The sequence below is a fragment of the Globicephala melas genome, chromosome 9, assembly GCF_963455315.2.
Source record: "Globicephala melas chromosome 9, mGloMel1.2, whole genome shotgun sequence".
NCBI lineage: Eukaryota > Metazoa > Chordata > Mammalia > Artiodactyla > Delphinidae > Globicephala > Globicephala melas.
Window position 1 is genome coordinate 7,104,446 of NC_083322.1, and position 288,358 is coordinate 7,392,803.

At 42.8% G+C, this 288,358-nt stretch overlaps 2 protein-coding genes and 1 long non-coding RNA gene across 7 annotated transcripts; 1 reads left to right on the top strand and 2 right to left on the bottom strand.

Annotated features, from left to right (window-relative positions):
* The first annotated feature begins 522 nt into the window (after positions 1 to 522).
* Positions 523 to 62,500, top strand: EZH2 (enhancer of zeste 2 polycomb repressive complex 2 subunit). 3 transcript variants are annotated; one of them, XM_030854112.2, is made up of 20 exons: positions 523 to 574; positions 25,016 to 25,139; positions 25,725 to 25,853; positions 37,116 to 37,232; positions 40,154 to 40,274; positions 41,207 to 41,347; positions 42,272 to 42,374; positions 42,919 to 43,082; positions 51,726 to 51,817; positions 53,227 to 53,467; positions 54,040 to 54,209; positions 54,726 to 54,820; positions 55,745 to 55,785; positions 56,196 to 56,321; positions 57,091 to 57,269; positions 59,272 to 59,367; positions 59,948 to 60,029; positions 60,916 to 60,996; positions 61,122 to 61,206; positions 62,182 to 62,500. In XM_030854112.2, the coding sequence occupies exons 2-20, from the start codon at positions 25,023 to 25,025 to the stop codon at positions 62,240 to 62,242; spliced, it is 2,241 nt and encodes a 746-aa protein (XP_030709972.1). In that variant the 5' UTR covers positions 523 to 574; positions 25,016 to 25,022; the 3' UTR covers positions 62,243 to 62,500. The 3 variants fall into 3 exon arrangements, with proteins under 3 accessions (XP_030709972.1, XP_030709969.1, XP_060161164.1); XM_030854109.2 differs by lacking the exon at positions 523 to 574 and adding an exon at positions 33,575 to 33,753 and having other exon boundaries at positions 25,021 to 25,139; XM_060305181.1 differs by lacking the exon at positions 523 to 574 and adding an exon at positions 33,617 to 33,753 and having other exon boundaries at positions 25,021 to 25,139.
* LOC115851818 (uncharacterized) lies at positions 55,602 to 66,310 on the bottom strand. Its single transcript, XR_004038940.2, has 6 exons — positions 66,066 to 66,310; positions 65,903 to 65,967; positions 65,677 to 65,754; positions 64,999 to 65,083; positions 62,153 to 63,922; positions 55,602 to 59,572 (listed from the first exon to the last, which is right to left on the bottom strand). It is a non-coding gene; the product is annotated as an uncharacterized lncRNA (long non-coding RNA).
* A 766-nt stretch (positions 66,311 to 67,076) lies between these two features.
* Positions 67,077 to 173,673, bottom strand: CUL1 (cullin 1). Of its 3 annotated transcripts, none has more exons than XM_060305180.2 (22): positions 173,564 to 173,673; positions 135,294 to 135,594; positions 110,832 to 111,006; positions 108,598 to 108,765; positions 105,450 to 105,500; positions 105,103 to 105,193; positions 104,250 to 104,413; positions 97,725 to 97,887; positions 96,238 to 96,368; positions 82,923 to 83,030; positions 82,737 to 82,843; positions 80,368 to 80,416; positions 79,511 to 79,642; positions 78,152 to 78,269; positions 76,915 to 76,991; positions 76,289 to 76,420; positions 73,773 to 73,865; positions 69,715 to 69,762; positions 69,553 to 69,635; positions 68,902 to 69,007; positions 68,267 to 68,380; positions 67,077 to 67,601 (listed from the first exon to the last, which is right to left on the bottom strand). In XM_060305180.2, the coding sequence occupies exons 2-22, from the start codon at positions 135,431 to 135,433 to the stop codon at positions 67,521 to 67,523; spliced, it is 2,331 nt and encodes a 776-aa protein (XP_060161163.1). In that variant the 5' UTR covers positions 135,434 to 135,594; positions 173,564 to 173,673; the 3' UTR covers positions 67,077 to 67,520. The 3 variants fall into 3 exon arrangements, with proteins under 3 accessions (XP_060161163.1, XP_030709963.1, XP_030709962.1); XM_030854103.2 differs by lacking the exon at positions 173,564 to 173,673 and adding an exon at positions 173,355 to 173,476; XM_030854102.3 differs by lacking the exon at positions 173,564 to 173,673 and adding an exon at positions 173,078 to 173,242.
* Positions 173,674 to 288,358: the final 114,685 nt, after the last annotated feature.

Genomic DNA, 288,358 nt, shown 5'->3' on the forward strand with positions numbered 1-288,358 from the left:
GGGAACTCTGAGGCGGCGGTTCCCGCCAAGAGCCGCGAGCGCGCCGTCCCGCCCTCCGGCCGGTTCCCGCCACCCCGCCCTGTCCGCCTCCCGCCCGCGGCCCGGGATTCGGGCTCCAGAGGCCCTTCGTCCCCGCGCGTCGGCCCACCGCCTTCCTGAAAGGCGCCGTGCGTTCCGCGAAAGAACAAAGAGCCGGCGCAGCGCTTCCACCGGCGGCGGCGTCCCTCGGCGCCCGCCCGCCCGCGCGCACGCGCCGCCAGCCCGGCCCGGCCGAGTCCCGCGGGTGCCTCGGCGTGGGGCTGGCTCTGCGCCTCAGAGCCCGGCGGGCCCTGTGATTGGATGGGAGCCCGCCTCGCGTCCCGCCAATCGGGGCGGCGCTTGGTTGGACAGGGGGGGCCAAATAAAAGCGATGGCGATTGGGCTGCCGGGTTTGGCGCTCGGTCCGGGAGCGTCCGACACCCACTGGGACGCAGAAGGCGGTGGAGCCCCGGCGGCGGCGGCGGCAGCGGCGGTGGCGGCGGCGGTGCGCGGGAGCGGCGCGCGGGAGCGGCGCGGGCTGGGGCGCGGGGCGCAGGTAACGCGCCGCTGTCGGGCCGGCCGGCTGGCGGGGCTCTGGAGCCCGGCGAGGGGCGGCGGCGGCGGTGGTGGGACATCCCCGCCGCCGCTCTGCCTGTCCGGGTATCGCCCCGAGCGGGCTCTCTCGGGGTGCCGCTTTGGCTGGCGGGGTGAGAGGAGAACCTTCTGAAGGGGCCGTGGGTCCGGGCCGGCCTGTGGGACCGCCACGGGCGGGCAGTGCCGGACCCGGCGACCCGAGGCGGGAGCCCGGGCGGGCGCCGCGGGGAGCAAGCGAAGGGGTTCTCTCGCGTGCCCGCCCCTCCGGAGGCGCCGGGGCTGGGCTGGGGGCGCTCCGGTGCCCGGGGCGGGCCGGCCGCCCGAGCCCCGGTCTCCTTTGTGTGGAGCGCCGCGGCGGGAGCGCCCGGGTGGGACGGGACGCACACAAGTTGGTGGGACCTCGGCGCCGAGTGCGCACTCAGACAAAGGACGGACTGTGTCTCGAGGGAGCTCGGCGCGAGGAAGGGGCAGTGACACCGGGGCCTGACAGCGGGCGGGAGAGTGGCGTGGGGAGCGGCGGCCGCGGTGCAGCGGGCGGGCTCGGCTCCACGCCCCCTCCCCGTGAGGGCGCAGGCTCGGCCGGGGCCGTGGGGGCCGGGACGGCGCGCGGAGACCGGACTCCGAGCGGCCGCGCGTCTGACATTTCCCCGGAAAGCAGCCCCGGAGCTCCTCGTCTCCACCCGCTCGGACCAGGCGGTCGCGGCAGCCTTCGCCTTCTCGGCGGGCTTTCTGTTAAGTTTGAGGGAAGGGTCTCGCTGTTCTCCCCCTTCCCGGTTTTGTTCGTTTCGGAGGGCTTTCCGTCGAGTTCCCGCGTCATTGTGGCACCCCTCCCCCCCGCCCACCCAAAAGTCGGTGCCACAGGGTCACTTTTTGAAAAATGGGAAGAATGAGAAGCACGATATTTTGGAAAACTTGGTGAACTCACGCCTGGTGAGTCCCCACTTTCTAAAGAATCATAATCTTTAAAAAAAAAAAATTACAGGCTGTTTCGGCCAACTTGTGTGATACAGCTGAGACTGGCGACAGGTGCTAACGAAATCAGCTGTCATTTAGTAAGCGATTATTCCCCAAATCCCTAGGGGATGAATGAGGATGAGATGGTAGAAAGAGTTGATCACAAGAAAATGTTTATGACAAACGTGTGTTTAGGTGGTATGGTTAGCAATTTCTTATTAATTGGTCTTGTTTTCCGTGAACAATAGCTTTGTTGAGTCAGAAAAGGCTGGCTGCAGAAATGTTTGTTGCCTAAGAAATCGAATGTGTGCTGTCCACAGTTAAGTTAAACTTCCTTTGTTTGTCACACAGGATCTGTAAAATTTAAATTCATTTGGAAATAAAGATGTGTCTTTGGTATTTAAAAATATTTTACTACAGGGTTTACTTGCTGGGTTTGAAAGGTCATTATCAGCTTAGTTTTATGGCGTTTCAGTGTCACATAAAACAACATTTAAAACAATATTTTAAAAAATCTTTAAAAAACACTAATGCTGACACAGTTGACTGTAATCTATACTTCTAGGGGGTTTTGAGATTGGGTGGGATCCTAACCGTTAGACCACCAGGGAGCTAGGGGGGGGTCTTGGAGTTTGTTTTCCATTACTCTTCATTCATGACCATTAGCAATTATTTTATGTTTGGGAATAAAATGTAGAACAAGTGTGTAATCCTAACTAGTTTATTGATCATTTTATTTGCAAGAAAATGAAAGTATTTAAGATATATTTTAATTTCCTTTTCATATTCCCTAAAGATAGGAATAGATAGGATGCTAGTCCTAGATATAAAGAATCCCATTCTCTCTTTTTGGAGGTGTGTTAGAGAATGTAATGTTTAAAGTCCTGGAAGCACATAGGAAAATGGCATCTTAAATTCTGATTTTTGTGGAAAGTGAACATATTCAAAGAAAAGGAATTTAGAAACACAAAGACACTCTTCTGATTTGCATTATTCTATCTGATGATCTAATGTACAACCTACTATCTTATGGTTTCATAAAAATGGAGACAACTGCATTGTAAAAGTCTTTATTACATATTTTGCAGTGTTGGACACCACTGAACAGACATTCCAGGTGCTGTTCCTAAGTATTGTTTACATTTATATTAGTTGCTGGTAATTATATATTAAAAAGTCTTGCCCATTGTTATGAGATGAACTAGTTACGCAGATTTTGGCAGAAATTTGGATCTTTTAGGATATAAAATTCCAGTTTTTCCCTTCTTGTGTACACTGTATTTGATAATTACTATCTTTGTACTTGCCACAAGATTTTTTTTAAAGTTTTTTTTGGGAATTGGTTTTAAATTTTTTCTATTTGAATTGAGAATGTTTAGTTTAAGTAGCAGTGATTAAAAAAACACTTGTTGATTTAGTGTAATTAGGTAAAAAAAGAAAAAAGCTCTAATACTTTTATACCAGCTTTGCCTTGCATGCATACGTATGTGATTATCTTTGTGTTGGCCGCTTAAATTTTTAGGCACATTTCCCCAGCTCACCCTGAGGTTTTCCAGGATATCCTCCATCCTTTGAGCTGGCATGCTCAAAGAGTGTGAATTAGGTTCTGTCTTGGCCTTAAAAAGTGATTAAGAAAGTTGATCTGCTTTTAAAGGACTAACAGCAAGGAAAAATCTGCTTCTCAGCGGATCTAATGTCTTTTGGGGTCAATTAGAAATGATTTATGGATTTGCCTTGAAGTCTTTATGTTCGTACAAATGAAGAAAACATTTTCTGTGAATGATGAAGAATTCTAGATGGGCAGGTGAAATCTTCAGTTTGGAGGAAGAGCAGGAGAGGAACAGCTCATTAAGTTCAGAGAAAGCTTCACTTGCTAGAGGCCTTCCCTGTGTCTGCAAAGGCTTTGTTCACACCTTTATTGTAGCATGTATCCAATTGTATTGTAATCACTTGCTGGTGCCTCCGACTCCTTCACTACACTCTTAAGTGCCTTGAGTCAGAAGCTCTGTCTTACTTTTCTTTGTATACCTGGTGGTTGCTAGAGAGTAGGTGTTAATAGTTGAACGAATGAAGGAAATCCAACAAATGTAGGGAAATAATTTGACAAAGGAACTTGCAAAGGAAACAGGATATATTCATATTTATGTTGTGAGGAACTTTGGAAGGTGTTTTTCTCCCTCTTTGAGAGGCAGTGGTTATAAAGAAAAATAATTGTCAAGATGTACAAGTTCCAAGGTCTCTCCTAGTTATTAACACTCTGAGGTATTGAAAATTGGATATCCTTTAGGTGCAACTATTGGTTTTCATATTTGGTATTTCAGGCAGCTAGAGAGAAGCTTGATGGGTCATCTGGCTACCTAGCATATAGTATCTGCTTAATTTGTGTTGAAATTGATAATTGTACAAAAATATAAGGGGCGAGTACATCTTTTAATCGAAAGGTGTCTAGTTACCATTAATGAGTTCTTTATTGGAATAATTTGAGGTAGGTTTTGAAGCTAAAACTGAAGGAAGTAGTGCCAGTGTAATTACAGATTATTTATTGGGATGTTCTTCATCATTCTTTTAAAATCATATGATAAATGTAGATTTGTAAATCCAATAATATCTCAAAAGGCATAGCTGATAAATTTTTAAGATGGTTGCACTGTTTTATATCTTGCCACTGCACCACTACGTGGTGCAAAAATATGACAAAAATGAAGTGAAAAAAAAGACATTAATACTAAAGAGCCTACTATTTGCCAGATTCTTTATTCATTCATTCGTTTGTTTGGTTTGTTTGTTTTTATTGTGGTAACATTCACATCAGAGGCTTTGTTTTTAATTCTTGTAAAAACCACCTTGCATTCATCAACAGATGTTTGGATAAACAAAATATGGTGTATACATACAATGGAATGTTCAGCTATTGAAGGAATGACGTACTGACACATATTATAACATGGGTGAAACTTGACAATGTTATGCTAAGGAAAATAAGCCAGACACAGAAGGAAACAATTGTATGATTCCATTTATAGGAGGTACCTAGAACAGGCAAATTCAGAGACAGAAGGTAGAATAAGAGGTTACCAGGGGCAGAGGGGAGAGGGGAATGGGAAGTTAGTGTTTAATTGGGACAGAGTTGCTGTTTGGAAGGTGAAAAAGTTCTGGACGTGGAAGGTGGTAATGGCTGCACAACGTTTTGCATGTCTAATGCCACTGAATTGTGTGCTTAAAAATAGTTAAAATGGTAAATTTTATGTATGTTTTACCATAAAAAACTTTAACAATGACAACAACACACTCTGCAGACCTTTACAGATAAGGAAACTTTGATGTAGAGGGTTAAGAATTTGTCCAGGATTATCCAACTAGGAATTTGCAGTCAGGATCCAAACTTAGATTCTGTTTGGCTCCATTTTATCTACTTCGTGTTATCTGCTGGTCTCCTGGATGATTGAAGACAGATTGGTTCCAAGAAGAGTGAGTTTATTTGAATCAATCAGAGAGTTATATTTAGAAGTAGATAATTGTAGGTTTATGGGATCTGATGCCCTAGACAAACTAAAAGATGTCTTTGTGGATTTCTTTTCAGCCGGAGTTGTACTAGTGTGCGCTCTGGGGGCAGTACAGATTTTGAGAGTGTGGTCTTTGGAGTCACGTTGCTTGGGTTCCAGTTCCCGAACTGCCAGTTTGTGTCACGTCACGTTGCCCTTGATGTCTAAGTTCCCTATCTGTAAATTGGTGGTCCTAATGATAACTACTCATTCCATAAGGTTGTTGAGAGGATTAAATTAGTTAATACATGTGAAGCCCTTAGAACTACAGCTGGCACAAATTGTTTGATAAGTGATTCTTAGTTATTGCACTAATATTGTTTATAAGAGTTGATGTACTTTCTCATTCATGGAACTAAACACTTCCCAAGCTTAAGTACGTGCTTAGAACCTGTATGTGAAGAAAACGGCGCCATGTACGCTTTTCATTTCTGTTTACTTTGAATTATGTATTGATTAAAAACAGGTTATATGTGTTCAATTTAAAATACTGAAAACAACGTAGACGTTTATATAGTGAAAACTTTCTTGATCCCTGTAACCCCATTCCCTACCCTTAACAGTTTGCTGTATATTCTTCCCAAACTTTCCAATGTATCCGTATGAATATATATTAATACATGTATTTTACAAAAACAGTATCAAGTTATTTTGTTATGAAACATTTTTTTAGGTCAATGCAGAGATCTGTTTCATTTTTAAAAGCTTGCTATTTCTTTAAAGCTTGCTATGTGGTCAACACTGTTTTAAGTGCTTTCATTTATTTTACACAGACACTAATAACAAGAGATGGAGAGCTTAGGTAACTAGTTAGTGGTAGAGTACGGATTTGAATTTGGGCTTCAAAGCCCTGATTTCTCAGCCTGGGGTGTGTGTGTGTGTGTTTCGTTCTTTGTTTTCGTAAGGCCCTCGAGGTACCCATGATTTTAGCATTTCTTAAAAGAGTTGTAAAACAACAACACATACCCCAAAAGAATATGCAAGGCAACTGGATGTGGCCTGCCAAGCCTCAAAGCACTTAACCATGTGGCTGTTTGCAGAAGTTTTCTGCCCTCTGCTCTAAGCTCTCAGGCTGTTTTGTTATATGGGATACGCAGTATGCCGGCTTCTGTGCCGTCGTGCAGTGAACCAGCCGTCTGTGTGGACGTTGTGCTCTCCCCGCAAGGAGGGAACATCCTTATGTAGCTTTGAACATTTGTGTGATGGCTTTCTATAGGGAGAATTGCTGGTTCAAGATTATGCACATTTCAAGTTTTAATAGATGTTGCCAAATCACTTTCTAGAGAGGTATCCATTTTTTACTGTGCAAAATCAACTTTATTGAAGTGTAGTTTATATACATGAAAATGCACGTATTTGAAGGGTACAGTTTGAAGAGTTTTGACAAATGTAACCATCTGTGTAACTGTCACCTCAATCACGATATAACCTTGCTATCATTTCAGAGTTCTTTTATGCTCCCAACTGCCAGTCAGATTTCTCCTGTTTAAGAATTTCACATGAATGGAATTACGCAGAATATACATTTTTGTGACTGGCTTCTTTGATCCAGCGTGTTTTTGGGATTTATGTATGTTGTTGCTTGTTTCAGTAGTTTCTCTTTATTTCTCAGTAATGTTCCATTGTGTGACTATCCTATGTTTTCTTCATTTACCTGTTGACGGGTCTGTGTCCCGTTTTGGCTCTTATTAGTAAAGCCTCTGTGACCATTTGGGCAAGCCTTTTGTGGACATATCTTCTACTTTCTCTTGGGTAAATACCTTGTAGTTGGACTGTGGGGTCATGTGGTAAATATTGATTTAATTTTATGAGAAACTGCCAGACCATTTCACCAAGCGATTGTCCCGTTTTGCGTGGAGTTAGGGTTGAGTTGTTTCCATGTGGGAGCTGTGGTTTCTCCACATTTTTGCTGAGTCTTCACCCATGTCCCGTGTTGCTGTCATTTAAGTCGCTGGCCTCTGAGTGCTGAGTATCTTATCGTGGTTTTAATTTGCATTTCCCAAGTGATCAGTGATGTTGGACATCTTTTCACGTGCTTATTGGCCATTTGTATGCATTTTTCGGTCAAGCCTTTTGTCCATTTAAAAAATTGGGGTGTTTGCCTCATTGAGTTGTAAGAGGTCTCTGTGTATTCTGGGTGCACATTCTCTGTCAGATGTATGTGTTGCAAATGTTTTCTCCTTAATTTTCTACTTTGATTTTGTGTTTTTGACAATATATAGATCAAGTTAGGTAATAGTACTAGAAGCGTAATTGTTTAAATTCAGTTAAATTGTGTGAAAACAAATTCATTCTTAATCCACAAATCATTTAGTTCTTGGTATAACAAAATGTCTTGTGTTTGCAGAAACATGGACATGTAAAGGATATTATTTATAATGATGGTATTAGGTGTGTGGCATGAGGAATTTTAAAATTAAGCTAACTAGTTTTGAAAGTGATAATATTTAGTAATTCTTTAAATTATCATTTTGGGTAATTTGGACCTTTTCATTTATTAGTGAGTTAACATTTTTCTTACATTTTTTTTCTTCAGAGGATAAATGGGGATAGTAAAAGTGACTTTGATCTTAGACTCTGGTAATATAGAAGTGTTGATAAGATTGCCAGGCTTCGTTTACCTATTTTGATAGTTAAGTAAATTTTTTCCTATATAATCAGATGGCTTTTCAGAGTATATACTTGATTTGTGGACTGTTTTATTTCTGAAGAGTATCAGTTCTTTTGCTCAACAGCTAATTTACTCCCATAATAATTTTTAGTTTTTCTTCATTATTCAAGTAATACACGATACCTCCTTTTCCCTGTTAAATAAAGGAGAAAAAAAAAAAGCAAGCATTTGGGCTTCTGCTGGGTGTCGTATGCCTCTGCAGGTGGTCCCGTCCTTGCCCAGCTCAAGTCTTCCATGGCTGTCATCAATTCCACGCAAAACTCCTGAAGCTAGTGTTGCAGGCTGGCTACGGAACAGCCCTACCTCTTTCAACTAGTCTCACCTCTGATAGTTTTCTTCTACTTTTCCTCTGTTGAGCTCAACTGGTCTTCTTACTTGTCTCCAGGAAGCCTCACATGGAGAGTCTGTGCTCTGTCCTCTTTGCGCAGTGTCTTCCATACCATTTTAGCATCTGAAGATGCTGTTTAGCCTGTTTGGCTCAGAATGCCCCATCCCCCTCTCCCAACCAAACTAGACAGCTTCTCTCCTGCTTCGAGGGATATGCACAGCAGTTCTCTTGTGTTTTTCTCTTTCCCTCTCCCCTTGACTTTAAGCTCTAATTTACACGTCTGCATGGTAGAGGTTAGAAAAGGGTTCTGGGACTTCCCTGGTGGCCCAGTGGTTAAGAGTCTGCCTGCCAACGCAGGGGACACAGGTTCGATCCGTGGTCTGGGAAGATCCCACATGCCGCGGAGTAACTAAGTCCGTGAGCCACAACTACTGAGCCTGCGTTCCACAACTACTGAAGCCTGCGCACCTAGAGCCCGTGCTCCGCAACAAGAGAAGCCACCGCATGAGAAGCCCGCGCACTGCAACGAAGAGTAGCTCTCGCTCAGCGCGACTAGAGAAAGCCTGTGTGCAGCAGCATACACCCAACGCAGCAAAAATAAATAAATATAAATAAATAAATAAATTTTTTAAAAAGAAAAAGTACCTTCCTTAAAAAAAAAAGGGTTCTGTACATAGTAGATAGAAATAAAATTTTGTGAAATTGATTTAGGGCCAGAGTCCTGAAAACTTGAGGCTCTCTTCTTCAGCAGCAACTCAGTAAATAGTGATTTAAATAGCACCCCGACCCTTTAAAGCAGAGCCTTCTAGAGTCTGTCTCAGGTGAGTTTTTCGGCTGTTCTGTGTATCACCCAGTGAGCTTTGCTACCTGCTGTCAGGTACTATTATACAATTTTAATTTATATCCCTAGTATACTCTTTTTTTTTTTTTTTTTTTGCGGTATGCGGGCCTCTCACCGTTGTGGCCTCTCCCGTTGCGGAGCACAGGCTCCAAACGCGCAGGCTCAGCGGCCATGGCTCACGGGCCCAGCCGCTCCGCGGCATGTGGGATCCCCCCGGACCGGGGCACGAACCCGCGTCCCCTGCATCGGCAGGCAGACTCCCAACCACTGAGCCACCAGGGAGGCCCTATATCCCTAGTATATTCTTGACTAAAGTTAGAAAGCTTGAGAAACTCTGATCATGGAAAAAAGTGAGAACATAAAATAATGATTCTGCAAATTTATCTCAGGATGATCTCTATCCCTCTGTTGCGTTTATGCGAGCTAAATGCATGCTGTCGTACATAGCATGTCAAGATGTTTCTAGTAGGTTTAAAAAGTGTCAAAAAGACAAAACGTCATGACTGTTTTATCTGTTTTAGTGCTTTGGTTTTTGTTACTGAAGACCATCTGAGAAGTGCTTTATAAGCAAAACACAAAAATTTAAGAAAGCTAGTTGATTTTCTTTAAACAGGGAAAATTCCAATCATTATTAAAGCAACTTTTATTTGTCTTTGATGCCATTGCCTATAGTGAAATTTCACTGTATGCTATTCATAGGTACATGAATACCTACTGTGTGCTTACAAATAATGGAACTAACTACTATTTATTGTGAACTTGCCCTTTGCCTAATATACATGCAGCCGGTAAACCAAACATTTTACTTTTGAAATTTGTTGAAGTCATGCATTTTAATTACTTTAAAAAACCGTATAGTATTTGCTAAATGAGAAAATAATTATCTGTTCTTTGAATATTATAAAAGATTCTATAAGATGAACTTCACAATCCTTTTAGTTTTTGAACTTCATAATCTTTTAACAGTATGATGTTATAGGTAGACAGTATAATAATATTAGGTAGACAAAAGCTACGGTGTGAGTATCCTTATTCATAAAATTCTGATCAAAAATGTTTCTGTATTCAGATTATTTAATAGTGTAAGCAAAATTTGCAAAATTATTTTTTAAATCTCTAATGGGTACCATGAGATAAATTACCATGCAGAGGATTTATTGGTCAGAAAAGGTTGGGAAATGCCCTTCTAGAGTAATCAGTAAGGACTTTTAAATGGCAGAAATGTTGCTTGAACAGGCTTAAAGGAAGGAGAGGATGAATTGTTCTCCGTGCCCCGTAAGTAATTTTGCCTCTTCAGAGAATATTTGTCTGCCTGAAATACAGAGCTAAAGTTAGCTATGGAGAAGATATTTTAGAGGCAGCTGGATATTGTGCAAAGAACACAGACTCTAGGCTAGGCTCTGCCGTTAAACTAGTTGTGTTTCCTTGGCAAGTAGCTTTCGTGGATCTCCACTGCTAAATGACCGAGGTGAGCAAACTGAGCAACTTGTGGTTATTGAGGATCTACCTTGTGCCTTCAAAGAGGATGTCTGTGTCTCTGTTTCACAGATAAAGAAATAGGGACTTGGTGAAGGTAAGTAACTTGCTTAAATTCATGCAACCAGGAGGACCAAGATCCCTTTGAGAATAGGCTTTTGCTGCTTCTAGGGTCCTGCTTAGCTCGAATACTGAGATGCTTGCTAGGTGCTTGGCTTCTGTTAGCCACTTAGATCTGTTTCTCTGGAGAGTTTGAGAAATAGTGGACTTGAGTTCACATTACTATCGCAGGTAATTGCCGTGCTCCCTGGCTGGCATTTAATTGCGTTCTATGCATTTCTCCCAAATTCCTTTACCAGTTCATCAATTCATAAAACATCTAATGCTGATTATAAGCCTATTCTTTCCTCTTTTTTGCCTCTGCATGATAGGCATAATAGCACCTAAAAGTCTTTTAGGACTATGATATATCTGACCAAACTCGCTTTCTAAACAATCAAATTGGGATATTGTGATTTATAGTAAGTTTATATATATTTGCTCTTTGTCCTGTTTCTGGCACGGAGCTCCTAAGTAAAACCCTTGGAATTTTCTAAGGGTTAAGAGTGATAAGGGTGTTTTTTGCTATTTGTAACCAACCCCTTTCAGCCACACCTGAGTTTATGCTAAGAGGTGACTTCTGGAAAACACCTAAGGATGGGGGCTAGTTTGCTAGGAAACCAACCTTGAGATTACAGGGTTGGAACTTTCAGACACCACCACCCCCCTCCAACCTCTGGGGAGGGGAGAGGGGCTAGAAATGGAGTTCAGTCACCGGTGGCCAATTATCTAATCAACCAACCTTGCCTGTTTAATGAAGCCTCCATAAAAACTCAAAGGGACAGAGTTCGGGTAGCTTCTGGGTTGGTGGACACATGGAGATTCAGGAAGAGTGGTAGGCCCAGAGAGCGTGGAAGCCCCGTGCCCCTTCCCACGTGCCTGGCCCTATGCACCTCGTCGGTTTGGCTCTTCCTAAGTTATATTCTTTTCTAATAAGCTGGTAATCTGTTTTCCTGAGTTCTGTGAGCAGCTCTAGCAAATTAATTAATGAAAACCTATCTCCAGGTAGATAGTGTCAGATTTGAGTTGAAGTGTAGGATACCCAGCTAGTGTCGCAGAGAACTGCTTGGTGAGGGGAAAAACTCCACGTTTGGTGACCGGGAAGTGTCAGAAATGCACTATTCAGAGAATATTGTGTGTAATGTAAATGAAAACTATCATAACATTACACTTTGCACAGATCTGCACTGGCAAGTTCATACTTACTATTTCCCACTTTTTCCTATAGAATTTACTCTTGTAGTTAAAGAAATAAAATAGTTTTTCTTTACTATTAGTCTGGTGTCACTTGTTATCCCCTAACAGCATATAACTAAATGGCTCGCTGTACCATAGAGTTTCCTAGAATAGAAATTTCCTCAAACTATTTATTGGGTGCCTCAGTCTTCACCCATTACGGCTGTTCAAATAAAGGGTGAGATACTCTCTTCCTTACCCTTGAGAAAGAGACATTCTATTACAACTTTTAAATCTAGATTACCAAACAAAAAGTCATGTCTTTTCTGTGCCCAGAGTCTAAAATTCCTAAATGTTAAGGCACTCATTTTAGCCCCCTCCTTTTCTTTTACCATAGGAAGTGCTGGGATTGAAGTATTTTTTTCCTGCCTAAAAACCTTAGTGTTAGTGTGGTAATTGCAGAGAGGTGACTGCAGGGATTGTACAACTGGTTTCCCTGTAGTTGGTGGATTCTTTATAGCATTTCCATAGTTATTTGGAGACTCAAAATATTTTTTCTCAGGGCTTAAGTATTTGTGGTAAGTGATGTTATAGTAATAAAAGAGACAATATACTTTGGTAACAAATACTGAAAATATCATTGATTGTAAATAGTACTTGAAGAGTTGGACATTTTCTAGTACCTCAGCAATGTATTTATATGGATATTTGTCATGAACCTTAAGTATAGGAAAATCATGAAAAGACTTATAGCTCATCACTGCCCCTACCTCCTATACTTCCATGTTGGCCCAAAACTACTACTGTTTCTAGCAAGAGAATGACTTTCAGAGTGGAGATGAGCCTAAGGAGTTTCTGAAGGGTTTCTGAGGAGTTCTGTCGTCCATGGGCTAAATAAATGGCACTTGCAAACATTGTTACCCCCTTGTGGTGTACACCACACTCACCAAACTCCAGTGCTGAGACTACCAGGTAAGGGTTACTTGGTTGTAGGATGCCTGGAAATTCTGAGAGGTTCTGTGAGTACTTTGGGATTAGTAGTTTGAACTACCAAGTCCTTTTTATGATTCTGTCTTCAGAATATAGAGGGAATTGTGTTTTGTTTGGGGGTTAAGATACAAGGTCAGTGTCTCAGGCAACAATAGTATGTTGGCAGAATTGCCCATGGAGAGTTTCTAGGAAGATTCCATATCATAAATACCTTCTCTTTAGGTCCAAAAGCAGCCCATCTTTCCTCTAGTATGCAAACAGATCACTGTTCTTCTGTTGAGCACAGAGTTGTTTGTTTGCACTTAGGGGCCAATGCTATATGGAAAACGCTGAGCTCTGGAATCACTCTGCGCGGCGAAATAGTGTCAAGGATGTGCAGAGCAGGCTGTGGGGACAGCAGATTCCTGTCACCTATTTATGCTCACTTAGGTAACTTGTTGTTTGGAATGATGGGTAGATCCCTTGTATTTACCTAAAGTGAGTTTCTCTTAAAATTTTGCCAGTATATCAATATGTTGTTAAATTTGTACTAGGTTGGCTTATTTGAGGTATAAGATTTAAAATAGACTTCCTATAAGGAAGAAAGGCTGTCATCAGACTTAACCTACCTTTTCATTCTTTTGCCTATATCAAAAGGAGTGTTGAAGAAATAATATGTATCCCATGTCCCATCCTTGAATTACAATGAGTTGTGTATCATAGTTTTAGTTTCAGGTACATCAGTCTTTGTTCTATTTCCCCTCCGACAGTGTCTCAGTAAACTGAGTATATACCCAACAAAATGAGAGGATTTAGCTTATAAAATAGGTTTCATACAGTTTTGAAAGAAAACTTTACCCTCTAGATGCCAATTTAGTTAATCTGTTTTATCTGTTGTCCAAGCAAACTATTTATAACCTTTATGATAGTTCAGTTTTCCACTTGGTGTAAATTTATATGCCATTTCTTTTCTAGGACGGGTCTGTGAATGGATAGAACTTTCGAATAAACACAGGAATGCTCGTCTGTAGACTCCGTATTGAACTATTGAACTTAGGAGTTTAGTTTACTCTTCTGCTGGAAGGAAAATGATCTTATTTTTGTAGAAAATACATTACTGCAGAGTCTACTCATTTTTGCTGAAACAATCCAGTGAATGTTTTCTATCATTCACTTAAGATTGCCACATTACTGTAATTTTCCTGTGCATTTTAACACGACTGTGCCTTTTTAGCACTACTTAAACCAGGGCTACAAATGTGATATGGATTTTTTTCTCCCTTATTTTCCCTTATCACTAGTCAGGGGCACATGTGTTTCCTAAAAACTTCTTGAATACAATTGCTGTTTGTAATGCTTTCTCACCTGTAGTCGTGTCCACTGAAGTTTAGGCGCTAAGGTGCCTGTTGTATCTTGCAAACTTGTGTCTGTCACAGGATTTAGCACTTTCAGAATGTTTCATAGATTCATATTGACTGGTTGATAATACCTCTATTCCTGGCTTTCCCAAATCCTTCAAAATGAAGTTTCAGAAGTTCCTTTTCCTTAAATTTTTGCAGGTCATTTGGGTGGACTGTTTGGGTCCAACAGTAGTGAGCTTGTGTATTTTTGTCACTTTTTTCTCCTTTTTGAATAAAAATAGAGGCATGCTAGGAAGTGAAAAGGAACAAGTTATTTATGTTTCTTTTATGTGTGTAGGGTGAAGTTTGAATATATGGGGAGTTGGTTGGGAGGATGGGGTTGTTTTAGGTAAGCAAGGGGGTCAGAAGAGTGACCATGATTGGGGGTGATTATCTTCTTATGACCATGAAGGGTAGGACAGATGGATGAAAACAAGCAATTTGTTTAAAAGAAATTTTGTTAATGTTAGTCCCTTAATTTGGCACAGATGTATGGCAGACTTTCTTTTGGATTCTGTAGTTGACAGTTACAGCAAAGTATCCCTCATTAAATATTCTTCACATAGATTTTTGTTTGCTTTGTTTTTTTAGTTGCGAGAATGGTGATTTCTAGGCTTTCATTCTTACAGACTTGTCTTTTAGAAAATATAAGTTGAATATATGCCAGTTCAGGCTCTCTGCTAGGCAAATGAAGAGGCGGGGTATTGGGATTTCTGATTCATACGGCGTCTGGATATACTGATGGCAGTTGTTCTCCAAGCGAGCTCTGTGGGCCTCAGGGGGTCCGTGAGGTAAAAATTATTTTTGTAATAATTTTAAGATGTTATTTGCCTTTTTTTTACCGTGTTGACATCTGTACCAGTGGTGGAAAAGCAGTGGTAGGTAAGGACTGTTGGCACCTTAGCACTGAGAGTAAAAAAAAAAAAAAAAAAGCCAGTTTTGAGAATGTCCTCGATGAAGTGAAAAAGGTTGTTAATTTTATATACTCTTGATCCTGTGCACACATCTTAATGTTCTGTGCCACAGGATGGGAATGTGCCTAAAGGGCTTCGATTGCTGCCCGAGTGTGACCTTCTTTGGGAGCTGCACTTATGGATGGAGTTCCAGGCCGCACCAGCTGCTTTTTTCATGGGGAACCATTTTCACGTGACAGAGGGGTTGCCTGACAAACTGTGATTATTCCGACTTGGGTATTTGGCAGCCATTTTTCAACGAAGTGAACCTGTCGCTTCAAGGAAAACAACTGAGCGTTATTTGTTGCTGGTGATAATGTTTGAGTTTTCAAGCAAAATTTAGAATTTTTGGAAAACTTGCATCTGTCACTGTGAGGTTGACAACTTTCCCAATAAATACTTAAAGACATCTTTGATGACATCAGTGGATTTAACAAGTATGATTTTTTGAAATATATGAACTTATGGAAAATCTGCACAACTCAGTGGACCAGTCAGTGTTTTTCATACTGAGGAAATGATATTATAAAGTCACGCATGGGTTAAAGATGCATTCAAAGGAGACAGGCCAATGAATTTTAATGTAGCAGAGTACGAAAAGTTTATTGATACAATTTCAGGTTCCACATTGCAACTCATCTTTTAAGAAACTGCCACTGCTTACTGAAGGGTAGTGGTTGTCTTGAGGAAAAGCACCTATGAGGTTGAATTACAAGCTGCACTCGCCACTCTTTTCTTAAAACAGTTTTGGAGTAATATCAGAGCATGAGATTCACCATTACCTCAGAAGGCTATCCAGATACTCTTCCCTTTTCTAGTTCAGTATCTGTTTGGGAAAGGATTTTCTTTATATTCTTCAACCAGAACAACATGTTGGAACAGATTGAATGCAGAAGCAGATATGAGAATCCAGCTGTCTTCTATTAAGACAGATATTAAAGAAATTGGCAAAAATGTAAAACAGTGTCCCTCACTGATTATTTTAAAAGAAAAATAGTTTTTAAAAAATAAAATGTGTTATTAACATGTAACAGGCTTGCTGTTATTTTTAAATGAATTAATGTTTTAAAACTTTCTCAGTTTAAAATTTCTAATATGCAAAATTTCAGTAGATACGCCGCATATAAACTACAGGGGTCCTGAGACCAAAATGCTTAAGAATGGTGTCTGGTGTTTTCTTTGAACATTCTACCCTCTCTCTTTGTCTGTGCTGGTAACTGCCATGTGAGTAGTTAATGTCTCAATCTGGATCTAAGTTCAAATTCTTAGTGGTCGCAGTGGCTCACTTCGGGCTTCTTATCCTCTTTTGGTCAGTTCTTCTTTCTCCTCATGAGTGCATCTGGTTTTTAAATTTGAGAATGTCTCTTGCCATCTTTTTTCTCCATTCACACTACTGTCAACCCAGTCAGAACTCTTATCACTTTATTCCTGAATTACTTCAGTACTCCAGTTGTTTCTAATATAGTTTTCAAACTTGTATGTTGAATGCAACCCCAGGGTTGACTTGACTTTATATGCTTTCTAAAAATGTACAGATATAAACTTCTTATGGTAAAACCAAAGCAAAGTTACAGATTAAACACGGACAATCAAATCAGCAACATGTATTTAATGATGCTATTTTGTTAACATGAATAGCCAATCTATTTCTTTAATTTGGCTTAATAATGCTAACACAGAGAATGGCTGTTTGCATATATGTGTTTTATAAAATGCTGTTAACTTTTAGTCCTTATTTGTTCAGGATAATTAGACCTAGTGGTTAACCTGCGCTGTGACACCTAGCAATCCTTGAATGCCAGTTGAAAATGCTGTAAAGCTGTGTTGATCCTTGGAGCACTGTGGAGTTACTGAAGCCTGCATTGGATAGATATTGAATCAATTATTTTTGGAGTCTTTACTAGAAAATATCATTACATATTTTACTACTGGGTTTGCTGGTTGGTGGGAACAAAATGCAAGTTGGTGACCTCTGCATCCCACTGGCTTTGCAGCACGCACTGGGTGCTGAGCGCTTCAGCACCGGTTCCTTTGTTTGCCAGCCTTACCAGACCTGCCTCACCTTACTTTCCTGTTTTTTTTTTTTTTTCATAGCCCTCAACGCCACGTTACATACTAAACATTTTTCTTTGTTTTTGATCGTTTCCATCTAAGTAGACTTTAAGTTCTATGAGGTCACAGATTTTTGTCTATTTATTGCTGAGCCTTCCGTTTCTCTAAGAGTACCTAGCCATGTGTTAAATGTTCAGTAAATATTGAATGAATGAGTGAATGCATATTAACACTTCTCTTTTAAAACCCCAAACTCAGATGCTCTTCTCTTGTGTTATGTGTTTAATGCTGTCTTCCAGCTGGGGCAAAGACATGTTTCTCTGTCCATCTTAAACACAACTAAACTGGACCTGAATTGTATAGAATTGTTTGATTTCTTTGATCAGTATATGTATAATCAGTGGCACAATTACTTTCCTTGGTTCAGAGTCTGTATTTCTATTAATATAGCCTGTAAGTGTATTATCTTTTTAAGTGAACACCATCTTATAAGTTCATATGGAGATCTTTTCCCCCCTTTTTAAATTGTTCAAGTCATGTCTGAGTTTTTAAATAGTAGAATTAGATGTGGGAATTTCCCCCTCAAATTCCGTCTGTGTATATTTTTTGTTTTTCCTATTTAACATTTTACATAGCATTTTAATTTTTAATATATCAATATTTCTGTTCTGTTTATCATTTTAAAAAGTCGATGCCTATTTTAAAAATGAATGTCTTTACATTAGGTTGTTGTATAACTTAATTCCCTTCTTTAAAAAAGAAATTTATTTTGGAATAATTTTAGATTTCTGTAACCATGGTACATTTGTCAGAGTTAAGAAACCAGTATTATTATGTTACTGTTATAACTAAACTGGAGACTATTTGGATTTTACCAGTTTTTCTGTTTAGTCCTTTTTCTGCTCCAGGATCCAGTCCAGGACAGCAGGTCGCATTTAGGTGTCTCCTTAGTCTCTTCCAATCTGTGACAGTTTCTCCGTCTTTCCTTGTTTTCATGACCTTATTTATTGGTCAGATGTTTGGTCGAAATGTCCTTCAGTTTGGGTTGATGTGATGTTTTCTAGCGATGACTGAAGTGAGAGGTTGTGAGGTTTGGGGAAAGAATACGACTGGGGTGCGGTGCTGGTCTCAGCGCACATCGGGGTGCAGGTGGCGGGTGATCTAACCGTGGCAGGGGTGTCACTGGTTTCTCTGCTGGGACGTCCCCTTCCCCTCCCTGGGTTCTGCTTTGAAAGCGACTCACCTGGGAAGGGACTAGAGCTCCATGCGTGGGCTCGGGAAGTGTGCATATGGATTTTGGAATTCGTGTAAGAAAGACTTGCCCCTCCGCCCCCATTTACTTGTTTATTTAATCACTTCTTTCTCTCATAGACTCATGGATACTTATTTCATTAGTTCGGTTATAATACCGTTGTGATTTAGTTTGCTGCTCAAATTGCTCCAGCTTTGGCCCCTGGGAGTGCCTTCGGTTTGGTTCCCGTCCTTTCATCCTCTCGGCGTTCCCTTCCTGCTACAGGCTTTTCTCCTATTTTCCCCGTCCCAGCCCATGAGCTGGCCGTTAATCCAGAGCCCGGCTTCCTTGTGCGGGTAGTGGGATTCAGGAGGGAAAGATGTGGGCGCTGGGGGTCCTGCTGGGGGTCCTGCTTCTGGGCTCTGTGGGCGGTGCCTGGAAGCCCACACGTGTCTGCTCACCCAGGGATGCACGCGAGTCTCTCTGCGCCTCTCTGCGTGTGTATGAAAATAGAAGAGTTCACGCGGCTGTCTCTGACTCTAGTCCATCACCACCTCTTGCTTATTTGGCCCTGGTACCCGTGAGAAAGCTTAACTAGAGGACAGTGTTTCTGTCCAGTTCTTTTCGTCTTTAGCCTTCCTCTGTCCAGTCAGAACACAGATTTCCAAAGTTTCCTAGGTTGGCTCCTTTTCTCCCCACCCGTTTCCATGGGCTTATCTCATGTGGTTTTAATATACCTCAACTCATTGTGTGGTCTGTATTCCTTCCTGAGGTCCCCTGACATCCTGTTTTGGTTTTATTTACTTGCATACAGTCTGTCATTTAAGAAAATGACTTTTCACATTGATTTGTTGTCTAACTTAACTTTTTTATATGCATATCGTATCCTGATCGCCCTCACCTGCTGTTGGGTGATGGTAGCCAGGACTTACATGGTGTAGTGCCTGCTCTGACAGGTGCTGTCCTGCGGCCTTACATCCTTACATGAGTGGACTTCTCAGGACAACTCTGTGACGAGGACGTTCCTCACAGCATGCGGAGAGGGAGGAACCAAAAGGTTTGGGAACTTGACCAGGTTCACACACAGCTGGTCCTGGGAGAACTGGAGTCCAACCCAGGGAGGCTGGCTTTGCAGGCTGTGCTCTTGCCTTTGTTTAAGTTGTGGATAGGACTTAGGATTTAATAGGACCAGATGCCATCTTGTTGGTTTATTGTTGGGACTTAGTTTGGAGTGGAGAGCGCTGCTGCCCACGTTCTCTGCCCCGTGTCCGTGACAGGTGTTGTTAATCGCCAGAGCGCCCTTCCTGCTGAGCCAGAGCATGGCCAGCCTGGAGTGGGTCGCTGTAAGGTTCAGGGTGGTGACATGCAGTGGAGTCCGCTTGTCCTCGCGAATCCCGAATGGAGGACGCAGGCAGCAGCCCTGTGCGCTTGCCTCCTTGGGCTCCTCACTCCTAGTCTCCTTCTCATGGGGGTGTTTTCCATAAAGCCCCTCAGGCGTAAGACCTACTTCTCTTAGGTTATTAATTTTTATCTCTTACCAAGAGTTACATCTACAGGTCTAAGTTTTCCTAACCCTAACCCTTAGCCTTACCCGCAGAATCTTATTTACCATTAATTTCCTTTTGAGTTTATTAAAGCAGTGGATCTTAACTTAAAAAAGTAAATGAAATTGGTAAATGTGACTAACAGCTGCCCTCAAAGCATTTTAAATATAAAAGCACTATTGAAGATGGGTGATTTTTCAAAATTGGCAATTTCAGTTAGGGAAGGACATCGAGAATATTGCAATCATTATTACTTAAATGTTGTTAAATTTGGATTTTACCTTCCTTAGTCTGGTCTTCAGTTTAGAGTCAAAGTTGATGCTGTTGACTTAGTTGAGAAGGATAAGTAGTACATGTAATTTATTTTTTAGTTTTCTTCAGACAAGTAGAAGCAGAACTCAGCAAGACTAGTAGATGGCGAGTGCCTTGATTTGGCAAATCCTTTAGGAATGAAAAACCTTTAAAGAAGGGCATAAAGTGCACTGAAAATGCCTAGGGCTTTTTTTTTTTTTTTAATTCCTCAATCATTGGCAACTGAGTAAGGAGGGGCAGGAATGTTACCTTATTTCGGAAAAGACCCCTTACAAGTAGACTAGAGTTGGACTTGATGGAGAAGAATGCTGATTCCAGTGCTGTGTGGCCCAGTCACTGGAGGTAGAGAGGTGTGTCTTGGGGTCACCAGGGCCGTCCAAACCCAGGGCAGGGGCGGAGCTCCTCACCATGTGGGAGTGGAGCCGATGCTGTTGACCATGAGGAAATAGGGCTCGAGAACCTGTCTTCTGTTCACTCCGGCGTTGTTGTGTATATAATCTCAATATTAAAACGATACCTCAGACCCCTTCTGTGTCTCATGTGGCGGAAAATCTAATCTAAACTGGTTTAAGCAAAAGAGAGGGAATTCCTTGACTCACATAACTGAACAGTTGTGGAGTTGGTTTGGCAAAGCACGCCTGGTCAGGGCTCAGTGATGGGACTAGAGTCCATTTCTTGGCTTTGGGTGTTTTTTCTTTTTCTCTTGTTGACTGTTCTTTGCAGGCTCTCCTCTTGTGGTTGCAGTTGGCTTCCAGCGATTCTTCAGGCAGCATGTTTCCAGGTTCAAACCTAAGTGGAAAGGGTGAGCATTCTTGACCTTGCAGGGAACCTCCTGAGACTTTCACATCTGGTCGTGTATTCATCCCAGCACTGGTCACTACAGGGGCTGTGGGCCAGGGCCTCGGGCTGCCTCCCATGGAGGTGACAGTCCTTAGAGAAGGGTGGGTGCAAAGTTCCCAGAGAAGGTGAACTGATGCAGGGCGGCAAAAACAATTTGAGTTTGGTTGATTCATAAATAAGACTCTGGACTGTATAATTTTCCTTTATTTTATTTACATGTTTGTGATCCTGTAAAGCTTTACATTGTATTAAGGTTTGGATGGTTCCCTGCCATAACCTGGTTTGTCTTTGAATTAAAGCATAACTGTTGTTTTGGTTTCACTGTATACAGGTAGACTTGAGCTATAACCTGTTTTGAATAAGAGAAGCTGTTTTTTTCCTGGATAAAACTCGTGCCATTTCACCTATGAAACTAAACAAATCTTTTGAGTGAGAAATTTAGAAATTGGATTTTTCACAAATCCCCAGGCATTTAGTAGCAAGTCATTCTAATGTTTCTTTTTGCTAATAATGTACGAGTATTCCAAGCTGTATCATAATACTTACTGGGCTGTGATAGTGGGAAATAGTCAGAAGAGCTGGTTTGTCTGCCTTCAGGGCGGGAAGGAGCGGGGGAGCTCACCTTTGAAGGCCTGAAGTCTCTGCACGCAGGGCCTGAGAGGTGGGTGAGCCTGCCGGTGTCTGCTGTTCGCACCCAGCTGTGGGGTAGGTGACGCTACCCCAGTTGTTTGGATGAGGTCTCTCAGGCAATATCAGCTTCCCTAAGGAAGACCCAGAGGCTCCAGGTTTTGTAAGGCGGCGGGACCATAGGGTCCTGACAGCCCCTGAGACTCATCTCCCGGGTTTGTCGGTGGTGGGGTGGGGTGACTCCCCCTCCCTTCCCGCACTCAGCACGGCAGCCACCCTTCCTTTCATACCTTGTGGCACAGCGGCTCATGATCAGCGCATGTTAATAGACCTGCCTTTTGTTTGTTTTTAAATCTGTTTGCCAGGCACACAGCCTGCGATTTTACAAATGGAGAAAAATTGTTCTTGAGACTGAGGAACTTCCAGTGGGGGTGAAGTGGGGTGAAGAAGGTGAAGATGTGATTTTAATACGTTGTAAATGCTATGACAGTCGGAGGCAGTGTGTTTTATGTAAAACATCCTTCTGATGGTGCCTTAAATTTTGTTATTTTTTTCCATGGATCTGCCTGTTTATCCCTATACTTTTAAACAACAGTCTGTACACTTTCATTTCTTATCCTAATTCGGAGGTCATGATTCTTATATTTTGATAATTTCCCCTAAATGAATCACTGTCCTTTTTTCTTTTCCTCTCTATTGTGTATATTTACCAGATCGTTCTGTAGCTTAAAACCTTCACTTACTTACTTCTTTATTTGGAGGAACTTTGTGACGTTTATAAACGTGGAAACGTATCCTTTCATGCCCTCTTACGGAGAGGTTGGTTCCAAATCAGCTTTGAAGTGTTTTGTCATTGATGGAGCGACTTGTTAGTTTAGTGTAACAGCTTTGGTTTTGTCCTGACATACTTTTCCAGAGGTGTTGATACTAATGGTAGAAACACATAGAAGGTATTACAGCGTGTTAGACACGGAGGGTTCCAGTGGAAAACATGAAGTGCTAACTATTGAAATGATACCTCTTCACCACGACATAAAAAATGCACCTTAAAAAATGCATTGTAGTGATACCCGTGTTGCATATCAATGAAAACGAAAGCCGAAAGCCGTGTTCCCAGTGCAGGTTTTTATCAGGCATGGTGGTGCCGCCTCCCAGGACCATGAATTTGTGGAAGCAGCAGATGGGACTAGTTGTGATGAGTTTCTGAGCTAATGCAACAACAGATCATCCCTTTTTATCTGATTCCTCTCCTTTCTAGCTAGGCCTTTGAAGTGCTAAGTGTCTGAAAATAATTTGCATAGAATTACCTGAGCTCATCTGTTAACTAACCAGCAGATGTGAAAGCAAAAAACTGCCACATAGTCGTTTTTAGAATAAAGCTCCAGGCTCTCCCTAACTTTGGCGTCTTTTTGCCCGGCCTCACCGTCTTCCTAACTTCTTCCCCACTTTCTGTGTTTCCGCCAAGTTGGGATGGGCTGTGGGGTTTAGTCTTCTCAGCTCTGAGGACTGTCATCTTTGTTCCACTCAGCACCCCAGGCAAGGTCGCACTTTGAAGCTTTTATGGGACTCAGTCCTATCTCTGTGATCTCATTGAACTGTCTTTATCTTAAGTTCAACTGTCTTTATCTTAAGTTCTGAAATCTCTTCATTCTTCTCATTCCCTCGATTCTTGTAATTTGGGCTCTTTACCTAATTTGGGGTCCACCTTTGTTTGCAGGGTCGGCTGGCGGCCCCTCGCCGCCCTTACAGCCCCAAACCCAGCTGGCTCCTGCTCTTACCTGAGCCCCTTCCGTTCTCTCTTTGCCTTTTGAAACCCGGCTCAACTTTTAAGGTTGAGTGGTCACTTTGCTGCCATCCTTCTGCAGCTCCTTGCTTGTGTCCCCCACCCTCAGCCCCAGTACTTTTGCATATTTATCTCATATTGTAAAGTCCGTTCCTTTAGGCCTTCTTAGGTCAGTTATAAGCGTCTCAAGGGCAAGTTCTGCGTTTCATTCATCTTTGTATATTCATTGCCTGATTCTTACTAGTCATTAATTACGTGCTTTCTTTGCCCCTCTCTCAGCTTGAATAATCCACCATTTGTGTTCTCTTTCGTGGTTTGGTGGTGGAATATTCGTACAGAAAGTTACCACTGACCTCTGGTTTCCTTTTCTTTCTCTAATTCCTCTCCTTAGGCAATTTTCTCTATGCCCGAGGGCTCTATGTAAGCAGGCACATGAAACCCTACCCAGTTATTCAGGCCAGAAAAGCCATCTTCCCCATATTGAAATCCTTGCCATGTTTGCTCTCAAGTGACTCTTGAAATCATTTCCTTTCTCTCATCACTGGTGTCGTTGAAGAAGCTGCGTCGTCTCTTGTCTAGGGACAGTCCCGCCTTCCAGTCTCACCTGGCCTCACCTTTGCCTTTTACTCTCTTCCAGCCCCTCCTGCCGCTGCACTGCAGTCAGCTGGGCTTTCCAGAGTGTAAATCTTCCCCCTGCCCCTTTACTTAAAACACTCTATGACTTTCCATTGCACTTAGATAAATTAAAGCACAAATCCCTAATGTGGCACCTTTGCACCATCCGATAGAGGAATGTCCTAATCTTTTGAAGATACAAGTACAGTTTTAACACTTTGATGAACAAATGTTCTGGAAGAGGACACTCGTTTAGACTCTGTGGTGTGAACTGGACATCCGGTGGACTGCAGGCTGAGCCCACGTTGCACATAACCGGCTTCCAGAGCCTCTGCAACCACAGATGGGGCGGAAGGGGTCCCTGCCTTCCTTCTCCTCTGGCTAGCAGAGGAGCCCCCATGGGAGGAAAGGTGGCCCGAGGCAGAGACACAGACTTTCATCACAGTGTTGAAGGTGAGAAGCATGGTTGAAAGTGCGTGTAGGAGGAATACTTTAATTTGTACAGTTATCACATGTTGTACTGTATATTTTCTACCTTTGGTGCTGTATGTAGATTTTACTTCTTTTTCAGATTTATCTTTTTCAGTCATTCATTTATGCCTGTAGCAACTAATTTAATGATGAAAAACTTAGAATATCTGTCTACATTTTTTTTCACTCCACAAGTGTGGATCTCACAGCTCGTTACTGTATATACTTAACTCCTGTAATGGGTCACATTTCTGTAGGATGACTGCAGTTTAGAAGTGGAGTATCTTTGTAAATAAAAATGTCTTTTAAAAGTTGTATTAAATAAAAATTTATACTTGGAATGAAATGTTTTTAAGGACTTCACCATGCAGAACAAATGAGAACCCTTCTTGCAAATATCAACAGTGTAATTATGTGTCATTTCTTTTGTTGATTGTTAGTTTGCTGGGGATTAAAACACAAGTGGTCATATTCAGGCTGGTTAGATTAGTGATTTTAATATGAAACCATTGCTTTTAGAATAATCATGGGCCAGACTGGGAAGAAATCTGAGAAGGGACCAGTGTGTTGGCGGAAGCGTGTAAAGTCAGAGTACATGCGCCTGCGGCAGCTCAAGAGGTTCAGGCGAGCTGACGAAGTCAAGGTATCCTCCGTCTTCTGTGAAAATGCGGGTACAGTTAAGGATGGTTTACTCCCTAAAGATAAGTTTTAATTTGAAAGGGTAAATGGTCTTATTTACTGTAAGATAAATAAAAACTTGGAAGTTAAGGTCCTTGGTCTGTCTTAACATAAAAATCGTACCATGCACATTAGTGAAGTGGAAAGATTTTAATCTAATGGTTATTCAGTCTACTTGGAAATCACCATCTTTTCAGTGTAACTTTGTACTGCATGTGGAGACCCAGGACCCAAATATAAAGGAATGTGTTTCATGGTACTGTGTTCCTAAAGTCATTGTGATTTAAAAAAAATATAGATATATACAGAGTTAACAAAGAAAGGATGGAAATAATTTCCTCTTCCCCTTCTACTCTCAGTAAAATAATAGGTGTGGTGTTTTTGTACTACTTGAACGTGAGAAACCACAGTTTAGTGTAAAATCCATATGCTTTTGAAGGAATGTCCCTGATACTTTTGAGGAATCACTCAATTTTAACCTTCATTAGAGATGTTACAAATTTTCTAACAATGAACAATTTCTTTTCTCCTCTCCTTCATTTTTTTAAAGAGTATGTTTAGTTCCAATCGTCAGAAAATTTTGGAAAGAACAGAAATCTTAAACCAAGAATGGAAACAGCGAAGGATCCAGCCTGTGCACATCCTGACTTCTGTGAGCTCATTGCGCGGGACCAGGGAGGTTGGTGAACTCATGCGCTGTATGAATTATCAGTGCATTTTGGTTTTTGCTTTTGGAATGTTGGTTGGTTGTCGAGAGGAGGCCATTGACCTCGGATGTCCCTTGTTTTATTGTTATTTCTCTTTAACATGCAGCTGATTCCTAGATTTTTATAAGACTGTTCATTAAAAAAGAACTTTAAATACTCTCGAATGTCCTCATCAGATCACAAGTTAGAGCAAGGCTTTCTGATGCATAGTTGTCTTTTTTCCTCCCCCTTCATATGAATTAGCCGTGCTGTAAGAAATGGTTCTTTTTCATCCATACTCATGGAGTAAACAAGCTTCTTATTATACATTTTGTCCAAATTCTAAGGCTCTCTCTATAAGAATTTTTAAATTTGGGGTTGAGAGGTCAGAATTTCCTTTTTTAACAGAATTTTTTTGAACGAACGAGGTAGATCTTAATCACTCCAAAAAATTACTGTTTTCAAAGGAAGGCAATAAATCTGTGGTAGATTTTATAATGAGATAACACATTAAAACATAGTGGCAGAAAGATGAAAAGAAAATGGCAGAAACTTACACAGTATAGAACCAATCAGTAGGATTTTGGTTAAAGCATTTCTGTTTAAGTACCTGTTTTATGCAGGAAGACATGGCATATGATATGGAATGCTATTTGAATGGGCATGGATGCAAAAAGAGGGAAGAAAGTGATTTGAAATTTAGATTATACCATGTAGTAGATGATTGTTGACCTGGGTGTCTAAACATGGAAGGCATCTAAACAATGGAATTTGTTCTAAAATAATGTTTTCAATGAGCAGTCATTTTTTATATGATATTGTAATAATCAAGCACTAATTTGCTGTCTTATGAGACCTGTTGAGATTGTGTGACGCACTGGCTTCAGAGACTGGTCAGTGCTGTTATAGCAGCTCAGTCTGTGCTACAGACATGGTCCTAGTGGTGATTTCAGTGATGGTGTTGTGGTCTTGATGCTGATACATACGGCTTGGGATGATTCTTAGTTATTTATGCATTTTGTCAGTTGACCGCTCTTTAAGCTCTGACTTGCAGTTGTATAAATATGTATTATATGTTATTAACACCTTCCAGTCTTCTGCAACAGGTCAGGACCTACACATTAGAGGTAAATGACTAATTAATATACTAAGGGTGAAAGGGATTCTTTTCTCTGCCAGTCAGAATGTTCTCGAAAGGGATCAGGATGGAGCCTCTAATTCTTTCGAAAGTGACCTTTTGGAAATTTTGAAGGGAAGGAAGAAGAAACCTGGTTTTTTTCTCTCCAGAGGGATACATTTTAGAAATTTGGAGAAATAAAGTAGGAACACACGGAATACTTAATTTTGCCGCCCATTACAAACCTCAAGTGCTCAAAATGCTGTTGAAAGCCCAGCCTACATTTAAAATAAAAGTGAACAGCAGTAATGATTTCTGGCACTGCACTAGGTACTACTCTACCTCATTTTGTCTTCGTGATGGTTGTATTACCACTTTTTTATTCCCAGGTGAGGAAACTGAGCCTTAGAAGAATTAAAGTCAGTTTCCTTGCTCTAATGATCTGATGTGGGCCTGGAAGAGTACACTTTGCTCAGACACATTAAGAAATTATTAAAGTTCATTATTTATGTACAACCGGAATTGCTCATGATACAATTTTTGGTGTTAAATTTAAGAGTACAGTTTATTCAAATGAGTATTTACTAATTGCATTTTGCTTTTAATTTTGTCAAGTGGAGATAAAAGTCATTGAATGTAAAGATACCTAACTTTTTATTGAGTTTGTGAGAGAAATTGTAAGAAGAAATTAGCATTTTAATGAAACAAGTGTTTTTCTAAACTTAGTACCCCATGCAGGTTGAGAAAAAACATTTTCACAAAACAGGAGGGGAAAAGGAGGAAAGTAACCCCTAGCCTCAGGAATTCAGGTTTTGTTGCATGGAACTCTGGTCAAAGCACGTTTGTTTTTGAGCCACTCTTAATTACTGATTCTGCTTGAAGTGATTCGTCTTCTACTCCTCCTAGCGCCCGCCCCCCCCCCCACCGGCCCCTTTAAAACCATCATCACTGACTTTTGGAAGCTGAAGGTTTATACAGTTTGTGATAAGCTTTTTGGTGTTATCACAATAAATAATAGAATTTTAGGGCTAGAAAGGACTTTAATGATCTCTGTCTAGTCTCCTTACTGTTCATATGAGACTATATCCCTGTTATTTTTTCTTCAGTTTGAGCATTTCCAGCAATATATCAGTTTCTTTTATATGCTTTAAAAGTTGGAGTCAACTAGGTCAGAAGCAGGAGGATAAATAAGTTAGCCTCTTTTGCAACGACTTTCCTAGTAATAGGCTTGTAGGGTTGGCAGAGTTTGGGACTGCACTGTTGACCCAAACACCTAGAACGTCCATGGCTTTCAACATTTGGAAGTGCTGTTGTAACAGTGTTTTAATTAAGTCCTTATTTTTATAAGCTGATCCTTTATAAGTGCTGTCTTCAGTTTAAATCCTTTGAGCATGACGACGATTCAATGACAATTTTCAGTCATTCACTCAAGTCTTCTACTTTATTCCCTTTTGTACTTGTAGAAGGGGATAAGCTCAGTTTTAAAATGACCAATTTTCTCTAGGTTATTTTAGTAAAGAAAGTCTGACAAGTTTACTTTCTGATCTCATGAAGTGACTGCTGTAGATTCTGACTTGAGATCAAGGAGCCCTGCAGTCGACCTGGAGACCACATCTTTAGTCTGTTGTTTCCTTAATGCATGCTTTTAGGAGACTTGTGGGTACTTATTTTTTGGTGTTGAAGTTACAGAACCTAAGCCGTGTTGCCTATAGGATCTTAATACAGAGTATGTGTCTATTTTCTCTTTTTAAAAATACTTCTGACTTCTTGAAGACAGTGACTGTAATATATGTTACATATATTTTCTTTGCTCTTCAGTTTATCTTTTTAAGGAGAATTCAGCTTAAAAATGTTATGAAACGATACATACAGGCCAAGGGATGCATGCCGTATTGCCATAATATGTGGCTGTTTGTCAGAAGATTATTTCTAGGGGACATTCATTACTTTGTCTCATCAGTCAGTAAAGAACTTTATCTTCTTTAAGTCTGCACATTGGTAATCATGTTCTTTAATGTGTCTGTTTTTCCAGTTTTGACGAAGAAGCTGGTTTAGGAGTTACTCTTGTAGTTCTTACTAGTGCATTTCTTTCTGTACATTTTCCATTTCTTGCTGAAAACAACAAGGCACTTTTCCCTTTCATTGATTCTTCATATCAAGATTTTTATTACTTGTATGTATTATGACTGTGAAAGGGAGGCTTGCTCAAATGATGTCTGTCTTCTGGGCAAGTGGTGTGATTGGTTTAATAATTTAAAAATATCCTGCCAATATGCATTTTTAGATTCCCAGGAGAATGTAATGTTCTTGTAAGAATTCTGTGTCTTGTTTACTAATGAAAGAGTAAGAAAAGTGGGGCTTCTTCAGAATGTTTAGCATATACAACAAGCAGCATCAGAAGGACCTCCTAGCCCTCATATTCATGAAGAATTGAAAGTCTTTTGGACTTTTCAGTACGTACAGGTTTGCTCTTCCTATTGATATCTTAAAATTTTAAGTTCATCACCTATCATTTGTTATTTGCAAATGAATTTTTTTCAGGGGGGGAGGCTTCTTTCATGATGCAGAATGTATAAGTTCTTTTCGTAAGTTTGCAGTTTGGGCTTATTTTTGTTGAAGGAGAAGAAAAACATTGTCTTGTTTACCTGTAAACACTTGATTGCATTATTTATTGACGTGGTAATGCACTTTCCTCAGTTAATTGTAAATAGAAATTTAGTTACTACACACAAAGAAAAAACAACATGCTGGTGTACCCCATGTGTAGTGCTCTTTACTTAAATATACTCCCAGCTTTCAACACAGTAACATGCTCTCTTTCCTTTGTGAATTTCAGGATTATAGGACCAATATGTCCTGCCCAGCATTTGAGCAGACGTGGCAGGGAGCTGGGTCATTTTTCTCATGTCTTAGACATAGATGAATGGTTCTCCCAAGTGTGTGTCTTTACTCTCAGTCTGAACATATCCATCCTTTCTTGGTTCCTCAAGAAACTGGTTTCTTAGTTGCTTTCTGCTGCTCTTTGTCCCTCTTAACCATCTGTTGGTTGAATCTTGTGTTAACTCTGCCAGTCTTTCCTGCTCGGGTCACTTTTTCAAATCACGGCAGCCTTTGCTTCCTTTCTGGCTTGCTTTCGGCTGAAATAGATGGAATATTACTTAATGACCATAAGGAGGTGTTCCTTTGCTTTTGAAAGGAAGCTAACATAAGCATTTTATGCTTTTCCAAAAAGGCCATGTAAAAAAAAGATCACTTCTGTTGTTTGAGTTTATATATTATTATCATATATTAAAGATATATCATACACTTACGATGTCTGAGTTCATATTTTAAATTTAAGATTATATATCTTAAGTTTAAAAAGTGAACTTTTCAAAAATGTCAAATGTTTATTTTGTACTACTGAATAAACCAGAAGTTGTGTTTAATTCGCTGTTTTTCTCCAAGAACACTGTGTATAGTTTGTGTTTTAAAATTTATTGTTAAATTGACCAGTACAGAGATCAAGTCTGTCCTCAAAATGCAAAACCAAATTTTGACAGCTGTTTTGAAAACAAACAGAATGAACCAAAACCCAAAGAAATGCTTATCTAGTGTGCAATGTTAAAAATTGTTCATTGCTCTGAAGAAATAAGAAAATTTTATTAGACCTAGAACTACTATCACAATTTAGCTTGATAATTTGGATTGACTTAAATCCACTGCTTAGGATTCTGTTTTATCTCCTCTTACTAGATTTTGTAAAAGAATATTATTTGAGTACCATTTTGAGAGGGTTGGGTAGATTTCATGAGCTACCTTGGCAACCGATGAGGCACTTTTAATACTAGCTAATGTGAATATCTGTTGGGTCAATGAAACTTTTGTTTTTTATCTTTTTCTTCAATTAAAAGGTCACTGTAAAATATTAACTGTAAAAATTCAAATAAAACAGAAATATATGAAACAGGAGCAAAAGGCCCTGTCGTCCAAGCCCTGTGACTTTTATTCTCTGATTTCTTTTTCTATGACATGTTAATTATAATGATAATATATATTTTATTTTAAAAAGTTATTCCCAGATAAAACATGCCTGCCTTTTGGGGCCATCGCTTTACATCTGTCCAGGTCTTCAGTATCTTCAACAATGCACAGTGCTTGGTCCTGCGGATTTACCATAATTAATTGCCCTATTCATAATTGATGAACATTTAGGTTTTTATTTTTTCCTTTTGCAGTTAGCCTTTCAGTGAATATCCTTCATACACATCTTTGCATCTTTTGAGTAATTTTATAGGAAGAGTTTCTGGAAACAGTATTACTAGGTCAAGAGGATATGCATATTTAAATTTTTAATAGCTATTACCAGATTGCCCCCCGAAAGTTTTACATTTACACTCTCACCAACTGTTTATAGTGGTGTCTGTTTATCTATATTCCCAACATAAAATGTTAATCTTTGTCAGTGTGATAGGTAAAACATTACTGTAATTTGTTTTCCTTTCGTTCATCAGTGAAGTTAATTTTAAGTACTTATTTGTTTATATTTCTTTTATGAGTTGGCTGTTATGGTCTTGGATCTTTTAAAATTGGGTTGGACTTTTTCTTATGATTTTAAAGGACTTTTTGTATATTATAAATACTAGATTTAATCATCCGTTCTGCAGATTTTCCCCCCCATTTTCATGCTATTTCTGGGATGTTTTGGTTATACAGAAGTTTTAAATGTTTATGTAGTCAAATTAGAATTTCTTCTTTTGATTTCTGTGTTTCTTTAAGGCTTACAAAGCCTTTATCCACTTCAAGATTATAAATTACCCATCTTTCCTTCTAGTTTTCATTTTTATATTTTAACATCATTTAACCTATTTGGAATTTCCTTTGGTGTAAAGAGTGAGTGGGGAATTTTGTTTTCAATTTTTTTTCTATTTGGCTTTGTTGTTTCAGCACGATTCACTAAATGATCAATCCGTGAGCAATTGGGGAGCGGTTATAAATCTGTTTTGCAAAGATCAGCAGAATTGGCCTGTCTGATTGGTGGTCACGGAGCAGGTTTAGCACCTGAGCAAGGGCTTCGCGCTTCTGAGACTACGGTCCGGTGGCCGTCCTGCCCTTTTACCTTAGCCAATGGCTCTGCTGCTCTGTGGCGTTCAGCCCCACGTCCACTCACGGGAGCGAGGCTTCACAACGGCTGTGCTGCCACAGCTGATGGAAACCATGACTTTATTCTTTGTTCTGCTTCTTAGTTTTTGTTTACTTTCTTTTTTTTTTCAATGATAGCAATGGTCTTATTTGCCACTCGCAGGACTATTACTGAATTAGGTTCTTGAGTTTGCATGTCACGGACAAACATGGCTCTGGTTACGTGCTTTACATGCTGTGTTGGGTGTTTTTGTAGTTTTACCAACTTATGTCCTGTGACTATTGTTCTGTTTCTGATCTCCAGTATTTTAGCAAAACTGCAGATTATGAGGAGATGATTTACCCTAACAGCCCCCTTCAGACCCAGACTTCATTGGGTTTTTAATAGTTACTATATTAACCAGGTTTATAGATTTATGACCTCTTTACTCGGGCTCAGGCTTCTGAAGCTAGGACGCAGGGAAGAGCTTTAAGGGTCCAAACTTCCTGAAATTGTACTTCACATGTTACCTGTTCTGTGTGAAATGCTGTATATGCCGCCCCCACCCTGGAAGAAGCGCCAGACTGATGCTTATAGGGCGGCATCTTTCTGTTCTTAAGTGAGCTCAGGGCAGGAGCCTCGTGTTGCTGGTGGAGGTTCCCCCCAGTCCGGACGGCTCTGCAACATACATATCCAGCAGCAGAAATGAGAATAATTTACAGTCCGGCGTGAACCACTCTTGTACTCCTTAGCTCCAGCGCCCTTGATTAGCTGCTTTAATTAAATGTGCCTGTGTCAAGATCCAACCAGGATGTTTTATTTCTGACCCTCTCCTTAACCACCCTTCTCCTAATCATCCTGAGTGAGTTAGGAACTCACTTCTACTATGAGCTTTTCTTGACCCAGACCTGATACTTACCTCATTCCAGTTTTTTCTTCAGTTCTTACTTCACATAAAAGCAGTCTGAAATTAAGTTATGTACACGATCATTTTCACCAGAAGGCCTAGCTGGTTTAAAACTTGGTGTGTCATCTTTTCTCTACTCAAATCTTGAAGAATGTGGGTAGTTTCAGAAATCCTCAGCTTTTCCTGGAGCTGGGTGGCAGCTGATGCTTTCTTTCATACACCTCAGATGTGAGGCAGTTCCTTATTGTTTTTACTCGGAAAAGCTAAAGGATATTAGACAACATCACCAGTTCATTGTGTCTCTGGCTTGAATTAAATGGACCAACCAGGATCCAAGAATATTTTTAACTTGGCTAACTGAGTGTATTTTTTCCCCCTACTATATGGAATTCGGACATAACCCTTCTAATGTTAAAGATTGTTGAGAGACCGATGGCTATGACTGTTGCCCTTTGTGATGTCCCACTGTAAGATGGGGAGTCATCCTCCTAGGGTAGTGGTGAATTTTAAAGAAGTTAACTTTGGTAAAGTCTCTAGCACAGTGCTTGGCACATAGTAGGGTGTGTTAATTTCTTTCCCTTCCCTGCAGGCCATTCACCTGCTCTTCCCTCTACGATTTTCCATAACACAGTTTTTACTTGGAACCAGCCTTCTGCCAAGAGTCTCAGTTTGGTTGTGTACTCCTACAACTACTATTTTTGGCTTGACTTCCCTCTCCAGCTCCCAGTGGTCCAGCCACACAGTCGCCTATTGTACCAGCTGGTTGATGTAAGTCTATCCATCCTCAGAGGAACCTGGTTACTTACCAGTAAGCTGTGTTTCTCTGAAAATGTAGCATCCTTGGTAACTAATATAGTTGTTTTCTTTCTTTACCATCAATGATGGATTACCTACAACAACTTCCTTGTGTGATCCTCAGGTTGGAACTAGAATTAGAGAATTTAATTTGTTGCTATTGGTCTCCTAGTGAGTTCCTGAGTCCAAGACATATGACTCTGATCAGGTAAAATGCTGTGGAGACCCATGAGGTCAAAATCCTTTTCAGTGCTCTGAGTGATACGAGACAATAATATAAAGTGTCAAGGATGATACATTTTCAAAGAAAAAAAGTTACTGGTAAGTAACTGGGATTTTTGAGTAATTTTCCTGTAAGTCAATAAATAAGAATTCCCAAACTTGTTTTACCAACAAATGCTTTTGCATTTGAATATTATTTCATAAATGAAAGGGATATGGTTATTAGTTAAGGTTAATAGTTAAAGAATGGGGTAGGTTTCTAGAGATACTACATAGATAATGAGGTGGGTATAGACCTTCAATTTGCTAAATAGGTGTTCTCTTAGCTTTAAAAAGAAATTGAAGTCGAAGTCTCCATTAGGGAAAAATCAGCAAATGCAGTCGGTTTGTTCCAGAAACATTTTTTGAGTGCCTACTCTTTTTTGAGACACTGTGCTGAGTATTGTTGCGAGACAGAGGTAAAACCACACTCTGCCACAGCCGCTTTGAGAGCTTATTTCCAGCCCCTTGGTGACACTTTTATGACTCAGAATTGAGGTGATGGGTCATGGGGGTATGGCAGGTGTGGGGTTGGAGATAGTACTTAGCGCTGCAGCCTTTGCTGTCTTATTTTCTGTGCTTCTCTACGTTCTTTCTGTTAACGGAAAAGTCAGCTGACCTCGTTCAGTAGACTCAGAGCATTTTCTGTCACTAGAGCAAACAGGTGGAACAGAGCCAGCGTTCCTCCTGTCTGGTAGTTGAATAGGATATTCAGCAGTCCTCCCGTAAGTGTGACCTTGGATTTAGATATTAAAGCAGGTGAATAAGTCAGAGTTGGAGAAGCAGCCGCTCCCCCTCGCCCCCCAGGCTTTAAAGGGGGCCAGTCTTCAGAATTAAAATCACAGAATTAATTTACCTCCACCATGTGTAGAACAAAAATCAAAAACTCCAATTTAATTGTTTTGCAAGAAATGAAATTATTTTGTATTTAAAATCACTGGGTAGTGTATAGCACTTTATTCCGTAGTTATAACCACTCCTTGCCCCAGAGTGACCTGGTTAAGTAACTTAAGAAGGAATGAAGACATGGTAGGAATAGGACAAGAGGCAGATGCTGGGGGAGGAGATGCCCTGTGACACTGTTGGGTGTCTCTCTTGCACAGCACCCATTGCACGGGCATCTCAGGGTGAGAACTAGAGCATAGGCATGAAGCTTGTGGGTGTTGGAATCAGACTTAGGCTTCCATCCTGGCTTGGTAATTTACTACCTTTCTGACTAGGCAAGTTATTTAACCTCTCTGAACCTCAGTCTCCTCCTCATTTTGTGAAATCGTGATGCCAAAGGCTAACATGAGAAGTGGTTAAGAAAATGTATATAAAGCACTTAGCACAGTGCCTGCAACATAGTACGTGCTCAATAAATGTTAACTGCTGTTATTATTGGACGGATGGATGAGGAATTGCATCAGAGGCCAAAGAAGGAAACAGGGAAAGATTGCGGGTTCTGGAGTTTTAGTAAACTGTTCACACCTTCTTATTTACTTGAGCTATGAGCTTTCTAGTATTATCTTTAATCTTTGCCCTTTTGGAAAGCAAATTAATGGATTAATCACTGTCACAGTTCTTCCTAACTACTCTATCTTTAAACCTTCACTTCCACTGAGGAAGGAACTATTTTTGTGCTGCGGTGACTGTGACTATTGGAAGATTATCCCCCTGGCCTGAGGAAGTGCTGAGGGCCAGGTGGGCCTGGATGCCAAAGACTTCCACTCTGATTTCACCAAATCTAGACCCGCGATTTTTAAGTCCTCTTAAATAAAAATGAAACATTTAATAATTATGTGTGTTGTATAGACATGACTTTTTTGGTTTCATTTTACTACTTCAATTCTACTTCTTTTTGCTCTATTTTCATGGATTATATGTCCAGGGTATTTTTGAGAAGGCTCTGGAGACCTGATAATTGGGTAATGGTACTCTTTTAAGAAAAGCTGGATTCCTAGACAGGATGGAGAGTGCTGTGGTATTTGGGCACAGATCTTTACCGTATTTCATCAAGTCAAAGATGCAAACTTTTTAACATTTTAACATCTGAAACTGGCATGCGTCTTAGAATCACTATGATAAGAAAGCATTGTGTTATAGTTTAATTGGCAACATTATTTTCTTAATGATACAGAAGATAATGGTGTGCTTTGAAATTGATGTCATCGTAGATTGGATGAAATACGGTATTTCAGGGAAATATATTTACTTAACCAGTATTAGAAATGTATAGAAATGTGGTATCGTGACAATATGTGTAGTGGGTAAGAGCAGGGGCTCCAGAGTCAGACGTTCTGGGTTTATATTCTAGCCCTAACAGTGTATGACTTTGGGCCAGTTACGTATCCTTTCTCTATCTTAGTTTTCTCACCTGTAAAATGAGCGCTAAGAATAGTCCCCATCATACAGCGCTGTTATGAGGACTAAATATAAGACGTGTAAGTGTTTAAAATAGTGCCTAGCACATAGGAAGTGCTTAATAACATTAGCTATTATTGTTAATAATTTAGAGATTACACTTCTGCGAATTGATTTGAATCCATTTCGTTGTGATTGAAATTCAGGTCTATTACCTTTAATATTTGTGTATCATCTGATAATATCAGCAAATGACACTTGGGTTTTTAAAAAGGGAAGGTAAAGGTAAGAAAGGTTAACCTTACAAGTTTCTATATTCTTATTAAGATTTAAGTGGCGTATTTGGTATATATATATATATATATATATATATATATTATTCCATGTGGATGAGATGTAAATGAAATTAAGCAGTGAGGTAGAAAATTTATAGTGAAAGCAAGGAGCAGTTAATCTGAGGCCAGCCTAATTAGAATATTTGATTCTTATTGATACTGGTAAGTATGGAAAGGGTTGGAAGGTTTTGAAAATTTGCAAAATCTGAAGCTTTTTCTATTGCTAAGTAAAAGAGAGGAGAGAATCCTTTCTGGTTTTTATGAACTTACCGTCTCAGTAAAGAAATTTCTTTTTCAAAATGCTGTAAGTAGGCAGCATCTCTTTATAATATGATGCCTACAGCTTCAGGTTGTCCTTTTATTCTTACGAGTCAATTTTATTTTTTTCTGTTCTAGTGTTCGGTGACCAGTGACTTGGATTTTCCAACACAAGTCATCCCGTTAAAGACTCTGAATGCAGTTGCTTCAGTACCCATAATGTATTCTTGGTCTCCTCTACAGCAGAATTTCATGGTATGTAAATAGTGTGTCTTCTTATTTGCTAATCACTTCTTTTAAATAAAAAAGCATAGATAATTTTCTTGTCAAGGTGAGTTAAGATAGTATAAGTGAAAATAGCTATCGAAATGGGAGTACTTAGAGTAATTTTTTAAACCAATTAATATATGTATTTTTAAGCCTTTTCGGTGTTGATGTTGCTCTTTTCTTAGTCCTTTCTAGTTAAAATATTCTCCAAAGGAAAAGTATTAAGCAAAAGCCATACCTGGGATTAAAAATATATTTGAAAGATGAAGCTTCTAGTTCTTATCCTTGAAGATGTTAGTCAGTATCCTGTAATCTCAGTCTGACTTTGAGGTTTTGTTAATTGAGAACGTATTATTTAAAACAATTTTAGGCAGCATGTTATTAAATGATAATGTACACTATGAAATATTCTCAGGGCAAGGTTAAGCACTTTTCCACAGATAACACTGGCACAATAGCTTTTGTAATGAAATGCCAGTATTTAATTCTTTATAGAAGTAGGATGAAGGAGGATGGAACAAAAGAGAAATTTGAGTATGCATTCTTGACTTGTGTTGTTAAATTAAAAATACATAGTTTTATTACTTAGTTGGTATATAAAATAATAGGGCTATTTCAGTGTTGATGGAAGTCCTTGGTGAGCCTACTTTACAGAATTACCTGCTAGATTTTTAAATAAATAGATGTTTCTAATGGCTTCAGTAACTTTGCTCTTAAAAATTTTGCAGTGGAGGCTTAAAGGCAAACTTCAGATTCTCTTTTGCCATTGTGTATTTTTGTGCATTTAAGGCTTTATTCAGAAACATTTTGTTTGAGAATCATGTTGCAGGAGCTTCTGGGAGGGTTCATATTTTCACAGACTGTAATTCTGAAAGCATATAGTGTTTAAAGTCAATAAATTTTACTTCTTTTTTTTTAAACCGTTTAAAAAATTGAAGTATAGTCAGTTTATACTGTTGTGTTAGTTTCAGGCATACAGCAAAGTGATTGTTTCAGATTCTTTTCCATTATAGGTTATTACAAGATATTGATTATAGTTCCTTGTGCTATACAGTAGGTCCTTGTTTATTTTGTATATAGTAATGTGTATATGTTAACCCCAAACTCCTAATTTATCTCCCCCTCCAAAGGTGTCAATAAACATTATGAATCATCATCCATGGGTTTTGCTGGTGACGAAAGCTAGGTCAGGCAAGCTGTCTTTATTATGGCTGGGATATATTTTGAGGTGCAAAGGTTATATGGCTATAATTGGGAAGACAAAATAGCCAATTGTCATTTAATTTTGGCTTGTGTCCAAAATAATTAACTCTCCCAGTTTAAATGGGATTAGTGCAGGTGAGGTGTGATGGCAGCTAGACTCATTAGTTGTACATAAGCTTGACTCTGAACAGAACAATAAATACGTTAACATCTAAATTTTCCTTTTATACCCCATATGCACTTTTTCTCCCAGTTTCCCTTTTCCTTGTTTGTCGAAGGTACCATTATCTTTAAGAACTCTGCAGTTATCCTAAATTTGTTATGTAGGAATAATTTGAAAATCTTCCCTTTTCTTCCTGTTTCCTGCCTGCTCCTACGTGACAGTTCCGTGTGTGTGTCACGGCCTTTTGCCGGCGTATTCCTCCCTGTCGATCATGGGCCAGCCTAAGGCACCTCACGCTTGACATTTGATCTTAGCCAAAAGGCCGAGAAGCGGTAGGCACCTCACACTTGACATAGTTGCCATGTCCTCCCATCAGTCTTAGCCAGTCCATTCTGTTTATCAGAATTATCTTTCTGAAATTCTGTTTTTAACCAATACCTTGTTCAGAGGCCCCTTAAGACTTAGACCTATCCTTGTTTTAGTCTCCATATTTAGATATGGACTTCAGAAACTTCATGTCTTTTTTTTTTTTTTTTTTTTTTTTTTTTGCGGTACGCGGCCTCTCACTGTTGTGGCCTCTCCCATTGCGGAGCACAGGCTCCAGTCGTACAGGCTCAGTGGCCATGGCTCACGGGCCTAGCCGCTCTGCAGCATGTGGGATCTTCCCGGACTGGGTCACGAACCCGTGTCCCCTGCATCGGCAGGCGGACTCCCAACCACTGTGCCACCAGGGAAGCCCTTACATTAGTTTTTATTTCCTTTTCCTTTTTTGGGGGTATGGTTATTTATGGGTTCTTTTTTTGTGGAATATCCTTTTTTTAATAAATTTATTTATTTTTTCTTTGCATTGGGTCTTCATTGCTGCGCGCGGGCTTTCTCTAGTTGGGGCGAGCGGGGGCTACTCTTCGTTGCAGTTCGCGGGCTTCTCATCACGGTGGCTTCTCTTGTTGCGGAGCGTGGGCTATAGGCGCGTGGGCTTCAGTAGTTGCAGTACTCAGGCTCAGTAGTTGTGGCGCATGGGCTAAATTGCTCTGCGGCATGTGGGATCTTCCTGGACCAGGGCTCGAACCCGTGGCCCCTACATTCACAGGCAGATTCTTAACCACTGCACCACCAGGGAAGCCCTCGCTGGTTTTGATAAACCATATTTCATCGATCCTAAGAAAACTTTGAAACGTCTGAAATAGGCATGTCTTAAAATTGATGATGAGTCGTAATTTGCAGCATTTTTTCCTTTCTTAGAGGTACATAAAATAACGGTAAGTTTTAATGATTGATGACATATTAGATTAGGTAATACAGTATTTTTTCTTAAATTATTTCCCTGTAAACAGTTTGTTTTCTCAGATATGCTTATTGATATGAAGGGTTTTTTACTTCTTTGTGGCTTTTAGAATTTGATGTCTATTATTTTAGATCTGGAGAACTGGGTACAGACATCTACTTATGAAAAAATATTGTTGTATTTCAGTTATGTTACATTTACTCTTAAAAAATTTGATACTCAGGATAAGCCTGCTTTTTAAATATTTTTTACTTTCAGGTGGAAGATGAAACTGTTTTACATAACATTCCTTACATGGGGGATGAAGTTTTAGACCAGGACGGGACTTTCATTGAAGAACTAATAAAAAATTATGATGGAAAAGTACACGGGGATAGAGGTGAGTCATGTGTTTATTCTCTTGGAAACGCAGCCAGAGAATTGATATTTTATTACTTTTTTAAAACAGTAGTTGTGGCTCGCAGTCTCCAGAGCACAGGCTCAGTAGTTGTGGCTCGCGGGCTCTAGAGTGCACGCTCAGTTGTTGTGGTGCACGGGCTTATATGCTCCGTGGCATGTGGGACCCTCCCGGACCAGGGCTCGAACCTGTGTCCCCTGTGTTGGCAGGCGGATCCTTAACCACTGAGCCACCAAGGAAGCCCCATTTTTTTTTTTTTAGATTCCATATATATGTGTTAGCACCCTATTTTTAAATTGAAGGATCATGCTTGCCAGTTGAAAATAATTCATAGCTGGTCATAACAAACTCTGATGTCAATAACATGTAAATTAAATAGAATTGTTTGAGTGTATGTAGATTTTAAGATTCTTTAGCAATAAAATCAGTGAGGAATAGGGCTTCTGCTTATGTGACATGGGCTCCAAAAGGCCCTATGTTCAAAAATACCTTCCCCACTAGGCAACCACAGGACCTGAAATCCTGTCATTAGAATCACAGCTTTGGTGATTTAACAGGAGACCCTGTTAAAGTTCCTGGCAGGAGGGTAACATGTAACATCCTCACATGTTCCTGTCAGGAGTGGACAGCAAGGTCTGGCAGATGCATTGTTTGGAAGGAGGCGAAGGCCATAGTTAGTCTCTAGAGAATTAGGCTGTGGTCGCAGGCACTGGAAACTTGTGAAAATGACAGGTGTTGAGGATAAGTACTACTTCTGACTTTGCCTCAGGCCAGTCCTGAAAATGATCTTTCCTCACTGCATTTTAATAATAGTGTTATGGTACTGACTGATAGGCTCCAGCTGTTTCTTACAAATTAACAAAAGCATAGGTGAACTTTTGTGTATTTCTGATATTTGACTTGATGAATTTCAGAATGTGGGTTTATAAATGATGAAATTTTTGTGGAGTTGGTGAATGCTCTTGGTCAATACAATGACGATGATGATGATGATGATGGAGATGATCCTGATGAAAGAGAAGAAAAACAGAAAGATCTAGAGGAGAACCGAGAAGGTACGTCTGTCTGTTACATTTGCGTGTAGCCATTACAGCAATTTTCAAAAACAATAGAGTATAGGTAAATCTTCCTTCCTTCTTTTTTCTTTTGTTAAATATCATATCAGTGGTAGTATAATCAAAATTAGAATATTATTTATAACATTTCATCCTGCACTTTATTTCCCTTGGCTAGCAAAATAACGTTTTGTTTTTGGTTTCCCTGGGCAGTCATCATAATCATTATATAACATATATATAGCATACTGGTCATTGACTATGAACAAGTTGTGTGCTCTTCACTTTATATGCGTATAGACATTTAATTCTCATAATATTCCACGAGGTGGCTTTTATCATCAGATCCACCTCATAGTTGAGGAGATGGGTTTAGTGAGGTGAAGTAACTTAAGATCACAGTATTGGGAGGAAACAGAACCCAGAAAATACTGTGTTCGGAACCAGCTCTAACTGACCCCAGAGCATACGTTTTAACCGCTACACTAATTACGGTTTGCCGGAAAATTAGAGGGTCCCAACTTAGAGCTTGGCAGTTGGTGACGACCGGACAAAGCTCGTTATTAAGACAGCATAGAAGAATATGGGGGAAAATTGCAGTTTCAAAGAAGCGTACAGTTTTTTATAACAGGCGCCTTAGTGATCACCTGGCTCCTCATTTTACAGCCAAGGTGGGTCAGTGGCCAGACAGGGCCGCGGCGTCAGTTAGGGGCTGAGCCTCCCGGCGCACTTGCAGCTTCCCACGCTTGAGTTTGAGTTTCGTCTGGCCCACCAGCCTCCCAGGTCCTTGTGAGATTTGTCGGAAGGAAGTGAAACAGAGCTGGCAATTTCCTGGGAAGGCAGCTTCGTTAGGCACAAGGGAAATGAAAGACTGGCAAGCTTGTTCACTTTCATTCTTTTTTCCTTTCACATTTCCCTGTTTAGATAAAGAAAGTCGCCCACCTCGGAAATTTCCTTCTGATAAAATTTTTGAAGCTATTTCCTCAATGTTTCCAGATAAGGGCACAGCAGAAGAGCTAAAGGAAAAGTAAGATTTGTTCTTTGGCCATGGTTTTGCCTCGTATGGTCTTTAACTCACCATTTTGGTTCTTTAGAAATGGAACTAATGTAGCCAGTGAGCTCCCCACTTCGTGTGTTCCCAACATCTGCAGGATACTTGAACTAATACGTGTATGTATCTGGTACCCTGTACTCCATTTATGGTAGATGGGATAAATTTGCGCGCGTGCGTGCAGACACGCCCACGTACACACACAATTTACAGGAATGCGTGTAAGAGGAAATCTCTCGGGACGCCTGTAGAAATTTTAGTGCAGCTGATGTTTCATTTTAATGAATATAGTAACATTTTTCATGACAGATCTGAATCACATTAGTGAATTCGTTTCTTGATATACCATGCATAATATTTAATTGGCTCTTCATTTAAATATTGTTGTAGGCTAAACTTCTTTGTGTGTTTTAGGCAAGATAAACATCAAAAATAATACACAGAAATCTTGTAGAAAATTTATTTTCAAAGATGTAATTCTTGTTTCACCTTTACTTCCATTTTTCTTGGTTAATGTTAGGTACAAAGAACTCACTGAGCAGCAGCTCCCAGGTGCACTTCCCCCTGAGTGTACCCCCAACATAGATGGACCAAACGCCAAGTCTGTTCAGAGGGAGCAGAGCTTGCACTCATTTCATACGCTTTTCTGTAGGCGATGTTTTAAATATGACTGCTTCCTACATCGTAAGTGCAGTTATTGTACGTTTACATTTTCTATCTTTGTTGTGGAATTATGTGTTAAAGCAACTTGGGAAGTGTCATTGATTACCACTAGAATTTGTCATTTAATCTTGCAGTTACGACTGAAAAATATGTTAGCATCATAGTATTGTTATTTTCTAATTTGCTGCTCAAGGGTTGCTCTGAAGTCTTTTGCACATGTTAAGCTGACACTGCTCTGTCTCCCACTAACTTGGAATACAGATCAGTGATTTTTCCATAAATGCTAACCGAACAATTGTTTTATAATAAAACTTACTGTGACCTAGCTGATGGCCCAGAGCAACATTGCCAATACTGATGAATAACTTGGTGAATAAGAAATTGGCTAAAAAGGTGTTTCTATATATTCTTGTCTGTTTAGTGCCAAATCTGGTTTTTTTTTGGGGGGGGAGGGGCATCCTCTGAATATGTTGCTTTTAAAAACACCTGCATTTGAATACAGGTAAAGCATAACATGTTCTTAATGAGATTTACGTATGGTACATAGGATATTACTTTCTTTTTCTGACATTGCTGGGGAATGAAGTTTCTTAGTAAAATTTCCAGGTACCTGGAACTTAATTAAGTACGATTTAGAAAGTACCAGCTACTTTTGAGGCACGTTTTTTGAAAATATATTTCATACCTCCTGGTTCCTAAGCAGAGTTTACTTAATGTAGGCTAGCTTTTTCCACATTAGAGTTTTGTGTGACCATCTGTGGCATAACACCTTTGTCTCTGTGCTAAATGGGTTCATGTTGCTTTGCCCTTTTGGAGTTCCTGTGCCCACCTTTTACAATTTTTTCCCTCATTTTCCAGTGGTACCTCTTAATGTAGTAATTAGCTGCCTAAGCAGCTATATCTTGCCTTATTTTGAGTTTTTGCTCTATCTACTTAATGTTTGCTGCAGCACATAATTTGTTACGTGATGTGTATCTAGGTCTGGAAATGGTCATTTGTGTGTTTGTGTGTATGTGTGTGTGAAGTATTAGTGGTTTAGTTATCTTAATTTAGAAAAACTTGAAGTAGACTTTCTGAATTACCATTGTATCTCCTTGCAGCTGTTGTCCGTGCTCCTAAATTGATGACTTGGTAGTTGTAATAATCCGTAGAAGCCAGCCATACTCCAGCCATTGTAGGCTTACTGACTTGGGCTTGGCAGCATTGTCGTTACACAGGCCTTGAAGTAGTTGTTTTGAATTGCATTTAATTCCCCTTTACACATGATCATTTTATAACATAATGTCCAGTTCTTAAGAATACTGTAAATTGCATTCAGATATCACTATAGCAAAAAAGTTGGTGGGAGCTCTTTCATTGGAGTCAATGCAGTGGTCCCTCCAATTTGTTGTTTATAGATGTAGCATTTGATGGACCTTTTTTGTACAGATGAGCCAAGGCAGGAGGGTACTACTTTTAAACATTATTACAAGAGTTATTTTATTGTGCTATTCCAATCTGAGTAATTTGGATGAACCTGGAACCTGCTCATCGTCTCATTATTCATGCTGGAGAGAGGAGGAGAAAAGTGTTGTGCTTAATGAAGCTGGTTCTCTGGCACTGACCGGTGGGCTGCTCACTGCAGTGCGTCGGAGACGCGGGTCCAGCCCTGCTGTGCCCACCCTTCCCCCTTGTTCCACTAGAGCCAGGCTCTTCATAGTGTAACCCTAACACATTCTACAGGCATTTAATTGCTTTACACTGACTTGGACAAAATATCACACACTATATATTTTTCTTAGGTAAAAGAAGTCATTAAATACATTATTAAACATACCTGTTAAATATAGCATTTTGTGCTTTTTGTTCTTTGTCTAATGGGAATAATACAAACTGTCATGAGGATTAAATTTATTATTTACTATGTGCAAAATACTTAAAATAGCACTTGGCGTGTGTTTAGCTATTGTTCTTTTTAAAATAAATCATCATTCACATGACTTACGTTTCCAAAAAGCATTAAAAGGCATCCAGCGAAATCCCCCACCCCTCCTGTCCGCATCCTCACTCCCCTGTAGGTAAACCACTTCTGCTGTTAGTTGTTCTGTGTCTTTCTGTAGTTTCTTCTGGCAAATACAAATACATTCCTCTCTTTTCCCAACCACCCTATTCAAATAGTGCCATACTCTCCAGGTGTTTTCCCTGTTGGACTTAACATTGTAGATATTATTCCTGTCTGGACAGCTGCATAGTCTTCTGCTGTACTGAGCCCGTCCCCCGAAGGTCAACATTTATGGTAATGGTGCCGCAGTGAATAACCTTGTGTGGTGGACCTGTACGTCCTTTCCCACAAGTGCAGGTTAACCCGGTCCACTCTGTGTAGGCAGTGCCAAACTACCTGCCATACGGGGATCTGCCAATTTAAAGAACTACCAGCAAAGTAAGAGTGCCTGTTTCCCAGAGCCCAGCCAATAGAGTGTGTTAAAAAACAAACTTTGATTTTATTGATTGAATTAGTAAAATGCTTTTTAGCGTAATTTAATTTGCATTTTTCTTCCTGTATGATTAAGAGATTTGTATTTTCTCTGAACTGTTTTTATCCTTTTGGCTTTGTTGGTCTTTTTGATATCTTGAAGCTCTTTATATAGTCAGGAAATTTTTTGAGATGAGTTGCAGTGGGTTTTTTTTTCCAGTTTGTTGTTTGGTAAAAATCCCATAGCAAAGTTAAAAAAAAAAAAACCTTTAAGGTAGTTGAATTTATCAGTTGGCTTTCCCTACTACTCCAAGGTTTTAAAGGACGTCTCACTTTTTTTCTAGTACGTTTTAGGCTTTTGGTGCTATTTTCTTTTTTGGGGGAATAACATCTAACTCTTTGATCCGTTTGGAATTTATTCTGTTAGAATTTTGGATCCAACTCGTTCTCTGCATCTCCAGGGCTACTGTTTCCACACCATCTTTTTTTTTTTTTTTCTCCAGTACGCGGGCCTCTCACTGTTTTGGCCTCTCCCGCTGCGGAGCACAGGCTCCGGACGCTCAGGCTCAGCGGCCATGGCTCACGGGCCCAGCCGCTTTGCGGCACGTGGGATCTTCCCGGACCGAGGCATGAACTCGTGTCCCCTGCATCGGCAGGCGGACTCTCAACCACTGCGCCACCAGGGAAGCCCCTTAACATCTTTATTGGAGTATAATTGCTTTACAATGGTGTGTTAGTTTCTGCTTTATAACAAAGTGAATCAGTTATACATATACATATGTTCCCATATCTCTTCCCTCCACACCATCTATTGACAAGTCCCTCTGGGGCTGCCCTGAGCCGCTGTCTTCATCACTGTCACCACAGGTGCTGGGGTCTGTTTCTGGTCTTTGGGTTCCGTTCCTTGAGTCTGTCCAAGGGGCTTTATTCAGAGATCTCCTGGCCATTCTTGTTTTTCTATATAAATTTTAGAACCAGTTTGTCTAATTAAAAAGTCTAGAGGCTTCCCTGGTGGCGCAGTGGTTGAGAGTCCGCCTGCCGATGCAGGGGACACGGGTTCGTTCCCCGGTCCGGGAGGATCCCACATGCCGCGGAGCGGCTGGGCCCGTGAGCCATGGCCGCTGAGCCTGCGCGTCCGGAACCTGTGCTCCGCAACGGGAGGCCATAGCAGTGAGAGGCCCGCGTACTGAGGAAAAAAAAAAAGTCTAGGTGGTATGTTTATTGGAATCTCATTAAATTTATAAATTATCTAAGGGGAAATTGACAATTTAAAATAAGGGTATGTCTTAATTATGGGATAAGTCTCCTTTTGTCCTTTAAAATAAGCTTTCTGATTTTCTCCCCGTAGCTCTTGTATTTACATTCTTTGGTAAGATGATTTCTAGGCATTAAATGTGTTGGGCTTTTCCCCTTGTATCATATATGTTTGATACCCTGCTACTTTACTGAGCTGTCCTTGTTTGTGATAGTTTCTGCATAGATTCTTTTGAGTTTTCCAGCTGTAATTATCTACAGTTATGAATGGTTTTGCTTTCTTTCCAATCTTTGTAACTTTAACTACTTTCTCCTGTCTAACTGTATCTTCAGTGCATGTTAAATAATAGTGGTGCTAGGAGATACATTTCCTACTGCTCCTCGATCAGTTTTGGGAAATTACCCGTTTCATTCCGATTTTGAAATTTATTTGTATAATTTGATCTGCATGTTCTAATAATTCTTTTAATTTCTTTTATTTCTTTGATTGTTCTTCCGTGTTTGATTCTTTTTTTCTTGAAGAGATTAAGAAGTGGTTTATATATTTTATTTAGAAAATCTGTTTTGTATATTTTTCCCTCAGAGAATCAGCTACTGTATTAGTTTTTACTGTTTTTCTTTTTGTGAATCTGATGTTTGTGTCATTTTCATTCTTTCCTCTTTTTTTGGATGTATGTATTTTAACACAGTGAGTTGTCTCTAGAGCGCTGTTTCAACTTCTTTTAGGTTCCGATATTTGGTATTATTACTATTTTTTTTTTAAAGGAATTTGAGGGAATGTTTTGTATTTCCTTTAACTCATTGTTGAATGGAGACTTTTTTTTTTTTTTTTTTTTCCTGCGGTACGCGGGCCTCTCACTGTTGTGGCCTCTCCCGTTGCGGAGCACAGGCTCCGGACGCTCAGGCTCAGCGGCCGTGGCTCACGGGCCTAGCCGCTCTGCGGCATGTGGGATCTTCCCAGACTGGGGTACGAACCCGTGTCCCCTGCATCGGCAGGCAGACTCTCAACTACTGCGCCACCAGGGAAGCCCAAAGGGAGACTTTTTAAAACTTCATTGTGAAGAGGCCTTTTTTGGATGTTAACTGTTTTTATTATTTCTGTGCTGGCAGCCTCACTGATGTTGGGCCTTACTTGTTATTTAGATGTTAGGGGTGTCTGCCACTTTTATCTCTAAGGAAAATGTTCTTTTTAAAAAATAATTAATTAATTAATTTATTTTTGGCTGCGTTGGGTCTTCGTTGCTGCACGCAGGCTTTCTCTAGTTGCGGCGAGCAGGGGCTACTCTTCCTTGTGGTGCGCGGGATTCTCATTGCTGTGGCTTCTCTTGTTGTGGAGCTCGGGCTCTAGACGTGTGGGCTTCAGTAGTTGTGGTACAGGCTCAGTAGTTGTGGCACAGGCTCAGTAGTTGTGGCACGTGGCCTCAGTAGATGTGGCATGTGGGCTCAGTAGTTGTGGCTCGCGGGCTCCAGAGCACAGGCTCAGTAGTTGTGGCGCATGGGCTTAGTTGCTCCACGGCATGTGGGATCTTCCCAGACCAGGGCTCAAACCTGTGTCTCCTGCATTGGCAGGCGGATTCTCAACCACTGCCCCACCAAGGAAGTCCCGGAAGATATTCTGATGGCAGGGGATTGGCAGTTCATCTGGGCCAGAAGCTTGGTATCTGATCATGGATCTTTTCTATTAGAGGAACTTTAATCTCCAATACAGGCCTAGAGCGTAGCTAGAATTGTATATTCCAGTTTATAAGTCTTTTACCTTTGCTTGAAAACCTTTAGATAAGATATTGCACCAAGATTCTTTTAAGTTGCTTTTGAAATTAAAGAAAAAAAAAGCCTTTAATATCCATGTTCTTTTCTTTTTGTGAAACTTTTAAGTATCTTGCTTTAATTTTCCATCTGATAATTTTCCTGATCAGGGAATTTTATATAATCTTCTCTCCAACCTGCCCATATTATACTTAGTTTGAAATACATTTTAATAATGTATTGCAAATACTAGTATTTTAAGATGTCTATTTGAAAAGATTATTTTCAGTTTTCTGGAAGTCTAAAATAGTCAAGACTCTTAGAGGAAAACATAGGCAGAACACTCTATGACATAAATCACAGCAAGATCCTTTTTGACCCACCTCCTAGAGAAATGGAAATAAAAACAAAAATAAACGAATGGGACCTAATGAAAGTTAAAAGCTTTTGCACAGCAAAGGAAACCACAAACAAGACCAAAAGACAGCCCTCAGAATGGGAGAAAATATTTGCAAATGAAGCAACTGACAAAGGATTAATCTCCAAAATTTAAAAGCAGCTCATGCAGCTCAATATCAAAAAATCAAACAACCCAATCCAAAAATGGGCTGAAGACTTAAATAGACATTTCTCCAAAGAAGATATACAGATTGCCAACAAACACATGAAAGAATGCTCAACATCACTAATCATTAGAGAAATGCAAATCAAAACTACAATGAGATACCATCTCACGCCGGTCAGAATGGCCATCATCAAAAAATCTACAAACAATAAATGCTGGAGAGGGTGTGGAGAAAAGGAAACCCTCCTGCACTGTTGGTGGGAATGTAAATTGATACAGCCACTATGGAGAACAGTATGGAGGTGCCTTAAAAAACTAAAAATGGAACTACCATATGACTCAGCAATCCCACTACTGGGTACATGGCCTGAGAAAACCATAATTCAAAAAGTCATGTACCACAATGTTCATTGCAGCTCTATTTACAATAGCCAGGACATGGAAGCAACCTATGTGTCCATCAACAGATGAATGGATAAAGAAGATGTGGCACATATATACAATGGAATATTACGCATAAAAAGAAACAAAATTGAGTTATTTGTAGTGAGGTGGATGGACCTAGAGTCTGTCATACAGAGTGAAGTAAGTCAGAAGGAGAAAAACAAATACCGTATGCTAACACATATATGTGGAATCTAAGAAAAACAAAAGTCACGAAGAACCTAGGGGCAAGACGGGAATAAAGACTCAGACCTACTAGAGAATGGACTTGAGGATACGGGGAGGGGGAAGGGTAAGCTGGGACAAAGTGTGAGAGTGGCATGGACATTATACACTGCCAAATACAAAATAGATAGCTAGTGGGAAGCAGCCGCATAGCACAGGGAGATCAGCTCGGTGCTTTGTGACCACCTGGAGGGGTGGGATAGGGAGGGTGGAAGGGAGGGAGACACAAGAGGGAAGAGATATGGGGACATCTGTATAACTGATTCACTTTGTTATAAAGCAGAAACTGACACACCATTGTAAAGCAATTATAGTCCAATAAAGATGTTAAAAAAATAGTCAGGACATTTCTAGAAGAGGGAATTCTTTATATACTTAGTTTTCCTAAAGAATTGAAGTTGGAAATTTTGCTGAAGGAAATCTGGTCGTAAGAATAGTTCTCTTTCTTTAGCTAAATGCAATGTGAGATGAAGAATGGTACTTTAAAAATTTTTAAAGTACTTTTATTATTAGCATGCTAACTTTTCCTTTATGGCCTGAATTTGTTCTTACCTTGGAGACTGTATAATTGTGGCTTATGATGCTGATACTGTTACCTAGTCCTGACTTAGCGGCTTCTTCTGTCTCATCACCAGCAGAGGCTGCTGTCCTCATTTGTGTACGTGTGTGTGTATATAGATACATGTGTGTCTTCTTCAGTGAATTGGGGCAAAGCTATCAGTCTCTAACTATAGTATGTACTAGAGGAGACATCCAGACTAAACACAGGTTTCACCTAAAGTGTGTCAGGATGTGCCTCTGGCTCAGGACGATTTTGTTTTTGGATGGATGTAATTCCTTCTGCTTATGTGACCTTAATCTTCTAGTGCTCACTCTGTATTTTAGGGGTCTTCACCTGTGCAAAATGTAATTCAGTGCTAAATAAGTCATATGGTATCAGGCTCTTGTTCTGGGAAAAACCAACTCACATACTTGAAACAGTCTGAGCCTTGAATTTCTATTTTAAAAACATAACTTTTTTTCCTTCCCTCATCACTGTCTTCATTTCCCATTTAAGTTCTATGGATAGAAGTATGGCTTTTTTTTTTTTTTTCTTTTTGCGGTACGCGGGCCTCTCACTGTTGTGGCCTCTCCCGTTGCGAAGCACAGGCTCCGGACGCGCAGGCTCAGCGGCCATGGCTCATTTTTTAAATGATTTATTTCATGAATCTGTCACTTGTTTTCATCCAGATTAATTTTCATCTTGTGTAATTCTGGATAGGGCATTTCTAGTATTTGCCTTTATGCGCTGTAAGCAGAGCCTCCCCAAGTTGTCTGAAGTTCTCGCTGCTGCGCTTTCATACTTGTTAGTATACCAGTGTGCTGGACTTTGAATTTTTCTGTTATATTATTATATTATTTGGGAATCTTAAGTTTCAAACACTTTTATCTTTCTAAAACCTGTTTTATCTGACCATTGTATTTTCCTGCAGAAAGGGTGCTGACTGTGCAGGCTCCCGCTGGGTTCTTGAATTGTGTGTGATTCAAAGAAATTGACTTGTAGTATTCCGAGGCTGTCCTCATTATCTTTTAAAACTGGTTTTCAACAATTGGTGTCCCATTCTTCTCCCCCATTTGACAAGCTGATTGCTGACCTTTCTTTGGAAATCGATAAATTGTAGATGTCAGAATTCTTTTGTAAAAAGAGGAAATCTGATTTCTGTGTAGAGGATACATCAGTTGTTTCTATGGAGACATTCAAGACCCAAATAAATATTTATAATTAGCGCTCAGGTGTTCTGGGGGAGACCTGAGGAGAATACATTGTGGAAATTCAATAAGAGCTTGAAGGAAAGTTCTGTAATGTAAACATTATTAGCAAAAGTGTAATGTAGTAATTGACTTTCTCCTTTGGAACTGGAGACATGAAAAAGTAATGTTATGTTTATGTGTAAAAGTAACGTTAGTTATGTTTGGATATTTTATGTTTATTTTGCAGCTTTTCATGCGACACCCAACACTTACAAGCGGAAGAACACGGAGACGGCTCTGGACAACAAGCCTTGCGGCCCCCAGTGTTACCAGCACTTGGTAAGCATGCACAGCGGGGCTCCAGAGGGAATTGGAGAAGTCTTAATTTTGAACTTCGGTGAGGTCTGTAAAGTCAGCGGTAACCTCACTGTTCCCATACTTTGATTGGCCATATGATAGCAGAGGTTTCTCAGTCACATTTCTTGGTAGTACTGCACATTCTAGTCTTTCGTTATCTCGCGTTATTCTTTATCTCTGTTAGTCTTTTCAGCAGCGTATGGAGGTCTTTAGGATCCAGGCCTCCTGTACCTCCACAGAGCTTACGAGAATGGGAAGCACAGAGGACCCTTTTAAACCCCAGAAGTGCAGTAGTTCCCGGGCCTTGCTCAGAGCCATAGCCCTTCTTTGAGTTGTAGACCCACTGTAGTTGAGCTATATTATATATAGGCCCCGGAGAGGTTTTGTATGTTTATTTATTTTTTTTTAATGATGGAGAAAAGGTAAGGGTTTAGGAAAATATGAGGTAGAAAAGTTGTTTTTTACGGGTACTATCTTATTTTTACCATTTCCCCTCTTTGAACCAAGCCACTCCTACCTAGGAACTAAATGGGTATATATTGCCTGTTGGATTTTGGACAGAAGATTCATTGAATGGCACCTGCAGAAGGTATCCTATTTTTAAGCAATTTGGTTTTTGTAGAATGAAGTATAAAACTGTTGGCTGCTCTCAGACTTCTCCCTTCTATTGCCACTAAAAATGGAATTCTTGAGCACTGTTTTATATATAATATTCCTTACAAGGCAGAATTTTATTTGGCTCATCTAAAATGTGTCTGTGGTATCTCTATAATCCACGCCCTTCCCGTTGTTGTATACTTTCCGAGACTGGATTATTACACCTGGTAACGCAGAATGTAACCCTCACCGCCTTGTTCGTCGAGTTCCTTTCATGTCTTCCTGGGTTGTGCATCCCTCACAGGGAAAAAATAAATGGGATGTTTTACTTGTAAGGCAGAAAGTGAAAGAGTGGAGTATGTGTACATGTTTTGTTTTCTTCTTGTATACTTTAAATATTACCTTAGAAGGGGACATGTTGGCTTAAGAAACCCTGAAATAGGAAAGTGTGACTTTAGATGCACATTAGATGTGTGCTTCCTCTTAAAATTCACTTTTAAATAGACTGTTACCTAAAGTATATTTCTATTTAACTCATAGTCAGTTAATATAGAGCCGTCTTGCCTGATTTTGTGCTGCTCTGGCACTGTACGGAAGCCATATTTATCTTTCGCAAATCTTCAAACCCTCAAAAGCAGATAGAAAACAGTTGTATGTAGATGTGCGACTGTTTGTGAAAGCCGGATACTGTGATACATTTGACTAACGTGCTAACGCCATCCTTTTCTTTTTCTCCTCCGCCAAAATGAGCTGCAGAACTTTACCCTGATGTCTGCACTTTTCCTCCTTCGTAGGAGGGCGCGAAGGAGTTTGCTGCCGCCCTCACTGCCGAGCGGATAAAGACGCCCCCGAAGCGCCCAGGCGGCCGCAGGAGAGGGCGGCTCCCCAACAACAGCAGCAGGCCCGGCACCCCCACCACCAACGTGCTCGAGTCGAAGGACACGGACAGTGACAGGGAGGCGGGGACCGAGACTGGAGGGGAGGGCAACGACAAGGAAGAGGAGGAGAAGAAGGACGAGACCTCCAGTTCCTCAGGTGAGACGCGTCTGGTAACGGGGTCTTCCTGCCGCTCGGAGGGCTCATGTTGTCGAGGTTTGGGTCGTGTAAGGTGTTAGTTACTTCCCTCGGTTGGTTAGTTACAGACACGGTGAGAAACCCAGGAGCACAGCTGTGTGGCTGTGACTCTTACTGCTCTCTTCTGGCCCACACCCAGCCCTCGCCTGTGCTGTTGATCTGTCTGGGTTACTTGCAAGTTGACCATCCGGTTTATTTTCACTCTTGGGTCACTTTCCTTTTTCCAGCTTTCACAGGGGCATGATGGAATTCTCATCATTCAGTTGAATCCTCCTGACGCCCTGTGGGTAGTGTTGGTTAGGAGAGAGAATTAGAACCACTGACTAGTATGTTATGGAGTGTCTTCTCAGCCCTAGGATTACACCATAAGTAACAGGAGGGTAACCCCATTTGCTCTCATTTTAGAAGGCTGAGTTAAAGGGAGCCTGCTCTCATGGTTTCCATGGGGGAAAAGCTTACTGATACTTCCTTCCCTTTCCCTTTCCTTCCTCCCATTGCTATTTCTTGACCATTGCTTAACTTTGGTTTCGTAGAAGCGAATTCTCGGTGTCAAACACCAATAAAGATGAAGCCCAACGCCGAGCCCCCCGAGAACGTGGAGTGGAGTGGCGCTGAGGCCTCCATGTTCAGGGTCCTCATCGGCACGTACTACGACAATTTCTGTGCCATCGCCAGGTTGATTGGGACCAAAACATGTCGACAGGTAAGTGTGCCTGATAAAACTACTGTGAGCTTCAAATGGACAAATACGTGGTCACTGTCGAAACACACGAACACTCGTGGTTATCAAACTGCTGTTCCTCTGAAAAGAAGTATAAAAATTTTTTTTTTCACTGAGAGGATACTGAAAGGAAATTACTCATTCAGCTTTAGATGTTTTAGGTTAGCTGGCAATGGGTTCTATCTTATTTTATTATTCATTCATTTATTTGTTTTTTGGCCATGCTGCACGGCACATGGCATCTTAGTTCCCCAAACAGGGATCGAACCTGTGTCCCTTGCAGTGTAAGTGCAGAGTCCTAACCACTGGACAGCCAGGGAATCCTGGCGATGGGTTTTAAAAACCAGAAACGATTTAGATTTAGCCTCATGACTCTCAGTAAGAGTGTAATCGCAGCAGCGTCCCAGGACAGACAAAGAGTTTCTGGTGGGAATGAGCAGGAGACTGGTTTGCTTAAAGAGACGATCCTCACGGCCCTGTGACCTTGCCTCTTGTCAGGTGTATGAGTTTCGAGTCAAAGAATCCAGTGTCATAGCGCCAGCCCCCGCCGAGGACGTTGACACCCCTCCCAGGAAGAAGAAGAGGAAACACCGGTGAGTCTGCGGCGTGATGCGGAGGCCGCTGCGGGCCTGGCGCTCGTGAGGGCAGTGGTGGCTCCACTCCGTTGATTAGGAAGGAAGCTTAAGTGGCCTCAGAAATAGGCCTGTGGGGTCTTGTTTCCATGGGCATTGCTGGCATTTTTCTGTAAGAACACAGTGGCTGTCAGGAGATTTGGTGTGTTGAGTCATAAAAATTTTATGATTACTATGCTACATTTTGGTCACGAAGAATTATTGAGTAGCTTCTGCAGTGAAGGCTGCATAAACCCTTACTTGGCATTCGTGTGTGGATCTTGGGAGGCTGTGAGCTCTGGGCCGGTTTTCACTCTAGGAGCCTGAGTTTTCCACGCCCACCCTGCCGTCGGCCTGGGTGAGTGAGTGACGGGGGCAGTGAAGGTGTCAGGCCGACTCGGATGTGTGGAGGCTGGATGGACTACTTGCTGTAACCACCACCCGGTCCTTTTTTTCTTTTTAGAGAGAAACATAGTTGGGTGTTGGGTAAGGGAACATCTACATTATGCTTCAGAAACTGTCTACAGCTTAATTCAGGCTTTAGTAGACGCCTCGGCATTTTTTGCTTGGATTCTCTCTGACCATATAGCTCAGTTGAAATGATGCAAGATTCCAGAAATGAGAGCAGGTGTGCTGTGTCAGAATCATCCACACTAGGATAAACCTGCCCCAGGGGGCTGGGCTGGCTCTCTGAGGCCACAGCCCTTAAGCTGTTCCCACGTTGCTCCACACCTGCGCCAGGTGTGAGCTGGGTGGCGTGTGACTCCTCTTTTCATGGTTACTTGGATTAAGAGCCCCGCTGCATTCATGGCCCAGGTTGACGCATTTAAGTTGCGATTGTTGACATGTGGCTGACTGTGCGCCCCAGGTCACGAGGGTGATGTTTTCTTCCTTTGTGTTTTGCAGGTTGTGGGCTGCGCACTGCAGAAAGATACAGCTGAAGAAGGGTCGGCACCTTTCTGTTCAGCTTCATTAGTAACTCGGTCTACTTCTCGTGTCTTAGAATAGTAATTGGATTAGAGTTTGGGATATTCTAATATAACCGACTTTGGTGCACTGAAGTTTAATGCACAGAAGTGCATTAAATGGAGGCTGTCTGTTGATTAATTTCCAGTCGGTTAGAGGAGAACGACTCTGGGAACCTGACTGAGGTGTGTGTGACAGTGCCCCAGGGTTCCCGAGCTCTTGGCGGGTGGGGCTAATTTCTGCTGACCTGTTGTAAACAGTGTGTGTGACGTTGCGGACACGGAAAGACAACCCGCTAAGCTCGGAGGGCCACGGGGAGAGCATGTGCTTGTCGGGCGTGTGCTCCCCTTGCCGCTCTCTGGACTGACGTGGTGCTGTTGTCTCTGTGCAGACGGCTCCTCCAACCATGTTTACAACTACCAGCCCTGTGACCACCCGCGGCAGCCTTGCGACAGCTCGTGCCCTTGTGTGATAGCCCAGAATTTTTGTGAAAAGTTTTGTCAATGTAGTTCAGAGTGTAAGTATGTTGTCTTGATGTGATTACGTGAGAATTCAATAGGCTGTTGGTCAGCAATTTAAAACTGTAACCTCAGTCGGCACAAGGACACGGCAGCTCCTGCGTGCTCTTCCCTTTGGGAAATTCACTTATGCCACGAGCATGCATGGCGCCCAGGAGTGGCGCTGGGCCTGTATCCAGCCAGCCTCCTGGCTGACGCGGGTATGTGGGCAGGTTTAGGCGAATGTGGGTTAAAGGAGCTTTTATTTTTTCCCCCTTGATCATTTAACTTAAATCATAGTAGAGCTGACACAGAATGGAAGGGGACTCTAGAAATAGCTACCCAAATACTTTTTGGACACCAGAAACTGTTAAGAGTTAGGTGGGTTTAGTCTTCAGAATACAGGAATGTGTAGCATCAGGGTAGCGACTGTAATGATTTAATGAAACTGCACTGAAGCCTGGATACCAAGGAAGTACCTAGAACTCTATCGGAATGGTTGAGATCCGTGGATATTATGTAGTCCAAATCCTTCCTTCACACCTGCTTTATAAATCAAAGAACTGTACGTACACATGCCATCTAACAGACAAAAAAGGGGAGACAGGAACTCAGTGATCTCTTTCAGTATGGACAGCTTTAACTTTCCTGTTACTTCCCTTTCCTCATGTGTACGATGGGATAATACAGTTGTTGTGAGGCCTCCGTGCATTAATCAGGGCCTTAGCGCCAGACTTGAGCTGCACCATTAGGCAAGGTTTTCGTCTGACGAAGAACATCTCTCTGAAGGTCAGAACCGCTTTCCGGGATGCCGCTGCAAAGCCCAGTGCAACACCAAGCAGTGCCCGTGCTACCTGGCTGTCCGAGAGTGTGACCCCGACCTCTGTCTTACTTGTGGAGCCGCTGACCACTGGGACAGTAAAAACGTGTCCTGCAAGAACTGTAGCATTCAGCGGGGCTCTAAGAAGGTAGGGCGTGATCGTTGTTGGTGGGCTTCCGAGAGATGTCAAAGTCAGGATAGTCTTAGACCATTTAGCTGGGGCAAAAAAGTGATTATTGAATGGTACAGCTGATAAAAGGAAAATGGTTGATTTTTCTGTAGAATAGTTTGCTATAGGATGAACCAGTCAACTCTGAGAAGCAGCTGTTAATGGTATCGGATTTGAATAAGAGGTATTTTTCTAGTTGTTTAATAGATGATTCGATTTTCTTTTTTAAGTTTAGTTAACAGAACAAGTGGTTTATCTAGTCTCCTTAGAGCAAATCAGTGGTGTTCCTGTCAGAACAGAGAGACCCATTCTTATCAAATAGTATTCTGGGTTCCTTTTTGCACAGAGTAAAAGATGGGACTTCCCACAGTAGTTTCTGTAATAACCTTGAAAATAACACAGGCAGGAATTACATAACTGAAGCCTGGGCATTGCATGGACTTGACTTGTTGCAACCAGGGAGTTTATTGCTGACCAAAAGAAACTTAGTTTTTAGGGTACTATCAGTATCTTGGCTTTTTAGGGTAGCTGATAGATTTCTTCAGTTAATCATTTTTATAATAATAGCTGACATTTATTATTTAATACAGAGCAGGCCCTGGTCTAAGCACTTTGTGTATTAACTCATTAGTCTTCCTAACTCCCTGAGTTAGGAATAATCATTAAACCCAACGTTCTGAGACTTGTCAGGAAAGGAGCAGGAACTCAGCCAGGCGTTCCGGCCCCGGACCCTGTGCCATGAGTGACCACCCCGTGTGCACGCAGCACGCTCTTCTCTTAGGGTCTTGAACTAGTGTGTAATGTAACTGAGATCGCAGTACTGTCAGTCCTGCTCTACTGGAAGTTCTGTTTATGGCAGTGGCTTTATATTTTTGGCTGTGGCGTTTGCTATCAGGCGTTCAGACGGTTTTACTCTAGGTCCTCACGTCACAGTGATGCTGGCGTGGTTTCCCGGGGACACCCATTCAGCCCTGAGAACTCCCATTTCTCCCTCAATCCTGTACTTTCCCACTGTATGATGAAAACCCCTCCTTCAGTTCAGAAAGTGGATAATCCTAATGGCGACATGTCTTCCTACACATCTTTTACCTCCTAAAACAGAAAACTGTGTAGATACTTTGTACCAACGGGGTTTCATTTGCTTAACAGTATTTCGCTGGTCAGGAAGGTACTTGGTTAATTCTTCCCCGACAGGGAGTGTAGGCTGAGTCAGAACAAGCACAGATCGGTAACCTGGGGACCCGGGAGTCTTTTTCGAGGCCACGAGGATACTTGGAATGAAAGCATAATGATGAGCCACGATGAAAGGTCAGGGACTCATTCCCAAACAGACTCTAACGGTAGAAGCCACAGCAGTGATCAGCCCTCTTGGCATCCGCTAAGAACAGAATGCTGGCCCACGGGATCGTGCTGCCCCTCGCGGTGGTTTTTCGTGCTGTCGTGAGGAAGGGCTGTGGAAGGATGCGCCCAAGAGAAAAGCGCCCTGGAAGGAAGGGCAGCGCTTCGGGAGGAATAAAAGCTGGTGAAGAGCCAGGAGAGGGCCCCACGGGGGCTGGGACTGGACCCGGAGGAGGTGGTGATAGAGGCCGCCTTGGGGAGGTGCGGGGGGCACGGACAGAGGGGGAGCAAGGGGTCCCTGTGTGACAGGCACGTTGCACGTGAAGTCCAGGAAGTCAAGGGCGGAAGGACGGACAGGGAAGCAAATGGTGCAGCGTGTCAGGATGCCTCGTGCAAGGACCGCAGTCGGAGGGACCCGCACCAGCATAGGTGACGTCGTATTTCTGAGAGAGACAGAGGATACTCAGGCTCTCTACTTGATTTACAAAAACCAAAACGTTCTTGCAGTTTGCCAAGCCCTTCGGTAACGTGGGGGAGCTGACCCCTTCCCCCGCCCGTGGTTGAATTACCCTGGGTCATCCCATGTCTGGTTTGTCCATCTTCGCTCTCCTCTGATCATATGACTGTGTTTATTGTTCTCTAGCATTTATTGCTAGCACCGTCTGATGTGGCAGGCTGGGGGATTTTCATCAAAGATCCTGTACAGAAGAACGAATTCATCTCGGAATACTGCGGAGAGGTAAGGCACAGCCGTCCAGTTGCAGACAGAGGGATGCTCGCGGGCGTCATCTGTACTCACTTTGCTTGGGACTGATTTTCATTGGGCAAGTCTGTTGGGTTTGATGAGAAGTGAATTTAAAATGCCTTTTCAGCTTGGGCTTGTGGGTTTGGTTTGTTTGGAAGTTAAGCTACACGGCTTCAGTCCTTGTCACAGCTTTTATCACCTGGGGACAAGGGGGAGAACAAGAGCTTTAAAATGAGGAGTCTGTCCTACTTAATCCACAGCCAAGTTGATAAGGACCTAAGTTAGGAAAAACCCTGGGGCTGGCTTCATTGTGCGATTAACCCACCCGGTTTGTATTTTGTACTGAGTAAAAAGACTTTTTGTTCATCACTTTCTCCAAGCATAGTTGTTACTTTAAATGTGGAAGGATTCAATATTTCTAAGTTAGAGTCCTTAAAATATCACTGTTTTTGACAAAGAGAGAAACTGGCCACAGTGACCCCTCAAGGTCCCAACTGTTCCTGATGAGCTGGTGTGTGTTCGCCTACCAGGCTCACCTGTTGCAAAATAACCTCCCCCATGTCCTTCCTTTTAGATTATTTCTCAAGATGAAGCAGACAGAAGAGGGAAAGTATATGATAAATACATGTGCAGCTTTCTCTTCAACTTGAACAATGGTATGTTGATGAATTAGAGTGCATTTGTTCCCGGGTTGCACGGGCCCTTCTGGTGGCTTGAGTATCAGAAACGACATTAGGGGCCCCCAGTGTCTGCAGTGTTGGAAGGAGCCCCAGCCTGGGCTAAGGAATGGGCTGTTTGCTGGGAAGCCAGCCAGGTTGGATGAGTGTAACTTGGGGGCGGAGGTGGAGGCTCCCTGAGCCGTAGGGGGTTCTGTGTGCAGGGAGAGATCGCTGCCCTGGCCCCGGGCCGTTCCTTGGCTTCACTGCCTGGCTCTCCTCTCGTGCCCCTCTTGCCACAGGTACCAGCTGGCTGGGCCCACCTCCTCCAGTTAGTGCCTCTGACCTGGGAAGGGTGTGGAGCAAGGCCTCGTGAAGCATATCCACGACGTCCCTGGGGGTCCTCAGAGGACAGTGAGGGTAAAGGGCGCTGCGTGTGCAGATGCTGATCCTGGGTGGAAGACTTCTGGTGTAGTCGGGTCACTGCTGGGAGTGTGCACGTCACACCCAAGCTATTCAGGGGGCCTCTCAGCTGAAGCAGGTAGAGTGGGTTCTTTCATGAATGTGCTCCATAATGAAGAAAACTAATATAATTTAAAATGTGAAGGGAAGAATTTAGTTAGATTTTATTTTTTGCCATGCTTTGGTCAGTAACAGGTGTTTACAGCTGATATAACTGTCTGGAATCACTGATTAATTTTTACCTAGAGAACATTTTCTTCCAAATGTCATTTCATACTAGGTGAAGTTGGTTGAATGATTTGCTTTTGAAGGCGAACCCTGAAGAAGCATAACCAGTTGTATTTCCAGAATCATAATAACTTTGTGTTTACTGCTCTGTATAGCTGAAATTGTTTACGGGATTGTGCTTATTTTTTCTCTTTAGATTTTGTGGTGGATGCAACCCGCAAGGGTAACAAAATTCGTTTTGCAAATCACTCAGTAAATCCAAACTGCTATGCAAAAGGTAGGTGTCCCCGGAGGTGGAGCTGCCGCAGGTTGGCCTGAGTGGTTCTGGGTTGACACTTGTTACGTGAACGGTCAGCAACTCTCCTGGGCCGACTTCACTGACCCCGGCATCTCTCTCTGCAGTGATGATGGTTAACGGCGATCACAGGATAGGGATTTTTGCTAAGAGAGCCATCCAGACTGGTGAAGAGCTGTTTTTTGATTACAGGTTGGTAACAGTACATTTCTAGAGTCATCAAGGGCTTTTCCTCTCTGGTCCAGCTCCAGGCTGGAGCTTCTGTCGTTAGAGTTAACAGAGTTCTGGTCGTTATTTGTCGTGGGCAGTGGTGGGAGTTTGGTAACGTAGTTTTCCATTATACAAGTAATGCTTTAATATAAGTCAAAAAAAATGTGGACAGCTGCATTTTACCTTTGGGGTCCTTTCTGCGGGAGAAGGCACGCCGGCCGGCAGCCTCTGCTGTCAAGCTCTGGGGGATAAACTGACGAGTTGTATAATTTTTATTTAAATGCACTCAGATGACTGTCTAGTTAAACGAATCCTGTGGCTGAATGTACATCCCATCCAGAAGCTGTTTCTTGAGTGCTGAGTTGTCGTAAAGTAGGGCCCGTGTGTAGCCACTTTCAATGGCAAAATTAGTGGGAGGTTACGAAGCCGTAGCCCCCCCAGCTCTGAGTGAGGGGCAGCTGGTAGACCTTCCTTTGGGTGCACTGTAGGTTCCAGCCGGCAGTGGAGGTCGCAGGTGCCTCTTCTGGCCTCTGTCCTGTTCTTTCTTCAAGGCGGGGGCGGGGCGTGACCAGCTCTGGCTGCTTTGACTAAGGGCCCAAGTCAGGGCTCTGCCGCGTCGCAGTTACTTTGCCTTCCCCGTGTTAGGCCTAATCACCGCGCTGCGGGCCTGCCTTCGCTGGAGGTTGGTTTCAGGGGCACAGGGCTGGCTGGGGAGAGAACTGGGGAAGGGTTGTACTGCCAGTTCCATCCACTTTGCAACTGGAATTGGCCCAATGATGCAGCTGTGTAACAGGATGCGTGTGTGCTTTTCCTTGTGGACGTGTGAGTGCAACACACTCAACGAAGCAGACTTGGTTGTGTTGGATCTCACCCCGGGCTGGAGGGCACTCACCCCTTTTTCTTGCTGTTTGTTTCAGATAGTACTCACCCCTTTTTCTTGCTGTTTGTTTGTTTCAGATACAGCCAGGCTGACGCCCTCAAGTACGTGGGCATCGAAAGAGAAATGGAAATCCCTTGACGTCTGCTACCTCCCCCCTTCTCCTCTTGGAACAGCTGCCTTAGCTTCAGGAACCTCGAGTACTGTGGGCGATTTAGAAAAAGAAAATGCAGTTTGAAATTCTGAATTTGCTAAAAGTACTGTAAGAATAATTTATAGTAATGAGTTTAAAAATCAACTTTTTATTGCCTTCTCACCAGCTGCAAAGTGTTTTGTACCAGTGAATTTTTGCAATAATGCAGTGTGGTACATTTTTCAACTTTGAATAAAGAATACTTGAACTTCTCCTGGTCGTTGTCATCTGTCAGTCACACAGCTTCCTCAGCTGATTTTAGAAAAAGACGACTGAGTCTAATGGGAAAAACATTTAACTCCTTCGGTTTTCCAGTAGCCATCCTACTGAAATCTTGGTTTCACTAATACTGCCTATTTATTAATTAGGCAAGTTAATACCAAATATAACCAATATACGCCTACATATAAACCTACTACCGCTAATACACGTCACAATTAATAAGGGACTCACTGCTGGCATCGGAGACCAGCGCGGGGCACGTCCCCGGCTGCCGAGAGGCCTGCAGCTACGTACCCTCTAAGCCTCGTTCTCCACGTGAAACAACAGACAATCGGAGGAAGCGACTTCTGAGAACCGATCTAGCTCTAAATCCCACGAGTCTAGATACAGCCCTTCAGATACGACGGGGATATGTAGCCAGACTAGGTTCCTACCTCCTTGAAGAAGTAATAAGAACACCCTCTTTCTTTCTTACGTCCCAAGGAGGTGGCGCTGCTCCTCGGGCCAGGCGGCGGTGGCACAGTGACGCCGTCGTGGTGGGAGAGCCCAGACGGCTGTCGTCAGCCCGGGTGTGTAGCTGCCTCTACTAGAGTTTGGTAAATTTTCACTGATTTATAACGTGGTAATGGTTAACGGGAAGCGCAGTCAGAACTCACCTTCCTCTGCAGTTACACAAAACGCTGAGAAGACTGGTTCCCACCGCATCCACGCACAAGCCGTAGCCACCTGAGTCCTGGCGTACAGTTCATGGGCCCCTTGGCTTTGGCAGCGAAGAGACCCAGCCTTGGGGGCTAGTCTTGTGTGTCAGCCGTGTCTTCTCTGCCACCCTGCTGGGATGTCCTGTCCCCACGCCCCACCCAGGAAGCGGGACCTGCACTCGGCCGCCTGTCACTGACCTGTTCACGGAGGGTCACCCTGCGTTTGCCTGATCACCGCATCCCGCCCTTGGCGCTCAGCCCCAGCGGAGCCCGTCTGTTCCCTGCTGCACGTGGGCCTGTTCAGGACGCCCCAGGGATGACTTGCCCCCAACAGCAGCTACTGACAGCTCATCCCAGCCACAACTTTTCTACTGCGTGTAGCTCCCAACCTGTCCCCAGACGCCAACACCAGGAGGTGGGTCCTTGAGCTCAGGTAGGTTCTGCTCGTTTAGTACACCAGAGGCCCAAATGCAGCAGAAAGACAGCAGTTGTACCGATGGACGGCAGTCCTTGCGAGCACCAGCTGGTGTGTATTCTCGGTGCACAGCAGGCTTTGTACCCTGATTTGCAATGTACCTCCAGTAACCTACCCACTGACCTCGTGGACACGGAGATTCTGACCAGAAACACTGTTGACACGCAGCCACGGCTACATCCCATGTGATCAAGAGCGTCCTTCGGTCCAGGCAGCTTTAGATCTTCCTTTATCTGTAATGGGGGAAAAAAACCACAGAGCTTGACACAACGTATTCAAATACCCAGTTAACAGAGAAAATTGGCAAAAGCTAAGTTCAAGTACGTGCTTTTCTCCCTTCCCCTTGCTCCCCTCACCGAGGTGGTAATTGACTTTGTATGTGGGTAAGCCTGGTGGTTAGCTCCCTACCAGGGAAAACAGACGCCTACGTAGGATGAGATGAGTGTAACGAGTTATCACAAGATACGGATACGTTTCAAATAGTTTCCATGGTTGAGGGATACCACCCATTGTTCATTGAGGATAAAGAACCCGACAACAGGCTGCCCAGCTGGCCGGTGTCTGTAGTCCTGAAGCTGTTCCCCTGACGGTCATGAGGGCCCACGTGTCTGACCGCAGTCCTGATGTCCGAATACAGGCAGCACCTCAGCCTCAGAGTAAACTGCCCCAAGCAAATCTGAAGGCACCATGACAACACCGTTCCGTGTGTCAAAATTCTTTTCAATATTTTGTAATTTATAAAAAATTTATAATTATCTACCTGGAAACTGCTTCCTCTTTTTTTATTTTTTATTTTTTGGCTGTGCTGGGTGACATACAGGATCTTAGTTCCCCCGGCCAGGGATCGAACCCGTGCCCCCTGCGGTGGGAGCGTGGAGTCCTAACCCCTGGACCGCCGGGGAAGTCCCGCTAATTATTTTTTGATATTGTCTGAATCACTCACCCTCCAGCCTTCACTGAATCCAGTCAGTGACTCAAAAGTCCCGATTTCCACCTCTGCCCCCGCACCCACCAAAAGTCAACTAACATCGTGTAATTTCGATTTGCAGATGGGTCGTCAAGAGGGATTTCACATGTGGACGTTTTGAAGAACGTAAGTATTCTGCCGGGAGTTGTATGAGCTTTGGGCTCTTACTGGAATAAGCTCAAATAAATGCTTGCTTGTTCCTCCAGCCTGTTACAAACAATTCCAGTGACGGGTGTATGTAGCACCTGGTATTAGAAATGGTCCAATACATCAAATCCGCACAGCTTTTTGTATGTGAACCGCACCTCCAGAAAGAGGTTTTAAAAAACCATCCACACTCACCTATTATGACCAAGTCACTGTGCTGCCACTGGAGATGAAATTCGTGTATATAAAATCAAATCACCCAGACAAGTTATTGCCATTCCTAAAAAAAAAAAAAAGAAATTGTCTTCATTAGAAGGGGGATTCAGTTCAAATGGGTCAGCATGTCGGATTTTTTCATCTGGGTGTGGTAAAATCTTAAATTTCTTTCAAAGGAAAATTAGATACCTCAACAAATAGGTAAGGCCATCTTAAAATGCTCAGTCAGTAAAAATATGTTAAATTCAGGTGCCTCTTGGTCCTGCAGCTCATTCTCCCTGCACCTGCTACTTAGGCCTGTACTCTGGCGTCCCTGGCTGCTTCTCACAAAGGCACTGCCGGGTGACCGCCTGGCAGTTTGCATTAACGCAGACGTGAGGTCCAAGAGCCCAGCCCAGGAGAGAGAGGCTCCTGGCAGTGGGGCCCCACCTTGCCTGCTCCCCTCCCAGGCGAGAGGAAATGGTGCCCTCAGACCACGGTACCACAGCGATAGCCTGGAATATGGTTTTCCTTCAACCGACCAACTCCTGTGGGTGCTGCCAGGACTGCCGTCCACCATCCCTCCCGCAGGGCGTGGACTTCCTGTAGCAACTGTGCATCAAACAGCTTTCAGAAGGCCTGGGCATCTGTCCCTAAGTAGGTTCAGAAGATACTTACTATTGACGTTATCCTGAAAAATGCAGGAAACTCAATTCTCATGGCTTGTGTTTGGAGGCCCCGGCCGTCCTTGTTAGGCTAGGATATGGTTTAGGGAACAGAGGCACAAAGTCTTGAGCTGCTTTTTATTCCACACCCATTGAACAGGACAGTTGCCAAGTGTGAGGGGGGTGGGCAGGCACAGGTACTGAATCTGAGGACGGGAGGGAACCACCCGATCACCTACCGTCAGTCCGCCTTTGCTCACAGATGTCCTAGGTCCTACCAAAGGCACTCTTCATCCTGGAGGAACTCAAGAGGCAGCAGCAAAATCTCATTAAAATTTACCTTCCCACTCTCGATGAGACTCAGACACAAGCTGGGCAACTGGCTCCGTGGTGGTTACTTACAGCACGTTAGTCGCGGAGGCGGATGGACTGTTGAGAGGAGAAGCAGAGCTGTGGTCCCAGCCAGGACTCGCGGGCAGTTAGGCCGTCCTCGGAGCCCCAGGGCACTGCAGGATCTGGGGGGAGGGACGGTCCCCTGGGGTGGTGGCAATGCTCTTTGCCTGGTTCACACACTGGGAATCTTCTATGATTGTTTGAAAAAGAAGAATGTACTAGAAAAACAAAGAGTGGACACCATTACACAAGTGCTTAGTCTATTACTACTACTCCTTTTAATAACCTGTTTAACTTTTAATTTTTAAAAACTAACCTGTTAGGTGCCAGATTGGTCCAAGAAACTGGAAGGACTTAGCTTTGGCGTCTTCCTCTGGCCCTGCTCTTGGAACCTGGCCTCCGGGCAGGTAGGGACCGCATAGGTGTTGACAAGCATGTTCACGTCTCACATCACGGGAGTTGCCTGTGGTTTATGGGGACCACGAAGCCCCTGAGACTGAGCCTTCCCCGGGCCTCTGCTCCCACCTCCCGTTCCTTCTGTCCTCGGGCCGGGAAGTGACCGCCTGGGGGCTGAGTGACAGTGGTACATCGCCAACACCAGGACCGCGGATGAGGAGTGACTGTCCTTCGAACAACTGGTCGGAAGCAGGAGGGAGGCGCTGGTGGTAGACACGGTCCCCAAGCCGCACTCGTGACCAGCGCCCGGGAACAGGGGCCACTCTTCCCACGGGAGGTGTCGGGATGACCCCGTCCAGCCTTGCAAGTGTCCACAGAGAAGCCATGGGAGGCGCTGAGGCCTGGGAGCTGCCGTTCAGTCGCTGGAGGAAATCGCGGGGCTGAGCACAAGCGTCGAGGAGAAAAAGACGACAAAGGGCTTAAGATGGGAAGAGCTTACAAAGGCCAGTCTCAGGAGGGCAGCCCTTGGGGCCTCAGGAAGACACTGGGAATACCCGTTTGCACAATCATTATGTCTTTTATTTACATATAGAAATTAGTAAAACTTAAAACAAAACCAAATGCGACTTGTACAGAAATCCTTTAATTTTCTTTATTTTCACACATTAAAAAATGAAACACACTATACAAATGGTTTTTCATAGCGGATTACACGTGGGTCCATTCAGACCTGCTCTCCAGGCGCTGCCGGCCTCCGAAGGGCCGCCCGGCCGGCCGCTGTCATTCACGTGGCCAATGGGTTGATTCGGATGCAGAAGCATGCAGCCCTCAGCGAGGAAGGTTCCATCCCCTCTGGTCTTAAATTAGCTTAAATGGCGTCGGTGTCCGTATTTACAGACGTGAAGTGTGGCGATCCTGAGCAGTTCTCATCGCCCCGAGCCCGCGATGGGAGCCTGGGCCTCGGGCCGAGCAGGAGGTCCGCGTGGCGCCGCCGCCGCCGCCGCCGCCTCGTCTCCATCCTTCCCACGGGACGAGGGGCTGCGCCGCGGTCAGACCCCTCCAGGAGGGTTAGGCCAGGTAACTGTAGGTGTCCTTTTCACCATCCACTCGCTCCAAATATTCCTTCTCGATCAGAATGTCAATGCATTTCTGGGCGCCATTTTTAGAAGAGGAAGAGGTAGTGAAAGGGAAAAACATGTTCAGGGTCGGAACGGAGACGGACCCCCCTCCATCCCTGGGGCACCGCCGCCTCCCCGCCCGGAGCCCCGCCCCCGCGGCTCCCGTCCCTCCAGCCGCACCCGCCCCGCGGTACCTGCCGCCCAGTTTCTGTTTGAAATGACCGCAACCAGAAACGAGCCTCGAGTGTGCCCAGGGGCCGCGGGCCACCCAGGGGACCCGGAGCAACGAGCCACATCCATGGAGACCGCCTCCCCGGCGGGCTCGGCGGGCTCGGCAGACGCGGGAGGGCGGGACTCTCAAGACCCTCTGGGCAGAGTTCAAGGCGGCAAAGTGCCACGCGGCGGTGGTGACACCAGGGCGTGGCTACCGGGCCGGGAGGGAGCGCGAGGCTCCCTCTCGTCTGGGGCAGCTGCTCGCTTTGCCAAGGTCAGCAAGCTGAATGCTGAGGATTTTGCCCTTCTCTGTGTACGTGCTTCAATAAAACGTTGAAAAATTCATCCTATTTTCTTTTGCAGAAACCTATTATACGTGACTAAGCCAAGTTCCTTCTTCGCGACACAGCCATCAGCCTAGTGTGGTTACCTCTTCTGGCTTCTGAAATGTAATCTGAATGCTTCTGCTATTAATTCTTGTACCTTAATTACTGGGACCCGAGGCTTGAACCTTGAGGACAGCTGGGTCAGCACTTCTCCAAGTAACTGCTGGTGCTTCAGAACCTTCCTCATTTTCATAATTCTCACAATAGCCGCCTGTGTGACCAAGGAAAGAAAAACAAATGTGTTTAACAGAGTTAAAAGAACGTAGCCGTAGTAATTAAGAAGAACTAGCAACAAGGCTGCCAAACACGCAGAGGACTACGATTTCCTAACAGGTAACAAGCACACCGCAGGTCAGAGAGGGCAGGGCGCCAACTCCATCTACTTAAGTTTCAGCACCAACACAACAAACATTAAAATGTTTTGGTCTTATGAGCAGCAATTTTAGCAATTTAACCCAAGTAGAAAACACTTTTAAAATGAGAAAAAGTTCAGTCTTCGAAGCCACGGAAGCCGCCTGACCCTGCACTAAACAACTTTCCCTCCCTCCCATCTTAGTAACTCACCACAGGTATTTGCTCTCACCTATTTCATCGATTATTCCATCTACTCCATCCAGAACCACCCATCATCCTGGCCACCACTCCCAAGTCACAGGACACACAGCCCAGAGGAAGCACCACCCCCGCTGCGGCGGCCACCTCCCACGCGAGGGGACAGGCACCCAGTGTCACCTGGATCAGAAGCTTGCGATCTTCCTCGATGTTTTTGTGTGTGGTTTCTTGTTCCTGCTTCTGTTCCGTTTTCATTGGCACATTGATGTTAACCCTTAATTTCTTACTGTCAAGAAAATCGAGGAAATCAATCACTATTGTTTTAAAAGGCACGCAGTAAAGGCTTCTTTCTGTTTTCAATCTTTAAGAGGTGCTTTGCTCCCCAGACGAAGGGTGGAGAGTGTGACTGACCATCTCCCGCTTCCCTGCCACTCATCTCTCTGAAAAGCCCCTAGTTCTCCGCAGGGCGGGTTCCTGCTCTGCCAGCAGGAGGACGTCTGTATTGCAGGAAATTCAGTTCCTTAACCTGCTCTCCCAAACTCTGTCAAGTGAAATAAAATCAAGACACTGGGACACAGAGGTCCAAACTTTCTAGGCGAGCCATTTAAGGAGACTTATTTATTTGCCAATAGAAGAAAAATCCCAAAGCTGAAAGAGTCAAATGGAGACCCACCCAGGATGGGTCAGAGGGAATCAGAGGACCCTGTCAAAGGCCTGCCAGGCCTGGCACCGTGCTCACAGCCCCCCATCTGAGGTGATACCAGTAAGTGCACTGGGGGTCAGGGGATAAGTCTACGGCCTAGGACCATCTACTTGTTAGATTTTCCTTACTTTTTATAACCAAGATATAATTTTATTAAGGTATCTGGCTTCAATTCCACCTCATCAACATTTGCATTTTCGTCTTCCAAGACCTATAAGAAAACAACTGTTACTACGTAATCTCAGGAAAAGGCTTTCTTCTAGCTTAACATAAAAAGTACACAAACATACCAATAACTTTGACTTCAATAAAATCTGTAGGACTTGTGCCAAAATGTCCTGCAATTAAAGAGAAAACAGAAAATGCATTTTTCTTTGTAATAAGAACCACAGCCCCAGTCCCACAGTCCATTCTTCTATGGAAAAATAATAGTCACTGAAGTAGAATACGCCCGGAGGAAAAAGAGGGATGGTGCCTCTTACAGGGTCCCCAAAACCTACTCCTACAAGTGAAATCAACCCCTTTCTGCTCTTGATCACCTAGTATTAAAACTGACAATTCTACTACAAATATTAGAAATCGTGCATAACTGATTCCTTTGACTAAATCTTCTTAGATGCCTGACGGCGCATCTTGAACACTGATCACCGCAAAGAATGAGCAGAGGGAGTGTCATGGGCCCAGACACGGTGGACAACACCGTCTGCTCACAAACAGGACGGGGATGGTGCCCGTCACCCTGCCGCTGACCCATCTTTGGTGAACTCTAAGCCCGTCGTGTGGCCTCTGGGCCGCTTCCTCCCCCCGAGAGTAGGTGGTCAACCGTTTCTCAGCTCTCCTTTAGCTCCACAGCTTCCCGATCCCATGGAATCGGACAGTCACCAGGCCGCTCACATGCGCAGCCCCTCCTCCCTGGACGGAAAGGGCCGCCCCCCACGTAAGGGAAGCCCATCCTGGTCAAGGAGAGCTGGAGAGGCCTCTGGTGTGGTGACTGGCCCAGAGTCCAGAGCAGGATGAGGACGCTGCTGGCCACGCCCGGGGCACAGATGCAGAGGCTGCCTTCCTGAGCCAAGCTGACTCCTACTGTGGAGGGCAGGGGAGGGGTCAGCCCCCCACGGGGAGCCGGCTCTGCACTAAAAACTGGCTCAGGGGCTGGTGGGGAGCTCAGCTCCGAAAAGCAGGTCCCCGACCGAGGGCAGAGCCCCACACCAGGGTCTGGGGGCAACCTAAGCCTCCACCCTAAAGGAAGCCTCCTCCTTCCGGTGAGGAATGAGGAGTGAAGAACACTCCTACGTGCAGAGAAGCAGATTAGTTTTGTTATTAGAAACTGAGAATGTATTCTGGACTAACTTGAAGCAGGACTCACAAATAAATGACTTTCCTAATTCACATTCTATGAGGCCAGAACTAGCCCGACACCAAAACCAGACAAAATCGTCAAAAGAAAATGGCAGACCAATTTCCTATGAATAAAGATGGAAAAATCCTCAAGAAAATTCCAGCAAACATATAAATTCCAGCAGCATATAAAGAGCGTTATACACCATGACCAAGTGGTATTTATCCCAAGAATGCAAGGGTGATTCAACATTAAAAAAAAAAAAATCAACATAATGCACCATTATTGATGGACAAAAAGCACATAGTTATCTCAATGCAGTAGAAAAAGCATTTAAACAGAATCCAACACTCTTTCATAATAAAAACACTAAAACCAAAACAAAACTAAACAAAACAAAAAACTAGGAATAGAAGGGAATTTCTTCAGTCTAGTAAACAGCATCTAAGAGAAACTTAAGTGACTGTAAGGCTTCCCCCAAGATCAGGAACAAGACAAGGATGCCTGGTCTTACCACTTGTATTCAACAATGTACTGTGAATTCTATCCAAAGCAATTAGGCAAGAAAAATAAATAAAAGGCATTCAAATAGGAAAAGTAAGTAGTAAAACTATCTGCATCTGCAGATGACATGGTCACGTATTAAAAAAGCCCTGAAGTATCCACACAAAAAATATTAGAATAAATGAGTTCAGCAAGGTTGCAGGATACAAGTTCAATACATAATTATATTTCTACACACCAGCAATGAACAAACAATTCCATTAACAATAGCATCAAACTTAAAATACTTAGGAATAAATTTAACCAAAGAAGTGTAAAGGCTTGCATAATGAAAACTATCAATATGAGACACAGTTTAAAAAGAATACAAGACAGTCTGAATAAATGGAAAGACATCCATGTTCACAGAAGACTTAATATTGTTAGGATGGCAATTCTCCTTCCAAAGCAATCTACAGATTTAACAGAATCCCCATCACAATTCCAACTGCCTTTTTTGCAGAAACGGACAAGCTGATTCTGAAACTTATATGGACCCAGAATAGCCAACACAATCTTGAAAAAGAACGAAGTTGGATGTCACAATTCCAAAACTTACTACAAAACAACAGTAACCAAGACAATGTACTGGCATAAGAACAGACATTTAGATCAGTGGAAAAGAATTGGGAATCCAGAAAGAAACCCATACATCTATGGCCAATTGATTTTGACAGGTTGCTAGTACGAACCAATAGGGAAAAAACATGTACAAAAATATCCAATCACTATGTTGTACACCTGAAGCTAATGTATTAATTTATACTTCAATTATACTTCAATAAAAAGTCAGGGCTTCCCTGGTGGCACAGTGGTTGAGAATCCATCTGCCAATGCAGGGGACACGGGTTCAATCCCCTGTGGGTCCAGGAAGATCCCACATGCCACGGAGCAACTAAGCCCGTGTGCCACAACTACTGAGCCTGCGCTCTAGAGCCTATGAGCCACAACTACTGAGCCCATGAATAAACAAATGTATGTGTGTGTGTGTGTGTGTGTGTGTGTGTGTGTGTGTGTATATATATATAAAGTCAACTGTACTTCAATAAAAAGAAAAAGACAGGGAAAGAATAATCTCTGACCTTGGATTAGGTAATGGTTCCTTAGATATGACACCAAAAGCACAATCAATAGAAGAAAAATAAAGTGGACTTCATCAAAATTAAAACGATGTGTGTGATTAAGAAAATGAAAACCCAGAGAACAAGAGAAAATATTTGTAAATCATGTATCTGAAAAGGGTCTACTATGCAGAATATGTGAAGAATTCTTACAACTCAACAAAAAAGACAAATAACCCAATTAAAAACGGGCATAAACATCATTAGTTGTTAGGGAAATGCAAATAATCACAATGCGGCACTACTTCATATCCACTAGGATGTGTATAATTTTTTAAAAAAATGGATAACAACTAATGTTGGCAAGGATGTGGAGAAAGTGGACCCTCATACGCTACTGGTGAGAATACAAGCTGGTGTAGCCACTGCGGAACAGTCTGGCAGTTCCTTCAAGAGATAAATATAAGTTATCATGACTCAGCAATTCCACATCTAGATTTATACCCAAGAGAACTGAGAATATGTTCATACAAAGACTTGAAAGGTGGAAACAACCCAAATGTCCATCAGCTGATGAATGGATAGACATAAGGTGGTCCATCCATATACTGGAACATATTTCGGCCATAAAAAGAGGATGAAATACAGATACGTGCTCCCACATGGATAAGCCCTGAAAACATTGTGCCGTGTGAAAGAAGGCAGACACAAAAAGCCACGTGCCATATTATTCCACTTATATGACATGTCCACAGCGGGCAAATCCAGAGAGAGAGAGAGAGAGAGAGAGAGAAAGAGAGAGAGAGAGAAGAGTAGAGCAGAGCAGAGTAGATTAGTGGTCATGGGGGCTGGGGAGAGGACAGGTGAAGGGTAGCTATTGCTGGTGGGTATTGGGCTTCTTCTGAAGGTGATGGAAATGTTCTGGAATTGGATAGTGGCGGTGGTTATACAACCCTGTGAAAAACCACTGAACTGTATACTTTAAAATGGTGAATTTTATGTTATGTGAAATAGCGCAATAAAAAAATGATTAATAGGAAGAATAACATTAAGTGAAAATTTAAGTTTAGTAAGAAAAAGCTTAGCTGGAAAGAGGGTTAAGAACAAGCTAAATGAATGAGAGAAAAGCATATCATGTGTACGTGGTGTGTGTGTGTGTGTGTGTGTGTGTGTGTGTGTGTGTGTGTGTGTGTGTGTGTGTGTGTGTGTGTGTGTGTGTGTGTGTGTGTGTGTAGGTATATGTTACATTGAGTTTAAAAATTAGTATTTAAAAAAAATCATGCCTTGAGCCCTGGAATGAGAGCATATTCATGTTCATAAGACAGATACCCATTTCAAATCAAAGAAGACCCCCACCCCCTCCCCCCCCCGCTTCCCACAGCAGAGAGGCTGGCGGTAGGAGTACCATTTTGATCTGGGTGCTGTCTGTCAGCTGCTGCACGGCGTACGCGTCCTCTGTGTTGTACTGGAGCAGGATGGCCATCTGGAACGTCGACGCCTTCGGGTCCCCACATGAAAGAAAGAGAGGCAAAACCTAAACGCGTGGACAACTCCCAGAGTGCAGAGCCTGAGCGTGAAGAACCTACTCATGAAACCAATTCCCAAACAGATGCGGAAACCAAAGCAGATCTGCAAGGGAAGACAACGTGTCTAATTCCACCACGCTGCCACGTTTTCCTGAAAGACGTCATTCTCCACCTTCTCAAACATTCAAGTGATTTTGAACTTTCTTCCAAATGCTTTGTCTGTACAAATACAGCTGGCCTTTGAATGCCTCGCAGCAGGGCTGGGTTAGGGGTGCCGAGCCTGAGCCGCTGAGCGGCCACGTGTAACTTAAGTTCGGCCCCGTGTATGTGTGCTTCCTCCCCACCTGAGGATTCATAGCCAGATTCAACAAACCGTGGATCCGGGCTGTGGAGTATTTACTACGGAAAAAACCTGCCTAATGGTCGACCCGTGAGGTTCAAGCTCGTGTGGTTCAAGGGTTAAGTGTACACACCATCTATGCAGCCACACTCATTTTATATAGATAAACACAGAGATACTCAGCCAGTGTAGACAGAAGCACTGAGCATCCATCTTTAAGTCTGATTTTCCACAAATACTAAAGAAGACTGTGTCTGGCACACCACTGACAGAGGAACCTGCAGCTGAGCTGTATGATACTTGGGTGTTTTTTGTTTTTTTTCCTAAGTACTTCACTATGTAAAGTTTAAATGGTTTAAAGCAAACCACAACCGCTCTGAGGTATTTTTAGCAAACCGTGCGCCAGGCAGCATGCACTGGTTTTAATTTCTCAAGCTGTGCAGGGAACGCCGCCCGCTGAGGGAGGGCGCTCCGCTCCTGGGGGAGCCCTGGGCGCCGTGCCACACGCCCCATGCGAACCCCTCCTCCCTTCCCCTCTTCCATAACCCGTGGCAACAACTAAAGGGCCATAAGCACCGCCACTTGTCCAGGCAAAACCCTGGTCAACGGGAGGGGGGCAGCAGCGGCAGTGTGGGCGGGGTGAGTGCCTCTGACAGACTTCAGGATGCGGCCAGGAAAATGGCCGGGGGGGCCCAGGGGGTGGGGCGGGGGGGGGCAAGACTGACAGCTCTGAGGTCTCTCCTGAGATGAGCAGGGGCCTCTCATCTCTGATGGCAGTGACCAAAAGCAAAACGAGTCTCTGATAAATGTTCCACAGCTTGGTGGTAGCCCCACAGGTGTCCACATTTGTCATAACTCCATCTGTACACTTAGATGGGTGTCTTTTTACGTAAATTATCTCAGTAAAGTTTACAGAATGTCCACTTATCAAAAAAGGGGCACTGAGATGTCAGGTACTGAAGTATGAACTCACAGATTCTTCTATGCATACTTGGGAATAAAGAAAAATTTCCAACCGTACAATTGACCCTTGACACAGGTTTGAACTGTGTGGGTCCACTTATACGTGGATTTTGTTTTTCAATAGTAAACAGGACAGTGCTACAGATCCGAGGCTGGTTGAATCCAAATGCAAGGGAACCGTGGATGCAGGGTACCGTGGATGCAGGGTGCCAACTCTAAGTTATGTGCAGATTTTCAACTGCATGGAGGACGGATGCCCCTAACCCCCGCACTGCTCAAGGGTCAGCTGTAGAGAAATCCACATTCAAGTGGATAAAGACCTCTGGACCTGGTGTAACAGAATATCAAACACTTTTATCAGGGTAGAACTATTAAAAGTTTCAATTAATGAGCAGGTTGAGTCTGCAGAATGCAGTCAGAAGTTTCTTAACACTTAACAACAGATCTATAATTGTTTTTAGAAGCACACTAGCGAAACCCTCTTCAAGATGGATTCTTTAAGGGAAAAGACCTTAACTGCAATTTCGTCTCTGCTGCATATCAGCCCGGACGGAGCCAGAGGAAGTCACTTAAATTTGCCTGATCCTCTGTTTCCCAGATATAAAATGGAACCTAAGTTACAGTTATCATCACACAGCACTCAGCACCACAGTGAGCGCCAAGGGTTGTTGTTAATGTGAAACTGCCCTGTCAAAGGGAAAGAGCTATTATCGTAATTAAATTCATGAAACTCCAGCTTTTTAAACTACTATCTGACCACTTAGTGTGTGTCAGGCAGGAGCTGTACCCAACACTTATTAAATACATGATTTCGCTTGTTTTTCACACCACACACAGAGTCGAAGCACTGACACCCGCCCGCCCTTTTGTGGAGGAGAAAAGTGAGGCTCAGTGTCATTAAGTAACTTCTCCCTTAGCCACAGAGAGTAAGGACTCAGCTCCACTGACTCTTAAAAATCCAAGCTGTTTAACCACGGTATTATTCTGCCAGAGATTGACTCCAGATTTTGTTGCGTGAAACACTAAATTTCTGTAACTTGTCTTCATTTATACTTAAAAAAAAAAAAATCCAAAATAAAAAGGTGATCTTACCTGCAAAGTGTATCTGTTTTTGAAGCAGTTTGTTACTAATTCTCCTTTTGACAGCTGATATAACCATGTCAATTTTCTGCCACTGTGACGGCTGGCATAAAACGCTGTGAATCGCTGGTAACTCCGTTCCAGCTGGATACAGAGGGGGAAGAGCATTTGTGGAATATATATCTCACCATATTCTACAGTCAGCATCTCTAAATAAAAAACACTGGTCCAAGCTTACCGGACAAAATGCTTACAGAACAGTAAAATACAAATATCAAGTGTTTACTCTCTTGCAAAAAAGCACGTTGATTTAAGCACTTGAAGGTGCAATCAAAAAGTTTTTAGCTCCAGACAAGTAGGTATCATCACGATGTTCATCGCAGAACTGTTAGGTTCTACTTTCGAGAGTAAATGACCATGTAAATGAACACACTGTTGAGCTGGAACAGGGGTGGCGCACCTCTGGATCTCCTGCCCTGCCCGGGGCTCGCGGCTGCCTTAGCACCGCCCGGTTTAACGCCGCATGGCCGACTAGCAGGAAGGCCTTCTGCAGACAGCACGTGTATAATGGTGGAGGCTGCCCCTTTTCACCTTTGCTCAACACGAAGGGAACGAACAGATGACAGAGTCATCCTTACCTCCGACGGCAAGGCAAACGTACAAGACTGCTGAAAGGGCCACGATCCAGAACTCAGAACTTGAATGCTGAAGTCCACTGGGGGGATGGGGAAAAATCCAGGAATACATGTGATTAGCCCCGTGAACTGAAAAGCGCCACATGTCAGATACACATGGATTGCTTTTTATTAAAAGAAAGCATACTGAATGAAAAATCCTGCTTTAATATAAAACTAAGGATTGAACACATTTAATTTCAATTAAATTCAGTAAAGGGAAGAAGAGCCAGAAATTCCCTCCTCCAAAGAGCGAGCTTTTCATTCCTCTTCTAACGCAGAATTACAACATCGTGGGCCCGTCTGGCTGCACCTGCTTTAGTTTTCTGCCATGAATAACCTCAGTCCCCCTGAGGCGCACCTGAGGCCACCAGGCATGGATGGCACGAGAGCCCCAAACTCTAGACAACGAGAACCCCAAAGTAAACCGACTTCTTTGTTCTGTGTAGCACAGATTACTCTGTGTATAGCACACGGACTATATGTATCTAACACACATATAACGTATACAATGTTCGTAACAGTGACGTCATCATCGCAGATGGCTGACAACAAGTCCGCTGGCACGGCTGTCAAGTTTAACAATGAAACAGTGCTTTCAATTTGGGAAAAGTACAAACCTCGTGTTTCATTTAAAAAGATAAAATCACCACATGATGATGTCAGCATCACCTGCCACCTCCTGCAGCAGGCAGACCTCACAGCAGGAGCCCAGCTGGCCTCCACGAACGAGGCCGGGCACCCGCCTGTCCCGACCCCCAATGGCAATCGGAAGCCATGTCTGACTCTGTTATCTACACAGCCAATTCAGTTTCTTATAATTAAAAAAACTGCTAGAATGGAATTAAACTAAGGTTAAAAAACATTCATTGAAACTTAAACTGTGCGTGGAGCCCCGAGATGGCGAACGCCTGGGGTGGGGCGGCCACGTCAGCCAGGAGAAGGGGCCGGGGCTCAGGACCTGGACGCAAGCCACCCGCCCGGCTCGGCCCTCCGGGAAAGGCCAACACGCTTCCAAGGCTGTCACCTCCTGTCACCACACAAGTCAGGAGGTGGGCAGTGCCTGTGGGGAGGACTTCCTGTTTACCTGTCCCTGAATTTCTGATAAGGCATCCACCATCTCTCTCACTAGCTACAAAGAGCGCCACCTCCTCCGAGAACCCTGCCTGTAAAGGAAGCTCGGAAAGCCAGGCATACTCACAGTCCAGAGGCTCCGAGTTCGTCAGGTGCTTTTTGAACTGCTCGTTCAGATCTTTGCTTACACCGATGTCTTGAAACATCCGCTGAAGTTTGGAGGTATACTCGAAACCACAAGCTTGCTGAAATGAACCCAGATAACTGCCTTATTAATTTCTATAGAAATATAAATGTATACAGGGAATCCAATGGGGATCACAGTACAGGACAGACGCTTAACCGTACTACTAAAGCTAGTTAACATTTAACTGTGTCTCAGGGTATAAACATGCACTGATTAAAATTCATACACTATCAAAAATTATACAGTTATAAATGGAACGGTTACGACTTTATACACACAGTAACTATCACGCAGGCCCAAAGAGCAAGGATTTGTGACCCCGTGGGGGAACACCAAGATGCCATAGTTCGCTATGTCTCTCATCCACTACCACAGACTGAACGGTGCCCCTACCCCAGTCCTGTGCTGATGGCATTTGGAAGTCAGGTCACAGAGAGATAATTAAGTTTAGAAAAGGTCATGAGGGCGGGCCTCCGCCACATTGGGATTAGTGTGGTTGTGAGAAGAGACGGAGAGGCTGTCCCCGACCCCGCTCCCGGTCATGTGAGGATGTGGCCGGGCGGCCCCAGGCAAGCTGGGAAGAGAGCCCTCACCAGAAACTGAACTGGCTGGGACCTTGATCTTGGACTTCCCGGCAGCCTCCAGAACTCTGAGAATAAATCTCTCTTGTTCAAGCCACTCAGTCTATGGTATTTTGGTACGGCAGCCCGAGCTGAACAAGATACCCGTGGAACTATAATTTCGGGTCAAAGTGAAACATGCTGCAAAACATGTAGCAGCGTTTGACAGGCCAGCGAGCAGGCTAAGTGCAGAGGCGGCGGAATAAAGAAAGAAAGACTCAACAGCAAACTAACCCTGACGCTTTACGTCCTCCTGCAGACGTGGGGTTACTAACTGTTAAGCAAGCCCAGAAAAAAACAAAATACCCCGCCCGCTCAAGGCCAACAGCACAAGAGTACGGGCCACGCCACGTGGAGCAGTTCTTGGTGGCGGGAGCAGAGCTGAGGCCACAGGTGCAGGAGCAGGCGCTGGGCGTCGAGCAGGGCTCGGCTGGAACAGAAGGGCCCCCGGGTGTGTGTGCTGGGCTGGTAGGGTGGTCGGAAGAGCACGTGAGGCCTGATGAGGGGAGACCTGGGCTCATCACAACCGTGGCGGGTTCTCGGTAGCGGAGTAGCAGAGCGCACACTGCACGGACTCTGTGTTATCACTGATTGATGGCTTTGCCCAACTGATAACCTGGAGAGACTAAGAACTTTGATGCCTTAAAGCTGGAATCGTTCAGGGAAAGGTTACACTTACCTTTAACTTCGAGATCATGCTTGCTTCGGCATCATCACTGGCACTGTTCTGATGGACAAGCCTCTTGGCCAGCATCTTCGCATAGAACTTCTGAAACACGTCTTTGTCCTCTATGTACTTGAAGACCACCATCTAGAAAGCCACCACGAGAGCACACTTAACGCACTTACAATCTGTCACCAAACACAGGCCAGAAACCAACACGTGTGCTTTGTCTTGTCCGGCCCTGTATGTCAACATTTATGACGACAAAAAATACTGTCCTGCTTCCTTGGTGGCGCAGTGGTTAAGAACCCGCCTGCCAATGCAGGAGACACGGGTTCGGGCTCTGGTCCAGGAAGATCCCACATGCCGCGGAGCAACTAAGCCCGTGCGCCACAACTACTGAGCCTGCGCTCTAGAGCCGGCGAGCCACAACTACTGAGCCCGCACGCCTAGAGCCCGTGCTCCACAACAAGAGAAGCCACCGCAATGAGAAGCCCATGCACCACAAGGAAGAGTAGCCCCCAATCACCGCAACAAGAGGAAGCGCGCGTGCAGCAACGAAGACCCAACACAGCCAAAAGTAAATTTTTAATAAATTAAAAAAAAAGTTAAAAAAATTACTGTCCTGTAATCTTTAAAGTAAATATTTTCTCAACCCCTTAAATCACATTAAGTTGGTCTACACTTAGTACTAATGAGGAAAGTACAAATGCTAAAATTAATGACTCAACATAGGGAGTAAAATCATAGATTCAAAATAAAATAAATGATTCTACTACTTTCCACATTCCAGATAGCTCATATAAATAACTTTAAAGCCACCTGTCAGAGAAAAGGTTACAACATAGCGACATAACTATCCAGCACCTTACCACTTGGTTGAGCGTGTCTTCTAGTTCTGCTTCTTCTGGGTTCTTGGAACTGAAAAATTTTTAAAGGCACAGTGTTTTAAAACAAATGAGCAAACATTTACTAAACAAGCGCCACTTAGCCAAACTACCATATCAGACTGTGGTTCTGAACATTCAAATGCTCAGTTCTTTTCAGATTAACAGGTGGAAGAGGGAAAGTTAGATTTCCTTACCTGTGGCAACTTGGCAATCTTATACTGTGTCTCAATTTCATAATCTATTCTCACATATAATCATTTAAAATATCCACAATGAAACTGAACAGAAGATACTTGTTAAGTTTCCCAAAACATTCTGAACCAAGTTTTCCTTTAAGATAATCCATTTAAATGTAAGTAAATGAGCTTCACTTTTCTAATTGCATTCTACAATATGCTTTAAGTTAACTTTGAAAAAAAAACAAACGCCTTTTAATGGCCTAATAATTAAAGACAATGAAAGGGGTTTTTAAACCACTTCTCAAGTGTTGCCTTCCGTTTGTCGTTATGTCTACAAAATAGATGCTTGTCCTTTAACAACGGATTCATTCACTCTATTCTATGAGCAACTATTAATTGAAAGGTGATTTCAGGGTAAATACAAATTTAAAGCTTTTATCCCAAGAGTCCTTTATAAACAAGACCCCTATAAATTCATAGAAAATGATCCAACCACCAGACAGGCTCCTATTTAAGAACAGTTGGCTCCGAAGGTCCAATCTTCTCTTTTTCTCACTGAGAGGTCAGGGCTGTATCTCTCCTGAAAGAGGTTAGTTTAGTGCCCACTGGAGTCTAGTCACTGACACGCGCTCATTAAAGCAGCGCTTTTGGAACTCTCCGCCATTCTGTCTGCTTCAGCAGCCTTAACTGAAGAAAAATCTATCAAGAGACTTGATGAGACAATTTCTAAAAAGACAATGGCTAAAAAAGAAGCTATGTATTCTGCCAAACAAACCGGAGCTCTATGAGAGTACCTGCATATTTAAAATATTGAAAACTTTCATTTTATAGAGCCTAAAACATGAAATCAGGTCAGAAGAGGCATCCCAATTGAAAGTCCATTTTCACTCCTGAAATGAACACATCAGTGGATCTGACTAGAATCGCTAAATTATACATTAGACAAGCATTGTGATAAGTAGGGGGAAAAAATCAAATACTCAATTTGCACTGGGCCTTGGGCAAATCACTTTCCGGCAAAGTTAGAAGAGAGAGAGCTACTGACCTTATCAAATGTTTTCTCATGTCAATCAAGAAGACCACGTAGTTGTTCATACAGCTCTCAGTTAATAAAGTCAACTACGTTAGATCTGCTACCGTTGAGCCATCCCTGCATTCATTCCTAGAAAGCTATGCTATGTTCTGGACAGTTGTCCTTTAGTTCGCTGATAAATTTAGTTTGCTAACATTTTACTTAAGATTCCCACAACTCTCTTCTAAGTGAGACTTGTTTGTAGTCTTTTGCTTGGTAGTATAGGTGTTCTCAGTCTTTTCTGTAATGGGATTATACGAGCCTTTGAGAGCTGCTTAAAATACAATTTACTAATATCAAACCAATATGATTAGGGGGTACGGAAAACTACTGCAAAATCTGTTGGTGTGATATTTGGAATAGGAAAATAAGCCTTGAGCATTTCTAAACTGAAAAAAGCTACTCCTCAGTGAAAGAAATGCTGATGAAAACCAAAACAAACACACAAAAAATTAAGTGAGAACTTCCAAAAACAACACAGAGAAAAAAACCATATTAGATTACGTTGCCTCTCGTGCTTAATACACATACATTGATTAGGAAAAATACCAGTTGTGAAATAAGATGGTTAAAATATAAAGACTATGAAACAGCAATAAAACAAACTCGTTAAATGAAAACAAATGTTAAAAGTACACAGACTGATGCAAACACTATAGCATGTGGAGAGTCTTCTGTTTTAAAAAGCAGCCAGTGGGAGCTACTGCATATTTTCAACTGGAAAAAAATTAATCAAGGCCAGCAGAAAAGAGCAAGTAGGGAGTGAAGGGAAATGGTGACTTTGTGCCGTAACCTCCACCCTCGTCACCACCAGCTGGACCTGCGCAGTGGAGTCTATTTAGCTGAAGGGCCACGCGCACACCGCCTGCCATTATAGACATTAGTGATGTAAGAAAAACATGAACTGGGCACAGTACACGTAACGTGAAATGCCTTTTAGGAAGACAAAGAAGGTGTATTAGGTTTACAGTATTTTCTCAAAAGGTACAAAAATTACAATTTAACATACATACGTAAAATGTAATATAAATTTTAACTCCTCATCTAGAGGCTGAGATTATAAACAGGTTTACTAAGAAAAAACACAAAGTCACTAGTACCTCTTCTTCAACAAGGAGTCACAGTATCGAGCCAGCAACTCGGGGGATTTACTGGATGACTGAGCCATTTTGGTAACCGCGTTGTTGTTTATGAAGCGACCGCAAGCCTGCAGATCACAGGAAACACAGTCAGAGGCCAGTGTGCCAGCCACTGTCCCCAGGAGAGCCATGCGCCAGCACACCCACCTTGTCCAGTGCGGCCACGAACCCAGCATCGTTGTTGAACGCTGACATCACTAGGGCGTTGTATTTTTTATGAACATCCAACACTGTCTGTACATACATTTTGGGGTCCTTGGGTAGAGGGAAAAGCAGACACACAAGTTGGTTTCTGGGGACTAAACTGCACACTAACAGCTACTAGAAAACATTCCAAAAGGTTTGGATACTTCTTCAAAGATGTTAACAAGATCAAGAAATAGTTTTCATTCCATCATCAAAACACATAGGATATGATGTTTATAGATATAATAAAAGAAAATATATTCTCTGCACTCAAAATTAAATACTGACTTCAAGCTATATGAAAAAGTGATTTTTTTCAAATTATCTGAAAACTCAAAGGGATGACAGAAAACAAACTTTCAAAGCGGTAGCTTTACTTTGCCAGTTTTTGTTGTTAACAATTCAACTTCTCGACTTTGTTTAGGCTGGGAAACCAGCCTACCAGTTATTCAGAACTTAGCTGGGCAGGCAATGCAAAGATAGCATAGCTTTTAGGTCCTAGGAAGTGTGCTGAGGGGCCGGAGTAGGTCAGACGTGGCAGCAAGGGTGAGACTAGTACATCTGGGAAAATCAGAAGACCCACGTGGACAAACAGAGAGAACTGAGACGGGAAAGGCCAGGGCCTGGGAGACAGGACAGGCAGAGCACTGTGGGATCGGCAGGGCAGCCCCGTGGGAGTCTCTGGACAAAGGAACCACAGGATGGACATGAAATGTGAAAGTCAGCCACAGGAGAGGCTTCTGGAGCGACACAGAAGGAACACAGGGAGGGGCGCCAAAGGAGACAGTCCTGGGTCACAAGAAAGCAGAGGCCGACGCTGAGCGTCTGCTGCGCACCGGACGGTGCTGAGCCCGCTGAGGGCTGTCACTACGCTGCCGCGAGGCCAGTGCTCTTCGCATCCCCTCCTCACAGACGAAGAAACAAAGTCACAGGCAACCAGCCGGCCAAGGGCCTAAGCGGCGGCAGTCAGGCCCGGACACGGGCAGCCTGACTCCTGAGAGCCTCTGAGAAGGAAAGGGCCCAGGTGAGGGGTCGGGAAGACAGGCTGAGCCCGCGTGGTGCGCGCTGAGGGCACAGCGGCCAGCACGTCACAGAGGCAAGGCCTGGCGCAGGGGGCTTAAACGGTTTGCCAGCGTTTCCAAACTCCTCACAGGTGCTTCTCCTCGGGATTCAGGAGCGAGAAACCAGAACCCCCCCAATTCTAGTTGTTCTGCATTTCTGTGACACTTGTTTTAAAATAATAATGAGTAACCATTAAGAGTAAATAATTTTTCTGTGACAGATAGGGTTATACTAAGAGTTTCAGAGGTTTTCTGTTAAAGATGTAATAAAAATGCCAGGATTATTATTATTACGAACAAATGATAACAAGATTATCATTTCAATGACATGTAAAGTGGCCTCTACCTGACAGACATTCGACAAAACATTAAAAGGGAATTTAACACAAAATAATTGCCAAACAAAAATCACTTAAAATACTGAAAGCCAACGCCACATGTGTTTAATGTCTAAAAATTATCTATCTTAAAACTCAGCACACACACAGCATTAACTGCTCCACCAGATAACCCAGCTCCCAGTTTCATGACAACTATTCCGGGTGCAGAAGAATCTCTTGCATTCTGTATTAATGGTCTTATTCACAAGACTGCACCCAAAAGCATCTCTCAGTTGGCACACAGCGTACTTCATATAAGCTCATTTCTTTTTTCTAACAATGAAAAAATACTGTCCGCTTGACTTAATTTTGGTTTTGCCATTGAAATTGATATTGCTTTTGCCAATTCAGATTGCTTTCTGATTTCATGTCAAATTATTTCACATCATTCAAATTATTTTTCTGTCTGCATTTGTTCTTTTAAAGTATTTACAAAGAACTTTAATCTCTAGCAAGTATCTACACACCGGAAAATGCCAGCAAACATTATCGTGTAGTATTTGAATAAAGGAACATTAAAGGTTAACAGCGTTACCAAGAACCGCATATCAAAACTGCCAAGTTAAGGGCTTTGCTTCCAAAACTTGCTTTTTCTTGGAACACCACTCACAGGATTGATATAAAGTATATTATGTATACAAACAGGTTAGTTTTTATTTTATCTGCAAGAATGACTCACCCTTAGCAGCAGAGAGGGACACATGCACGTTTATACCTGGGCATCATCTACAAGGAAGACGGACCCACTGGGTGACACTGCTCCTCTACCTCACCCTGGCTCCCAGAGACGACCTGAAGCTTGGACTCCCCACATCAGCACCCCTCCCCTTGCCCTGGACCATCATCAATGGATTCCTTCGAATCAGGAAAGTCTCCACGGTGACCATTATGTTTACAGGAGAACTACAACGCTCTTCCGTTTTCTTGATTTCTTGACCAATTTTCCTCAGATCTAGGATTTGGAAAAACATAAATGTCCCCAAAAATGCCCAGCAGAATTGCCCATGGAAAGACAGCACTTCCCTAAGGGAACAGAAGTCTTCAGACTCCAATTCCAGATTCTTTCTGCTATACGAGAAGACTCAGCCAGGAGCCTGGCTGGTGAGAAGTGAGGGTGTGAACGGAACCCACTGAGGGAAGAGCGTGCCAAGGTACTGAGCCCTGGAGACTTGAATTTAGCATCTGAGATCCAGAGAGAAGCCACCTTGGAACCTGGCAAGGGCAGATGGAGATGGGAACACACAGGAATAACACAGAGGAGAGAAGTTAAGGAAGGAGCCGTCAGCAGTGCCAAACAGAGAAAAGACGTTCAAAAGGTGAGTGATTTAGCAACCAGGAGGTAAATGGCGGTCTCTTCACAGGGCACCAGATCGCAGGGTTAGACAAGCAACAGAGGTAAGGAGAGAGAAAAGATCAGCCGGATGAAATGCACGTTTTTTTCAAGAGCATGAAGATGTGAATTTCTGACGTTAAAAAAAAAAAAAAAAAAGGAAAGCTCAGCTTGGTGCTCTGTGACGACCTAGATGGGTGGGATGGGGGTGGTGAGGGAGGTCCAAACGGGAGGGGATATAGGTATACATAGAGCTGATTCACTTCATTGTACAGCAGAAACTAACACAACGTTGTAAAGCAATTATACTCCAATAGAAAAAAAAGGTAGTCAGTAATCGGCGTGATTACTCCATAGTACATGAGAGCTCTCTACATGTAAGAAACAGGACGCCTCTCAGGCTGGTCCCAGAGGGATCTCATCCAACTCCTATGTGATCGGTGTCTTTATTGCCAATGGCCGTCACATTCCTCTCCAGACCAGACCAGACCAGACGTCCCACTCGGTTCACGCAACCTGCCGCGGACGCCTGGAGGGATCCCCAAACTCTGTGTGCCAGAGCCGGCCCCATCTCCTCCCTGGCTCTGCTGCTCTCTGGACCTCTCTCTTTCCATTTCTTTCGTTTCAACGTGTTATTGCAGAAAAGAGTCAAACATATTCAAAATTACAAAGAACAGGAAAACCCACCCCACGTATTCATCGTCCAGCTTCAACAATTATCCAACACAGATCCCGTCCATTACAGAGTCTAATTACTTAATTCCTTCTGTGTCCCCCCATCACCAGCCCGTGTCATTTCCATCTGAACCACTCTAACAAACTAACTGGTACACTAGCAACTCTTCTTCCTTTTAATCCATTTTCTACATGGTAGCGATTTTGTAAAAACAAAATCTGATCCTGTCAGTGTCCGGTTTTATTATAACCATCCTCCTGGGTTCGTCTTGCTCTTAGGATTAAGGTGTATCATCAACCTGGCCTTCGAGCTCTCCCATGGTCTGGCCAGCCCAGGCCCACCCTCGCGGGTTTACCTTGTGCCCTGCCCCTCCTCCTGTCGTAGCCGACTTCATGGTGGCCAGGACAGGTCTCTGCTCTGTCTGGGACCCCCACCTGGCCCAGGCAGCTCCAGCTCTTCTACTGGTCTCCAATACTTTCAGGGAACCTCCCTGAGCTTCCAGGACAGGCCAGGCTTCCCTGTTACACGAGCTCACCATCCCTGTGAGCTGCTCCAAGGGCGGCCTCCCTCGCTGGGCATGAGCTCAAGGGGCTCACCAGACTGCGCCTGCCTGGCCTCCTGTCCTTTGCCAACTCATTCTGCAATGGCCAAATCGGGAACAACCATGATCATAACTGAATTACCACCTTTTATCCCACGTTTCCACTAACAGGATAATTCTAAAAGCCCGTCTCACAGAGAGAAAACACACTTTAGGAGCCTGACATAACTTCCACCTTACCCTTAGTTAAAGCAGAGAGGCGTGTGGGGCACGCCCAGAGGAGTGAGGCCAGTACCTCACGGGGAGCTGCTGCACGTCATGCAGGATTTCTCGGGGTCACTTGTGATCCTCAGGAATACTGTAATTCTGCCTCAAGAGGATACGGGGGCCACAGGCCTGGGGCCTCCACCTCACGCACGTGCATCGCGCTCTCAGCCTGTGCGGCCTCCAGGGCCCCGAGCGGCACCCGGCCTCCTGTCCTCGCGGGGGACAGGCGGAGGCAGCACAGGCCACCCAGGGCCTTGTTCCACGAGGCCGACGTCCCCACCTCGGGGCTGCTTCTCTTCAAGAAGGAAAGGGAAAGAAATGTGTCTCAACTGATGAGAACACACCACACCATCGTTCGGGGTCAGTGGAACTCTTCTTCCCCATAAGCATTAGCACTTCCCCTTTGGAGTCGCATCATCTCCAAGCAAAACACAGAGAAGCAAGAGGTTCAGAAAAAGAACAGTCCCAAACCACCGACTACACTCTGCCGATGACATGCGGGAGCTTCAACCCCAGCCCGGCGCCCCATCACTCAGCACTTTCTGAGGTGCCCCCCTCCGCTGCCAGCCTGTGTGCACTCAGGGTTTAAAAGTAATTTTGATATTACCTAATGAGCAAAAACCTCCAAAACCCAAACCAAAAAAACCAAACAGCCCCCTCCCCAAACTGGGAGAGAAATGGGAGGCCTCAAATACCATTCAGTATTCTAAGTCTCACATTTCCTTAATGGGCCTAAAAAAAGTAATTAATTTTTGGCTGCGTTGGGCCTTCGTTGCTGCACGTGGGCTTTCTCTAGTTGCGGCGAGCAGGGGCAACTCTTCGTTGCCGTGCGTGCGGGCTTCTCACCGCGGTGCCTTCTCCTGTTGCGGAGCACGGGCTCTAGGTGCGCAGGCTTCAGTAGTTGTGGCTCACGAGCTTCAGTAGTTGTGGCTCGCGGGCTCTAGAGCGCAGGCTCAGTAGCTGTGGCACATGGGCTCAGTAGTTGTGGCTCACGGGCTCTAAAGCGTAGGCTCAGTAGCTGTGGTGCACGGGATCAGTTGCTCTGCGGCATGCGGGATCTTCCCGGACCAGGGCTCGAACCCGTGGTCCCCTGCGTTGGCAGGTGGATTCCTGCGCCACCAGGGAAGTCCTTTAATGGGCTTTTCTTACTCCATCGCCTCAACTCTTTTGTTTAGATAAGCAGAAATCACTAGTTTTTCTGACTGAGAATGGTTTAAGTTTAAAATATCAAGACAAACAAACGTAGCAACTGAACCAGTGCTCTCCATTCCCACCACGTTAACCTCTGTCCACCTGCTACTTTCTGCTTCAGTCATTTTTACTTATGAGCCTCAGAGCGTAATGAACACATCTTTAATCTGATCATAACCTTCGGCCTCTGATAAACTTTCACAAATCCCTGACCTGAGTTACATGACCGTGTGGGCTCCCATTTTTGACCCTGGCCCCTCATGCCCGCTCACCCCCTACCTTGCCCTGAATCCCAGGTGTGCCTGCAGCCAGCCCTTTGGTGTTGGTTACCCCGTAAATGGTGAGGCTCTAACTGACTAGACTTAGGTGCTGGGTGATCAAAGGCGAAAATATTAGTTCTTGAAAGTGGAACTACGTTAGACTTGCCAAGAAAAACTGTGTCTCCTCTAACTGAAAGAATGATGTTTCAGAAAGTAATACATGCATCGGCTCAGAAACAGGAGCAGCGTATACAGAAGGGAAGCGGGTGGGTGGTGGGTGGGCGGCCAGAGAAGTTCACGGGTCGCATGTGACTGGTCTTGAACCGGGCAGGGGCCACTTCAGGACGTACAGATACGCAGCAAAGACGAAGGCAAAATTAGTTTAACGTGGGGTATAAAGTCAGATTTGGGCAGGAAGAGGCTTCTACGATGGGTCTGCTTGTGAAAGGACTGGAGTTCTCCCTACAGTTGAAGGAGAGAAGGGTGTTTCCCGGATACACAAAGGATACAGTGAGTCTTTTCAGAGCCTGGTTATCTTAGACTAAAGATGGACATTTGTGTATTTTTTCCTTCAGAGAAAATGGTTACCCTCTTCATCTCATGGCAAAGACAGAAGACGAATTCATAAATTTAGCTGCGTGCTTTCTGAACCAATCTGCACTGTCACCAAGTATCAGCTCTTTATGTAATTAAAGTTGTAACCTGCTCCCTCCTCTTTCTCCTTTCCCACATCGACTGCACCAAAACTTGTACATTTCTTCCGTTTTGCTTTTTTTTTTTAAGTTTTATTATGGAAAAAGGTCAACATATTCAAAATAAGAAATAGTACAATCAGCTGGCATAATCCATCCCCAGCTTAAGGGGCGGCCTGCAGCTGTGACAGTCTAGGATCTTCTTATCCCGCCCTCTCCACGCTCTTTAAAGACACGATGGATATGGTCTCCATCTCCCTTGACCACACAAAGCCGGGTCACACTCCAAATGTAAAAGGTCCCCGAGCTAAAGTTTAGCTCTGCGTGGGTAATTTTCTTCTATTACCACCCACAGCAAGGTGGAGTCAGGACTGTTATTTAAGCTTTTTACTCCAGAAGAGAAAGGGAATCTTGGTTGTATAAATGAAACCCAAATCTGCCAGAGGCACCCAGCACTGTGTTACTCTGTTCGGTCTCGGGTAGGCTCACACACAAGTGAGTACTCAATCCCAACCATGGAACTTTCTCGTAATTCTTTTTCGTAAGGGGTCCCAGTCTCAGCCCCTTTGTCTTATACTGAAAAATTTGCTCGTCAGAGCTCCCTGATTTTACTTCTGCTTTTAGAACTCTCCGCTCTAACTTCTCCCTCTTACAAGCACTATCGCCGCGGCAGCCCTGGGCCGCTCCTGAAACGCCTCTCCGTCTCAGTACACCTTTGCCTCCAAAGCTGCAAGTAAACATTCACAACTTTGTGCCCCAGTCTGGTTCTGCAGCCCAACCTCCCACCGTCACACCAACAGCCCTGCTGGACATCGAAGCATCTACAAGCCCATTCTTGTTGGATTATATTTCAGTTCCAGTTAGACTGAGGTCACTAAATCAAGATACGGTTTCAAAGAGGACTTTGTGCTTATCTGTTGCCACTTCTGCCCTGAAGACAGAGTAATGAAACATTCTCTATACCTGATTTATGAAGCTTTCTTTGTAGGGAAGAACAATAGCACCCAGACTGCTGCAGAATCGTGTGTTAATTAAAAATTCAACATGGAACCAACTGTATTGGTCAAGCATTCACTAGCAGGTACTTACAAGTCTGTATTGACTCATTTCCTGAACTTTATTTTGCTATAAAATTGTGGCATTAGGGGAACTTATAAAGCCATCCAATGACTTGATATAGTATTTACTCTGTATTTACACAGATGACTTTCCACATAGCTGGTGTTTTCTTCAGGATGGGCCGTAAGGAAAGGTACCGTCAGTTCTGAATGCCGATAAAGTCATTCCTCTGAGCCACAGGCTCGTTCCCTAAGATCACTATGAATCAAGGAGTTGACTGTACTTCACAGTACTACCAACTGTCCTTTCCAGCAAGCTCTCTGTACTGATGGAAGACATCAGAGGCAAATTTGTAACCCACCTCTAATGAGAGACCAGACTTCACTGCAGGCACTCTGAGTGCTATCCTACACTTAGCTTCCTTTGTGTTTCCAACCCTTATTTTGCTACTGTTTCATTTATCCTATTGTCTTTTACGTATTGTGTAAGCCGCCCTGAATCCTGCTGGCAACAGTGAGGAGTATAATTAAGACATAAGTAGACGGAGACCCTATTCTGTGTGAGGCACAGTGCTGAGCTGAGGCCATGAAGATGGATAAAGCCATCCCTGTAGAAGACATTTACACAGACATCTAAGATATACGGAGTGTGAATGTCATGTAAATTGTCCAACATGCTGCTATTTCAAAGGGGTGATCGAGAAAGCCTTCATGGAAGAAATGGCATTTGAGGGTACTGAAAGATAAAGGTGTTTAACACATAGGAAAAAAAGAAGGAATATGTCTAAGCAGACAGAAGAACCAGGAGGGTACAGCACGGCACACGTATGGAACTGGGAGTGCTTAAAAACGTTTCGACGATGGACATAATGAGAATGAAGAGTAAGGAGGATGAAACCAGAAAGGAGCTGGGGCGGCAGCAGGTGGCCCTTCCTCCTTGCCACCACGGTCATCGTCATTATCAACAATAACTACTTGCTGTATCAGACGCTAGTTCTAAAATTATAAAGAGTATCAAACCATAGTAAGGTGTCAGTTTTACTCTTAAGGGATTTATAATAGATGGAGTGACAAGAAACACAGAAGTTATACACAAATATACAGTGGCATTTGGGAGATTTTTCTAGATGCCCTAATGGTTTAGGATGAGGATACAACTACTTGGGCGGGAAGAGTCAGTGGAGAGCATTTTTTTTTTTTCCAGAAAGTGGGATTTGAGCTGGCCTTCAAAAGCAGGATAAAAATAGAAGGAAGGAAGGACCGCGTTCCAGGCAGAGAAGGTAGCATGTGTATAATGAACAAGGACGTGTTCTGCGGGGAATGAGGACAGAACAGTTTCACTGCAAGATGAGGTTCATGACAATGGGAGCATATTAGAAGAGGATTTTGACTTAATATAATATGGAAGATTTAATGTATTATTTTAGGGAAGAGGGGTTTTTTGTGCTTTATTTAAAGCAACGGATGAAGAACATGGAGTAAAACTGTTCACACATTGAGGAGTATTTTTGGAAGACGAAACTGCTAAGCAAGATGAGGGATGAACAGGAATGGGAGAGATGTAAGACCATCCAGAAATGAAGGGACGGGGCCTCGATTCCAAGGGCAGCTTTGGGACTAGGCAGGAAAAGCCTGGAGGGCCAAGGGACGCAGCACGTCCCCACTCCACTGACTCAGCAGAGAGGACTGGGTGGCGGCTACGCGCTGCTGGGGGTCGACAGGCTGGCTGCCCGCTGGTCCGAGAGGACCCCACGGCCATGCCCACATTCAGTAGGAAATGACTCCACCTGAGAAGACTCAGGTTGCCAGGGGCAGAGGGTGAGGCCGCGTGGCACATACTCCACAGCTGCCGCCGCCGTGCTAGGGAACCAAGGAAGGAAGATGTGAGCGTTAAAATGGCCCCGCGGTACAGTCACTAAAGCGGGCCGAGGAGGTCACGGAGACCCGAGAAGACCAAGTGAGATGCGATGAGTAGACAGCAGTGTGGCGGCACCGCGCACTGGGATCCTCGGCAGCAGAGGCAGCACAGGAAGGCCGTGACGCTTGCTGGATGAGCGGAAGTGACGTCAACGTCCTCTGCGGCCCCCGCTGGTCCTCTGAGTTTTACCGCCAGCCAGCACCAGCAGCCGGCTGCTTTGGTAGACGAAACGGCTGAGAACCCAGCACGGGGCCGCCCCACCACGGGCTGCAATCCTTTTAAATGAACACCTGAAGGTGCGGGCTCCGCTTTCAAGATGCTCCCCTCAACACCTAAGTGGACGGGCCCAACCTCCTCCTATATTTTAATACGGATTATTTTGCTTCCGTTACTACACTGCCAACAACTGAGCACACGTGTAGTGCCGCGGCCCGTCTACACAAGCACACGAGGTCTCTCAATGTTCGACTCCTGCCGGCCTGGAGGCAACGTGAAATGTGCTGATTTGCCCTGCTGCTGCCCCACTGTCTCCTTTCAGTCCAGAGACCACACACGGGGTAACTTGCCTATGAAATAAACTTGCCGATTAAAAGAATTATCTGATCCTTTGTTCAGCTCTAAACCTGTTTAAAACCCATCCTTGAAGAGTTCTTTGTGTTTCCAAAGTTCTACTGCTGCCCCGATGCAACATGCTAATGGTGCCTGCAGCACGGCTAGGCCCGAGTGTCCTCAGTCGCGAGCATCTCTCGAAGGCTGGAGAGAACGCCTCCTCGTGCTGGAATCTCACGTCATGGCGGGTGGGATGGACCCACACTGATCTGCTTCAGCCTGAAGCCCCTGTACCCTGAGAGGAGCCCTGATCCCGAGCTGCGTTCCCTGGTGTTCCCCGGCCTGGGTGCGGCGGGGCAGGTACAAGAAGCAGTGTGTCTAAAAACAGCACATGTGTTCAGGGTTTCAGCCACACTTCACAGGGCAAGACTGCCAGCTCCTCTTTGGGTAAAGAGAGGGGGACACCATGAGGGGGATTTCCCAGACACTGGTTACCCAGGAACAGCCATTATTCTCAAATCTGTTTTACCTGGAAAAAAAAATGCCTTCAGAAAATTCTTAAGTAGATTTTGAAGTTTCTAACACAAAAATATTATTTGAATCACATTACAAGTGTGAAACCTGTACTAATTTCAGCCTAGGCCACACTGATTAGCAGTAAAACTTGTTTTCTAGCCAAACTGATGGGATAAATGGAATCATAGGACTAGATAACTTTTCAGCCCTTAAAAAAAATCATTTAAGCAGTGCCTTCTATGGCATTTAATAGATGAATTTAAATGATTCTCATATACTATGATTCAATTCAATTAGGTGAAAAACTTTAAAAACTGTCTTCAAAGTAATTAAACCCCACTTAAAATTAGGTACGATAATCGTAATTTTTTACTAATTCAACCAATCTCCTTTTTCTGCCGCCTTTTTTTTTTTTTTTTCAGCATTAATGGGTTTTGGAAAACCATCATGGTTTGGGTTACATCTTTTACGTTTACTACACATGTGATAAAAATGAATACCTACCTAAAATTATTTATGTTTTAGCAGCTGTATTTATTCTGTCTTACAATAAGCAGCTGCGAGTCAGGCTAAGACTGGCTACATGTGCTCTCTCTGGAGCTTCTTCAAGTTTCCTGGGCTTTTACATCATTGGTGAGTAAAGGCAGCAGGTCCGACCCAGCCCGGGGAAGGTCGTAAAGAAATCCACGCGCCAGTCAGACGGCACCACGAACTTACAAGTCAACCGAAACTTCAGAGATGAGCCAATAAAATGGAAAACCAGGGAAAACTCCTTTTGCAGAAAATAGGAAAAGTATTTGTTTTCTTAAAGAAACTTTTCCTCACAAGAACAATTTAAAAAACCAGTTTCATGAGTTCAGTATAAAAACAGTTCCTATGGAAATAATAATTATAATGAATAATGTTATTTTTAAAATGTTTGACTTTTGAAAGTTAAGGCAGATGCAATATAAATTTACCAAGTTATATATAATTATTCTTCATGGGGGAAAATCTTATTTTGATGTTTAAATACACGTGTATCAGTGGCTTACATCTAAGTAATAAAAATATTGTTTAGGGGACTTCCCTGGTGGTCCAGTGGTAAAGAATCCGCCTTACAATGCAGGGGGATGTGGGTTCAATCCCTGGTCAGGGAGCTAAGATCCCACATGCTACAGGGCACCTAAGCCCACACACACCACAACTACTGAGCCCGCACGCCTCCACTAGAGAAGAGAAAACCCGCATGCCACAACTAGAGAGAAACCTGTGTGCCGTAAAGAAGACCCGATGCAGCCAAAAATAAATTAAATAAATAAATAGATAATAAATAAAAATATTGTTTAAAAGCTTAATTTCCAATAAAATATAACTGCTGGTAAATACAGTTTATTTTTGCTGTCTACTGCTGACAGACGAAGTCTCTACTAATAGAGGAATGATTTTACTTAGAAGCTGAACTTGTGCTTTAACTGCCGTGAAAAGGTGAACTTCAGATTCAAGACTCACTGACCAAGTCAATCAGGCAGCTGACTGTATCCAAAAGAAAGAGAAAATGGTACTGGAGAATTACAACGTGATTATTTCTCCATCTAGAACCTTACTTGGTTTGGAAAAGATTGACATTAGAAGGAATATCCCATCATACCTATGAAAACAAAAGAGCAAGTTATCCTACTGATTTTTAATCTAACTATATTCACCTAGAACATGAGTCCCTAAGGCCAATCTCATATCTAACATTTAACAGTTTACATGAAAAAGCGAAACCTGCTTCATTTATCGGCTATTCTAATCCATATCTGATGAAATAAGACTCGCCACCTTAACTCATTTGAAGGGAAGTCATTTAACTTGGTTCTGCTGCCCACACAGCCAAACCGGGTTTTGAATTAACATCTGTGAAAACACCTTACGTTACTGAAAAGATAGCTTCATCAAGTCACCCCTTTTGAATCCCCTGTACATGCCTGTGTCAGGTCCTTTAAAGGTGTGTTTACATTCTTCCCTCTAATATTTCATAGATGTGATAACAAGTGAGGCAGCAACCCCCATAATTAAAAGTAGAAAAGAGATCCCCAAAGATAACAGGAAAATAAAGACTTAAAAAAAGATACTAAAGATAGTACTGTTGAAATAATTAACACCAAACACAATAAAATCAGAGGTAAAAAGTTTTCTGATTCAGACCTAAGAACCAACTGTGTGTTCTAGAAGCTTTTCTTCTCCAATATTTGTCCCAAACACTATCAAAATTAAAGTTCACAATAGGGACAAAACTGAAGACAACTTACCTGTCTCTTAGAAACACATGATACTTGCTATGTAAAATTATCAAGTGAATTACAGATAACCCAGCAGAGTATTCTTGTGCCTCCCGCAGTGGGGAGGGGGGTGTGTATGAGAAATGCCATACATTTCAGGGCCTTTCCAGGGCAAACAGCCCTGTGAGCTTCAATGGGAGGGCAGTACACAGACCGAAGTTCCTGCAAGGGGCAGCCTGTGGCCTGTGAGTGCCAGAGACAAGTCTCTAGGAGGCTTTAGCCTGTTCTTTCTATGGAATAATCTTCTCTCTTCTAGTGCAAGGAATGTAATTTTGAGAAGACATAAAGGAAAAAAGAATATCAAGAAATTAAACCCTTAATGCCTAAAAAGTGCCAGAGAAGAGTTTATGGAGATGTTTACTGAATAAAGATGCTTGTGAACCTTCTATTTTAGAAAGCCCAACCAGGTTCTCTATGAGAGTCTAGTGAAAATCTTACCCCTTGGATTTGTAGGTGGAGACACGAGACACACCTGCAGTCCGTGCGTGGGAATGGTTAGGCCCGACTGGTTTTCAGTTAAACAGTACTTACATTTAAAGCAGCTTCTCCGCACTTTTCAATCGCTGCAAGACCCTGATTATGAATGTGTGTCTCCAGGAGTTTTTTCAATTCTCCCAGGCCATCCTGGATCCTGGATACAAGATTATACATGCGACCCAAATCTGAAAGAAGAAGGCGCCACACCTTTATGCACGGAAACAAACTCTGCATATCCATTCCACTAAGTAAGTGCTTACAGAGGTGAAAGGTACACTGGAATAAAACCACCGTGTTTTCACACCTTAATAATCAAATGCACATAACTGTAACCAAATACTTTATATTTAGCATATGTATATTTAGCTGAAAGTAATAAGGAAGTCATGCTATTATAAAAGCATATTCGGGCTTCCCTGGTGGCGCAGTGGTTGAGAGTCCGCCTGCCGATGCAGGGGACACGGGTTCATGACCCGGTCTGGGAGGATCCCACATGCCGCGGAGCGGCTGGGCCCGTGAGCCATGGCCGCTGAGCCTGTGTGTCCGGAGCCTGTGCTCCGCAGCGGGAGAGGCCACGGCAGTGAGAGGCCCGCGTACTGCAAAAAAAAAAAAAAAAAAAAGCATATTCTCCCCCTTGCTAGGAGAAACTACTAATAGAGAAAGAAGATGATCAGGAACTACATCTGAGGCTTCCTAACATTTGAGATTCAGATATTATTTATGCCTGACACGTAATAGGCACTCAAATATTACTTAAAAGAATGAATAAATTTAAGGACTATTTATGAATATCCATCCCAACTATACAAACAAATAAGTCACAAAAGGGTCCCCATATTCTTCACTTAATATATGTATGGCACATGGTTGATATATGAACACCAAAGAAAAATCCTGAATCCAAACACCAATCTTTTACTGAGCTCCTAACATGTCCCAGTAAAACAAGGGAGGGGTAAAGGAAATACTTCTGCAAAATTATAGCCTTCTCATCTTAAAGAATTTTCAGAAGAAACATACGCAAGAAAAAAATAACCAGGGGCTTCCCTGGTGGCGCAGTGGTTGAGAGTCTGCCTGCCGATGCAGGGGACACGGGTTCGTGCCCCGGTCCGGGAGGATCCCACGTGCCACGGAGCGGCTGGGCCCGTGAGCCATGGCCGCTGAGCCTGCGCGTCTGGAGCCTGTGCTCCGCAACGGGAGAGGCCACAACAGTGAGAGGCACGCGTACTGCAGAAAAAAAAACCCAAAAACAAACAAACAAAAAAAACCAGTGGTAGCATCACTTAATGCTAAGGTGTATGGAACAGGTTAGCCTCCAAACCAAACTGAAAAGACGCTCTTCCCCCAAAGTCACACCCCAAGCACACTGCAGAGGTCTGAAATCAACACACAAGGCACACACATGCGCACACACAATCTCACACGTGAGTCTCTTAAAGAATGACTGGTGTTGGTAATGCTAACTGAGTCTAGAACTTCACACAATTTCAACATCACAGATCAGAATAAATACCCTTGTGTTTTGAATCTCAGTGGCTCACCTTCATTTTTGTCGGCATCCAATAAATTCTGAAACTCTGTGTGGAAAATCTCCAAGTGTTTCTCGATGAGCACCTGCTCGCACTTCCGGGCTAGCTCGTCCTGGGTGCTCTCGTGAAGGTAGACCTGGACTCTCCGCTGCTCCTCCAGCAACCGAGCCTCCGCCTGTGGGAATTAAGTCAAGTCAGAGGTTTGGGTTTGCTTTTTAAAAACTGCTAACAAAAATAGCAGCAAATTAGGGCTTCCCTGGTGGCGCAGTGGTTGAGAGTCTGCCTGCTAATGTAGGGGACATGGGTTCGAGCCCTGGTCTGGGAGGATCCCACATGCCGCGGAGCAACTAGGCCCCTGAGCCACAACTACTGAGCCTGCGCGTCTGGAGCCTGTGCTCCGCAACAAGAGAGGCCGCGATAGTGAGAGGCCCGTGCACCGCGATGAAGAGTGGCCCCCGCTTGCCACAACTAGAGAAAGCCCTCACACAGAAACGAAGACCCAACACAGCAAAAATAAATTAATTAATAAACTCCTCCCCCCAACATCTTCTTAAAAAAAAAGAAAAAGAAATTTCAATGATCTCGCATTATTCAGGTAACCTGAATAAAGAGTGAAAAACTATATTTTGTATTATAAAAATGCCAGTACTTCCCAAAATGATTTCTTTTTTTTTTTTTTTTTGCGGTACACGGGCCTCTCACTGTTGTGGCCTCTCCCGTTGCGGAGCACAGGCTCTGGACGCGCACGCTCAGCGGCCATGGCTCACGGGCCCAGCCGCTCCGCGGCACGTGGGATTCTCCCAGACTGGGGCACGAACCCGTGTCCCCTGCATCGGCAGGCGGACTTCCAACCACTGCGCCATTAGGGAAGCCCCCAAAATGATTTTTTAATTTGGCATAATTTTGGAGAAATCTAGAAAAATTCAAATGGAAGAATAAACATCCAAGAGCCAAAAAAACAAAATGAAAAAATGACTGGGCAGGACTTGCGCTGTCAAAAATTACTAATAGGACAATAGTTTCAACTGCAGAAATTTAAACCTTACTGCACATTCTAAATAGAGTTAAATGTGAAAAACAAAATAAACTTGGAAAATATCTGTAGTATATATCAAAAGGTCAATATCCTTAATATATAATAATCTCTGAAAAATCAATAAGTATGTGCAAATAAAAACATGGGAAAGGAAAAGGAACAATTTGCGAAGTAAGAAATACTTGAAGATTCTGATAAGATATAATTTGTTATATTATTTGGTTAATGGAATACTGCTATCCAGTAAATAGAAAATACATTAATGTAATAAATTAGTGGGGGAAAATAGTTATTAAAAAAACCTATAGGGCTTCCCTGGTGGCACAGTGATTAAAGAATCTGCTGGCCAATGCAGGAGACACGGGTTCGAGCCCTGGTCCAGGAAGATCCCACATGCCACGGAGCAACTAAGCCCGTGTGCCACAACTACGAAGCCCGTGCTCCGCAACAAGAGAAGCCACCGCAATGAGAAGCCTGCGCACCGCAACGAAGAGTAGCCCCGGCTCTCTGCAACTAGAGAAAGCCGGCACACAGCAACGAAGACCCAGCGCATCCAAAAATAAATAAATAAAAACAAAACAAAACCCTACAGCATTACTCCAATTTGGTGTTTACGCGCACACTTGAGCACGTGTCCCAAGTTTGTGCAGGTTTATGCTATTTGTATTTCCCTGCAAGTCTACAGTTGTGTGTTTTCTTTCCTGATTACAAAGCTATTTTAAAAAACAATAAAAGATCTTTCTGTGCTTTAACTCTGAAGTTCCAAGCCTCTGCTCCTTCATATCTAGTATTTCATTAAGCCTGATACCTCAAGAAATAAAGCTGGTGAAATACAGGACATGCAAACCAAAAAGCACCACTTTTTCTCGAGGTTATACCTGTTTCCTGGAAGAACATAATACCCTGGCAGCAAAAAGTCATCTCTTAAAAACTTTTCTCTCCCCTAAAATGAAAGGTAAAGCTTTGGTATCACTGCTGATTCACTCTCTGGGGGACATTGGCTTTCCATCCCCTGTACTACAAAAAAACAGTAGCACTCTACAGACTCTTCCTGCAGGGGCCGAGAGGGAAGAGCAAACTGGTCCCTAAGTGATCACAAAAGCCAGAGGGGCTCAGCAGTTGTTTACACAGCAGTCCCCCCTTATCTACGGGGGATATGTTCCAAGACCCCCCAGTGGAAGCCTGAAACTGTGAACCCTATAGGTACTATGTTATGTTTTTTCCTATACATACATACGTATGAGAAAGTTAACCTTACAAATTAGGTACAGTAAGAGATTAGCAACAAGAATAAAGTAGAACGATTATAACAATATGATGCAATAGAAGTTACGTTTAATGCCTTTTCCATCTTAACTGGGCACGTGTCATGCACTGTGGCCATAACGTCAATTTGAGGTGTGACAGCAAAACTAGCACAAATTTTCCTTCTTCACAATTTCATGGAGAGACAATTTATTCTCACCACCGATCTTAGCAACCTTTTCCTTATTAAGTTGAGAACTTCCTCCTTTTTACTTAAAGGAAGCACTTTATGGCTTCTCTTTAGCGTATCTGAATTGCTACTCTGGTGCTTTGGGGCCACTTTTAAGTACAATAAGGGCTATGTGATCTCAAGCACTGCGGACGACGGTCAATCTGATCACCTGGTCGATGAAGAGACTAACAGGGGAGAGGCTATGGACAAAAGTATGATTCAAGGGCAAGATTCCATCATGCTACTCAGAACGACATATTTCAATACATACAATTTAAAGCTTATGGACTGTTTATTTCTGGAACTTTCCATTTAATATTTTTCGGACTGAGGTTGACTGTGGGTAACTGAAACTGTGAATAAGGTGGGACTACTGTCCACAGGCCTACTTCCTTTTATTGCGATTCACAGATACTGCTTTTTTAAAAACAAAACAGAAACTGAAGGACTGTGGGTAGAGCAAGTGTGTCAGCACCGTGTCTTCAACAGCCTTTGCTCACTTTGGGTCTCGGTGCCACATGCTGGTAATTCTCAAAATATTTAAACGTTTTCATTATTATTATTTGTTATGCTGATCTGTGATCAGTGATCTTTGATGCTGCTATTATAATTGTTTTGGCATCATTTAGCAATAAAGTTTTTTTAAATTAAGGTATGTAAATTGCTGTTTTTGACATAACGCTATTCTCCACATTTCATAAACTACAGTATGGCGTTATGCCCTGGGAAACCAAAAAATCCGAGTGACTTGCTTTCTCGCAGTGGTCTGAACCTGAGCCTGCAGTGTCTCTGAGGTTGATGAAAAACCCAAGGTCCTGGGTGTTATGTCACTAGGTTTTAGGAAGGACAGTCATGTACATTCTTTGTTAACTTGAAGGCAAATAAGCTCCTGATCAGCACTGTACTTGGCAGATAATTACATCAGAACACCCAGATCAAATTCAGAATGACTAAATAAAGTTAAGCAATTAAAGACTGTTCCTATTAATTCTATTAGCATCAGTATGCAGGAAAAACAAAATGAAAAAAAAAAGTAAGCAAATTAATGAAATAAGGTATATTTATTTTTAAAGTTTTAAAAAATGACATTAGAAACCTAGAAGAGTCACACGTTTTTTTCGTAGCTCAGATGAGACAGTAAGATATGCTAAGACACTAATATGGCTCAGGGGTGTTCATTCATCAAAGTCATCAGTAGAAGGAAAGCCAAAGATTCTCAACTGTTTCCACTAAAAGATTCCTAACAACACAGAAATGGGAACATAGACCCCTCCAGGGAATTTGCACATCTAGCCCAAACTGGCTGTTAAAAGCAGAGTATTTCTTAAAAGTTCATGCTTTATCTCAATATTGTTCATGAGTTTTGTACTCTACTTCCTGATAGAATGTTTTAATATAAACGTAATTTCTTAAGTTATTGAATAAAATGTGCCACAATTTATCCCATGGTTTTGCATATTCTCAGGCATATACTGAACGTTCTAAACAATGTATGTGTGTAATACCAAACACTTATATCATGTTTGCTCTTTGCCAAGCATCAAATAATATATAATAATAATAATGATAATAATAAATTATCCCCATTTTATAGATGAGGAAACTGAGGAACAGAAAGGTTAAGGTCAACTCCCTAGTAAATGGTGGAGTAGGGATTTTAAATTAGACCCATAGCTCAGTTTGAGATGCAAGGCTATAGCTATAGGTAAGGGTAGAATTGTTCACACGGTTAAATTCCAATTTTATGCTCACAGAGTCTCTGCATTATGGACTTTCAGAATGGATGGATGTCATGTTTGGTAAGATCCAACCAGATTTGGGCCAAACCTTTAACACCTCTAGGAAGAAATCCCCTCTAAGAGAGCAAGGATGCTGGAAGCATGCTCTCTGTTGAAGGCAGAGCTCACACTGGGTTGAAACTATCCAAGGCCATTGGAAATGTTTGCTCCTCAAGCTGCCTTTGGTTCCAGGTCCGATTTTTTTTTTTTTTAATAATCATACGCGGGCCTCTCACTGTTGTGGCCTCTCCCGTTGCGGAGCACAGGCTCCGGACGCGCAGGCTCAGCGGCCATGGCTCACGGGCCCAGCCGCTCCGCGGCATGTGGGATCTTCCCAGACCGGGGCACGAACCTGTGTCCCCTGCATTGGCGGGCGGACTCTCAACCACTGCGCCAGCAGGGAAGCCCCCCGGTCCGATTTTAAAAGCAGATTTCCCTGTTTTGGGAGTGCTGACGTAGCTCTGGCCTACGAAGCGGATTTCCTTGTACCAAAGCACTACTGCCTTCCTGGTTGTGGAGAGCAGGTAGCTGCAATTCACTAAGTAGTCTGCAAATTGAAAAGGCCTGAACCACGCTTGTGGATGTGTACCCCGATAAAAGGCCCCACTTTTAAAAACATACACAGTTTTAAAAGGATCACCATATATAGTAGAGTTCAATAAAATATGTCTTTATGCAAACTACACTCTGCCAAAATGAAAAAATGAAGTAACAGGCAATGCTTAGATTTAAAACAGATTTGTCAGGCAGCTGTTAGAAACTCTCTATAAGCTGGTTAGGTTCCAGACTGGCACACAAAAGCTAATTTAATCCGTAAGTATACACAAGGAACTATCACCACTCCAAGTATAATACTTCTTCTTCTTTTTTTTTTTTTTTTTTTTTTGCGGTACACGGGCCTCTCACTGTTGTGGCCTCTCCCGTTGCGGAGCACAGGCTCCGGACACGCAGGCTCAGCGGCCATGGCTCACGGGCCCAGCCGCTCCGCGGCATGTGGGATCTTCCCGGACCGGGGCACGAACCCGCGTCCCCTGCATCTGCAGGTGGACTCTCAACCACTGCGCCACCAGGGAAGCCCCCCAAGTATAATATTTCTGAAGCGTTCCACTTTTGTTAGGTTTTGAGGTATCCGAAATTTGTTTGTCAAGGACTTTCAGCTTCAAACTTGTAAGGGCCACTTATAATCACTATCTCTTATGGGAAAATGCACTTGGAATGTCACAAACAAATTGGGGAGGACCTTCTCTACATGGTTAGAAGGGAGAGCTGTTTGTTGCTCTTTCTGACTTACTAACTTGCGATCTCAGCACATGGAGAAAGCGATTCTGCAGTGCATTTCCTCTCCAAGCAAACAGAGAATAAAGGGAAAAAAGCAGGTGTCAGACACAGTCAGCCCCAGACTCCCTGGAAGTCTCCTTGCCCGTCTCAGTCAGCAGTCATAGCCTGTGGGCAAAATCCTGCCTGTAAGTAAACTTTTATTGGAACACCGCGGCACTCACTGTTTAGATGTTGCCGTGGCTGCTTCTGCGCTACAACGGCAGAGCTGAACAGTTGCAAGAGAGACCACATGTGCACAAGGTCTAAAATATTTACCATCTGGCCCTTCATAGAAAGTTTGCTACCTCCTGACTTAGGTCACTCCTCAGAGCATAAGTCTGGGATACCTGTATTCCCAAGAAGGAGAACGAAGAATAATTCCACTAGAACTTCACTGTAACATCACTTAATGTAGAAAAAGATTTACGATACAGACACCGATCTTGGATTTTTTCTTGTCTAAGACTTTGGTCCTGTTCTCTCAGAAGGACTTCTCCTCTAATGCAAACTTGAAGACTGTGTTATATAGATTTTTAGGGGATATTTCAGAAGCAAAAAAGCAAAAGCTTAAAGTTTGCAAATATTTGTTTCTTAAAAACTAGTTTCTCGTTGACGTGAGACCGTGGCTCCCGTTAGATACACATACACATTCTATTGTAGTAGAGACAGTTCAAAACACGAAAGTCATACAGCTATTACGGTTACATCCTCCGATCAGTAAGGAGAACATGGAGCCATGATTATCAAATTAACTTATAAAAGCTCCTTGGTGAACTGGGAGCAACGATCTGCACCTGCTACAGACACTACAGGATAACAGTACCTAAGAAATGACTTTGAAGAAAGTTGCATATATTAAAAAGAATAATTCATCTGAGCAGCAATAACTTTTAACTTAAGCCTACTTTAAGTACTATGTTTAAGCTTACCTTTTTCATGTATTCAGTAACCGGGTTCTGCTGCAAGAATTCGGTGCTCTCTCTGGTATAAAATCTCTCTGTGTCAGCCAAAAACTGAGATTCAAAGGATTCTTTGTACACTGTTAGCGTTGGGCCCTTCGCAAAGGCATCATCTTCATTCAGTCCCAGTTCCACTGGAAGTAAATAGGAACTACATTTCAACTGCCCTATTTTTGGTTATATTTTAAGGAATATACTTAGGGGTGGCATTCAGTTTAAGTTATGCTTAAAAGGTAAGAATAAAACAACAGGGCATAAGGCAAATCTGTTATTCACTGGTAGTAAAGTATACTTTCAATAAAAGAAAAAAGAAAAAAGTCCAAGACACACAAAAGCAAGTAATTCTGATGGATGGCCAGGCACGTTCCAAGTTATCATGAAGTTCATTCAGAGAACGTTTATATTTCTAAAAGCTTACAAGAAGGAAGAATGCCTAATTCTAAACTTTCAAAGAAATACAATGCTACCTAAGCTTTTGAAATACTGTATTACTTTTCAGATTTCTCAATCTGTTATCATTCGGCTCCATTAATGACACTCTAGCATATAAATCCAGTAATTCAGTATGAGACCAGAAAAGAAAAGAATTCAAATGTCAAATGTCTAGTCCATCAAAATTTCCTTAGGGCACAAAGATCAAACAATTTTTATAATGGGTAAAATCAAACCGAATCACACTGACATAAAGAGAATTATGAGTACCTTTGTAAATGCTAACAATATTCTTGATAATACTAAACTATCTGAAAATAAATCTATTGGAGCATTGTTATGTAATTGTCACTTGATATACAACTGAATAAATTAAAGGGAAATTGTTTACCATAAGACTGTACAACTCCGCTTATCAGTCTTGTATTGATGGTTTCACCATTTCTTTCCTTTTCAATCAGTTTTAAAACAGCATTTGTTACCTTTAGAAAGGATATAGGAAGAAAACATGTAGATTACAGACTACAGTATGTATTGGGCTGGCCAAAAAGTTCGTTCGGGTTTTTAGCCAACCCAACATTATGTTACTACATAGCTCTTAAACATTAGAATCCATTAAATGCAAGATGAGAGGCACTCTTAGGACATCCCAAAGGAGTGAGGAAGACAATGGCTAAGAAATGAAATCTGGAAGGGGTTTCAAAAGGAAAACATGCACACACTCACACAAGTAGGTACCTGTTTATTCAATGGCCTGAAAAGACAGTCTCTCCAAGTCACCAATGCAAGCTGGATGAAAAGAAAAAGGAACAGTATTAAATGGCTATACTTTTACTATGCTTTTTCCAAAGCTGAAGTCATAGGAAATAGCCTGAATCCTAGATTACATGTATCAATATTTCTAGATTATAAACTTGGTGAAAATCATCATGATGAAACCAGAGAGCCATTCTCTTAACAACTTCAAAAGGTATCAAAGTACAGACGTTTATTAGCTCACATTTTAATAGTTGAGAGAAAAAGAAAATCTGGATTTTAGGAGAACATACATATTAGCCTAAAGGGCAACGGTGGATTTAATGTATAAAATTGTTCTCTGACTCAAATGTATGTTTTGACCTAACACATTTAAGAAAGATTTATCATAGTTTACCATTTATCATAGTTTCCTAACACTCAGTAAAATAAATAATAGATCTTAAATATCGAGTAAGTTCTGTATGTTTATCATGGTGTTTTATGTTACATGGATGCATACAACTGTAAAAGCATCAAACTGTACATCTTAAATGAATCAGTTTATTATACATAAATTATTCAAATTTCCCATTTTACTAGTATGTGTGCGTATGATGCATTTTTAAAAGTTTTGGAACTTCTCAATAGAGGTTATGTCAGAAAGTTACTGTAAAATGTTCCCCCAAAGGGAAATGTTACAATTCATAAATGGTTTTTAAACTGCTGAGAAAGGTATTATTCAGTTAAGTTCAAACTCAAATTTATAACAATTTAACACTCAAATACAAACTGCTGAGAAATTAATTTAAAGGTAAATGCTATCAGTCTTATTTTCCGCCAAATTTAATCATAGATAAAACTGGGTTTATGCAAGATAATACAGTTCTGAAAAGGTTATGTGTAAATTTAATTTACAAAATGAAAAAGTTTCTACCAAAAAAAGGGCAATCTGAAAGCACTATTTAAGAGAAAAATATTTTTAGTAAAGCATGAACAATATATACTCAAGTACTACTAGAATAAAAAGGTTATTTCAGAATTAGGAATTATGCTACCAAAAAAGACTCCGGGAAGAAAGAGTCTTATTTTTCAGGAAAAATACACCCTGTGGGGCGCGGTCTGAAGGTAACTCTCCCTGTGCAAACTGGCCGCTGCTCCTCTTCCCACACTCCTCAGACCTGTCAGTGCAGGGGGAGGCAAGGCAAACGCAACGTGTGGCCATCAACTTCCAGTAAAGATACTGCACCTTTCAAACATTTTTCTAAGTTAAGACAGCACTAGGCAGACCTCATTTGACTTGGGATAATTCGTCACTTTGAAGGAAGAAAGGCAAGATAAGAAAGCAGGACTGAAGGTAAACCAGAGAAAGTTCAGGACAGATTCAGGGAAGAAGTCCTGCTGAATTCCTTTAACGTGTTAATAATGGAATTAGTTTACGCGCTCTGGTTGACTGGAAAGGAAACCCACAGCTTTCTATAATTGAAGAGAAAGACAAAATTATCAGGGAAAAAAGTAGATCTTTATAGTTCATGACAAAGCATCCCCGTCTTCTGGAGAGTCTGGAAAATGCAGTGAGGCATCACTGCACAAGAACTGTTCCATGTGTCAACTGATATTCGAGCTTTAAATGAATTCAACAGGCTCCCTGCGAGAGCAGGCAAAGGAAATACTGTTTCTAGAGAGACGTGTTAACTGGCCTTTGCTGTGAGTTATGGCTGCGTATTGCATTTCCAAACTGACTACAGCATTTAGGGATGTAGAAACTACGAATTTTGAAAGTTAAAAAAAAAAAAAAAAGGAAGAAAGAAAAGGAAAAAAAAGCAGTCAAATCTTGAAAACAGTACACAGAAAAGTTTAAAGACTATAATAATTTTGGGGAGTATGTGATGTTATTATAGCGCATCTATATGGTGTTTTAGGTCAAGCAGCCAAGAGGCAATCAACGAAAATCACGCTGATTCCTACACTGACAACTTTCAGTCTCGAGAAAGCATCTGTAAGTGGAAAAGAAAAGGTGGACTACAAGAGACTCAAATCAAAACACTAAACCTAGAAAGTTCTGTTAAAATTATATAACAAAGTACCATTATGAAGCAATAACCGTTTGGTATAGAAACTGAGCTACACAAATAATAAAATAATAAAAGTGTGTCACGCATCTATGGCACATTTCTTTTAATTAAATTTGCCAAAAGCAAAGCAACAAAGCATTGCTATCATAGCAACATTCTTGGATATGGAGATAATCTCATTATGCAGAACTTGACATTTTAACACCACTCGTTCAAAAAAGGTACTGTCTGTATATCTGAGAGCCTACTATGAACAGACAGACTGTTCTGTTGTTCTGAGTCCTCCCTTGACTGGTTCTCAAACTCGACAGTGCATCAGAATCACCTGGAAGGCTTGCTAAAAACACACTGCTGGGCCCCAGCTCCAGAGTCTCTAGTTAAGTCAGTCTAGGCTGAGGCCCAATTACTTGCATTTCTAACAAGTTCCCAGGTAATATTGATGCTGCAAGTTTGGAGACCACAGTTTGAAAACCAGTGAGCCTGGAAAAAGCTCCCTTGACTGAAGAAACATACTAATGAAGGTGATGTAACAATGCAAATTTTGCCTCTTCAAAATTTATTTCCATGCAGTCTTAAAAAAAACCCCTCAATTTTGAATTCTGTTAAGTGTCATGACTCCTATTACTTCGTATATTGAGTGGGTAGAGTGGAATTTCACATCACAGTCCCCTCGTGAAGCAGTTTCCCAGACCCCAGAAGACCGTGGATGGCTGATCACTGAGGCTCGAGTCCCAAGCAAGGGACCCGCTTTGCCTGCTGCGGCCGGGATGCAGGACTTGCTGTGCTAAAACGGGGACAGCTCCGGGCTCAGCCTGATGGTCGGTCAGATAATTGAAGAAGAAACTTTTAATAAGTAAATGCAGAAGCGTGCAGGCTGTATTTTAGAACTCCAATTACTCATCCTTCTCTTTTCTCGCCACAAAATATCTAAGGGCCATTTATTGATCAATTAAAACAAAGGGAGTTATAGCTCACCAGTCTGAAAACTGCTTACTATTTGCCTAGATCTCCTACTGGGAAGGAAGATGCGTCCCTAAGAAAACACACATTTGAAAGGTGTGTAAAAACAATCTTACGGAGTAGATTTCATAGATTCCTTTCCGTCCTTCGTCACACTCGCGGCGAACCCAGTGTCTATTGAGGTAGGCACAAATCCCATTCAGCACCTTGCTTGAAAACCGGTAGTCTTCCCACTGTTGAGTGTAGAACTTCAGTACACTCTCATCCATCAAATCTTCTCCGTCCTAAAGACAAGTTCACTAGAGCTTTAAGATGACTAATTTGTCACATGAAAAATCAGAGATAAAAGTTAACTGAAACAAATCTATTGCATTAGGATACACTGATGTGTATGGCTTCAGATGGGTTCTTTGGATTATTCTGTATACAAAACATGCTCATTTACTATAAATTCTCACAAGAAAGTAGCTCATGAGGATTAGACTAAAGAGAATTTTAATGGAAATTCTTTGATCTCAAACTAGAACATTTTTCATGGTATTAATATGCATATACATTCATAAAAAGACTGAACTTTTTAGAATATGAGGGTAATTCCTTTATATTAACAAATGAGGAATTCACCTCAACTTACTCCTATTTTTGATATTTTCTGTTAAAAAATTAATTAAAATGTCCAATTAACAATTTAGACCACGGGGCTGATACTCTTCCATTTTTTAATGCATCTTCTTCATTCATTAAATTTACTTAAAAATTATAAAAATCTATAGCTCTCTGTGGTAATCTGCTGCATTTTTGTAAAAATAAAGTATACAGTATAATGGTGCAATATTTCTTCTTTAACAAGGCCTCACGAGGAAAACGTTCATTTACCGAATTATTTTTACTGAAATGTCTACAACTTAAACCACAAATTTTTATTTGAAGGACAGTAACTTGAAATTTTTTCTTAGGTATTAAGGACATCTACAAAGTTAGGTCTTACCCTTTAAAAATGGGGCATTAAATTGCAGTATAATTAAAACGTGCCGTAGCAGAAGAGCACTCCAGGGGGAGCTGGGAGAAGGCAGCCCCCTCCATGAACTAAGGGCCTGGGGCCGTCCCTGAACTTCTCAGAAGCTCCATAAATACACGCTGCACGAGTGATCCGACAAGCCACGTGAAAACCTGACCGTATCTGGATACAACCAAATCTGTGTTCATTTAAATAACAAGAAACGAACCCGAACATGTAAAGCTAAGCTATTCTGGATTATAGTAGATGACCATTTTTAGAATGCAAAAAATAATATCGCTGATGGCATGGCTGTCAATACCTTTCAAAACACAATACACTGTTCCTCACTTCAATACTAAAAAAGAATAATTAATTCCAGTGTTCACTTTACAAAGTGTTGTGAATAAAAGCAAGGAGGACACAGTGGCTTCATCAAGACTGCTTAGGAACGTGGAAAATAATACCACCTTAGTCACGATTTGTGGTCAGTCGATTATGGTCTGTTAAAATGATGTTAAGTTTCCAATTACCTTGTAAAATATATTAAGAAAAACAAATGTGGCATGCTGAAGTTTTCTGCCTGTTATCTGTGTAAATAAAAAATCTTTCAAGTATATACACAGAGTGTGCAGACTTCCCAGGGTACACACCCTACATAATGTGCGTAGCACCAGATGAAGAAGCCACTTGCCCATCCTGTGGCTGGATGGAAGGCATCACACTGCCTTTGCTACAGAGGATGGAGACTGAGGAAGAAAAAGGCAGAAGATGAAGGGGAAAAACCACATCACTGTCCAAGCAAAAGGCTCAGAGCAGGAGGAATGAATGTTCGTGGCGAAACCCACCCAGCCAAGGGCACAATTTCATTATAGTTCTGAAATGTACCACACGGCCATGTAGAAAAGGCAAGAACACATTGGAAAATGTGATTACCAAAGGCTGGATAACCTTACAGTCTTTTATACATTTTGATACAGAACAGCACATTGGGTTCAAAATACAATACAGGTAATCTGACTTCATAATCATATGCTTTAAAAAGGTTCATCAATCTCTAACCACCAAATACCAAATGGTTAGTAATTGAAGGAAAGTACTACTATGGTGAAAGGCTATCAAAAACTTCTAATTTAACAAATCAAAGAACAGAATATGGGCTTATGAAGATTTCATCTTCACAATAGGTAAATGACTAAGCAAGAGCAAAACATCTTCAGGCACACGTCAACGCCAAAAACAATGAAACAATGACAGTGAAAGATTTAACTTATCAATAGAATCATTATTTCACTACCTTTTCTGTTTTTACATTCTTTTATAAATGCTCAGTATACATATAAAACATCTTACCTTCAGAAGATTTGTCAAGTAATTCTTCAAAAATTCTTTAAGCCGTTTGTACAATTCCAAGCCAACAAACTGAGCTCCCCCCGGCGTCTGCCCCTTTTTTGATTTAGAAGGAGGGACACCAGCCCCTCGAGCCTGGTTTGACTGGTGAACACTCGTGCAGTAGTTATAAACGTGACTTGGAGAAAAGTCAAGGAAATCAACAGGCATCATCAATGTCAACAGTGATTAATACGAACATATTTTCTTATAAGATACTTCAGTATCAATGTTTCCCATGTATCAACCAAAACCTGTTAAAGTTAGAGTGGAAAAAAGATCCCATTCACACACCAATAAAGCTAAGAGTCAGCCAGCCAAGGAGGATGGAACATCCTGGAGGAAGGTCACCAAGAAAACTCTGGACCTTCAAGATCGTCTAATGCCATTACCTTGTGGAAAACTGTCCTGAGAGTATATTAGAAGGTAAGAAAAGAACTGGCAAATGTACAAAGAAAAGGTTGCAAATGAAAAGAAAAAAAGCAACTACCTACTTCAGGGAAAACAACAAGCTATAACCATAGTCTATTATAATGCTTAGCTATGAATATTTCCAGAAGCATATGTCATAAATATAAAAATAACCAAAACTTTAAAATTATCTGTAAGTGGATTTAACCAAAGCTACCCTCTGAGAATGAAAAATGAAAAGCAGAAGACACGGCAGTGAAAGAGACGGAGTCCTCTATTACAACTGAAAGTCATGGACGCCTAAAGCTGGCCAATCAGGAAAGAGCAGGACCCAGGCACTACGGAGAGAGATGGAGATGTGGTCTCTCTTTTTTTATATAACCTTTAATACTATTTCAGTTTATCTGCATATTCTTTACGTGGATAAAATTAATAGAAAGACACCAATACTGATTCAGACAGAAAGAAAAATCATGAAACAGAATATTCTGGTGTATTTAAGAACTTGCTATATAAAAACTATTTCAAGTCAGCGGATAAAGATTATTGAATAAATGGCATTATAGGTGATTTCAAAAAAATTTCATATTCCAAAATATATTACAAACAGATTAAGAATTAAAATACACAAACTGAAACCATAAAACAAAGAATATACACACAAATACTTTCTTGATCTGAGGTTGGAGAAGGCCTTTCTAAGCAAAGTCATATAATCACTTCATCTGAAATTCTGTAACTATTTTAGTAAGAGATATCTTAAAGTTACTACCTTTAATAAATAAAGGTAATTTAAAACAATGTGAAAAAAATTAATCTCTAAAGAAACAAGGATTCCAACAGAAAATCCAAAAGCTAAAAGAAATACGTATTCGTAGCCAAAAACCTAAAAAACCCCTCAATCTCAGTGGTAATCAAAGAACTATGCCATAAAACACTGACTCATTTTATTAAATATTTCAAATATAGACAGAATCACAGATTATAATACACAACAAACTCTTGCAAACTCATGACCTAGTTTGGACAAATCTTATTACATTCCCATGCTTGTCTCATTCCATCCAAACCCCCCTCAACTTTTTAGGAAATGAAATGATACAGAGTATACCTGACACACTACGAACTCTTCCCTCATCGCACTCTTCCTCCCCCTTTCCCTAGGGGCAAATGTCCCCGTGATTTGGTGTCTAACATTCCTATGAATGTTTTATATTTTACTGTGTAACAATATATGAAATTATTTTGCATGTTTTCAAATTTTAGATTACACAAACTGTAACACGTTGTACATCTGCTTCTGCCAATTTGTTTCTGACAACATTTGAGATAGTTACAGCTGTATGTAATGTACTGTATAGTACAGACTTATGATTTATCCATTCTCTCGTTGCTAGACCCTGCTAACGATCTTTTGGCAGGTTCCAAATTTTGGCATGATTTTACTGTATTTTCTTTTAAATCTGACATTTCTAATCCACCTTGGTTAAAACTGTATATAACATGAAGAAAAGTGATTTTACATTTCTCTGCATAGAAAAGCAACGGTTCACAAACCACATATTAAATGGTCTTATCCTTTCCTGACTATATGTATTGCTACCTTCTAGATAACTGTCCATTTCAATAAACTTTTCAAGTACACTGCCCAGTTCAGTCTTCTTTTAAAAAATGCCTGCTAATTTTATTGTCCCCCTTTTAAAATATTTTTATTATTAATTTTGCCAGAGGCTTGTCTATTAGTCTTTTTAAGGAACCAGTTTGAGATTTATCCATTTTCATCACTGTACCTGTATTTCTACTGTTTCCAATCTACTTCTTTCTTTACGTTTGCTCTCTTTCTATAAATCCTCGTTTCGTTGCTTAGCTTTGTAATTTGTCCTCTTTGCTCTTTTTAATATAAGCATTAAAACCTACAGACTTTCTGGGCTTCCCTGGTGGCGCAGTGGTTAAGAATCCGCCTGCCAACGCAGGGGACGTGGGCTCGAGCTCTGGTCGGGTTACATCCCACATGCCACGAAGCAACTAAACCCATGTGCCACAACTACTGAGCCTGCGCTCTAGACCCCGCGAGCCACAACTACTGAAGCCCGCATGCCTAGAGTCCATGCTCCGCAACAAGAGAAGCCACTGCAATGAGGAGCCACGCACCGCAACGAAGAGTAGCCCCCACTCGCCGCAACTAGAGAGAGCCCCCGCGCAGCAACAAAGACCTGACGCAGCCAAAAATAAAAATAAAATAAATTTATTTAAAAAAAACCAAAAAATCCTACAGACCTTCTGCTCTACACCTCTGTGGCTACATCACCTAAGTCTGATATGTATTTTCCTTATTCAGTTATATTTTCTTTTTTCCATTGCTAGTTATCTTGATTATAAGAGTTTAGAATTTTTTAGATTTCCAAAGTGTTTTTTTTTAACCTTTAAAAAAACCCTTTAATTTCTTTTTAAAATTAATCAGAGAGTGTTATCTTTTGGATAGTTTCTTTAAAATATGATGAGTGGGCTTCCCTGGTGGCGCAGTGGTTGAGAATCTGCCTGCTAATGCAGGGGACACGGGTTCAAGCCCTGGTCTGGGAAAATCCCACATGCCACGGAGCAACCAGGCCCGTGAGCCACAACTACTGAGCCTGCGCGTCTGGAGCCTGTGGTCCTCAACAAGAGAGGCCGCGATAGTGAGAGGCCTGCGCACCGCGATGAAGAGTGGCCCCCGCTCGCCGCAACTAGACAAAGTCCTCGCACAGAAACGAAGACCCAACACAGCCAAAAAATAAATTAATTTAAAAAAAAAAGATGTTTAAAAAAATATATAATGAGACTTGTAGCCGAAGATGTAGTGATTTTTCTTTACATGTGCTTGAAAAAATGTCCACTCTCTAACTGCTGGACACATGGTTTGTTAAAGCAAGCTGGTCACTTTTGCTTTTCAGATGTTCTGTATTGCCAGTGATTTGTCTGTTTATTAACTACTGAGAAATTTTTATTAAAATCCTCCTAACCAGTTATGGGTTTGTCAATGAGTCTTATAATTCTCTAAAAAATCTGCCATATATTTTGAGGCCCTGTTAATAAGTTTACAAATTTAGAATTATATTCCTGATAACTTGTTCTTTTTTATCATTAGAAAGTAACCATGTTTTTTCTTAACAACAGGGCCTTAGAAAGCTATCGTATCTGATGTTAATATGGTTTTTCCTATATTTTGGTTAGAATTCATCTCAAATACCTGTATTCCACCTCTTTACTTTCAACTTTTATATCTCTATGTTTTGGTTTGTCTACTGTGAATCACCACAGTAAGATTCACTTTTAAAATAGAAATTGAGTCAGACAGTCTCTGATGGGCAGGTTTGGTTTTAGGATTATACTGTTTTCTACTGCTATCTCGATTAATTTCTACCACCTTATTTTGCATTTTCTCTTTTAATTTTTTTCTCTGTGCTTCTTGTTTTCTCCCCCTTTCTCTTATGTTGGATCGATAGTTTCCTTACTCCACTGTAGTACTTTTGTTATGCTGGAGTTACACATCTTATTCAAATTCTTGTAATGGTTCCCTTAAAATTTGGCATGCATATTTTGCTTTCACCAATTCTGGTAAATTCTTGGGTCATTTCCTCGTCAAACACTTCTGGTCCCCTTTCTATTTTCTCCTAGCTTCTCTGCTACATTTTCATGTCACCTCCTTATCTCAATTTATAACTTCAGTTACTTCCATCACTTTATCTTTGTTCAAACTTTCTAATTTTTCTTGATCTACCTACCACATCAAGTTAAGTAATTCTCTATCAGCTGTGTCAAATTTGCTACCTTTAATAATTTTATTTTACATTTGCAGATTTTCCCTATTTCTTTAAAAAGATGTCTTATTGTCCATAGTGTTTTGTTCCTTTATCTTCTTGACTCTTTTACACCACTAATTGTTTTTAATACACTTAGAAGTGCTCTCTAAAGACCTTTCTGTTTGAAGTTCTTGAGGCTCTAGTTCTGCTGTTTGTTCTATATGCTAACTTGTTCACGTGGACCGAGACGCTCCTCACTTTGTAACTTTGGGGTTTTTTAAAAACTCATTTTCAGTGGGGCTTTCACATTAATTTCCCAGCTTGGGGAAATCCCCCAGCAAGCTGGCAATACAAACTCAAAGACACCAGAGGTGACAAATTCTCAGGACGGATTCCCCCTCCACTCCCCTCGCATGCAGACCTTGGCTCAAACTACTTTCCTAGTGGCCCACCTGGGAGAGTGGGTCGATTATTTTGTTTTCCAGTTCAACCTTTTCACTAAAGATTTCCATGGAAACATCAGCTTCTTGGCGCAGGCTTTGCTCCTGTTCTGTGTGACCACTGCTTCCAGCCTACCCGCCTCTCACCCAGATCCTCGGGCAGCACAGAGTCTCACTTTGTATCTAGCACCCAGTTCGAGGTGTTTGGTTCTAGGGAATTTTTTAGGTTACCTACTTCAGCCTGACCTTTATTTCTCGGCAATATATTAATCTCTAGCTACTAAATTAACAAAGGTTTTAAAAACAAAACAAAACAAAACAGTCAAACCCAGTGATAGCCAAAGTGCAGGAACATGGGAGCATCTATCCATTGGAGGTCAGAGCACACACTGTTATATTTTTTTCTGGAATATAATTTGGAAATATTCAAAATTCAAGTGCATTCTTTTTGATATAGTAATTATACTCACAAGCATTTATCATAGTGAAATTATCATGGAAGTATACAAATACTTTAATTTAGCTATCAAACTATCACAGCATTGCTGAAGATGATAAAAAGAATTCTAACAACCTACTTGTCAAACATAATTAGTTAAATACACTGTTGGATTCACCTGAGGATACAATATGGCGCTTTTAATACTGTCAGAGAATATAGAGTGGTTATAAAAACTGCAATACATTTACCAAATTTCATCTAATCCAAGACTCTGGTCACAATATGTATCATTACTTTAAGTAACACTACGAAAATGCTGCCAATTAGAATCTGACACAGTGCGTTTAGATGGGATTTTTTTATACTGACTAAAAGATTAGTGGTTTAGACTTAAAAAGATTTATCACAACGTTCTTGTAAGCAAATAAAGAAAAGCTGAGAGCAGGCCACAGCCCATAGCCCACGGTGGGGTTTCTTTCTAATCTGCTCCCATCCTGAGCTTGGCTTGATATTAAAAGGTTTTGTTCTTTCCGGCCATACTCTTCAAAATGGTCCTTAATGGTTTGCAGGCTAAGAACAAGGGTGGGGGCGGGGCAGGTAACTCGGCACAGGTGCAGGTAATGAGCACCTGACCAACCAGGGAGCCATGCCGCCCACTAGGGGTGCACTCAGCCCGGGAGTCAAGGAACGTGGGACATGCATAGATCCATACAGAAAGACGTTGAAAAGATAAAAGTGTAAAGCACAACTTAGAAATGAGCATTTCAGTGTGGTTCCTTTGGACATGCAGATAAAGTTTATGTATCTGTCCAGACATTAATAGTCATTACTTTGGGAGAGCAGGGCTAGCAAGGGTTTTTAAAAACTTTTAACTACAGAATTCTTTCTTCTTCACAAAGTATTCTTTGTGCCCAGAACACACACTCTCACCCCACCATTACTTCCTTTCAGCCTCACCTCCTCAAAGAGGACCTGGAAACAATGCAAGGAACCCTGGGCCTCACAGAACAGACTAAACGGCAAAATTTTAATGGGGGGAAAAAAAAAAGCCCTTAAAAGCTCTTTTAAAATTTCTACCCACAGTTTAACATTCATTCCCAAATTAGCATCACACTCACCATTATCCAACCAGGCACGGAAAACATGAGACAGTGCTGACTAGAGACAGTAGTGGCTAGGAGCTGTCCTGCTTTATAAAACTTAGGTTTCCTTCTATCAACTTACATCTAAATTAGATGAAATAACGAAGAACTTATAATAAAAAGCAAGCGTGCTATGATCCACCCCTCCCAACCCACAGCAGCAACCGCTTTTAACTGTTTCTTGATTTAGTTCTTCTTTTTCAGGCAAATAGACACATCTTCAAATCATACGCCTGTATTGTCTTTTGACTAATTAATCTTCGCGTAAGTTATACTGAATTCCTGCCAACAGAAAACCTCTCTCGTGGCCACCCCCAACCCAATCCTGCCACGGCAGTGCCCATGTCACTGTGGAGCCTGCGGGAGTTGCCGCTGAAACTTCAGGTTCTACTTAAACTTTGGTTCTGCGATCAGTACCAACGTATCTAACCACGTTTCTGTGGGATAGTAACGATAAACTTGAAAAAGTGTAAAAAGAACTGTCTGAAGGCACCAGAGAGCAACCAAAAGGTGGCTTATACTGCAGAGTATCCTAGTCTTGGAAGAAGGGAACGGCACAACCCAAGCCTATAGACCTAAGAAAGGAAAATGAGACGCACTCAAGAGAAAAGCAACAGAGACCAACCTGGAGGTGACCTGTCTCCAAATTAGGAGACAAGGATTTTAAAGCAACTATTATAGCTATACTCAAGGACACAAAGAAAAACAGGCTCATAACAAATGAAAATTAATTGCAGTAAAAAACAAACTATGAAAAAAAAACCCAAATAAAAATTACAGAACTGAAATACATATTACCTAGAATAAGTTATTTAGTGGATGGGCTTGAGAGCAGAGTGGAAACGAAATAAGACTCATGAAGACAGACCAACAAAAATGATCAATTCTGAAGAAGAAAGAGGGAAAAAAAAAAAAAACTGCTGAAAACTAAAGGGGAGAAAAAATATTAAAAGCAGACTTGTAACATACGGCAAAAGAATATCACCACTACAAAGACCAAATGACAGTGGAATAACATCTTTAAGTGTTGAAAGAAAAAAAGAAACCTATCAACCCCAAAATTCTTTATCCAGTGAAAATATTCCTCAAAAAGGAAGGCAAAATAAAGGTAATTTCAAATAAAATAAAACTTAGAGACTTCACATAGTACAGACTTAAATTCTAGGTAGAGAGGAATTGGTATCAGGCTGAATCTTGGATCTTCAGAAAAGAATGAAGAGCATTAGAAGTAGTAGATATTTGGGCAAATATAAAAGACTATTTTTCTTAATTCTTTAAAATACAAAGAATGATTTAAAACTAAAATTTATAATATTGCCTTGTGGGTCTTAAAACTATTTAGATGTAATATAAAGGATGAGCTTGGGATAGTAAATGGAACACTGCAGTTACAAGGTTTTTCTATGTTTTCTGTGATGTCATTCAATATCAACTCTAAGCAGCATATTAAAAAAGAAATAAAAGGATACATATTGTACTCCCTAGAGCAATCACACACACACACACAGCAGAGGAATAGCTAAAAAAGCCAGCAGATATATTAAAATGCAATTCTGAAAAAATTCAAATAATCCAAAAGAAGAGAGGAAAGCAGGAACAGAGAAATTTTTTTACAGGGCAGAAAAAATAATAAGATGGTAGGCCTAAAAACCAACCTATTAATACTTATAATAAATGTCAGTAGACTGAAACCTACAGTCAAAAGGCAGAAATGATCAGAAGGGACAAAACAGCAAGACCTTTCAATATGCTGTTAAAGAGACACAATTTAGATATAAAGACACAGACTAATCGAAAGTAAATAGATGGAAAAAGATTATCATGCAAACACTAAGCATAAGAAGGCTGAAGACGCTACAACAGTATCAGACAAAACAGACTTCAACAAGACAAAGTATTACCAAAGACAAGAGGGACATTTCATAATAATAAAAGGACATAATCATAAATGTATGTTCTCCTAATAGCAGAGCTTCAAAATACATGAAGCAAAATATGACAGAGTAAAGGGAGAAAAAAACAATTCCACAATCATAGGATAAGATTAAAAATCCCTCTCTCAGCAACTAGACCACAGGCGGGGAAGGGGGGAAAGGAGTCATGACACAGACGACCTGATTGACACTATCAATCACCTTCACCTAATTCTATACCCAGTGGATGCTAGTGAACTGTCTCTCTCAAAGAAGAAAAGAAAAAAGCCCCAACTGTAGCCTCAGCAGCTATCTGTGGGGTAAGACTCCCTCCACGGCAGATTTCAAGCTACCAACATGACATTACTGACAGGGAGCTGGGGAGAGATGTGCATAATCATCTCCCACAAGCCAATAGGATCCTGACCCAGTCTACACCCAACAAATTCACATTCTTTTCAACAGTACATTGTACACTCACCAAATAGGCCGTTTTCTGGGCCATAACGGCCCTCAATACATTTTAAAGGACTGAACTCATATAGAGTTTATTCTCTGACCAAAATGGAATTAGAAATCTGCAACAATAAGCTACCCTGGAAAACCTCTAATATTTCTAACTAAACAACACACTTCTATAAAACCCAAGGGTCAAAGAACAAGACATAAATTATTTTGAACTAAATGATAATGAAAATACAACAAATCAAAATTTGTGGAATGAAGCTAAAAATCCTTACAAAGAAATTGGTACCTTCAAATACTTACACTAGAATAGGTGAAGATGACATTAAGATGACAATACTTCTTATTGTTAAGATGACAAATTGATCTACAGATTCAACACAATCCCTATCAGAAGAATCCCAGCTGACTTCTTCGTAGGAAGTGACAAGCTGATTCTAAAATTCATATGGAATTGCAGGGGACCCAAAACAATCTTGAAAAGGAGCAAAGTTGAAGCCCTTACACTTCATGATTTCAAAACTTACTACAAAATTACAGTAATCAAGACAGTGAGGTACTGGCATAGGATAGACACATATATCAATGGAACAGAATTGAGAATCTACATATAAACCCATGTCTCTGTGGACAACTAATTTTTGACAAGGGTGCCAAGACCATTCAATGGGGGGAAAAATGGTCTTTCAACAAATGGTGCTGGGACAACTATATAGTGACATGCAAATATATGAAGGGGTCCTTTACTTCACACCGTATATAAAAATTAACTGAAAATGGATCAAAGACTTAGAACTAAGAGCCAAAACTATAAAACTCTTAGAAGAAAACATAAAAATAAATCTTCATGACTTTGTACTTGGCAAGGGACTCATATATGACATCAAAAGCATGAGCAACCAAAGAAAAAAATGAACTGGATTTTATCAAAATTTAAGTTTTTCGTGTCAAAGAACACAATCAAGAAAACGAACAGACAATCCACAGACTGAGAGAAAACAATTTATCAATCATTTATCCGATAAACTATTTGAATATGTAAAAAACTCTCACAACTCAATAATAAAAAGACAATCCAATTAAAAAATGGGCAAAGGCTCTTAACAGACATTTCTCTGAAGAATGTATAAAAATTGCCAATAGATACATCATTAGTCATCAGGGAAATGCAAATCGAAACCATAATAAGACACCACTTCATACCCATTAGGATGGCTAGAATCAAAAAACTCAGATGGTAACAAGTGCTAGTCAGGATGTGGAGAAACTGGACCCCTCACACACTGCTGGTGGGAAAGTAAAACAGTATTATCATCCACTTTGGAAAACATTCTGGCAGTTTTGCAAATGGTTAAACATAGACCTACCATCTGACCTAGAAATTCCACGCCTAGGTATCTAACCAAGAAAAATAGAAGCATATCCATATAGAAACCTGTACAGAAGTGTTTACAGCAGCACTATTCATGATAGCTACAAAGTAGCTAACTGATGAATGGATAAACAAAATGTAATATCTATATCTACACAGTGGAATACTATTTGGCCATAAAAACAAATGAAGCAGTTATGTATGCCACCACATGGATGCGGCTTGAAAACACGGTAAAGTGGAAGCTGCCAGACACAGAACTAGTCTACTCAGTTCACTATAACACAATACCACAGACTGGGTGGCTTAAACAACAGAAGTTAATTTTCTCAGAGTTCTGGAGGCTAGAAGTGCGAGATCAAGGTGCCAGGGTTGGTTTTGGGTGAGGCCTCTCTTCCTGGCTTGCAGATGGCTGCCTTCTCCCTGTGTCCTTGGAGAGAGAGCTCTCTGGTATTTTTTCCTTTTCTTATAAGGACACCAATCCCATAGGATCAGGGCCCTACCTTACAACCTCATTTATGCTTATTTCCCTAAAGGTCCCATCTAAATACTATAAAACTGGGGTTAGGGCTTCAACATATGAATTTTGGGGGGCATACACTTCAGTCCACATATTATATGATTACATTACATAAAACGTTCAGAATAGACAGATCTATAGACCGAAAGTAGATGAGCATGGAGGCGGGGGACTAAGGGAGTAATAGCTAAAGGGTACAAGGTTTCTTTCTGAGATGATGAAGATGTTCTAAAATGTGTGATTGAATATATCTGTGAATATACTGAAAACCACTGAAATGTACATTTTAAATGGATGAATTGTATGGCATGTGAATTGTATCTCAATAAAACTGCTATTAAAAAATATTCAATGTAATCCCAATTGTAATCCAGAAACTAACAGAGTAGAAATTGACAAGCTGACAATAAAACTTATAGAGAAACGCAAAGGACCTAGAATAGTCAAAAATCTTGGGGTAGGAGAACAAAGTTGGAAGACCTATACTACCTGACTTCAAGAGTTTTCATACATACAGTAATTAAGAAATTACAGAAAAATGAAAACACCAACCAATAATCCCACATAAATATAGATGTAAACATATTGCACAAAATAGAAACAAATCAAATTAGTAGTATGTCATTCCTTTAGGATGGATACATATCAGTGAAACAGAATTCTAGAAACAGAACCTACTTATATTGTGACTTAGTTTTAACGAGGGCACCAAAGCAACACACTGGGGGAAACAAATGACGCTGGAATAACTGGAGAACCACATGGGGGAAAGATTAACCTCAAGCCCTACCTCACACCACACACAAAAGTTAACTCAAGATGCATCACAGACCTAAATGTAAAAGCCCAAACCATAAAGCCTCAAGAGGAAAACACAGTATCTTTGTCATCTAGGCAAAGGTTTCTTATAGGTCACAGAGGATGATACTTGTAAAAGAAAATAAAACAAATTAGGTTTCCTCAAAATAAAAACAACCTGCTCACTCAAAGACACCATTAAGAACAGGAATAGCAAGCCTCAAACTGGGAGAAAATAGTAGCAAGACATATCTTGATAATATGATGAAATGCTGGCATCCTAAATATATTAAGAACTCCTACAACTCAATAATAAAAAGGATATTAACCCAAAAGTTTAAAAAAAAAAAAAGTAAAAGACTCAGATGCTTTACAAAAGACCACATACAAATGGTCAACTAGCATATGAGAAGGACTCAACATCATTAATCACTAGGGAAATGCAAATTAAAACCAGGAGATACCACAACACTCCCACAAGAACGGCTGAAATTAAAGAGAATGACATTCCGAGCAGATGTTGGCAAAACTGTAGGACAACTAGAACTCAGAAACATTGCTCACATGAATTCAAAATGATACAACCACTTTGGAAAAATAGTTGGCTAGTTTCTTATAAAGTTAAACATACTATTACCATACATTCCAGCAATCCCACTGCTACGTGTCTGCCCAAGAGATATAAAAGATCTCCACTTAGATGTTCATAGTAGTTTTATTCATTACAGCCCAAAACTGGAAACAGCCCAGGTATCTGTCACTGGAAGAATGAATTAAGAAACTGTCATATTCATACAATGGAATATTACTCAGCAGAAAAAAAGGGGGGTAGGGAAACTACTGCTACTTATGATAACATGGCTAAATCTCAAAAATATTGAGTGAAAGCAGCCTTACATGAAGTGGTTCACACTTCCTTTGAACCACTTGGTACATACTTTCCTTTAGATGAACTTCTAGGACAGGCCAAACTAATCTATGGTGGTTACCTTGGGGGAGGCCAGGATTAACTGGGAAGCATTAAGGAACTTTCTGTGGGGATGATTATGCCCTGTAATTTGGTAGGGCTTTGGGTTACTTGGGCAAATGTGTTAGTCAAAACTTACCTACTGGAAACTATAAACAAGTATCAAACTCCAATGATGTAGATGCCTAAGCACTTAGGGAGAAGTGCATTGATGTCTACAGCTTACTCTGAAATGTAGGAAGTAAAATGGATGGATGGATATGGGAATTCAGGATAGACAGATACGTAATTAAGCAAGTTCAGTTAAATGGGTCTTCACTCTAAAATTCTTCTGACTTCTTTGTATGTTTGAAATTTTTTATAATAAAAGGTTGAGGGACTTCCCTGGTGGTGCAGTGGTTAAGAATCCGCCTGCCAAGGCAGGGACACGGGTTTGAGCCCTGGTCTGGGAAGATGCCACATGCCACGGAGCAACTAAGCTCGTGCGCCACAACTACTGAGCCCGCGTGCCTAGAGCCCGTGCTCCGCAACAAGAGAAGCTACCGCAGTGAGGAGCCCGCGCACCGCAACGAAGAGTAGCCCCCACTCGCCACAACTAGAGAAAGCCTGAGCAGCAACAAAAACCCAACGCAGCCAAAAAATAATAAATAAATAAATTTATCAAAAATAAATAAAAGGTTGAAAACTCCAAGACAGAAAATAACATATAACAACCTTCAAAACAAAACATAAAGAACACTTGAGCCTCTGATGTCATTTGCTAAAGACAATTAGACATGCTTTATTACCTAAAATCAAAAGCAAAGATACAAAACCAGTCATTCGTAAAACTGCTGAACAAATGCCTGTGTACCACTTTGGTCCTTTTATTAAGACTTACTGTAATAACGGTGCTCCCGGCTAATTACATTGTGACGGGCTAATCACTTAAGACAGGTGGTCAGACTCCAACTATTTCAATATTTGAGCCTGCTAAATTATGTTCATTTCCCTTAACTGTGCCTCTTCATAATGACAGGCTTAGGGCTTCTGATATGCCTTACATGCTACTCTTGGTAACTGAAGGCTGGGTTCCTTCCACTCAACACACTTATGGTCTTAATTCCAGCAGCAATTGCAACAGCTCCCCAGTCTTCTAGCTTCAGTTTAGACAGACTGCTCTCTAGACCCACTGGGCGACACTAACCCAGGAACTGCATCCTGTTCTCAAATTCAGTCCACAGGTTGTTGGATATCTCTTAATTCTCTGTGCACAGAAATTGTGGGATCGATCTTTTCTTCCTTTATTATCTTGGGCACTAGAGATATAGCACCTTCAGGTCTGGGAAGTTACTTTTCACTATTAAAAATATTATAAATTCAAAAAAATCTTCTTCCCCTGTTTTTCTCTAGAATTCCTAACAGTCAGATACTAGGCCTCCTGGGTGACTCCTGTCTCCAAAGCTACTTGTCCTTTTATTTTACTTTTTACTGTCCTTCTAGGTCTTCAGTTGTTCTTCTTTTTAAAATCTCAGTTACCATTTCAAATGTGAGTTCTTTTCTCACAGCATCCTGTTCCTAACTTACTGTCATAATGAGAAGCTTCTCATATCAGACAATGTTACTTTTTAAAACATATTCTTCTTTTCCCTGTATTATCAGTTTCTTCCTGTTCCCTTTTATTCTTTGTGTGTGTATTCTGTTCTTTCATACAACTATTAATCCTTAGTACTAATAACGATAAGGTACTAAAAAACTAACTGGAAACACCACTGGCCTGAGTGAGGCTGGTAGGCCACAGTTCTGAATGGCTCACCTTTCATGTCAATAAATGCATTTATTTTTCAGGGCTGTTCAATTTTTCCAGAGCACTGTTCTGTCTCTAGCATCAACACCAGTATTCTGAATATATGGAATTAGGGACCAATCACTCTAAAGGCCAACTTTCTATCATAGCCACTGTTGTTGCTTCCTATTCGTGACAACCTCTGCTAGGCCTCCTGTTCCCAAGTTTCTGCAGCGGTCCCATTCAACGTGTTCTACATAGAAGCAACAAATCTTCTGCTTGGGATGCAGACTCTTGACTACCATGTGTTCTATACCTGAGTAGAGGGAAATGACAGGCTTTCAATTTCACGGATTCTGAATCCATCCCTCACCTCCCAAGCACCGCCCAGTCTCACGCCTCCACCTTCTGCCAAACCGGAGCCTTCAGGTCCCAAGCTTCTCCAGTCCTGCAGGGCCAGCGGTGCTCTCCTCTGGGGATGTACCCTGTAAAGCGAGGCTTCCTATACCCTGGTGATCAGTACTGTGACTCTATCTGCTTTTCATTCTCTAAAAAAAAAACTGTTAAATTCTCATCTATGATGTCTGTTTTCTTCCATTCTTTGTCTTCATTGATTTAAAAATTATTTTACTATCATTTTAGTGATGTCACAAACGAGAAAGTCAAAACATAAATTTCATCTTCAACCAGAAGCCCAGAAATTTGCTCCTTTTGTTTCCTGTTTCTACCCTAGTTCAGAACTTACACAACACCACACTTGGATTACTAAAACCAAGTTGGTCTTTCTGTGCCTTTGATATCTTTCCTGTTTTAATCCCATCTGGTTTCCAGATTCATCCTCCTAAAGTCATTAGTTATCAAGTCATATATCCATCTCTATGGACCCACAACACTGTAAAACAAACAAACAAACTCATTTACCTGGTATTCAAGGTTCACCAGAATCTGGAGTCACTCTTTATTAAAGCCAGTTAAACTAACTTGGGTAGCCATTCTTACAGCATCTATTCAAGCTGACCAGCATCCTGTTCTCTCAAAGTGCTACTTCCCACTTTCACGTTCATCTTTCTCCCTCCAGCAAAACTCTGCAAGACTTTCATCCCTTTGTTTCTCCTTATCTATACTCATCCTTTGAGGCCCACTTAACCTCTACTAGTTCTTGAAACTTTCCAACCTTGGAAGTGTCAGAATCCTTCTCCCTCCTCCTCTGAGCATCCCCTCTGTACTACCCATCATAATATACTTCCTAATTCATGAAACGGGACCATCAAATATTCCGTCACACACACACATCCCCCACCACCCACTTCACTAGGGATTTGAGATAGCTTATGCGAAGACCTGAAACGTAATAGAAAAATAAAAAATACAAGCCCAAATAATATTTACAGAACACAAAAATAAGATAGGATACAAGACTTCCCTGGTGGTGCAGTGGTGAAGAATCCGCCTGCCAATGCAGGGGACACGGGTTCAAGCCCTGGTCTGGGAAGATCCCACATGCCGCAGAGCAACTAAGCCCGCGCGCTGCAACTACTGAGCCTGTGTTCTAGAGCCCGCGAGCCACAACTACTAAGCTCGTGTGCCACAACTACTGATTCCCACGCACCTAGAGCCCGTGCTCCGCAACAAGAGAAGCCATTGCAATGAGAAGCCCTCGCACCACAACGAAGAGTAGCCCTCACTCACTGCAACTAGAGAAAGCCCACGCGCAGCAACGAAGACCCAATGCAGCCAAAAATAAATAAATTTATTTAAAAAAAAAAAAAGACAGGGCACAAAATTATTGTGTCTATGTCAGCATCCTAAAACTTACTTAAATAACCATGCATTATTAGAAATGCACATAGTTCACATCTGGAGGACTACCTGCCAAAATTAATTCCAGTTTCAGAGTATTTATCTTCCGCATTTCTAATAGCATTTAAGTAACAGAACTAACTGTTAGGGCAATTCCTACTCCTGACTATAGTACAAATATTATCAAAGGAATCAAGGAAAAATGAATTTTCCTATTGTCTCTATAAAGACGTCTGTTTCCAGAGCACAGAAGAACAATTACAAGTGCTCAGATATAAGCTAAAAATGGTATCACGACGAGACCATTTCTCACACTCACGGGGAGGATTCAGAGAAAGTGCTCTGCAAAGACTGATGACCAGGGAACCATCACAGGTACATGTTTACTTACACTTGGGAAATGCTGTTAAAGGTTATTTCTAAGTTACATACAAACACTCGTTTTCTGTACGATGTATGTGTGTGTAGATAACACTCAGACAGATGTACCCAAGACAGCAGTGCAGGGACTTCCCGGGGGCTGAGAGACATGAACGACATGTGGATGGAAAGAACTCGTACTTTTCACTGTGTGTCCTTTTAAACCTCTAGATTTTACTACAGGATTATTTGTCTAAAAAACAAAAATTATTAAAAAGCCCCCAAATGGGTAGTTGCGCCTGACTGTGGAAGACTTCAGCCCGAAGCTGGGCTATGCCTCATAGAAGATGCTGGCCTGGGGGCCCATGCTGGCTGTTTTCCTGAAGAGGAAACTGACACAAAGTTTATCGGGAAGATACCAACCGGTGGATGCTTCTGACGGAGTCGTGAACGCCTTTCACAAAAGAACGGCACCAGCTGCGCTCTGAGCCCAGGCTGCGTCAGCAGAAAGGCGAGACCCACAGCCTCCCACCTAGATGGACCCACGGAGCTCTAATGATGTGCAATCTTCACTTTGTAGTGTTTTATCTTGGCTTTAAAATCAACTGTGTGGGGAAATGCTATCAGAAAAGGAAAAAGCAGACTCCTAATGTGTATCGGAAGCTACAGGGAGGGGACTTCCCTGGTGGTGCAGTGGTTAAGAATCCACCTGCCAATGCAGGGGACACGGGTTCGAGCCCTGGTCCGGGAAGATCCCACATGCCGTGGAGCAACCAAGCCCATGTGCCACAACTACTGGGCCTGTGCTCTAGAGCCCGCGAGCCACAACTACTGAGCCTGCATGCTTCAACTACTGAGCCCATACGCTGAGAGTCCGCGCTCCGCGACAAGAGAAGCCACTGTGATGAGAAGCCCGCGCACCGCAATGAAGAGTAGCCCCCGCTCGCCACAACTAGAGAAAGCCCGCGCGCAGCAACGAAGACCCAACGCAGCCAAAAATAAATAAATTAAAAAAATTTTTTTTAATTAAAAAAAAAAAGAAGCTGCAGGGAGAAGTCGTCTGTGCAGGGGACCGGCCCTCCACACACGTCACTGGTACGTCCCGCGTGTCACCTGGACGGGGAGGACCAGCCGGGCCTGAGGGGGGCTCTGGAAGGGGGGTGGCCCGCGATTGCTGGGGGTGGTTCATTCCACTGTGGGAAACCACCGACCTCAGGCTTCTGGCTGAAGAGCAGGGGCTTCTCCTGCAGGTCCCCGCCCCAAGCCCACCTGTACCACCCGCCCTTCCGACACGGGCAGCTGCGTGTCAACAAGGCATTGACTCTAAGTGATGACTGTAAAAACTCAGTAAATATGACTCAGATTTGAAAGTAAAATGGTCAGGTCTAAAATGATGTTTAAAGCAAAAACAAAATAGAATATGAAGAAAAGTTAAATATGGGAATTAAGAGGAAATAAGGGGAAAAAACCCTCAAGAGGTAAAAGTAAACTAAAAACCTAACAGGCAATTAAACAGAAGCTTCCTTCAGTAGTCAGCGGGTGGCTGTTTTACAGTACGTCAGCGAGAGCCTGACAAACCCCCGTATCTGACTTTTAAAACTTTGAGCTTGTTTTCAAAAGGTTCCCTGGAAGAGTTCCTTTGGCAACACGGCCAGAGGCGGGCAGTAAGTGGGACCCTAGGCAGACACCTGGGGTCTCTGCAGGCGGCCAGGATGGCACGGTGGCCTGGCAGCACTTGGTGTTCGAGAGCCGAGCCTGGTTCTGCCTCCGAAATGGGCCTACGACTCTTCCGTATCCTAGAACTGCTCCGTCATTTGCCAAAACACACTTCTTGCATGATTGGTTGCGACAAGTCACCGCGAAAGGGGTCGGGTGACATGCAGCCATCTCCCGCCGCTGTCATCCCAGGCGCTGCGTGTGACGACACGCTGTCCCAGCTGTGAGGCCAAGGGAGCCTGCAAACGCTTTAGGATAAGGCAGATGCCCCCACTGTCTGTTACCACACGGCACCAGGCCGTCTACATAAAGTCAACACATCTGGGGAATCAATTTGTGACTTTTAGTTACTACCAAACTCAAGGCATTTTCATTTTGTAAAAGACAAGTCAATTGAAGAAGCAAAACTAAACAGAACGGAACCACTTTCTACTACCACTTCTTCATCCAACTGAACTTAGTGGAAATTTAAGCAATTGCTTGTATGAAAATCATTTGGAAAGGCTCTGCACTAAAAGTTGTGTTGAAAATACTTCCTATCTTCGTGTCAACAAACGTCTCACCTGCAGCCAGTGGCAGGAGAGGCAGGCCTGCCTACCATCCCGCACTGTCGCCTGTAAAGTTATAAAAGAATCAAGTTCTCTCTAGGCTGTGGTAGGTATAGCGTTGAAAAGGAAAATCCCAGACGAAGCAAGTAAGTTCACATTTATTTCAAAGGCAGAGACTCCATGCAATGGACTGTGATTAACTATAAAATTTGTCTCAACAATGCTCAAAGTGCTCTAAGTATATTCACTATGAATCAGATTTAGAAGATAAAAGCTGAACATACCACATTTATACTAATAAACCAAAAAAGTTGCTTCTAGAGACAACTATGCAATATAATTATCATTTCTGTGGGTTCTCTCTCAAAGATAGATAAAATTTCTCAATCCCATAAACTATTTTAATAGTACGATGTCAGTAATGAAAGGTAGGGAGGATTTTGCAAGTAAGTATAATAACTAGGACCTATATTTGCATAAGGAAAACCAGCAAAAACGAAATAACTGTATTTTAAAATGCATGTTCTATACTGAAAATCCAGAAAGCACAGATCAGTTTTTTTTTAAGTCATCTATAATCCCAATACATACGGATAGCCACTTTCAATATTATGGAAAGCTTTTCAAAAGCAGAGAGGATGCCGTGAGGGTTCACAGCACACAGACCACTTCCTACCCTGCTTTCCCCGTTATTACGAACATTATTACATGTCAATGAATAGTCTTCAATGAATTTTTAATGGCTGTTTATAGCTATTTTATACCAAGTCCTTAATGTTGAAGGCTGAGGTTGTTTTCTGTTGTTTCCTATTATTAAAGTATGCCGAACAACCTTGCACATACAATTTGGACACAACTATTTCCTTAGGACAGAGTTAAAAGTTAAAAAATCACCAGACCAAAGTACATTTTTACGTCTTTATATTTCTAAATTTCTCCAGAAAGATCATAGCAAACTAACACTCCCACCTGACCGCAGGGGCTCCAACTCCCTTCACTCTGGCCAACACTGGCTACGAACATTTCTTTAAAAATGTTTTCAACATAAGTTTAAAAAATTTTTAATTCTTCATTTCTTTAATAATTAAGAGGTTGAAAATTTTCCTATATGCTTACTGACCATTTGCATTTCTTCCTTCTGTGAACCAGTTACATCCTTCAGAACCGTACTCTAAAAGTATGGACATATATATATGTATGAACAGTCGCATACATTTGGAAAAGATACTTCTGTACATTTAGGTTTATTTGCTGTAAGCCATGCTCGTTAGGTGAGCAAAATCAGATGAACGTAAGACTCCTGAATAAAAAGTATACAAGACGAAAAATGTCCAAATACCTTCACCGCCTACATGGTTATTTCAAAATGGACATGCATCATTATGAATCTATTGTGAAAACAATTTGTGACCCTTTCTGTTTGATCCGATTTTCTACAAGACTGAGTTTCTATAAAGGAAAGAGAACTCTGGAGCAGGCAGGCCAAGAAGAAAGGCCGCCACCTGGAATACCGGCCCTGCATCCACAGCTCCTGCAGAGGAGCCGGCGACCTGAGCATAGTGACAGCGACATGACGGCCCAGCTGGCAGGTGATGAGCTGCAGCAGGACCAAGCACATCCTGGCGTGTCAACCTTGCAAGGCCTACGCTGCAGGCTGCCAAGGGCCCAGCAGACTCGCCTGGGTGAAAAAGTGCCCCAGCCCCAGTGATGGTGAACTTTGTCATAGAGTATCGGGACAGAGATTAACTGAATTCTGAATGCACTTGTGTTATAACTTACTGAGAGGTGCAGTAAAGGCTAGGCAACGGGAATGTGATCCTTAGTGTACTGGTCCGGGAAAAAGAACTTTGAAAAAACAGGCTAAGAAAACAGAATAAACTAATTCAGCTCACAGCACTACAGGGAGAGAAACAGCCACTTTTAAGTTTCTGAGAACTAACGCAGGCAGAGAGAAAAAAAGAGAAAGGCATCACCATGGAAGTTTACACTGACTCCAATGAAGCTAAATTTATGATTTGAGATGAATAATGACTTCAGGACAAGAGAATTTTGACCTGGAAGTGAGAAGCGGGTAGACCTGGGGCCTAGCAAAACCAACACACTTAACCAGGTGGCCTGATGTCTAGACCAGACTAGACCAGACTGGCTGTTCTCGGTTATGCCACAGGGGTCCCCTCATCACACTGCACTCCCTTCACCAACATCCGCCTGTGAGTCAGGACCCAGGCCTGCTCTCTGAGCTGGGCACGGCAGCGGGAACATACTGGTGTCAAGAAACTGAATAGGAAACTTCATTACCTATTTCAAGTTCAAGAGAAAGGAAATTTACTATTATTTACCCACCGGCAGAGAATGTACTCCTACATTTTACTGCAAAAAAAAAGAAAAGAAAAAAAAAAGTCGCTGTACGGTAACTCTACATACCTAAGACGTCCTAGAAAATCAGAACCGAATATAAGTGCTGAACAGACATACAGTGGGGGAGCAAGAGCCTCCGGCTAAACTTTAGAAGAAAAAGGAAACGTCTGTGAAACGGCCAGAAACAAAGTTAATTGAACTAGATCTTTCTGACTGTAGATGCTCTGGGACTTTTTTTTTTTCTTTCCCCAAGTTCCCTTCTCTTTCCTTTGCCATTCTGAGTTGAAAAATCAAGAAAAATGTTTATATTGTATAATAACCCACCTTCTTGTTATAGCACCAATAAATGCCAGAGGTTCCTAAAAGCTCGAAGAATATCTGTTTCACATCCAGAAGTAGGTTACTTTTCTCTAGAAAACATGTCACGTGGTTCTCCAGGACGAACGAAGGGTTACAAATCTAGCTATTAGCTACTGGCTACAATTATGGGGAAAGGATCCCTCATTTTTCTCTCAGGCAGTTTCCCTCTCCTCCCTTTCTGAGCCACTCTCCCTCACCAGCTCCCCATAAGGCCAGGACTTTGAAGGGTGACACTACAGCAGGGAGATGCACAGTCTGCTCCTTCTTCCTGGGACCGAAAGTACCTCCAAGCCTGAAACACAACCTCAAAATCCAAAGTGTTAAATCATCTGTCACTGGAGACCAGCCTGGGGGAGACTATTTTAAAGGGTGATGCAGTTAAGCGGTTACATGGGAGGCTGAACATACACCCGAAAGAGAAAACTTTTAAAAATGTAAACTGAGGCTGGGATAAAACTGTGGTATGGCGACACACAGTTTCCAAAAATACTGTATGTTAACTAACTGAAATGGAAGTGTATGTGTCCTAGAAAACTGTGTCAGATGACTCAAGGTCTTCTACTTAGGAAAATAACACTGATGTTAAAAATGCAGGTAAAGTGGGGAATAAAATTTTATGATTTTCAGTAATTAAATTAATACAAATAGACATTCTGTTTCATCTGTATCCTAAAAGTTAATTATTAAGAGATGATCAAACCCTCTTCTTTGGAACTTCGTAAGAAAAATACAGAAAATACTTTGGGAACAGTGATTCATTCACATACAAAATCTGAAGGCCATACAGTGAGTGGATAAAGGCAGTTTCTAGATTCAGGCTACTAAGAATTTTAGACAGGCATCATCACTGCCCAACGGTTGCTATAACAACTAGGCAAGTTACTTGCGTTTTGGAGATCATGTTTCTGACAGCACTAGAGGAGGGCTACTACCACCAACCCCCGTGGGTGATGTAAGCCTTAAATAACATGTAGACGGTTCTTAGCACCATGTCTGACACACAGGACTCAAATGGTAGCTATGATTTCATAGATATTATTTCATAATATCTAAAGAAGTACAGTCAGATGCTTTAGACTCAGTTCAGATTCTCCACTCCTATTAAATATATGCAGTTAGTATTTTCTCAGACAAAACTGGAAGAATACTCAATTTAATAGTATTCCTAAAAAAATTAAAATTGAAGGGGTCAGAACTACCAATTATAATTATTTGTAGAATAAAAGAATTTAGTAATTGCAGCAAGCAGACAAGTCTCTACTTCCTCAGAGTTCGAAGAGCAAAACATCTGATTGGGCTAAGGACCAGTCTGAGTTGGTCAAAAATTACAACTAATAAATTCCCCAGAGACAAACCAGCAGCTAAATTTCCATGATGTCTACACTAGGGCTCCCCTGTTGTTTGCACACCAGGAATCCAACTAAGTGCCTTATCGTCTCACAACTGGAATCACCATCTTTATATCTATTACTTACAAGAATTTAAAAAACAACAACAACCCATCATACCTAGCAAGCCACAACCCTCTTGAGTGGGTCAATATCCTCTCATTTGCAAAGATTCTACTGTCCTTAAAAGCGTTCTACATATCACGACCCAGCAGTTCCACTCCTGCATATATATCTAAGAGAATTAAAAACACATGTCCACACAGAAACTCATATACAATATTCATAATAGCCAAAAAGTAGAAACAACCCAGATATCCATTACTGATGGATAAACAAAATATGGAATACGCATTCAACTCAAACGTAAAAAGGAATGATGTGCCGACACGTGCTACAAGGAGGAAGCCTGAAGACGTTATGCTAAGTGAAAGAAGCCAATCACAAAGGCCAGACACTGTGTGATTCCAATTATGTGAAATGTCCAGAACAGGCAAATTCAGAGAGACAGAAAGTAGGTTAGCAGTTGCCAGAACCTGGGGGAGGACAGAATGGGAAGTGACTGCTAATATGGGTACAGAGTTTCTTTCGGCGGGGGGGGGGGGGGGCGGGAACAGGACGGTGATGAAAATACTCTAAATTTAGACAGCGGTTACGCTTGCACAACATGGGACTATACTAAAAACTGCTGCACTGTACACTTAAAAAGGGGTGAGTTTTTTGGGTATGTGAATTATATTTCACTAAAGCTGTTTTTTTAAAGTATTCTACAGTGTAAGTATATACACATTTATGAATATCTGTACATACTTACAGTAAGGTTTAAATTTAGAGATAGACATATAGGTTCATATCTATTTAAATTAATGTTAATTTTTTCAGATTATAAAACAGTAGCATAGTTGAGGGCATACTGGAATATCGCATTGACAATCACTGATACATATTAAAGATTTACTTAAATTTCCACTGAACTGGCAACTTTAAACTCCTAGAACCAGCAACCTGCTCTTTGGTGAGTTAGCTTAAATTGCAACTTCTTGTATTTGAACGGAATCAAGAAACTCTACAAGTTAAATAGTATGTCTTGGAGTACAGGCGTCCCTCGATACCTGTGGGGGACAGGTTCCAGGAATGCTCCCGCCAACGATACCAAAACCCGTGGATGCTCAAGTTCCTCATGTGAAGTGGCTAGCACAGCTGGAGTTCCGCATCTGCGGATCAGGAGGGCCGACTGTATACAGCAGACAAGGTATCCTTCGTAGCACACAGCAGTTCCCTGCACCCATCGTGGACCACATAACAGTGAGTGAAACACTTGAACACATTATTTGTAAAACAAGGCCATAACAGTACAACTTTTGCTCTATGTGGTGACCCTTTAGACGGGAGTCAGCAAACCTGTCCCATAAAGGACCAGACAGTAAATACACAGCTTTGTGGATCAGACCGTTTCTGATGCAAGCTATTCCACTCTGCCCGCATAGCATGAAGGCAGCCCGGCACAATACAGAAACCAATGCTCCCCGGCTTTAACCAGCGTTGTCCAGCAGAACTTCCTGCAATGATAAAAGTAGTCTATTACCTACTGAGCACTTGAAAACACGGCTACCACGACTAATGATTTCAAATGTCAACAGCCACGTGCCGCTACAGGCTGCTGTCCTGAGCAGCACTGCTTTAGACCACCAAGTAGCCAATTTCACCTCTGCTCAAAACAAAGAAGAGTAAATGAGTTAACTTTTAAAGCAAAAAACGAGTCTTACATTATAGGATGAACTGGAAGAGAACACGTGACGTAAAATTTCTAACAACTCACAGATCGGACCAGTAAATAATCAAAATCCTAAGCAGATCGATCACAGCTCAAGCAGGAGGATACGTGTAGAGTTCCATGTATCTGGATTTCGCCATACTTTGTCTGGTATACACTTGCTGGATTCCAGCTCTGAGGTCGTCCCAGATCTGATCAAGGCCAATCTGCTTCAGTCCATGGGGATTCTGACTCCTGTTGGATGACATTGTTGAATAATATTCTGAAGTCGTCCAGTGCAGCAATCCTTATTCAAGGTACAGCTACTTCTCCATTAGATGAAAATATACAGTATCATTCCAAATTTATTCACAGCAGTTCAGAAAGGACTCCTTTAAAGGCAGAGAATGAAATCTCATTGCAGGCAAACCTGAAGAAGAAATAAAGGGAACTAATTAATCCTTTTTCAACATCCTGCATTGGGGTGGGAGCGGGGGTGGGATAGGATGCCTGCCACATGGCAGAAATAGTCTGCAGGCCTCAGCAGGTACCACTCTAATCCAGAGTGTTTCTCTTTCTGTGTGGAAACACACTCATATTACATGGTCTGTGCTTAACGGAGACGCTTAGTTCAAAATCATTATGACTATCAGTGCTCACAAGAAAAGCTGGGTAAAATGGACACAAGCACAACCAACACGTTACTTTGCAGGCCTTCTAAAGGTATCGAAACTTAAACTATATTACTTGACCTACGTAACAGAAAGACAAACTCAAAGGGGAAAAGGCAAAGGAAATTTCCAGAAAGAGAAACAAACATAGCTAGTACAAAAAGCCAAACATTCAATCTCACTAGTTACCTGGGAATTTAAAACACTTTTCACTTCGCATTTGGCAAAATGCAAATGTTGTTGAGGCTGAAGGTGAGGGAAGTGGTCACTCTGCGCCGCCCCCCCCGCCCCCCGCTTTTGGTGCCGAGCGCCCAGCGGCTCGTGGGATCTTAGTTCTCCGCAATCAGGGATTGAACCTGGGCCCCGGCAGTGAAAGTGCCGAGTCCTAACCACTGGACCGCCAGTGAATTCCTGGTCACTCTCTTTTCAGAAGGGAACTGGGCAAGAATTACCAAAATTTAAAATGCTCCCTCAATTTAGGGAGACCTGGGTTTGAAGCTCAGCTCCATACCTACAAATACGTGGTCTTGGGCAAGTTACTTAACTTCTCACTGCTCTAAGCCTCAATTTCCCAGCCTGCAAAATGGGGGCAAATCTATTTAACACACAGTGAACACGTGACAAGTGGTAATGGCGATTATTTCTAAGTGAATGAAGCTACTGCAAAATACAATTTATAATGTCTCAGGACTATGGATCCACAGATAAAGAACTTCAGCTATCCAATATTGTATTAAGTCAGTACTTCCCAATACAAAACATTACAGACATACTTTAAGGACTGTCTATGTACATCACATTGAAATGTGGAGGCTTTTTTTTTTTTTTGGTGGTACGCGGGCCTCTCACCGCTGTGGCCTCTCCCGTTGCGGAGCACAGGCTCCGGAAGCACAGGCCCAGTGGCCATGGCTCATGAGCCCAGCCGCTCCGCGGCATGCGGGATCTTCCCGGACCGGGACACGAACCCGTGTCCCCTGCATCGGCAGGCGGACTCTCAACCACTGCGCCACCAGGGAAGACCTGTGGAGGCTTTTAAACAAGTATTTGTGGTGCAAAACTAGGAAACACTGAATTATTTTAATGGCTCCAAAAAATAAATGTTGTTGGAACGTAAATGGAATCTGGAACAGGAAGAATGGGCCGTCAAAGTCTGCAAGGGATTCAGTGCGTCCTGCATCTTCAACGGCATTATAGAGCTCTCCGTAGTCTAAGGCACATTTAAGGACAACATAGGTCACGCATATGGATTAAGTCTGAACTTCGGAAGCATAAATCATCTCTAATATTTATAACCTAAGCTATGGGACTTAATATTTTATGAAACCATGACATCATTCCTGATCCTGAAAATATTTTATGTTATACATTCAAATAGGTATGTCCAAATGCGAAATATAACGATGTCTAACAAGAACGAATCCCCAAGTTTTAAGAAACTAACAACTCAGCAACCGCTTTGCAAGTGTTTCCTAATATAATTTCAATCTGCCTTTCCTCTGCCTTGGAATGGTACATACTAACGCCCCACCTGACAGGAACTGGGGCACTGCGGACTGGCAGCGCCACCCGACAGCGTCCCTATTTAAACCTACACTCCATTCCCTACCACTTACTTAGCTTTTCCCTAAAGGGAAATTATCACTTTAATTTCCCAGACTCGCAATTCAGGTAATTCTACCTTAGACCGTAAGCTTTCTCAGACCCATCTAGATGCTCTATTTACTTCCTTTTCTTCTCTTCTAATTTCTACCGGCAACTGAAAATGTTCAACTTTCTCCATTTTTTTAAACTCATTTTTAAAAATATTTATTTATTTATTTACTTGGTTGTGCTGGGTCTTAGTTGCGGCACGCGGGCTCCCTAGTTGTGGCATACACGCGGGATCTAGTTCCCCGACCAGGGATGGAACCCGGGCCCCCTGCATTGGAAGCGCAGAGCTTTAACCACTGCACCACCAGGGAAGTCCCTCGACTTTCCCCATTTTTATCTTTACCTCACCTTATCATTTCAACTGGGTACCTTAAAAAAGTAAATTCAATTATGACACGTAAGCATAGGATGGGGATGTATGACCCCTTCTTTCTTCAAACCTCCACAGGCCAGTCACTCACAATGTTCATCTCCAGCCCAGACTTCTCTGAACTCCAGGCCTACCTCTGTATCCAGTTCACGTCTTCTCCCATGTCTCAAACCCAGCAGATCCGCAACTGGACTCAGGATCTTCCTCCAACCTCCATTCTCCACCAGTACTGCCCACCTCAGTAAGTGGCAACTCCACGCACCCACACACCAGAAACCTGGGAATGATGCTAAGGCCTTGCCCCTCATCTGTCACGTTCAGCTGCTACAGATGTCAACTCTCAAGGTCATTTCAAATCCACTCACTCATCTCTATTTCCTCTTCCAATAACCATCACCATCCTCTCTTACCTGGACCACTGTTTTCATAGTCGGAACCGGACTCCCATACCTCCCAGTATTTATGTCACGCGCCATCTATTCTTCACACAGCAGTTGAGTCTGAAGCTGCCACTCTGACTAGGCTGTCGTCCTGAGAGCAAAGGCAGCCGCAGCAGAGAAATCCTCACTACGGCAGAGTCACATCTCTCTCCTCGTTTGCCTCTTACAGAACTCCCCCTTCACGCCCCTGGGGACAGCCACACAGACCCTGTCCTCCGTTCCTGGACGTGCCAGTCCCCTTTCCCTCCCGAACGTCTGTGCACTTGCTGCTGCTTCTTCCCGGAAAGCTCCTCTTCATCAAGTTCTCTTCCAGCCACAGAAGACACACTAGGGAACTCCCAGGCGACGTTCAGGTTCACCCATTTCCAGGCCTTTCCCGCCTTAACTCTCACTCAGAGTCGACACTCCACGGCCGTGTCTTTACTGGGACTCTCTCCCTGTACCGGTGTGAAGGATGCCCAGGCACAGAGGCCGTCTCTTCACTCACCACAGTGTCTCTGAGCCCACTTCAGAGCAGGCGCAGAGCTCCATCAATGTTTCGCATGAATAAACGAGAGAGTAAATTAAGGAATCGATGAGTTACATGTTTTGAAAGGATTTAGAAATAAGGAAATACCAGCATCATCGAGCATCTAAACTCACCCCAAATCCCCCTCGAGCATCTCCACAAATTCTATCTTGTTCCCTTTCAACTTTTTCCTTCAAACACTAGATTTTAGGCTAAAATTTATTTCTTGCTCTTTCACTTAGTCATGTTTTGTATTATCCTGGTCACTGCAAATGTATACATATTTTAACACAGTTTTTTTTTTTTTTTTTTGCGGTACGCGGGCCTCTCACTGCTGTGGCCTCTCCCGTTGCGGAGCACAGGCTCTGGACGCGCAGGCTCAGCGGCCATGGCTCACGGGCCCAGCCGCTCCGCGGCATGTGGGATCCTCCCGGACCGGGGCACGAACCCGCGTCCCCTGCATCAGCAGGCAGACTCTCAACCACTGCGCCACCAGGGAAGCCCAGGTTCTTTGATTTTTAAGGTGTCAATAAACAGGGAAACCACTAACAGAGCCATAAGAAAAATAAACAAACAAACAGATGCACCAGTTACCTATTAATCTTACAAACCCAAACAGCTCCAAAGAAAACAGCTGATAGTCTGAAAGAACAAACCAGTCTTAATCGTATCAATATTAAATCTATTTAAATATTTTGAAATTTAAGAAAGCTGGGTTGGGAAAAAAAAAAAGCCTGACTTTTTAAACTAAGAACACTGCAAATATCAGAGCAGTATAAAGTCAGGGTAGCACTTGTCATACCAACCTCACCCCGAACCCTGCCCCAGAGGCAAGGTTAAGATACAGCAAATAAAACGGTCAGTGATTCTCCTCATAATACCTCGTTGTCCTCGCGCAACATCAGCACCCCAGTGTGCTCTTTCCTCCTCGTCGTGTACATCTGACTCCAGTTATAAGCTTACTCTGTCAAGTCACTAGTATCCTAAGACCAAAAACCACCTTTTCATGTTGAAATGTCGTCTACTTTATTACGCACGTTCTGTGTCTAGGTCTACGCGTGGAAATCTGGTGCCGCAGCAGATCTCAGCTTACGTGGAGACCAGGCCGAAAAATCAGCCAAGTGTTCTACTCCTGCTTTCAGGTGCTTTATTGTTTTCCCTTTGAAACTACTCATTCCCTGTTTCTAGTTGTCTCCACTGAGATTCCAAAATTCAGACAGAGTTGATCCAAGGTTCACAACAATTCACATGTCCTTACTGACTTAACTGAGAAGTTTGAAGAGGACAACCTTATCTTATATTTTTAATATCCCCTAGTGAGCCTCACATTTATATATTTAACATTCATCACTTACACTACAACAAACTAAATCTAAAGGGAAATGATAAAAGTCAGTACATCAGAAAAAGGCCCTAAAAATCAGGTCACATGCTGACAGCAGCTGACCTGCTGGTCTCAGGCTGGGTGCCCTGGAGCAGATGCTGGCACAGAGTTTGGGTGGAGGATGCTTCTTAGGGATGACACCTGTGAGGGGCAGGGGAGGAAGCAGGACTGGGCAGAGAAGGAAGGGAACTGTGAGGTGGTCCCCACCTGGCAGGCAGCTGGGTGCCCAGCACTGCCCGGACATGGCACGCAGGGCTGCAGAGGCAGCCTTTCTGCTCCTGCCGGCTCAGTCCCTGCAATGGGCCAGGCAGGGCGGCGCTAACTGGAGGCCACCTGCTGACCATGCACAGGAGTCAAGTCTTTCCCTGACGGGGCACCTGGGTGGGGCCCAAATGGACCCAAGATGCTTTGCTCACAGAGGTTTCCACCTTGGGGTGTGTGCAGGTTTGTGTGTCTGGATTTCACCTGTTTATGCAGCACTCAGTGTCTGACTATAAAACTGTTTGGAGTAATAACGTACAATAATAGAGGTACCCATAAAAGACTGGCTTAGGGGCTTCCCTGGTGGCGCAGTGGTTCAGAATCCGCCTGCCAATGCAGGGGACACAGGTTCGAGCCCTGGTCCGGGAAGATCCCACATGCCGCGGAGCAACTAAGCCCGTGCGCCATAACTACTGAGCCTGCGCTCTAGAGCCCGCGAGCCACAACTACTGAGCCACAACTGCAGCAGGCCTACAGCCCATGCTCCGCAACAAGAGAAGCCACTGCAGTGAGAAGCCCGTGCACTGCAACGAAGAGTGGTCCCCGCTCGCTGCAACTAGAGAAAGCCCGCACGCAGCAGCGAAGACCCAACGCCGTTCCCCCCGCAAAAAAAAAAAAAAAAGACTGGTTTAACTGTCAGTGTTGAATTTTCAGGAATAAACCACTTTACAAACCGTATACCCTCCATCTCATAACCAGGCCATCAAAAACTATCAATAATCTTAATCCGACCTCATGAAAAGTCAGAGGCGTAAATGGCTTTGGGGTAAGGGCTAAAAATATTTTCCCAATAATTCACATCACAGAGCCAAAAAACTTAGGATGTCCAAGAAGCCGATATTAAAAACAAAAAACAAAATGAAACGAAATATACACTTAGGAAATCGGGTGGTTTTCAAAAGTACTCCGTTACAGTAGGTCCCTGGCATCACAGGGTTTACCGATTGCAGTGATGAATATCCAGGAGGAACACTCAAGATTTCGGAGGGAGAATCTGCAGATTTGCCACTTCACCATTTGGAAGCACAGGCCCAAGCACAGGAGACCAAGGCACAGAATGCAGCCAACCAAGGGCAGGAACCCACGGCAGAGCAGGCTGTAGCGTCCCACCCCAGAGCCTGGCTCAGAAGCCTGCATGAGAACACTGCTCACCCACCCGCCCTCCCTTCACCTTCCTCTCCGCCAGAAAGTAAGATAATGGGAGCGCAACCCAGGAGCCAAAATAAACAAAGGCATCTAACAGAAGGGAGGTTGTCTATTTAAGGCTTTGCCTCATGGAAGAGACTGTTGTTCCAAAGGGATATGAAAGCCAACAGAATCAATATTAAACAAGTTTTCTAACAATTCAAATCGTGAACGAATCAGCCTGCTTCTCAAGATTAATGTTGCATAAGATTCCTTCCTTGAGTACAAGTGTGAACTAACCAAATGACCTCCAAGAATCCTGCAAAATACATCCTCTTTGATATCAGTAATTCACAGTTTCATTAGTACGGAAAGGGCTTTCTTAAAATAGCACTTGTAACAGCCATCTACCGACGCTGACTGGAATGTCAACTGAACAGATCATCGAGGGAATCTGGGGAAATGCTAGCTTTACTGAAGCTAAATATTTTGTTTGCTACAAGACTTCAGTGGCCTTGATAAGTGAATGTGTCTTATGAATTTCCATCAGAAAAACAGGATAAAGCATCTCCCACTCAAACTGACTTGGCCAGAGCGTACTTTTTCCTGAACATATCTCAGGACTGGACTTTCAAGAAAACACTAACGTTTCAGGGAACAACATAACTTTAAAAAAAGGGGTGGTGGTGGTAAATCTGTGCTGATCCCTACAGGGCCCTAACTCTCCTGGGATCAACCACACAGTGTTCTGTAACGTTTCCATTTAACAATGAGATAAACCTCACTTCACTTAATGAAACACGCCTCACGGGTTTTGTGGGCATGTACTATTCTACTGTTCATCACACTACCGCCCTGCTAGAGAGCTTCTAGGTGTTGACTTTTTAACAGTTTGTAAGTAATACTGCAACAGGCAGCCTCCTATGGACTTCTCTTCTTTGAGCATACTTTGAGCATATATGATAAACACCCACGAGTATCTACAGGATAAATGGGCCATGGAACCATTTACCAGGACAGAACACATCAGAGGGAAGACAGGCGGGAGACAGTTCACTTTTGGACCCGGGGAATCTGAGGTGCTTGAGAGCTCATCTCTGATGGGCACTACTTCAGTCTGGGAACCAGAGTTAATCAGAGAAATTACAGAAAAAGATGGGCCCAAACTGAATCCTGAGGAACATTTAGAAACTGACTAGATGTTGGGGAACCCACAGAGTTCGTACCTGCAAAGTTACAGCCAAAAGCAACGAGACCTGTCCTGGAGGCCAGAGAAGGCCATGGCTGGCTGGGCCTAAGGAGGTCGCTGCCATTTACTTCCTGTATGATCTTGGGTAAATCACTTAATATCTATGAGGGTCAGGGTTGAATGTGGCCACGCAGTGTTCGATAAATGCCAGCTGTTATTTTCATCATCATGACAGTATCCGAAATGTAGCTTCTGACTTTAGTTCTACGTAAGTCACTGGGGACCCGAGCAAGGCAGGTTTCACTGGTTTTAAGGGAGGAATCAAACTGGAGTGGGCTGGGAGGGACAGAAATGCAGACTGTCGTTAGGAATTCTGGCCATAGGCGTGAAGAGGCTGCAAGGGGATGCGACAACTGGGAAAGGCCCGCATGTCCTCATCCTCTCTCCAGAGAAAGAGCGCGGGATGGGAGGGCAGTGGGCTGTGGCTGGGAGGGTGCAGCTGGGCGGCCAGGCCCGAGAGGGGCTGACGTGAGGTGGACGCACCGAAGGCCACATCGCCTGCGAAAGGGTGACAGGGCACAATGGCTGCTGCAGGCGGGCTGAGCAGTCGGGCAGCACCGGGGGGACGAGCAGAGCCCCCAGACCGCCTTGGACGGGAGCCCATGGGATGCTGAGGAAGAGCGACGGCCACACCTCGGCTTCACGGGCCTTAGGCTCTGAGGAAGAGCAAGGAGGAGTTTCCCATTCCTGGAATTGGGCTCCAGAAGGTTCCATGAGAACCAGGTGGGGAAAGCAGGGAGGGCAGGGAGGACCGGGGTAGGGATCTGGGTCGTTGGGGACAGACAATGCAGCTACGGGGGGTTAGTTCAGAGATGGGAGAGACCCTGGGGAGACACAAGGGGACTCAGGCCACTGGTTTCAGTAGACGGTGGCTTCCAATTTATGGGACGGGGCATGGCCCTCGGCCTGGACCACGTGTCACCAGCTAAGCTCCGTGCATGCTCCTAATGTGTTATATTATTCCCCCAACAAGCCCTAAATACAGAACAGACAGGAATATAAGTTAAGACTTTAATGAACGTAACTGCATTTCTACGCTAGGGGAGAAACCCACAAATTTAGAAATAATAAAAGAATTGTGTCCCCTGCTCAATTTCACCTCCAATACTCAAAAAAACCCAGATACCACTTTTGTCTATTAATGCAGTACTGATAGTTGCCTCTGTTCCTATAAATTAAGACCAAACACACTTAGCAGATGCTTTTGCACAAGCCAATGTTGAATAGGGTTAAATAAACAAAGCAAAATCAATCAGATCAGAGTTGTAACAGGAATACATGAAGCAGGGTTCTTCAAAAAGACCACAGCTGCTTCAGTTACGTGACTGCTTTGGAAAAAATGTAAAAAGATAAAAACAAAGCATGGACTTCAACTGTTACAGTATCTTCTAAAAATAAAGCATTAGAGTAAATGAAAATACAGTTAAAATTCACTGTTAAAAAATCAAACAAGGCGGCCAAATGTAGCTTTTCTAGTTTAGTAACATTTTAAATCTGATTAAAATGTGAATGATCCTGGGTATTACTCAGCAATTACTTATTTTCTAACACTTCTTAAAAGTATGCAGAATCCCCGGCTTTCACCTGCAGTGTGGCACATAAGATATGAAATGTATGATAAAACAGTGATTTAGACCTAGAGGAACGTTTGCCTATGCACACCAAGAAATATGCAAACATGCATTTGCCATATGTTTATAAGAACGAGAACAAAAACGCAAACCTAGAAACAACCCACATGTCCACCAACAGAATCCACAAATAACCTGTAGGACAGTCACACAATAGACCACACACAAATCAACTTTGGCTACTTCAACACAGATAAATTTTAGAAAAGAGTCTAGAGCGAAAAAAGTGACAGAGGAATTCATATTGTACGATACCATTTTTATATATGAGAGCTAAAAAAAACCAACAAAAAACATAGGAGAGAAAAGCCAAGGAACACCTGGGGCTGCCAGAAGCCGGAAGGCAAGGAAAGATCCTCCCCGATGGCCTGGAGGGAGCATGGCCCTGCCGAAACCCTGACTTTGGACTACAGTTTGCAGAACTATTCAGGTCATGAATGCATGGTCTTAAAACCGTATTAATGGGAGGAACCAAGATGGCGGAGTAGAAGGACGTGCTCTCACTCCCTCTTGCGAAAACACCAGAATCACAACTAGCTGCTGGACAATCATCGACAGGAAGACACTGGAACTCACCAAAAATGATACCCCACATCCAAAGACAAAGGAGAAGCCACAATGAGACAGTAGGAGGGGCGCAATCACAGTAAAATCAAATCCTGTAACTGGGTGGGTGACTCACAGACTGGAGAACACTTACACCACAGAAGTCCACCCACTGGAGTGAAGTCTGAGCCCCACGTCAGGCTTCCCAACCTGGGGGTCTGGCAACGGGAGGAGGAATTCTTAGAGAATCAGACTTTGAAGCCTAGTGGGAATTGACTGCAGGACTTCGACAGGACTGGGAGAAACAGAGACTCCACTCTTGGAGGGCACACACAAAGCAGTGTGCTCATCGGGACCCAAAGGAAGGAGCAGTGACCCCAGGGGAGACTGAACCAGACCTACCTGCTAGTGTTGGAGGGTCTCCTGCAGAGGCGGGGGGTGGCTGTGGCTCACCATGGGGACAAGGACACTGGCAGCAGAAGTTCTGGGAAGTACTCCTTGGCATGAGCCCTCCTGGAGTCTGCCATTAGCCCCACCAAAGAGCCCAGGTAGGCTCCAGTGTTGGGTTGCCTCAGGCAAAACAACCAACAGGGAGGGAACCCAGCCCCACCCATCAGCAGTCAAGCAGATTAAAGTTTTACTGAGCTCTGCCCACCAGAGCAACAGCCAGCTCTACCCACCACCAGTCCCTCCCATCAAGCCTCTTAGATAGCCTCATCCACCAGAGGGCGGACAGCAGAAGCAAGAAAAACTACAATCCTGCAGCCTGTGGAACAAAAACCATATTCACAGAAAGACAGACAAGATGAAAAGGCAGAGGGCTATGTACCAGATGAAGGAACAACATAGAACCCCAGAAAAACAACTAAATGAAGTGGAGATAGGCAACCTTCCAGAAAAAGAATTCAGAATAATGAGAGTGAAGATGATCCAGGACCTTAGAAAAACAATGGAGGCAAAGATTGAGAAGATGCAAGAAATGTTCAACAAAGACCTAGAAGAATTAAAGACCAAACAAACAGAGATGAACAATACAGTAATTGAAATGAAAACTACACTAGAAGGAATCAACAGCAGAATAACTGAGGCAGAAGAACGGATAAGTGACCTGGAAGACAGAATGGTGGAATTCACTGCTGCAGAACAAAGAAAAAAGAATGAAAAGAAATGAAGACAGCCTAGGAGACCTCTGGGACAATATTAAATGCAACAACATTCGCATTATAGGGGTCCCAGAAGGAGAAGAGAGAAAGGACCCGAGAAAATATTTGAAGAGATTATAGTCAAAAACTTCCCTAACATGGGAAAGGAAACAGCCACCCAAGTCCAGGAAGCGCAGAGAATCCCATACATGATAAACCCAAGGAGAAACAGGCCGAGACACAGAGTATTCAAATTGGCAAAAATTAAAGACAAAGAGAAATTATTGAAAGCAGCAAGGGAAAAACAACAAATAACATACAAGGGAACTCCCATAAGGTTAACAGCTGATTTCTCAGCAGAAACTCTACAAGCCAGAAGGGAGTGGCATGATATACTTAAAGTGATGAAAGGGAAGAACCTACAACCAAGATTACTCTACCAGGCAAGGATCTCATTCAGATTCGATGGAGAAATCAAAAACTTGACAGACAAGCAAAAGCTAAGAGAATCCAGCACCACCAAACCAGCTCTACAACAAATGCTAAAGGAACTTCTCTAAGTGGGAAACACAAGAGAAGGACCTACAAAAACAAACCCAAAACAATTAAGAAAATGGTCATACGAACATACATATCGATAATTACCTTAAACGTGAACGGATTAAATGCTCCAACCAAAAGACACAGGCTTGCTGAATGGATACAAAAACAAGATCCATGTATATGCTGTCTACAAGAGACCCACTTCAGACCTAGGGACACATACAGACTGAAAGGGAGGGGATGGAAAAAGGTATTCCATGCAAATGGAAATCAAAAGAAAGATGGAGTAGCAATGCTCATATCAGATAAAATAGACTTTAAAATAAAGAATGTTACAAGAGACAAGGAAGGACACTATATAATGATCAAGGGATCAATCCAAGAAGATATAACAATTTTAGATATATATGCACCCAACACAGGAGCACCCGAATACATAAGGCAACTGCTAACAGCTATAAAAGAGGAATTCGACGGTAACACAATAATAGTGGGGGACTTTAACACCTCACTTACACCAATGGACAGATCATCCAAAATGAAAATAAATAAGGAAACAGAAGCTTTAAATGACACAACAGACCAGACAGATTTAACTGATATTTATAGGACATTCCATCCAAAAACAGCAGATTACACTTTCTTCTTAAGTGCGCATGCAACATTCTCCAGGATAGATCACATCTTGGGTCACAAATCAAGCCTCAGTAAATTTAAGAAAACTGAAATGATATGAAGTATTTTTTCTGACCACAACGCTGTGAGATTAGAAATGAATTACAGGGGGCTTCCCTGGTGGCACAGTGGTTGAGAGTTCCCCTGCCGATGCAGGGGACATGGGTTTGTGCCCCGGTCTGGGAAGGTCCCACATGCCGCGGAGCGGCTAGGCCCATGAGCCATGGCCACTGAGCCTGCATGTCCGGAACCTGTGCTCTGCAACAGGAGAGGCCACAACTGTGAGAGGCCCGCGTACCACAAAAAAAAAAGAAATGAATTACAAGGGGAAAAAAACATAAAAAGCAAACACATGGATGCTAAACAATATGTTACTAAATAACCAAGAGGTCACTGAAGAAATCAAAGAGGAAATCAAAAAATACCTAGAGACAAATGACAATGAAAACACAACTATTTAAAACCTATGGGAGGGGCTTCCCTGGTGGCGCAGTGGTTGACAGTCCTCCTGCCGATGCAGGGGACACGGGTTCGTGCCCCGGTCCGGGAAGATCCCACATGCCGCGGAGCGGCTGGGCCCGTGAGCCATGGCCACTGAGCCTGCACGTCCGGAGCCTGTGCTCCACAACGGGAGAGGCCACAACAGTAAGAGGCCTGCGTACTGCAAAAAAAACAAACCAAACAAACAAAAAACCTCTTAGAGTAAAACAGAGGAAGAACACTCTTTGACATAAATCACAGCAAGATGTTTTTTTGATCCACCTCCTAGAGTAATGGAAATAAAAACAAAAATAAACAAATGGGACCTAATGAAACTTCAAAGCTTTTGCACAGCAAAGGAAACCATAAACAAGACGAAAAGACAACCCTCAGAATGGGAGAAAATATTCGCAAACAAATCAACAAAGGATTAATCTCCAAAATATATAAACAGCTCATGCAGCTCAATATTAAAGAAACAAACAAACCAATCCAAAAACGGGCAGAAGACCTAAATAGACATTTCTCCAAAGAAGACATACAGATGGCCAGGCAGCACTGCTCAACATCACTAATCATTAGAGAAATGCAAATCAAAACTACAATGAGGTATCACCTCACACCAGTTAGAATGGGCATCATCAGAAAATCTACAAACAGCAAATGCTGGAGAGGGTATGGAGAAAAGGGAACCCTCTTGCACTGCTGGTGGGAATGTAAATTGATACAGCCACTATGGAGAACAGTATGGAAGTTCCGCAAAAAAACTAAAAACAGAATTACCATATGATCCAGCAATCCCACTACTGGGCACATACCCAGAGAAAACCATAATTCAAAAAGACACATGCATCCCAATGTTCACTGTAGCACTATTTACAATAGCCAGGTCATGGAAGCAACCTAAATGCCCACTGACGGACGAATGGATAAAGAAGATGTGGTACATATATACGATGGAATATTACTCAGCCATAAAAAGGAACGAAACTGAGTCATTTGTTGAGACGTGGATGGATCTAGAGACTATCACACAGAGTGAAGTAAGTCAGAAAGGGAAAAACAAATATGGTAGATTAACGCATGTATGTGGTACCTAGAAAAATGGTACAGATGAACCGGTTTGCAGGGCAGAAGTTGAGACACAGATGTAGAGAACAAACGTATGGACACCAAGGGGGGAAAATCATGGTGGGGTGGGGATGGTGGTGTGATGAATTGGGCGATTGGGATTGACATGTATACACTGATGTGTATAAAACTGATGACTAATAAGAACCTGCAGTATAAAAAAACAAAGAAACAACTAAACTTTCTTTAGGTTATTTGTATGGAAATATGTTAATATAAATGTTTCAGACATTACATGAAATTTCTAAAAATCTTATACGTTCTGGTATAATGTTATAAGTCATAATTCTAGTTATTACTTTAAGATGTATATCTCAGAAATAACTAAATTTCCTTGTCAACTGCATTATTATGAACTTTCATCAAATCTTTAACCGTGGTCATTTTTAAGTCTTTTGTCATTTACAGACAGTTCTGGGTGTACTCTGATGCTTTCGAAAAATGTTCCTATAAAAGGGTTTCATCTTCAAGGAATTCATGGAAAAGACTCTGACCAGTACAGGTTGCTGGTAACTGACTATACTGCTGAACTGAATGAATAAGCATTTTCAGAACTCTAATGGAAAACTGATGAGTTCATATAAGTGCTAACAAAAGATCAAGATGAAAAAAAAATTAATTACATGGGACTGAGTGAACTGATGAGGATGATTATAATTTTCGTGACTCTCTGTTTGAATAAAAAAAAAAATCCCCCCAAAACAAACAAACAAACAAAAAACACAGGAGAGAAGGCTCGCACTCCCCTGACAGAATGGGAGGAAAGCCTGGAAGGTTCGGCTCACGGCTGGGGGAGGCACTGGCACCCGGGTTTACTGGCTCATGTTTAAAACCAACCAAACAACACCCGCCACCATCCTCGTCAGATACTCTTGTGGGTGAAATGATACGATGGCTGGATATATACTTTAAAATACTGCAGAAAAAAAAGCTGAGTGATAGTTACACTGTAGTTTCTATTTTCCATAATTAAAAGCTCTGCAAACCTACACAACATATGAAGTACAAATAGAAAGAAAAGCAAGAGGACTGGGTGGGGGGCGGGGACGTGAACTTTCAGACACGGATGTGGGTGGAGATGGGACTGGAACGCAGCACAGACCCAGGGAGCAAGCCCGCACTGGACACATCCTATTCCACAGGGCCGGGGGGTGGGTTCCCTACAGTAGTAGCTTCCCACTTGCACCCCTGGAAATACTGTGATGTTTAATCATGATCTAGTTGATACAAAGAAATCTCAGTGCCACTTAGAACTGAGACTGGAAAGCTCCCAACCTGAGAAATTCTTAAATTCTATTAGAAAGTCTTAAATTCCATTAGAGTTTTAAATGAATGTAACACCTGAGAGGCAGATGCAGTCAACCTGGGTTTGACGTGCACCCCTGGGATCAGGTAACACCGAAGCTTCGGGCTATACACTTTGCAGACAGTTCTGGTCAGGATTTTACTAGACTTCTACACTCTCACTTTGGTAATTCCGGCGGCACGACCCTCTGTGCACCTGCCACTCCAAGCTGCTCCTGAATCCAGCTCTCCCTCCTACTCTCCTTTCCCTGACCTTCCAGAGACCACAAGTTCACATGAATAAAACGGAACACCTCCCTCTCCGCCTTTCCTCCACCTTAGTTAACAGAAGCCTCAGTTGCCCGATTCAAACTCCTGGGGGTGATGAAAGCACCACTTGCTAACGGCAGACACATCTCCATTCACACACCACCCCCCACCCAGCCCCTCCCCGACACTGTAAATTAAGGGTCATGCTTAGCCTCTAACTAACCCTCTTTCTGTATTTCCCATCTTGGTAAGAGGTCAGCTTTGATTCCTCTCTGTTCTTACCCCTGATGTAAAGTCAGTTCCATCAACTCCCTCTTCTTCTTTTAAAATTTTATTTATTTATTTTTTGGGCCTGTGTTGGGTCTTCATTGTTGTGCACGGGCTTTCTCTAGTTGCAGCGAGCGGGGCTGCTCTTCATTGCAGTGCACGGGCTTCTCATTGCGGTGGCTTCTCTTGTTGCGGAGCACGGGCTCTAGGCGCACGGGCTTCAGTAGTTGTGGCATGTGGGCTCAGCAGTTGCGGCTCGTGGGCTCTAGAGCGCAGGCTCAGCAGTTGTGGCGCACGGGCTTAGTTGCTCCGCGGCATGTGGGATCTTCCCGGACCAGGGCTTGAACCTGTGTCCCCTGAGGATTCTTAACCACTGCGCCACCAGGGAAGCCCCTTCTTCTTCTCTTGAATCATCCACATCTCTTGATATCCACACAACTCCTAGAGTCCAAGAGGTATCACCGTCTCTCACTGGGGTCCCTAACAAAAGTCTCTTCACTGCTCTCACCCTGTCCAGTTCACCCTCTACAATGGGGCCCGAGTTAATTTCTAAAATACAAGCAGCCTTTCATTCTGTTAAATGAATTAACTCCACAACCACCATCTACACTTTACCACAGTGATGACCACCCCGGACAGTGTCCATCAAGTGGGATTGCTTGCTGCATGTCGGTTTACTCGCTGTGTAAAAAAGGACCCAATATTTTCTGTAGGTCTCAGTGCTTGACCCTGTGGCAATATTAGTGGTGATACTTTTTCTCACTGAATCCTTACAATAACCGTACTCTCTGCATGGTACTATCAATTTCTTACAAATGAGGATACTCAGGCTTGAAGATGTTCAATAATTTGCCCAAAGCCACTCTGCTAACAAGAGGCAAGTATTCACACCCAACTATCTGGATTCCAAAGCCATGTTCTTTCTGTCACCCGCCCCTCCATGTTGTTTCCACAGGAAGGTGGAGATTTCTTATTCCACTTCCTCAAAAAGTGTGCTATGAAGACTTACTCTCCAATTTGAAATTACAACACGAACCACAGGAACCATGCAACAAGGCAACTGAAAGCTTCATGACCCAAGTGTGTAATGACGAGCCCAAAGGACAGCAAACCCACAGGTCAAGGAAGAGCTGGCCAACTCAGGAACTGGGCATTTATTCATACTCACATACTTCATTTGAATATTCATTTATTAGTATTTGAATGTTAATTATTAAAAATTTTTCACTTTTTAAATCAAAGGAATCTTAAAGAACAGGGGCTAATATCTTGAAAATGCAGACCAGGAATGCATGCATTCAATAATTAGGGGTCTGCTTGTACATCACCAGGAAGGGCATTTACTACCTCGGATAAGCCTACCTTATTTCACTACTGAAACACAAGGCTTGCAAAATTTATACTTACTTATATTATAAAATTTAAATATATTATTCCATTTCTATATATAGAACTAAGGGAACAATTACAATTAAGTTCAAACAATTACAGTTGACAAAAGCATAAAAAAGTTCCAATTCACATCTTAATAGATGGCTTTCTAGAGACTTTAACTGAGTTTCTGTCTCCACTTAGTCATTCAAAACCTTTAAATCCGCGGCTAGAAAGAGAAGCAAAAACACTCACCCAGACTGGACGCTGGTTCTGCTTTTTCTCAAGCAACCAATTCACAGCCAAGTTCCCAAGACCTGAATGTATCCTAAGTGCTCGAATTGCCTTGTTTATGTCTTTACTCAAAGCTAGTGATTAACCATTCGGGCCATTTAAACACCGGGTTTAGTTAACATAAATTTACCACGTGACCCATCAATTCCTCTACGAGGTATTTACCCAACAAACAAGACAACGTATGTCCATCCAAAGACCTGTACAAGAATGTTCACAGCACATTATTTATAAAAGCCAGAAAGTGGAACACCCCCCACATGTCCACTAACAGGTGAACGCATAAGCAAAGTAGCCTAAAGTCATATAAAAGAATACTCTCAGGCAATAAAAAGGGAAGTACTGATACACACCACAGCACAGACAAACCTCAAATACATTACGCTACGTGAGAGCCAGAAGAAAAAGGCCACAGGTTATACGATGCCATTTACTACATGAAATGTACGGCACAGGCAAACTACAGAGGCAGGAAGCAGACTCGTGCTTGCCGGGGGTGGCGGGGATGGAGGGCGCGGACAGCCACGTGGGGTATTCTGGGTGATGAAAATGTTTTCAAACTGGATTGTGGTGATGGCTGCACAACTCTAACTTTACTAAGGATCACTGAGTTATACAAGTGAATTTTACGGTATGTGAATTATACCTCAATAAAACTGTTAAGGAAAAAAAGACAGCTTTAAAGCGTGCTAGCTATAAATCGTTCTGGGTCAAATTCAGGTCATTCACAGAAAGGAATGTATCTTTACAAAACGACCAGGTTCTGCATATGTAGGAGCCTTAGCACGAAAAACAGTATTATTGGGTGTTCTACTGGAAAGAAAGCTTTATTTAAGAACTGCTATTTAATATGTTACCAACAGAGGGGCTCTTATTCTCCTGCAACACAAATCATTTAAAAGACAGCTGGAAGCACCAGCGGAGCTGCCGCACGGCAGAGGGCAGAGGCGTTTTACTGCCACAGTAAAGATAAAGACAGAACTGCAATAGAGTTCAGAGGGTCTGGAAGAAGTCATTCCAGCTACAATGACAAGAAGTCTCTACACACATGTGCTCTGAACGCTTCTTAGGAAGGATCTAAAGGGCAGCAGAGGAACAGGAAGGGCGGCCAGGGAAGAGCGGGAGGCTGAGCGTGGGGTTCAGGCTGGAAGCTTCAGGGGCAGGAGGGCAGGTTTTCAGTAAGAGGACGTGAGGCCCTTCTTCTTTTTGGCTGCGCAGCTTGAGGGATCTTAGTTCCCCGACCAGGGATCAAACCCGGGCGCTTGGCAGTAGGAGTGCAGAGTCCTAACCACTGGACCGTCACGGAACTCCCACGAGGCCTTTATTCTTTTTTTTTTAAATTTTTTAATTTAATTTTATTTTGTTATACAGCAGGTTCTTCTAAGTCATCAATTTTATACACATCAGTGTATACATGTCAATTCCAATCGCCCAATTCATCACATCACCATCCCCACCTGCCCTCGGCTTTCCCCCCTTGGAGGAGGCCTTTATTCTGAGTGGGCGACAGAGGCCTGCAAGGTTCCAGGGCAGGGAAGTGACATGACTGCCGTGATTTTAGAAACATTCATGTGACAGCTCTCTGGAGTTGGAGCTGGAGCTGGGGTGAACGGGGACCAAAGGTCAGTGACACTAACTAACTTAGAGGAACAGCAATGGAAAAAGAAAAGGCCAGATGCTTAAAACCAAACCAAGCAGGGACGATGGGAACATGCACCAGAATGGGTGGCACTGGTGAGGAACGACACAAGGATGAAGAGGGCGCCTCTCAAACTTGGACTTTCACATCTCCAAAAATGTACCTCTGGATTCCAGCATCTGACGGACACTGCATTACAAAGTCAAAATGACTTAACTATTGCTGGCGGGGATGTTCACCGAGACAGACGGCGACTGGCCACATCTAGTAACACCACAGGTGCACTGGCCCTTCCACCCAACGATCTCACTTCTAGGAATCTATCCCCAAGACAAACTGGCCAAAAACTACAAGAAGTTGTAAACTCCTCAAGTTTAGTCACGCAAAAGACTGAAAATCCACCTAAAAGCCAGCAGCAGGGGATGGAGCACTAAATGATGGCCCACTCACATCGCGGAGCATCGTTTATGGCGCACCCACATCACGGAGCGCCGCACAGTTATGGAAAAGAAGGAGGGCGACCCCTACCCACTGACAACACAGTGACTTCCCAGTGGACACAGTTGCTGAAAAAGGCAAGGTTCCCTGCGTGTGTGAGGGGAGGGGAGTAAATACTAACACTCGGATAGATCTCTATTTTTCTTTTCGAAGAGAAACAAGTGGAAGATAAACCAAACACTAATACAAATGGTTACCCATGGACGGAGGAGAGGGGTGCAGGTGAGATTCATTGGGGGTCCGCGGATAGAACTCGGGGGTTGCAAACGCGGGTGGGGAAAAAAGTACATCTTATCTCCCACTCACCTCTGACTGAAACCCGACCACTCCTCCGATTACGAATGTAGGCAGCAGTCCACAACAGTTTTAGCAGGACCTCTGGCTTTGCCACCAGGAAATCACAGGTATTTTCATTACTCCATGACAGTTACTGCCAGTATCATTTCTGCTCATCAATACCGTGGAATTACAGTAGCCTGGCATAAAAATTTTTATACCTCAAATAGGAAATATTGGACTCCCCTGGTGGCGCAGTGGTTAAGAATCCGTCTGCCAATGCAGGGGACACAGTTTTGAGCCCTGGTCCTGGAAGATCCCACATGCCGTGCAGCAACTAAGCCCACGTACCACAACTACTGAGCCCACGTGCCTAGAGCCCGTGCTCCGCAACAAGAGAAGCCACCGCAATGAGAAGCCCGTTCACAGTAACGAAGAGTAGCCCCCGCTCGTCGCAACTAGAGAAAGCCCGGGCGCAGCAACGAAGACCCAACGCAGCCAAAAATAAATAAATAAATTTAAAAAAACAGGAAATATTTAAAATACGTTAACATGTAATTCTCAGGGGTGAAGTTTGCTGTTCTTTGTTGGACATCTTTCATGACTGAGAAAAGCAAAAAGTTACACTGTAAAAGTTATAAAAACATCTATCTGTGAGCCATAGTTGGCCTAGAGGGTCTCAACCAATTGTGCTCTCTGCTTTAGGTAGTAACTGGCAACAACAGAATTGTAAATAAACAGGAATTCACAAGCACGAAGTCTCATGGAAGTTCTGGGTTAAGTGATGACCATCTAGACATTCATACATCTGTTATTACAAAATTCCTTATGTCACTAAATTGAACACTCATTTAAAAAAATTCTCATGCTGGAAAAAACCCAGGGGTAAAAGTGTTAAAGAGAAACAACACAAAAGAAAAAGGTCATATTATTAAGATAAACTGGTAAGTTATGTGAAGAAGTCTGAATCTAAAGAGAAGATGAGAAACTTAATTTTAGATATGATGAATGGGAAGGAATTAAAAAAAAAACCCAAAATGAAAATGCTCAATCAGGCAGTTTGAAAATACACAACTGTAGCCCAAAGGAAATCGCACCTGTAGAAAAAAATTTGGTAATCTGCAAAAAGGTAAAACTGTCGGCATTAACGTGGATAAAATCTTCACAGCATAAGGGAAGAACGTAACAGCGACGAGAACTCAAACCGGTATTTACAGGACATGGGGGAGCCCCCCTCCCCCTGGCCCCCCAGGAGAGAGGAGTGCTGCGAGCCGGGGGGACACAGGTGTGAGAACCAGAGGCCAGAGAACAGAAGCTCAGGGAGGAGAGCTGGACGAAACCTCTAGTCCTCGACAGGCTCAAAGGCTGCGATCAATCAGGGAGAAGGTCTAGGATGAAAGTCGCTGACTGTAGCAGGCGCCAGGAGAAGGTACCTCTGAGAATGCAGCTCCAGAGTGGGAGCCAGCTGCAGCCACGTGGAGACGCCCCCTAACGGCCGGGAGAAGGTGCCGGCTCTGCTGCTGCTGGGGCCCCTGGAAACCTGCCTTTCCTGACACCCGGTCTCACAGGAGGACCCAGGACTAGCTCCATCCGCCATTACACAATGCAAGTGAGAGACATGAGTGTTCCTTTTAAATCCTAAGGCCAGATACAAGCATAACTGTTACAAACTTTTATTTGAATACAACATGACAACTATCATGTTTCAACTTCTAAGACAAATCACATAACCTATTCAAAAATAATATACAACCAATGATAATTACAACAGCTGTCTCATAATAAAACTTCTGTGCAATGTCTCACAGTTGAACGTATGAAACCTTGAATTCAAAATCTGATCTGAAGTTCATGCTTCCCACTGCCCTCTTACAGGGGTCCCCTTGGTGATCTCAAGATGACCCCCAACTCCAATCACGCCCACATGGGACTGAGAAAATACTACACCGATTACTACAGAGAACAGACAAATCCAGATGACCCAAAACCAGGGAGCACCGCTAGTCGGATTCACTTAGAAGGGCACACTTGGTTCCTTCAGTGCCAGCTCTAATTCTGTTAACTCATTTGAAACTAAAGACCCAAACAACTTTCCAGGGCTGTTAAAGAGTTTTAAATGAGACATCGTATGTAAAAAGGCCTAGTTCTATGGCTGGTACCTAGTAGGAATTTCCCAGCCAATAGCTCTTTTTCTCCCTTCCTTCTCAAAAAACAATAGTGTAGTAGGAGGTGAAACCATCTAACTCACCTGATCTTGGTCAGAAAATGATTAACCCATTAAATGCCAGAAATGCAAGGACACTTTTGGTATGCTGAACATTATTCATGCAGTATTTGCAAAACCTTCCTTACAAAGAAAAGTAGAGCAAAACTATAAAACTCCTAGAAGACAACACAGGAGAAAACCTAGATGACCTTGGGTGAGGTGTGACTTTTTAGATACAACACCAAAGGCAGGATCCATGAAAAAAATCACTGATAGGATAGATGCACTTCACTAAAATTAAAAACTTCTGCTCTGGGAAAGACACTGTCAAGAGAATGAGAAAACAAGCCACAGACTGGGAGAAAATATTCGCAGAAGAAACATCTGATAAACAACTGTTAACCAAAATAATACAAAAATTCTTAGGACTCAGTAAGAAAACCACTTGATTAAAAAATGGGCCAAAGCCCTTACCAAAGATATTCAGATGGCAAATAAGCATATGAGAAGATGCTCCACATTATGTCACCATCAGGAAAATGCAAATTAAAATAATGAGACACTACTACACACCTATTAGAATGGCCAAAATCCAGAACACTGACAACACCAAATGCTGGTGAGAAGGTGGGGCAACAGGGACTCTCAATCACTGCTGATGGGAAGGCAACACGGCGCAGCCACTTTGGAAGACAGATTGGTGGTTTCCTACAGAAATAAACACTCATACCAAGCAATTCGGCCATTAATTGTGCTGCTTCGTATTTACCTAAAGGAGTTGAAAACTAATGTCCACACAAAAACCTGCACACAGATCTTTATAGCACCTTTTTTCCTAATTGTCAAAACCTGGAAGCAACCAAGATGTCCCTTGGAGTGAATGGATAAATAAACTGTGGTCCACCCAGACCACGGAATACTACTTAGTACTAAAAAGAAATGAGCCATCAAGCCATGAAAAGACATGGAGGAAACTTAAAGGCATATTATTAAGTGAAAGAAGCCATTCTGAGAAGGCTATATACTGTGTGATTCCAACTATATGACATCCTGGAAAAAGCAAAACTAAGGAGACAGTGAAAAGTTTTAAGTGGCTGCCAGGAGCTTGGTGGGGTTCGGGGTGGGGAAATAAGTACGCAGAGCCCAGAGGACTTTTAAGGCAGTGTACTACTCTGCGCGGTACTGCAGTGATGGATACACGTTATTATACACTTGTCCAAACCCACAAGATGTCCACCACCAAGAGTGAACCCTCATGTCAACCATGGACTTTGGTGATTATGATGTGTTAATGGAGGTCTGGTTGTAACAAATGTACTACGCTGGTGGGGGATACTGATAACGGGGGAGTCTGTGTATGTGCTGGGGCAGGGAGTATACAGAAAATCTCTATACCTTCCTCTCCATTTTGCTGTGAACCTACAACTGCTAAAAAAAAAAAAAAAAGTTAAAAAAATCAAAACAAAACAATAAAAGTAGAGGCTCACTTTTGATCTTTCTATTTTGCTCATGAAATAACTTGCATTTTATAATCTAGAAAACATGAGTAAACAAAAAGCTAGTATTGAATATCAAATACTGTATTTGCTTATTTTTCTTAAATGAAAATTAGGCTATTTTGATAATTATCGCTACCTGAATAATGGATATGTCAATAAGTAGATTTTACATTTATACCTGTTACTGTAAAAATGTAAAGTATATCAATAACTGGTTCTTCTTTGTAAACAAAATATCTGGCCCCAGACCTTCAGACTTTAATAGAAGTAAGACTTCTGATTCATGGGCTCTGCTCTGTGGTTGGAAGGCAGGGGCCTAATTCACAGCTAAATCCTCAGCACCAAACATAGTGTCCCGACACACTGCAGGGCTCCAGAAAGACTGGGGAAATGATGATTCCAAATATTTTGGGGACACGTCTGAATCACTGATGACACATAAAAAAACCCCAAACCCAAGACTCCCCTGGTGGCGCAGTGGTTAAGAATCCGCCTGCCAATGCAGGGGACACGGGTTCGAGCCCTGGTCCGGGAAGATCCCACATGCCGCAGAGCAACTAAGCCCGTTCACCACAACTACTGAGCCCGTGTGCCACAACTACTGAAGCCTGCGTGCCCGAAGCCTGTGCTCTACAACAAGAGAAGCCACCGAAATGAGAAGCCCGCGCATCCCAACGAAGAGTAGACCCCGCTCGCTGCAACTAGAGAAAGTCCGCGCGCTGCCAAAAATAAATAGATTAAAAAAAAAAAAAACCCAAACCCACCCAGCCCATCAGCATACAGAACTACAAAGAAGCATGCTAGAACATGTTAATTACATGCAATTTCATTTTCTCCCAGCACAGTAACAGTACTGAGAAAAATGGGGAGAGGGGAGGCACACCATTTACGTTATGTATAAAACTTAAGAGAAATTATTCAAACAGGCGATAAAAACTGTAAAACTGATGGCTTGGAAAGGGAAGAAGCAAGGACTCACCATCCTGGGGCAGGATGTGAGCACATGTATTTAAATCTTCACGGTTTGTTTGATGAGTTCTCCCACTTCCTAAAGACTAGCAGAGCTTTGAAATTAGTAGGCCCTCAAACTTATACTAAACGAGGCAACATAGCTGCTTTCTCCTTGAGATCAACCTTTGTCCTTCTAGTTACATAAATATAGAAATATGCTAATTCAACTCATTCCCCCAAACACACATACAATTTTATAATCATGAGAAATTTTGGATGCCATTAAGTATGGAATTTTCTCCTATGAGCATCTTAGGAATTAGGATACAATTTTTATTCTTGGTACTTGAACAACTAATTAATAAGTGTTTTCAAATCCTAAAAATCCAAATACAAGCACTCAAAGCTTTACGTACTGCCCAAGTTATAACTGAATCTTAAGTCCATTAGAATACAGATTCTTCCTATTTTAATTACTATGTGCCTTCCAGTGGGATGACAGGAGCACCACTGGTATAAACTGCTTTAGGAAGCTTGAAGGTGACCCTAACCTCTTACTATTTAGCAGGTGCCATGCAGACTGACTGGTTCGTCCACACAAACGAGCTTTACCTGTGAAGGACCGAATTTCAGCTCTCAGTTTCAGCACAATGCTTTTATAGGGACATTTATTCAATGATCTAGCCTGGTGCTTGCACGTATTTCATTTCCAAGCATTTTCGTTCACTTTAAAACAAGGAAATACAGTATTACATTTGATCATTATCTACACCATGCATATTTTTCAAATTCAGGACTGCAATCCATTAACGTGTGGGCCATGAAATCAGCTTAGTAAATGGTAGCCGGAACTCTTCAAAGGAGTGAAAATGAGAAGAGCTTATAGAACGTAAGTATTGCTCAGCGCATCTTTAATTCAGTTATGTCTGTGTACGTACAGAGTTAACCTACAAAATGTATTTCTTACTGTAGAAACAACTGAAGAAGCACAGAGTGACATTACACAGTGACATGACTATTTCAAATAGTTAATCGATAAGTGCATGTGGATGTCTGAGGGGACCCCCAAGTTCTGGTTCCACAACTCACAGCCTGTGTGAGCCTGGGCAGATTCCTTAACTTCTGTGCCTATAATTATCTGCAATTATAACACAGATAGACATATATATATAATGGGGACAATAACAGTACCTATCTTATAAGGTTGTTGGGAGGTATAGATGAGTTATTTAAATAAACTGTTTAGAAGGGTACCAGACACACAGTAAGTATTTGCTACTATTCATATTAACACTTCAACAAAGGTTATCAGATGTCCTCGAAACTCCTAACGTGCTACTTAAATAAAACAACAAAAAACTTCTCAGGGGGAAATGTCAAAGCTAGCGTGTAAGTCAAAATGAAGTAAAGTAATGTTGCCTGAAAATTTCACAATACGCTTGGACAACGTAACACCAGGGGTACTTTACAAATTCCCACCAAAGTGGGCCCATCATCAGAAGACAGGGAACCTTGTATTCTGACGGACCTGGGGATCCAGACAGAAGCAGTTGTAAAAGTTCAGATTTTCTTTGAAATTTCATTCGTTCTTAAAGTTCATCTGGATCTTTCATTCCACTACCAAATACACGTAATAGAATGCCCTAAAATACCACCTTGGAAACCGTTTCTCACCCTAGTTAGTGGGTGAGCTGCTGTTTTATCAAATCCACTGAGGTTGGAAGCCTGCCGCGGCGGAGCTCTCCCTGCACACCAGCATCCCAGCATCTCTCTCCTGTCTTGGTGCTGCAGCATCATCAGGACCCAGCCTAACAACAGACAGGCAGATACAGACAGCAAGTCGTTTTCACTCCTGAGATGACCGGGATGTTGGTGGTACAGGAAACATCTTCAGGCCACCGAGGGTGGAAATCTAGACACGGACCTTCAGCTGGGGAGACAGAATGACATGTCACATGCAGATGACAGGTCTCTCCCACTCCTGGTGATGCTGCTGCTTCAGGAAAGGATGCACTGTTCTATCAAACACGCTGTCACTTTCGTTTCAATGAAATGTTTCAACTCACAGTTCCCACAATTCTGTTCAACTAATGTGCAGATTTCCCTCCTGTGTGGCCACGGTTTTCCCTGTAGTTGGTGAGTGCTAGACCTTTAAGTAATATCTGCTAACCCAGCAGATTTTGAAAGTTACCACGTCACTAATTGAACAAGATCCTTCATCTAATCTGGGTTTTCAAGGCTTTTCATTACTTTTTTTTTCCACTAATACAAATAAATTATCTTAAGTTCAAAAATTCTGACCAGGGGACTTCCCTGGTGGCACAGTGGTTAAGAATCTGCCTGCCAATCCAGGGGACACGGGTTCGAGCCCTGGTCCGGGAAGATCCACATGCCGCGGAGCAACTAAGCCCGTGCGCCACAACTACTGAGCCTGCGCTCTAGAGCCCGCGAGCTACAACTACTGAAGCCCGCGCACCTAGAGCCCACGTGCTCCGCAACACAGAGCAGCCGCCGCTCGCCGCAACTAGAGAAAGCCCACGCGCAGCAACGAAGAACCAATGCAGCCCAAACCAAATAAAATTTAAAAAAAATTCTGACCGGCAGCTCCCTCTAGCTAAGTGAATTTTCAAGACACTGCCCACTTCACTACAAATTGGTTCAAAAAGAATAAACAGTCCCACTTCTACACTCCATCTGATTTGGAGCTTTCACGTTTTGAATACAGTTTACCGATTTATTCACCTTACCGAAGGTACGAGAGCAATCTGGCGGCACAGGCGCCTGGATAGTGCTTCTGGCCACGCGGGGTCGTGAAGAGCCAGAGAGGCACCTACCGCTGCTGGGGGTCGGCACCCAGCCCCACCCCGTGCACACGTGCACTGCGGACTTGATAAAAAGCATCCCGTTGAAAATGTCCTTACCAGCTACGACAACAGCAAGTAGTCAAGAGACTTATAAACACCCGGGAAAGGGTATGAGGAGGTGCACAGCACACAAAAGTGTGTTTGAACCTGGGCTTTAGCGCCTATCAAGGATAAACAGATTAAATTCAGCCTCTCAATTATTTAAGTGTGTCTTCTGAGTTCATGAAAATGTACCATTTGATAACCTCCAATAAGGGAGGTATTTTCTTTTTTGGGGGGCAGGGGCGGTGGTGGTTAAAAACTCGTGCTCCCCGCTCTGACTGAGCACAATCCGGCCACACCTATAACACGGGAAAGAGTCTGGTAAAACCTGTAACGGCCTCACCTAAGAAAATGATTCTGAAACTGACCTAAGCTTCTAGCATTTTTCACTTGTGGTTTTTTTCTGAACTGGTTCTAGTCATGATGTTTCTTTTTAGTTGCAAAAACTTGTAGTGAATTTCCTTCATAATCCGCACAACTTGTTTTTATGGTCACTGTAAAAGTAGTGGCTTTTTAGGTTACTGTTTAGGGGCAGAAGAGACAAAAGCAGCTCATTTCACTTGTACAATAACTAAGCCTCATATTTTAAATCAGAATAAAGAACATCCTACATACTGAGACTGGTACAGATTTCTATCAATATACTACTTGCGACTGGGGCAGTACCATCATCTTTACAGTCAAGCTCAAGTTTGGTGGGAGAAGCCTCAGAGAAATGTCTGGCAAAATTCTTGATTTCACATAATTTACTTCATTAACTTGTGTATATTTTCTCAAGCAAGGTTTTCAAGCTTACGCTTCAAACAGCTTACTTTGAAAACCATCAAATCATGCTCCCAGTTGAAAATATAGTATTTTTTCAAAGAACATCAAAATCACAAAATGCAGATTTCCTCCACAGTTTAACACGAACTCACTTCTATAACAAATGGGCACTTTAGAAGACTTGAGCTTCACAAACATGATCCAATTTTTACAATAAAATTTAGACGTCAAAACTTTGCAAATAAGTCAACTTCTGCAAAGTACTACTGTATAAATGCAACGAACTACAGAAAGCAGCACATTTAGGACTAACTGTTTTCAGGTCGCACACCCCGAGCATGCACTTGCACTCACTCAGTCCACACTAGACTGTCAACAAAACACACAAATCTGCCTCTGCATTTTGGGGGGGAAAACCCTCTTTTTAATGTAAAACGGCTGCCAAGGGAGTCATCTGAATGTGTTTTAAAATCATTTTTTACAACTATTAAGGGAATCCACTGTCCTAGTTAGACACACACTCACTCACCTATAAATCTACCATAAAAAGCAACAGTGGATATTCATCTTACACCACATCCATACTTTCAGAATTAAACGGTGTTAACATACGGTTTGTTGGTTAGAACCTTGAATTCTTTTTTTTTTTTTTTTTGCGGTACGCGGGCCTCTCACTGTTGTGGCCTCTCCCGTTGCGGAGCACAGGCTCCGGACGTGCAGGCTCAGCGGCCATGGCTCACGGGCCCAGCCGCTCCGCGGCATGTGGGATCCTCCCGGACCGGGGCACGAACCCACGTCCCCGGCATCGGCAGGCGGACTCTCAACCACTGCGCCACCAGGGAAGCCCAGAACCTTGAATTCTTTAATCATAGACTGTTTCCATAAATCAGCCTATCAAAAGAAAATTTCTCATTTATAATTTATTATAGGTTAAATCTCAAAATTAACAGAACTTCCCCAAAATGGTTTGCTTTACTGAAATCTCATTGTTATGGGTAGAAGGTTGGAAGAATGAGGACACGACAAAGAGCCGGCACCCACACCAGCCACTTTAGGTGAGAAGTGCCGCAGATCAGCACCGAGCACACGGCCCGCCCGACTTTCAGTATTTTCTGAGCTTAAGGGGATGAGATGGGACGTGTAGTGAAGGGCTGGCGAGGACGGAGAGCGGAGCCCACTCCTGCCTGTCGTGGTGACGCCAACACCCGCTGGGGGCAGACTCTGCAGTCAGGGAGCCATGACAAATCCTGAACACAAGGCAACAGGAGCTGGTGACAGAACCGAACAAGGGAGGGATGAAGACAGGGCATTTTGAAGGAGGAACTAATAATACTCGGTAGTCACTATGGAACATCACAGTCTCGGAGAGAAGGCTCGAAACAGAGAAGCTGGATGTGGCTTGGAGAGCAAATGAGATCAGTCTGGGGAGGTTGTGATGGTGGGGAGGGCAGGTGGGCCACGGGGAAGCCCTGCGGGCAGGCAGAGAGGCCACTGGGGCTCAGCTGGAAGGCAACCAGCTACCAGCGAGAACAGTCAGAACCGCTCCGGCCAAAACAGAACTGAAAAACCCCACAGCAAAGTGGACTAGAACAGAGAATCAGGTCCCAGAGGTACCTCCTGCGGCGTCCATTTAGAGAAGAAGACATAACCAGAAGAGCAAAGTATTCTCCACAGAAGCTAAGGCCAAGAGATGACTCAAGAAAAAAGGATGAGAACCTGGTCCAGAAGCTTGGAAAACACTGCATGTTACATCTCCTCCTTAAAGGGGCCAAAACGCTCTAGAAAACGGTGCTGGTTACACTTTGCAAACGTATCACGTGAACGGTGTTCACACTCTGGAAATCACTGAGCCCGAGACATGCAGGGGAACCCACTTAAAATAACAGGAAAGAATCTAACAGAACCTGAACGAGGAGAAGCCAAGTCTGAGTTTCAAGGGACTTAAGTGCTTTGAAAACTCTGGCAGTTCAGACTTTAAAATTTTTGAAACATCTTTGCAGTTAATGTTACCAACCAGCATTTCCCAGGTTTAAAAAGTACTTTCAACGTAAGGCACCTCCAAGAAAATGTGAACCATGTGTGCTGTCATCCTGCTGTTGGTCCTCAGTAGTGAAGACGGATTAATGCTGGTCCATGTGCTTAAAACAATTTCTTAGAGACTTCCTGTGATAGCATTTAGGGTTTCTATTTAGACCAGGAATAAACTGAAGCAGGAACCATTTCTAGACAACTACACGTCTAACTCCGTACTCATGAGGATCCCGATCTCCGCGGCACTTTCCACACTGCTCCCCAGAACACGGGCGTTTGCAGATGCCCATCGACGCTCCACTGAAGAGGGAAGAAGCGAACGCAGCCGTTCACTCCAGACCACGCCTCTACTGCATGGCACGCCATTTTTCACATTTCTGATTCTAAAGTCAGTATGTGCTCTACAAAACAAAACATACTCTTTAACATGGTGGTAGGGTTTTCTTCCCCCAAAGGCTATTATTAAACTAAGGGTACACCTTACATACATACACGAGTACATACACACACATATCCTGTAAGATACACGTTCTCTGTAAAATAATGTCTCCCTATAAGACCCTCAATGCACATTAACATACTAAAAGCCCCCCAATATGCAACCTAGCGTTTCCTAAATGTACTTCCTCACAGATCTTCCCTCCCACTCCAGTATCTTACACGTCACAGAACACAGGTGGGCAAATACTGCTCTAGGCAAATCAAAAAATTACTGAAAATGCAGGGAATGGTAAAGCTGAGCTCCTTTATTATAAAAATAATAGTGACTAAACAAAGCTTCGTAATGTCAAGTGATGACAGGTGTTATAGGCTTCACCATAAATGCCCCAGTTAAACTGCAGACATTCAAAAACACAACACACAACATCCTGCACAGGACAAAGGCGCCAACACACGGGACACTTGCAGAGGTACCACTGAGGAGCAGCGGCCAAGCGTCTTCAGCACCCCTACGCCCTCCCTTCTGACTTTTGGGTCCCCTGTGGGTAGACATTAATCACCCTCTGGTTTCAGGAGTCTCTATCTGAAGACTGACTAGTGAACCATTCCTGCACCGAGTGTCCAAGGCTACCTTCACCCTGGGACTTCTGTCCAAAATGAGGCATTTATTTGCAAGAAGCAGAAAGCTGAGGGGGAACAGCTCCAAAGCCACCAAAGTGGATTCAGCCCAGTCTCTGGCACATTCTAAGCGCTGAGGAATAGTGGTTATTACCACAGGCAAGATGATTCTGTAAGACAGGAGAAGTCAGAAGAAATCACTCTTGGACTTTTTTCTTCTCCACCCTCCCCCAAACTGAAGTCCCCTAGTTCCCAAAGACAAACTCAGGGCTCGGGGAGGGAAAAGGCCTCCAGCCCTCATGCCTGGGCCTCCAGCTGGGACTGAAGTCTGCAGTCTCCTGTTTCTCAGCCTCATCCACGATTTCAAACCTTTCCTTCCAGTCTGACCAGAGCAGGCCTCCCTCCCCACTGCAGGAAGGGGGCTCTGAGCTCCCTGGCTTTTCTCCCACATCCTGACTTATGGAAGCTGCCCAGGCAAACTTAACTATGTTAGCTAATAGGGGACACGTTCTGTGCACCTGTTTCTCAGATGGCCAAAAGTATCCCTAATTTGTGTCATTTAGAATACGTTTCTTAAATCAACAGTAACATTTCAATGTTCCAGGCTACAGCACAAAACGTGTCAAAAGAATTTTTCTAATTTTTAGCAAATTTACATTCTTAGGCATGATGACGACAGGTTTAAACATCCATCTACTATTGCTAGGAGTTGTAAAGTTAGCAAAAAAGGACAGGAAGTTCACAGCATCTCTAAGAAAAGGAAACTTCCACACTGAAGACAATTCACTAGTACATAATCCACTGCTGTAATTCAACAAAATAACAAAACATAAATGAGGTTCATGAGATTAAGACAGTTTCATGGAGGGTGTGAAACTTGCAGGGGCCTAAAGCAGCTGAAGGATTAGGATGGGGGGATGGGAAGATGAGCTGCAAGGAGAACCTGAGGGCTGAGAGTCAGATATTTACCCTACGTGTCAACACACCTGGCGAGGGACCTGCAAATAAAGCAAACACCAGAGTGATTCCAGCACTGAACTGAGTGAGCAGAAACCTCTCGCTCGGAAGCAGGCTCACTGCTTCTATTGTCTTTTGTCTTCATAAGCTAACCCACCGCATTACAAATACATGTGTGCTGTAGAAAGTTGGATGAAAAAATAAAAACCAAAAGAATAAACTAAAAATAACCCATAATTCCACTATTCAGAGATAATCACTAAAAACATTTTGGCTTATTATCCTTTAAAAAATGTACACACACACTAAAAAGAAAAATTTAAGCATTACATATACTGTCTTACAGCACGTTTTTGTCTCACTGAATACAGAATTACAGAAATGCAAAGATTTATCTAAAAATGCTGAGATCATAATCCTTAATAGCAAAACCTGAAAACAAATGTTCAATAAGAAAGCATTAAATAGTGTACCCATGACAGAATATTAATCATTTTTTATATTTTCTTAAACTAAATCCTTAAAAGTAGATTAGCTATTTCTAAGTGTGTAAATACATATATATATATTTTTTTACATAGTGCTCTCAGAAAAATCATTCTTTTTCAGGCAATGAATGAATGGACTCATTTCTCCATACCCTCACCAGAAGTGGCTTATTTTTCAATCTATGCCCAAGTTTTTAAAAACAGTATCTCACTGATTTACTTTTCCAAGAGTACTGCTAGTAAAGCTGAAATTTTTGTCTTGTTTCTGGATCCTTCTTTTAAAAATTACCAGTTTGCTCATTTTCCCCCCCCACGGGGGAGGGGGGGGCATCATCTTTACCTTAGTTTTTATAAGCCCTCTTTTTATAGTAAGCAAAGTAAATTTACTTGTTAAGTTACAATATCTCTTTCAGTGTGTCATTTGCTTTTTAATTCTGTTTAAGGCATTTTAACCTGCAGAAGTTTAATTATTCTAAAGTAATGAAAAGAGCCTTTTCCTTTACAGTTTCTACTTTTGGTGTTATGCTGAGAGGGTTCCTCCATCCTGAGATCATTTGTATTATCTTTTGGTTCTTAAAAACTTTGGTGGGGGGCTTCCCTGGTGGCGCAGGGGTTAAGAATCCGCCTGCCAATGCAGGGGACATGGGTTAGAGCCCTGGTCTGGGAAGATCCCACCTGCCGCGGAGCAACTAAGCCCGTGCGCCGCAACTACTGAGCCTGCGCTCTAGAGCCCGCGAGCCACAACTACTGAGCCCGCGCGCCTAGAGCCTGTGCTCTGCAACAAGAGAAGCCACAACAATGAGAAGCCTGCGCACCGCAATTAAGACCCAACGCAGCCAAAAATAAATAAATAAATTTATTAAAAAGATAAAAACTTGGGTGGGGGGGATATTTTAAAAACACACAAGTTCCTCATCCTAAAATTACAACCATCGTTACTACTTCATAAATATTTTCACTAGCACGCACACATTTTAAGCACACATTTCATACAATCTGTTTTCCAAAGTATTTTCTGACATAGGCCTTTTTTAAAAATCGTAGCTTGTTAGATATGAACAGTCTTAAATGGTTTCATAAATTTAAGGCCAGTGAGTCACATCACACCAACTTAACAATAGTCCCGAAGTTCCAGAACTGCTCCTTTCTATCCCATCAGTGCCCAATTACTCCCCTTCAATGTCCCCCAGTTACTAAAAGACCGAGAAGAATAAGCTCATTCTTGGTAGGCAACCCAGTTCTGCATAATGAATTCGGTCCTAATTATCAATGACAAGATACCAATCTTGAAAGCATTTCAATTTTGCTCTCTTCTCCTCTTCCACCTTCATATAAATTAGACACTTTGGGAGCATCCCGTTAAAAGCTGGAGCCCTGGAGTCTCCCTGTCATGTTTTAACCCAGGCCTCACCACTCACGAGGCCTGATCTTAACCACCCAAAGCCTCAGCCGCTTCCTCGACGCCGTCAGAGGACTGAACAACAGCACCACACTCTGCGGGGCCCGATCAAGATTTTAAGTGGGTCGATGATCGTGAACGAAGTGTGAGTTACATGAGTTGCAGCAGGTAGCGCAACGGCACAGGGACACCTGCCCGTCACAAGGTCTCGGCCCTACAGGAGGTCTGTCTATTCCAAAGGAACCACAAGTCTAGTCCAGGGTTAACTGCTAAGACAGTGACCCGGGTGGGGCCTCACGGGACCGCAGGGAAGGCTCCCACCCCGGATGGGGCATCAGGACCTGAGAGGAGCCTTTCCAAAGCAGCAGGAGTCTGTCGGGCGACAGGAAGGGGACACAATACTCGAGACCGCGGGAGAGCATGAGGAAAGGGCAGCAAAGCCAATTCTGGGAACAGGCGCTGCAGTGATGGGGAAGCTGCCAGGAGACTCTGCTCACTTGATCCCAGAGTCCCAAGGGAAAACATTTAAATGACCAACAAGCCTAGGCTTCACAACCCTGCTTCTCAAACACGAATAAGATTACGCTTTATAGGATGGTTCCTCAAATGTTGTTAACGTTAGAAGCTATGGCATTCGCATAGAACCCAGACTTTGAGGGCCTGAAGAAAACTTAAGAGTCAATTGAAAACCATCTCACTTTATAAATGAGGAAATAGAGGCTCAGCAAAGTTAAGTTCAAACCAGATCCCATGTCTTCTCTCCCAAGCAACATCTTCTATACCTAAGCAAAAATACATGAATAAATTACACACACATCTCTTTCAGAAGCTATATCCCTGTGAATAAAAAATTTAAAAGCCATCAAATAATTCTGTTTATAGTGTACATTATTAAATGGACACATTATAAACAAAGAGCTTAAATCTTTAGTAATAAACCTAAGGTTTTATTTAAATTTGATTTACTCCTCATTTCATGTTCACGTCTCAGTTTTGAAAGGCAAATGAAAGAAGAGAATTTGTTGAGAAACTACCTGATTTCCCTCCCCCCAAAGAAACAAACAAAAAAGCAAGGTAAACTTTTAATTGGTCCTTAAAAATGGTACATTCTTTTCTCCAGGCATACCTGACAGACAAGCCCAAAATTCAGCCAATGGTCCCCAAATGACATCTTATTCCAGACTCAACTGCTGAGGTAGAAAGCCCATGGCCTTGGAACCTATGCAGGGCTGAAACAGCGAGGAATAAAACACAAACACGCTCCTGTGTTTTGGGGGGCCCTAATTTTCAACTTGAAGGATGGCAAGTAACTACTCCTCAATCTAAACCACATTCCTTTGACCTTTCCTTGCTGAAAGAAAGGCATACTATGCCTGCTGGGAAAACTGGGTGTGAACTTCTGATAAAAGGCCCTCAAGGACCCAAGAAAGGTCTCTCCTGTGAGAAAGGTCACTCGGGCTCTATTACCACCACTGCATTTGCATCATCTCTCCAACTGGGAAGAGCCTTAACTCACCAAACGATTTCACTTCAAAGGTAAGGCTGAAACATTTAACCTGAGGGGAAAGACCTCAATCTTGTTTAAAAACACACACACAGATTTTAGAAATCTACCCTAAAACTAGCTTTGAAACAACAAAAAAAGCAAATTAAAGTTTCACAACTTGTTTTCTTGGCACTTTCCTGGATTGCCATAGCTGAAGAAAACCTGCGCAGTTTTTCTGTTGGGGCACTGTGTTAGTTTCTGGGGTGCTGTAATAACAATTATAATTAAGCTTGTGTTCTTACGCAATGGAAGTGCAGTGACTGCTTCTGTAGCCAAAATCGGAGGTGGTCAAACACTCGGTGTAAGTTAGAATTATTCCAAATTTATTCACTCAAAAAACAACTGAGGTACCCATGACAAAGTTCTATGCTATTTACTTTGGGGATGCAAAAATACAGAAGGAGTATCTCCTGCCTTCAAGCAATTCAGTCAGAAAAGTACGGGAAGTAAGGCTGCACTGGCAACCCAGACAAAGTTAATTATCTCTACAAGGTAATATTCAGCAACAGGCAAAGAAGTCGACCGGGCGGTAATATCTAAGCAAACTGCAGAATCAGCCCAGGCACTCACTGGGCTGTTAGTTCCCCGAGGTGGTGGGCGGTAAAAAAGGGGGTGTACCAGCAAGGACCTGAGCCGGTGGCCCTAAGACACAGAGGATACTACAAATCGGTGAGAAAACCTGCTACTACAGCTAAAGGTGTTTTTTGGGTTTTGTGGGGTTTTTTGTAACATAAGTTTTTAAAAGGATGACTCCAATGACAAAAAAAGTTAAATATTTTTAGACAGTATTTCAGCCACCCCTCTCCAGCTTAATAAGCACTCTGTCTCGAAACCTCCAAAAACGGGCATAATAGAGTTAAAGCAAGCCAGTCTGTTCGCATGCTTCGGAATTTGAAATGCGATGCCCATGGAAAGCAACAAATAGAACGTTGAAGTAAATTTTTTTCTAATATCCAAGAACACTTAGATCAAGAAAACGTCATATCCAATTTTTTTAGACGAAATATTGCTGCTTTTTAAACAACATTCCCTATTTTGCTACACAACCCACAAACGCTCCAGGATTTCGGAAAATTGGGTAGACAGAGTGGCCACAAAATGAAGTGTTAACCTTACAACTGCACACGCTTTTGCAGCGTGTTAAGATATGCCGAGGTCCTAGAAGCTGGGGTCGTAAAGTGAATTTAGTTCCCTTCTGTGACTCCGACGAGTGCATTTCCAAAACTGAGAGACTACTCCACTCCTAACTTGGACTGTTTTAATGCCCCTACGGGGAAGGGCAATTACACAGAGCAAATAAATACCTGAGTTAACTGCAATTCCCCATTTGCACCCTCACCACTAACCCCAACTGCGAACTATGAGCAACAACAGGGATCCAATCGGAAAAGAGGATCCTATTTTTGGCAGAGAGCTCGTTAAAGGGAGAAAACCCCGAACTTTGGAGGATTAGTCTCAAGAAATGCTCACCAATCGTTTCTCCCCGTACCAGCACTCGGCCTACAGCACACCCGGGCGGAGGCAGGGGTGCGCGGGGCGACCCCTGCACGCGGGCGGTGGCCGTCGCCCTGGTTACCTGCGGGGTCAGCGCGCGCTCCCGCCGGGCGCGGGACCGGGGGCGCGCCAAGGCGGCGGAGCAGGCCGGGCCCGACTCGCGGGCGCTCGGTCGGCGCCGGGGGGCCCCGTCCGGCCGCCGCACTGGCATCCCTGCGCGCCTCCCCGGCCCGCTCCCCCAAGAGAACAGGGCAAAGGGACGACTATTACCCAGTAATAGCGCCCCGCACAGTCGCAACAATGCGGGCGAGGAACCCGGGAGCCGCGGGCAGGGAACCGGAAAGCAGAGAGCCCGGCTCCGCGGCTCCTTCAGCGCGCGAGCCCAGTACTTTACTTGAGAGAACGAGTCCGGGGCAAGCGACGCTCGGGGTAGAAGTGATCCCGAGGGGGCGAGGGAGAGAGGGCACGGGTCCGGGCGCCCTGCGGGGGTCGCCGCCCGAGGAGAGGCGAGGTTCGCACGCCCGGCCACCCGAGGCCGCCAGCCGGCCCGGCTCCGCGGTCCGAGCCCGGTTGCGCTGGGAAAGGGGCGGGCGCCATGAATCGGGCTTTTTCCCAGTGCGTAGTCCGGGCCTGGCCGCCCCGTGCCCGCGACCGGGGCCGCGGCCCGGCCAGGCCCGAACCGGCCGGGGTGACTCAGGGCCGGGCCGCGCGCTCCCCTCCCGCCCCCGGCGCCCTCCGCCCACGAGTACCCCGGCCCAGCCGCCATTCCGCCCAGCCGCGACTCGGCGGCTCAGGCCTCGCCCGGCGCCTGGGCTCGGCCGCCGCGGCCCCAGTCACTGCGACACCGCGGCTCCGGGCCGGGCCTGCGCCGCCGACTCTCCTCGGCCCCGGCGCCGTCGACACTCACCCGCATTTCCCGGGTGCCTAAATGGCTCCGGCGACGTCTCCACCTGGTCGCTGGGCCCGGCCCCGGTTAAATCCCCGTCCCGCCAAGGTCTCGCCGCGTCCCTCAGCCGCCAGGGCTGCCCCGCCTGGAGCTGCGTGCGACACGGCTCCCGCCTCCTCCTCCCGGCCCGCCCGCCCGCCGGCCCTCCTCCCGCCGCCGCCGCCGCCGCCGCCGCCTGCACCACGCAACCTCCGCCCTCTAGCCTTTCCTCCGCCGCTCCCCGCCCTCCCGGCCTCACCGGCTACGGCTCCCATGGGGGAGAAGCTGGTGGGGGAGGGCCGGAACGCACCGCCATCGGCGTCCGGGGCGGGGGAACCGGGAAACCGTCGCCGCCATCTCCCCACCAGCCCGCGGCGCGGGAGGGGCCCGGAAACCTCCCGCCCGCCGCGGACCCGGTTCCCGGTCCCCCAGCGCCACCGAGGACCCGCTCGCGGGGCTGTTCTCTACCTGAAAGCCCGCGGCCCCTGGCCCCGAACCCCGGCGCCCTCCCCGGCTGGGCGCAGCGGATCCTCCTCCAGGTTTTACAGCCTCCCTCTCCTAGAGGCCGCCTCTAAGGACCCGGCTTCCCGCCACTTCGGGCCGAACGAGGAGGGGTCACCTTCTAAGGTCGGGGCAGCAGCCTGGGGAGCAACTGCCCCAAGACACCCCGGAGGAGGGGGGTCTTACACACCCACTCCTCCCCCACTCCTGCGCGCACACACGTGCACCCGGTGGATCTGCCTCCCCGGCTGGGAGAATAACCAAAAGCCATATCCCGACCGGCTGATAAAGTCTGAGATGGGCGAGTGGCCCTGAAAAGCAGGTACAGGCTAGAGATAAACGTGTCGTCCATTCTCGAGCCCCAGGACACCTGCGGGCCTCGGCGATACGCACCTGAAAGCCGGAGCTCTTCGGCGCCTCTCTCCCTCTGTTTCTTTAAAATCAAACCAAAACTAGCTTCCCTCTTCAAACTCTTTAACCGACTCTTTTTAAGGCAAATGTTGACAAAGATTCCCTTTACCATTAATCTCTGTAAAGACAAATCAAAAACTGAAGATTTTACATATATGGATGGGATGAGGTGTGACTATAGGATTGTTTTCACGTGGGGTCTGGAGTAGTTCATCGCATTCAAGTGAAATTAACTCACAATTGGGTACTTGAAATACAAATTTTGGCAGCACAAATAGCCACCTGGCTTCCTAGGGTCGCACAGGTGAGAAGCGTGGACTTCGAGGGGCTTCTGCCTTCATACCCGTGGTCCATGAACAAGCGTGGAAGGATTTCAGATTACCTGGGCAACAAACTTGATGAATGTTAACTTCCTGTTTTGCTCCAAACTAAAACATTAAGTATCACCTTGGGGTGGAAATCCTAGGCCCAGAGCAGAGGGCTACCCCCATAGTCCTCTCTTTCCTGAGGAATATGGGTTTCTCTTAGAAGAAATATCCCAGTAGTAGATGTGGTTCCTCATATTAAAAAGTGGTCTTTTGTCAGCACCTGTTAAGTATCTTTAAAAATACGGCATTTGTCTATACTTGTCACCGAAGTATGTGATCTCAGTCTGTGTGAGGATTTTTAGATTCTTGGTTTATACCCTGTACTTCTAAATATTCAAAAGAAACTTGGATGCATTTAACTTTTTTGTGGGCACTTGGTAAGACTGAAGGTACAAATGGAAGGCTTGTCCCTGCAGACAATGCTTTCCACTGTAGGTATATGGCTTCTCTTAGATCCTTACTTCTTCCCTGTGCTTTCCTCAGACAAGGTATCTCATCTCCAGTTTCCCTTAATCTGCCCTCTCCCATCTCATCATTCAATATGGTCTCCTTGCCTGTGACTTCCCAGAGCTAATACATGAGCTGAATGGGTCAACTTTCTCTTTACTGTTTTTTTCTTCCAACCTCTCTTTTTCCTTAACAGAAGGATTTAGTCCACCTATACCATCCTCCTCACTTCTCATTACCTCAATTCCTGGTTCTTAACTTCCTTCTAGCCTTTGCCCTCCACTCATCTGCACTATTATTCTTAGCTCTTAGACTATGACATTGACTTTTTTAAAAAACAGATTTATTTATTTATTTATTTTTGGCTGTGTTGGGTCTTCATTGCTGCGCACAGGCTTTCTCCAGTTGCAGTGAGCGGGGGCTGCTCTTCATTGCAGTGCGCAGGTTTCTCATTGCGGTGGCTTCTCTTGTTGCGGAGCATGGGCTCTAGGCACGTGGGCTTCAGTTGTTGTGGCACGCGGGCTCAGTAGTTGTGGCTCATGGGCTCTAGAGCGCAGGCTCAGTAGTTGTGGCGCACAGGCTTAGTTGCTCCATGGCATGTGGGATCTTCCTGGGCCAGGGCTCGAACCCGTGTTCTCTGCAGCGGCAGGTGGATTCTTAACCACTGCGCCACCAGGGAAGTCCCCTACGCCATTGACTTTTATGTCCACTTCACAACCGGTTGCATCTATACCACTTGTACTCTGGGCAGGTAAGCTTGCCTCCAACCTAATGAACCAAGGCCATCTATTCTCTTTCCACATCAAAACATTCTCCCTCCATCTTTCTCCCCCATCTCAGCAAAATTGATGTTGTCCCCCTTTCAGATGACCCAAAGTTTGGAGGGGTAATTAACTTGTTAGATGTTAGAATCAAAATTCAGAAAAAAAAATTCAACATAGACTAGAATATTAGGCCAAAACCAATGAAATAAAATAGAACTTTACAAGTCTAAAACAATATGACGAAGTTCAAAAAGCCCGTGTTTTAGATTTAGGTAGACCTTGGTTTATATTCAAACTCAAACCACCATCTTTTGCTCTGGTTAAGCCAACTGTTATATGGGCATGAAAATACCTACCTCATAAGGTGAAGGGTAATTCCTTTGTAATTCCAGCCTACTTCCTGAAACAGCAAGAGTTAGTTCCCTTTCTCTCCTCGTCTTCCATACAGTGGAGATCAAGTGACTGCCCTATTTCGTTGTTGATAACACTGACATTTTCCCAGTCATATGGGCCTGAAAACTCAAAATACTGACCCACGGACCTTGCATCTCAGAGCCAGTCACCATCCTAGAGAACTCCTCTGTCTATTTTGGCTCAATCTGTGGGGGCATTCGTTATCATCATCACACCCACTTTCCAAAGAAAAACCCAAGACTCAGAGATACTAGGCAATTTGCTCCAAATCTCTCGGCTTGATCAGTGGCATAACCTGATCCAGTGACTCCCAAGTCCGGGTACATCCACTCCTTTACTGTGATGTCTTCCCACAGCTGTATTGTCCCTTTAACCTTCTGAATGGTTTTCCTGGTTCTCTTCTCTGCTATATCCTTCCAGCCTGTGCAGTGACTGACCGCCGATGGTTTTTCCAAACTGATACCGTCATCACTGAATCGTTGTCCTCTCAGACTTTTCAGTGGCTCCTCATTGTATATAGGGTTCAATCCAAACTCTGACCTGGCACCTAAGGTTGACCATAATCTTGTCCTAACTTACTTTTCCACATTTATCTCCAGCCATTTCCCAAAAGGAACTCTCAACTTCATCCCATCCTGCCAAGTCTACTGTTGGCCCACAAATACCAGCCTTCAATCACCATTTATGAGTGCTCGCTTCTGCTTGTTCCCCGAACAAACAGAAGTGGTCCGTCCTCCTTTCCTACATCTGCACATCGTCCTCCCTTTTTCATATCCAGCTCACATCCACTTTCAGGAAGCCTACTTTGCACCTTCTACGCAGGCTTTGGTGATCTCTCCCTGATTGCCAACCTCTCACATATGCCTTTAAACTACGTGGTCTGTGCCTTGGTCAGGCGCTATTTCCTGACGTTCCCCAGGTCCCTCGGCATTGAGCCGGAAGAACACTGAAGAGGTTCAAAATTGTTTACTAATCAAATTTGAAAGGATACTGTGTCTCTTGACCAGCCATATGAGCTATTGTTTCTAAGACCTGAGTAAGGAACTAGCTATCCAGTGCAAAGTTAATTCATTTAATGAGAGAGTTCCCAAACTTGTCTTTGCTTCAGAATCACCTGGGGATTTGAATACTGATTCCAGGGCCCATTCCAGGCCTACTGAATCAAAATGGGGTGGGAAGGGGAAGGGAGGAAATTTGAAACTGCCAGAGTTTATATCCTGGCTTTACTACGTATTATCTGAGTAACTTTGAACAAGCTACTTAACCTCTCTGGGCCTTCCCCTATGAAATGGTGATGATAATAGTATCTCATATGAGGTTGTTATAAATTAAATACTTAACAAACATGACCGATGATGATGGTGATGATGATATAATTATCCAGGGCCAATCTGGTGACCTGAGTCTGGGAACCACTGATTTAATGAACTACTCTTTCCTCTCAAAGTTTCAAATGTCATGGTCTTAAAACTTCTGGTATTAGCATTATGACATATCACATAAGTCTTATTTGTCTTGAAATAGTGTACTTCAAGGAAGGGGAGCTAAGTAAACAGATTTTTCTATTAAATTAGTTTATTTAATCCAAATCATGAAATACACTTTATGCATGATTAGAAAAACAACAACAACTAGTTTCTCTTAGGAAAATAACTACCCATTTACTATATAACTAAATAGAGTAATCCAACCAACTTAACATTCAAAGGAAGCAATCAGAAAAGAGATGAAATAATACATTTTCTTTTACTTAGGACAATGAGTCATAAGTTCTTTTTGAAGAAGCAGGTTTTTAATCTTCTACTTTAATTCATTAGAAAAAAGTTCATAGCTCAGTTTAGTCCATCAAATGCCAAACAGTATTTTAATGATATTAAATGTAAGCAGCCTTAAAAATAGGAAGCAGAAATTTACTTAACCAAAGTCACAAAGTAAATATGTCTGAATGGGGAACACAGACCGGGTAGCCCCACCTTCTCAACTCTTGACGTATAAATGGCCTATACAAACAAATACACAAAGACCTTAGTTTTATTGCCTGGAATTCCATCAAAGATTCCTAGTATCCACTCTTAAAGAGTCAGATAGCTCTGGGAGGTAACAGGGCTTTAGAGTCATTCACACTTCAGCATTATTTAGTTCAATCAGGTTGCCTTCTTTCTAGCCCAGATAGGGTACCACCTAAAGAAAGGAAAGTTTGGGGCAGATGAAGTTTGGGAGAAACACTGAGTGCTTCAGGTTAGGCTGAAGGCCTTGGGGTCAGGGGTTCTGGTGAGAAGAGCCATAAACAGAAGAAGGGACTGAGGAAACAAGATGGAAGTACATTAAAAAATCTAATCTGGGGACATCCCTGGTGGTTGAGTGGTAAAGAATCCACCTTACAATGCAGGGGATGCAGGTTCGATCCCTGGTCAAGGAACTGAGATCCCACATGCCATGGGGCAACTAAGCCTGCACGCCACAACTCCTGCGCTTGCGCACCTCAACTAGAGAGCCTGTGTGCCACAAACTACAGAGCCCATGTGCTCTGGAGCCCACACGCCGCAACTAGAGAGAAATCCACATGCCACAACAAAAGATCCTGTATGCCTCAACGAAGATCCCTTGTGCCGCAACTAAGACCCAAAAATAAATAAATAAATAAAATTTAAAAATAAAATAAATTTAAAAATAAATAAATCTTAAAAAAAAAATCTAATCTGTCCAAGTCCAGATGTTGCATGTTGAGAAGTCCTAGGCCTCTTGTCTTAAGACAGAAAACACTGTTGTAAGATAGTCATGAATTAAGCTTTGGAGGTCCGTCCTGGGGAACTGAACACCATCATAACATTCAATTAGGTTGGGCCATAAGAAATTGCAACTCATTTTCAAATGATTCAACCTTGTCTCTATGAGAAAATTACTGAGTTCCAGAAAACTGTCCTAAAATCTCTTCTTCCAGGAAGCTTTCTCTAACCTTATACACCTCAACCCAGCCCCACACCCACATGTGGATTAGGTGCCTTTCTTCTGTGATTCTTCTTATACTATGTACTTTTACTAAAGAGTTTATCAATATTGCTTTATAATTTTCCGTTCTCTATTTCCCACTCTCTCACAGGTTATGAGCTTGAATTCAAAGACAGTGTCTTTTATTACTGTATCTACAAAATTATCATAATACCTGGTACACAGTCTACTGAATGAACGGTTAGAACCCAACTCATGGATTAGTTGGGATCGTTTATACTATTAAACCCAGTGATGCCACTTTCCTGCTCGAAGGCCTTTAATAATATCCTATTTCCTACCAAAAGAATGACAAACACCTCATTCCTAATATTAAAACACCCTCTACACCTCAGCTTCAAGGGATCTCTTCATACTTGTCTCCCTCTGGTTTTTCATACCAAACTCGATCCAAACTGGAGCCCTGTGAATGCCTGAACTGGCTCTGAGCATTTCCTCATCTAACTACACGTTCTGTATCAATTATTCTTCCCCAGTCACTGCTCACCCAAATACAGTCCATCCCTCTGGGCCCACCTTAAATGCAATCTCTTCGGTGAAACCTTTCTTGCTCCTCTGCCTGATGTGAAATCCACCCCTCCCCTCACACTAGGTAAGCTTCCTGAGGACATTCTTAAACAAGTGTGTAATACAGGACTGTATTAGGCAAGGTTCTCCAGAGAAACAGAACCAATAGGAGATATACCTAGATAGAGATATAGACATATAGATATATAGAAACTGAACCAATAGGAGATATATATACCTATGCATACACACACATATATATATCGAGAGAGACAGACTGATTGATTAATTATAAGGGATTGGCTCATGTGATTAAGGGAGGCTGGCAGGACCAAAATCTGCAGGGTGGGCCAGCAGGCTGGTGGCCCAGGGAAGAGCCAACATTGCAGTCCAGATCTGAAGGCCTCTGCTGGCTGAATCGCCTCTTGCTCAGGGCGAGTCAGTCTTGGTTCTAGTCAGACCTTCAACTGATTGGGTGAGGCCCACCCACAGTATGGAGGGCAATCTGCTTGACTCAAAGTCCACTGATTTAAGTGTTAATTTCACCCAAAAAGCACCCTCACAGAAACACTCAGAATAATGGTTGACAAACATCAGAGCACCACGGCCTAGCCAAGCTGACACATAAAATTAATGTTTGCAAGCACTGAGCAGGATGCCCCGGACATAGCAAAGGGCACTGCATTTCTTAAGGAGTATCTTACACTCACTGCCTCAAGTTTCTTGCCTCCTATGGACTCCTCAGCCCATTTCCACCTACCTATGAAGTTCAACAGTTTCTCTCCTGCATTTGGTACTTCTACTGCCTACCCTTCCATCTTGAAACCAGTCACCCTTGGGCTTCCAAACTCTAAAACTCTCCTGGATCGTCTAGCCTGTCTGGTAACTTTTTCTTCACCTGGCTCTCCTCCACCCACCACTTACATGTGGGTTCCTGAAGGTTCTACTCTTGTCGATCTTTTCTTGCTACGTCCTCTTTTGTATGCAATCTTGTCATTTCCATGGCTTCAATTGACAACCACATCAAATCAGCATCTCTTAGCACCTCTAACTCAATCCAGGGACACATCTAGCTTTTATGGCACGTGATGTGTATACGATTTGGGGGGAGGGTGTTCTTTAAGAAAGTTCTATGCCAGGATGGCTAGCAATAGCTTAACTATACACAGAAAACACACAGATGTATCCCATTAATCCCACACGCTATTGTATTTCTAACTCAGTTTCTCCTTAAACAGGTTCCCCCAAATGCCTGGACCACTCCAGTGCCACTGGCTCTGAGGGAAAAGTGAGAGGAGTTGGGGTGGAAAGAGGTAATAATTACAGCCAATCGATGCAGCCAGAAGAACCCACTTTTGACATTTTTGCAAACACATAGGACTACATATAGCTGCCCCCTGCCCCCAAGGGGCTTGGAAGGGCTCATTCATGGGATGAGCCCTGAAAGTAAAGCTTCACGACCTTCCAGGGTGTACCCGTCCACCCCTGTCTTCAGCCTCCACCTCTCCCACACTTTAGGTCTGATTTTCTATTGCTTGCAGCTCCCTCTACTTGCACGTCCCCCATGCTCCAAATCATTTGGCCTCCATTCTTTCTTCTCCCCCGACCCGTCCCATATCTTCTCCTTTGTTTTCTGTCTCTGGTACTGGCGGCACCATCCACCCATTCATTCAAGTTAGGTGCCTCAGGTATATTTATTCTGCCCTCTTTTCCACCTCTGTGTCCATTGGTTCATTAAGTCCTATCCAGTTTAGACCTGTATTAGCTTTCATTTGCACTGCTGCCATGGCCTCCTAGCTGGTCTCCCTGCCTCCAGTCTCTCTTCTAATTCATCCTCCACACAGCCACGGAGTTTTTTTCTAGAGTATGGCAGTGACTTCCTCAAGAAGCAGGAGAGCATGGGTTCTGGAGCTAGACTATCTAGATTTAAAGCTTGACCCCACCACTTACCAGCTGTTGGACCTTGCAAAAGCTATTTCATCAGTCTTTGCCTCAATTTCTTCCCCTGTAAAATGGGAATAGTACACACTCTATAGGATGGCCTTAAGAAGGGAGTCACAGCATTTCATGGTGTAGGATGTCTGACACACAGAAAGCATTTGGCATTTTACTGTCATTATCAGCTAGCTCTCCTACAAAAATCTTTCAATGGTTTCACACCCCATAAGTAGACATTCAAAATAATCTTCACAGCATGACCTCTGTCTCCCTTCCCAGTTTCCATTCCAGCCATGTCTCCTCTTGGACCCTGTGCTGTAGCCACACTTGACAACCACAGGGGTCTCCCCACGAGGCGTGGGGACTCCTGGTGGAGACCTTCGTTGGGAATGTCCTCCTTCCTTTTTCTTTCCCTGAATCATTCCCCAGATCCCTAATCCCATGTCATCTTCCCAATGAAGTTTCCTCAGCCTCTTCTCATCCTTACTGTATCCTTATATTTTTGCATATACATTGGCTAAAAGTCCTCTGAGAAATTCCCTCTCACCCTGAACTTTCTTTTTCAATTGCCAAAAATGGGGTTTCCATTTTTGAGGCACTATTCTTGTATGTAATGTAATACATGTAAAGTATATCTTGGATTATGCCAAGTTTTTATTGGCATAAATTGTAGAGAACATTCTAGCCATGAATGATGAAGCGCCAGGAGAAACTTTATAGCCCTTCAGTACTATTTCTTTATATGATATATTTTAAAGAAGAGCAATAGTATTTTGAGAATGTGTACAGAGAAGTTAAGAAATTCCAGTGACCTTAGAGCTTGGTTTTCCCGGTCTGAAAGGTCCTTTGCTTTATGACTTACTATTCACTTTGGGGATGAAAAAAATGAACATTAAAGAAGACTGCAGGCTGGAGTTCTAAACGAACAGATAATAATCAAAAAAAGATATTATAGGGCTTCCCTATGTGGTGGCACAGTGGTTAAGAATCCATCTGCCAATGCAGGGGACATGGGTTCAGCCCTGGTCAGGGAAGATCCCACATGCCACGGAGCAACTAAGCCCGTGCACCACAACTACTGAGCCTGCGCTCTAGAGCCCGCGAGCCACAACCACTGAAGCCCACGTGCCTAGAGCCCATGCTCCGCAACAAGAGAAGCCACCGCAATGAGAAGCCCGCGCACCGCAACGAAGAGTAGCCCCCACTCGCTGCAACTACAGGAAGACCACGCGCAGCAGCGAAGACCCAATACAGCCAAAAAAAAAAAAAAAAAAGATATTATACTACCATTTACCATTTTATGGGATAAATTATTTTACTTCCCCCTCCGTTAATTTTTTTCTGTGGAAGGGCAACTGAAGAGACCTCTCTCAAATTTGCATAATTTCTCTATTTTTTTTTAAGAATGTGTGTTTAATCCAGACTTGGAATCTGGATAAGGAGTTCCTGGCTAGCTGTGTGGCAGAGTAAGTTCAGAAACCAAAGGCTTTTTGTACAGTCAGAGGTACATTTTATTTTTGCTGATAATATCCCAGAAACTGAGGTCCATGTCATCAGCCACTGTTCCACCCCAGCAGCGACAAGGCCATTGGCAGGCGTTTGGCTTTTCTACTGATGCCATCAGCATTCAAGTCTGCTTCTGTGAGTTTAAGCAGTTCATCAAGAGGGAAATACCGAGCGTCCCTGGTGGCGCAGTGGTTGAGAATCTGCCTGCTAATGCAGGGGACACGAGTTCGAGCCCTGGTCTGGGAGGATCCCACATGCCGCGGAGCAACTAGGCCCGTGAGCCACAACTACTGAGCCTGCGCGTCTGCAGCCTGTGCTCCGCAACAAGAGAGGCTGCGATAGTGAGAGGCCCGTGCACCGTGATGAAGAGTGGCCCCCTCTTGCCACAACTAGAGAAAGTCCTCGCACAGAAACGAAGACCCAACACAGCAAAAATAAATTAATTAATAAACTCCTACACCCAACATCTTCTTAAAATTAAAAAAAAATGCAAACCTGACCATTTCACAAATTTCACAACCAAAGCTTTAAGTCAGTCTTTAAAATAAAAAAAGAGGGAAATACCACGATGACAGCAAGAATTACAACCCCTCCCCCTCAATAACTTGGTAGGGGAGCAAGAGATACAAGATAGATGGGAAATCACCTCCTAAATATCCAAAATAAACACTCAAACTTTCATCCCTTTTGGGAAGCCAGGCCATCTTTCCCATCCTTTTGTCGATGATATTTTCTTTTATTTCTCCCTTCCTCCTTCCTTCCAACAACCCTAACCTTTTACTAAAAGATTAGAACTAGGTAAATATCCATCAATCTGGTTCCAACATATAATTATTGCTGACTTACTTGCCTTTAAATTAGACAACGCTACTTGGACCATGCAAAAAAATTTATACTCTGAACATACCAGCAAGGCCACCTGGAAGAAATGGGCAATGGAATAAAATTTACTTTGAACCATAGACACTTAAGTTTTCCTGATAGAATTAGGTGAGTGGATGTAAAGAGCAGGTCTAAAACTCTAGTGGTGAAAATAAAGTGATTTTTAAAAGCTCAGGGTATCTAGAGTTTTGCAAAATAAAGCATTGACTGTGATGTGTTTCTTGAGCGAGCACTTCATAAACCATTTACTAACTGACCTACTTTTTCCCCCCTGCAGCTAAAATGCTCCGCTATGACTTACAAATGGGAAACTGGGTGGCTCTTACCTTGCACTGAGTGGGATCAATCCCACCGTAGCTGCTGCAGGGTAGCACTTCCAGCTCCACCCTCAGTCTAAGAACGACTGTGGGAAGAAGCAAGGAAGAGACTCCCGTGGGAAAAAGACAGACTCAGGTACCCCAGCCTGTGCTTAAGACAGCAGACAGAAGAGGGAAAGCACACAGGAGGGGTCACACGGCAACATCCCCCAGCTCCCCTCAAGTGGGAGCAGATGGCCATCTATAATGATGACGCCTGGCCGAATAATCCCATTCTTCAGGACGTCCAGAGTTCACAACACTGGCAGGTGTTCTCTGCACCTCTTACCGGAATTAGCATTTTCTAGCTGTAAGCTATTTGGGAACAGGGCTACGTCCCCACTGCACTTGATTCCACAATTTGTCCCCAACCCACCTTTCCAGGCTCACTTCCCACTCTCCTCCTCCCATTCACCGGAATCTGCACTGGGCAACTTGCGGTCTAAACACTCTTGCACTTTCCTTCCTTCTAGCTTTCGCTAATTCCGCCTCGGTGCTCTTCTCACTCTTGGGTCCATCTGTTGCAATTCTACTTGTCTTTTGATTCCTAGCTTGGTTCTCACCTCGTCAGACTTCCCAGATTTCCTTGGCTGACATTAATCTCATTCTTCTTTGTATTCTCATCGTACTTTGTTTGGACCTCTACGATAGGCACAGATTCTTGTGGTTTGTGTTTCTGCTGCACTAGATTCTAGCCTTCTTGTCTTTTCACCCTCTTAGTCTCGTCTTTCACAAAGCAAAAGGTTTTCATTTTGATGATGTCCAATTTATCAAATTTCCTCTTATGCTTTTGGTGTCAAGTCGAAGAACTCTATTACCTAGGCCCAGATCCTGAAGATTTTCTCCGATGGTAAAATAAAGATTCTTGATTTTATTTTAAAGAGAGGGGAAAGGAAGTTAAAAACAATGGAAATATTGTAGAAGAAAAATTGTTACGGTCACATTATTTAATTAGGATTTCTTGCTGTTTAGAAAGATGAAATGGTTAAGGATATGTGCATGTGAAGAAACAGGGACACATGAAGCATGTTTTTTTAGACAAAACATTTGAGTATGGAATAGTTATTATAAGAAAAGCATGATGTCAAATCAGATCTCAACAAGTAATTTTTAGAAACTGGTGACTGAAATAGATGTCAAAGAAGAATGCAAAAAATATTGTTACAGGAGACTTCCCTGGCGGTCCAGGGTTACGACTCGCGCTTCCACTGCACAGGGCACAGGTTCGATCCCTGGTTGGGGAACTAAGGTCCCGCAAGCCATGTGATGCAGCCAAAAAAAAAAAAAAAAAATTGTTACAGAAAGGATTTCTCAAGAATTTCTTTAGCCTAGGTTTATAGTTCTCAAAACTTATATTTTATATACACACTTAATAGGCAGGGAGTTCAATATGCTAATGAAAAATGTAAAAAGAAGACTCTAACTTGCAACTATAATAGATATTCAGTATGTTAGGGTGCTGATCATTACAAAAGGAATATTAAAATTTTCAATAGGATTACCTGAAAATAGCACTTTGTTGAGAGATGAATTTTCTCAGTATTTTCATCCTGACTGGTATGCTCAAAGAAAATAATAAGATGTAAAGAGTTTTGCTTCTCTGTCTAATTTTAAAGTCAGCAATGATATGGGTTCCACCAAAATCAGCGGTCATCTTTTAAAACACATTATTCACGTAGGCAAAAATTGTACAATATTTTATGTGCTGCACCTCACTTCTCTCCACCCAAAGAGATCTCAGCCTCTGAATTGCAGCAGTCCTTGGAGTTCATGTTCTGTATTGTGGCTTTATGTCCACGAAGGTTTTTCTGCTCCTCCCTTTAAGAGGTGGAGCCACATTCCTCTCCCCTGGAATGTGTGCTGAACTTAGTGACTCGCTTCTAATAAACAGAAGAAAGTGGAAGTGATAATGTGAGCCTTGGGAGACCTGGTTGTGAAAGATGCTGCGTTCTTCCTTGCTCCCTCTCTAGGACTACTTGCTCTGCAGGGAGTTAGCTGCCATGTTGCAAGGAAATCTCCACGTGTGAGAAACTGAGAGCTCCTGCCAACAGCCGCGTGAGTTCACCATCTCAGAAGGGCATCCTCCAGCCCCAATGAAGCCTTCAGATGACTGCAGCCTCAGCTGACCTCCTGATGAAACCACACAAGAGACTCTGAACCAGAGCTATTCAGCTAAGCCACCTCCAAATTCCTTCCCCACAGAAAATATGACATTTTTTTTTTATTATGGTGTGAGGTTAGGATCAGGTTTCTTTTTATTCCACAAGCATATCCAACTTTGTGAGCACCATTTATTGAACAATTATCCTTTCCCCATTGAATTACCTTGGGGCCTTTGTCAAAAATCAGTTGGTCAGTCGGATTTATCCCAGGAATGTCAGAGTATTTCAACATAAGAACATCCATCAATGTAATACACCACATTAATAGAATGAAGGAAAAAACACACGATCATCTCATGTACATCACATCAGGCACACAAGATGTGGAAAAAGCATTTGATAAATTCCAGTACGCTTTCATGATAAAAAAAAAAATGCACTCCATAAACTAGAAATAAACAGGATGAAGCCCAGATATTAAAAGCCCACAGCTAACATACTTAATGGTGAAAAACTGAAAGCTTTTCTCCCAAGATCAGGTACAAGACAAGAATGCCCACTCTCACCACTTCCATTCAACATAGTACTGGAAATTTTAGCTGGAGAAGTCAGGCAATAAAAAGAAATAAAGTTCCTCCAAATTGGATATAAAGAAGTAAAGCTATCTCCCTTCAAAGATGGCATGATGGGGCTTCCCTGGTGGGGCAGTGGTTGAGAGTCTGCCTGCCGATGCAGGGGATACGGGTTCGTGCCCCGGTCCGGGAAGATCCCACATACCGCGGCGTGGCTGGGCCCGTGAGCCATGGCCGCTGAGCCTGCGCGTCCGGAGCCTGTGCTCCGCAACGGGAGAGGCCACAACAGTGAGAGGCCCGCACACCGCAAAAAAAAAAAAAAAAAAAAAAAAAAAAGATGGCATGATGTTATATGTAGAAACCCTAAGGAATCCACAAAAAAAGTTTTAGAGCTAACAAACGAATTTGACAAATTTTAAGGATATAAAATCAACATGCAGAAATCAGTTGTATTTCTATATACCAGCAGTGAATAATCCCAAAAGGAAATTCAGAAAACATTTCAATTTATAAAACCATGTTTATCCTTCTGCCAATACACACTGAATTAATTGATGTGCCTTTACAGGAAGACTTGCAATCAGGTAGTGTAAATCCTTCGACCTTGTTCTTTCTAAAAATCATCCTGGCTATGTTAGACCTTTTATGTTTCCTTACAGATTTTAGAATCAGCTTGTGGATTTCTATAAGAAAGCCTGCTGGGATTTTGATTGGGATATCTTCTCTATCTCCTGAATCTGTTTCTTTCTCTCCATCCCAACCCCAGTTACCACCCTAACAGAAGGCAGGATGAACAAGAGTCTATTAACTAGGGGGAGGGATGAATTAGGAGTTTGGGATTAACATATACACACTACTATATATAAAATAGATAACCTATACGGACCTACTGTATAGCACAGGGAACTATACTCAACATTTCTTAATAACCTATAAGGGAAAAGAATCTGAAAAAATAGATATATATGTATGTATAACTGAATCACTTTGCTGTACACCTGAAACTAACACAACATTCTAAATCAACTATACTTCAATTAAAAAAAAAGAATCTACTAACTGGTCCATCTGCCTTGGTGTGGGCCTCTGTTATTCACACTGTAACTGGTGGTATTTTCAAAACATGTATCTGATCACGTTACCATCTTCAAGGGTATCCCGTTATTCTTGGAATAAACACTAACCTCTTACATGGCCTAAAAGCAGGGATCATATTCAAAAGAGTCTAAGTATTTAACAAGCAATATCGCACAGGTACCGACCATCAGAACAGATGCCAGAGTCTTGGAGCAGCATTTAAAAAATCTGCCCTCCTTACCCTATCCTGCCAGATATTACTCTCTTGGCTGCTAGATCATGGCAAAGCCCAGAAGAGGGCCTGGGCAGCTGCACTGGGTTTGGGGTGGATGAGGGTGGCTCAGCGCAGGAGCTGTGTATCATCGGGTCTAGAAGTGTGTTACTGCCCTAATGACAGTGCAGCCATATTGGAGCAGATTGGCTGACCGCCAGGCCTGCTTCCAAGGCCTTCCGTGGTCTGGCATCCATCCACTTCTCTGGCTTTATCTCCTGCCCTCCCTGCTCCAGTCACACTGGTCTTTGAGTTCCTTGAAAATACCGCCCTCCCACTCCAGAGCCCCTGGGCATTGCTTCCTCTGTGAACATCCTCCTTCCTTCCTTCACTTAGCAAACTCCTACCCATCCTGCCTATATCTTTTTTTTTTTTTTTTTTTTGCGGTACGCGGGCCTCTCACTGTTGTGGCCTCTCCCATTTCGGAGCACAGGCTCTGGATGCGCAGGCCCAGCGGCCATGGCTCACGGGCCCAGCCGCTCCGCGGCATGTGGGATCTTCCCAGACCAGGGCACGAACCCGTGTCCCCTGCATCGGCAGGCGGACTCTCAACCACTGTGCCACCAGGGAAGCCCCTGCCTATATCTTGACTCTAACAAGGACTCCTCAGGAAGCTGCTCTGACCTCCCTGAAAAGGTGAGACTCCCAATTATAATCCGTCATAGCATCATGTTCTTCTCCTTTCTTGCATTCATCACACTTGTAGTTATAAATATCTTCACGTGATTACTCAGTTAATCCTCTCTCATAAGCTCCAAGAGGACAGAGATTATGTCTTCTTTTGTTTACTATCGTGTCCACAGTGCTAACCTGGTGCCTGGCATGTACTGGGTGGCCAATAAATATTTGTCGAATAAATGTATGAAAAACCAAGCTTAGAGAAAGATAAATATCACATGATATCACTTATATGTGGAATCTAAAAAAATGATACAAATGAACTTATTTACAAAACAGAAACAGACTCACAGACATAGAAAACAAACTTCTGGTTACCGAAGGGGAAAGGTGGGGGGAGGAATAAATTGGGAATTTGGGATTCACAGATATACACTACTCCATATAAAATAGATAAACAACAAGGACCTACTGTATAGCACAGGGAACTATATTCAATATCTTGTAATAACCTATAATGAAAAAGGATACGGAAAAGAATATATATACATATATATGCAAAAAACGGAATCACTTTGCTGTACACCTGAATCATTGTAAATCAACTATACTTCAATAAAATAACAATAATAATAAAAAGAAAAACCAAACTCAGTTCATTTGCTCTCAAACCTCTTCTTTCTGAATTTCCCATTTTGGCTAATGGCATATCTACCTAGCTGCCATAGCAAGGGACTTAGAAATCATCCGAAATTCCTCCTTCTTCTTTATTCCACCGTTAAGATAGACACCAGATCCTGTTGGTTCTACCTTCTGAATCTGTTTCTGCCTCAGCTCATTTCTTGTTTGGACTAGAGCAGATTTCTCCGTACTTGTCTCATCTCCAGTTTTGCATTTACTTTGTCCATTCTTCACACTGCTCTTCCGATGATCCTTTGGACCTGACCAAGTTAGTCCCCTGTGTAAAATACTTCAGGGTCAAGTTCAAACTCCCTCCTGATCTGGTTCCTGCTCATTTCCAAGGCCAATTGTCTGTGACCATTCATTGTACATCTTCCCTGCTCTCGAGTTCCTCTAGTCAGAATGAGCAACCCTGGATACAGGGCCCAGGCTTCATTGGCTCTATTTTTAGAACTCAGCATCATGTCTGGCTTGGAGAGGGAAATACACAAATGTTTGTGGTACTGAATGGCAATGAACAAGACTTATTTTTGTGTTGGTGTGCCATCAACCACAATAGTACAGCACAGTGAAGAATGTTCACTGTAGGATGACACCAAGTCATTAAGAAATGGATCAAATTATATTTATAAACTTAATATACTACCTCTTGCAAAGCAGTCAAATGAGAACGATTATGATTTGAAAGTTTTGATTTAAAGGTGTAGTTGTTCAACTGTTTTGGAAAGTCAGCTATGCAAAACCACACTCAGTCCTTGGGATATCGGGGAAATTTGACTATGATTAATAATATTGTGTTTCCCTGGGGGTGGGTTGGGATGTGCGGGGTTTAGCAACATTTGTGTCCGCCTGCAGGCGGACTCTCAACCACTGCGCCACCAGGGAAGCCCCCCAAGTTAGCATTTTTGATAAAATTTCAGAATGAATAAATAATTTGTCAGGCACCCTCAAGGGTACAGAAGCACCACTTACACATAACTTACTACCCTGTTTACCAAAGTCACCATTGCCTTTTCATGAAACAAGTTCTTTTAATAAATAGTAATTTAGTAGACAGTCCAGTTTTCGCATCACTACATTTTTATTAAACACATTCTATGTGTTTAATACTACGCCTAGCATTGCTGGTGATAAAAATAAATATTAAGGAGGCAATAATACGCTTGGTGGGATAAAGATTTCTCCCACAATGATTTTTATAACAAAACGAGAGAGTATCTAATCACAGGGTAGACTGTATCATAGTTAAGTATTACAGAAGTTCAGAGAGGTGAGATCAATGTATTCTGGGTTAGTAAGGACCGGCTTTAGAGAGGATGTTTGTCATATGGATGTGAAAAGTAACTTCGGTTCTTTCCAAAAAATTACAATCCAGACTCTCCTCAATTTACAAAGGACTTTCCTGCATTATTCAGTTATTATTATCAACTTTTATGGAGGATATAGGTGGGAGCATTATACTGAGACGCTCTTTCTCCAGCTGCGCCTTCCCGCCCAGCCAACCCCATCTCTGCAACTCCTCAGGGTCTTAGGTCTGGCCCCTGGTGCTGTCCTGTACCAAACCACCAACCCTTAGGACTGAGGCTGCAGGACTCGAGACCTATTACCTCCTGATATTATGAGGGAAAACAGACACGAAATCTCTGTGTCTCCCTCATTCTCCAAGATTTTCTCTCAAAATGTGTTTCTGGCAAGAACTGAAAATTTTCTTTTGCATATCCTCAAGCTCCAGTAGAGCCAATTTTCAACTTTCACTTGAAACCTTACCTCTCATTTATGAGAGACATGCGTCCTTCTTACCCGCTCAGCATCCGTTCTCCCTTATTCTGGTAACAGAAAGCTTCTCTTTTTGGGGCATTTGCATTGGTGTGTTAGGGCTGGCACACCAATGTCGTTAAACTTTCAGGAATTGGGCTAGTCCGTTGTCATATGCTGTCACTATTTAACATTAAATTCTATAACCTTATGATTAAATAAACTCTATTAAAAACAAAGGTCATGCATGCTCAAAACTCATCACTTCCTAACTATTTAAGGACATTTTATTATTACCGATGGTCTTGAGGTTACTTATTTTTATTTTCCCTCTGTGGTAGAAGTATTATGTACTGCATCTCTCTTCCCTAACTCTGTGTTCAGGGACCACACTGGTAGCTTGAAATCTGCCCTGGTGAGAGTGTTTACACCATGGAAATTGGCAAACATTACACATGAAGACCCCACCTCCCACCTCCAGAGCTCATCATTAAACATTTTCCGGAGTCCCACGGGGAGTTCCCCACCACACCCATGTCTACTAATGCTAGTTCACAAGGCTCTAGTAGTCTGACCCATGCTCCCATCCCAGGGGTGGACACGTGCCCCAAAGAGCGAGTGGCAGTGACTCCTCTGGGGTCCCTAAGTTAGCAGGAGGTAAGTTAGTAGCTGGTGACAGCCTCTTCATCATTACAAACACAGAGACTGCTGGGGAAGGAGGCCACTACAGAAGAAAGCAAAGTGGAAAGATGGAAACAGATTCTTAATGACATCTTTCAACATCGAAAATCTAGCTCTGTCCGAAGCTATTATATCCTAGATTTTCAGTTATGAGGATACATCATTTCTCCCATTTTTCAGCCTGAGTCATTTTGAACTGACTTTCTATCACTCTAAAGAGCAATTTTCCACAATGAAAATAACTTCTGGATTTCCCTGGTGGCGCGGTGGTTAAGAATCCGCCTGCCAATGCAGGGGACATGGCTTCAATACCCGGTCCGGGAAGATCCCACATGCCGCAGAGCAACTAAGCCCGTGCACCACAACTACTGAGCCTGTGCTCTAGAGCCCCCGAGCCACAACTACTGAGCCCTAGTGCCACAACTACTGAAGCCCGCATGCCTAGAGCCCGTGCTCTACAACAAGAGAAGCCACTGCAATGAGAAGCCCACGCACCGCAACGAAGAGTAGCCCCTGCTCTCCGCAACTAGAGAAAGCCCGCCCAGCAACGAAGACCCAACGGAGCCAAAAATAAATAAATAAAATAAATAAATTGATAAAAAATAATAATTTCTAAAAATCACTCAAGGACTGTTCCTGAGCTCTCACGTACAGTAAGAGAGTAACAGAGTCCTGCGTGATGATGGGCTGACACTTGAAGTGAACGCAGACTCACTCCAAGAGATTTTCCTGGCAGAGCACTTCATTCAAAATCCTGTATTAGCAAACACTAAATGTATAGCCCTTTCTGATTGCCCTTGGATAGCTGAACCTTTGAACGGCAAACCTGTGAATCCCCAAGCCCACTTCGTCGATGCCCACACTGTGGCTCTGGATATCCTAACTCTGTCCACGTGCCATGAAAGGAGGTGGTCCATGTTCTCTGGAAACGTTCTCTGTGGTGTGAAAACCCGTCACACAACCCTAGTCAAGCTCAGTGTCGTATTTCCTCAAACTGTTATAAGACTTGAGGCTAGAAGACTATGCCCAATTTGTGGGAAGAGCTCTGTATCAGAAGTCAAGGACTTGCTTTCTAACGAATCCAGATTTTCCCACAATTTTGGACAAAACGCTTTACTTCTCTGGGCCTCAGTTTCCTCTTCCAGAGACTGAGGGGCTGTTACCATGGTCCCACCCGAATCCCGGATGGGTTCTGTCACAGATAAGCTCTTCACCTGTAATATATGAATCATTTCGTACTTTAATCCTGGACAGTTCCTTTTGTACTGTTGGGACCCCTTTCATGAGCTTGGGAAGCTTCATCAAGTTTGGCTTCACGATTCTTGCTTTGATTTACTGTAGACTATTCAACATGATCCCCTTGGGATGCCCTGTCACAGGGTGTTTTGGGTCATCCGTTACCTTCTTACAGTGTGTGCTGTAGGTAGATGGTGATACTAGGTATCTGTAGGCAACTGCTATATCAAACATACACATCCTTTGTCCAATATGTTGCATCATTACGAAAAACAAAATCACCCTCAAAAAAACAAAAAGGCAATTGTCGTGGCATTGTCCACGGTCCCAATTCCCATGGTTCTACTTTAAGCCTTTATGTTCGTAACTAATGAGAACTTGCTGTAGTATAAACTAACACAATATTGTAAAGCAACTTTGGCCAATAAAAAAATAATAAACCTTTATGTTCCCTAGTACTCTCTAATTCTCAGACATTTTCTCATCGAATAAAAAGAAATGTAGATAAATTGCCCCATTTTAGAAAGGCTCTTATTTTCATTTTTTAATCCATGAGAGAGAGTAGTAAGGCCAAGAGGTGACAACAGGAATAAATGACAAGTGAGTTTTCACTGTAAGAAGATGGAGGTGAATGAGTCCCAGAGAGACATCTACCGTGGCAGTGGGGTGATGCTGTAGAGTTCATGCTCCAGCGTCTAGCTCTTGCATCACCAGCCTGTGATCATAGGCGCTAATTAAATTAATAAAAAGGCATTTTGTTAAAACATGGGCCACGCACCGGCTGTGTCACCAGGCACAGCCTTCTCGCCTGTGGTGATGAACAGTTTTACCGCTAAACAACGAAGACACAAAGGAAAAAAAGTGCAGGAGGGAAAAGTCGAATTGTAGCCAATATGTCCTTGATTGCCCACCACAGTGCTTGTTAATTTGTGGTAACACAGATTCAAAAGCCCACATTTTTGAATCTGACATTCTCAATTACTTAGGGGGTGACAACTTTGTTTAATAGTTATTATAATGACAAACAGTAACATCCTGTCCTTACCCAATTAAGGACAAGAATGATAAACTGAGAAATTATAGCTTATAAAAATAAAACTTTAGATGCCAACAATGGGCACCTCTAGCTGTCTGTAGTGATGCTCTTACTGAATTGTCTACAGGTCATTTATTCGAAATTATTTTAAGACGTTCTAGTATCATCTCTCCTGGCTTGAATGCAGATCCATGTGTTTCTGTTAGAGGAAGATACATTTTAAAAATCTTTTTAATATGAAAAAGAATATGTATACACATGTATAACTGAATCACTTTGCTGTACACCAGAAACTAACACAACACCGTAAATCAACTATACTTCAATAAAAAAATAAAATAAGTTAAAAAAAAACCCAGACTCACTCACAGACATAGAAAACAAACTTAATGGTAACCAAGGGGTCAGGGGGTGGGGGAGGGATAAATTAGGAGTTTGGGATTAGCAGATGCAAACTATTATATCTAAGATGGATAAACAACAAGGCCTGACTCTATAGCACAGGGAACCATAGTCAATATCCTGTAACAAACCATAATGGAAAAGAATATGAAAAAGAATATGTATATATGTATAACTGAATCACTCTGCTATACACCAGAAACTAACACAACATTGTAAATCAACTATACTTCAATTAAAGATAAATAAAAATATTTTTAGCTTTAGCTATACTTTATGTTAAAAACAGTCATACCCCCATATATTAGGATTAGATTTAGTTGAGACAAAAACCCAAAATAAGACTTTATTTCCCTCTCATTTGGAAATCTGGGCGGAATGTCCAAGCCCGGAATACTGTCCCATGGTGTCAGAACCAGGTCCTTCCCATCCTGTTGCTCTGCCGTGCAGAGCCTCTGTGTTCAAGCTTTTCTCATGGTTCAAGATGAAATTGTGCCCAGCTTGTGCTTACATCTTATTGCAATCCTTAGACACATGACACAACTGCAGGGAGGTAGAAAAATAAAGTCTCTATTCCAGGCGGCCACGAAGCGAGCTTAACGCTGCATGTTCTAGTGTTACAGAACAAGGGTTGGCAAAATTCTTTTTCTGTAAAGGGCCAGATAGTAAATATTTCAGGCTTTCTGAGCTACATGATCTCTGTCTCAACTATTTCACTCTGATGTTGCAGTGTGAAAGCAGCCACAGACAATACGCATATGAATGTTTATGGCTGTGTTCCAATAAAACTTTATTTACAAGAACAGGTGGTTGGCTGGATTTGGCCCACAAGCTGATCCCTGTTATAGCAGGTGGGTAAAACAGATGCTGGGGATAACTAGTACTTCTCTTACACCAGGTAATAGAGATATTAGGGCTATTAACTTTGGTATGGTCCTTCTGCATCCCCCCCATTTTAATATAGTTAGTGGCAAGCAAAATTGCCAATTATTAATTAAAATCAGCAAAAATGATGTAGTAGAGGGAAAATTTGTTTAAGGTTCTCTTTGAAAGACTAGTTAGTGAATTTTGGTTATGCTTTTGTTTGTCATGCTGACCCTTCTTTCACTCAGGCAACAACTCCTGTTCCCTGCCTTGGTAAGAGAATGGTTTGCTCAACCCAGTGCTTGGGAGATGCAAGATTCCACGAAACGAGCACTTTGAAGGGAATGCAGGGGAGACACTGAGAAAATGATGATGCCCTTCCCCCTCTTAGATTCCTCATTAGTAGAGGAATATTATGCTTTAAGCCCTGTGATTTCATTTAATTATGTCTCACTCTCAGATCTTTTTTTCCTTCCTGGTGGACAGGGGAGAAGAGATGTGGGATTATGCTAGGTAGTTCTCACATGAGCAAAATAAACCCTGTAGGAATGTAATCAAAATTGACTATGGTAATTAATTTTATCAGTAATTTTTACTTATTATTTCATAATTTTATTTAACTTTTTCCCCTGAATTCAAAGATAGCACATGGTTTAATGAAGTCAAATATACATCTATAAATACCAAATCGAGAGTCTTCCGTAATACCCCCTCCGCCACCGCCGAGTCTCCCCTGGACTTTTTTTATATGCCTGTCCTAACAATCAGACAGTGTGCCAGGAATGTGAGGTTATAGTAATTTCTGTTGCTTCCAGAACTCCTAAAGTGAGAAAAGCTGTTTTCCAAACCGCACTCCTGGCTTCCTTTTCCTCCACTTAAGATCTCATTAGTAGAGGAATATTAAGCTTCAAGATCCTCCCTTTTCATAGCGCCAACTACTGCTGAAGCTACTTTTACCAGCTTCCAATTATTTTGTATTTTGAATACTCCTAATTTTGTATTCAGTACAAAAATTACTTAACTTTAATTAAACTGGTCAAACATTTTTACTACATCGATTAGAAACTAGAAGGACAGTAGCCTTATATTTCCACATTTATGAACGGCAACTCAGAACAGAGCAGTAGAGTTAAAAAGAACCTTAGAGATAATTGAGTCCAAATCCCTTAGCTGACTGAGGGGAACGGAGGTTCAGAGAAGGAAAGTGATGTGCCCTGGAATGCACAGCTAATTAATAAAATTCAGTAGAAACTCAGGTCTTTTGGTTCAGAGAAACACTTGAAAATTCCACCCTCCTTGCTGGTGGGCTGAATTCTCAGAGGGAGGGTAGCCCTTCCAGCAGATGGGGGGCAGCGGGGACACTGTCACGCATTGGCAAGTGGGAGAATAAGATGTCTGCACCTCCATTTCTTTTTTCTTTTTGGCTGCACTGTGTGGCATGCAGGATCTTAGTTCCCCAACCAGGGATGGAACCTGTGCCCCCTGCATTGGAAGCTTGGAGTCTTAACCACTGGACCAGCAGGGAAGTCCCTCCATTTCTTCTTGCAACAGTGGTAAATAAAGAGGGCCTTAGCTTCTTCTGGAAAGGTCACCTGTTCTCTGGGACAAGGATGCAGAGTGGTGGACGCATGGAGATCCGTCTGGGACAAGTGGAGAGTATACAAGGCAAGAAGGACAGGATGGCCCCTCACTAGGATGTCTGGGCCTGTCTGCGCAACATTCTCAGGGGCCTCTAGGTTTTTCAGGTGGTCTCAAAGAATTATCCTCAAATCTAGAGCGAACTGAATTTAACTTTGGCTCAAGAGGACAGTTTTTGGGAGAAAGGAAATGTATCAAATTTAGACCACACAAAAGGGTTACCAACATTTCCCAAAAGATTGGAGATTACTAAGCATTAAAAATTCAAACTAATATGTATGGTGGTGTAGTTTTCTAAGGGACATAAATACTTAGTACTTCCTAACATGCTTATTAATTTCCAGGGTCACCTTCACAAATGGGTAAAATTTTCTTAGATTCATATGAACATATGGATATATATTCAGATTATGTGTACATAATATACATATGTAATACACACATGCATTATGTATTTATACACAGTATACACATATATTTATATGTACATACATATAGAATATATGTATACATGTATATATATGCATTCACGCGTACAGGATGTATATTTTAATATGTATATTAATTTACATATATTGTACATACTGCATGTATATATTATGTAATATACATAATATGCATATATGTGTATACATATACATCCATATATTCATATTCATCTACAGAAATTTTACACATTTATGAAGATGACCTTGGAACTTAATTAATAAACATGTTGGGACACACTAAGTATTTATATATACATAGACATATAAACACACAAATATACATATATTTATTAATAGATTACATACATATATATGTAAACCCTTTTTTCTCCATATATGAATATATTGTGAGATTCCCTCTCCCTCCACATCTGTATATATGTATATATTGTACACTATGTCTTTCTTATTCTGCCCTTTTATTTTCCCTTCAGAAGAGGGAAGGAAGAGAAAAGAGGGGGAGAAGAAAAGAGAACAGAACTGGGTGACAAAGAGATGCCCAAACATTAATATGAAAAGAATAAATCCTTAATCATAATAATTAGTGACACGTGCCCTTTTGGACTCTCATCTGTTCTAGGCTAAGGAAAGAAATTTTAAAAGAACATTTTAAAATGGAAGAAACTCTCTACTTTTTAAAACCAACGAAGGCTGTGTCATATACCAAGCCATTTCAGCAAAAGCATTAGGAAGGAAGGACCATTTCAAGTTAAAGCTGTCATTAATTTACTAACTACTCAGTTGAATCTCATACATAATTTTAAGTAGAAAGGGTTGTCAAATGTAATTAAGGTCATTATTTTGTGCTAAAGGAGCCCACAGGCTTTTCTCCTATAAGAAATCTTTCCATAAAAAGAAGAGCTAAGGTTTCTTCAAGATTAAGGGCCTCTGGAGCCTTTTCCATGAAGATGTATTACAGCAGAGAGGATGGAGCATATAGAAGTCATCTAGGAAGATTATACAAGGTTTCTCAAGGTGAGAGGTCTCTGAACAAGAACAGATTATGTTATTTTAAGGAGATTTGCTGGGTGTCCAATTTCCAAAATGAATTGTAATGTTTTCTGCTACCTAAAAAGCTGACATCTGTGGTGAGAAAATGAGAGCCTTGGCATCCTTTAGTTCATTGAACAAATATTTCTGGAGATAGTCCTGTATGCCAGGCACTCTTCTAGGTTCTTGGGATCCAGCAGTGAATCAGATGAGGTCCCTGCTCCCAAAGACCTCCTACTCTAGTGTGGAGGCAATAAAAACAAACAAACAAAAGCCATAAATGTAAAAGAGAGAAGAACTCATAATCTGCAACAAAAAACACAAATATGCAATGACAAACTCAGCTGGGGAGTTTTGGGGGCGAGGACAGGGCGGGGAATTCTCAGACTCGGAGGAGAAAGCCTGTCTTCCTGGAGCAAGTGATGCGAAGCTGAGAACTGAAGGCTCAGGAGGAGCTGGCACAGCCGATGCAGCTGAGGGTCTGAGGTGGAGGGAAGGAAGGCGTGTTCCCGGCCAGGACCTTGGAAGTCATGTTCAGAAATTTGAAATTTAAGAGCCATGGGAAGCCACCGTGAAGTTGTTAGTAGGAAAGTGACCAGATCAAATTTTGTTTCACGTGATCCTTTTGTAATAGTTGGAGGAGGGGATAATATCCTAGACAGGAAGAATGTCAGGATAAGCCAGGGAAGAGACACGGGGCATGGCCGGCCCTGGAGTGTGGCAGCCAGGGCTATGATGAGCGCCACTGCCATCTCGTTTAACCCTCAGAGCATCCCCACGAGGAAGGTCCATTATTAACACCCACATTTTCTAAATGAAGAATCTAGGAGGCTTACAGAGAGGCTAAGTTCGTTTCATAAGTAGGTGGTAGATGTGGGGTTTGAACCTACTTCCTCTGGCTGCAAGTGCGACCACTTCCTTACAGTTCTCTCTCCAGAGGTAGGCTATTTGAGGAATACCGAGAGAGTGGGCGTGAGAGCATTCAGTGATTGAATCTGGAAGTCAAGAGGAAGCAGGACGAGCTCAGGGTGATGGCTGGGTGGATGGTATTGCCTTTCAGCAGGAGGACAAGGCAGGTTTTGGTTGAGGGGGGAGGGGAGAATGACTATAATGAGTACGCTTCAAGCACGCTGCCGTGGAGATGCCACGCGGAGGTGTCTGCGTGAATCATGGATCCAGTGCTCAGAAGCCCGGTCTGGTCTGACAGACACAGATTTGGGAGTCCTTGACCTAGATTACACTTGGAGTCAAGGAAGTAGATAAAATTGCCTCAGTACGACGTTAAGGTGCCTGGAGAAGATAGCCTAGTACCCCCAAGGAACGGACACAGAAAACATAACTTGAAAAAGAGACTGACAAGATGTGGCTTGAGACGTGTGAAAAGCAGAGGAATGGGCCGTCACAGGAATCAAGAGGCTCTTCCAGCAGGGGAGGACAGGTGGGCAGCACCATGCCGTCCGGGATGGGACGGGCTGAGATGCTCTGGTGGACTTGTCATCGAGGACGTCCCCGGTGAGAACAGTCATAGTTGATGAGTAACAGCCAGACGGTGCTGGTAAGTGAGCCGATGAGTGAGGATAACTCAGGAAGGGAGAAGTGAGATGGTTGTGGGAAAAGAACACGGGGAACAGGGGCTGAGGAAGTTTGATTTTCCGATAAAGGAACCACCTGTGTGCATCTACTCACGTGCCGATGATAAGGAAGCAGTTCAGAAAAAGAAGTGAGAGACGGAGCAGAGACGGGACAAAGCAAGGAATGCGTTCTTTGAGTGGGTGGAGGGATTGACTTCAGACTGCCGTGGGGGGGCGGTAAAGGAAGGGTGTGGATGCTTATGTGGGTTTGGTGGTGGGAGACTGTTGGGCTGCACCCCACAGTCCTGCAAGCCTTGTAGCTGCCAAGACTCAAGACCGAAGAGCGAGCCTGGAGACAGCGACAGAGACATCAATGGTTTATTGCACAGGGGATCTTACACAAACGGTCCTGGAGCGACACCCCACCGTGTGCAGCAGACGGTGGGCAGGACATTCGGGGGAGCAGAAGGCTACCGTTGATTGGGGGTTACTGACGTCAGGTGGGCTCACCAGTTACCAAAGACTAATTAAGCCCTATAATTAAGAGGACTGGGTAGTCATGTGAGTGCAGCTGGGACTGGTTGAGCAGGGGATGTAGAGAGAGCAAGAGAATGGCCACCTTAAATGACCTAACCATATAGGGATCAAGGGCTTTCCCATTAGAGGAATTCATTTTAGTAGGATTGAGTGTAAAGGGGAGATGTAGCAGGGTCCGAAGTTTGAGGAGGGTCGAAACATTGTGAAATAACTAGAGTGGAGACTGTGAGAGTGGATCAGGGAAGGATTCACAGGTTGCTGGCAGCACTTAGGGCCCGGTAGGGTCTGGCAGTCATGAATTTATGTTGGCGCCAATCTGTGAGGTTGTCTGATGTTCTCAAGCAGAGCTTGGCAGCCCACGTACACAAAGAGCTCAAGAACCTTGGCTTGATCCAAGCTGAGGTGTTTCCAGGTAGTTGGGGAGAGTGAACTACGGAGACACTGGAGCAAGAGAGTTGAGGGTCTGCAAGAGCCTGGGTGAAGGGGCAGGCTATGGAGTCTCAGCTGGATGGGAAATGGGGAGAAGGAGGGGGCAGATTCCTGCTCTGGCTCTCACGTTGACTCTGTTACTTTGAGTCAAAAGCCACATATCTCTGGGCTTCAGTTTTTTCCCACTTAAAAGAGAGGGTGTTGGCTCACTCGGTTAATATCCCTTCCAGTTCTAAAATTCTGTGGTTCAATTTTGCAAAAATGCAAGTACTCTTTGACCATGAGTGAGAGACCCTGCCAACTCCTTCTAATCACTGAGGTCAAACAACCTTCTCTGTGCCAGAGAAGCAAATTCCATCGATGTTTCCAGACCACTGATGCAACTCTTTCATTTTCTCATGAAAATATGAAAAACGTCCAGGGCCCTTCCCATAAATCAAGAATAACTGTCTTGTTGCCACTGGCAATTCAACCCTGCTGTACACTTCCGAATCTGTACTTGATTCAGTTCAATTCAGCTTAAAAACATAATTATTGAGTCTCTACTTTGGGGAAGTTACTGAGACAGCAGTTGCAGGGGATACAAAGGTAAGAGAGCTGCAGTGCTTGTTCTGTTATAGGCTAGCAGGAAGGATCAGACTGGTACAGAAATAAGTGTGTTAGGGGTATAAATCTTTGCATTCAGCTCAGGGAAGAAAGGACAATTTCTTTCTATATTTCTCCTTAACTTAATTTCTGTTTTGAGCCTACTTTTCACCAAGTTGGAATAAACTCAGTGGGAGTCCCACCATTTTTTGGGTCACAACTAATTCTCAGGGCTTACATAATCCTAAGGCATCAGGAGGGGGTGCTGTTATGGTCCTCAGTGTCATTTGTCAGCAGATAAAAACCACCACAAGCCCCGTGGTTCTGTGTTATCAGTTCACGCAGGCAGCCACAGGGACATACTCATTTGCTCTGCGTGGTCCCTTCAGGACATTTTGATTCTCTCTTCTACCTCTAGGCCTTTCTGGGTTGCATGGTAATCTGTGTGCCTCTTCCCAGCATGCTTAAACACACTGCTACGGTCTGACTGTTTGTGTCCCCCCCCCAAATTCATATGTTGAAATCCTAACGCCTGAGGTGATGGTATTAGGAGGTAGGGCCTTTGGGAGGTGATTAGGTCATGAGGGAAGAGCCCTCATGAATGGGATTATTGCCCTTATAAAAGAGACCCCTGAGAGATCCCTCGCCCCTGCTGCCACATGAGGACACAGGAGGTTGGGCTCTCACCAGATATTAAACCTACCAGCACTTTAAACTTGGACATCCCAGCTTCCAGAGCTGTCAGCAATAAATTTCTATTGTTATAAGCCACCCAGTCTATGACATTTCATTATAGCAGCCTCAATAGACTAAGACACGCACCATTCATTCATTTTCTTTATGGGGGTCTTACTATGTGTCCCCAAAGATCTATGTGGGACACAGGACAAAGTGCCCCTTCTCTCTAGAAGCAATTGACATTTTGAGTCTCCTCATTTTCTCCCCTTGCCATCTTTCCTTTTACTTCTAGCCCTGAGAACCCTCTGATCTGGGAAGACGGGGTAGGTGGGGTGGGGAATCCTACTATGACAGGTAATGTTTGCTTTCAAACCTTTTGTCTTTGCTGTCAGCCATTTCTGTTACATTGGGAAACTTCTTTTTCTCTCCCTTTTCTGCTCTCTCTTATCCCTGTAAGTCAATGAACACAGAATGGATTATCTGCTTGAATGTGGAGAAGAGAAAAGGGGAAACAAATGTGGGGGGAAACGTGGCAGCTATTTCATACAAGGCAGAAATAGGGTGTATTATGAGATGTATAAGCTTTGTGCTCTGGGGATTCAACTGTATCAATAGGGATGTTTGGTTGAACATGAAAGAAGTGAACACTGGCTAACTTAAGAGAGAAAAATAATGGTTTTATCAGAAGGATTCTGGGTACCTCACTGCATAGAAAAAAAGAGCTCAATAGATGCTTTGAGAATGACAGGAACTGGGGCTGAAGTGGTGAATGCAACAGGAGGAACTCAAGAACCATTGAGCATGCCATGATCAAGTGACTCAGCTCCAACTACCTTCTGTCTGTGTGTTTCCACTGGGGAGAAAATCCTACGGGAGATAGAATCTGATTGGTTGAGCTTGGGTCACATAACCACACCTGTTGCCAGGGGTTCTCTACTTGGAAGCTCTGCCAGACCTAATGAGTGGGAGAGAAGCTGTATTCCTAAGACAAGGGGGAGGTAAAGGACTGTAGGGATGTGGACTAAACAACTGGTGTTTGCTCAAGAGGAGTGAGAGACCACTTCCCTGTCAGAAAACAGGAACACTTAGAGGAGATGGCATTTGTACATGAATTGGGAGGACAGGAAGGGTTCTGATGGACAGAGATAAGAGGTGGGGTAGAATGGCAATGGTCCAGAGACAGGAAATTTGAGACTCTCTCAGGGACTAAGAACAATTTTGTAGAGCTTAGTACGTGAATAGGAGTAGGAAACAAGGTTCATAGCATTGAAAATGTTGATCTGGAGCCATGTAAAGAAATCTGAATGAGGAATTGTTATGGGCTGAATTGTGTCCCCCCCAAAATCCATACATTGAAGACCTAGCTCCCAATAGCTCAGAATGTGACTGTGTTTGGGGATAGGATTTTTAAAGAGGTAATTAAGTTAAAATGAGGTCACTAGGGTGGGCCCTAATCCAATATGACTGGTGTCCTTGTAAGAAGAGGAGCACCTCAATATATAAGGCAAACGCTAACAGCCATAAAAAGAGAAATCACCAGTAACAATAATAATAGTGGGGGACTTTAACACCCCACTTACGTCCATGGACAGATCATCCAGACAGAAAATCAATAAGGAAACACAGGTCTTAAATGACACATAAGACCAGATGGCCTTAATTGATATTTATAGAGAATTGCATCTGAAAGCAGCAGAATACACATTCTTTTCAAGTGCACATGGAACATTCTCCAGGATAGATCACATGCTGGACCACAAAGGAAGCCTCGGTAAATTTAAGAAAATTCAATTCATATCAAGTGTCTTTTCTGACCGCAACACTATGAGATTAGAAATCAACTACAAGAAAAAAAACTGTAAAAAATACAAACATGTGGAGGCTAAGCACATGTTACTAAACAACCAATGGATCACTGAGGAAATCAAAAAATACCTAGAGACAAATGAAAAAGAAAAACGACGATGCAAAACCTATGGGATGCAGCAAAAGCAGTTCTAAGAGGAAAATTTATAGCAATACAGTCTTACCTCAGGAAGTAAGAAGAAGAGATTAGGACACAGACATCCACAGAGAGAGGACCATATCAAAATACAGGGAGAAGATGGCCATTTACATGACAAGAAAAGAGGCCACAGAAGAAACCAACCCTGCAGGCACTCTGATCTTGTATTTCCAGGCTCCAGAAATGTGAGAAAATAAATTTCTGTGGTTTAAGCCACTCAGTCTGTAGTACTTTGTCATGGCAGCCCTACCAAGCTAATACAGGATTTTTGTTTCTTATTTTGGAAGCAATGGGTACCCATGGAAACTGTAAAGAGGGAAATTACATAATGAGACTTATTCTGCAGGAAAATAGGTCTAACAGTGGTATATAAGTGAGTGGAGTGGGTAGAGTCTGCAGGCTGGGACACCAGTTAGAAGGCTATTGCAATAGCCTTTCAAAAGGCAGATGAGGATATTAGCTTGGAGCATGAAGAGATGAGGGGTATGGTGACTATTATGGAAATGGGATTCACTAGGTTTGGTCATGGATCGAATGTTAGAGAGGAAAACAGAGAGTTAAAGATGTCTTAGATCTTTCTAACCTGTTCACTGGGAGAATGGGTCATAAAAGAGGACTCCTGATGATGAGTGACAGAAAATCTAATTCAAATAAGCTTAAGGGAAAATGGAATTTAGTAGCCGTTATAATCTCAAAGTCCAGTGGGATGTACTCTCAGGTGGTTTATGAGGAAATTGGGGCCCCAGGAGGGCCATGACTTGTACAAGTTCCGCATAGGGTCTGGGAGAAGAACAAGGATGACCAAGCAAAGCCTTGCCTCTGGGTTGGTATTCAACCCTAGGTTTGCTGTATGGTGTTGGCCTGCGGTTTCCTCTACACCAGGAGACACAGGCTCTGATGCTTCTGGAAGATAAAGCAAGTGAGTGAAGCCTCATTAATGGGGACCCTTATTACTCAGCACAGCTGATCACTGCCACGTGGGAATGAGAGGTCAAGAATCGTCCAGAAGAACCTAGGGGCAGGACAGGAATAAAGATGCAGACGTAGAGAATGGACTTGAGGACATGGGGAGGGGGAAGGGTAAGCTGGGACGAAGTGAGAGAGTGGCATGGACATATATACACTACCAAAAGTAAAATAGATAGCTAGTGGGAAGCAGCCACATAGCACAGGGAGATCAGCTCGGTGCTTTGTGACCACCTAGTGGCGTGGGATAGGGAGGGTGGGAGGGAGGGAGACGCAAGAGGGAAGAGATATGGGAACATATGTATAACTGATTCACTTTGTTATACAGCAGAAACTAACACACCATTGTAAAGCAATTATACTCTGATAAAGATGTTAAAAAAAATTAAAAAAAAAAAGAATTGCCCAGATGGGATTTTCCAAGAGAGGCTGGTAATGTGAATTTTCATGTTGGCAGCTAACTTAAAAACACAGAAATACCATGTGAGCAAAACAGGTTTGTGGGTGGACTGCCAGTTGATGACCTTGGCTCTACACCTTGCGGATAGAAAAAAAAAAAAAAAAAGAGGTCAAGATGTGGAGAAGAGATGATATATAAACAGCCTTCACCTCCAGCTCACATTCTCCAGAGATGTGGGTGGGAAAATGGCTTCTGTGGTCCCGAAAATCTGTGTACCTCTAATATGACGGGACAGAGTGTGGGACTTCTAAAGCCGTCAGTGGTCTGGATTTTAGTCTCCTCTTATCTTTTATATAAATCTGGAAACTTTTTTAGTGAAGACCATTCTTTTGTTTTTGGTGTGAAAATACTATACAATTTGGATTAAAATAGTGTAGGAGCAGTTGAAAACAAGATTTTGCCGATTTTGCAGTCATAGTTAACGCTACGACATCTCTTTCCTTCAACTCTTTTTTTTTTTTTTTGCCTACTACGTGCAAGAAAATGAGTTCTACCTCGGACGATGGAAGAAATGAGTAGGAATAAGCTGTGCCCATGCTCTTAAAGTTTATAATTGTGGAATCAGAGTATCATTGGTTCCTACAGTCTCCCAACCATCACGTGTTCCTTGTACCACGTTATTATCGGGGACAAAATAGTAAGTAGGACATGTTTGTGGACTCAGAGTTTACTGTAGAGAGAGATATAAACAAATAATTACAGTGTTGTGTATGTGTTATAATAGCTGTATGATCAAGAAAGTATAGAGGAACAGAGGAGAATGACCTAATTCTGTTTGTATGAGCCAGGGTAGGCTTCACAGAGGAGGTGACATTCATGTTTTCTTTAAGGGTGACTGAGGATTTGCAAAACAGATTAAGGGTGGACAGGCTTTCTAGGCGGAGGGCACAGCACGTGCAAAACTCGGGCACAAAGGAATATCACATGTTTAGGGTGTGATGAGCGAGAAATCAGATGTGGCAGGTTCCTTAGGAGAACTACAAGCAAAGTGTTTGCCATTCTCATTTACATCATGATCCTATTGTTCTGTGTAAAATGAGTCAGGGCAGGGGAATGTCTTGGGCATTCCAGACATTCAGGTATTTTGGGACTTGCCTTACATCCTCTACACATGAGAATTTTACTGGAATTTCTACTGGAAAAAACCCATTATGTCATCCAGGCTTGGGAAGTATAGTAGCCCCTACAAATTACTTCCAAGTATTTATTTCACTTCTGTTATTTAAAGTCAGGAGACCATATATTTAAAAATGAGCAATACTTGTTACCATAATCTACAGAAAAATTGCCTATATTATTGTGGAATTAGTGATTCTTTTTCCTGAGGCGGCAGGCTTATGGTTTAAATGGGAATTTAATGGTAAGATCCATTATCTACTTACAGTGAATTTTGTCATCCAGGTGACTGCTGAGTATTTACAATACACGTAGGTAGCTATCTGAGTTTGTAAAGACAAGAGAATGCTTTTTATATGTGGTTTGTATAGGTCAGTATCACTACCTTAATTCACAGAAAAATACCAATCAAAGGAAACGTACAGTTCCTTTCTCAGCAGAGACATTCAGAAAGACAGTGTAGCAATCCGAGGGAAGTGTCTTGGTCCACACCCTGAGGTATCCTGGTGAGTGCCCAGGACCGCCCATCAGTGAAGGTCACAGGCTGGAGCTCAGCCCAAATGATTTTTGTTTCATTTATACGTATGTAGTTCCCATGAACTATATAATAAATATATGTGGGCTTTCAGCCAATTTTTGTTAAGGGACGTACTGTTTCAGAGCATTTTATCTGTGGAATTTGATTTAAACATTATCAGATATTTACAAATAAAGACAATTATGTACTAAGTAGAATGTAAAATCTATTGAATTCACTATCATAGTTTTAGAAAATAAACTTGAACTCTTGTGAATGTGAGTTGGCAACTGCCAATGCCAGGGTGACCAGCTTGTCTCGGTCATAGCACTGAAGATCCTATGTCCCAGGGCTCCAAACTGTGAGATAATTCTGCCCACTGGAACCCAGCACTGCCCAGCTCAGGTGCAGATCTGCACAGTGGGTCGTGTTCTTACACCAGCTCTGAGGACTTAGTATCTGGCAGGAGCAGAGTTGGATGGTGACACGTGGATTGCTTGAAAAGTGAATGACACAGGGTTGTAAGAAACGATAAAATAATAAGGTTGTGTCAATCACAAACCTGACCATGAGTGGCGGGGAATATGAGAAAGACAGAAAATATAGGCAGGAAGAAAGGAGTGCCAAAAGGCTGGAGAGAAAGTTAAAAAAAGTTTAGCTCACTAGCTCAAAAGCTTCTCCCGGAAATACTTATCAAGGAACATTGTTTCTCGCTTCACTGTCCCTGCACACACCTATGTTTAGGGAAAATCCAGTTAAAAATCCTTATGTGCAGCATTTTAATCTTTTTTTTTAATGTACTATGTCTTTGAGTTTTCCTCACCATTTTTTAATGAAAAATTTCAAACATACAGAAAAGTTGCAAGAACTTTACTGTGAACACCCATACACCCATCACCTAGACTGCACAATGGGGACTTCCCTGGTAGTGCAGTGGTTAAGAATCTGCCTGCCAGTGCAGTGATACAGGTTCAGTCTCTGGTCTGAGAAGATCCCACATGCCGCGGAGCAACTAAGCCCATGAGTCACAATTTCTGAGCCTGCGCTCTAGAGCCCGCAAGCCGCAACTATTGAGCCCATGTGCCACAACTACTGAGCCCATGTGCCACAACTACTGAAGCCCGTGTGCTCTAGGGCCCGCGTGCCACAACTACTGAGCCTGCATACTGGAACTACTGAAGCCCGTGTGCCTATAGCCCGTGCTCCACAACAAGAGAAGCCACCGCAATGAGAAGCCCGTGCACCGCAATGAAGAGTAGCCCCCGCTCGCCGCAGCTAGAGGAAGCCCGCATTCAGCAATGAAGACCCAATGCAGAAAAAAAAAGGTTAGACTGCACAATGAACATTTTGCTATACACTTGCTTTATCACATATCTTTCGTCTCTCCGTCCATCAGTCCATCTTACTTTTTAATGCATTTCAAAGTAAGTTGCCACACCCCTTCCCCCTAACACTTGAGCACGCATATCATTAACTAGACTTTAGTATTTATTATGTTTGTTTCCCTCTTGAGATAAAATTTACCCCGATGAAATGCACAGAGCTTAAGTATATTTTTCCATGAGTTTTGACAAATAAATACACCTGTGTAACTCAAACCCTTAGCAACACATAGAGCAGTATATCCCATCAAAAAGTTCCTCATGCCTCTTCCTATTAAACCCCACCCCTGTCATTCCCCCACCCTCCCTGGCAGGCAATTACTGTTCTGATTTTTTCCACTACTGATTAGTTTTGTCTGTTCTCGAGCTTCCTATAAATGGAATCATAGAGTACACATTCTTTGGGGTCTAGTTTCCTTTGCTCTGTATAATACCTGCAAGATTCATCCTTATTGGGCTTCCCTGGTGGTGCAGTGGTTGAGAGTCCGCCTGCTGATGCAGGGGACACGGGTTCGTGCCCCGGTCCGGGAAGATCCCACATGCCGCGGGGAGGCTGGGCCCATGGGCCATGGCCGCTGGGCCTGCGCGTCCAGAGCCTGTGCTCCGCAACGGGAGAGGCCACAGCAGTGAGAGGCCCGCGTACCGCAAAAAAAAAAAAAGAGATTCATCCTTGTTCATGTGAATATCAGCGTCCCACTGAACGTCTCTATCATAGTTTGTTTATTCTTTCTCCTATTAATGGACATCTGGTCTGTTTGCAGCTTTTGAATATTATATATAAATCTGCTATGGACATTCTTATGCAAGTCTTTTTATGGACATGTTTTCATTTCTCTGGGGTTAATAGGAATAGAATCCCCAGCATTATTTTAAATGGTTTAGTTTAGCACTAGGTGGTGAAATCACTATAGCTCAGCACATTCCATATCTCCACCCTTTCGTCCGTCTGACTATCTCTCCTTTTCTCGACTTTCTCTCCTTTTCTCGACTTTCTTCTTCCTATTCTCCCGATTACCTCCTTCTACCTCTTGTCTCTCTCGTTCTCTCGCCTCTTGTCTCTCCTGATAGAGTAGAGTTATTTCATTACCATTTTTTCATTGTCCTAAAAATTCTTCCAGAGGGAGGCAGCAAAATGTTGATGAAAAAAGCCCTGATTCTTGGGCTACATTCAAGACACGCCCCTGCCACTACTTAGCACAGCAACTCACTACCTTTCTGAGCTCCGGGCTCACCGATCCTTTATTCAAGGGGTTGGAAGAGGTGACTCTGAAGTCGCATTTCCCGATCTACTGTTCTGTGAATCCATGACCTCTTTTTCTAAGCCACAAATAGGGCAGAGAGCCAAGAGAAAAGGAGGGGAGAAGATGAGGATGTTAGGGTAGAGATGGAGAAGGAAAAATAGAAAAATAAACTTCTTTCGTGCTTCTTGGCCAGGAAAACAGTGACGCGTTCTCTGGGACCAGGACAGTCCCATCCCGTAGTTAGGTTTCTTTCCTTACTCGTGGTTTTGGGGTTAGGCACCCCACCTGGCTTAGCTTTTTCCTCTCCTGCTGGATGCCCCCATCTTCTCTGTTCCCCCATTAATATATATACGTTCTGTGCGCCAGAGAAGCTCACTGTACCTTTTGAGATGGCGTTGTATGCTAAGTTATGCCAATGAACCAATGAAGAAACCAAAAGAGGTCCTTTCTTGCCCAGGTAAAATTTGCAATTTAACATAGGCGTTGTGGATATGATGCACTCATTTTCATCATATAATCCAGAGTGAGGAGATGCAGGTCCAAGAGGCGACACCACGTCAGCCTCTATGGGGAGTTCCTCTTGAGCACATGAGGCGGGGCATTTGAGATCCTCTTCATACTATACAGACTTTGCAACCTGAATTTTATCGTACAGTCTCAATTCCAAAAACTTTGTCTGGCTGCTCTCAAATATACTCGTATACTCATCAGAACACATTTCAACTTCTGGGTCAGAAACTGTGTTCCCTGGGCATGTTGACTGATACCATTTTCAGCATGTGTTCTCTTTTGAGCAGTCTCTGCCTGTTAATAATTAGCATATAATTAGCATACATGTTATTTCAAAAAGGTAAAGTTTTAGCCCTCGGTACTGGATTTACAGAAAGGTTAAAGGAAGGGAAAAACTACTAAAGTAAGAGGGACATAAACCTAATAAAAAAAAAAAAGATAATGTAGAATGAAAGAGAGGGAAAAGATGGGACAACTGTGACTAGAAGATAGAAAAAAAAAATGGGATGTGTGCAAAGAAAAGAGAAAGCCCTTAAAAGACAACATTTTAGGGCTTCCCTGGTGGCACAGTGGTTGAGAGTCCGCCTGCCGATGCAGGGGACACGGGTTCGTGCCCCGGTCGGGGAGGATCCCACATGCCGCGGAGCGGCTGGGCCCGTGAGCCGTGGCCGCTGGGCCTGTGCGTCCGGAGCCTGTGCTCCGCAACGGGAGAGGCCACAACAGTGAGAGGCCCATGTACCGCAAAAAAAAAAAAAAAAAAAAAGACAACATTTTATGTTTGAAAAAAAAACAACAAAAACATTCTGGGCTAATCTGATGTAAAATTGCTTTACCCCAAACCAGAAGATTTAAGAGTAAAATGTAAATCTTGGGCCGTAGCACCCCCTGGCACACCTAACTACAAGCGCAGTTATGCATCTTCAGATTCCTCATGTATTTTTTTTTAAATTTATTTTTTGCGGTACGCAGGCCTCTCACTGTTGTGGCCTCTCCCGTTGCGGAACACAGGCTCCGGACGCGCAGGCCCAACGGCCATGGCTCACGGGCGCAGCCGCTCCGCGGCATGTGGGATCTTCCCGGACCGGGGCATGAACCCGCGTCCCCTGCATCGGCAGGCGGACTCTCAACCACTGCGCCACTAGGGAAGCCCCCTCATGTATTTTGATGCACTCAAAATGTACTCATATTTCACAACAAACACAAATTAATTATAGCTCAAAGGAGCAGAGCGAGGCTTTCAGTTCAAGCTCTAAGCGATCATATTAGTGATTATTTTTTCTGTTTCTAATACACCAATTAAGCTCATTGAGTTACTAATTAAATTACTTCACTCAAAGATAAGGGAATCATAACATACACTAGAGATGGCATGAGCTCTAGCTTTTAAATAATTATCTCTCTGAGGTTGCGGCTCTTCAGTTTCCTATGTTATGCCAGTAGATTGAATCTTAAGTGTCATTTACAGAAAAAAGAAAAAAAGGCATTTAAACAGTTCTAATGCAGCGGGTCCTCCTCATCAGACACAGTAAAGGGCACAGTTGACTTTAAGACCCAGGGGCAGCACGTGTGGGAACTGGACCACACATGTGCTTTGAAAAGAGGCCCGGCCACTGCTGGAAGCTATGCTATACCCTTATCCTTGTCATCTAAAACCAAAGAGAGGGCGGACTCTTCACTCCAGGTATATCTAGGAGCCACCTGACATTTAACTCCGCAGAAGAAAGCCTTCAGAAGACAGAGCAAGCAAACAGAGATTCTAACTTTGCAAACTGAAGAAATTATAAGATTTAAGATAAGGAGGAAGATCAGATAAATGGGGTCAGGATCAAAACCCCTCAGAGCTAGGATCTGGGTATGAGGGGAGGAAGGGGAAGAGGGCGGAGCATCTTGTTTTGAGAACCCAAACTAGCAAGGCTACCGGACTGGGGTGGAGGGTATGCAGCTGCACAGGTGGATTGAGAGAATCTTAAAAAGCTGGAAACATCTGCCCCTGTGGCCTTGCAACTCAAGCTTGGGTTCAGAGATAACCACTTCCCCTACTACACTCCACCATCATTAGTTAGCCCACTTCCTTGCTAAACCCTGAGAATATTTATCCAGAAATCTATTTGAAAAAGGGCTCCTTTAATTAATTAATTTATTTATTCATTCATTCATTCATTTACTTACTTACTTACTTACTTACTTATTTATTTATTTTGCAGTACGCGGGCCTCTCACTGTTGTGGCCTCTCCCGTTGCGGAGCACAGGCTCCGGACGCACAGGCTCAGCGGCCATGGCTCACAGGCCCAGCCGCTCCGTGGCATGTGGGATCTTCCCGGACCGGGGCACGAACCCGTGTCCCCTGCATCGGCAGGCGGACTCTCAACCACTGCGCCACCAGGGAAGCCCGGGAATCTGTATTTTTAATGAGTAACCCCGGGTGATCCTGAGGCATACTAAAGTTTGATAATCCACCTGTTAGGATGAATCCTGACTTTTTCTTGAGACAACTGAAGGAGCTGTAGCCCAACCTGCGGAGTCTGACTCAGCAGCCATATTTTGATACGGATCTGTATCCCAATTTTACTAACTTCTAATCTGTGCCTGAAATTGAGTGTCTACCTCGAAGGTAGAATATGGGGTTTAGGTGCTGCATTTGATGCTGAGTTTCTTGGTGATCAAATAAAAAGCAGTCATGTTCTGTTACAGAATTCTCACTGTTCTGGAAGAAGAAAAATGACACCAGTGTCTTGGGAGAAGGAAAGCAGGTCCCAACCCTCACTCTAAAGGAATTTTCTCGCTGACTGATGTGGTGGACAAGTCCTCAGTAACATCCCTGAGTAGATGCGGTCATAGGTGATCAGCTGAGTGAATAATAATTTGCAAAGCCTACAGCTTTTAAGTCAGCCAACCTGAGTTTGAATTGTAAAAAATTCCAGCAAATTATCCTTCTTGGACCCTGACCATTTATTACTGTTTTGAAAATGTGTAACTAATCATTCTCCATTATAAAGGGTTCTAGGAATGTATAAGTGTAGAATGAAATGGAAAAATCTCCTCTTCCCACTCTTATCTTCCCCCACTTCCCCCACTCTACTCCCCGTCAGAGGTGACCACCATCAACCTGTATGATGTATGTCCTGTCCAGCCTTTGATAAACACATTTTACTTTACATGAATGCACTGTTCTGAAAATTGCTTTTTTCACTGAATAATATATATTGGAGGTAAGAATGGGGTTACCTCACCATAAAAAAAATGAAAAGGCAACCTATTTTCAAAGATGCGACCAACAAGGGCTTAATTTCCAAAATATACAAACAGCTCATACCACTCAATATCAAAAAAACCAAACAACCCGATCAAAAACATGGGCAGAAGACTTAAAGAGTCATTTCTCCAAAGAAGACATACAGATGGCCAACAGGCACATGAAAAGATGCTCAACATTGTTAATTATTAGAGAAATGCAAATCAGCACTACAATGAGGTACCACCTCACACCAGTCAGAATGGCCCTAATCAAAAGGTCTACAAATAATAAATGCTGGAGAGGGTATGGAGAAAAGGGAACCCTCCTACACTGTTGGTGGGAATGTAAATTGATGGAGAACAGTATAGAGGGTCCTTAAAAAACTAAGAGTCACCATATGATCCAGCAATCCCACTTCTGGGAATATATCTGCAAAAGATGAAAACTCTAATTCACAAAGATATGCGCACCCTAATGTTCATAGCAGCACTATTTACAATGACCAAGACGTGGAAGCAACCTAAGTGTCCATCAACAGATGAACAGATAAAGAAGCTATGGCACATATATACAATGGAATATTACTCAGCCATAAAAGGAATGAAATATTGTCATTTGCAGCAACATGGATGGATCTAGCGAATATACCAAGTGAAGTAAGACTGACAGAGAAAGTCAAAATCATATGCTATCACTTATATGTGGAATCTAAAAAGTAATACAAATGAATTTGTTTACAAAACAGAAACAGACACACAGACATAGAAAGCAAACTTAAGGTTACCAAAGGGAAAGGTGGGAGAGGGATATATTAGGAGTATGGGATTAACAAATACATACCTCTATATATAAAATAAATAAGCAACAAGGATTTACTGTATAGCACAGGGAACTATATTCAGTATCTTGTAATAACCTATAATGGAAAAGAATCTTAAAATATATATATAGGGCTTCCCTGGTGGTGCAGTGGTTAAGAATCCGCCTGCCAATGCAGGGGACACGGGTTCGAGCCCTGGTCCAGGAAGATCCCACATGCTGCAGAGCAACTAAGCCCATGCACCACAACTACTGACCCTGTGCTCTAGAGCCCATGAGCCACAACTACTGAGCCCACATGCTGCAACTACTGAAGCCCGCGCACCTAGAGCCCGTGCTCCGCAACAAGAGAAGCCACCGCAATGAGAAGTCCGCACGCTGCAACGAAGAGTAGCCCCTGCTCGCCACAACTAGAGAAAGCCTGTGCACAGCAACGAAGACCTAATGCAGCCGAAAATAAATAAATTTTTAAAAAGAGAGCTTAAAAAAAAAAAATATATATATATATATATAAAACGGAATCACTTTGCTGTACACCTGAAAGTAACACAATATTGTAAATCAACTGTACTTCAATTAAAAAAAAAAGGAATGGGTTTACCCCATTCATTTTTAAGGTTGCTTAATATCCCCAAATATGGATATTTCCTAATTCATTTAACCATTTCTCTTTGATGACTCATGGATTTGTTCTTCTTTTCCCCTTCTCTCCCTCCCTCCCCTTACTTCTTTCATGCTTCTTTGCTAAGATAAACATTGCCGTACTGAATAGCAAACATGTCTTTAGGATAGATTCTAAAGGAGAATTTAACTGGGTCAAAAGATATGCACAGGGCTTCCCTGGTGGTGCAGTGGTTAAGAATCCGCCTGCCGATGCAGGGGACACGGGTTCATGCCCCGGTCCGGGAAGATCCCACATGCCGCGGAGCGGCTGGGCCCGTGAGCCGTGGCCGCTGAGCCTGCGCGTCCGAAGCCTGTGCTCTGCAACGGGAGAGGCCACAGCTGTGAGAGGCCCGCGTACCGAAAAAAAAAGAAAGATATGCACATATATTTAAAATTCGGATTGATACTGCCAAATGTCCTCCCAAGGAGCTTTACTAATTTATACTTTGGGCAAGTCATTTAATTTCTGTGCGCCTTTGTTTCCTCAACTATAGATATTAAATATAGTAAAACCTACCACGTGGGACTGGTGAGGTGATTCAACGAGAAAACAAACCTAAGAAGAGTGCTGGGAGTGTAGGTGGTTGTCATCATCTTTATGCCTTAGGACCAGGTTAAAAAAAAGCCTATTTTACTGTGAACTTTAGTTTCATTATTCATGGTGACGGAGGACGGTCACAACTCTCCTCGTGGGATATCTTCATGTCTGGCAAATTTCAGAGACTAAAATTTTGCGGGGGGGACTTACTATAAAAAAAGTTCTCCAAAACATGGTTGTGTGATTTTTATTTTTATGCTAGAGCATCACTTAACAAGCCAATCTCAGGATTATCTGACTCTAGGCAAATATAACTTTATTTAGCTATTTACTAATGAATAGGACCCAGGCATTTTACAACAAAAATTAGAAGTTAATATGTAAAAAAACGAATAAGTTAAAAATAATTTTTGTCTAAGAGCAATGCAAACGATTTCTGCTCACCAGAGAAAATAACCCAAGAGATGATAGTTTATTGCCCTGTAGGTACTGAGTTTTGTGTCTAATTTGATAATTTTATTCTAGTCTTGTTTTCTTTAATAGACTGTATGTACATCCATTTCTTGACTCTGCCTTGGAATCATTTTGTCTTTCTGATGGTTCCTGCATGAATGAGCTAAATAAAACTTCGACATAAGCTCTCTACATGTGTGTTTTCAGCATTTCGAGAATCATACTTTTGACAGTCACTCCTTGCAGATGGGTCATACTTTGCGGGCCTTCATTTGTTTGCCTTCCTTTGAGTTGTCTCGAAATTTTCTGTGGGTCTGGGGAGTAATTAAACACAATACCCAGTAAGGAGAGAAATGCTCCGGCATCACTCCTTCAGTCCTCAGCTTAGATTTCATCTCCTTTGGAAACTTTCCATTGTCCTTCTATCTTATTGTAACACTCCCTACTTTCCTCTTGCAAAGTATTCATCACACTGTATTGGAATTGCTGATTTCCTTGTCTGTCTCTTTCTTGAATTTCTTGGGAGCACAGACTATATTTTGTTTAACATTTTATCCCCAGCTTTCAGCTTAGTGCCTGGCTGTAGGTTCTCAATAAATATTTTAATGAATGGATTATGGGATGAATACTACATCTGTCTTACTTTGTATTTCAGGGGATCTACAGCCCGCTTGTATGTAACTTACTGTTCTAACAACAGTGACTTTACCTTGTGTATTTCTCTTAAATCTTTAGCTTGTGTATTTCTCGTAAATCTTCCTTTTGGGGATTGTGGTGGTGCTGGTGTCTGCTTGTGCATAACCAAGACTCCATCTTCTATTCATTGCTTTTGCTTCCTTCCCTAATATTTTCAGATGGGTAGAAAATATTATGTGCTCCTTTAAGACCGGTAGAAGCCTGCTTGTAGAGAAGAGGTCCTGACACTAAACAAAATGTCTGTGCTGATCTAGCCTTCCCTATTTTATATGTTCCTTAGTCTCCTTTAACTTGCCTAGTCATCTATCCCTGTTTGATTTGTCCTTCGATTTGCCTCCAAGATGCTGGGTTTGGCTTGTCCTTGTTTGAACTTGGTGTCTCTGGCCATTGACTCATGTTCTGACCTCCACCCATCCCCATTTCTGCTCCTCGGTACCAGGCTTTGGCATCTCCAAGGACCTGACCTCGGCTCAACCTGCCTCTGGCCTTGTTTCTCCTGCCTGACACTGACAACTGGAAGGAACCCGGCCCTTCTGCAAGGAGTGTGATGGAGCTGAGTGGTTTACCTGAAACAAAGCTTGCATTACGGAGGGAACAAACAGGTACCTAGTGAGTTAGAGGGGAGCATTTGAACTTAGTGTAGTCTTGCTTTCGTGGTAGGTCTCTTCTGTTTCTGCTTTTGTTATGAAATATGTTTTGCCAATACAGGATGGAATATTCCAGAAGTAAGAAAAAAAAAAAAAACCCTGGTTGCCTGTCAGTAATTAAAGTAAAACTCTGCTTTTATCTTTAGTTTCTTTTCCAACTTCCTGTACAAACACGGGAAAATTTTACAGTTTGGAAAAAATTTAGACCTTGCCTGCTGAATGGTACCGCCATGCTTTATTCTGTTGACTATATATGCTCTTTCGGTGTATGACTCCACAATATTTTAACAAATACTTGATAAAAATATTTTCAGGAATTACAGCAACCCTGCCTTTAGATGATTGGAAAATGGCTAGTTTTAAACTATGAAAGCTCATTTCTAGCTTTTTATTAACATGGTATGACCGAGCAGACCCTATCGGACCCTCCCAGGATAGACTGGGAAGGTCTTCTACATAGACCTTCTATATAGAAGATATAGAAGATGCTATATCTTCTGCTGTAGCTCCTCTCTGAGGTACCTAGGTAATAGTATCTGAGGCACATTTCCCAAGTTGTTTTACAGATGCTAAAACCACCACCAAATAGGAGAAATTAACTACCTGATGACCATGAGCCTGCAGCCCCCAGACCTGCTGGTGCCTAAGGATTGATAATGTTAACCCCTGTGACACTGCCCTGTTACCTCACCATCAGCCAATCAGAGAATTGCGCACAAGCTGATCACATACCCTGGAACGCCCTCCCTCGCCTGGCCTTTAAAAATGTTTTGCTGAAACCCATCAGGGAGCTTGGGGGTTTAGAGCATGAGCCGCCCGTTCTCCCTGTACTGGTGACTGCAGTAAATGCCGCACTTTTGTTCACCACAACCCAGTGTCAGTAGATTGGCTTTACTGCACGCAGGTGAACAACCTACGTTTGGTTTGGTAACAATGGTATTTAGCATAGTTGTTTGTTAAAAAGAAGCCTACAGAGAATGCATTTTACGAAGTGAAATCAGCTAACTACACATGGAAGCCTCTTCGCGCTTGTTCACAACTTTTTAAATAAAGTGGCTCTTTTCAAATATCAGATGTTTTTTCCAGTCTCTAGGCGAAACATTATAGGAACTGTCACACCCAATCAGTCCATAACTGTACTCCCATCGGACCCAGACCAGGTGAAGAAGTTACCTGCTGGAGCATGTGTGATGCCCTCAGCCTGTGATGGGCTGTGCGGGTTGGTGGCTTACAGCCTGCTGATGGGAGTAGCAGGGCTGCTGGCCTGGCCCAAATTACCACAAAAGAGAACAGATTTCAGACAGGCAGTTTTACAGCTTCCCAGTGGTTATTTTGCCAACTTCCAGCCAATTTCTCTAGAACTGAGCATAAAAGACAAACGAGCATTCTTTTAAAATGTTCTGAATATATAGGTCACTCCATTTCTTTTCCTTATCTTTAATCTGATGGGTATCGCTTTACCTCTCCACACCGATCCACTCAATTTCCATTTAAATAAAGCTTTCTAATTAATTGCATACTAAAAAAAAAAAAGCTATTTAGGAAGACGAAAGCCGTTAAAAATGTGTTGTCTTTTTCCTTCATTGCTATAAAGATGGAGAAGACCAGCTTCTACAAAAAGCCTTTAAAACGTTTTTCATTCTAGCCACAGCCAGGTTTGCTATTTTCCTAAAACCCTCATATGTAGCACACCTGTTGTAGATATTTTGTTTTATGTGGTTTTTATTTAAAAATCTTGAATCACATTTATTAGTGTAAAAAGGAAATCTCTTTGGAGAGAGTGTTTTGTTCTTCTTTTTCATTGATTTTACTTCTTTCCCGTGTGGCGGTATGTTCACCGCTACACCATCTGTCAGTAAACCAACAGCTCCACACGAGTAGTAAAAACCAGAGAGCTCTGCGTGGCCACCAGAGCGAGCTTGTTTTTCAAAGGACGCAGGTTTTGGAGATGGAGCATCTCAATGCAGATAACCCCCAGGCTTTTTCCAGGGATGCATTTAAAAAATGAGCAGACCCAGATGCAGGGCCAAAGTTAGAAAATCACCAAATTTTGAGGTTTGACTCTTCATTCTTTTTCTTGAGTCTTTCTAAGGATTTATTTCACTTGTTATTTAAAACATAGTGTCTTCCTATACTCAACAGTAATGTATTGTACACTTAAAAATTTGTTATGTGGGTAGATCTCATGGCAAGTGTTCTTACCACAATAAGGTAAGAAAAGTCTTTTAAAATATTTTATTAATGTAAGTTGGTGCAGCCACTTTGGAAAATAGTATGGAGGTTCCTCAAAAAACTAAAAATAGAGTTGCCATATGATCCAGCAATTTCACTCCTGGTCATACATCCAGATAAAACTCTAACTCAAAATGATACATGCACCCCTATGTTCACAGCAGCACTATTTGCAATAGCCAGGACATGGAAGCAACCTAAGTGTCCATCAACAGAGGAATGGATAAAGAAGATGTGGTACATATATACAATGGAATACTACTCGGCCATAAAAAAGAATGAAATAATGCCATTTGCAGCAACATGGATGGACCTAGAAATTATCATACTAAGTGAAGCAAGTCAGAAAGAGTAAGACAAGTACCATATGATATCACTTATACATGGAATCTAAAATATGACACAAATGAACTTATCTATGAAACAGACTCACAGATATAGAGAATAGACTTGTGGTTGCCAATGGGGAGGGGGAGTGGTGGAGGGATAGACTGGGAGTCTGGGATTAGAGGTGCAAACTATTATATATAGAGTGGATGAACAGCAAGGTCCTATGGAATAGCACAGGGAACTATATTCAATATCTTGTGATAAACCATAATGGAAAAGAATATAAAAAATAATGTGTGTGTATATATATATAACTGAATCACTTTCCTGTATAGCAGAAATTAACACAACATTGCAAATCAGCTATGCTTCCATTTTAAAGTCTTTTAAAATATTTTATTAAATTACTTAAAAACTTTATTATTTTAATTAAATCTTTAATAAAATTTTAATATTCTAAGACAAACAGTATTGGAATATATAACCTTATTCCTAATCATTTCACACTCATGTGAGAATATTCATAAAATAAATTCCTAGAAATGGAATTTCTTGAATAAAATGTACATATATTTTAAATTTTGATAGATACCACTAAACTGCCCTCCATAAGGGTATTACCAATTTACTTTTCCACCAGAAAGGTATGAGAGGTCCTGTTTTCTGATGGCCTTAGTAACAAAGTGTGTTACCAAACTCTTTGATCTTTGCCAAACTGACACATGAAAGTGATGTTTCAGTGCAGTTTTGAATGGCATTTGTATTTTATGAGTAAGGCTGAACATGTTTTATATGTTTTAAAGCTGTTGTGTTTTGCTTCTTGTAAACTGTCCATTCCTGTTACCTAGCCAAACTTAGATCTTTTCGCCCGCGTGCAATCTACTGACCCAAGGTTGTGGCGAAGGGAAGTGCAGCATTTATGGCTGGGCACCAAGCAAGAAGTCCAGGGCAGCTAATGCTCAAAAAGCCTGAACTCCCCAATGGGTTTCAGCAAAGCATTTTTAAAGGCCAGGTGAGGGAGGGGAGTCAGCTCACGCACAATTCTCTGATTGGTTGATGGTGAGGTAACAGGGTGGTGTCACAGGGATTAACATTGTCAATCCTTAGGCCCCAGCAGGTCTGGGGGCTACATGCTCATGGTCATCAAGCAGTTAATTTCTCCTATTGGGTGGTGGTTTTAGCATCTATAAAACAACTCAGGAAATGTGCATCAGATACTGTCATCTAGGTCCTTCAGAGAGATGCTACAGCAGAGGATATGAGGAAGGGGGTCTGTCCCAGGAAGGCCCCATAGGGTCCTGATTGGTTGCATTCCTACACTTTTCCAATTCTTTTACTGAGTTGTTGACTTTAAAAAATTATTTTGTAGTAACTCTTTCTATATTAGTAAGCTTAGCCCTTAGTCTGTGATAGAGTAGTCTATGTTTTTTTCCTCCATTTCTTGTTTGTGTTTTGACTTTGCTTATTTTTTATGTTAAAATGTTTTTTAGGATGAATTTATAAATATTTTATTTAATAATGTCTGGATTTTGTGTCATAGTTAAAAGGCTTCCCTCTACTCCAAAGTAATGAAAAAATGCTCCTAATTTTTCACTCTTTCTTTTCTCTTTTATCTTTTCCTTCCTTCCTCCCTTCCTCCCTCCCTTCCTTTCTTTTTTTCCCTCTCTTTTCTCTCCTCTTTTTCTCCTTCTACCAAACAGGGTCCCAGGAATAAGTTAAATCCAGAGTAGATGTTTGGCCAAGTTGGGAACCAGAATCACAGGAGTGAAGCTTGGAGATCATCACTAGGGAAATAATAGAAACCACTAAGTCTAATCATTGGGGTGAAGACAAAAATGGAAGAAGTAGCAGCTGCAAAAGATGTAAGCACAACCAGATGCAAGACAAAGGTCAAGGGGAGTGATTCAGAACCCAATCTGTGAATGCTGTGTTTGTTCAAAAGCCTAGTAGTCCATATTGTAAGCATACACGAGAGCTTCAGTGGGCTCTCCAGGGCTGGACGATCTGTTAATGCCAAGTCTAGAAAAACTGGAGGGAGGCTGGATGCAGACAACTCAGAGGCTGCTGAGAGGACCTTGCGCTGTGGTCAGTGGTTTAAGTAACATCAGGGGTTTGTACGTTGTTCAAGGGAGTGGTTGACATCAGGTAGGCTCAGATCTGAAGGTTAATCAAGAGGGACAGCAGGTCAAAAATCTCAGAGCCAGTCAGGAGCCAGGAACTCTCCCGGAGTCAAAGGTCAAGTCCCGATAAGGCAAGACAAGACGTCAGCAGTAAGGTGAGTGAGCACCTAGCAGACTGGACCACAGCCTGCACAACAGAAGTGAGAACTAGGATAGGGAGACTGGGCAACACCAAACGGAACGCTAAATGGGTGCTTCGTGACCCCAACCCAGAAGCGCCAGCTGATGCGTTCTGCTGGAGTAGGAGCCAATTATACGGCACTGGCAGCAGCGGGGCATTCAGGGGCAAGCGCCAGTCGATGTACAGCCTGAGGGAAGGGCAGCACGACGGACAGCCGGTGATCCCACGCCGTCCTCAAGTGGCCTTCTCTTTCCTGGTATTGTCTTGTGTGTTTCTGTGCAGGAGGTTCTAGGACTCAGTCAGCTTGGTTCTGTTCCTGGGCGCCACTGACAGTTCCAAGGAGAGTCACCCTGTCCTTGAGAAGTGTCAGTGCTCTTCAAGAGGGGATGGGGGGGACAGGACCCCAAGCTGATTCGGTTTGGAAAAGGATTTGGTCAGATTCTTAGATGCTTCGTGTACTATGTGTTTATTTTGAAAAATTTCAAACCTACAGAGAATTTCCAGAATAGTACAATAAACTCCTATAGACCCATCACCAGATACCTAGTATGCGTTCAGACTCAGGAAAATCATTAACGGCAGACTTCTGAGCAACAAAAGCTTTCACTGGGCTCAGGGGATAGACCAGGAGCTGCCTCTTGAGTTGCAGGAGTAGGTTTGGAGGATGCAGGAGAGTCAGGAAGGGGTTCAAGGAGGTGGATGCACCTGCCTCCCGATGCTCCAGGAGACCGAATGGACAAGGGCTCTCAAGCCCATAGGGCAGAAGGAGTAGACTTTGTAGGCATCCAAGGCCCAGGGCTCCCAGAGACAATGGGTCTCTTCAACTAAAAGGCACTGGTTTTCAGAGCTCGGATAAACATCTATCAGGAGAGAATGCAGTTGAATACAGGAATAGGTGTCCTCAGTGTTCCCATAATATTCCTGTAGACGACCCCCTGAAGCCTCTCGCCTCACCACTCTCCCCTTTTCCAAAGATGGCTTGGCCCCCTACTTCGTAGGGAAAACAGATGCTAGCAGGGACGCTAAACAAATCTGCATTCACACGTGCTTAAATGGGAGAAGTGTGCCTTTTCCTCTCTGATGCTCTAGTCTCCTCCTCAGAAGAAGCTAACCCCGCTGACACCTAGATCTCAGCCTCCAGCCTCTAGAAATGTGTGAAGATGAGTTTCTGTTGTTTAAGCCACCCAGTCTGCGGTACTCGGTGAGGGCAGCCTGGGCTGACTAATTATACTATTACAGAGTAAAGCTGTGGTCAGACTTCTCCGTTTCACCCTGGTAAGGATTTTCCCCTCCTTTATACCCAATATAATGGTTTCCAAATATTTTTTAGGTGACACTGGAGAAACCTATGTGACACCTAATTTATCTGGGGTCAAAGGCCAGGTATAGGATGGACCTGGGCTTCTCATAGGATATTTATGAGAAAGGACCCTGGGCCCAAGTAAGTGGAGGGTCACCACGGGGTCACTACAGGTCAGTTCAAAGGGGTTGCATCAGAAAGGAGCACACAAGCCATGCGATGAAGTGGACATGGCAGCAGGACGCCTGAGTGACAATGCCAGGCCTTGGAAGGGACACGCAGGCCACTGCTCCTGTTGAGACAGCCCACCTGGCTGACAGCAGGACCTCAAAGGGGCAGGTCCCTGCCGTCTTCGACCACAATTGAGAGAGTTTCTTTTCAAGCTGGACGTGTGCCCAGTCTGACAGGAAGAATTTCATGAGGAGGCAGTGTGCTCCCAGGAGCAGAAGGGGCGCTGGGGAAAGGGTCTGTTAATTCAGTGTTTCCAAGAAATGTATCGTCAAGACCATGCTGGAAAGACAATGCAAATAGCTCTTAGTGTGATGGGACTATGGGTAAGCCTTGTGATCGTTATTTTGAATTTAGATTTAATCTCTTTATGCTCTATTTCCAACGAACTATTTTTAAAGAGTGCACAGGGCTGGTGGATGGCAAGCTAGTTTTTCCGGCTCCCTACCCTGTACCCACCGACGTTCCCATTGCTGTTGCCAGGGTGATCTGTGACCTTCCTGCTACCCCCTCATCCTTCCCACTTTCCTTTATTTTTTAAAAAATGTATCTTTTTACTGAGGTGACATTCACATCACACCATTTTTAAATGACCAATTCAGCAGCATTCAGTACACGCACAGCCACTGCCTCTAGTTCCAAGGCATCTTCATGACCCCCAAAAGGCAACCCGTACCCATTAAGCACTTGCTACTCTGTCCTTCTCCCCAGCCCCTGGCAGCCACCAATCTGGTTCTGTCTCTGTGGATTTACCTCTTCTGTATATTTCCCGTACATGGATTCATACAATGTTTTCGAGGTGCATCTGCATCGCAGCGTGTGTCAGTGCTTCCTTCCTCTTTGCGGCCAAGCAACATTCCATTGCGTGTATCGACCGCATTTTGTTTATCGTTTATCTGTTGATGGACATTTGCGCCGTTTTCACCTTTTGGCTCTTGTGACTAGCGCTGCTGTGAACATGTGTGTACAAGTATTTGAGTCTTTGCTTTCAATTCTTCCAGGTATATCCTTGGAGTGGAATTGCTGGGCCCCTATAGCCATTCTACGAATTTACTCATTAAAAAATGTTTTGAATGCTGGTTCATTTTCTTTTTCATTGAAGAAGTGACACGTAATCAGGTTAAGGATTCAAACAAAACTAAAGGGGATCCAGGGAAAGGAAGTCTCCCTCCCACTCTGACGGCGGCCTCTCTCCTCGGGAATAATCTCTGGTTCCCGGGGGTTAAGCATCTCCCGTGCATCCATCCATGCATTTTCTATGCGTGTACAAATATATCCACCCCTCCCTGTTTTACACACAAATGGCAGCAATGATGCTCTCCGCCGTGCAGTCTGCTCTCCTTTTGGGTACAGCTGCATCCACGGGTGGTCTGCAGCTGGGACGAGTGTACCCCCAAACGGTGGCGATGCTGGGGTGCCGCTGCTGAGTCGGTCTCTTCTCCCAACCCTCTCTTCATCTGTTTCTTAGTCTGGGCGTGATGCCGCTTGCTCTGCCTGTGCACAGCCCTGCCTGGCCCTCCTTTCTGCCCTCGGGGCATGTAGCAGCAGGCTCTGGAAGCTTAATCAGGCTGTGGAACGCCAGGACCCAAGAAGCACAGTATTCATTAGTGTCACTAAACACACTGTGCTCGTTTGGCCTACTTTGTAGTTGACGGGCCACTGAGTAAATGAGGGAGGTGGTGTACAGTTAGAAAAGCTGCCTTTTCCCAAGAGTCTCAAGGAGTTTACCCAAACATCTATCAGCTTGTTAACTCTTTGAGGGCAGGGCTCTGTTTGATTCAGGTGTGTGATCTCCGCATCTCCTGGATCATACCTTGAAATATAACAGGTGATCGGCACGTGTCTGCTGTATGACTGAAAGGAGTTTTCCTTTGAATACAAAGAACCTCAAAAGGACACATTTCATTTTAGGATATAAAGGTCCACATGGTCTAATATTGACGAGCAATCGCAGAACAGCTGGGGTGTAGAATAGTGACAGCCAGAGTTCACAGGTTAAATATCAGGATATCTTTATTCTCCTCACTCAGAACTGGAATATTATAACGTGACGCAAACTGAGTGGGAGAAACCCACAGACTAAAGCATCTTGTTCATCAACAGGTTCAAAATGGAATTAACTTTCTCCCTCTGGAAAACTGGTCCTGTACCTTTATTTTCCTCTTTGGTTAAGGGTATCAACATCCTCACAATATCTTGGAGATATCCTAGATTCTTCTGCTCTCACCCCCATATCCCATTGGGATCACCAAGCAACTCCTACTGAATATCTTCAAGGTCCTTGACTTTGTCAATTTTCCCCTCACTATTGCCCCAGCCCTGGTCCGTGATAATATCTTTTTTTTTTTTTTCTTTTGACTGTGAACAAATTTCTAGAAAAGTCTCTTCTAGCCTCTGGTTTTGCTTTAATCTAGTTTAGTTCATCCTAAAACTCTGATAAATCTAAACCCCCAACCTTAAATGATCCCATGGCTCTCATCACAGCAGGATGGCTACACGTGTGTTTTACTGAACAGTTAGCATAGACATACCAGGTATTGTGAATAATATGCAAGTGAATTACACTGTGGGTCAGGTGTAAACCCTCGGCTCCCATTATAACCAAGGAGGACCCTATGGGACCTTCCTGGGACAGACCCCTCCCCCCTTGTCCTTTGCCTGCCTCTTGTTTGTAGAAAACCTCCCAGGCCTCCCGTGAGTCACAAAAACCTGGCTCAAGAACTCATGACTGAAAGGATGTGAACATGTAGTGACAAAAATAGCAGTTGGGCCAGGAGAACTGGTAAGAATTTAAATGGTCAATCAGCCATATGGCAGTCACAGAATCTTTAGTTCCTCCCTGAAGTACCTATATAACAGTATCTGGTACACATTTCCTGAGTTGTTTTACGGAAGTTAAAACCACCACACCAGGGTTTCCCTGCTGGCGCAGTGGTTAAGTGGCCAATGGAGGGGACGCGGGTTCGAGCCCTGGTCCGGGAAGATCCCACATGCCGCGGAGCAACTAAGCCCATGCGCCACAACTACTGAGCCTGTGTGCAACACCTACTGAAGCCTGCACACCTAGAGCCCGTGCTCCACAACAAGAGAAGCCACCACAATGAGAAGCCTGTGCACCACAACGAAGAGTAGCCCCTGCTCACCGCAACTAGAGAAAGCCCATGCACAGCAAAGGAGACCCAATGCAGCCAAAAATAAACAAAATAAATTAAAAAAAAACCCCAAAACCCCAATAAAACCCACCACACCAAATGGAAGAAGTTAATGGCATGATGACCATGATCAGGTATGCAGCCCCCAGACCTACTGGCATCTAAGGATTGATCATGTTAACCCCTGTGACACTGCCCCATTACCTCACCATCAGCCAATTAGAGAATCGTGCACAAGTTGATCACACACCCTGAGACCCCTCCTTCACCTGGCCTTTAAAAGTGCCTCCCTGGGCTTCCCTGGTGGCGCAGTGGTTGAGAATCTACCTACCAATGCAGGGGACACGGGTTTGAGCCCTGGTCTGGGAAGACCCCACATGCCGCGGAGCAACTAGCCCCCTGAGCCACAATTGCTAAGCCTGCGCGTCTGGAGCCTGTGCTCCACAACAAGAGAGGCCACGATAGTGAGAGGCCCGCACACCGTGATGAAGAGCGGCCCCCGCTCGCCGCAACTAGAGAAAGCCCTCGCACAGAAACGAAGACCCAACACAGCCATTAAAAAAAAAAAAAAAAAAAAGGCAAAATTCCTAAAAAAAGAATGCCTCCCTGAGGGCTTCCCTGGTGGCGCAGTGGTTGGGAGTCCGCCTGCCGATGCAGGGGACATGGGTTCGTGCCCTGGTCCGGGAAGATCCCACATGCCACAGAGCGGTTGGGCCCGTGAGCCATGGCTGCTGAGCCTGCGCGTCCGGAGCCTGTGCTCCGCAACGGGAGAGGCCACAACAGTGAAAGGCCTGCGTACCTCAAAAAAAAAAAAAAAAAAAGCCTCCCTGAAACCCATCAGGGAGTTCTGGTGTTCTGAGCATTAGCTGCCCCGGACTCCTTGTCTGGCGCCTTACAATAAATGCTGCACTTTCCTTCACCACACCCCACTGTCAGTAGATTGGCTTTACTGCGCACAGGGGAGCACACCCAAGTTTGGTACAGTAACACCATCACTGGGGACACACTTAGCATACGACGGTCAGGGAAACATCCCTGCCCTGGTCCTGTGGGACCTTCTCTCCCTTAATGCCTGGTCCCTTGTCATTCTGTGGTGCTCTCATGAGCCTCACACCAGTGCACACCCACCACACTGATTCCTGTGGAATCACTAGAGAATTCTCGGCTTCTCTGCTCTTGTTCAAAGTCAGATTCCAGGCTGCCAAGTTTTCATCAACTGTTAATTTCCATAATTCCAGCTATTACTCTTTCTTCCTGCAAGAGGATAGTCCACAGTCCCCACACATTTAGAGATGTGACTCTTCAATTTTGCAAAATTCCTACAAACAGCTGAGGCCTCAGCAGGGATCTGCAGCTTACATACTTCATATCCATTTAACTGCATGTGGGTTACAAGGACTTAGGTCATCTCAGACTGATTTAGCTTTTTCCCGGAACATCAACAACACAGTTTAAAACACCATCTCTACCAGCTCCCATTAGAATCAAAGAAAATCAATTTCACTTACTTCATCTAAGTATTTATTAACATTCAGCCTATTTGCTTAGAACTCTAGAATTTTCCATAAAATGATTTTAGAGCAATCTCATTGCTTTATTACCACTACTAGTGTTTAAAATTTTTAAGTTAAGGTAGGTGATATGAATGCTCAAGTTGATAGATTATTTTTCTGAGTTGGAGATCCCCAGAGATATTCTAGTTGGAAGCTCTAATTTAATGGAGGCAGCTGAGCCATTTCCCCAGGGTCACGTAACTACCGAGGCCCCTGGCTTCCTGTAGTGTCCTCCTTCTACAGCACAAAGTTAGCACAAAGTTAGCTGAGGAACGGCATTTGCATAAACGAGTTTAGATATATAATCCCCATTACTGAGCTAATCTTTTGTTAAAGTTGCTATACACTCTTTTAATAACATTAGTTATCATAAATATAATGGAGAAGAAGGGAAGCACGTTAATGAGGTGCTCTGGGAGGTTGGTAAAAGGTATTTTCTTTTATCCTAACATAAAACACTCTGGCAAAAAAGCTTGTGATCCAAAGGAAACTATGAAACAGAAACGGACTCACAGACATAGAGAACAGACTTGTGGTTTGCCAAGGGGGAGGGGGGTGGGGGAGGGTTGGATTTGGAGTTTGGGATTAGCAGATGCAAACTATTATATATAGCATGGATAAACGGCGAGGTCCTACTGTATAGCACAGGGAACTATATTCAATAGGCCGGGATAAACTATAATGGAAAAGAATATGAAAAAGAATGTATATCTGTGTATAACTGAGTCACTTTGCAGTACAGCAGCAATTAACACATTGTGAATCAATTATACTTCAATAAAAAAAAAGCTTGTGATCAGTTCATGCTGGATATGCAGAGAATTATAAAATGTTGGGCATGCTAGAAAGAAGCCAGCCCTCCAAGTTTTAATTTTGGGGAAAGTTTCAGAGCATCCCTGAGGGTTTTCTTAAGCTTGTAAGTTCTAAGACCCTTCAGAATTTATGTTCAGGTATGAATTATTCGCTTTCTTCCCATGCTTCCAAGAGACACTTAGAAGAGCTGCGTAATTGGTGGACAGAATACATTATATTCACAGACACGTGCAGCTATCACCACAGTCAATTTTAGAACTTCTTCATCTCCCCTAAAAGAAGTCCAGTCCTCATCAGCAGTCACTCTCTTTCCTCCCAAGTATCCCTAGACAACCACTAATCTACATTCTATCTCCATGGATTTGCCCATTCTGGACATTTCATATAAATGAAATCACAGTATGTGACCTTTCGGGACTGAATTCTTTTACTTAACGTAATGTTTTCAAGGGTCACCCATGCTGCAGCAGGTACCAGCACTCCATTCCTTTTTATGTTCAATAATAGTCCATCGTATGGACATATCACATTTTATCCATTCATTTATTATTTGGTGGACATTTGGGTCGTTTCCACTTTTTTTGTTTGTTTATTTATTTATTTATTTGCGGTACGCGGGCCTCTCACTGTTGTGGCCTCTCCCGTTGCGGAGCACAGGCTCCGGACGCGCAGGCTCAGCGGCCATGGCTCACGGGCCCAGCCGCTCCGTGGCATGTGGGATCTTCCCGGACCGGGGCACGAACCCGTGTCCCCTGCATCAGCAGGTGGACTCTCAACCACTGGGCCACCAGGGAAGCCCTCCACTTTTTGACTATTATGAATAATGCTGCTATGAACATTCATGTGCAACTTTTTGTGTGGACACGTATTTTCATTTCTCTTGAGTATACACCAAGAAGCGGAATTTCCGGGTCATATGGTAACTCTACGTCTAATGTTTTGAGGAAGTATCAAGGTAGCTGGCACCATTCTACATTCCCCCAGCAGTGCATGAGGGTTCCAATTTCCCCACAACCTCGCCAACCCTTGCTGTTATCCATCTTTTTTGTTATCACCATCCTAGTGGGTATAAAATGGTATCTCGCTGTGGCTTTGGTTTGCAGATCCCAAAGGCTAATGATTTGAGTATTTCTTCATCTGCTTCTTAGCTATTTGTGTCTGTCTTTCAGAGAAATGTCTATTCATATGCTTTGCCCAATTTAAAATTGGATTATTATCTTTTCTTAGGGAGTTGTAAGAGTTCTTTATATATTCTAGGTCCAAGTCTCTTATCAGATACATAATTCACAAATACTTTCTCCCATTCTGTGGGTTGTCTTTCCACTTTCTTGATGATTCTCTCTGCAGCGCAGAATATTTTAACTTTGAGGAAATCCAATTTTTATCTATTTTTTCTTCTGTCACTTGTGCAGTTCCAACATTTTAAAAGATAAACTAGTTCCTCAGGGTAGAGGTAAAAGCATTACTCACAACTTATGGGTCTGATGGGAAATTTATTATGAATGAAACATGTTGAAGATGAGGAAATAAGACGCTTAGAACCAAGGAGTGAGAAAACAGCAGACAAAGGAGATTCTAAAAAGTCACTGGCTAACTTCAGTTGACTGTGAAGGTCTCTCTGTCGGTCACGGTCCTGGCGGGAAGCAGATGGGATACTGGGGAGAGGTTAATGAAGGGACTTTGTCGACAGGGTTAAGGGAAACCAACAAATGATGATGAAGCGCCCGGGGCTAGGGATGCTGGGAAGCTGCTGTCACAACTTGGTAAACAGGGAGTTACTGGAAACTAGTTATAGGGAAGGGCTGCTCAAAGGAAGCCATGACTTTTAGGGAAGGGATGCAGTCACTGCTGTCCTACGGTGAGGCAAGGAGGAAGCTGGAGGAACAGTAGCTCAGCTCTCTGTCCTCCAACTCTGTAATCTCCTGCCTGTGCCTTCTTAGGCAAACCCAAGTAAAAGCCAGGAGCAAGGGGACTTGGTGGACATGGTCCATAAAAGCCAGTCTCTGGGGCCACAGAACAAGATGGAGAAGAGTGGAGGGTGGAGAGTGGGTGTGAAGGAGAATGTCCCTTCGGTCACTGGGATGGCGAGTTGGGCATTTTCCCTCTTTGGTGAGGGAGCAATTTACACTAAAAGAAGAAAAAAAAAAGGGCAGGTCATTCCCTCATCATGCCTTTTAACTTTCTTCCCCTGCTTCCCTCATTCACCCAGGCACACGTGTCCCCCACACCTTTGCAGGTAAAGTTTGACCTCTCACAAGAAGCCACCTCCTTTTTGCTGCTGTTCCTCAGTTTTCTCAGATGTGATCTCCCTCCTTGGAAGTCCCTGAAGGAGGCTGAACTGTCCACAGAGTGGTTCTAACTCAGTGTTACTTAGAGACACATCCTATGGCTCTCACTGATCAATGAGCTCTTGGGGCAGAACCATTTTCATGCACCTTTGCACCTCTGCACCCACACAGCACCTCAGCTAATATTTGATGAATGAATGGATTGAGGATGAGGAATTCTCTAGGGCTCTTGAAATCTGCTAGGTGGAAGAGTCCTTGACGTCCTTCTGTTTCTAATGCAGTCACTTCATGGTCCTACTCAGCAAAGACTCTGCCTGTAGGTGGGGACACTGTTGGTGGCCAACTCAGCATCTCTCCCTTCTTCCGCTAACACAGCCCTGATTTTTTTCAAGTCTCCCCGCAACCACCGCCCTGTATCAGAGGGGACCCTCACCCCGGGCTAGATAATTTAAGGATACTGCATTCCCTCTTGCCAGGAATTAGTTTAGGGAGGGACATGTGACCAAGTTCTGGCTACAGCGCCTTCAAGGGAAGTTGCTTGTGATGTCCAGGAAAGCCCTTGCTCCTCTTGAGAGAGAAGCTCCAGTCATTACTGTGAGTCAATTTACGACCAGGAGGAGAAGAACCAGCTTCGAGATGATGTCAGTGTGGAGTGCAAGGCAGGGATCTGAAAAGAACTGGGCCCTTGCTGACATCATCGAGGGTAACCTGAAGCCTGCTCTATCTTCAACTTCTCCTTCTGTGATTAAATATGTTTCCTTGTTTGGAAAGACCTCTGAGCTGGGTTTTCTGTTACTCTGTATCTGAAAGCAGGAACATACACTCTGCCATTTTTTTCCTCTTCAATCCTTCTGTTACAGGAGCCAAAGTATAATTGAATAGCCCTCGGAATGTTCAGACTTGCTCTGTACCCAGGAATGTAAGAATGGTTTATACCAGAGAGACCCTGTCAAGCCTGAACATCATATATCATTTCATAGTAGCCGGTGCTCTGGAGGCTGGGAGTTTGTTCTGTATTCATCCTAGGATCCCCTTAATGTGCTGTCTCTTGCCTATTACATTGGACCTGAATTTTTTTTTTTTAATAGTTTCTCCAAAATGTTAAAGGTATTTTCTTTTCCATGCACACACAAAACTCTTTGCTTCTTCAAGGTAAGAATGAGCCTTAAGCCCTTAAGCTCTGAACCCAGCATAGGTCAACAACAGCATTTGCCAAAACAAAGCCTTGCTTACCCCAGGGGCCTTCTACCCAGGACTCCTAGCGGGACTAGATGCTTCATAATAGGCAGGATTTGGGGCTACTTATGTTGTAAATTGACAGGTCAACTTCACAGTGAGATTTATTTTGCCTTTCCTTGCAATTTAGATGAAAAGTCAAAACCCGCTCTTGTGTAACTTTAAGTCCAGGTAGAGTGATTATTGGAGACATTCAGTAGGCAAGGGGAAAGGATCTGTACCCAGGAGCTCCACGGGGTCCTGCTCGGTTTCAATATTTCCATGTCCCTCCTTTCTTGTTTGTAGGAAATAGGCTTCATTCAGCCTCCTTGACCTTCCCTGAGTTCCAAAGGGCAGGTTCAAACCGTTGCTAATCAGGAAAGGGAGGGGATGCAGAAACAAGGGAAGAGTAGTCAAGAAACAATAGTGCAGCCTTGGGGCAGGGTCCTGGCTCCTCCTCAAGGGACACACATAACAATATCTTGGAGTTCTGCAGAACTAAGGCAGAGGATGGTAACTTCAGGCTGAGCACAAGATTCCTGGAGCACCACCCTGTTACCTCACTACCAACCAATCAGAAGAAAGTCACACACCCTGCAGCCCTCACCCCAAATTTTGCCTATAAAAACTACCCCTGGCCAAATCACTGGGGAGCTTAGGGCTTTTGAACACAAGCCACCTGTTCTCCTTGCTTGGCCCTGCAATAAGCCTTTCTCTGCTCTAAACGCCAATGTTTTGCCTTACTTGGCCTCACTGTGCATTGGGCATACAAACTTTGTTCGATAACTGAAGTACGTATTATGAGGCTCCACACCAGCCTGACTGACCCAGAATCTTTGGGGGAAGGGTACTTTTAACCAGCACCCCAGATTTGTAATTTTTACAAATTCTGACCTTCAGAAACACTGGTCTAGATTTTAAGTTTCTTGAGACAGGATCCATGTCATTTATTTTTGTTTCTTTCTAATGCCTAGCATGCAGGAAGTGCTTGAGAAATGGGTTTTGGAGGAAAGGATCTAAGAAAAGTGACTGTTTCAAACTTTGGCTTTGAAGCCCCTTACTGTCCTGTTGAAACAGGAGGGAAGGGGGCAGGGCACAACCTTTGAAAGAATGACATAGCTCGAGGACATCACATAAACTGATTAGAACCAAGTGGGTCCAAGATGGTGGACAAGTTGACTTCCACTAGACTTTGAGCCTCAGTATACACTCACTGTGACACATCAGCAAGCTAAATGACACACCCACAGGCACCCTGACAGTTCCAAGATCAACCATAAGGATCAAAAAGTGGGTGGTGGCCCAATTCCTGGAAATCCCCACCCCTTCCCAAAATAGCTGGAATACTCCTCCCCCTCATTAGCCTATGAAATTACCCACCACTATAAAAACTGACAACCCCATACCCTGGGGCCTTTCTCACCTTCTGAGATGGCCCCACACTCTGTCTGTGGAGTGTGTTTCTCTCTAAATAAATCCACTTCTTACCTATCACTTTGTCTCTCACTGAATTCTTTTTGCGATGAGACATCAGGAACCTGAGCTTCATTAAGTCCTGAAACCAGGTGTGTGATCTCAGTTGGAAGACTAAGTTTTGGCTGGGTTCGAGTCCTGGCTGAGTGGGTTCAAGTCCCAATCTGGGTTTAGGCTGGGTTTGAGTCCTGGCATATGGATTCAAGTCCCAGTTTTGAGATGCATGGTTTAACTGCCCCTGCCTATCTCCAGAGTAAATCTTAGTTGTCTGTTCATAACCTTCTGTATCTTGGGATATGTGGTGGTAAGGGTAGATGCAGCAATTTGAAGACCTCAGCAGCAGGGGATCATCCAAAAGATTGCTCCAGAGTGAACGTGGCTGGGCTTCCTGCCTTCGCAAGGCTGGATCTCTAGCCATCCTGTTCCTCTGATGAGCTACCCACTAACAGTTCAATAAATTACTTTTCTACTTAAGTTAGCCAGAGTAGTCAGGGTCCAGCCAGGAGACAGTATACAAACAGATTATTTGAACATTAAAAAGTTAATATAGGGCTTCCCTGGTGGCGCAGTGATTGAGAGTCTGCCTGCCGATGCAGGGGACACGGGTTCGTGCCCCGGTCCGGGAAGATCCCACATGCCGCGGAGCGGCTGGGCCCGTGAGCCAGAGCCTGTGCTCCACAACGGGAGAGGCCACAACAGTGAGAGGCCCGAGTACTGCAAAAAAATAAATAAATAAAAATTAAAAATTAATATAAAAAAGTCAATTAGGTAAAAATGTGTTAATTATAAAAGGGTAAAAAGAAAACTTCAAGGCAACATGGAGGCAGCAACTGCAGCTACCACTCCCAGGGTTGACAGAACAAAAAGGAAGGGGAAAATGTAGAAACTTAGGGGTGGGCCTCCATGGAGCTAAAACTCAGATCTTTGAGGTGGGGTTGGGTGTGGGTGTGGCTTAGCATGTAGAGGGGAGGGTTCGGAGCTTGGAGACAATGGCCAGATTATGTCTCTGTTGCTTGTTCTTTCGGATGTTTTCATTTCACGATTCTCTTTTGAACACCCTGCAGTTTAGTCCTATTTTATGAGTTGATCTGGACTTTTTCTTCACTTTTTTTTTCTGAGCTAAATTAATTGTTTCACTTCTCCTTTTTGTCCACCTCTGTCCATAGTTTCGTATTCATGGTGTTCTGTCGTAGTTGCTCTTGTTCGTTTAGTTATATTTAATTCATATTTGAGTGTGTTATAATATTTCTTTCCTTTTTTTTAACTTTTATTGGAACTTTTTATTGGTAGATACATTTGGATTCTCGCTGTGTTCTTCTCACAGTAGCTTTGTGTGGAGGTTACCTGCTTACCTCTGTTCATTCTGGTTTTTCGTGATCAGCAATAGCACATGCATCTATGGGGTGAGTGAGGAGTTGGGTTGAGTTACTTACTAGGTTTCTTAGTCCAAGAGGGTGCTCTGTTGGTACAGCAAAGTGCAGCTCTTATTTTTTGGTGCCAAGGAAGGTAGTATTTCTTCCAGTTGTATGACTCCCTTGTTTCTGTGAGACCTTTAATTTCCACTGCTTGTTTTTTTTTTTTTTTTCACTTCTTTAAGAGATGCCTCCCCCTCAAGTCCTCCTCCTCGCTCAGAACTGGTACACGCCTCACGCTGATCCTGTGATCCTACACTTTCAAGTGTCCTCCTTTTGATTATTTTGTAGCCAAGTCCACCTGATCTCAGAGCTGTTCTGACAGTTCCCCCATCCTGAGGGAGATGCTTTCCTCCCGGTTGTGACATTTTTCCTGGGGTGTTCTGCCACCACTAGGAATCTTGCTTCAGTCTCCTGATTCTGTGTGCTTTTCACCTGACTCTTTGCTCCAGTGTGGGCTTTGGAGCTGGTCTGCTGGTTCTGTATGTTTATTTCCTCCCTGACGTGCAAATTGACGTTTGTAGTGTTCTAGTTATGACGTAGACGTGCCTTTTTGGACCGTTTCACTTGCTCTTCTTGTTGATCTTTTTATTGTATTTATTTTTGACTCCACATTTCCTTCCCAGTTTTATTAATTGACATACACCACTGTATAAGTTTAAGGTATACAACATGATGGTCTGATTTACATATTTTGTGAAATGATTAGCACATTACGTTTACCTAACATCCATCTTCTCATATACTGGGTTGGCAAAAAAGTTCGTTCAGGTTTTTCTATAACATCTTACAAAAACCTGAACGAACCTGCTGACCAACCCAATAGATAAAACAAAAAGAAAGAAAAAAGAAAAATAATTTTGTCCTTGTGATGAGCACTCTTAGGATTAACTCTTTTATTGATCTTTACGCCTTTTGAAGAATGTATGGAGAATTTCATATTTAGGGAGTAGCTATCATCCTATAGGAATCTGGAAGGGATGACTCCTTAAAATTTTTTTCTTTTCTAACCATGGCTGGTAAATAGACATGTAATTGAGTTCACGTATTTATTTTGTATCCAACAGCCTTGCTAAATGTTGGAATTAATACAACAGTTTAGATTATTTTAGAATTTTCAGGTAGACAAGCGTATCAGTGGGTCAGGACAGTTTTGTTCTTTCCTTTTTAACGCCTTGTAACGCTTACTTCCCTTTCTGGTCTAACTGCGTCGGCTGAATCTTCTGCACAACTGTGGATAGAAGTTTGATAGCAGGCATCCTTGTCTTATTATCAATTATTAGGGTTCTTTGCCACTAAATATAATGGTTGCTGAAACTGTTTTGTAGATACAGTATATCAAAGAAATTTCTATCTTCTCATTTTAAAAGGGAATTTAATGGTGAAAGAGTGTTAAATTTTATAAACCTTTTCCTACATCAAATGAGAAAATCATATGATTTTAATCTCTTAGTCAAATAACATTCCAAAGAGAGAAAAACATAGATTTTCTAATGTTAAACCACTCTATCGTTCCAGGACCAAACCCAACTTGGTCATGATGTATTATTTTTTTTAAATACATTTTGGGGGACTTCCCTGGTGGTCCAGTGGTTAAGAATCTGCCTGCCAATGCAGGGAACATGGGTTCAATCCCTGGTCCGGGAAGATCCCACGTGCCGCGGGGCAACTAAGCCTGTGCACTACAACTACTGAGCCTGTGCTCTAGAGCCCATGCGCCACAACTACTGAGCCTGTGCTCTAGAGCCTGTGTGCCACAACTACTGAGCCCACGTACCTAGAGCCTGTGCTCCGCAAGAAAAGAAGCCACCCCAATGAGAAGCCTGCGCACCACAACAAAGAGTAGCCCCCGCTCGCTGCAACTAGAGAAAGCCCGCGCACAGCAACCAAGACCCAGCACAGCCAAAAAAAACAAAATACATTTTGGGCTTGTTTTGGTAATATTTTGTTTAGAATGTTTACATCTATATTAAAAAATAAGACTTGCCAATAATTTTTATTTCCTGTACTGTTCTTGTTTGCTTTTGGCATCAAGGTTAATAGGGTTCAAAGAATGAGTTCTCTCTTTCTACTCTCCAGAGGAGTTTATGTAAAATGGAATTTTTTTGTTCCTTGAAATTTTTGCAGAATTTACATATAAAATCATCTGGGTATGGAGTTAGGCAACATGGCAGCATCTTGACTTGGTATTTTGAGATAAAAATTTTAAACAATGGATTCAACTTATTTAACCTTTATAGAACTCTTCAGGCTTTTTACTTCTTCTTAAGCCAATTTTGGGAACTTAAATTTTTTTAGGAATTTGTCTAGGTCATATGATAAACCATAAAGGATGTCATGATACATTTCAAAGGATCAATATCAAACATGATGTTTTCTAACCATATTGCAATAAAATTAAAAAGTAGTAACAAGTGGATTGCTTAAAGAGGCCCACCTATTTGGAAAATAAATAACATGCTGCTAAAAAATCATGAACTTGAAAAGGATTTGGATGTTATAAAAAGTAAGAAATATATAGAATTAGCAATAATGAAAACACTACTTGTCAAATTTTGTGGGAAACTGTCAAAACAGAATTAAGACGAAATTTTTTAGCTCAAAATAAATTTTGGGGGCCTTCCCTGGTGGCGCAGTGGTTGAGAGTCCGCCTGCCAATGCAGGGGACGCGGGTTCGTGCCCCGGTCTGGGAGGATCCCACGTGCCGCGGAGCGGCTGGGCCCGTGAGCCATGGCCGCTGAGCCTGCGCGTCCGGAGCCTGTGCTCCGCAACGGGAGAGGCCGCAACAGTGAGAGGCCCGCGTACCGCAAAATAAATAAATAAATAAATAAATTTTGGGGGCAATAAGAAAGGTTAAATAAAGTGAACCCAAAAAGTGACCTTAAAGAAGTCAAAGAAATGGGGAAAACAGCAACTCAAGGGAGATGAACAAAATCCAAAGCTAGTCCTTTGAAAAGATTAATAAGACCCAACTCTGGCAACAGCAACCAAGAAAACACAAAAGAAGAAGAAAATAGAATAAAGAATCTAAAAAAGGAAATGTTCCTTTAAAAAAGAAACATAGGGGGGCTTCCCTGGTGGCGCAGTGGTTGAAAGTCTGCCTGCCGATGCAGGGGACACGGGTTCGTGCCCCGGTCCGGGAAGATCCCACATGCCGCGGAGCGGCTGGGCCCGTGAGCCATGGCCGCTGAGCCTGCGCGTCCGGAGCCTGTGCTCCGCAACGGGAGAGGCCACAACAGTGAGAGGCCCGCAAACCGCAAAAAAAGAAAGAAAAAAAAAAGAAACATAGGCATATGAGAAATTGTTTTCTTAATGAATATTATGAACAACAAAACCCTAAAAATTTGAAAACCTCACTGAAAGTAATGAATTCCCAGTACTGCCCTCTTACCCTGGCAAGAGGGGTTCCTGCCCTGGGCCTGCCTTAGAGGCCCCAAATCTGACCCTCCTCTGGCTCTCCCTCCCCATATGGCCAGGGGTACCCAGAGCCAACAGGATGTGCCCATTGGCACCTGTCCCCTCCACTAGATCAAGGAGCAGGTGTGGAATTCTCTGTCCAAGCAAGTCTGGGTTCACTGCCAGGACCTGGGTAGGCTCTTTACTGCACACAGGCCTGGTCTCCCAAAGTGGACAAGGGATGGCTGTGTGTGACAGTGTAGATGCAGTTTGGATGTGTAGCTGGGTGTCCATACACATGCATAGGAGGACCTCTGAGGTGCAAGACAGGGCAGGGGATAGGAAGGGAGGAGGGGTGGGCTGCAGGTCAGGGGCCAGGGGACAGCTCTCCTCAGCTACCCATACTGCAAAGTGAACCTCAAGGAGTTTGAGAATTCTAAATTTGAACTTGAGCTTCTAGGTTGCTACAAAGGTACAGTCATGGTAGGATGACAGAACATATTTAAGTTTGTCAGCCTGACTTACAACTTTAAACATTTAGACATATGGTATGTGGCTTTCCATTTGCATTTTTGCCCCAGGCCCTGCAATGTTTGAGGTAGACCTGTATTTCAGTATTTTAGATTTATGGGAATTCACACTCTCATGTTACGTGTTAAGCTCTGGGGAGCAGTATGCCATTATTTAGAAAGTAGACCATTCAACAGCTGAGCCAATAATTCCATTCCTAGATATATACCCAAGAGCAGTGCTATTCAGAGAACAGCAGAAGAAGAGCTTGTACCAGGATGACAAAAATCAACTTTATCATCAAGCACACTATTTACTGTAGCTCCAATTCGTTTTACAGAGAAACTTTCTTTTTTTTTGCGGTACTCGGGCCTCTCACTGTTGTGGCCTCTCCCGCTGCGGAGCACAGGCTCCGGACGCGCAGGCTCAGCGGCCATGGCTCACGGGCCCAGCCGCTCCGCGGCATGTGGGATCTTCCCGGACCGGGGCACGAACCCGTGTCCCCTACATCGGCAGGCGGACTCTCAACCACTGCGCCACCAGGGAAGCCCGGGAGAAACTTTCTTGATGAAGGAAGCAAGGCATTGACTTACCAGTTCTAGGACCATATTCTGAGCAGCACTGCCCCAGAGAAATTCTTGCCTATGTGCCCAAGGAGACAGGTACCAGAATGTTTATAACAGCATCGTTCGTAATAGGAAAAATGTGGGAGCAACCTTAATGTTCATCAACAAGACGATAGAAAACCCGATTGTGGTATGTTTGGAACACAACATAGCAGTGAAAGTCATTGAATCAGAATTGAGCATTTCAATATGGAGTTTTATAAGCCTAGTATTGGTGAGACTTGGAGGGAAAGGAGGAAGACGGGTTATGAAAGAATACACGCATAATACCACTTATATAAAGTTAAAAGCACGCAGAACATACCGTCTGTTGTTCAGGAATATATATATAAGCAGTAAAAGTATAGGAAATTCCAGAGAAGGATTAACAACAAATTCAGGATGATAGTTATTTCTTGGGGAGGAAGGGAGATTGGGAAGGACAAGGTAAGCCTGCTGGGTGGGGGGTATGAACGTTCCTGTTTGTTATTTTATGGCTTTTTGTCTGAAATATTTGTTTTAATTTTTTAAAATGTTTATTTATTTATTTTTTTGGCTGTGCCATGTGGGATCTTAGTTCCCCGGCCAGGGATTGAACCTGGGCCCTGGGCAGTGAGAGAACAGAGTCCTAATCACTGGACTGCCAGGGAATTAACTCCCTATCTGAAATATTTTAAAATACATTTAGGAAAGATTTTAGTTTTAATTTTGGTTAAACATTCTTTGAAAAAAAATTATTTTATTATCATCACATAATCCAGCAATTATGCTCTTTGGTATTTACCCAAATGAATGGAAAAATTATGTCCACACAAAAACCTGCACACAGATGTTCATAGCAGCTTTATTCACAACTGCCAAAACTTCTAGAAGAAGAAAAATAAAACAAAAAAAAAAACAAAAAAACTTCTAGAGGGGGGTGGCCAGAGTAGGAAGAGCCTGAGCTCACCTCCTCCCATGGGCATAATTGCCAAAACTTGGAAGCAACCAAGAAAGTGCTTCAGTAGGTACTGTGGTACATTGGACAATGGGATATTACTCAGCACTGAAAAGAAATGAGCTACCAAGACATGAAAAGACAAGGAGGGGGCTTCTCTGGTGGCACAGTGGTTGAGAATCCACCTGCCAACGCAGGGGACACGGGTTCGAGCCCTGGTCCGGGAAGACGCCACATGCCGCGGAGCAACTAAGCCCGTGCACCACCAACTGCTGAGCCTGTGCTCTAGAGCCCGCGAACCACAACAACTGAGCCCACATGACACAACTACTGAGCCTGCGCGCCTGGAGCTTGTGCTCCGCAACAAGAGAGGCCGTGACAGTGAGAGGCCCGCGCACTGCAATGAAGAGTGGCCCCCACTTACCACAACTAGGGAAAGCCCTTGCACGGAAACGAAGACCCAACACAGCCAAAGATAAATAAATAAATTAAAAAAAAAAAAAAGCCAAGGAGGAAACTTAAATGACTATTACGAAGTGAAAAAAGCCAATCTGAAAAGGCTATACATACTGTGTAATTCCAACTATCTGACATTCTGGAAAAGGCAAAACTATGGAGACAGTAAAAAGGTCAGCAGTTGCCAGTGGTTGGTGTGATAGGCAGAGCACAGAGGATTTTTAGGGCAGTGAAACTATTCTATGTTGTTATGATGGTGGTTACATGTCATGATATTATACATTTGTCCAAACCACAGAATGTACAACTCAAGAGTGAACCCTAACATAAACTGTGGACTCTGGGTGATAATGATGTTTCAATGTAGGTCCACGGATTGTAACAAACGTTGCTTCTCCGGTGGGGATGTTGACAGTAAAGGAGACTGTGTGTGTGTGGGGACTCTATACTTTCTGCTCAGTTTTGCTGTGAACCTCAAACTGCTCTAAAAAATAAAGTTTGTTAATTAAAAAATATATTTAAAAAATTCACATTCCTGTGAAGAGGTGAATTCTTTTTTCAAACTCAGTTACACTGACCACAGAATAGAGATTGTAACTCTGGAATATTTAATGTTAATGTAAAAGTTATTTGAGAAAAAATTTCAAGTTGCACCTGACCTACTGTAATTTTGCAGTTGTGAATTCTTGCCAGTATTCTCAGTAATTTGTGATAAGATGAAATTTCAAAGGTCACGACCTGATTAAGCCCAAGCATCACTGTATGATACCAAGTCTAATCAGCTTTAAGGCTAATGCAAAGTAATCAGGAAGGTTGTGGGTTAATAAAAACCCAACCACTCAACCAACCAACCGACCAAACACAAGTGACCTGGTGAATGTTCACAAACTTCCAAGTTTGGAAACATGGTACTCATCCTTACGTGACTGGGACTTCCTGACGGCCTCCTGCTAGAGTCCCCACTGATTCCCAGGGCTAAGCAGGTCTGCACCGGGACGCGTCCCTGTCTGCCCTGTGGTCGCACATGCGCGGAGTGGTGGCGCACATAGGCTGCACTTGCCAACGAGGTTCCTGAACCACAGTGTTGACACAGATGTCATCCTTTATTTGAACAGAAGACAAAGGATCCACGGCGATCACACCAAGTCTTAATCTCCAAGGATATATCTGACACAAACAATTCCATCACATTTTCCCTAATCTGTGAGGATGGATTATAAGCATGTCTCCCTACAAATTCGTACCCACCTTCTGCAGAGCAAATCAAGCCACGACTGTGCTGCTTCGACTTAAGCGTCATCTCAACACACCCCTGTCGGTAAGCTGGCACAGTCTTTCCTCCTACTTCCTTTCCAATGGACACCTACCCTGGCTCTGTCCCTCTCCACTCAGTCCCAGCTTGGATTTTCCCTTATTTCTCCTCCAAGTAGCCTCCTCCCCTGACGTTGGCTTCACGCACAGTCTTCTCCAAAAGTAATAGACACCAAGTTGGAGGAAAAGCACTTTGAGTTATCTTGACTTTAAATGAACATTTTAAATAAAATATATTAAAGAATCTTACTATAAAACATACATATTATATTTATATATATTCATATATACTTATATCTATTTATACGTATATATTTATATGTATGTATATATATTTACTTATAAGTATGTTTATAAATATAGATTTATAATATATAAATATATTTATATTCTCTTCTTTAAAAATTCAGAATATTCTGAACTTTAGAAAAATCACATGGAACCCACAGTGCCATCCAGAGACAACTACTGTGAAGACGTGGACGTCTGTTCTGGTGATTTAAATCAGATCTACCCCACATGCTCCACCCTGCCACTTGTAGCCTCCTTCAAAAGAAGGGATTGGGCAGTGATAATCTTTTCTCATCTTCTTTTAAACACATATATGTCATTTAATGATTATTCATACTCATAGTTCAAAGACTAATTTCATTGGGTCACATCAGAATAACCCTGGCTTGGAGGCGTTTTCATCTTCCTTTTTTTTTGTCTTCTGATGCTAAATAGGCTTCCCCTGATTTGGGAGCAGACACATCACAGCCACCTGCAGCTGAGCCTATACCCTCCTGCTGACCCTTCGGTTCACGCAGCTGTTCCCAGGGAAAGGTCTTTAAGCCCTGTTCTGCCTTCTAACGACCGGCCCAGAAGATAGCCTGAGGCATGTGGCAGTTTGGGGCACTAGCCCACAATCAGAGTGCGGGCACTCGGAAGGAGCCTGTATCCAGAAAACGAGAAGACACATGGGTGTCAGGGAGCTACAGGAGAAAGCCTGGGGTCCCAGCGGACCTGGACACCTGAGATCAAGGCGAATCCAAAGAGGGGGCACATCCTTCTACCAAAAATGCACGCGGAGCAAGAGGGAGAGGTCTGGCGAGTGAGATGCAGCAAAGGCTGAGGGTGAGGAGGCGTCAGAGGTCAAAGGCAAGCAACGAGTCAAAGGTCTGGGTCTTTCCAGAGAGGGACTAAGGAACCCAGGCAGCGAGATTGGAAACAGGTGCAAGACGTTCCCAAGGAAGGTGCTCGGGGCTGCGCCAAAGGGCCACCAAGATGGAGGCTTCCTACCGATGTCTCTCCAGGGCAGGACCCCATCTGGGAGTCAAGCCCAGTCTCCCCAGCAAAGAAGTGCACAGAACAGGACTGTTCCTCCTACCTTAGTGGGTAGAAATACACGACTTTTACGCCGGAAAATTTCAAGTCAGCGTGACTCAAGGGTTAAACAAAAGACGACTCAGGGGGCTGCTTCCTGAGGGCTGTTTTCCCCGAAGGAGATTCCCGGCCCCCGGATGGTAGCGAACCAGGCTCTCTCTTAAATGTCCTTTACCCGAGTGCCCAGACACACAGTAGACGCCACCCGCCTCTGCCAGATGAGGAAATCAGTGGATTCGCGAGGGAGGATCCTGTTGATGGCAACGGCCGTGGATCCACCTCAGAATCACAAACTTACCTTCCGTCTCCCGGCGGCAACATTACACTGACCGTACTCCTCCCTGGACCGGACCCAAACTGCGACTGCCCTCTCGCCCAGGCAGAGGCCCCGTCAGTGCTTTTCCCACCCCCGGGCAAGAGCTCTTCACATTCACATCGAGGGCCTGGAAATTCCCGAGGACACTCCAAAGGCCGAGGCTTGTGACCTCCCGCCCGTATTTTGGAAAAGTAACGACCTTCCCGGATGCTCTCAAGGAGGGCAACAATTCACCACCGATCACTGAAATCAAGTCCTACCTTTCCCCAGAGGCAGCTGGAGGATTCAGAAGTAGGATGGGCACCTCCCTCCTGACCACCAGATGGCATGACCACGGGTGAGGTCACAGCTAAGTATAAAATGCCCGGAGCAAACTGGAGGTGAAAGAGGGGCCGTTCTCGGCGGTGTAATGGGCAGCCCCTCCACGCTCATTATCTCCACCTGCTCCGTCTTCTCGGGTGAGAATCCTAATGTGAGTTTGCAGAAAGTCAGCTGGAGCTCGTCCTCCATGTAATTCAGACCACGTTGCCTGCAGCACCTAGGAACTCAAAGAAACAGGACTAATGTTACTATTGAAAATGTAATTAAGGGCATTCACTGTAAAGTAATAATGAATCACTTCACCCTCACCATATGGCTAGAACTGATAAATACCTAGAGGAAATTATCTAAAACCCCTAAAATCAGAATTCATGTCTCAGATCATAATAAGAAAAAAAATTTTTTTGAAAGAAAACATGGTTGGGAGTTTACTAAACCCAGAGGCAAGAAGAAAATATTAGGTAAACCATTTTTCTGAAAAATCTTATTTAGATTAGGTGAGTTATGTTTTCAGTGTAGAACCATATCGCAAATGCAGAAATATTATAAGATTTACAGATTGGAGCTGTTATTTAACGGAATGATTTTCCCTCTTATAATTATGAGGAATTAATGGAAGAGTCTCCACCTAGACTGATAGTTTCATAAATCACCGGGGATGGGCTCAGCCCATTGACTGAATATCTCTGTTCAGAAGCTACTGGTTGAAATGCTGTTTGTCGGCAGGAAGGTCATGCATTGTGATTTAATCCCTTAGGATCAGTTAAAATGGTAGAAATGTTAGAATTTCTGGGCAGTGCCAAACAGGTTAGCATGACAAGAGATGCCCCGTTTAGAAGACAGCGTTGCTATGAAAAGGAGTTTATAGGTGCACCTTGGGGAATTTGGGGATAACTAGGGCTGTTCCTGGCTTTTGATTAGCATATGTGCCCTGGAGCCATCTGGGGAAACAGAAGTTTTTTTTTTTTTTTTTTTCTGCCAGAAACCCTTAAATTATTTTGTATATTGCTGGGAGAAAGTTTAACGGGCTCAGCACTACCTTGAGGGAGGGTAAGGGGGGGATTTTTTTTCTGCAAATACTTCCATGGGTGGGGAGAATAATGATGATCTGCAGCAGGGCTGGTAGGGCTGTGGTTCCAAGAATTTTGCGTGGACGCTTGGACCTGCAACTCTCAACGCCGACTCCAGTTTTGCTTTTTTGCTTCTCTGGCCACCAGAGAAATGGACAAACCTCAGAGTATTTTCTTAAACTACTACTAAAAAGGTTATCACCTTAAGTTGAGCACACCTAACATTTGGTCAAGACCCATGGACCTAGATGAAAGTAAATCAGAGAATTCCCAGGGTGGCCAAAGTTCCTCCTGGACGGAGTTCCTCCTCCTGGATTTGGGCTGAGGAGTGAGACAGTGGTCATCCCAGGCATGAACAGAGCCAATGTACAAGCCTAATTGTTGTTTTAATGACGCAAGTTGGATTCAGGGAATATCTGTGCCCTTCTGTGATTAGTACATCCATCGACATTAAGATTTCCTCATGCCATAACTGAGAGGGGAGTGGCGACCCTTTAGGGGAAAATCAGAATCTCTTCCTGTAGAACAGATATCTGGATGTCTCTTCCATTGCCGAACGTGGACTCTGCCCCTCGCTCTCTGGACAGTGTGTATACTTAGATGATCTTCTAATTGCTGTGACATGCAGTCTCATCAGCCGGGCCCCATCTGGGGACATTATAAAGAACTCAAAACCTGGTTCAGTCACGATGTCCTATTGGAGGACTTCATCCTGAAATCCACAAAGAGATCCTGCCCTGTCAACGCCTGGAAATTTCCGTGTTGTGACAGATGGCCCAGCTCTCCTGTAAGCCACAATGCCCTCACCACCCATTGATTCCGTTTGTGAAATTTAAATATCTGAGCCATGACTGATGTGCCAGTGAGAGGTGCACCCTCGATCCCAAGAACTCATCAGATCTCAGCAGTCCGTCCTGGTAGGGACTGGGCAGTCAACGACCGTATGTACCGCAAAGCTTGGGCTCCCCGGGTCCCAGAGCTGTGAGCATGCGTGGAGCTGGAGGTGGGCGGGGCCAGGGTTGGGAGTAACTCTTCCCGCAGAAAACAAGATGCTTCACGGGGCTCAGAAGGAGCCGAAGGAAATCAATGCTTTTTCTCTCTGAGAAAGTTTTGAAAGCTTTTAACGCGAAGAAAAGCGAAACTGCACTTTCATTTTAAGGAATGCGGTTATTGGAAAATCCTGGACTCTTTCAAATTACAAAGTTTTGCTTATTAAAGGGAGAGTTTGAGGTTTCCTTTTAAAGAAGAGGGAAAACCAGGGTGATGTTATGTGTTATTTATCAACAGTTAATGACTCTCTGGCACCTTTACTCTAAAATACGTTCTTTTTTTTTAACCTAAATTAGCAGTAGTTAATAATGCTTTATTGGTTTAACAATACATTTATTAAAAGCAGTTATTTTCACAGAAAAACCGTAATTATCTGGTACGGTGTGCTGTGAAAGAGAAACGCCATTGTTCCCGTTGGCGGCTACTTATATCACTCCCCATAAGCGGGTGCCAGAGTCCACCTGGTGTTCAAATCCAAATTATAAGCACAGGGCTGAGAACTCCCAGGACTCCTGCAAACCTCAACCTTCATGAAAGGGATGGAGCAGCAGAGAGAGTGCCCAGGCATGGCACAGACAGTGATGAAGATTCTCTACTGTGAAGCATCTCTGGTACTTTCCAGGGCTTTGCTGTTTTCAGAATCTGCAGAGACGAAGTCAGAGTCTCCCAGCTGAGCTATTTCAAATAAAATCAAGACCAAAATACATTTAGGAACACCTTTTACTTTTTATCACTTGAAACGCTTCCTTTTCTCACTGATGATATACACCTTTGATCTTTGTCTCGTGTGAAAGTTTACTATAGAAATGTTTTTTCATCACTATGTTTCTACTGCTGATGGATTTAAGAGTCTAGAAATGATTTCAGAAGCGAGTTTTCAGCAGTCCCTAAGACACTGACCCCTGATTTAGAAACCCCCAAATATAACCCCAAGCCTCAAGGGGTATTTTTGACCCTTTCCGGATGGAATTGATGGCTGTAAGGACGGCAGCAGCATTGTGGAAAGGTGCACTGGTCGTTCTGCAGCATTAGGGTTAAAGCCCTCAGTGGATCAGACTGCCCAAAGCAGCTCTGTTTCTATTCTGCGTTTGGCCTCGGGGACCTCCTGGGGGCTGACAACAGCTGCCTTGGGGCTCTGAGGGGGGGCCCTCCAAGGAGCAGCTAGGCAGCTGCACTACGTCTTTCTTGCATCCTTGAGGGCCTCCACATTCTGAAAGAAGCCATTTGTAGATACAGTTTTAAAGGACTTCTGTATTGCAGTTCCTTTCTATTATCCTCAAAGGTAGTGGTCATCTGTCGTTTTTGCCTTTCCAATATTCTGTTAATAGCACCTTCCATTTCCTCCAGGCGATTGGATTCCCCACATGTTCCTTGGGTTTCAGACAGGGCTGGCCTCATCCCATCACTTTAGGTGTGTGCATGTGATACAGACCCAACCAATGAAAGTACTGGGCACCCCTGGCCATAGTGATTGGCTCATGGATGAGCATATGACCTAGGCTGGGCCAATCAGAACCAGCCTTTGAACTCACCAGGACTACTGAGAAAGAGTCACACTCTTATAACTGGGATGAACAAGCCTGGAACTGCTGGGGGCCTCCGTGTGGAGGTTAAAGTACACAGAGCAAAACAGAGCCAAGAAAGGGATTTTGATTCCTAAGGACATTCTTTGAGTCTCTGAATCCAGCCATACCCAAACTAAAAATATGCCTGAACTTTTTCAGTTATGGTAAGCAATAACTCCCTTTTTGGCTTGTCAGTTTTAATTAGGGTTTCTGACATTTGCTCCTAAAGATATCTTGTTAAATGTTCGTGTCTCAGCGATCGCCGTGGGAAATTCAGGAGGGGTGGATGCCTGGGCTTGGAGTAAAGTGCACTATGGGAGAACAGTAACAGCTTAAGGAAGTGGATACAGATTTGACAGGAAATGATCCTCAGGGAAGGAAGTAGACAACAGTGCTCCAAAGCCAGATCACTGGTGAAGCCAGCAAGCTTCAAACTTGACAGATTTGTGGAACTCATCATTATTCTTTGTAGATGCTCAGAAATACCTGGGAACAGAAACCTGGTACAAAGCCCGAGGTGTTATAACAACTTAGGCATTAAAAACCCACGTTATCTCATTCCCATTGTACATATCCAGGCAGTGAGGCCAGGCCACATTTGGACTACACAGCTAAGTGTTTTACATTTTGCTGGGGATAAAACACTGTTGGCTGGGGAGAGACGGGTAAATAAAAGTCCCAAGTTTCCCCTGGGGTTTCAGATTGGAGACAGGTCCTGAATCCAAAAAATACTGTAGGAACACTCCCTAGATTCAAACTACCTAAGAGGGCTAGATCAGCTAAAATACTTAGAGTTGAGATCCAGCCATGTCGGAGCTACAGCTCTTCATTTTCATTTCTTACTCTTACCTTGTGAAACTTGACCACCTCAGAATGATCATGGGTGAGAGGCAGAAGGTCCTGGCGAGCCCGTACATCACAGTAGGATGAGTCAGGATGCTTTGGGAGTGATGAGGTCCCTGCTGGAGGGACAGATTTGGGTGAAGACACGGGGGCTTCTTAGTCTTTCTTACACTCTTTATCCCTTCCCATCTTTGGTCGAAGCATCATTTCTTCTCTGCATAAAAATTGCACTGAATGTTGTTTAAAAAATGTTTCCTTTTGAGATATAGGGGATCCAGGTGAATGTGCCTTGCTGGCCTGGAGCACAGGAGGCAGCATGTCAAGGCCAAGGTGAAGATTTCTGCATAAAGTGAAGATGGTATTTACCAGCTGAGGCCCCAGGGACTTCAGCAAGAGGACCTGGTACCCTAGGGAGAAAAAGACGATGGAGGATAGGAGGTGGGGGCTTGCAGCTGCCTATCCAAGGGAGGTGGGCTTTTTACATCCTTGAAGTCTTCCTAACAGGAACTGTAAATGCTATATTTCGTACGATTCTCCAGGTGGTTTGTGACGGGCTGTGTTCCAGGTATGAGAGTCTGTGTAATACATGTGCTCCTTCAGATGCTATGAGGCATAACAGCAGAATTGAATTTATATTTCTTATTTCTCTGTATCAGCAAACTCAAAAAACGGTGGCCAATGAGACGCATCAAAAGAATAAAAGAGAAAAAGGGTCGAATAGGGAGTAAGTTCAAATCTTCTTAGCACACACGAGGACTTCATGCAGAAGGTTACACAATAAGGTTTTATCAACAAGATGAAGTGAAACCCAAAGGATCTTAGAAAGTCCCTGTTATTTTAGCAAACGGATCATTTGGGGAAAGGAATTGAGTTTCAAGAAATTGACTTATGTGACTGCTTAAAACCCAGCTGAAGAACGAATTTAGAAAACTCTGTTGACCCAGCAAGTACATGATGCCCTTTAGTGGGTTCCATGGCAATAGTTTCTGGTGTATTTTGTTAGGCACTCTTAGGAGCTATGCCCCTAATGGTCTGGAGTTTCTTTGGTCCTGAGTTTTCAACCAATTACCATAGCTGCTCAAAATTATCATTCCCCTAGGAAGGTATGAAAAAAAAAAAAGTAGAGAGAGAAGATGTGGTGTGTGTGTATGTATGTGTGTGTGTGTATATATATATATACACACATACATACACACACACATATACATATATATAATGGAATGTTACTCAGCCATAAAAAGAATGAAATAATGCTATTTGCAGCAACATGGATGGACCTAGGGATTATCATACTAAGGGAAGTCAGAGAGAGAAAGACAAATACAATATGATATCGCTTATATGTGGAATCTAAAAAAATGATACAAATGAATCTATATACATAACAGAAACAGACTCACAGACATAGAAAACAAACTTAGGCTTAACAAAGGGGAAAAGCGGTGGGAGGGATAAAGTAGGACTTTGGGATTAACAGATACAAACTACTATACATAAAATAGATAAGCAACAAAGATTTACTGTATAGCACAGGGAACTATATTCAATATCCTGTAATAACCTATAGTGGAACATAACCTGAAAATATAACTGAATCACTGTGCTGTCACCTGAAACTAACAGAATATTGTAAATAAACTATATTCAGTAAAAAATTAGAGAGATGAAGAAAATCATTCACATTTTTAAGATACATGTATACAAGCACGGTAACAGTCTGAATCTTTTGAGTATTCTCTGATTTTATGTATTTTTTTTTAACTTTTAAAATTTATTTATTTTTGGTTGCATTGGATCTTTGTTGCTGTGCATGGGCTTTCTCTAGTTGCAGCGAGCAGGGGCTGCTCTTCTTTGCAGTGCGCGGGCTTCAGTAGTTGTGGCACGTGGGCTCTAGAGCACAGGCTCAGTAGTTGTGGCGCATGGGCTTAGTTGTTCCGCAGCATGTGGGACCTTCCTGGACCAGGGCTTGAACCCGTGTCCCCTGCACTGGCAGGGGGATTCTTTTTTTTTTTTTTTTGGCAGGGGGATTCTTAACCACTGTGCCACCAGGGAAGCCCCGAGTATTCTCTGATTTTAAGATGACTGAAACTTTTAAGAAAATTTGATCTTCTAAATGTATAGTTGTGATTTATGAGAATTACAAAAATTACTTAAGAGCTTAAGGAGCTTTTGCCTTCAGTGGGAGATGCTGGTCAGTGCTGCACTCTGAGACCTCCTCTCAGATCTCTTTACCATTTTCAGGCACATGGGTGCCCTTGATTTTCACTCCAACAGCCAGGACCTGCATATTGGAGGGCTGCCGTCAAGCTGTCAGATCTGAGTGGGTTCCAGAGCAGGAGAGGGCTGTGCAGTGGTCCACGCTGTGGAACACGTGGCCATGCTACTGGAGCCATATGGCTTGGCAGATCCTGTGATGCTTGATAAAGACATTGCCTCTGGCAAAGCCCCAGTGAGTCTTAGCGTAGACCCCTGGGATACTGAAGCAATGCCATGCCCCCTGCAGAAGAAAACTATACACCATTGGAAAAATCTCTGCTTATGCTGTTGGGCACTGAGCATCTGACAATGAGATATCAACTGGTATGTGATCAGAACTGCCTACTGTGAATTGGGTGCTGGGGTGCTGTCAGACCCACCAAGTTATCAAGTTGAGTGAGCACAACAGCAATCGATGATGAAATGAAAGTGGTACCCAGGACCGAGCCTGAGCATGTCAAGGGGGTACAAGTAAGTTACACAAAAAGTGGTCCAGACCCTGTCACTTACCACTCTTGCATCCATTCTTCTACTCTATAACTATGGCCCCATATGGGGCTCCCCATGACCCACTGATGGAGGAAACAATCTGAGCCTGGTTCACGGAAGCTGTCTTAATAACTGGGGGTGGGGGGTGGACTCTTGCCCCAGTGAAACCGCACTAAGAAGTGGCCCTGAAATCAGTGGTAAGTGGAAATCCCCTCTACAAAGAGCTTTCGCTTCATGAGGAAAGAGAAGTAAGGGTAGACATGGATTCCTGAGCAGTGGCTGAAGCATGTCTGCTTTGTCAGGCCCCTGGAAGAAGTTTATCTGCAAAGAGGCTTGGGGAAGAGACATGTGCATGGACCTCTGGGAGAGATCTTGTATGTCGACACCCACCAGAGACCATGCACCACAGAGAAGGCACAAACAGCCAGGTGAACGATATGACATCTTGTAGATGTCAGCCAGCCTCAGACCTTGGCCCCAGTGTTCACACAGTGGACTGAAGAATGGAATAGCTTTGGTGGCAGAGATGGAGGCTATGTGTGTGCCCAGCACAGAATTACATCTTCTCTCACCAAGGCGAACGTAGCTGCTGCGCTGCCTGTTAGCTGCAGAGCCTAATACCGGGCTGCAAGTATGTACAGCCCCTTGAGACCAATCAGCCACTTGGTGGTGAGCTGATTACATCAGGCACTCTCCACCCTGGGAATATGTGGCAGTGATTTCTCTGTGACCAGGACCGGCATATCTACCAGGTGTGGGTTTACACTTCCTGCCTACGGTGACTCGGTCAACACGACTATTTGAGGGCACACACAACGCCTAATTTACTGTGAAACACTGTCCCGCACCAAGGGGCCTACTTTACAGCTAAGGAGGCGCAACAGTGGACACACGGGCCCCTCCGGTTTGCTCCAGCGGGTCACAAGCCTCTTCCTCAAACCTCTTTTCCCCAGTCACCCAGTCTTGGTCCTTCCATGGTCCTGACCATCCAGCCAAGTCCTTGGACAGTCTTCCTCCCCTCAGGGCACGTTTCTCTTCCCCCAAAATGAAAGCCCTGTCCACTGGGAGGATTTCCCCTCACCACTAATTTTCTTTCTTTCTTTCTTTCTTTTAAAATTTCTTCTGGCTGCACTGTGCGGCATGGGGGATATTAGGTCCCGACCAGGGATCGAACCTGTGCCCCCTGCAGTGGAAGTGTGGAGTCTTAACCACTGGACTGCCAGGGAACCCCCTCACCACTAATTTTCAATGTCACTCCTGAGTTGGGGCGTAGAGCAGCAGCAGTCCATTGTCAGCTAACTCATCCACGAACCAGGTCCAGCTCCTGACCCAAAAGAACATTCGATTGTCCTCTTAAAACACAGCTAAGGCATCTGCTTTGAGAGGACACCGCGTGTGGTTGGAGAGCTTCAAGATGAAGTATTATACATACCTTGGAACAAACAGCCATTATATGCATGCTGTCCCTGGGAGGGAGCATCGTAAGTCTGGGAACCAAGGGATGGAAGTAAGAGTGGTCCTCACCATCACTCTCAGTGACCCACTTGGGGAATTTGTGCTTCCTGTACTTGCAACGTTGTATCTGATGGGTTGGTTTTTGTGACACTTTCCCCAGGGGATGAAATGACATTTCCACTCTACCTAAAGCTATGAGTGCCACCTGGTGAGGTCATTTTGGTCTCTTCCTGCCTGTGGAGCAGGCAAAGAAGGAGTTAATATACAGACAGGTTATCAGTCTGCATACTCATTGCTACCTACTGGGGGCAGAGGTGAGTATGTCTGGAACCCACTAGGGCATCTCTTCGTGTTCTAGATTTCTAACTGTGACTAGGCAATCCTAGCAACTATGGTGTGACAAGGGCTTGGTAACCAGGGGTTCAGGCTCCTCAGAGAGGGTGGTCTCGGGCACCCCAAAGGGTAAACAGCGGCCTAGCATGAGGGGAATATCAGAGAGTAGAGGAGTAGAGGAGGGAGACAAAGCATCAACTACAGCCTGAGGACCAACCAGCAGTAACTTGCTCCATTAACCCTTCTCTTGAAAGTCTTTTCTTCCAGAAATGGTGACCAGCCATGACCCGAAGGATTAGTGGGGTGAACTAACCCTGCACTAGTGACAGGTACAGACGGATCTGAGCGGTGCGAGGGGTGGACAGAGTTCCACCCAGGTGCCCTCGGATCCTGCTACTATTTTGATCCCAGTGGGCTTTCCCTCTCAAGAGTCAGGACCCGCATCTCTGTCGGATGGCAGTCCTCAGGCCGCCAAAGCTGGAGTGGCTGAGAATTTCCATTCCTCTAGGTGCAGCTGGCATATATACTCCAGAGTTTTTGCCACTAATTAGGACAACTCTAAAGTGTGTCCTCCAGAGCTCCTGTGTGGGTCTGAGTCAAAGTCCCTGTACCTGGTGGTCAGCACCCTTATGTGGCCTTCTTCTCTTTCTCCACCTAATTCTTCATTCCCCTACCAATTTTTTTTCCCTAATAAAACACTTTTACATGAATTCTTGTCTCAGAGTGTGCTCCAGGTGAACCCAACCTAAGACATTTTCTTAGGTGTTTGAAGTATTTGAGAGAACCAGATGCATTAAATTTATAATTAGAGTTTGAAATGTCTCAAGGAATTTAATTTTCCAAGTAAGGTGAAATGCTTAAGGATGATTTGGTCAGTTGAGTTCACTGAAATACTAATAAGGGAACAAATCGAAATGATTGTTATTTTTTACACAAAATGTGTTAGATTTAGAAATAAAATAGCAAGATTTATAAATTGAGCTTAAAGCTTTCAACGAAGTCAGGTTTCTAACTCAAAACTTTAATAAATTTAACTTGAGGAAAACAATATTTTCAGGAATTCCTTTCCAGGCTGCCGAGTCCTTTTTGGGCAGTAGACACTCACTAGATTTTGAAGCAAATAAATATTGAATGAATAAACACAAGGCTTACCTTTATGTTTATAAATATCTGTAGCCATATTCTTCATTGTAAATGTAAGTCATCAAATGTATCCAGTAGGGTATGTAAAATTCCCAAGTCAACATCAAAGTGTCAACTCTGAGCTAAAAATGAGAAACACTCATAAATTATCACAGATACTCATTTACCAAACTAGACAACTAATTACAATTATGCTCATCAATGCGTACAAAATAAGTAGTTCCACATAAAAATGAATCTATAAAAAGGTGCGTCAATAATCATAAATGCAGGATATCATCATGCCCCAATTTGGTAATCATCTGAGGTAACTACAATTTTAAAAGTTGAAATTTCACCTTGAAACTAAAAGATGGGATAAATACTGTCTAGTTGAATATATTTTAGGTGTCTGCTTTTTAAAGTGCAGGGTTCAGTCTCGCTGAAGAAAATGAGGATAGAATTCAGAAAATGGAAAGAGGTGGTATTTATTTTATTACAATGACAGGTAGTAGAAATTTTGTCTGCATTTTCTTAACTGTATGAAACACAGAATAAAACACTTAGTACTTTAAGAGACACATAGGTTGTTGACAAGAATTTCGTGCTTAAATGCTTATCGTTGGTAAGTTACTTTTGCTGTCTGATCATGATGACAGTTTCTCATAGTTTAAGGAAGAACTACTCTATTTTCTCAGGTCTTTGATTTTATTACAAAGACCGAGCTGGATATGAATATTCTTACAGGCGCCTCTTTCTCTGGGGAGACAAAGGGGAATGAATTACAGAGAAGAAACACTGAAAGTACAAATATCACTTTATTTAAATTATTTGATAGTTACATTATTCAGTAATTAACCCCCACCCCAAAATTCAAACACTCAAATTTTTTCCTCAGTAGATCAATTTTGAAGTAAAGTGTGTAAAGAGTTCTTTTTTTCACACAAAACTGCACGTGTTGTATGTGTTAATTTTTTTTATGTAGTCATTCATAAATATTGGAAAAATAGACCCAATAAACAAAAGACACAATCATAAATTATAATTACATAATTATAATGTAATCAGACGTATTAAGCTATATTTCAGCAACAAATTCTCAGTTCAAAAAATATTTCTATGAGCATATATTATGCTTTAAAAATTTAATAAACATAGGTCTTATTTTAAGGAAGTTTATTTTCTAGACTTCCGATAGAAAGAAGTTAAATAGATAGTAATTAGAGTGGGCTAGAATGAAAAAAGAACTAAAAGCTAAGTGTGAAACAATAATCTTCCACCAAGAGAAGCTAAAAATAGAGAATGAATAAGAGGGAGTGAAAGGAATCTGAGGGAAGTTCCCAAATTTATTTAGCAGACCTTGTGAATATAAAAAAAGCAATAACGTGAAGCTACCACAACTTCATTTTCAGAAATGTTCTTATGCTCTTTTGCAATGCCTGGGATGCTAGTTAAACTGGTTGCTGTTCTCCAAACTGTGACTTGTCTTCCGGGTTCAAACACGTGTATGTGATGAAGACATCTTCCCATTTGCTTCGGTTTTGTGTTTGCTCTCGTCTTTTGGCTTAACTTCCCCTAGCAGTCATGAAGACAGTCTTCTCTATGTTTAAAGCTTTATAGTTTTTCTATGCATATTTGGGTCTTTAATTTCTTTGGAATTGATTTTTGTGTATGCACTTGATTTTTTAACAGAGGTCCAATTGCCCCAGTACCATTTGTTGGGATATTTTAAGATTTTAATTTCTTTGTGAATGAGTTTTGATAAATGATATTTTTTTCTGGAAATAGTAATTTCTGGAAAAATTTACTGGCATAAAATTGTTCATAATAGCATCTCTTCTCTGTTTTGTCTTTACCTTCTTCCTTTTTAAGCATCTTCAGCAACCTCTTTTTCATTCCTGATTTTGGTATTGGGACTTCTTTTTTCCTTCATTCATTATTATTTTTTTTAAACATCTTTATTGGAGTATAATTGCTTTACAGTGTTGTGTTAGTTTCTGCTGTATAACAAAGTGAACCAGCTATATGCATACGTATATCCCCATATCCCCTCCCTCTTGCGTCTCCCTCCCTCCAACCCTCCCTATCCCACCCCTCTAGGTGGTCGCAAAGCACCGAGCTGATCTCCCTGTGCTATGCGGCTGCTTCCCACTAGCTGTCTATTTTACATTTGGTAGTGTATATATGTCCATGCTACTTTCTCACTTCATCCCAGCTTACACGTCCCCCTCCCCATGTCCTCAAGTCCATTCTCTACATCTGTGTCTTTACTCTTGTCCTGCCCCTAGGTTCATCAGAACCATTTTTTTTTAGATTCCATATATATGTGTTAGCATACGGTATTTGTTTTTCTCTTTCTGACTTACTTCACTCTGTATGACAGACTCTAGGTCCATCCACCTCACTACAAATAACTCAATTTCGTTTCTTTTTATGCCTGAGTAATATTCCATTGTATGTATGTGCTACATCTTCTTTATCCATTCATCTGTCGATGGACACTTAGGTTGCTTCCATGTCCTGGCTATTGTAAATAGTGCTGCAATGAACATTGTGGTACATGACTCTTTTTGAATTATGGTTTTCTCAGGGTATATGCCCAGTAGTGGGATTGCTGGGTCATATGGTAGTTCCATTTTTAGTTTTTTAAGGAACCTCCATACTGTTCTCCATAGTGGCTGTATCAATTTACATTCCCACCAACAGTGCAACATTGGTTACTTTTATTAGTCTTTATGAAGAATCACTTTTGGGCTTACTGATACTCTCTACTGTTTGTTTTTAAAATTTTTCATTAATTTCTGCTTTTTCCCCCCATCTAATTCATTGGGCTCATTTTGCTATTCTTTTTCTAATGTACTGAGGTAAATGTGTCATGCATTAGTGTTTAGCTATTTTTATTTTGAGTATCTGCACTCAAGGCTGTATAGATTTCTAAGAATTACTTCAGCTTCATCACACAAGTTTTGATATGTGATATTTTCATTATTGTATAATTTGAACTACTTTCAACTTCCCAGTATGATTCCTCCACTCATTGATTATTTTAGACATGTGTTTCTCAATTTACAGACACATAAGTATTTTCCTGGTTATCTTTCATATTTGATTCTTGGTAAGATTAAATTATGGTCATTGAACCTGCTAAATTTTATTCATATTATTAAAACTTACTGAGGCATGCTTAATGACGAAACATATGGTCAATTTTTGTAAATGTTCCATGTATTCTTGGAAAGAAAGCATATTATGCATAATTGGGTGTGATGTTCTGTATGTGCCATTAGTTGTTTCTTAATCGTGTTGCTCAAATCTTTTAAATCCTTACATTTTTCTGCTTTTGCCATATTAATAACTCAGAAAAGTATAATAAGATCTGTCATGCTAGTTGCAGCCCATTCTGTTACTCCTTATAGTTCTGCAATATTTGCATTATATATTTTGAGGCTATATCGTAGATGCACGTAAGTTAAAGTTTTTTTATCTTCTTAGTGAGTTGAATCTTTTGTCCTTATGATGTGGCTCTTTTTTCTATAGTATTGCTTTTGGCCTTAATCTATTTTGTGTTTATAGTGACACGATCTTTCTTTTCATTAGCATTTCCATGGTATACTTTTTAAATCTTTTTACTTTCAAGTTTTCTGTGTTATTATCTATTGGATGTGTCTTTTATAAACAGCATAGTGTTGGATTTAATATTTTAAGTCCAGTTTGACAATATTTTTCTTTTATCTGGAGAATTTAATCTATTTCCATTTAATGTAATTACTGATATATTTAGGTTTAAATATATCATTTTATTCTGTGTTTTCCATTTGTCTTGCTTTTTTTGTTTCTTTTTCTCTTCTTCCTTTTTTTCTTGCTTTATTTTGGAATTACACAGTGTTTTTTCAACAGTAATTATTTCTTAATTCTAGCTTTGAAGTTGTTATTTCTATTTCTATGCTTTTACTAGTTACCTAAGAAATTTTTACTTGCATACTTATTTTATCACATTCTAAATTAATCAGTATTTTTACCCTGGTTTTGGACAACATGAGCAATACAGAACACTTTAAATTCATTAATTTTCTTGACTTACACATTATCATGTATTTCTGTTCTTTTTAAAACTTCACTAGTCATGGTTATTACTCATTTACATAAAGTTATTTAGTCAATATTCATGTACGTTCATCTGCAGGTTTATCTCTTTGTTTGTTCTTCATTTCTTCTTGCATTTCAGACCCTCTGTCTTGAATCCCTTTCCCTCTGCTGAAATATATCCCTTAGTAATTCACTTTGTGAGAGTCTGAGGAAAGACAAATCTTGACAGTTGAATTAATTAGGATATACCACCAGATGTGGGAAATGAATAAGGACCCTGCATTCTAGATGATGCACTATTTCTTACTCCACCCAAGGCTGGAATGACAGTCTCTACAGTTTGCACTTTTCCAGAATCTGAGACAGCCCTGGGTTAGCTGGTGAATAGGTCAGCAGCTCAGACTTGCATCTTGATGTAGCTATAGTCAGTCACTGGGGTGAACAACTCACGTGTGCATTTCTGCTCCTCTGACTACCGAGCTTGTATTCTCATTGGCTCAACTTTAGAAGGTTCTATAGGTGAGATGAGAGTGTAAAAATTCACTGGTCTTAATGGGTTAGTTTCTGAGATATGCTTTTATTGTGCAGAATGGGACACGTATTCAACTTCTATGTTTTAGTATAGGAAAAAATGTGTACCATCGTTTTGGTCACTTATTAAGGAGCGAAAGGGTAAAATGGACTAGGTTCCCAGTTATGCCTGAAAAAAAAAATCGAAGTAAAATTTATTTCATCAAAAAGGATCAGGGAATCTTCCCACTCCTGTGTAGAATTAGGAGGTGAAACAACGAAAGCCAAATAGCAGCTGGCGACCAGTTGTCAGTAAGTACCATGAGGTAAGCTGCAAAGAACTTTGAATTAGGTCAGTATAAACAATAGGGGGTTACTCAAGTTCTTGCCTCAGGAAGGTCATGAACAAAGTGAGTATTTGTGATTATGTTTGTCTCACCAACAGCCAACCCCCAGGTATTGTAAGGCTACAAAGCTATCTCATTGTCTTCCTGGATCATCTAACCCTGGGATCCTCTGTGACATTTCAAATTGCTCCATTTGGAGCACACCAAATGGAGTTCAGTATTCAAACACACCGTGCATTTGTAGAACATGACATGCTGAAAATATGAATGGATTCAAAGTGCATTTAGAAAAAAAAGTCTGTTATATTCAAGATTTGCTGTTAAGGGGATGCTTTCATAGAATATTAGAACTGGAAGGGCCCCCAGAAACGATAATGTGCGGCCATGCTATATTTGGGACCTATTTATACTAAAAATTATTCATTGCTTGTGTTTATTATACTTATATTAAAAATTTTTTGTGTGTTTATCTAAATTCAGTTTAACTGAATGTCTGGTATTTTTCTTTGCTAAACCGGCAACCCTACCATAAAGACTTCTCCCAGGCACCAGCAAGATTTCACTATGTAGAAAAACTTACTGTGTAAGTTACTGTCAAAAAGTCTGTCGGCTATTTTAGAATATTTAAATCTATTCAGAAATTATTAAAAGATTTTTGAAAAACTAATTTTGTATTCAAAACTTGGAAATAAGACAAAAAGAGGGGAGCACGTTCTTTCAATGTCATCTTGGAGCATTGTTTAACAGGTCTAAGTGAGGATTATCTAAATATTTAGGGCAATATACTTGTTTGTCTTGCTATCCATTCATGATTAAAGGGCCAGAGTCTACAAAATTACATGTTATGTTGATATATTTGTCTGGAAAACACGCAAATAATTTCAGTGTATTAGAAAAGATAACTGAAAGGTTATTGCTTTATTGCTTTGTAGGACATGAACCAGTTTTGTATAATCTAGAACTTTTATTCTGACATTCTTTTTTTCAATGCCTGTAAATAGTCACTTCCTCAAATGTTCCTTGAACCAAACTTTGCCATCCAGCTGGTTCTCTCATTAAGAACAGAATAAGTCTTGGTCATGCATCCATTCTCTATTTGTGCATGAATCATGTTTTTAAGTTTTTGAAAATTAGTTTTGATGCCTTTGTATAAGAAAGGGCGGTCCTGACGTGCATTGTACATTGTGACTTTTCCTGCATAAGCCAAGCTGCATGGAGAAGAAAGCCAGATTTGAGGAGCTGAAATCCAAGCTGCATGGAGAAGAAAGCCAGATTTGGGGAGCTGAAATCCAGTTTCTCTCTCTTGCAGAAAAATGCAGCCAACTAGGAAGTAGTCAAGAACTAAGTACACATCCTGAGTGGGAATGTCTGATCGTCAAAGTCAACAGCAATGGATGAATTAAATCTTCTTCCTATTTTCCCATATACAATGATAAAATATTGTATTTATGACAAAAATACTTAATTAAAAATATAATTGAAGAAAGCCTTCTCGAAACTATTTTCAAGACTCAGATTTTTCAAATCATGAAGCACCGGTAATTAAGAGATAAAGGCTTATCTTTAAAACTGTAAGGGAAAATAATAATAATCACAGAGTGATAATACTGTCACAGAATGATAATAATCTGTGGTTAATCTGTGATTAGTAATAGTTGAAGATTTTTTAGAAGGTACCTGAATATACTTAAGTATTTATATTTCTTTACAGTTTTCTCTAAAATAATTGTTGTTTATTATTGGTAAAGCAAAATTTCCTTCTGTTAATTTTGGGCTACTGATTTTTTTTCATAAGAAGTATAATTGAATGGAATTATGACCTCTCCTATACTGTTATCCACCTCTGAAAAAGCTTCACAATTTAGATCACAAAGTCCGTCAAAAGGGAACATTGTTCAATTTGTCGGCAATCATCAAAATCATAAGAAATATCTCCTAAGCCAGGGAGAAAACAGCCTCAGAAAGGAGCTAAGAGGAGAAGTCTGAGTCAGATTCACGAGAAGAGAAAGATTCGGAGCAAGATGGTCTGAGGTGTGCAGTCAGTTCTGTCAGCAAGTAAGCATGTGACTTTGGCACATTTTCCTCTGCCTCTGGTTTTCCCATATGTGAACCAGGTGATAACAATAGTAGCAGCAACTAACACTTACACAGCCCTTACTTTAAATGTGTAAACATGTGAGTGTAGTCTATATAGTGGCCTTTATGAGACATTTTTCTCACACTAGGTGCTGTAGACTGAATGTTTATGTCCACCCAAAATTCATATGTTGAAACCTAGTCCCCAATATGAAGGGCACTGGGAGGTGGGGCCTTTGGGAGGTAATTAGGTCATGAGAGTGGCGCCCTCATGAAAGGGATTAGTGCCCTTGTAAAACAGACCCAGCAAGCTCTCCTTTTCTGCCGAGTGAGGACACAGTGACAAGGTGGTCGTCTATGAACCAGGAAATGGATTCTCACCAGACAGTGAATCTGCTGGTACCCTGATCTTGGACTTCCAGCCTCCAGAACTGTGAAAAGTAAATTTCTGTTGTTTATAAGCTATCCAATTTATGGTATGCTGTTATAGCAGTCTGAGCAGACCAGGACACTTGGGCATACTCTTCTCAAAAACACTTGGGCGATTAGTTAAGCTCTCAAAAAGGAAATCAAGGTAGAAATTGATTAGGTAACCAGCTACTGTGTGGAATTGGGCTTCAAATCCAGGCAGCTGCTTTCAGAACTCTTTCTCAACCACTGTACTACACTGCCTCACTAAAGGTCCCTTCTAAGTAGAGCTCTTAACTTATGAACCAGTTATTTTAAGTTCTTGGTTTGATAATTCCAAAATCTGTGTCGTATCTGAGTCTGGTTCTAATGTTTGCTTTGTCTCTTCAGACTGTGTTTTTTTTGCCTTTTAGCGTACCTTGTGATTTTTTTTGTTAATAACCAGGTATGATATATCAGGTAAAAGGAACTGAGGTAAATAGGTTAGAGTGAGGTTTTATGCTTATCTGGCTAGAGGTTAGGCTGTGTCTAATGTTTTCAGGAGCTGTAGGTGTCAGAAGCTAAGATTTTCTCTAGCATCCTTGTTTGTGTTTCTCCTGTTGTCTTTGGGTTTCCCTAGAGACTCTTTCTTATATAGGGTCTGAGGCTTCCTGCTCTTTCAGCTGTAATCCCCTATAACTATACAGAAAACCCCATTGTGGTGATAAGGGAGGGGAAGTGTCCTGTAGTCCCATGATGGGGTCTTAGCCTTTTAGTGAGCCTGCGCCCCTGGGCTGTGACCTTCCCCCTCTCTTCCCAGTCCCTGATGCCCTCCTCTCCTTAGGTGAAACGGGGCTGGAGTTGGGTATTTCCCTTCCCTCACGTTCCTCAGACTCTGGTAAAACCCAAATGGGTTAGGCTCTGGCAAAATAGTTTCCCTTGAGGACTGCCTTTTGTTAAGGAGAACAGACTGCTCTGCGTATATTTCAAAACAACTACCTTTCCCTCTCCTGCCTGAAGCACAAGGGGATTTTTCTCTTACCTTCACTGTGGGAACCTAGTAGAGCTCCTGGAGGTAAAACTCATGGAAGAGTGGGGGCCTTCCCCTAAGACTGGCCCCTGGAGTTTTAACTGTCCCGCAGCTTCACACTCAGTCTCCAGCAATGCATCAGGTAGAGTTGAGGTGTTCCTGCCGCACTGGCTCAGCACTGGCTCCCACTGCAGAGCTTCTGCTCCTCGTGGCTGTGATTCTCTGTACCCTCCTCTTTCTCCAATGTCCAGAGCAGTGGCTCATCCTGTGACCTCAGTTCGCTCACGGATCTAAGATGAGTGGTTGATTGTCAGTTTGTTCAGGCTTCTCCTTGTTGGGAGGATGGGATTAGTGACTTCTAAGCTCTTTACACGTGGCATTGCTCACCAGAAGTCCCTCAGGTCCCGTCGGGCTCTCCTGGCTCTGCAACTCTGCAGCACTGGCTATGTCTCCTTCATGCTTTGTGGTCTGAATTTTTGAATGTTTTCTTTCTTTGTAATGGCATGCAAAACATGGCATGAATGAAGCTAACTGACTTTTGTTCCTCCTGTTGTTTTGATCCATTAGAACCATCCCAGAAGGCCATGATATAAATGGCCAAGAAGCTTGTACAAAATCACACACAATTTTTTCATGATTATCAATGACTACAGTGATAAATGTCATAACAAATTATATTTCATAGGTTGGCAAATCACAATTCTTTTTGTGTGTGTGTGTGGTTTTTTTTAATGGTTGCTATTTTGTTTTGTTTTGTTTTTTTATCGCGGTACGTGGGCCTCTCACTGTTGTGGCCTCTCCCGTTGCACAGCACAGGCTCTGGACGCGCAGGCTCAGCGGCCATGGCTCATGGGCCCAGCCGCTCCGCGGCATGTGGGATCCTCCCAGACCGGGGCACGAACCCATGTCCCCTGCATCGGCAGGCGGACTCTCAACCACAGCGCCACCAGGGAAGCCCTAATGGTTGCTATTTTTAAAATTAAAATTTTCTTTTTAAATTGAAGTGTAGTTGATTTTCAACGTTGTGTTAAATCACACACAATGTGTGTGTGGCAGACCCAGAAATCAAGCCCAGGCAGTTAATTAGGAAGGGCCCAGGCTCCTAAAAATAACTGACATAGCTTATCTTTCAGTTTGAGCTGGGGATATATGTGTGATGTTGGTTTGTTGTTACTGGTGATCAGTTTGATCACTTGGTTAAGGTGGTTCCACCAGGTTTCTCTACTCATTATTTCTTGAAATAGTCCTTCTTGTATTTTATATATATTTTTTATCCTTCTGACTCTCCCATTATTAAATACAAATAAAATTGCTGTTTTCATGCAACAACATGAAAGGATCTCAAATGCATTTAGCTAAAGAAAAAAAGCCAGACCCAAAGGGCCACATGATACCATCTATAGAACATCCTGGAAAAGGCAAAACTAAGGAAGGAAAATGTATCAGTGACTTGAGGAGGCTGAGGAAGGGGAACGTGAGGCCAGGTCTCTGGGCTGGGTCCAGGCTGCATCTTGAGATAATCTGGGAGGTGGCAGGAGTGTGAAGGGGACGGAGACTGAAGGTGGCTTGGCTTGGTGGGTAGGAATAAAACTGTGGCATTATTTTATATACAAATTTGTAAGGTCTGAGCTTGCTGGTTACAGGTATTGAAAAACCGTTTGCATTCATTTCTGTAGGAGGAGGTTATTTACCTCTGGCTGCTCAGCCAGTGCACTCTCCTTTGGGGTCAAACATTTGATGTTTTGCTAAAACCCAGTGCTGCTGTTATTTTGTTCCTCTTCCTGGATCTTGTGCAGATCGTGTCTGATGCTCTGATCTCAGGGATATATTGCTGCCATGTTATTTTATCCCCAGTATATTGCGTTTGACAACTTAATGGCACAGAATAGAATGTTGCTTCGTCACTGAGGGTCATAATCGTTGAGGTTTAAAGTTACCTACTTTCACTCCTCAAAAAAAGCTCTCTTTTTGAATTATGGTTTTCTCAGGGTATATGCCCAGTAGTGGGATTGCTGGGTCACATGGTAGTTCTGTATACCTTCTTTGGAGAAATGTCTATTTAGGTCTTCTGCCCATTTTTGGGTTGGGTTGTTTGTTTTTTTGATATTGAGCTGCATGAGCTGCTTGTAGATTTTGGAGATTAATCCTTTGTCAGTTGCTTCATTTGCAAATATTTTCTCCCATTCTGACGGTTGTCTTTTCATCTTATTTATGGTTTCCTTTGCTGTGCAAAAGCTTTTAAGTTTCATTAGGTCCCATTTATTTATGTTTTTATTTCCAAAAAAAAAAAAAAGCTCTTTGAAAATTAAATAGTTTTAAAATTTCTTAGTTTACATAATTGGTAAAATGTCTCCTCCTCTGTTTCCCCCAACTCAACAGGGGTAAAGGGACAAGTTTTTAAGCAAATCCTTTTTTTTCTTTTTCCTCTCAGAGCTCTGGAGACTTTAGTATGGGATTCTTAATGGCCAAAGAATATTAGCTACCCGGGAGCAACCTTTACCCCTGGGAGGAAATTATGGGTTTATGGTTTGTTTTGTGGCCAACACCATTCTTTCTAGTTTTGTCTATGGCCTAAACTGTGAGACAAAATAACTGGAATGCTATGACGAAAATAATAGAGTGAGTCCTTTTGTTGCTATGGTGACAAGAATAAATTGAATCCATTACTCTGAAAAATTGCCCGAAAGTGTAGTTTAGCATTCCACAGTGGGTGTATTTGTTAAGAATTTTAATCTGTCACCTTCCATCAAAATGGCACAGCAGCCAGAGAAATATTTTACATCCGTACTTTTAGCTGGTTTTGATTATTTTAAAAGAAAACAGTGGAGAATAAATAGTCATCATTATATCGGCAATGTAAGTAATTTTTCTAAAAGGAGCTTGCCAGGTACAAACCTAAAAGCACATTACGGTTTTGTTTCCACCATGATGGAAAATGTCATTGTCAGCACGGGCTAAGCTTTGGATGATTTTTCAGGTAATCAATAATCATTAGTATGAAATAGGATTCAAGAGGTCTGGTCTAGAAACTAGAGGATGTGGTTTCCCTCCCTCCCTCCCTTTTTCTTGCTCTCTCTTCTCCTCTCAGTAGTTATGAATCCCTGAAATTATGTGTTTAACAACTTCACCTGCCTGAAAAGCTTTTTTGTTTGTTTGTTTTTGCAGTACGCGGGCCTCTCACTGTTGTGGCCTCTCCCGTCGTGGAGCACAGGCTCCGGATGCGCAGGCTCAGCGGCCGTAGCTCACGGGCCCAGCTGCTCCATGGCATGTGGGATCTTCCCAGACCGGGGAACGAACCCGCGTCCCCTGCATTGGTAGGTGGACTCTCGACCACTGCGCCACCAGGGAAGCCCAGAAAAGCTTTTATACGCTCATTCTTTCAGGCCCCAGTTGGTTTGTACCCATTTCATTTTCTGGTTTTCTCTGATGAAAAGTGAGGATTAACTATGCAACCTCTTCTTTTAGCTTCACATTTGTTGCCTTGGAACTTAATTGTTCTGATGGTTTTCTAACATGTCAGTATCACTTTAAGTCTTTGGTACAGATAAGCAGGAAATAAGGGGGCAACTATATTCTCACGCATTTAACCCAGACTTTCTTTGTTCCTTATGCTCTTTAGTTTTTGTTGCTATTGAAAGAATGTTATTTCTTTTCAAGAAGAAGTTCTATTTCATCAGCTTTACAGAAGGGCGGGTTTACTTAAGTTTCTAGACACTGTCTCCCCTTGTTCCTCATTTCGTGTTATTTTATTGGCAAAAAACACTTCTATTTAGATGATTCAAAAACATGAAGCCGTCTCTGATGCTCTTTTTCTATTTTTCCCAAGAAAGGAAGTTTAAATCAATAACTGAAATACATTTTTGTGGTGCTCAGAGATTTACTTCCTTGGAACTGTGGGAATTAACTTAGGTAACTGAAGTCAGCTCTAGTAGAGACATAACAAATGCCTCTCCAGAAAGGGAGCCTCCCCTCTGGAGTACCAAAGGCCCAAATTCTTCACCTGTAGACTTTTTAAATAGCTGAACCAGAGAAGAAGCATGTTTCCAAACGTGCCAACAGAATCAATTTTTGGTTTTTAATTTGGGGAACTTTCTCAGATCTGGAAAACTTCCTGAAAATCAAGGGTGAAGTTTACACATTTTACGTATTTACCTTTTGAAGAACACAACCTTAAGGCCATTTTCATGTCTGTCTCTTTCAAGGAGGGAAATATCTGGACAAAGGGCCATTTCCCAGTCCTCTGTTCCTGCACACCACCCAGCTGTTGATGGCCTCTATTTTGCTGAATTTTGATGAGGCCTCTTTGGGGGGCAAGGAAACTTGCCCTGTCCTCCCTAGCTGCCCCTTAGAAGACAGCCTAGAGGGAGCTGGGGGCGGGGGCTCATTGCAGATGGCGAGGCTGGCTTGCTTCCTCCTGGAGAAGCAGGACGACTCCGAGCTGTTTCTCTGTCCGGCTGGGCGTTGAGCGAGCCTGGCCAGGTGTGGGAGGGCTCGGCCGAGACCTTGCTGGGAGGCCGGTCACCATCAGTCAAAGGCTGTTGCTGAGCTGAGAGCTTTCGGACGCTGGCCAGCACGGAAACGGTCATCAGCTTCCTCAGCATCCCTGGACCAACTGCCTCTGGAGCAGAGCTGGGGCGGACAGTTCTGGAAACAACTCACACCTGGGATGCTGAGAACTGTTACTGAAGAAGGGAAAACTAGACACTTGCATGTGACGCAGAGGATGTAGTTAGGCTAACAGATCCTGAAAACTGCCCGGAGCCCTAAAATTCTAGTTCTTGAAGATCAGTATCGTGTCTTCTGTGACCCATACTGGCCATTCACCTGACTGGAGCATCCTCGGTTCACGAGAATCTGACACTCTGAGCAGAGTCACTAGCTCTGGCTCTAGGGGCATGAATCTCTGTGGCACGGATTCCTCTGCACCCCAGCCCCAAATAGGGACCCTCCAGGAGTTCCAGAGAAGTTCTTTGCAACACATACAACAGACAAAAGGTGAGCGTCCAGAGTATAAAAACATCTACAAATCAGTAATAAAAAGATGATAGAATGTCAGTAAAAAAAGTCACTAAGAGAAAGACCCAAGAAAGATGGGCGAAAGACACAAGTGAGCATGTCACAGAAGAGGAAACATAAACGGTCAATAAACTTATGAAAAATGTCACCCTCATTAGCAAGCAGGGAAATGTAAGTTTTAAGGCCACTGCAAGAGATCAGTTTACACCCATTTCATTGGCAAAAAATACAGTGAACCAAAACCAAGTGCTGGTGAGGCTGTGAGGGAACGGGAACTCTCCTACAACACAGTTAGGAGCGTGCATTGGCACAATCGCATCATTAAACAAGTCAGCATTAGTCAGCGATTCCTGCAACCCGGCAATTACACTTAAGGGATGAAATGTGCAGCCGTACATCTAGTCTCATTATTTATAATAATAAACATTCAGGACAACCAATATATCCATCAACAGTAGATTGCAGGGCTTCCCCGGGGGCGCAGTGGTTGCGAGTCCGCCTGCCGACGCAGGGGACACGGGTTCGTGCCCCGGTCCGGGAAGATCCCACATGCCGTGGAGCGGCTGGGCCCTTGAGCCATGGCCGCTGAGCCTGCACGTCCAGAGCCTGTGCTCCGCAACGGGAGAGGCCACAGCAGTGAGAGGCCCGCGTACCACAAAAACAAAACAAAACAAAACAAAACAGTAGGTTGGATAAATCAGTTTTAATATACTCCTACAACAGAGCACTATGTCACGATGAAAATGAAGAAAGTATAGTTCCATGTATCAATATTAGTAAATTTAAAAAACAAAGTGAAAAGAACACAAAAGCAAGTTACAGAAGAACGCATCCGGCAAGATCTCATTGTAAGTTGAAGGACAGGCAACAGGGGATGATATATTGTTTGGAGATACGCATGTATGGGTTAGAACAGAAAAAAAAGTTGGAAACTAAGTAATATGAAAGTCAGGATGGTGCCCTCCATGGTGGAAGCTGGAGAGGGGGCTGGTGACAGAGACGGGCTCACAGAGGGTGTTGAAGTCATTGACAAAGTTCCGTTGCCTAAGCTGGGTAGTGGCCGCAGAGCTGTTTGCTTTATTATCATTTAAACTACGTGTTAAACTATATATTATTTAAACTATACATGTACGTGCATATATAATTACTCTATGATGTTATTTCACAATTAAAAAAAAAAGAGAAGTGGGGGGGGAAGGAACACCAAATGGTGTTTGGGTCCATGTGAGCTGGATTTAGCACTGGGGGAGTGGATATCCAAGGGGACTAATAAAGAAATGTCTGCACAGTTTCTGCAGTGTCTGCTCTGGACTCCGAGTGTATCCCTGATCAGATTGGGTCTTTGTGGTGCTGGACTGCGTCAACACACCTTTCCAAACTGTGGGCTCTGGGATGGCTTCCTGTAGAAGATGACGCTTGAGCTGGGTCCTGAGGGGTGAAGGACAGTGTGTCCAAGAGCATGGAGACTTGTTTTATGATGTAGTATGATTGCCATTTGTTCAACAAATATTTATTGGGGTTCTTTAAAAAAAATAAAGAAACATAAAGGGACACATAAAGCTATATCTGAAAAGTGTCATAAGTTTGAATGAATGAAGTATTACAGAAATTGATGCAAAGAAGGTACTGATTTCAGTTGTAACAGAATCAGGAGAACCTTAGAATCTTCGAGTTTCAGAGCTGGGAAGAGAGGGGAGAAACAGTTACTGAGCGTTGCTAGAGCCAGGCATCCTGTTCGCTGCTTTATGGATCCTGGTGGGTGGAAAGGGCTTTCTAGGTGAAGGGGCTGCCTGAGCAAAGGCCAGAGGAGGAAATTACAGGGTTCATCCAAGGAGCGGTGAGCTGTTTGAGTGGAATAAAACAAAATAAGTCAGCATTTATTTCAGGGGTTCAAAAATTTTTCTGTAAAGGGCCACGTAATAGTACTTTAGGCCGTGTGGGCAGCATAGTCTCTACAGCAACTACTCGACTCTGCTGTTGTACCACAAACACGGTCATAGACCATGTGGGTGTGGGTGTGTTCCAATAATATTTACAAAAACAGGCAGTGGGCTGGATTTGGCGCACCGGCCAGCGTTTGCCAACCCCTGATTCATTGAATCCTTGCTATGTCATGAAAGAGCTCTGTGTGAAACATTTGATATGCTTTATCTCAGTCCTCAAAACCCTCATGGAGCAGGACAGTACCTATCACTACCCTTCTCTCCCATTTACAGATGAGGAAACCATGGAAATCTCCGAGAGATTAAGGTTATTTAGTAACAAGGGTTGGGGGCAGCATTTGAAACAGAGAGTCAGGCTCTAGTGTCACTCTTAATCACTGTGCTGCCTGAAAATTAGAGGGATTGTTGCGGGGGATGGGGCCCTCATGGCGATCCTTGCTGCCAGGCTAAGAGTCATCTTGGTTGGACAGCTGAGAGCCATGGAAGGTTCTGGGTGGAGACTGATATGATTAGAGCTGTTCTACACCTGCTTCTCCTCCACGGAGGCGTAAGCTGTGGAGCTGCTCCTCACTCAGGTGTTCACAAGCAGGACGTCCAAGACAGATCTTCAGATCATTTGGAATCAGCCGTGCTGAGCTGTCTGCACATATGGGGGTAGCCCAGTGCAGTGGGGAGAGGACGACCGTGCACACGCGGAGCAGACAGCTTGCAGTAAAGGCTGAAGCAGCTTCAGATAACTATCAGTCATGGCAGGTTTTCTGGACTTGCGACAACAAAAATAGCCTCTTTTGTTCCTGGTGACTTATTTGAGTCAGGGGACCCAGTGTCCGCACTGTTAGCAGCTGCCCTGTGGCAGCCCTCTCACTTCAGAGAGCAGTTTGGCAAGCTCAGGTTTTCCATTTTCTAAGGCTTCCCAAATGTAAGTGTCATGTTGCCTTCATATGGAAGGCTGACACCATGTTCATTTCACCAGAAGGCAGTCACTTGCTAATCACTCCTCCACCTGGAAGACAAGAGCTTATGAGAAAGGGTCCCCATTACCATGTTTGAAAATGGGATGGACAGAGGATAGGAGTCAGTCACTACTGATTTATATCCTAATTCATGTCCTCTTGGCCAGAAAGGGAAGATAGGGGCCAGATCTTCAAGATCTTTATAACATATTAAGGAGTGAAGATATATCCTTTAGGTCAGTGTCTTCTGAAGTGTGCTCCATAGACCCATACTCCTCCAAGATATTCTTTAAAAAGAGTTCCAGAATTGACATGTTCGGGAAGCCCCATGGGCTAGATTCCTGCATCTTGTAGCTTCACGATGCCCTATAGCACTTTTAAGGCTCTGGGAAGTTTTATAGTAAAGAATAGTCAACATATCTTTTAACTTGGCATTCCCAAGGTTAGTTGGCCATATAAAATCCTTACCTCAGGTAATACCTATTAAAATTCTGTACTTCTAGTGATCTTTGGACTTCATTTTAGGAAATATTGTTGCAGGTGATTAGGGTCAGTGGGGTAGTTTAGGAAAAGTAGGATCATCAGATAGATGATTTAGAAAAATAACTTAGTCAATTAAAAGTTGAGTTAGAGTCAGGCTCAAGTTAGGCAAAAGGATCTAGCCCGAATCAAGAAAATACTGTAACAGTCCAGAAAAAACGAGGGCCTAAAGTATTGTCAGGGATCACGGAGATGGAGAGAGACAGATTTTGTCTGGACACTTTTCTAAGATGGGATGAGATCACATGTGATGGACTGAATATGGATGGTTAAAAAAAAAAAAAAAGAGGGCGAAATTAAGGTTGCTCCAAGGTATCCAGCTTGGTTGACCAGATGGATGGTTATGCTGTTCACCGAGACTGTAAATGCAGGAGAATTTCCAACACGGCTGTCTGGTAAAACAATGCTAGTTCATTGCTTTCTGGATCCGTACAGTTGATGTCAAGAGCAAGTACAGGCAGGGTCAACACTGAAGGCTCAGGCTCTGGGATCTGGCAGAAATGTAGAGTTTATTGTCCCATAGATTTTTCTGCTTCTTTCATGCTTCTCTGTTCAGTTTCAGTCTTCAGCTCAGGGTGGGAGTGGAAACTAGCAGGGCACATTGGCTAGAAAGGTAAACAAGTCTCTTTCCTGTCAAAATGCTTAATTACAGCAATACATCATGACACCATTGGCCAGCCCGGTCTGTTGCAAAGGATCAGAAACAAGAACAATTGTTTTAGAGTGGGAGTTTCCAAGCTAATTTGTCAGAGAATTTTGGGAAGTCATAATGGGTAAAGTTTGTCAGAGGCAGTAATTAAAAATTGCCTCTGGATGTGTCTCGGGCAGGAGAATATTTAAAATCAGCTTAAATATCGGACTGTGGTCCTCCCAGTACTGGAAGAAATTGTAACAAAAAACATCATCATATTGTCTTTATGTTCCTTATTGCAAAGAAGTAATAGCTGAAAACTATGAAGGAAAGTACATGAATGACGTAAGTCCAAAATATGAAGGCTCTGGCTTTCTGGAAACATCACAGGAGAGGTCAATTTATTAGCATTATGACCACGTGTTTTATTGCCAGGAATTTAAGGTTCATTTTTTTAAGCACCATTCTGTAATTTATAAATTAAACGGAAACTTCTGCAAAGTTCTCCTGTAGATATTCAAATGCCACATCAACTTAGATACCTTTTACTAAGTTTTTTGTTTTGTTTTGTTTTGTTTTGTTTTGCGGTACGCGGGCCTCTCACTGTCGTGGCCTCTCCCGTTGCGGAGCACAGGCTCCGGACGCGCAGGCTCAGCGGCCATGGCTCACGGGCCCAGCCGCTCCGCGGCATGTGGGATCTTCCCGGACCGGGGCACGAACCCGTGTCCCCTGCATCGGCAGGCGGCCTCTCAACCACTGCGCCACCAGCGAAGCCCCACCTTTTACTAAGTTATAGGTTCATATTTTAGCTTTAACATTTATTGAGGGTTAATATTATTAGAAAGAGCTATAGGAAGACCATTTCTGTACCTTTGTAAAACTCTTGAAGATATATATATAATCTTTGTTTTTTCGTAGGATTCATACAATCGCTTAAGAATTTAGCACAAGAAAAAAGAACATTATTTTTTCCTTTTCTGAGCTACAACTCTTTTTCTTTTTTGTTTTAATCATCCATAAAAAAATGACAGTAGGTTTAACAATTAATCACAGTAGATATTCTATTTCCTACATCAGCATTGCTTTGAGTGGGTTCCATGAAGGAGAGCCCCACCAGGTACTCTGTGCCTAAATATAATTGGGAAATACTGGATACCATAGTTCATAATACATGTGAATGTCCTGAAGGCCCAGAGGAGTCTGTAGAAAAGAAACCCATGATACTTTAACCCATTTCCCCCTCCTCCCCAGTTTATTTGAGAAGACTTTTCTTTTCCATATAACATCTATTAACATTCCTTAGAATTAGTGTTCTATAAAATATATACTTTTTATTGTGGTAAAATACATATAACATAACATTTACCATTTTAACCATGTTTTAAGTGTACAGTTCAGTGGCATTAAGTCCATTCACACTGCTCTGCAACTACCACCACCATCCAACTCCAGACACTTTTTCATCTTCCTAAACATCCCATTAAATAATAACTACCCATCTCCCCCTCCCCACAGCCACTGGCAACCCTCATTCTACTTCCATAAAATACACTTTGGGGGCATACATAGACAACTGATTGATATATTTGTGTTGGCCTCTTTGAACGTGGTTTTGGTTTGAAAGTTTTACTTTATCTTTTTATATTTCTATGGTTTTGTTAGCTACCTCAAACCCTCTAACTCCTCTTAAAGACAAGTAGCTGATAGATTATAAGTAAATATTTTATAATTAGAGATTCACAATGCATACTAGCAGAGTAAAGGGTCTGAGACTAGAGGCTTAATGAGAAATTGGAATTGTGACACCCTATGTGCATTTGTGTAACTTAACAGTGAATAATATAATCTCATGATTCCAAGGGAACATCAAGGCTCTGTTTTCCAGTCATTCTCAAGCATCTGTAGTTAAATGTGAACATGGTCTATTAGGACCTGGACTTTATATACTGTTCCCTATGCTTGGAATGCCATCTTCATACAAGGAGAGTTAAATACTCATCTCTTTTTTCCATGTTTGTGGATAACTCTATTTAAAGCACTCATGTACCACATTTTAATTTACATTGCTATAATTATTTTCCCGTATGGCTGTGTCCCCCACTACACTCAGGCCATGAAGGGTAGAGAAGGTTCTATTTAACTCTCTTGTAGCGAGTAGATGACAGATGCTTCGTAATGCTTGTTAAAGCGTCCAGCTCAACCATCCGATACTGGAACAGTTTCTAGGACATTCTTACATCCTAGATGAGATGGCCTGTTATAACTGTTATTTAGTACCACAATAGTGTTTTAGTGAACGCATAAAACAGGAAAAAGGAATTTCATGATTATTAGAAAGGAGGATACAAAATTTTTCATCATTTGGAACTGATACAATTTTATATCTAGAAAATCCAAGACAATGAATATACAATTCAAAATTAGGAAGTTTAGTGAAGTTGCTTATTAAAAACTTAACATCTGAAAAATGATAGCTTCGTATATTCTAACAAAAGCCAATTAGTAAATATATAAAAAAATCCTACCTGCAATAGCAGCAAAAACATGAAACACGTGGAAATGGTCTTCATAAACATGCAGGACCTATATAAAGAAAACCACAAAGGTGGTGAGATAATTAAATATTTACAAAAAAAGTTAAGCTGGCTCTCTACCTTATACCCTACACCAAAACAAATTTTATAAAGAGGAAAGTCTAAATGATGAAACTATTAAAGAGCCAGAAGAATATGTGTGTAAATATTGATCAGATCTGGATAAGAGGAAGACTGTTCTAAGCACATATGCTTTTCACCATAAGGAGAAAGACCAGTGGACTTGATTACATTGAAATGAAAAACTTCTGTATCTCAAAAAGCACCTTAAGTGGGCTTCCCTGGTGGCGCAGTGGTTGAGAATCTGCCTGCCAATGCAGGGGACACAGGTTCGAGCCCTGGTCTGGGAAGATCCCACATGCCACGGAGCAACTGGGCCCGTGAGCCACAACTACTGAGCCTGCGCGTCTGGAGCCTATGCTCCGCAACAAGAGAGACCCCAATAGTGAGAGGCCCACGCACCGTGATGAAGAGTGGCCCCTGCTTGCCACAACTAGAGAAAGCCCTGGCACAGAAACGAAGACCCAACACAGCCCTAAATTGAAAAAAAAAAAGCACCTTAAGCAATATTAAATGTAAATGAAGTAGGGAAAACATTTCCAACATAAATGACACAGGACTTAAGTCCCAATTGTATAATAAGCTCATATAAACTGATAATAAGTAAATGCCCCAGTAGGAGAATGAATAAAAGCTTGAATCAGTTACAAATGGTTACCAAATACACAGTGGTCAATAACCTTATGAAAGCATCGCCAACCTCATTAGTAATAAAAAGAAATTCCAATTAAAACAGCAAGATGGCATTCTGTCCCAGAAAACTGATAAATCAATTTAAAAAAAGTAACATCCAGGGCTGATGAAGATGAGGTAACGTGGAACCGTTCTCCCCTTGAAGGTGTGTAACCTTTCAATAAGGCAACTGGTGTGCAAAATCTTAAAAATGTTTAATCCTGGGCTTCCCTGGTGGCGCAGTGGTTGAGAGTCCCCCTGCCGATGCAGGTGACACGGGTTCGTGTCCCGGTCCGGGAGGATCCCACATGCCGCGGAGCGGCTGGGCCCATGAGCCACGGCCGCTGAGCCTGCGCGTCCGGAGCCTGCGCTCCGCAACGGGTGAGGCCACAGCACTAAGAGGCCCGCGTACTGCAAAAAAAAAAAGTTTAATCCTTTGATGGAGTATTTTTATTCCTAGTAATTTGTCTTAAGGATATTGTCAGTGATGCTCCAATAAGGATATTCACCCTAGAATTATCTGTAATAATGAGAACCTAAAAACAATAATAGAATATGGGCACGTTAATAAGAAAGAATATTTTGCAGCCATTAAAAAATATTTTAAAAGAACACTTAAGGTTATGAAAAATATTTATTACATATTGTTTAAGTGAATAAATCAGGGTATATATCTAAGTATACCACATGACCCCAACTTTGCAACACACACATAACATATATACATACATGTGTGTGTGCACACGTGTGCAGAAAAACACATTGGAAGGAAATACTAGACCTCTGGGTGATAGGATGGTGGAAAATGGCAGGATGATTCTTTTTTATTATTAAGCTTATTGTATTTCCAAATTTCCTACAATAAACGTTCATTGCTTTCATAATTATAAACACCAATATTAAAAGGAAACACACAGTTCTTCCTTTTGTGAAATAAAAAATCCCTCTGAACTCGCTCATCGCTTATTCCCTGGCAGGCAAACAGAACAAATCGAACTCCTTCCGTGCTGCCCTGCTCGAGCTCCCCACTTTCAGTCACTTCGGCTCTCACCACATGGATCTATGTCACTTCATTCCACCCTCCTGGTTTCGCTCCTGAAAAAGTGCTGCGCGTTGTTTCCACCCCTCTTGGAAGCTGGGTACCCAAGCTGCACAGTTTTCCACGGACGCTCTGGTCCGCGCAGAGCAGAACGGCTCCTTGTTCTACGTCCTGCACTTTGGCTCATGGCCCTAAAGTCCAAACTCTTTTCTCGCTCACCCCTGCCCTCTGCATGCGTGTGGACCCCTCAGTGACCTACTGCTGCTGAGTCAGGACCGAGCCCCCAACCCCGACTCCATCCTGTAACAGCCCGAAACACACTCTGCATCATTAAAACACCCTCTTGCTAGAGTTCTTGCCAGAATCTTGACCTCCGTGAAGCCTCTGGGCCCAGCTGACACATCCCTGCCCCTTCTCATGACCCCTCTTAAACCTTACATTGATTGTACCCCCAAGAAGGTCTGCAGGCTGTCAGGCAGCCAGTGGGGAACCTCGTCTCACTTCCCTCCTTCCTTCACATCCTCTCCTCGCTGCTACTCGTTCACAATAGAAATGTTGGTCACACCTCACTCAGAATGATGGGGTCCCCATGTATTTCGGCAGCTTGTTTCACATGCTGGTATCTTTGCACATCTGAAACGGAGAGTCAGGCTCTACCTGATCTAATGATACACCTGAATGTCCTCCCCGCCTCCTTCTTTCAGCCTGCCTTGGTTTAAGTGCAAACAAGCAGCTGTTTCCCGTCCTTTAGGGCGTGCTGTAGTGGCTTGTGAATCATACTGTGTGTTATTATTGCCAGATTTTCCAGTAAGATTCCTATTCTCCATATCATCTTAAATACTGAAGGGTGAGAAGGCAGGTATACCTGGTGACAGGTATCCAAAAATCTTCAAAATGTTAATATCCACTTATGGGAATTGTAGAAGAAATTTTTATTTGCAAGTATTAACTCTTTCCCTGGTGAAAGGAAAGAGTAGAGGTAAGGAGAGGGCGTTATCTGAGTGCGGAGCAGAACACCCGGCGGGAGTAGGGGTCAGGAGAGGGGGGCTGTGTGCCCTAAGCTGGGATGGGTTTGGGATTCATGGGTTTACTCTTCAAACAAAATTAGTCAAAAACCTGAACTTCCTTCTAACGGAAAAGAATATCCGAGGGACAAGTTCATGAACAGGATGAAAGCCTAACAGAGAGCTTTAGCCTCAGCCTGGCCAATGGACCGGCTAATGGCAGAGAGAGTCCCTGGATAATGGCACCTGTGGTCCAGTGTCTCTAGCCAGACTAGGTGCTGATGAAACTGAGCTTCACCCTGGCCAGCCTGCTCTGTGCCCCATCTTCCAAAGCTGCTTATGGGCACATAAATATTACAGGTAAAAACGGTTCTGTCTTGCTCAACGATGTGAAAGTACTTAACACTACTGACCTGTACACTTAAAAGTGGTTAAGGTGGTAAATTTTATGTGCATTTCACCACAATCAAAAAAATACTGCTGGAAAAAAAATACATCTGTGCGGCAACATGGATGCATGTTGAGAATGTTATACTTAGTGAAGTAACTCAGACAGAAAAAGACAAATATGATATCACTCATATGTGGAATCTAAAAAATAATACAAATGAATCTATATATAAAACAGTAACAGACACACAGACATAGAAAACAAACGTATGGTTACCAAAGAGGAAGGGGGGGAGTATGGGATTAACAGATACAAACTACTATACATAAAATAGATAAACAACAAGGACCTTCTGCATAGCACAGGGAATTATATTCAATATCTTGTAATAAGCTATAATGGAAAATAATCTGAAAAATACATATGACTGAATCGCTCGGCTATACACCTGAAACTAACTCAATATTGTAAATCAACTACACTTCAATAAAATATACATCTGTTATATCATAAAAATGTAAAATTTCTCATGACAACCTGGTCTTTTCACAGAGGATGGACTGGATCTATGGGCAGAGCTTGTCGGTGCAAAGAATCTGTTGGCTAGCTCATGTCAGCATTACTGAACAGGGGCAGCTTGTCTGTAATATATTTCCACGTAATTTATAGTTATTTGTTAAACTGGTAGTTTGCAAAATTACTATTAGGTTACATCATATTCTCCCTGCACAAAAATGGATCAACGATTCAAAATGGATTAAAGTAACAAGGTAACTATTATAACTCAGAATAACAACACAATTGTGAATTGTGAACATGCAAATACAGAATACAGATCTGCATGAATTGGGAAAAATGTATCTGTGAGTGGGATGATTCTCAAAATCAGCCTAAGAATTGCAGATGGGAAATACAATAAAAAAAAATCAAAACCCTTAATTTTATTGGACCATTTGCAATCTCTTCCCGGTTTATTTTCTTTCAAAACTTTTCTGATAGCAGTGTAAAGCTGTTAATTTGTGCATATCATTTTCTAATGAAACACATTTTCTAATGACCACCTGATAGACCAAGTTTTTACTTTCATCCCCTAAAGGTCACATAATGCCTTCCAACTTGAAATAAATGAATTTTAGCACTAAAAGTGGAGATGAGACCAAAATGCATAGATTTCATTCAAAGTCACACTCTTTATAGCTAGATATCCTTAATCCCACTATCAAGGAAGAGCAGGTTGAGCCAGCCACAAACATGAATGCCATGAAGTACTGTGCAGGGAGAAAGCAGAACCAGCTATTGGCTAAACTCCTGTATTGGGTGACTCTGTAGGATGTCACAAAACTTACGTGGCATAAAATATGAGAAAAGTACAGAAGGAGTTTTGCTTTATTGTTGGACAAATTTGCTGCATATAATGTATGAGTCAGCTCTTGAAAAAGATGTAGAACAGAAAATATGATGACACTCTGTTCTGCTTATCATTGAAAACTCACGCTGTGGAAGAAGAGGTTTTAAAAACTGTGTTATTGACTATTTTGTCAATAACAAATGATACAGACTAGACACTGCTAGCAGGGCAGTGCTGATGGAAACCAGCTACAGAAAGACTGTACTGAAGTGACAACCCATAGAAAACAGCTGGAGCTCAGAAAGAGGCCTCTGGTCTTGGGCACTGAAGGAAGGAAGTTTTAAAAATACGACTGTATAATCAATGTGACCGTGTATGCTACTCAGTGTATATCTTTTCAGCAAACTGGGAGAAGAGATGGGAACAGATGACAACTGCTGCTTTTCCATGTTCAAGTCTACTGTCTCTCAAGGGGGAAGATGCTTATGTGGGTTTTAAAATGAGGGCTAAGAGAAGAACTGTCCTTCAAGCATGACATACTCATATCAGTACATTCTGTTCCTCTTGGTTCAAGTTGTCAGCCCAGGTGGTGAATCTGAAAGACATATTCTGCATATTGCAGAGCCTGAATCTATCGCTCTAGGACTGAAATGTTATTCTTTGTAACACTGAGCTAAGATATCATCGGCTCGTCTAAAAGGCAAGAGTGGTGTAATGAATAGGTGACAGAATTTAACTCTGCCAAAAAAAGAAAGTGATGATGTGTAATAAAGTGTATTTATGTAGCATGTCCAAAAGCTGAAAAAACAAAAAGAAATACTTTCCAGAGCTGATACAATCAAAGAGTAGATTAAAACTTTATCCTTTGTTCCCTCCTAACATTTAAGGGTGAGATGCTCCTTAAGCTAGCATTAATGCAGAACAGAAAGTAGTCTTGAGTGAAAAAAATTCTCCATATTTTCTGGATCCTTTTTCAATCTGGATTTCCAAAACTACTTTGTCTGTATCAATGTCAATTTCCTGGTTGTGATGTTCTGCCAGAGTTTTTTGAAAGATGTTCCTTTTGTGGGAAACTGGGTAAAGGGATCTCTCATTATTTCTTACAACTGCATGTGAACCTACAATTATTTCAAAATAAAAAAGTTTAATTAAAAAAGTTCACATCCATTCATGATAAAAACTCTTACCAAAGTGGGTATAAAGGAAACATATCTCAACATAATAAATGCTGTTTATGACAACCCTACAGCCAATATAATACTCAATGGTGCAAAGCTGAAAGCCTTCTCCTTAAAATCTGAAACAAGACAAAGATGCTCACTCTCACCACTTCTATTCAACATAGTATTGGAAGTCTTAGCAACAAGACAAGAAAAAGAAATAAAAGGTATCCAAATAGGAAGGGAAGTGGTAAAATTGTCATTATATGCAGGTGACAGGATACTATATGTAGAAAACGCTAAAGATTCCACACAAAGACTACTAGAACTGATACATGAATTCAGCAAGGTAGCAGGATACAAGATTAACATACAGAAATCGGTTGCATTGCTTTACACTAACAATGAAATATCAGAAAGGGAATGTAAAAAAAAATCTCTTTTAAAATCACATCAGGGACTTCCCTGGTAGTCCAGTGGTTAAGACTCCAAGCTCTCACAGCCAAGGACCTGGGTTCGATCCCCGGTCCAGGAACTAAGATCCTGCAAGCCACGTGGTGTGGGGAAAAAAAATCACATCAAATAAAATAAAATACTTAGGAATAAACCTGACCAAAGAGGTGAAAGACTTATATGTTGAGAACTATAAAACATTAATAAAGGAAATTAAAGATGATTCAAAGAAATGGAAAGATATCCTATGCACTTGGATTGGAAGAATTAATATTGTTAAAATAGCCATACTACCCAAAGCAATCTACAGATTTAATGGGATCCCTATCAAAATACCCATGACATTTTTCACAGAACTAGAACAAATGATCCTAAAATTTGTATGAAACCATAAAAGGCCCAGATTGTCAAAGCAATCCTGAGGAAAAAGAAGAAAACAGGCGGCATAACCCTTTCAGACTTCAGACAATACTACAAAGCTACAGTAATCAAAACAGCCTGGTATTGACACAATAACAGACATATGGATCAATGGAACAGAATAGAGAGCCCAGAAATAAACCCACTCACCGACAGTCACTTAATCTTTGATAAAAGAGGCAAGAATATACAACGGAGAAAAGACAGTCTCTTTAGCAAGTGGTGCTGGGAAAGCTGGACAGCTGCATGTAAATCAATGAAGTTAGAACACTCACTCACACCTTACACAAAAATATACTCGAAATAGCTCAAAGACGTAAACATAAGACATGACACCATAAAACTCCTAGAAGAGAGCATAGGCAAAACATTCTCTGACATAAATCATACCAATGTTTTCTTAGGACACCAGTTTCCCAGGACAAAAGAAATAAAAGCAAAATTTAAAAAAATGGGACCTAATCAAACTTACAAGCTTTTGTACAGCAAAGGAAACCATAAATAAAAGTGAACCTACAGAATGGAAGAAAATATTTGCAAATGATCAACCAACAAGGGCTTAACTTCCAAAATATACAAACAGCTCATATAACTCAACAACAAAAAACAAACAACCCAATTGAAAAATGGGCAGAAGACCTAAATAGACATTTCTCCAAAGGAGACATATAGATGGCCAACAGGCTCATGAAAAGATGCTCAATATTTCTAATTATTAGAGAAATGAAAATTAAAACTACAATTAGGTATCACCTCACATTGGTGAGAATGACTGTCATTAAAAAGACTACAAATAACAAGTGCTGGAGAGCGTGTGGAGAAAAGGGAACCCTCCTACACTGTTGGTGGGAATGTAAGTTGGTGCAGCCACTATGGAAAACAGTATGGAGGTTCCTCAAAAGGCTAAAAATACAGCTGCCCTATGATCCGGCAATCCCACTCCTGGGCATATATCCAGACAAAACTCTAATTCAAAAAGATACGTGCACCCCTATGTTCATAGCAGCACTATTCACAATAGCCAAGACATGGAAGCAACCTAAATGTCCATCAACAGATGAATGGATAAAGATGTGGTACAAATATACAGTAGAATACTACTCAGCCATAAAAAGAGAATGAAATAATGCCATTTGCAGCAAAATGGATGGACCTAGAGATTATCATACTAAGTGAAGTAAGTCAGAAAGAGAAAGACAAATCCCATATATCACTTATATGTGGAATCTAAAATATGACACAAATGAATTTATCTATGAAACAGACTCATAGACATACAGAACAGACTTGTGGTTGCCAAGGGGAAAGGGGGATGGGGAGGGATGCGTTGGGAGTTTGGGATTAGCAGATGCAAACTATTATATATAGAATGGATAAACAACAAGGGGGTCCTACTGTATGGCACAGGGAACTATATTCAATATCCTGTGATAAACCATAATGGAAACAGTACAAAAAAGAATGTATATATATGTATAAGTGAATCACTTTGCTGTATAGCAGAAGTTAACACATTGTAAATCAACTATACTTGAATAAAATAAATTAAAAAAAGAATTAGACAAGAAAAAAAGTTCAAACAAATAACAAAAATAACAATACCATGATGAATATCCTTGTATCTAAATCTTTGTACAGCTCTAAGAGGGCTTCCTTAGGATAAACCCCTTCATGTAGAATTGCTGGATCAAATGGTATGCAGATTTTTGCATCTATGTTCATAAGGGATGTTGGCCTATAATTTTCCTGTCTTATAATTTCTTTGTCAAGTTTTCATATGAGAGTTATGCTGGCTGCATAAAAAAAAAATGGTGAGCCAAGATCACTGGATTATATCAATATCAGTTTCCTGGTTGTGATATTGTACTACAGTTATTCAAGATGTTATTACTGAGGGAAAGGCAGTGAAGGGTATACAGAACTTCTATTATATCTTACAACTGTATGTGAATTTATAAGTGTCTGAAAAAGTTCAACATCTTGGGCTTCCCTGGTGGCGCAGTGATTGAGAGTCCGCCTGCCGATGCAGGGGACACAGGTTCGTGCCCCAGTCCGGGAAGATCCCACATGCCACGGAGCGGCTAGGCCCGTGAGCCATGGCCACTGAGCCTGCACGTCCGGAGCCTGTGCTCCGCAACGGGAGAGACCACAACAGTGAGAGGCCCGCGTACAGCAAAAAAAAAAAAAAAAAAAAAAAAAAGACCAGTAAAACAGGAAAAAGAAATAAAACATATAAGAATCATAAAAGAAGAAACAAAACTGTTGTTACAATCAAGTGATATTATTGTGTACACATAAAGTTAAGAACATCTATAGATAATTGTTTTGAAGAAGGTAGTTAATGAGTTGTGTCAGGAAAATCTCTCCTTGTTTCTTCCTTCTGCCAACTTGATTCATAGTCAAGGTGTAAAAGTACCACTCAGTATACAGCAACATTAGGAAAAGAAAACTCATAAAATAGGAACTTAAATTAGACAAAGAGTCATGACCTCGTTCCTCAAAGTCCCTTAGGATCTCCATTAAAAATTCAAACTACGTCCTCATCCTCCTCTAAGTAAACGTGGACTACTATTTAGGATTCAAAATTATTTCCTATTTAGTTTTGTCATTTTTAATCTTTAATCCTTAGAATTGTGATGACATTTAATACAATTTTGAAATTCACCTGTATGCGACTTCCCCTGCATTACAAATCATAGAAGCTTTTGTCTGAGGGCTTAACCTCCATTTACGACTTTGCTTCTTTGGGAAAACACATGTGATTCCAAAGACTCCTTTGGAATTCACGCCACTCTGTAGTCCAAAGACCTTGGTGGGGGTGGGTCCTGAGGCCGCTGTCCGTGACTGTCTCTGAGACGTCACGAATAGCAAACGCAGAGGGCTCAATCTTTCCAATGCTTTGTTTCCCAGATTTTTGCAAGTAACAGGTATTCATGAATGTGTATAGCAGGTTTAATAGTAGCCCCCCAAAATACATGTCCAAGTCCAAACCCTGGAGCTGTGAGTGTGACCTTATTTGAAAATAGGGTCTTTGCAGATGTAATGAAGTAAAGGATCCTGAGATGAGATGATCCTGGGTTATGTGGTGGGCGGGGCGTGCTTAATATCCAGTGAGAAGTGTCATAAGAGACACGAAGAGGTGGTCATGTGAAGGTGAGGGCAGACACTGGGGTGATGCTGTCACAGGTCAAGAGATGCCAGGAGCCATGAGACACTGGAAGGGGCGAGGAAGGATTCTCCCCTAGATCTCTTGCGGGAAATGTGGCCCTGCCAATGCCTTGATTTCAGACTTCTCGGTTCCAGAACTGAGAGAGAATGAATTTCTGTCGCTTTTGAGTCACCATATTTGTGGTAATTTGCAGACCCAGGAACTGCTTCATGAGCTCCTCATACAGTTTTCTTGCGTGATTTCTTTTCATGGTCAAACCTAAGGCCTGCCACCTCCTACAGCCTAGACTCTGCTGTGAGAGCCTGGATAGATGGACTTGTGCCAGGCGTGGAGCTGTGTCTTTTAATTGAATCCTTGTAGCAAACCTGTGACCTGGTTATTAGGACCACTTAGAAATATGGTGACTAAGGTTTCGAGAGATGGAGTCGCCTCCCCAAGGACACACAGTAATAACACTGACTACCACCCACTGAGCACCTGCTGCGTGCCGGACATGGCACTGAACTTCGCAAACACGCCTTCACTTATATCTCTAGCAACTGTCTGTACCATTCGTTCATTCCTGTAACACATCTTGGTAGAGTGCCCGCCATATGCCGGGTACTGTCCTAGATCCTGGGGATACAGCTGTGACCACGACAGCCTGTGATCCTTCCCCCACAGAGCTTGCTTTCTACATGCCGACACAGACAGGAAACGAATGACAGAGTCAAATATTACGTCTGGTGTCCAGAGCTATTGAGAAAAATCAATCAGGGAAGGGAGAAGGGAACGCTGGGATGCTGGGGGAAGGGATGCAGGGAGTTAGAGTTTTAAATAGTTTGGTCAGGGAAGGCCTCACTGAGGACAGGCCGAGAGTGTGAGCGGTGAGAGAGGAGGGCCGTGGGGAAAGCACCCAGCTTCGTCTCGGCTTCACAGAAGATGCCGAGGCTCTGGGGGGTCCAGTGACCTGCCCACGACCACACAGCTCCTCCTCAGCATGGGACAATTGTGTGGAAGGGGCTTTAAAGACGCTATTTAGGGACTTCCCCGGTGGCGCAGCGGGTAAGAATCCGCCTGCCAATGCAGCGGACACAGGTTCGAGCCCTGGTCCGGGAAGATCCCACATGCACCTGAGCAACTAAGCCTGTGCGCCACAACTACTGAGCCTGCGCTCTAGAGCCCGCAAGCCACAACTACTGAGCCCACGTGCCACAACTACTGAAGCCTGCGCACCTAGAGCCCATGCTCCGCAACAAGAGAAGCCACCGCAGTGAGAAACCCGTGCACCGCAACGAAGAGTAGCCCCCGCTCGCCGCAACCACAGAAAGCCCGTGCACAGCTACAAAGACCCAACACAGACCAAAAAAAAAAAAAAAAAAGACACTATTTATAACCATTACAATACCCTGTCGGGTAATGATTATATTAATATTGTATATTTTTATGGTGTATTTACAGATACATTTCATAAAGTAGATTACTAATATAGATGAGGACCTCTCCTCAGAGGGGTAAACTGACCTCCAGGCAGTGGTCCTTGGCAAAGTCGGTGTCCCAGCCCAGGTCTCCACACACATGCCCTTTCCACTGCCACCTTTGATGCCTGCCGACTGCCACCTCCCTGCAAAAGTCAGACACAAGGGTGGGCCCCTGGGTGTCAATTTCTGTGGGAGAAAGGATGTCAAAGCTGCAGAAGTATCACAAAGCTCCCTGTCTCCTATCCAAAGAGGGTTATACTTCAGGGCCAGCTGTTTGCTTTTTTCCTGTAAATTCTCTTGGGTTCCACTAATTTTACTGACCATTAGGGTGTAAGGGTTGGGAGTAGGTGCAGGTTTAATACTTATCCTATCATTTTCCTGCCTAAGGAATCAGTTACTTTCACAAACGCTTTCTTGATTACATATGAAGCTAGTCTTTGAACATATTTAAAAAAATAGTTCTGTTGATGGTAATGTATCTGTTCAACATCTGTCTGTCTCAAACTGTGGGAGTTTGCCATCTAGCGGCTTCATGCTGCAATTACTTTTCCTTTGGAGTTCAAAGTTGGGTAGATTGTTTCTTCATTTAGAAACAGAAAATTATCAATCAGAGTTGTGTGAATGAGCAAATCTTTCTTATTCAAAAACTCAAGTTTAAACAGGAATTCTCCATGCACAGAGAACTAGACTGTAGGAGAATTAACAACAATTTAAGTACACATTTCCTGGTGTTACTGAACCTCTAATGATTAAATTGTCCATGCTTTTCTGAAAACATTTAAGTAATTGTGAGGTTGAGAAATAATGAGTGTCTAGCAGGTTTCAACCATGGAAAGCCCCAGTTACATGACTCTTAGTTTTTAATTCCTTCTGGTGAAAGTACAGGACATACAGGTCTAGGGGTAAGAATGTGGTCTCATAAATAGTAAAAAAAAAAAAAAAAAAAAAAGGTTTGTCCACTTGTCTCCCATGTGTTATTGTGGGACCTCTGGTTTCCCCTTAAACCCCTCTGCACCCCGAACTAGGACGGAGAGTTTCTGGGAAGTTGTTGTTCCTGTGCTTCTGATCACAGGAGTTTCTGTGATACAGAGGGTCCCAGAGCCAGAGCCCCTGGAGCTGACCCTGGGCAAGTTGTTAATGTCATCGTGCCTCAGTTTCCTCATTTGTCAGAGTCGTTGTGAGCCAATTTATGCAACGTGTCTAGCGCAGTGCCTGACACACCTCAGAGCCATGTGCGGGTTTGCTGTTAGGATTCTGTCCCCTGTAGTGCCTGCTGTTTTCTTCCTCTGGCTCATTCTATGTCCAGCTTCTGTAGGAGGTTGGCTGTGAGGCCTCCGCTGCTAGGAGGCCCTGTGGAGATGGCTCAGCACCTGGTGTCACCTGCTGGATTGCTCAGGGCTGTCTGCAGTCACACGGGGTGGGTGCGCCGTTGCCCTGAGGATGCTCCCTACGTCCCAGCAGCCGAAACCGCTGACACCTTTGATGGTCAGAGCCTCCGAGGTAGATGGGTTGCTCTCCATTCTCTGGCCAAAACTTTCGCATCACACTCTGTCGAACTGGATCCCAAGTGGTGCTGCCTTGTGCTCCTGCTGTCTTACTGACATCTTTATGACATGAGCGCTTCCTTTCCCCAGGAGCCACGACAATTGCTGCACACTAAAGCATTTAGAGGGCGTGTAGCCTCGCGTTCAGCAACGCGGTACCTCTTTGGAAG

What these genes read in the sequence shown, in the direction of transcription:
- EZH2 (XM_030854109.2), top strand. Translation starts at nt 25,784, where the DNA reads ATGGAAACAGCGAAGGATCCAGCCTGTGCACATCCTGACTTCTGTGAG. An exon ending in TTGTCAATGTAGTTCAGAGT is followed by an intron (nt 56,322 to 57,090) that starts GTAAGTATGTTG and finishes ATCTCTCTGAAG; the next exon opens with GTCAGAACCGCTTTCCGGGA. An exon ending in TTCAGCGGGGCTCTAAGAAG is followed by an intron (nt 57,270 to 59,271) that starts GTAGGGCGTGAT and finishes ATTGTTCTCTAG; the next exon opens with CATTTATTGCTAGCACCGTC.
- CUL1 (XM_060305180.2), bottom strand. Translation starts at nt 135,433, where the DNA reads ATGTCATCCAACAGGAGTCAGAATCCCCATGGACTGAAGCAGATTGGC. An exon ending in GCGGAGAAGCTGCTTTAAAT is followed by an intron (nt 83,031 to 96,237) that starts GTAAGTACTGTT and finishes CCTCTACCCAAG; the next exon opens with GACCCCAAAATGTATGTACA. An exon ending in ACAGCACCCAGATCAAAATG is followed by an intron (nt 69,763 to 73,772) that starts GTACTCCTACCG and finishes CTTTAATTGCAG; the next exon opens with GACATTTTGGCACAAGTCCT.